At 29.2% G+C, this 288,358-nt stretch overlaps 2 protein-coding genes across 3 annotated transcripts; one reads left to right on the top strand and one right to left on the bottom strand.

The window, feature by feature from the left end:
• Nucleotides 1-95,561: 95,561 nt before the first annotated feature.
• LOC107447254 (lachesin) lies at nucleotides 95,562-212,289 on the bottom strand. 2 transcript variants are annotated; one of them, XM_071178474.2, is made up of 10 exons: nucleotides 212,031-212,289; nucleotides 203,878-203,981; nucleotides 196,128-196,335; nucleotides 154,928-155,089; nucleotides 152,219-152,347; nucleotides 145,023-145,313; nucleotides 143,178-143,252; nucleotides 124,624-124,686; nucleotides 101,668-101,754; nucleotides 95,562-96,954 (listed from the first exon to the last, which is right to left on the bottom strand). In XM_071178474.2, the coding sequence occupies exons 1-10, from the start codon at nucleotides 212,107-212,109 to the stop codon at nucleotides 96,827-96,829; spliced, it is 1,326 nt and encodes a 441-aa protein (XP_071034575.2). In that variant the 5' UTR covers nucleotides 212,110-212,289; the 3' UTR covers nucleotides 95,562-96,826. The 2 variants fall into 2 exon arrangements, with proteins under 2 accessions (XP_071034575.2, XP_071034576.2); XM_071178475.2 differs by having other exon boundaries at nucleotides 124,630-124,686.
• Nucleotides 212,290-255,487: 43,198 nt separating this feature from the next.
• LOC147808166 (uncharacterized) lies at nucleotides 255,488-259,351 on the top strand. Its single transcript, XM_087166907.1, has 3 exons — nucleotides 255,488-255,892; nucleotides 256,047-256,545; nucleotides 256,692-259,351. Exons 1-3 carry the CDS (start codon nucleotides 255,488-255,490, stop codon nucleotides 259,349-259,351), a joined length of 3,564 nt encoding a protein of 1,187 aa, XP_087023033.1.
• Nucleotides 259,352-288,358: the final 29,007 nt, after the last annotated feature.

The raw sequence follows: 288,358 nt of genomic DNA, 5'->3' as shown, positions 1-288,358 counted from the left end.
CACAATAATTAAGCGTCATTTGTGCCTGGCGATTTCATGCGGTTTTCGATAACGAATTTTCCATCAACCTTTTTTAACTTTGCCTTTTAGTACATAGCTTAATTTATTTTATTTCAATTATTACATATTATCATTGTTAATAAAGCAATTATGTTAATAAAAATATGACGATTTCTTATTGCTGCCCATAATGAATAAGTGTCTTTTATAATTATCTCCATTTTAATAATCTCCTTCTTTATAAGTATTCCCCATTATTTTTTTCTTTTTAGTACGTGGGTTTTTTTAAATAATACCAACATTAAGTAAGCTCTATTGTCGTCAATGATAGTTTGATGATTTCTTATGGTTCTTTTCGACAAATAAATATCTGTACTCCAATGCTTTTACTTTCTATTGCATAACTTATTTCTTTTATGTAAATAAGCAACATACATTACCGAAATTAATTAACCATCATTGGAGTCAATAATAATAAGGCAATATTTTATGTTCCTCCTGAACTAATTAGTACCACATTACCACCATTTTTGGCCTTTAAATACATGAAAAAAAATTCTATTCATATACCGTTAATTTTAAAGGAATAATTTTTTTAGAAACTTGTTTTAAAAGAAATATTAGAAATTAAAAAAAGCGTGTAGTATCAGGCAACTTTAAAAGTACAAATTTGGTGACGTAGACCACACGTGCTACCACGTAATATTGTTCATTGAATTTATCTGAAAAAACGAATGTAAAATAATTAAATTTTCAAAACCTGCAATAAACTATCTTTTTGATCAAATAGACTAGACATATACACTAGAAATTACCATCTATAAAATATGCGAAAAATTAAATCGTCTGTGGTTGAATTTTAAACAATGACTAACTTTAAATTAATTAGAAAATTCCATTCTGTTTTTCTCTCATCCAGCTAGAACGGTCCATCATAGAATGTTCTAATGTTGACGATAACCTTCGTTGATTTTCAAACATTCTGTATGCTAGGTTTCATCGATTTTGCTTGGAGTCTCTAAGAGACATATACATCACACACAGACAGACATACATTTATATATAGATAGACTAAATGGCAATAAGAACTATAATTTTTTTTTGGTAAACTGAAAACTATATGAATTAAAAAATTATGAAATCAATGGTAAAAATACCGTATATTTTGTTTTATTAACTAAAATTATAGTTTTTTGCAGCAGAAATATTATTACCACCAGCTATCAAAATATATGCAATTTAATGTCCATTTATCGAATGAGTTTACGTACGATTCCCGCTTTTCTAGTTAAACGGTAATGTACCATACATTTAGGCTATTAAAGTATCACTGTATTAATTATTAAAGTATAGGTTTTTAGGTTAGGTCATTTAGGTCATTAAAGTATCACTTCTCTCTCTCTCTTTTTTTTTACGGACTTTTTCTGTTTAACACAAGAAGTTCCTGACTCAATATGCTCAAATCTAGAACCAGGCAATTTTTTCAAAGACAGATTGCTTAACCAATCCTGAAGACAAGGAGCTTCTGGATCAAGCATTGGGAGAAATTTACCTTCGAGGAGGACTTTTTGATGGAACTAACCAGCATTTGAGTTTCACGGAGAACATCGAAAATCTCCCACAAATAACCTGACGGTAAGGGGTCTTTAACCCCCGTCTGCAACTGAAGATATTTTTCATCTGCACTATAGTTGTTGTGGGCTGGGGACATAATTCGTCTCAAACAGCCATAGCTGGACTGCTTTCCACCGATAACCGTAGAAACTCAAAAAACACATATTATGCGAACTGCGTTTTATAGTTTCTTAGAAATATATTTATTTTCTGTTCAAAACTTAAATTTCAAACTATTTATCGGAAGTTTAAACTTTTCCGAAATGTTTCAAAAAAATTCAATAACATTTAAAATGCTGTTAGTTTAAATGCATATCCCTTTTGTCTGTATCAGTAGCATAACATTTATACAAAGTATGTGACCTTTTATTACCTAATTAACCCATTAATGCTCAGAGGTAAATCGAGGAATAGCTACAAAGACACTGATTAAAAACAACTGCTAGTACATATTTTTTTATAACAAGTAAATATTTTTTTTTTGTTATATACCACTTCAGATCCAATATAAAGCAAATATCAGATCCAAATATATGCAATATCGTCGTGCTGCAAAATATATCCTAATAATGAAAAATTTGAGTTACGTTTTTTTCATCAAAAAATAAAACCCCTTTTAAAGAGATAACGTTTTGAAACGTTTGAAGAGTTTTTTAATGAGACTTTTTGGATTTAAAAGTTTTTAAGAATATTTATTTTAAAAATCGTATTTTTGAAAATATTTACTTTAACTTTTCCAATGATGTTACTTTTAGACAACTTTTGTTTTTCATTACAAAATTTGGAAGTAAAAACAACAATTGCCAAAATTTTTACTGCTCTTCAGAAAATAGGAAAAAAGGGAAATTTCAATGTAAAGAATGTATTGTCGTTACAGGCCTTGCTGCAACGGCAAAGTTTCGTTCCAATTTATCTTGAATAATTGCAAAAGTACTAGGTAGTTTTTTTTTCTTTCTTAATGAACTTTTTCCCCGGGATATAACGGCAAATTTTGTTTCTATCTTTTTTTGCACAAAGCCTGTTGTTTGAGTAAAAAGAGAAAAAAAAATACTGGACAAGAAAGTTTCATTGAATTTTTTTTGCACAAAAGCAGAGAGCTCTGAATGTTTGTATTGGGCAAACATTCTCTATCAAACGTTATAAAAATATGTATGCATACATTCGGTAGTTTTCTTTGCTATGGGTATTCCCAATGACTCGTGGTATTAAAATTTCTGTAAAATCTTTTGAAGTTGATTTCTGTTTAACAAAAGTTTTCTTAGAAAGTCAAAATAGTTTAGCATGGACGTTACGAAAAGTAAAACCAGTTTTGTTTTCAAAGTGGTTTGAATCATTTTCGGATACTTGACAAAAGATTCTAATGTTTGATTTAGAGTTTCCATTTTCCCCAAATTTCTTTACTTTTAATTTTTATTCTGTAAAAAGATTATTGATTAGAATGAAAAGATTATTATAAAAATAATATATTAGTTTGAGATGTATGCACGAAAATTGGATATTATCGTGAGAAGGATATTTTAATGGGAAAAATAGAACAAAGGAATAATTTTGTTACTCATTGTTTGCGTTGTAGTCATGAATAATTTATATTAATTATTGAATATTTAATAATCTTGAATAATATGCATGCCTATATCGATGAATAATTTATGTATAAACTTATCTTGATTAAAGTTAAAAAGCTAATATTTACAAGTGTAGACTACGTAGGCTATATAGGTACCTTGAATACAGACATTTAGAAAGTTGATTGTAAAACAACTGCATAGTACTACTGGAAAAAAAATGGTTAAAACTACCAAAACCGTGTTATGGGTATATGTGTATATTAAAATTCACTAATTTTCATTCAAGTGCTTTGGTAACGATTTTGGTAAAATTAACAAGGAAATGTGATTTTATAAAGTGTAATAAAGTTTGGTAAGTGTGGTGCAAATTGGTAATTTTATCATGATACCTGAAAGCATGGCTTAAAAACCATTTATTCCGTTAAATGAATTTTTCTGCTATGATTTTTTTTACTAAATGTGGAGGAAGTAAGAGACATAGTTTTGAAAGCCAGAATTTCTAGTAAACTATCGTAATATGAAACTAAAAATTATCGAATGAATGGTTTAAATATCGTATATTTTGGTTTTATCAACCAGATTAATTTTTTTTTCTTGAAATTTCATTGCCGTACAGCACGGTAGTTTAACCTGATTTTTTTTGTCTGTGTATGGCTGAAGTACTTGCGTAGAAAAGCAGATTAAATGGACAGAAAAATAATTATTAAAGAGAATAATTTAGCAGATCTGTTTTTTAGTGTATTCATCATTGAAAAAATGTCAAAACTAGCTGAATACAGTATAATTCACAGTTTTTCCCGTTTCATTAGAAACACAAAATAATACGATATTTTATAAATTCTTTGGTAATTATTTTATAAAAATTTGCCAAAAGAAATTTTATTTTATGATAATTCTGTTCGATAAAATGTTTTTGTAACTTTTGAAACTACTCTATTGGACTTAAAGTTGGTAATCATATTATATATCACTACACTCACCGTTTTAGAGCTCCTAATCATTATTTTTTCCCCTAATAGGTGCTAATTAGCAGAATAGGTGCAAAGAATAATAGGATAAAATATCCTATTATTCTCTGCACCTATTTTGCTCTTCTGGTGGTCACAAAAATGAAGTGAAGAATATTGATAATATCTTCACCTGTTATTTTATCGTCCGACGAGCAGGGACCGATCAAGACAAATTCAGGCCCAAGGCCCACCAAACTTTCTGGGCCCCTTACAAAATATTTTCAAATTAAATTACTGAAGAGTAGTCGTAATAATGGAAAAAAATCTATTGAACTGCGTGATTCAGGAGAAACAATTTAAGAAATTTTGAAAGCATACAATTGAAGATTATTTTTCTAAGATAAAGTTTGCGTATCTGTAAATTAAAGCAAAATATAAAACAACAAAACAATGTTATGTCAAAATAAAAATAGTTTGGTGACCACAAACAATTGAAATCAGTGATTGTTGCAAAAAGTCACTGATTAGCTGATTTTTTTTTATTGTAAGCTAGAATTATTTTTTACTTAGTACTTAAACCAACACATAGCTAGCCTACCTTTCATTAGACTTCTTACTAATTTTTGAGGCCCCTCCATGCCTATTGGGCCTAGGCTATAATCAGGTAATGCCGACGAGGTAGCGACTCCTCGTCGGGATGCAAATAAATAAGAAATGCTGAAAAGTAATAATTATGAAATAACAAGAAAGCTTCTTAATTGTCTTTTTATTGCTGAATTGAGAAAAGTATATTGTTTTTGAGTGGAAGAAAAAAAGCAAGCTCGCAAAATAAGAAAATACATTGATTACTGTTTTACCTGATATTTTATTACACGATGGGGGAGATACTTTCCCTTATCTTCATTTACATTCCGCGAGGAACGTAAAGTATTTAGCGAGGCAACAAAGTAACCTATAAAGGTATACATAACTACATATTGATTAAATTGGTATTTAACCGCCTGATAAAGAGAGGCAGGTTAATTTCGAATTGTTAAATAACATGCTAGGTTAAAAAATAACAAATAAGGGAATGATATTTACTGCCTTACTGCATTCATCTAAGAAAATCTCACCTGTTATTAAAAGCATATATGGTCTGAAAAATAAAGTTGGTGATAAAAAATGTCGCTGACTATATCAAAGATAATTCTTTGATTCGTGTTTTAACGCCAGAAGTAAGTGAAAGTTATTTTCTTTATTTTAATTGAATTTTTCTCTAGTAATTTTCCATTACTAAAAAATAAATGAATAAAAGTTTTTTATACTCGAGATACATTAATTATTCATCTGAACTATTAAATGCAAAATATACACATTTACATAGCGAATAAATTTCGGATGTGGGGTAAAAATTTTCATTCTCTAGAGAGTGCTCCGATTTGGAAAAGTTTGACAATCCTTGGACTAGAGAAATTAATATTTAAATATTTATATTTAAAACTATTTCATACGTTCGGTTTAATTAAAATATGTAATCATATTTCTCTTAATGTCTTTGCTTATAATCAAACACGATGCAATTGAATATTAAACGACGTAAGACAAAGGCTTACCTTGAAACTTCTTCCGATTTATCAAACTTTCCATCGGCTAATGAAAAGACTCTATACTTTATCCAATATGCTCAAGAAGTAAGCGAAGCTAACAAGATTGAAGAAGATGTTTCTCCATTCCTAAATCGATTTAAGACTCAAAAGTAAAGAAAAGGGATATTGCAGTGTAAAGATTTGATTTATGAAACCTTCCAATAACAGCATCTGGGATGTTGTGTGTATGACTTGCTTTGATGTCGAACTGATTTTCCAAAATGATAAATGGTGAACTTACTATTCAGAAGGGGTTCAAAAACGATGCAAGGTTCTTAACAAAGAAGTCCCATATATTAGAGATCTTCTTTCAGTTTGTATCACTTACGTTATCATTTACGAAAATAAAAGAGCCAGTTTTTATTTATGGGCTCAATCACGTCAAAATGCAAGCACCTTTGCTAGCTTTTTGCTGGTGCTTGGTTTGCGTTTCGATTCCCTTTGCGATTTTCAATATCGTTTTCGGGAGGATAAAAATTCTAAAATATCTACGTGATGTTATTTTGAAGTTGGTGAGGGTTTTTTTTTTGTTGAGGTTTAGTATTGTTTTGTTGCTTGATTTATTCGTCATCAATTCCTTAATCTTAAATGCACGTGAAAGAAGGCGTTACTGTCAGACTGCCAGAGTGTTGTGATTTAAAAAATAACTATTCATTTCACCAGTATAGCCTTTAATGCTGAAACCACTGTTCATTTATATATATATATATATATATATACATATATATACATATATATATATATATATATATATATATATATATATACATATATATATATATATATATATATATATATATATACATATATATATATATATATATATACATATATATATATATATATATATATATATATATATATATATATATATATATATATATATATTGTTGGGAATTAATCTTAGATTATGTCAACCTTCATCTATCAAAAGGTACCTCAAGATAGAATCAAGTTAACATGTCTTATATACTAGTGATATGGTATTTAATATTTCTAGTGGTAGTTACGCCAAATTACTCCTCTTCCAGAATTTTATCTGTGATAGAATTCGATGACCGATTACCACTAGTTGATTCATGCTGTTAATATATTTAGTTAATTTTGTTCATTATATTTTGTCATTATATTTTCTTCATTTTTTAATAGGATTTCGCTCACAATAATTTTTTTTAGTTTCTTTTATATTTTTCCTTCATTATTTTGTTGATAGCATTTCGCTCTTTTTTTCCCTATATTGTTTATAACCGAGAGACTTTATTTACTTCACCGGATCTTTTTTTTTTCTTTGAGCAGTTTATATTAAGAAAATCAACTGTTTATTGTGGATCATCCATCTTGTTAGCAAGTTCATATCACGTCCGGGTCACCAATGTGGGGAATGTTTGTTATTAACATTATTAACTAAGCAAGGTTGTTTAGTATAAAATATTATTTATCAATGATGTAAATAGTGTAATATTCAAAATATTATGTCGTTTCAGAGTAAAATTCTCTGTCACTGAGGGAATACTCTATTTCTATATCTATATATTATTCTTAATATATAGATATAGATATATTATTCTTAATCGAAAATGAATCGATTAAGCGAGATGATTATAAATCATTTCTTGTATCTCGGATGGCAAGAGTCTGGATGAAAAATGGAACAGCTATGGTGAATAAATATTTGCTAACCTTCTGAATAAATCTACCTTGTATTAAAGTGATAAAACAACACTTCAATATATTACGCTCTAATTACATGCAAATATAGATGTATTTTTTCATGATGATAAGCTGCTTAATAGTTACTAGAAATCCGCTAGATTACAGGAATTATTTTTATACTTAAATATAGAATTCAAAAAAAGCATATGGGTATGATCCATTTGCGTCAAGGGTTAAGGTACTTCAAGTATACAAAGAACAAGGCAACTATGGCTTTTCTAATTTGGAACACATGAGATTATTTAGAACAAGTACTGGAATGGGAAAGAACGCAATGGAAAGCTCTAGATTCATTCAGAAGTCCTAGAAATAATAAATAAAAGCTTAAGGAACATCTAAATAGATTTAAAGCTCCTTTGAACTATGAATTTTGGTTTCTTTGTATATTTAGACTTTACATGGCCACCAGGACAACGGCCTGTTCTCTTGGCTATGCTGCCGCATGCCTTGTTCCTGCATTAAAAAAATCTTGATTTTACGGAGAAGACTGCTATGACAAGCAACAAAGGTAACAATGTGAGTATGTGCTCCTTGGTCTATGTAGATTACACACCAGTTTATCTTTGAATACGGGTGAGGAACTGAGTTTCAGAAGTGCATAACTCTAATGAAGACGACTTTCAATGCAACTTTACTGAATAAGAGGAGCTTTAAAAACAAGTTCAGTGCAATGCTTTTGCAACGTCTGGATATCAAAGGGTCAGAAATCTTCCTGGTAAATATAAACATGTTATTGATTTGCCTAATGTATTGCGTATTTAATTATGCATGGCATATTAATTTATCAGCGTATTTAAAATGCATATTTTTAAAGTATAAATATTTTAAAAATATGTCTTAAAACTAAATAAATAACCTTTTTTAAGAAAAAAACAACGTTTTATCTTAATCACATTAAAATTGACGAGATTTCAAAATTCCGCTAAACTTTCACTCCAACTAAATATTTTTTTCTTCAAAAGCACATCGTCGTGCTTCACTTACGTACTCGTTAGAGAAGTACATCATAAAATATGCATATATTAAAATAAATATAATTGTTTCAAAACCCGTTGTCTAAAGTATTAAACAAACAGGTTGTTGAAGTTAATTTTAAGCTGCACATAATGTTTTAAAAAGGGAAGCAGGAAGCATTTCCTTACTCTCTTTTTTTGCACTTAGATTAAATTTAAAAAACTGTCGGAAAAATTATGAAAAAAAAAATATTTCAAAAAGCTTTAATATGGCTATCTCTAGAAATAGTGAAAGTCTTACCATAGAAAAACTTGTTTTTATTCCTTACATACTTTTTACTTAAAAAAAAATTTCTTAAAAGCATTGCTGTATAATCCGGTGTTGACATTTTGTAGGATATCTTATGTCACATTATAAGAATTTAGGAAGGACAACTTTTCAAACAATGAAAAATAAATTTTCAATGAAAAAAGACTTTTTAAAAGCGTTGAAAGCGCAGTTTATTTAAATTTTACGCTTAGAATTATTGAAGGCTACAGCATTCTTAACGGCTTTTAATTAAAATATTTTACTTTTTTTGTCAGAACTGGTTGCTCATTAAAAGGACAGTGTTCAGAATGTTGAATAAAGCATACATTTTAGATCATGTATGTTTCCTGGTAAATATTTTGGAGGAAAAAAATTTAACAATTTCTTAAAACTAAATATAAATTTGTTTTAATTAATTTCGAATGCATAATGTAGACATTAATAATGTAATTTAAATTTAGTTGCGCAATGCGCAAAATAAAAAATGGACCACCCAGAATAACTTTTGATCTAATGACCGGATCTTCACGTTCTAGTACTCAATCTTAATGATTTAAGTTGGTGACTTCAAATATGCCAATTAATTAGTGCAGATGATATTTTAAGTTAAGAATGCAAGAACGTACTTTCTCTGAATAAACATTCATAGTGTTTCGACACATTCGGATTGCTGACTCCCAATATATAGGGAGTAGCCGCAATCTGGGAAATATGGTTTCAATAGTTTGATCCAGAGAATGGTTCGAAGTTTGAACCCTTTAATGTTAATTTTGCGCATTTCGCCAACTTTTTTATGTGAATTGAAGAAATTTTTATATACAACTGTAAACTTCGTTTATTCAAAGATAATTCCATGGGAGATGGAATTTTTTGTACATACTAATTATTATATATATTATTAGATTTAATAATAATCGAAAAATGTTTATACGTCATTTTAAAGAATGTAATTTTACAAGGCAAGGAACAAAATGGGAAAAAAGTCGGTCAAATAATTCCTGAGAAATTGAATTTTAAAGAAATCGTATTTTTAAAACTTGATTTCTCAGGAACTATGCGGCATATTTCTCTCAAATTTCGTATTTTGAAATGTAAAACTACATCCTACAAAATGATTTAAAAAATTTAAAAATAATTACACTATGCAATTCAAATTATTTTCGACTTTTATTAAATAAAATAGCAAAAATACGAAAATATTTAATTAAAATAATTATATTAAAAAAATTATGCTACATTTTCCAGGGAATTTTCTTTGGATAAGCGAATTTTACAGTTATGTGCAAAAAGTTTTCAATTCGCTTAAAAAGTTCGAGATATGGCGAAATACACAGGAAGCAAAGTTAACCCTAAGAAGTCCGAATTTTGGACTGCTCACCAGACCAAAATATTGGGACTATATTTTTCTGATTGCGGCCATTCCCTATATTTTGGGGTCAGAATTCTGAATCCATCAAAAAAAGATATGTTTATTCAGAGTTTGATTTCGTAACTTAAAATATCTTCGGAATTAATTAGCATAATTAGCACCACCTTTAACCTTTAAGATTGAGTTCCAGAACGTAAAAATGCAATCATTAGATTAAAAGTTATTCTGCCTTCGTGGCAAAAAGAAATTTTGCCTTCGTGGAGGACTTTATGATGGAACTAACCCGCATTTGAGTTGCATGACGAGGAAAATAATGAAAACCTCCCAAGGTTATCCTGACATCAAAGGGTTTCTAACCCATGATTCGTCAACCACTAAGGATATTTTACGTCATTATTGTGGTCGGTGCAAGCCAGGGCCGGGATTCAAGCATTGCTCACCTCATTCCAAGGCGAGTGCTCAGTGCAATCCACCATGGCTCTGCATTAAGTATTACTGTTATTTGTTTAATTGTTCTGGCACTTGCTAATTTTTTAGCTAAACATTACTTTAAGGTATAAAATAATTCATGGTGTAAAACAGATTATGCTATCATCAGAGAGAAAAGTACATTGATGTAGATTTTTCCGTTTTTTTAGTCTCATAAAATAGCCTCAAGCTAATAAAAAATCGTAAAAACGGATTTATTTACTATTAATTGTATTAAACGAAGAAATGCCTCCTTTTTTTCATTAAATTTTGAAATTTTACGTTGATGTATTTGATACGTTTTATAAACATTGGGTTAAGGTTAGAACAACTATAATTAGGTAGAACAGATTGTGCTGCTATTAATTAAAGATAAAATTATATTATTGTAAAATTTCCTTTTTCTCAAACCTGAGAAAGTATAGCATACATTTCAATTTCTTTTCCATCAAAAATAAAATTATGCCAACTGAATGCTTTAAAAATCAGATCAATAAATATTCTGAACTCAGAGAAATAAGATATTTTTGCATTGATATTTTTGCATTAAATTATAATTTGAGATGAGTTTTTCTTCAATTATGGAGATTTTATGACCCTATCTCAAAAGCGTGAATAGAGAGGAAGTGAAGGAAAAAAAAAACGATCTCAAGAAAATTTTTTATACAAAATTTAATAATAGAATTTTATTTTCCTTTAATGTTTCTAAAACTTTACTTTAATATTTTTTGATAAGTTGTTGGCTTAAGAAAAATTACTTTGAACACGATAATAAAACGAGTGCATAACTTATTCCCCCCATGTAGGATTGTAACTAATGATTTTTCAGAATATATCGATATATTTTTTCGAATTTTTCCGTAAAACCATTTTCATCAGAGTCAGACAATCAAACAAATATTCCATGTTCGAACAACAGCTCTGTTAAACTTCAAAAACAGAAGAAAAGTTTCGAAACAATACAAAACCAACTTTGTTTAAAACATTCATTAATCTTGATGGTTTAAATGTAACATTCTATCTATTTTATGTTTACAGAAACAAAATAGTTTCGAACTACTTAAAACAAAAACTATTCTTAAAACGTTTCTCAAATTTACGCTTGTTATATAACACGAACTCGTTAATGTTATTACTTAATAGTTTAAATGTCTAGCCGTTTATTTTTAAGCACGAATTGAAATATTTTACGCTGGTTTATTTAATACATTTTTATTCCTTAAGAAAATAAAATGAAGCTTTTTTGTGAATATCGTAAGGTTTCTTTTTTATAAAAAAATTTCTGGATATTAAATGGAATCCACTTTTTTTAGAAAAAAGGAAACTTAAATTGGATTGACTTTTTTTTATAGCTTTGTAAAGTTTTTCTTTTCTATTCTTAACTACGAATAGTCAATTTAAAATCTATTTATTCAACTATTTTAGAGTGTAACCTCTTTTCATACATTTTATGCCTTTTAATATTTAGAATATTTAAGTGCTTAGATATAACGTCTTAAATTCAATTTTAAAGATTTCATTATTTAAAGAACAGGCTATTGTGACTCCATTTTCGATGAATAAATTTTGAAGATAAATAAACATATTATATATTCAAGAAAAAGCTAGTTTATTGTTGATATATTTATCCTCGTAGCACTTTCGAATTATGATTATCTGCATTTGAAGACCTAAAAAGTTGGGTTGAAAAAAATTGTTTTTTGTTTAGAAAGCAATATTTTATAATTGAAACAACAAACGAGGATATGAAAAACTGAAAACATATGTTTTGAGAAGATTCAGTTTTACTACATTTTTACAGAAATTAATCGTCTTATGGTAAGAAAATATAACAAATCTTTGATCCGTCATCCCATATCCTTTTTCTTTTGAGAACTCACTGTCTGGGCATGGAATTAACAAGTTCTTCTTTGGAGGACTTATGATGCCCATTCGCCCATTCCGACTGAAGATCATGAAAGAAATCTATATTTTAAGAATGATTCCGTCCTCCTACTTTTGTTTCGATGACAACTAAAGATAAGTGTGGATTCAGTTCAGGTACGACAGTTCAAAGTTTTAACCTTTTTAGCAATAAACCAACTTATGATTTCGGTGGTGTGATATGATGGAAAGCTTCCCAGATCATTGTTTCCGTGTTTTCCTGTTGTCTGGTGGTGTCAAGGATCAATTCAGGTGACTTTTGAACACCAAATAAAACACTTAGTGTGACTTCCAAATAACAAAAGACTTTCTTCCTGCATTTAATTTTCAAAGCCTCATGCTCGTTTGAAAATTTCAATCGGATCTTCCTATTCTTTGTTCAGATGAGCGTGTTTTTACTAGAAATCATGCACACAATCCAACTAAATTCAGGCGACGACATATGGTGTGTTTTACTCACAGTGAGTCTGTGTTCGGCGACCATGTTTTTCAATTAACAATTTTGCTTGTGTCAGCAACTGATTTTCTTTGGATGAACGCGTCTTAAAATTAATTCGTTTTTCTTAGGGCTCTTGTTCTTGGAAAACCTTGCACACTTTTTCCATCCAACCTCCTTTCTACTATGTTGCCATTGATTTCGGAATTACAAGCTTGGAGGTCATAGCGGAATATGAAATTCTTTTCTCAGCTTATTTAATATTCAAAAGACGAGTGACTAAAAGACCAAAAGCGTGTTTTTCGATGTCTTCATGTTGAACGCGACAAAATGAACATCAGTATTTTTGCTTAAATAATGCTTTAATGCTTCATAATAAATAAATACAAAAAACACGAAGAAAAATAAGAAAAACAATAAGTTTTATTTATTGCGCATAAGCTGCAAGTAAATAGAACTCATAAAATAAGTTCAAAATGTAGAGAAAACAATGGAAAAATTACAGAACAACGAAAGAAGGGGAAAAATAAAATAAAAATAATAATAAAAATAACAAGAAACCGGTAAGAAAAAATCCTAAAAAAAGGAAAAAAAAATTAAAAAAATCCAGAAAATGAGAGATATAATCTTTCATCAGCTCACACGATTATATCCACAGAAAAGAGTGCTTTCTAATATTGTATATACATATATGTAGAGAGAGAGAGAGGGTGTGTCTGATTAGAATTAAATTAGTAGGAAATAAAACGTGTATATTCAGACCAATCAGCATCGAAATTTGCCACAATTGGGGACTTGAGTCAATTTAGCTTCAAGACTATGCCATACCTTATTAGCAGTAATAATTAGTATGTGTTGTTAAATCAGCTGCGATAAACTGCACATTTCTTATTTTTCACTAATCAAGAAAACATGCTGCTGCTAATGGCAACTATTGAACATGCATTGTATCAAAGAAGGTCAGGACAGTACGAACAACGCTGCAGTCATGCTTTATTCAACAGAAGTCGGATAGAGGACTGGTAAGAACAACATAAGGAAAAATTCCGAATAAATTATGGGAAAATGTACCGGCAATTCGGGTGCATCATCCATCCATTTTATTGAAAAATTGATTTGTATTCCGCATCTTTTGCAGTAATCATTATTACAGTAATTTTATGGAAAATACTACGCGAAAATAAAGGTATATCTAATTCTTTGTTCCGAAAAATTTTACAGTAAAAATAAATAACAAGGTAAAAAGCACCGGTACTTCCAGTACTTCCTGCCTTTAATCTTCTGCTTTTATACTCTTTATAGGTTTCGGTTAGATTAAGGTTAAAGATAAGAAGGATATAAATAAGAAGAATATAAATAATAATGCTATATAGATAAAAAAGTAAGAAGCAGAAATGTAAAATATTAGGTTAAGTATTTGCATTCATTATCAAAACATCCGAAAGATACTGTCTAAACCTTAGGATAGATAGTAATTTTTAATCAGTTCACGGGATGTTTCTTATAAAATTTTCTTTTTCTTTCTTTTCCATTGTCCTACAGCAAGTTTAAAAAATGCTATATGTTAAGTAGGAATAGTTAAAAATGATATCCTTAAATTATTTCTTATTACCTAAATATTAACCGCCCAAAATAACTCTTGAGAAAATGTATAAAATGTGATGTGTTTTTGACAGTTTAAAAATTTAAATAGACATTTAGGAAATATTATTTGTACTGTGTAAAAAGCCGTTTTAAATTGCATAGAAAAATCAGAAATTTAAATCTCAGTTTATTGATTTCAATACATTAAATGCATGAAAAAGTAAAAAAAAATTAAATAATTGAAATGTTCTTTATTTTTAATTAATTTACTCTACGAGAATGCTGTTTAAACATTTCTAATTTTAAGCTACTAATCGAAATAATTATTTTTTCGCTGTTTTTTTTAAAGAATTTTTTTTTTGTTTTAGATTAATAAGTCATGCTTTCCTAAGGCAATTCTATACAGAGAAATCATTTAAGCAGAAATTTTTTTACCAAAGCGAATACAGTAGTTTTAAATCTGATTTTTTTTCACTTAATAATCTAAAGATTGAAGATTTTTAATTATGCTTTAATTGATAAAATTCCTTTAATACTCGTAGAAATGTAATCTTCCTAATATGAATTTTCTTTACGTTCAAATATGCAAAATAATAGCCATTTCAGAAAAATAATTAACAGCCTTTTTTAATTACTGGAAAAGCTTTATGATTACCTTAAGAATTTTTAGAGTGCTTCATAATTGCGTAGTTGTACTGTTTTAAGTAAAAATGATAATTAAAATAATTAAACCTTGAAGACTATTATAAGCATTTGTTTTATTATTTGTTTTAGAAAGTTCTGAGTTTTTATGTTTCATTTTAAAATTAACTTATGGAATAATTACTATGTAAGATTTATTTTCATAAAATATGTGGAAACATACAATAACTAAGGGAATCATATAAACTTAAAATAGTAATTTTTACAGTAAAGTTTTATATCTTGTTTTTGTTACTTTATTTGTAATATTTAACATTAATACGATTAACATGATTAATTAATACAATTAATTTATACATTTATAAACCTCGTCTAAAATTTGTTTAAAATGTTAAATGAAAAATCCTTAACAAAAAATAGAAAAAGTCAAATATTTAAGTGTAGAAAAATAATTAAGTGTTTCTATTACTTAAAAAAAACATAAAAATTGCGATAACATTAGTTTTGACTTCGAGAAACTTTTGACTTTATTCATTGTAAAAAATAGATGTTTTAAATTTCACGAAACTTTCTTCATTTTTTGACGAAACTGTTTCCTGGTATATTTTCTGAGTGAATATTTCCACAAAGTAACGTAATAACTATCGTTACGTCTTCGAAGAAACGAATTTCGTCAAAAGTAAAGAAATATTCTTTCATTATATTTTTTCTGAAAGAAATAAAAAAGAAAAACACCTTTCGCCACTCGTAGAGCCTTAAATATATGACTTCTTTAAAATTCTATTCAACAAATTTCCTTCAAATTTTGTATTTTGTCTTGCGAAATTTCATACTTTAAAATGATGTGAAAAATTATATGCCTTTTCGACTATTATTAAATAAAATAATTAAAAATATTAAATATATTCACAAATATATTTTTCACATAGAACTGTCTTTGGATAAGCAAATTTTACTAGCGTGTGCAAAAAATTTCATAGTCGCTCAAAAAGTTCTCGAGACATGGCGAAATACGGAAAACGTAACATTAACATTAAGGGGTCCAAAGTTAGGACCGCTCTCCTAGCCAAAATATGGGGGCTATATTTCCCAGATTGTGGCTACCCCCTATATTTTGTGGATCAAAAATCCGAATCTGTCGAAAAAAAGGTATGTTTTTACCTACAAAGTACGTTTTGGTGGCTGATTTCGTACTCTGAAATATCGTCTGCATTAATTAATTAGCATATTTGAGGTCATTCCCTCGAACCATTAAGAATGATTTTTTTGAATGTGAAGATCTGATCAATAGATTAAAACATATTTAGGGTGGTCCACTTTTTTTTTTGGTGCACTTTTCATTGAGCAATGATGTCATTCAAATTCAAGCAAAAATAAATTATGCCGTTCAAAATTTCAACAGTATTAAGTTTACTGACTACCCAAGTTAACGAACAAGTTATCTTATTTATGTAGAATTTGATTGAAAAAATGGTATTTTTCATGCAAATTTCACTTACTACCTATTTTTCTACAAATATGCTTTCTCCCTCAACAGATTTGCTTCACTTTAATTCACTGCTTCAATTTGCTTCACTTCAAATTTACTTCACAATTAAATATTAAACAAAGAAAATATTTAAACTACCAGGCCGTGTAGGTTTTTGCATGGAGTTAAATAAATATGATAAACATTATTCAGCAATTTCCATTCGCCTGAGCAATGTTATCAACTACTTAAAGTTGTTTTTCAACTACAAATATTGCTAGAAATTGGGATACTTCTTGAACTTTAATATTAGTCAAATGCGTTGCTTCCTTGACAAGAAAATTTTATTAGCAGACAAATTATGTTCTTAACCTTAATTGCACAATACTGTCCTGCTTATAGTTGACTACTGTTATGATTTTGGTTAATTTTGATATAATTTTAGGTTGAAATACCGCTATTGTGATTCAACAATAAATGAGCCCTTAGAGAATGCTTGATCAACAAAATTTCACACGGTAAATCCCAGATATACTTAGACTAAAAAGGGATTTAATACAGGAAATCAAATTTAAGTTTGGCAAATAAAAGACTTAGTTTGACGAATCAAAGATTTATTTCAGTTAATCAAGGATTCTCATCAGCAATTCAAAATTAATTCGACAAATCAAAGATTAGTTCAGCAAAGCATTGCATTTTTATAGAAAACAAAATTTTATGTCACTCAATAAGAATATATAAGTGGAATAAAACCTAACTATTTACCATATAGCGTATGTCTTTGATACAAAGAGAGAGGAGCGAAAAACAAAAGCAAGAGAGAAATCTTTACCAGCCTATTTCTTCTTCACCTAGCCGTGCTGTAAATAATTAAATAAATTTTTTTCTGCAATATACTTATTAAAGAGAATAAAGTCATAAAATCCAAATTAAGCGATTTTTTTCTAAACATTTTTAAAACTTTTTGTAGGAGTTCAAGTTTTGTTTCACTCGTTTGAATAAAATTAAACAAATCCAACATTTAATTACCAAGCAATGTGGAATTTTGTTATTAGCATGTATTGTAATAAAAATCCTAAAAAGTTTCAGCAATTGCCATGTTTTACGCAATGGTGTTAATTACTTAAAGCTATGGGTTTTACTAAAATATGTACAAAAAACATTTTGCACTGTGAAAAAAAGTATGTTCAAAACGACCAGAATATGGCAAAATTTACTCTGTTTCTGGCACTATGTGAACACCAAAAAGGTTGATAATTTTACTGAAGTGATTTGATAATGATTATGGCAAAATTGACGAAAAATATATGGTTTAATAATGTGGGATAAAATTTGGTACCTTTATCATGATACCTTAGAGCGTGGTATAAATTCCCAGTTTAGTTTTGTATCTTTTACGAAAGGCAAAGTGAACTATAATACCAGACTTTTCGGTAAACCGTTACTATATGAACGGAGAAACAAGCAAATGAATAGTTCAAATACCGCATATTTTGGTTTTATTAATCAGAAATATAGTTTTTTTTAACAGAAATTCCTTTATCATACAGTACGGTGATATTACCTAGATTTTTTTTTCGGTATATATTATCAAATCAGATATTTAACCCTTGTTTCTTATTAGTCTGAAATTTTGAATAAAAACTAAAATTTTATTTAACTTTTTTTAAAATTATAAGAATATCAAATAATTAATCCGTTACCATCATATATATTTATTATAGATATGTGATTAAAATCATTAGACTACAAATATTAAATAACTTACTTTCGTTTAAACAGTATCACATAAATTACTCAAAGTTCAATTTTTCGTTCTTTACTGCAATAAAAATAGCCAGTTTAAAGTTCCATAACTAATGATTTCACTCATTTTTTCTCATAAATTATAAATTTTTCATTATATTGCAAGTTTCGTTTTGCTCGTTATTATAAATACTAAGCAAAACAAATAATTAACTACCAAGCAGTTTGGTGTTGCGTTATTTGGAAGTGGATGAAGAGTAATTTCTACCAAAACTGAGAAAACTCATTTCCACTTACATACATATTACACAGAATCTGCAAATTATTTTCACTTAAAAATAATTGCATTTGCTTAAGTGAGTGTGTAAAGTTCATTAGAGCGTGGCAAATTAAAGCTTTAAATATGCTAATAACTGAGAGTTGTTGCAATTCTCTTTGTTTGCAAAATAAATTTATTAAAAATAGTGTGATGAAATGTTAATAAAATGTTCATCATGCTAGTTTTTATTTACATTTTATATTATTGCATTAAATAGAGTTATTGAAAGAGTTTTGCTCAAAAAAATTAACTATTTTTGTTAAAAATAATTTACTTCTTTATAAGATTAGTAAAATGCGCAATTTTTAAACAAATATAACTTGCATTTAAAAAAAAAAAATATTGATTTTTAACTATTTTTGTTAAACTATTTTTTGTTAAACTATTTTTGTTAACTAGTTTTGTTAAACTATTTTATAACTATTTTTGTTAAAAATAATTTATTTCTTTATAAGATTAGTAAGATGCACAATTTTAAACAAATATAACTTGCATTTTTTTAAAAAATAAATATTGATTTTTAAAGGTAAACACTAATCATTTGTTTAAGTAGTATAAAATATACATTCGTGAAAAAACTACAACTAAACTTCTTCGGCTATTTTAGTTTGAAAAAAATACCCATTTTGTGTTTTAGACAAAAATCTAATAAGGAAAATTATCAAATTAAATTATAAACAAAACTTTATGTAAATAAAAATGTTAATAAAATATTAGCCATACTAGTTTTTAATCATATTTTATATTATGAAATTAAATAGCACTATTAGAAATATTTTAGTTCAAAAAATTAACTAATTTGTTAAAAATGATTCCCTTCGTTTAGAGATTAGAAAAATACTCAATTTCTTAAGAACCCAACGTTTATTTTTAAATGAAATATATATTTTTAAAGGTAAACATCAATCGTAATTTATAAATAGCATAAAATAGGCATTCGTGAAAAATGTACACCTTTTATTGGTAGTCTAGCTCTTTGACTTCAAAACTGCCCATTTTGTATAAAAATGCTTCTTCAATCTTAATTCTTTCTTCTTAAATTCCTTTTCGTGAAAAAATATATATTGTTTGTTATGTGACCATATAATATTTGTATATCATTTATGCCACATTTAATTTTATTTATATCATTTATATGTTTATTGCAGATATATATTTTGAACTAATCAAAAAGCTTTCTATTCAATATTATAAGCTGATTGTAAACTTATGTCCCGATTTGATTACATAAGAAAATACAGTATTATCATGTGTATCGGTAATAGTTGCAGGAAAAAATTCCCAACAAATAATTTTTGAGAATGCTAAAACTTATTTCACTAAATTGTGAAAAATCAAGTAACGTAGTATATATTCACTAAAAGGTCATATTTTTTTAAGAGACACCGAGAAAAGTCAAAAGGAAAAAAATCCATTTTGTATTCATTGTCCCCCCCTTTCAATTCCTTTTTCTTAGAGTTTGCTTTTCTAAATATAAATTTGATGGCAAAATAATCATTTCGTTGCAGATATCAAAACCGTTTTCGTTATTTCTTTGATGAAAAACTCTGATATTTCTATGCAAATATAAAATCAAAAGTATGTAAACTTTGAAGAGTAAAAGTATTGCATGTCATTTAGTTTCAAATCAGGCACCATTTACTTTTGTAGTTATATGATTTATGCATTGTAGATAACAACAACAAGGTTATATTACATGTAATTTTATTAATAATCAATAATTATTTTACTTGTTAGTGAATTTTATTGACGCTACTTGAGAAATATAAAAAAATGTATTTCGTATTTATTAATATAGCCTATTGAAAATTCTGACATCTTCTGATATGTGTCCGGCAATTTCATTGTCGGAAGAAAGAAAAAATCCTATCTTTTTTTCACAAAATCTAAAATTCTTTAAAGTTAAATTTTTTCCCCACAAAATCTACATCATCATTTCAACAACTTAATGTACTTTTTTTACGAAAAACTATGATGTTCACTTATAAAAAATGCATCAAAAATGTATAAGATTTTGAAGGAAAGTCATGTTTCATATTGCATTAAAATTGGGTCTTAACTTTCCTTTAACGTAAGAATTGAAGAAACAGTACTATAAATTAGCTATTTAGTTTTTAATTTATTGGTTAGTTTTACTTTCGAATTTATTTGCAATTTTATTTGAGATATAAATAGTTAAATTTCTATAGTTGATATCATATAATGGAATAAATAAAAACACAAGAAAATTTGAATATTATTATTAGTCATCAGAAAAATACTTATAACTCAATTAATTAAAAAACGACGAAAATAAAAGACTTAAGCATTTTTTTATCGAAACATTTGCTTGAATTCTAGAAACTTGTGCAACATGTACAAACAATCATTTATTCATATAACTAATTATGCTTTTCCTTTTGGATTGCTTAATGGATTTCGGAAAGACATTTTGTAATTAATTTCCGACGGTTGGCATTTCTGTCTGCCCATAACAATAAAGTGTCATTTCACGGCATTACAGATGTCGACGTCAAGGAAACATAGATTTACACGCCCCATCTCCGCCCATAGACACACCTAGTAATTCTTCCACTTTTCATGGCTTATAGTGCTCGTTAAAGTTGAATGAGACCTCATCATTCCTATCAACCAGATAGTTGAAATGACCGCAATTTCGGAAATGGTTGAATTTTACAAGTTTGGTCAAGTCATTTAAAGTAAGAGAAATTTTATCGATACTCTGGGATTATCAGGTGTTGTTCAAAATCTGAGGAAATCGGAACTAAATAAAATTACATTTAAGTTTGTTCTTCAGGCAGTAGAATGATTCAAATTTCTTCATCTTAATCTAAGGAGAATTATCTAATCTCATTGAGTAAATAATTCGTGTAAAATTACCGTTCAGTATGGTAAGGACATTTCTAGTAGGAAAACACCATAATTAAAAAAACCAAAATATACGGTATTTAAATCCCTTCACTTGATAGTTTTCATTAATATGGTAACGGGTTACAGGGAATTCTGCTTTTCAAAAGTATAGCTCACATTACCACACATTTAACCAAAAATACGAACTTTAAAAGTAAATTTAAACAAATAAATGGTTTCTACACCATACTCTAAGGTATTATATTTCCCAAATATTATCACATTTATTATCATATATTATCACATAAATCATATTTTATCCTTAATTTTAACAAAATCATTATCATAACGCTTCGGTAAAATTTTTGAAGCTTTTCTTTGTTCTGATAGAGCTAGAAACACGGAAATTTTGCCACATTCTGGTACCAAATTTCTTCTCAGTAAAGAAATAGAATTTTCTTATCTCTTCAGTAATTATTTAATATTTTTGAATAATATTTATTTCATTGAGATGATGATGAAACCTACCACTTTATCAAAAAAAAGGAAAAAAGAAATTGAAATAGCTGCTAATATTTCGTATCTAAATATTCCTTACTGGTGAAAAAAAGTTTTCAAATTTATAACCTTCAATTAAGTAATTTTAAAAATGTAAAAAAAAAAATTATAACATGCAGTCTCAGAAATATGACTTTTCCTTTTGACGATTCAGTAATTCTTGAGTTGTACTGCGTTAATTTTGAGAATTATTTCGTCATGAAATTGCGTGCTTTGTGCCGAAGGGTGAACTCTCAAATATATGACGTGAATATTTCCTCAATTCGGAACCTCATCGCAGCGCATTATTGACGATTGTTAACTAGAATGACGAAACTAGAATGGATACTAGATGATCGAAAATTAAAAGACGGAATAAGCCGACAGGGTAGTATGGTGGTCAGGGAGTTGATCACATACCTGGAAGATCCAGTGTTCGAATCCCGCTTTAGGCATGGATATAATTTCTCTCTCTGTTCACAGTGCCCTGGAGAAAGTGATCTATAATATTGGCCGTTATTGCAAGAGTCTCGCTTGTTAAATTGTTTTTCGGGAAAAAAAAGAATGATGAAATATTTCTTTACCTTTAACAAAATTCGCTTCCTCGAAGAAGTAATAACAATTATTGGGTCAATTTGACGAAATGTTTGCTCAGAGCATATACCAGGGAAACGGTTTCGTTAAAAGCGAAGAAAATTTCGTGAAATTTGAGTTTCTCTTTTTTTACAGTATGCATATCAACTTCTGGACAGTGGTAATTTTAGTTACGCATAAAGGTATATTTTTAATAAATGTATTTTATGAATTGTTAAAATATTATATTGTTATAAAAATATTTTATAATGTTATAATGAGGCGTGAGTGATCAGAGATTAGAGCACTCGCCTCCCAATGAGATGATCCGACTTCAAATGTTGATATGAATTTCACGTCCGGCTCCAACCTACCACAATGCTGACGTAAAATATCTTCAGTTGTGGACATATCATGGGTTAGAGTCACCTTGCTGTCAAGGTAACATTTAAAGGTTTTCATAATTTTTTTCTCCGTGTAGCACCAATGCGAGTTAATTTCATTAAAAATTCCAACACGGAGGCAAATTTATCCCTATACTGGATTGAGTTCAAAATTACAAGGCTACGGATTTGAACATTGGTAGTCGTAAACTCAAAATTGGTTCAACGACGCCTCTTTGTCCTGTATGATAAAATACGAATTTTTTTAAAATTAATTTTTATTAATTGAGTTATAATATAATTTCTAATATTAACTTTAAAATACACATATTTCAAATAAAATAAATTTTTGAAACTGCTTTAATTTTTTTATGAGCTTAAAATTTTTTTAAACAAAAAAGGTTCTATATACATTTTTTTTTGGAGACTTGAAGCAAATGTTGTCATTCTTTTATTATTTCACTATTTCAGCTTTCAAATAAGACATGTTCTGAATAAATGAGGTGCTTCGCAAAATTTTAAGATAAAAATTAAATAAACCATTTAACAATTATCTAATCTCTTTCTGGAATTAGACAGAGGATTTGCATGTTTATTTCTTTTGTACCAAGCATTTTATACATAATTAAAGCTCATCATTTACGCTGTGTCCCAAAATATGCTGAGAATTATAATAAATGTTTTTATTCTCTTTTTATTATATTTTACACGCAAATGCTGATTGACTTTTCACCTTCTGGAATAATATTTCCTCTCTTATTCCTTATCATTTCCTGTAATGTAAGCTTTGATCTTCAGAATCTAGTTTTGACATATACTTCATTAATATCTGTCACTGATTTGTTCACCTAAGCTCATGTAGCCAATAAACAACCAAGACTGACTAGAAGGCTATTAGTTCTTTTTCTTTATCCAAGGTTCAATGTATCATATTTTTTCCTCGAAGTTCTATCAAGAACTTTGGCAAGCTCGAATTGCTGCTCAAATTCACTCTTACTTCTATGCTATTTGAACTTTTTTTTCTGAAACACAATAAATTCTAATTAATTTTGAAACCTAAATCATGTTTAATTTATAAAAATATTTATTTTACGTGGCACCATAAACGGTGGCATCATAAACTTTTCTATGTATTGGCAATGCTACAGTTATTATTACTTTTCTTAGATTGTCTTAAGCAATAATAAATTCTAATTAATTTAGAAAACTAAATCGTGTTTAATTTATATAAATATTTATTTTATATGGCATCATAAATTCGGGTATTTTTTTATCTATTGGCAACGCTATAGTTATTATTTGTTTTCTTAAATTGTCTAAAGTAATAATAAGTAATTAAGTTGTTAATAATAAGTTGTAATTAAGAAGTTAATAATAAGTTGTCTTAAGTAAATAAGTAAGTTGTGTTAAAAAAGCAGTTTTACCTTAAGTATTTATTTCGATTCTTTTTGTTAGGTTATCTTAAGTAATAATATCGAAAGAAGTATTTAATTCGCGATCGCAACGCTCGAGTACGCCCTCTAGCGGGAGCCTGTAAACATCAAGCATTAATTTATAAACATTTCATTCAGTTCCATCAAAATCATTGACAGAATCAGACGCCATTTTTGAGCAGGAAATAAGAAGCCAAATTTCCCTAAGGAAAAGACCAAAGAACTTGAAAAAAACTGTCCAGAATATCAATAAATCTTTAAGGAACAGAACACGCCAAACATTTGAAGAAAAATTCCTCAATAATTTTTAATTTCTATTAGCAACAAACTTGCAACTGATGACTTCCGATTTCGGATACTGTTACATTTGTGTGAATTACGGTAAAAGACATTTTTTTCTGTTTTTAATTCTTCACAAATCAAAGTGAATAAATGTGTATTCAGAACTGTAATAGTTATAGAATATTCTTCTTCGTTATAGAATAGAATATATTTCTGTATCTATATAATTCGGAAAACAACAATAAAAAATCATCCAAATTACTTGAAATAGTGCTGATAATAGTGCTGATTATAAATAGTGCCATTTGTGCTGATTATTAATACATTTTTATCGTTTTCTTGGCAACTATTTTTTAGTTTTGAAAGAATAATTTCAACTAGAATTCAGCCATTCTGTTTTTAAGCTACATATTAAAATTCATATCGAGATCTTACAATTATAAAATTTTGCTGTGTGGTATGTTATCTGAAAGTAATGAAATGATAATCATTGTGCATAATATTTGAAAATAAAATTTTCAAACGAAGAACATTTCATTTGGAATTCTCCGGATTTATAAAGAAGGTGAGTGTTACGATTTTTATAATAAAAAATTTGCTTTTAAATAATTTTTTTTCTTATTTGATGATAGTTCGCTGCAGAATATTTTTTTACGTCTGATTAAGAACTATAAGAATAAAAAAAAGAAACAGTATGACAGTTTTCTTATTTCAATATGAGGAATTTTTAAAATCGTTTTTTTATCCTATGAATTCTTTGTTTTTCGCTTTTTAGTTTATGATTTTTAGTTGAAAATTGTTGTCAAAATACTTTTTTAGAAAAATTAAATGGTATAACATTATGTGTTTATGCATACTTCTTGCATATTCGAATGTTTGAAGCAATATGATTCAGAAAAGTATGGAATAAAAATTCGGTACTTATGTATTAACCCCACCGCAGCTACAGATTTGGCGGTTTTTAAGTGCCACCAATGGACACCTAAAATTTTTGCAACAAATCATAAAATGAAACACTTTATTTAAAATCAAAGTAGTCAATCGGATTTTGGTGGGAAAGGGGCCGATATAGAGTTAAACATAGATTCAAAACAATCTCTATTTTACTTTCTATCTTAACAATCTCTATTTCTGCCGCCATATTAACTCTAATAATTAAGATTCCAAATGAAATAACATTTCCGAAACGTACGTTTACCAAGATAAAGTTTCATGTCATGGGAATTGATAAATTTTCATTTTTTTGGTGAAATATTTCGCTCCTGAAAAAATAAAATTACATCTTGTTCTGTTTTTGGCAAATTCCAAAGACGAATTTTCGTAGCACTAAAAAATGGCGACAGAAAAGAATTGTTTTTTTTTTCTTTTTGGTTTCGTAAGCATTCTTTATTTTACGTTTTTTAGTTTCTAAATAATGATTTTTATTGAAGCTTAAAATTTTTTGATAAAAATTGCTGTCAAAAAACTTTTTCTACAAAAGTGAATTTTTTAAAATTATGAGGCTTATGCATACTTTTTGTTCATTTTAATTTTTGAAGTAATTCGCAATCGCAACGCTCGAGTACGCCATCTAGCGGGAGACTGAAAATATCGGACATTAGTTCCCACAAAAGCATTGGCAATGACGGACGCCATTTTATTAGCAACAAATAAGAAGCAAAATTTCCCTAAGGAAAAGGTAGAACTTCTTGAAAAAACTAACCAGAACATGCCAAAGATTGAAACAGAACACGCCAAGCATTTGAAGAACAATTTCTCAATAATTTTTGCCTTTCTATTATCAACAACATAACTTCCAATTTCATGATCACTTGCTGTTACAGATTGTGTGTATTACGGTAAAATAATTTTTTTTCTTCAATTCATTACAAATTAAAGTGAAGTCAGCATTGCTTTCGTCATTCCAATGAATAAGCAAGAATTCAGAAAATGCACAGAACTGTATAATAGTTATAGAATATTGTTCTTCTTTATATAATAGTATATATTTCTGTATCTATATTATTCGTAAAACAACAATAAAGAATCATCCGAACTACTTGAAATAGATTCATTTGTGCTGATTATTAATAAATTTGTATCGTTTTCTTGGTAAGTATTTTTTAGTTTTGAAGGAATAATTTCAACTAGAATTCAGCTACGAGTACGCCGTCTAGCGGGAGCCTATAAATATCAGATATTAATTTATCCCATTTTCATTTAGTTCCATCGAAATCATTGACTGAATCAGGCGCCATTTTTTAGCAGCAAATAAGAAACAAAATTTCCCTAAGGAAAAGGCCGAAGAACTTGAAAAAAATCTCCAGAATATTAGTAAATCTTTCAGGAACAGAACACGCCAAACATTTGAAGAAAAATTCCTCAATAATTTTTAATTTCTATTATCAACAAACTTGCAACTGATGACTTCCGATTTCGGATACTGTTACAAATGTGTGTAATAAGGTAAAATGCATTTCTTCTGTCTTCAATTCATTACGAATTAAAGTGAAGTCAACATTGCTTTCGTCATTCCAGTGAATAAATATGAATTCAGAACATACAAAATTGTAATAGTTATAGCATATTCTTCTTCGTTATGGAATAGTATATATATCTGTATCCATATAATTCGGAAAACAACAATAAAAAATTATCCAAGTTACTTGAAATAGTGCCATTTGTGCTGATTCTTAATTAATTTTAATCGTTTTCTTGGTAAGTATTTTTTAGTTTTGAAAGAATAAGTTCAGCTAGAATTCAGCTATTCTTATTTTAGCTACATATTCAAATTCATATCAATTATAAAATTTTGCTGTGTAGTATGTTATCTAAAAGTAATGAAGGGATAAACTATGTATCTATTATTTGAGAATAAAGTTTTCAAACAAGGAACTTATCATTTTGGAATTCTCCGGGAATTATAAATCAGCTAAGTGCAATGATTTTTACAATAAAAAATTTGCTTGTAAATATATTTTTTTTCATTTGATGATGGTTCTCTACAGAATGGTTTTTTACGTCTTATTAAGAACTACAGGAACAATAAAAAAAGAAACAATATGAAAGTTTTTATTTCAATGTAAATAATTCTTAAAATCGTTTTTTTTCCTAAGAATTCTTTATTTTCCGTTTTTTAGTTTATAATTTTTTGATAAAAATTGTTCTCAAAATACTTTTTTTGAAAAATTAAATGGTATAACATTATGTGTTTATGTATACTTCTTGTATATTCCAATGTTTGAAGTAATATGATTCAGAAAAGTATGGAATAAAAATTCGGTACTTACGTATTAACGCCACCGCCGCTACAGATTTGGCGGTTTTTAAGTGCCGCTAATCTACACTTAAAATTTTTGCGACAATTCATAAAATAAAACACTTTATTTAAAATCAAAATAGTCAATCGGATTTCGGTGGAAAATGAGCCGATATAGAGTTTAGCATAGATTCAAAACAATCCTATCGCCATATGAACTCTGTTAAATAAGATTCCAAATGAAATAACAATTCCAAAACGTACGTTTACCAAGATAAAGTTTCATGTTGTGGGAATTGGTACATTTTCGTTTTTTCGGTAAAATATTTCCCTCCTGAAAAAATAAAATTACATCTTGTTTTGTTTTTGGCAAATCCCAAAGACGAATTTTCATAGCACTAAGAAATGGCGACAAAAAAGAATTGTTTTTTTCTTCTTTTTGGTTTCGTAAGCATTCTTTATTTTACGTTTTTTAGTTTCTAAATAATGATTTTTATTGAAACTTGAAATTTTTTGATGAAAATTGTGGTCAAAAATTTTTTTTTTACAAAATTAGATTTCTTAAAATTATGAGGCTTATGTATACTTTTTGTTTATTTTAAATTTTGAAGTAATATGATTCTTAAAGCTATAGAATGTAAAGTTTAAATGGGCCTTTAATGTTATATCATTAAATTTAGTAAAACTATTTCTCGGGCATTAGGTTTTAACTCTTATAAGAATAAACATATTTTTTTCTGTTAATGTACAAATATTTTTCCGATGTGTTTTGGATATTCCTACTCTAATTAAAAGATATACCATTTTGCTTTCGTTTGCATACGAAAGAATATCAAACATTTTTCTTTTTTAAATTTAATTAGCCTTAATAAAGAAGGAACGTTGCAATGGTACGTGCTACATTAAAGACGTCTCTAGAGTAACTGAATCACTGTTCATATAGAAATCGCAGGTATTGGTCTCATACAACAACGCCCCTATAGTTCGTTGCGATCGCGAATATGATTCATAAAACTACGGAATGTAAAGTTTAAATAAGCCTTTCATGTTATATCATTAAATTTAGTAAAACTATTTCTTAGGCATTAGGTTTTAACTTTTATAAGAAAATACATATTTTTTTCTGCTTATTTACAAATATTTTTCCGATGTGTTTTTGTGTGTTGCTTCTCTAAAAAAATAGAGATACCATTTTGTTTTCGTTTGCATAAAAAAGAATGTCAAACATTTTTCTTTTTTAAATTTAATAAGCCACAATAAAGAAGGAACGTTGCAATGCTACATGCTATATTAAAGACGTCTCTAGAGTAACTGTATGATTGTTCATATAGAAATCGCAGGTATTGGTCTCATACAACAGCGCCCCCTATAGTTCGTTGCGATCGCGAATAGTTAGTTTTGGGTTAAGTATATATCTCTATATAACATAAAATCATAGAAGTCTGACCTCGTTTTCCATTGTTGTCGGCGCATTTTTATTGGCTGGAAAATCACGCGGTAGGATCCAGTTTTCCCCCATTCATTTCCATATTGTTTAGGTTGTCATCAGCATAAAATTAACAAAAGTCGTAAAGGTATTGTTCTCCTTTAAATATTTTTGTATCCCTAATTTAAAGTTATTCTTCAGTACTGCTATCATTAGTGAAAATTTTAAATTATGGTTGTGAACTCATCAAATTTGTTTGAACAATATATTGTATCTTTATATAACATAAAATCATAGAAGTCTGGCTCCGTTTTCCATTGTTGTCGGCGCATTTTTATTGGCCGGGAAATCACGTGGTAGGATCCAGTTTTCCCTCATTCATTTCCATATTGTTTTGGTGGTCATCAGCACAAAATTAACAATAGTCGTTGAGGTATTGTTTTTCTTTAAACTAGGAGGCTTCGCCCCCTGCTCGCTGGCGCTTGCCAACCCCCGGAACTGCTTTCGCAGTTCATTTCGGATTGCTTCGCAATCCAGTGCTCGCTTTGCTCGCTCATTGGATACGTTCTTAACGTCTAGATTTTGTATACTTTTTTGAATACTGAAGTTCCGAAAACTTTTCACTGTAGAAAATTCTAAACCTGTGCATTTCAATATTAAATTGAAATTGCAAACAGTTATATTTTTCTTAATCACACCATTCTAAATTTCAGTTGTTGAGAAAAGTAACTGCTGTAAGTTATGTTTTAAAGTCTTTCCCACCAGAGTGTTAAAGCCATGTGTAGTAAAACAGTATGAAATAGTAGTCTGAATAGTAGAGAGAGAGAATTTCTTTAAAAACACAATTGTTAATTTGGGCATTTGGCGATACAACACTTATAGAATTGAAGGATTTGTTACGTCAAGCGCTCAGGTATCTTAATTTTGATCTAGTTGCGCTTCTATGTCATTTCGATTTATGTTGCTAAGTTAACTTTCAAAAAATTCTATGGCTGGCAACAGTATTTTTATTTTCTAAGTTGTTTATTTTTATTTCCTTTAGAATTCGTTCTCTTTTTAGCGAAATGTTTTTTTTTAACCTAACAGAATTCTTTGCCGACTGTTTTCTCTATAAATGAAGAAAATAAAGTAAATATTTAAGTGTTGTGAGAAGAATCTTATTTAGTTGTACAAAGTACTTCAACCAAAATTTGGGTGCCACGTAAGAGAATTATATATATTAGATCAGAAACACATCATTAAAAGGCAGAATGCTTTGGTGTTTTCAAAACAAAGCAAACGTTGCCACCGGCGGAAAAGAAATACACCCAAAATTTGAGAGCCACGTAAGAGAATTATATATATTAGATATTTTTGTATCCCTAATTTAAACTTATTTTTCAGTACTGCTACTATTAGCGAGAGTATTAAATAATGGTTGTGAACTCATCAAATTTGTTTGAACAATACAATGCTATAAGAATATGAATGTTATTTTAAAAAATGATTACTTCGAAAAATCACTTCCGTTCACCAAGAGATCTAATATTTGGGTAAAGTAATATTTGAGAGTAATATTTAGACTTGGGAAGTAGAGGCACAAGAGTAAGTAAACAGAATTCCTTTTAGTACGTATATGTTAATTGAATAATTTTAACTTTAATAGAAAAATTGTTTTCTGCCAAGAAAAGACAATTATTGCAAAGCAATAATCGGGGTTAGTGAGCGGCAGCGAACAGGGGGCTTAGCCCCCTAGTTAAGAATATAAATGTTATTTTAAAAAAATGATAATTAAAAAATCACTTCTGTTCACCAAGATATCTAAATGCTTATAATACTAATAGATAGTAATATTTGGAGGTGGGAAGTAGAGGCGCAAGAGCGTAAGTAAACAGAAATCCTTTTAGTACATAGACGTTAAGTGAATATTTTTAATTTTAGTAGAAAAACTGTTTTCTGGCAAGAAAAAACAATTATTGCGAAGCAATCATCGGGGTTGGTGAGCGGTAGCGATCAGGGGGCTTTGCCCCCTAGTATTTAAAATAATTTTGTATTTTCATAGAAGCAAAAACTAAGTCACATTTAATTATTTGGATTTATTTTTGATCTTTTCTAAAATGGCTGAAAAAATTTTAAGTATAAATAGTGTTATGGTGCCACATGGTGCCATAGCAATAATTGGCGGCGAAGCTTGTTTTTTTTAGACAATAGCATGTATAAATTAATAACTTTTTAATTAAGAAATATTGGTGTGATTTAATTACATCCTCTTTAATGTAATTCATGTAATCAATTATGAACTATTAGTTTCAGGTGTGTTAATTAAACTATTTCTTCAATATGTTACTTCCTCACTATATTGGGTTAGAAAATTTTAAAGAATTGTTTATTATTTAAGAAATGGTCTAATCGAACCCTTTTTTTAAAAAAAAATATTTTTTAAAGGATTAATATTGATGTGAATTAATTCTTTGTTTAATTTCCTTCATTTGATATTAACTATATTCTTGTTTTATTTGGAGCATTTCCTTGTTTGTTAGTGGTTACATTGTTATGTTGCCCTCTTATTATTACTGACTCAAATCTTAAATTCTTTTTCAATGGGAATGTCTGTGTCGCTCTTACTGATCTTTTGAGTGGGAAGATCATCCCATCACTCGTTTAAGACTATTGACTGACAACATCTGTGCGCATTATTTAGGACTTGCAGATCCAGATGTGACTGTCAGGTAACTCTTTCCTTTGTCTGTAAAAAGCCTCTTTTTGGCCTTAATTCTTTTCTTTTCTTGCAAAGTTTGGCTAATTTAACTTATTCCTTAAACACGGATTTGGCACACAGTCATTCCAAATCCAACCAATTTGACTTTTTCGCCAATGTAAGCCAAGATTAAAAAGGCAGTATTCTGTCGGAGACTCCGTCACCTCATTTGGAAATTTTTTCCCACTTCTGCCTTTTTAAACATGGCAATTAACATCGCTGCAGTGTACAAGATGTTTTTGTCAGGATGCTGTTCATTACGTTTATGATTTCTTTAGATAGAATTATAAAATTAATTTGTTCCTCTACAAAACTATTTTGTCTTAAAGTGACCTTTCCTTTAAGTATAACAATTAGATTTTTCACGTACTTATAGAAAGGCACTAACTTAAGAATTTGTAACATTTTGACTTGATGTCTCCTTTTCTCTAAACAAAACAATTAGATTTGGATCATACGTAACGGATGACACTTACTTAAGGATTTACAACTCTTTATCTTGATGTCTCATTTCCTGCAAGGAAAATAAGTACATTTATTTAAAACGCATTTAGGAAATGTTCAGCACTCTAAAACGTTCGATGTTTAAAACATTTTTATCAATTCAAAATGTGTCGTTCCGGCTTTTGAAATATCATACCATGTAGTTATTAGCCCCGATAAGGGAAGCTTTATAGAATGACTAAACTGGTCACCAAACGTGGATAGTATTTATGTATACTCATCATAGGCCAAATGGATTTGATACTTGTTAATTACTTGAACTTTTCTTTTTAAAAAGAATCCTGACAAACCACGCTATTTTAAAATCTAAATTGTCAAAATACATATTTATACACTGCAACAGTTTCTTATGATTTGAGTTATAATTATTTAACAAATGAAACTTGAAAAAGTATTCATTTTTTATAAATGAAATTATAAAACCTTCAAATATCCCATTGTAATCGCAAAAATTGTTTAATGTTTATCAATTAGGTGAACCTTTAAAAAAAACCAATGACAAATGATATGCTGTTTTAAATTCTTAAACTTCATGTTTTTACACAAATATAGCTTTCTATGTTTCGGGTATTAGTTATTTAACCATTAAAAGTAAAAAAATGCATCCATATGTTTATTAAAATAATTACAAAACATACAAATAACACCTTGTAAAGCAATCCATGAGGGAAGAAAAAAAGCTTTAACACGAAATTTTACACGTAATTTTTAAGAGAACTTTATTGAAAAAATTTAATTTTATTCAACTTAGAAATGTTTAGTAAAGTTTCATCTTGTAAAAAAAAAAATCCTTCCGACACTAAAATGACAGTAATCTAAGGTTTAAATAATATATAAAATCTTTTTTTAACAATAAAGCAGATATTTCAAGATGTTTCCTTCTTAGATAGATGCTTCTATCTAAGTCAAACATAAAAAGAAGAAAAAAAAGTATAATTTGCTTTTCTTCCATCTTCCTTTCTAAAGTGTAACTACTTTCTAATTTCAGCTGAGAATGACTAAGTAAAAAGAAAAATAATATTTTTTTAACCTTTTCTGCGGATTTTTTCTTCTTAAATGAGATTTTTTTTTTCATTTTATACATAAGATTTCTTTCCATCTTTCCAATGTACTTCTAGTACAGGTTTATGAAAAAGATAAAAAAAAAAAGATTCTTTCTTGAGTAGGTGAATTCTCACAAGAAAGGAGGAAGATATTTACTTTGTTTGTGTTAAATAAATGTCTTCTATAAAACATTTCAAAGGAGGTTGTTTGAATTATTTTACAAGTCTCGCATGTTATTTATTTTTTATGGACTTCTTCATCATCTTTAACAAGGTAACATAAAATAAAAAAACAAAATTAATTAATTTGTATTTTTTACAAACAAGAGAGAAAAAAAAAAGCTCTTAAATACTGTTTTTCACAGGTAACTTTTATGATTTACATGAATATCCCTAAAGAAAAACCAATTTCCGCTTCTGGTTTAAAATAAAGGAACTAGTTTTTTTTTTTGCTTTCAATTTTATTCTTTATTTTATTTTTTTGACTACATACACTGAACTTCGACATACGTGAACGTCGGGCCCGGTTATCACCTTGTGATCAGAGTTACGGAGGCGAGCAATGTTACCCACGTCACGCTGCCACTGATATCCGTTCATAGGATTAGTCACATTCCACATGCCCTAAGCGAGATTCGAGCCCGTAGCCATTGGCTTCCCAGTCAGGTGCGCAAAACGCTTGGGCACCTGGCCAGCTATTGGAATTAGTTACAAGTGCCTTATGCTTTTTGGTCTCGGCTCAAAGTTTTTTTTCTAAATCATTGTACTAAAGGCTCCCACATTATAAATTATCGAATTATTTTTAGGAAAATTTTTCTCTTGCAAAATGTATCTTTTAATAAAATGGCGTATTTTTTGCAATCAAAATTACCTGGATTCAGTAACAGTGAAACATATAGCATCGAAAATGCTAAGGAAAAGGATGTCATTACTTAACATCAAATCGTTTAATTTTAAACATTAAATATTTAATAATTATTATTTATATGACATGAATGTTTTAATTTTGGGTTTATATGGACATGGAATAGAAGATGGAAAATCTGTGGTTTTTACAGAAAAAAAAATCACGTTTAGAATTCGCCCAACATTTGCAGTAACTTTACTGTTATCGATTCGAAAAGTTTTAGCAATTCACTTTAAAAACTGTGTTGTAATAACATTTTGAGTTGAAAAAATCCTAAATATTGTGTGAACGGATACTTTATTTCAAATTAATATCGGATAAAGCTTTCATATACACTTAAAAATGCGAGGTAGAATCTAAAAACTAAAAGTGAATAACCAATAATCTAAAATAAGAATGTTCTTGCTTCAAGCTCACGCATATTTACATCGTTCATAAGTTATTCTCTTTATCGAAAACTCCAATTTGGGCGTACATTTCGAAACCAGGAGATGGCAACGGTAGATTGTTTACTTTCGAGCACGATAGGGTGCAAGTTTGTCTCCTCGCAAGTTACTAAACATTCTCAGTTGCACAAGTTCACTGTTACAAACGGCATATAACTGTTTAAACGTGTAATAATGATAATTATGTTCTTATGATAGAAATAATCTATACATAATAAGAAACGCGGCTGTGTGTGTGTTTGTCTGTCTGTCTGTAATCACAATATATCGCCCCAGAAGCCTCGCCCAGGCACGAAACTCGGCACATAATTGTGTTTTGACATAATGAAGAAGTATTTGCTTTCTTTTTCAAAAATTTGGATTAGTTTTTTAGTTATCAGTCATTTTGTAAGAAAATCTATGCTTTTTCGTCTTCAAAGAGCCATATTCAAAAAACTATTAAAGAATGCATAGACTTTTCTTCACTCCTATAAATGTATGCTAATGCAAACCTTGCAATTGAAATATTAATTTTCGACAACTTAAACCAATAATATATGAAGTAATTAATAATTTAATTGTAAATTTCGCATTAGTTTACATTTACCAAAGAGGAGAAAAGCTTAACTTTTGTATTAAAAATGTGGCAACTTATTCGATACGTAAATAGAGCGCTTCACTTTGATATATTTGTCGCTGTTCATAATTGTTATAATAAGTTTTTCTTCTTCTTTCCTCGCTCTATTTTTTTTTCTTAAGCGAAGACGATAATTTTTGTAGCGATATAGAAATAGAAATTGATACCATAAAAAATTAATTCGTTTTCGTGTTCTTTTCATGTATTTAGCATTTTAGTTTTTTTTCTTCTTAAGCGTTGTAGCTATGTAATATATAAAATAGGAATTTAATTGTTTTTGAAGGAACGATCACACTTACCTTGGATCTCTTTGGTTTTTCTATTCGTTATTTTAACAGTTTTTATTAAATGTAATTAGTTATTTTCAGAAAATTTCAGTTTGCAGGTAAGCACTTAGATTTTAATATTGAAGTTTCATGATTTGCTTTCATAGTAATTGTTGTTCTAAAGTATTCGTTGACTTCTTAAAAACCCGATTACTGACATGGCAGAACCACCTTAAAAAAACTTTGTATTTTGTCAAAGAAGAAGATATTAAGAGATTCTCAAAGAAGAAGAAGGGCCCAAGAAACGTCTGTGGAACGTCAAAGAAGGATGGAACATGACCGAATATAACACATCTGCAGCAGAACTGGATATGAAGACAAAATTGCCGGACAGGAACACTTTAATTGTCCACTAATCTTCAGATTTCCTGCTATGTTTTAAAAAACTTTATTTGTGAAAACCTTTAGCGTGGCAGACAGCTGGCCGCCTTAGGCGGCTAGTATTATAATAAATTTGTATCCGCTTCTCTTTTACATGTTCTAAGACAAGCACATGGAAATTGTTGAACATGGTAAGAGAGTTATTAAAATACACAGATATTACACAAGCATAGATTCAAAACGAGTACTTACATAAAGTATCGTAATCTAAAAATCCCTCTTACGGCAAAACTGTTTAGACCAAATGTTTCAGATTTACCAGATGTTTCAGATTTACCATGTGTTCTAACTATGTATTTAAATTTTTATCCCCCATATCTTGTGGGCTAAAAATTTAAATATGTAAAAATAAGCAATTATATAAATTGTTTATTTAGCAAAAGTACATTTTGGTGTTTTGGTTCGTCACTTAAAATATCGTATGCACAAATTAATTTGCAATTTAAAGTGTAACCACTAGAAATTGCATTTTAGAGAGTAAAAATCCGATCAAAGGTTGTTAGGCTCCGTTTGCTGTTTATTTTACTGTGTATGATGAAGAGTGCCAGGTTATTTTCTGCAGTATCATTCTGTGTGCATTCATATTCATAAGCAACTTTTTATTACGTATTTGCAGCAATTAATACAATTGTATAATAACAGTCAATCATTTTTTTCATGATATAAAATTAATGTAATTTAAAAGTAAAAAAACAAACCATCTTCTTATAAATTCAGGCTTATGAAATATAAATAAACCAGTATCAAATAATTTATTCTCTGAAAGTTTTAAAGTTAAGGAAATGAATCCGGGAGATTCATGTTTTGCTTCTCTAATACAAAGAAATAGATACTCTCGCCCAAAGATTAAATTTATGACAACCACCAATAACAACAACTCAGTATTTGCGTGCAAGACTCGTTTCTAATGTCAAACTGATTTTCCAAAATGATAAATGGATTACTTACAATTCTGAAAATCTTCCAGATATCGTGAGCCTTTACCAAACAAGTCCCATATTTTAGATATCTTCTTTCAGTTTGTCTTTCTGGAGATCTGGTTGAAAAAAAAAGTAACAAAGACGTATTTATTTATGATTCAATCTTTTGCAAATGGAAGTTTCTCATTTCCCTTTTTATATTCAAATTGCTTTTCGGCTTCCCTTGCAAATTTTCAATAACCTTCATTGAAGTAAAAATACGAGTGAAACCAGTTTATTTATTTTGAATGAATAGCCGACTTTGAAAAGAAGTTCTTCAAATCAACTTTAGCATTGTTAGAAAAGTTATATTTATTTTGCTCCTAATGTATAACGTTCTGAGAGAGAAAAAAATGAAACAGTTTATTAAAATCAGTTATGTTTCATGTAGGAAATATATATTTTTAATCCAGATTCAAAAATTAAAAAAATGTATTATGAATAACTAGATAAATTAAAATTTTGAAGTAATACAATAATTTCGAAGTAATGCAATAATTTTGAAGTTAGTTCGAAGTTTGTTAAATACATCGTATTATAGTCTTTTAAATGTTTGGGAGAAATTTAACAATATGAAAACTATATTGCAAAACATACTCTCAAAAAAAAATTCTAACTATTCTTCTTTGAGCGGTATTTCAATAATTTTAAGAATTATTTCGTCACGAAATCACTATCTCAAATCTATGACAAAAATGTTTCTTCAACTTTAAATCTCATAATAGTGCATGCGAGAGATTGTTAACTAGAATAATGTAATTAAGATGAGGATAAGACGATTGAGAACAAAGAGGCAAAACATGCTGAACGGTGTCTATGGTAGTCACGAAGTTGGCCTCGTGCCAGGAAATTCATGGTTTGAATCCCATTTTGGGCATATGTCTGTTATTTATCTCTGTTTTATTTGTCCGTTGTAACTATTGTAACACCTTTTATACATACATACATACTTACATACATACATACATATATATATATATATATATATATATATATATATATATATATATATATATATATATATATATATATATATATATATATATATATATATATATATATATATATATATATATATATATATATATATATATATATATATATATATATATATATATATATATATATATATATATATATATATATATATATATATATATATATATATATATATATATATATATATATATATATATATATATATATATATATATATATATATATATACGGTGTAACTTGGGCGACATTGATTCATCTATATGGTGGCCATCATAAAGTGGCGATTAGAAAAGTTTTTTTCACTAGGAACTACGAGGGTTTTTTTCTTTTATTTTGGAAAAAATGTAGTAAGAAGAAATGTTTCCTTAATTTTGATGAAATTCGTTTCCTCGAGGAAGTGGTTATAGTTATTTCAATGTTTGGCAAAATGTTCACAGTTTGGCAAAATGTTTGCTCGGAGTATATACCAGGAAATGGTTTCGTCAAAAACGAAGAAAGTTTCGTAAAATGTGAGCATTCATTTTTTACAGTGCAAAACGACAATTAATATGCTAGAAAAAAGGAAACTTCAATGAAAAATATCAAATCGATCTAGTAAAATTCAAATATATATTTTTTAATTTTAAAGAAGAAAATGGTCGCTGGGTTAACACTGGATACTGGATGGTTGTATTTAAAAATTGATATAATATAAGGATGGTCATAAATCTTGCAAAAACTAACATCGGCAAATGTAAACTTAAATCAAATTTTGCTTACATTTATGTATTAATAACATATTTATCTCGAACGCAAAATTTTGCTTTATAATGACGAAACCTTAACAAAATTGAATTAACATCACATCTCTAACAAAGAATCAAATTTAATTTCCTTGGAAAATATTAAAGAACTCTAATGAAATTTCGCTTCACTTTTAAAAGGAAATTAGAATCAGAGATAAGGAGAAGAAAAAAACCCTATATCTCAACATTTCTATGCTTTTAGAAGCCCATTTGGGTATTCACTTATGCGCCCTGGTACTTCAATATCCTTACAACAATAAAAGTGTCATTAGCTGACAGCGCAATTGTAAGGGTAGTAGAACGCTTACACGTTTTCACGCCCCTGCACACTCCATTATTACGCTTAGCAATTCCTCTTCGTTCACGGCTTGTTTTGCCCATTAAAATGAGAGGAACGACAGAGATGAATACTGAATACCAGGCGTCCAATGATTTTAATGGTTTTATTAGACGGCACTTAGGGTAAACATTTAAATGTTGGATGGAATAAAATGTGTGTCATTCTTTTTATGCTGAATGAGCAAAAGATTTTTCGCTAAAAGTAGTTAAAAAAGAATTTAGGTTGCTTTGGGAATTCTTTTGTTTTAAATGGTAAATTTCAGCATTAATTGATGAGTGAATAATTCAGTAATTGAAAATGCATTTAATGAGATGGTATTTTGCTATTAGAATAAATACACAAGTTCCTAAAAAAATTTCAATATCTTTGGAAAATGCTTCTTCAACTCAAAATCTCATCGAGATGCATTGTGGGAGATTGCATACCAGATTGACGAAGACTAGAATGAAGACTGCATAATCGTAACTGAAAAACCGTGGCTTTGTACTAGGAAAATTCAGGGTTCGAATCCCGCTTCGGGCTTGGATGTAATTTATCTATCAGTTTTATCTGTTTTTCTGGTGTTGATGAGGTGCCATTGATCCACCAATATAGTATCCGTGATAAAGTAAGCATTAGAAAAGTTAGTACATTTGTCACGGAGAGTTTCTTTTTTTGAAAAAAAAAAATTTAATGACGAAATACTTCTTCAATTTTGACGAAATTTTTTCTCGAAGCATATGCTAGGTAATGTTTTTGTCAAAAACGAACAAAGTATCATGATATGGTTTTATTAGACGGCACTTAGGGTAAACATTTAAATGTTGGATGGAATAAAATGTGTGTCATTCTTTTTATGCTGAATGAGCAAAAGATTTTTCGCTAAAAGTAGTTAAAAAAGAATTTAGGTTGCTTTGGGAATTATTTTGTTTTAAATAGTAAATTTCCGCATTAATTGGTGATCAGTAATTGAAAATGCATTTAATGAGATGGTTGCGAATTATTTTACTATTAGAATAAATACACAAGTTCTTAAAAAAATTTCAATATCTTTGGAAAATGCTTCTTCTCAAAACCTCATTGTGGTGCATTGTGGGAGATTGTATACTAGATTGACGAAAACTAGAATGAATAATCAAAAATAAACTGACGGAAAAACCGTCTTGTATGATAATCTAGGAGTTGGCTTTGTACTATGAAAATTCAGGGCTCGTATCACGCTTCGGGAGTGGATGTAATTTATCCCTCAGTTCTATCTGTCCTTCTTGTGTTGATGAGGTGCCATTGATCCATTAATATGTTATCCACGATAGTGTGAGTATTTGAAAAGTTAGTATACATTAGTCAAGAAGAGTTTTTTCTTTTTTTAATTGAAAAAAAAAATTGGATGACGAATTGTCAAAATTGAATTTCTTTAATTTTGACAAAATTCGTTTCATCGAAGAAATGACAATGGTTATTTCATCATTTTGACGACATTTTTGCTCGGAGCATATACTAGGTAACGTTTTTGTCAAATACAAACAAAGTATCATGATATTTGAGTGTCCATTTTTTGCAGTGAACAAGAGTTGAAGCAGATGTTAACACTGTTTAGAAGTAAAATTAAATTTCTTTTACTGATATAAAAAAAGGGTATTTAAACTAGAGAAATATAACCTCCTGTCTATAAAAGAAAGATTTGAAATAATTGAATACTGTATAATTTTGTAAAAAAACTTATGTTACCACCAGTTATTCACCAAGTGTGTCATGTAGGTTAAGGCGTCGTTATTTTGAGACTGACGGTATAATGGTAGCATCGATTTTGCGCTCCGGATGAATTTATTGAAGACCCATCGCATACACTTACAGCATAGTGTCTTAGCATTAAAAAAGTACTAGCGCAACAGACCGTTGTGGATCAGAGGGTCATGGAGGCCAAGCTCTACAAGTTTCAGATAAACGGCATGGTGACGATATGGTCAGCACTGAGCAGAGCACCTTCCCTGACAGGCTGGTACTCATAAATCTGAACCTGCATGGGTTTCAAGCTGAAACTGGGGATCGAACCCCAGTTCCTCACAATGACAGTTCTATGCCTTAACCACTCATTCATGGCGGCTAGCCTCAACAATAGTTCCATTGTAAAAACGAATTCAGTCTGCTTTGGGAATTACTTTCTTCTTTTCTTTTAAATAATATATTTCAGCATTAATTGGTGAGTAAATAGCTCAGTAACTGAAAATATATTTATTGAGATATTTGGGAATTATTTTAACATTATCATGAATAAACAAGTCTATAATTTATTTTCAATATTTTATGAAAATTTTGTGTTGGCCTTTAAGTGAAATCTAAAGTATGACTGAATTGATCAGATAAATTGATAAGACGCGCACACTTTTTTAAGCAAATGAATAAATTATACTTTATTTACATATAGAAAAAATGAACTTAAACTAAAAGCTATATATAATTATCGTAATCAATAATTATCAAAATCGGTGTGAGTTAGTAAATTACTTGCGTATCAAGAAGGTTATATAAGTTAAGGTGTCACACTTGAGAGATTGACGGCATGATGGTGGTAATGTCATTAGTACGTCCTGGCTCAGCGCTGTCGTTTGGCTGTCGTGATGGCTCAGAGGATAAAGCATTCGCCTTCCAATGAGGCGCACAGGGTTGTAATCCCAGCGATGGCTGGTCGATACGAATTCCGCATCCAGCTTGCACCAACCACAGTGGTGACGTAAAATATCTTCAATAGTAGACGGATCATGGTTTAGTGTCATCTTGCCATCAGGCTAACTGTGGGAGGTTTTCGTGGTTTCTCTCTCCCTATAACGCAAATGCGGATTAGTTCCATCAAAAAGGCCCCCGCGAAGGCAAATATCTCCCAATACTTGATCCAGGAGTTCTCTTTTCTTCTGAATTAGGTTCAAAATTACAATGCTACAGTGTTAAACATTAGTAGTCAAAAACTCCCAAAAAATTGACTCGGCTCTTCAACGACGAATATAAAATAAAATAAAATGTTATTAGTATTATTCTTAGGAGGAATTTAATTGCCTGACAAGCTAGTTAGTATTTCGGCAGCCATCATGGATTGAAACCCTGTCATATGCACAGAAAACCTAGTGGCTTAACAACTGTGTCATCGTGGCTCTGCATGGAGCATTTGTAGTTAAAAAATCCCTTATGAGTCAGAAAATGCTTAATAATTACCGAAATAACGATTACATTAACTAATTATAATTAATGCAAGTATATCCATTGATAGATTGTCTTTAGAATTTTCTTGTTTACATTTCTAATTGAATGTAAAATAGTGGACTACTATTTCTGAAAATTTAGTAGTAAATATTATATCAAATGACTGTAATATTTTGTCACTTGGCCTCTGTTGTTTTTAGAGCATATAGCCTTTTTTACAATGTGATCTGAGATAGCCAGCAACTGACAGAGCTTCTCTGATGTCGTAGCACTTTTCACGGATTAAAAAATGGTTACTTACTTAGGATATTTGAAGGGATATATTGAGGTGATATTTCAACAAGCAACATCAGTCTTTCGGGAATAGTGGTCACTGAAGCAAACGGATTTTCCGATGAACATGCTTGTTTGGAATACTGTTTTTACTATTGTGATTTAAACTTTACAACCCCTTCTCAACATAAATAAATACACTGGTGTGCAAAACTTAAGCAACAAGTGGTTTTTTGGCCACAGCTCCCCAACAAAGTTTAAGATAGCCATGAAATTGCAGTATTATATACACGTAATTCAGTAAAAAGATTATTTGTACGCAAATTTTAGGAATAAACCGTCGTAGGTGATGTAAGCGTAAGTAAACCTTGTGGGTCGGCGTGCGCAGGTCAAAGCTGTGATAAAAGGATGAAGAGCACCGTAGTTAAAGACATTCGCTGCAAGTGTAAGTGATTTGTTTTGTGAAACATGTCTTCAAGAAATCATTTAGACGACTTTATTCGAGGAAGAATGATTGGGAAGCTTAAGGAGGGGCGTAGTGTGACCAGTGTCGCCGAAGAGTTCGGGATCATAAAAAGTGTTGTTTCTCGTGCTTGGAATGCCTTTAAAACTACTGGTACAGCTGTTTTGAAGGTTGGTGGTGGCCGTCCAAGGAAAACAACACCAAGAGATGACTGTTACATTGTCCTCCAGGCGAAGATAAACCGTTTTCAGTCAGCGAGCGCAATATCTCAGCAACTGTGCACAGCCACAGGGTGACATGTATCAAGATTTACAGTGATCAGACGCCTCCACAAAGGTGGCTTATTTGCTAGACGTCCTGAACGCTGCATACCTTTAAAAGTTAGCCATCGGCGGCACTGTTTAGAGTGGTGCAGAGAACACGAAACCTGGACACCTCATCAATGGAGTCACGTCCTCTTCACAGATGAGAGTCGTTTTAGTGCTACAAGCGATTCTCAACGTCAGTTGATCTGGAGAGACGTTGGAGCTCGATTTTATCCCAATAACATCGCGGAAAGAGATCGTTACGGTGGTCCTGGAGTTGTCGTCTGGGGTGACATTATGTTGAACGGGCGGACTGAGCTTCAGATCTTCGACAGAGGTTCTGCAACTGGATACCGCTACTGCAATGAGGTAAGCCTACCCCATGTGCGCCTGTTCCGAGGGGCCATTGAACCAGACTTCATTTTTATGGATGACAATGCCCGACCTCACCGTACTGCTAATTTTCAAGAGCTACTGGAAAGTGAAGATATCACACGAATCGATTGGCCAGCTTACTCTCCAGATCTAAATCCCATAGAGCATGTGTGGGATGCATTAGGGAGACGTCTTGCGACACGACAGTGTCCTCCTGGTAACACCCATCAGCTGAAAGATGCGTTGCAGGAGGAATGGAGACGTTTACCCCAAGAACTCCTGTATAATCTGGTGCTTAGCATGCAGAGACGATGCCAAGCAGCAATTACAGTAAGGGGAGGGCGTATCCCATACTAGGGAACATCAGCCAGTTGTACTTACGCTTCTTCAGGCAATTATGTGTAACGCCACTGTATGTCAAATAAAGCCTTTTTTTGTTCCATACCCTACTTCAAGATTTAAATTCATTTCTGCGCCATTATTCTTTCACCATCGTTTAAGTACAAAATGATGTACATCATATTCAAATTTCATGTCAATCGGATTATTTCTTGTAGAGTTATGAGAAAAAACGCACTTGTTGCTTAAGGTTTGCACACCAGTGTATTTAAAAGCATACCAATATTAGAAACCTTTTCGAGTTATATATTTTTTATTAAGTCTTATTGCCTTACTTTTAGGCAAATTTGCAAGTGGTATCCCTTTTTAGTTTAAACAATGTTTGTCTGTAAAATTAACTTTCGTAATAAAAGGTGTTTTTAAAATTTTTTATTAGTATATTTAATATACACTACAAGATTAAATGTGCGCTTAAGTTTTAATTTAAACATAGTTTACTTGAGGAACTTAACTTTAAAGGACGCATTTTCGGCCTTAAAGGATAAACTCAATAGCGAAATGTTTTATAAATGATAGTTTTATTATGTGTCTAAAAATATTTACGGGCATTATTAAAAAATGAGCAAAATCTAAAACAAGCCAGATTAAGAGCAGGCGCACTGACCAGAAATTATTAGCGTCATGATACCAAATAATTATTTCGCATTTATAAATACTGTTTCCCTAATTTTGTGAACGGAATCTGATTATTTTTTATCAATTGAATGATAGCTGGGCGGAATATCTTTCACTACCTGCTTTAAATGCAGTTTAATAAAGTATAGTAAAAATAAATATTATATAAAGTAATTTTGTTGACTTATAACCCTTTGGATTGCATTCCGTTTGAGTGAGTGATATACAATTCACTTGGGTATTATAATGTGTGCACTAAAAGATCATGTTCTAAACTAATGCACAGCTCCTACGGCCACCGGTCCAGTGAAAAAAATTCTAAATTTTGACACTGGACAACACCCACATTTTTGATCGAAGAATATTCCTTATAATAAAAAACCTAAAATAGAAATGGAATAACACGTGAAGTCAGCTAAGTTGTTCAGCGCAGTGAAGTCAGCTAAGGATCTGTTTAACGTCATACCTGCTCAACTGGTTTAGAGATCACGATTACTAGAACTTACTAATGAGGATCTATCAAAAAGTTAAAAAAATACGAAAATCATCTATTCTCTGCTTGCTTGTATGTTCATTTTAATTTTTCTAAAAAAGAAAATCGCGTTTTGGTCTGCCTCTGACAAATCCCACCATTTCTTGTGCTAAAATATTGATCTGACACAATTTTAAATTTTATACTTTAAGGATCACGCTTTGATTAAAAAAAACAGGTGTTACTGTAGGAAACTAAGATAATTTTGTCGCTCTTACTGTAACCAGGAGAGCTACACACTCGTTTTTAACACCATACTTGAGTGCACACATCCATAATACCCAAGTCAAAACTCTTGATGGTCCTATCAAAACATTTTGATGGTCTATGTTGTCTGATGGTTCAACATCATTTGATGGTCACCCTCATAAAATCTTCTCCAATATGCGTCCATGGTTTTCGATATACCAACAAGTTTCAATCATACCATGATGAAAATGCAACTTTAATGCTATGATGGTTAACCATTAAGAGAAGTTTGATTCTCATGGACCAACAAACCATGATGATCCATGATGGTTCCAACTATAAATTTCCATAATGGTTTAATGGAAATTCTTGTTGGTCCTCAGGAATCAAAACAGTTTCATTTTTTTATGCTGGACCATCATACATTAGTCCGTATTCATACATTGAGATGATGGTTGTTCATCATCGTTCCAGCATTTGATTTCTGAAGAACTATGATGGAAATTCGCGATGGTTCACAATGGTACAACAATGCATTTCTATGATGGTTTAATAATAATTATTGCAGGTTCAACAGCAATATACCATCAAACCAATTCGTTTTTTTTAAGTTTGCCCCTCGGGAATCAGTTCTAATTCTTATACTGGTTTGATGGTTGTTCATGATTGTTCCAACATTTCATTTATAGCAATGCATGATGGAAATTTCTGATGATTCAACATGAACAAACCATCAAAACAAGTTGTTATTCTTATGTTGAACCATAATAAATCAGTCCGAATTCCTACATTGGTGCGATGATGACTTATGTAGGATACCATCAAAAATATAATTGTACATGATAAAATTATTGATGGTTATTATCAATATTATGCTGTTCCATCAATGAAAAAACATCAAAATTTTTGACCTGGGCACCTAGATACAAAATTTTATTCCGTTCATTCAAATGGTATGCTCTTCAGAAGATCACATGTTGCAAAGTTATTTTATAATCAACCTATATATGTTTTAACAGATATTTTTTCCCAAATTTGACAGAAAAAAATCAAAGCAAAAAAAGAAAAAAATATTATGATTTTTCTTCGTTAACTATAGCCACGATAATCTAATCATCACTTTAGGTATATTGATTTCAACAAAAATATCAATCAGATATCAATCAGGTGTTCATAAACTTCTCCATCAAAAAAGCTTCACTGGACAATTTACCCAATGTAGTTAAGCTCAGCTGTTGCAATGCGTATGTTTTAAATAATATGTTATAAATGTAGAAAAAAAATTCAGTTGTTAATCGTTTCAATTTCTTTATTTTTATCATTGCAGCAGTTAGATGCTTTGAAAATAATATGCATGAATTCCCATTAAATAAAATACATAATTTTTAAAATAAAATATGCATTATTTTTTTTTTTGTTTAAACATAAGCCTAAATATAAAGGCATCTGAAAACAATGTAATTTCTGTTTTTTTACAAAAACATCTTTTTAATTACAAATATTTATGTGTTTCTTTTAATTTTAAATACATTCGTATAATTTTTATAATAAAATACTAAGTAGATCCACGTTTTATTTAATTTTTGCATGTATTTTTAATTAAATAATGTAATTTATTTTATTTATGATTCTTAGTTTATTGCGATTGGTTTTCCCTATGGTTTCATTGGATTATACATAATTTATTTAACAGCTTAGTCAGCAAATTGCTTTACGTGGCTTACTATGTCTTGATTCAATCAGCTTACATCACGGACTATAATATCTTACAAAATCTGTTGTAACCAAAACTTAGATGGAGCTCATAAATCCTTTTTTGACAGACACTCTATTAATATCTGTCATTTATTTGTTCAGCTAATCCCATAAATCTAGTAAATAACTTGACCATAATAGACAATGGTTATTGCTTTTTTTTGTCTTTTATCTACACATCAAAGTCTATTAAAGGGCTTGGATTATGATGGCACGATTGAAGTGATGGCATACTATTTTTGTACTAAATTATTGTTTGGTTTGAGTTTCTAATCTATTGTTAGTTGTGAAATAAAAATTTGAAATTAATTTATTATATATTATTTGTATTTTTTTGTCTTTCGAATTTCGACACATCGAATTTTATTATAGTGTTTGGATTATGATGGCACGATTGAGCTGATGATATATTTTTGTCTTTTGATTTCATTTTTGTCTTAAATCATTGCTTGTATTGTGTTTTAAATCTGGTTTTATCCGTTTTGAAATAAATATAATGAATTTATTTTTGCTAAACATTCTGTATTTTATTATATAATTTATTATAATACACTTATTTTTTTCGTTTTTTTTATTAGTCAATTAAAGTGGATTAAGAAAACAGGATTGAAGCGATGGAATACAATATTTGTCTTACGATTATTAATTTAATTTGATTAAATATTAGACTTTGATGATTTATTTAATTATGTCATTTATTACATTAAATTCATTTTTTCGTCCTCTTTTAGTACACATTAAAGTCTATTAAAGTGTTTGGATAAAAACGGCATGATTAAGATGATGGTATACTATTTTTGTCCTACTTCTTTTTGTAAATGATTCCTCGTGTTGCGTTTTAAAGTTGATGCTATCAGTTTTGAAATAAAAAATTTAAATCCTTTATATTACCTAGCGCTTATTCAAGTTTTTGCTTTATTTCAATATAAATTTTTTTTATCTACTCATTACTCTTGTTCGTTATAGCTACGGCTTTTATAATAAGTTACAAAAAATATTGAATGGTTGAGAAAAGTCTCTAAAGAAGTTCATCAAAAGTGCAGAAATATCAGAAAGTTTTTCGAACTGAATGAAAAATAAACTTCTTCTTATATTAAGAAAAATATCATATCAAAATGTCGTTTATTATTAAATAAAATTATTTTGGTGTTTTATTTATAAGGTTTCTTTCAAATAAAACGTAACGTTCAGATATGTCTCTAAAGTTTTTTTCACACAGAAAAAAATATTCTAATTCGTTTCCATATTGAGAAAGAAATTCTGTTTTACGCCGATTTTAATTTTTTAAGGAATTACTTTTTACATCAAATTATTTCTCGGTAACAAATCTATGTTGTTCGCTTAGTTGCGAGATGATGTAAAAAGAAAATCTATACCTAAATGCATTTTTATGATAATTATTATTATTTCAAATTATTTCTGGGTAACAAACCTAAGTTGTCCGTTATAACCAGATATCCTGTAATAAAATCTGTTAGAAAACGTTGAATAGCTGCGAAAACTCTAAAAAAGGTTTAAGAAAAGTTTCAGGCAAGTATCAGGAAAGTTTCTAAAAACGTTCAAAGTTTGATAATAACTTTTTTCCTTTAGAACAAATAATGAATTTTCATTTTTTATATTAAAAAAAATATTTATTTATCCAATTTATTTTTTACACCACAGTTTAGCAGTGTATATGAACCTTGCTTTTTTATAAAACTTCTGTTAGATATGCAAGAAATTTAGTTGAACAACTGTGTTGGATTATATTTTATCGAAATATGTAAATATATATATATGTTAAAACTGCAAAGGAAGTCCTGAGTTTTAAACTAAACAATATACGTTCAGATTATCATGACTTACAGATGTTGCAAATTGAAGTGTTTTCAAATCAAGTGACTGCATTATTTTTCAATTTATTGCTAAGAAAGCTGGGTACCCTCTTTTTAATCGCGAATATTTACTATTGCAAAAATTATGTTTCGTTATTTAAGTTTATTAAGCAATAATTTAAAAATTGTCCATATTTTTTATTAATGTAGCGCAGTTTCATTAAAAAACTTTAGTTAGGCTAATGTCTTTAGATTTGAAATTTTATGCCCTATATTAAGAAAATTATTTTTTTATATATGAGAAAACATAAAAAACATATTAAAGAAAAAAACGGGTGTATGGGGAAATTAAAAATGATCAAGCATTTCATTAAACCATAGATTTATTATTTTTTTAAAGGTGTTTCATTTTTTCAAAAACCTATTTATATTATTTATCTAAAAATCTAACGAATATTACATGCTTCTAAAGAAATACATTATTTGCAGATTGCTGTTGGAAGTATTTTTGTTATTATTCATGGAAATAAGAAACTGTACAAGGCATAATACGATATTAAAATAAGTTTTCTGACTTAGGAAAATATTTAACTAAGTTTTTTATTTTTAATTTCCATCGTAATTAAACGCAAGTCTAGATCTTTTAAAATACCGAAAACAAACATTTACTTTAAAAATTTAAATATCTGGAAAGTAAGTGTAATTAAATTAAACTTTTATTTAATTGTTAATTAAAACAAAGGTCTTAAAAATTTCTTCTACTTGAAACTCTCATAAATTAAACTAAACTTTCACTTAAAAGAGAATTATTTGTTTAAAAATATTATCTAAATAGTATTCTAATTACAGAACAGGGCTTTTCTATAAACAATGCTTTCAATATTTAACATCCGTACATTAACAAATATGCAAATCAAATCCATTTAAATGAAGAGACATCATAAAAGAGTTTATTAAGGTAGAAATACTTATTGCTGTTTTGGCAGTAGTTGTATTTACTAATTCTTCAGCATTGCATATTATTGAATGTAAATATCCATTGTTTTCTTAGTATTGCATTTTTAAAAGTTTAAATAGAACTCACAGAAGAAGGCATGATTTTAAATATTAATAAAGTGAACTGAGATTTATCATTAGAATAGTCGCCATCGGTATGATATGCAAAAATAATATGCTTTTTAAATCTTTCTAATGATTTTTTATTAAGCTATTATAAATAAAAAATCGAACAAATAAATAAAATTCAATCAGCAAATTCAATTAGGTTGTAATACTTTATTTGGGTCGCACTAGAATTGCACTAAGGGCTATTAGCGAATGTCTGGGAAGCATCTTTGAGGATGATCTGAAGATCTGCCATCAAAATTTTGATACTCTGCTCCCCCTCTTTAGTAGCCAGACGACTAGCATGCGAAACCGAGTACTTAGTATCGAGTATTTAGTGGTAAAATAGTTTAACAGCAACGGAGACCACGCACAATCGATCCTTTCACAGACTGATAAAAGTGGTCACACCAGGTCACTGACCATCAGCCAGTGAAATTTGATTGCAGTGATCTACCGGGAACTGTGTCTCACGGCTATTCCATTGGGAGACACCTGGAACTAGATCTGAATCTAAATTAACTAAAATTAGCCGAGATCTAGATTAACTGAAATTGCAAAAAACAAATTTTGACGTGTACTTCAATCACCAGATAAGTTTCAGTGTTGAAAATACATATAAATCAGCATTTTTAGTAAATTTATTTTTTACCTCTCTAAAAAGTGTCGGATTCTGGAAATTTTGCTCTTTATAGAATGCATTATAATTAAGAGTATGCGAAGTATCCACAAAATATGCAAGGGGATTAAAAATCACTGCCAAGAACAGGATAAAAAGAAAAAGTCATAAAGGAATACGTTGCCTTAAATGCAATTCAAATGAGATAGAAAGTCAATTACTGGCCAAGAAGAAGTGTTACATCGTTTGCAGGCTGCAACTGACCAGGATATAGCAGTGAAAAGTGTATTGAAGGTCTCAGAACGGATAAAATTGCGCTGCCAACTTTATAGTTTTCTTTTAAACAAAAATGCTGCTTAAATGAGTCTTTATGCAATTAAATTGTTACCATTAGTGACCTGGCACCCATCTTTCGTTTGCTGAGCTTGCAGCGTATTTACATTGCATTTGTGAAATTATGAATATATATGACTCTTACTGACCTACAAGTAGAGCTTTAAGCAATAATTCTGAATCAATTTGTATTTGCTTTCATCAGCACAGTATTAGTAATTAAAACAATTTTTTCACATTCATCCATCCTATTAAAGGAGTGCAATAATTCTGAAAAAAAAAAACATTGTATGTATTTTGTATGAGTATCTCATTTATTGTTAATTTCTTTTTCTCCATTGACCCATTAGATCATGGAAATGCAATATAAAAAATAATTTTGAATCGCTCTGGATGCGTTTTAATCAGTATGATATTAAATTTTCAAAACTTTATTTAATGCTGATCCATAATTATGTAGAAATGTAATGCATTCAATGATTTTAAATAAGGCTGTATGTGTTTTAAAAGTATGACATTATTTATTAAAAAATATTATTTCATGTTAACTCATAATATCATAAAAATATAAGCGCTACCATTACAAAAATAACATGCTGATACTAGATTTTATGTTATTTTACATAACATAAAATCTAGTATCAGCATGCTATTTTTGTAATGGTAACTGGTAGAATTGCAACCAAAGAGAAACTAAATTGCAATCTTATCTAAGTTTAAACAGAGTTCGTCAAAGTTGGTGTTTTTAAATGTACTGTAGACTACAGCTACATTGCTATCCGAAAAATTATTAACTGATTTTACAATGTATTTTTAAAATGTATTTGAAAATATTGTATCCGATACTGAATAATAGAGAAAATTACCTTTTCTATTGCCTTGGATACTGGAATTAAATTTTTTATTATCATATAGCTCGGTAATTTCAACTTAATTTTTCCTCTGTACTGTATATTATTTAAAAAAAAAAATCAAAAGTCGAAAATTTTTCGGTTTTTACAGTACCTAACATAATGGAATTACTATTTATTCGCATTATTTTATTTTTCTATATCTACCATGTCTTTAAAATGTCTCTAATTGTAATTTGATCCCTACTTGAAATTTAGGACGCACAAAAAAAATTACCGTACTTGTATTGTAATGGCATTTCTGGTAAAAAAAACTATAATTCTGGTATTTAAACCAAAACTGAAAAGTAACTATAAAACCGAAAAGTAAATTTAGTTAAATAAAAGGTTTTATGCCATGCTTCAAGGTATCATGATGTACGTATAAATTTTTTCCACATTTACTGCAAACACTATGGTAATAAAACTATACTTGTCTGTATATATATATATATGTATGTAATAACAAAGATCTTAATTAAGAATTACCTTGCCTTTTAGTGATATATTAAAGCTAGAAACACGTTAAATTTCACCATATCCTGGTACTTTTGACAATATTTTTTTCCTAAGTGAAAAAATTCTCGATAATATCAAAATAATTGTATGCTCTTACTACTCAAAAATCATGCCTTACGTTCTTTTTTAGTTCAATACTTTCAAATCCGCAGCTTCCAAATGTCCTTGATTCACATTGCATTTATTTGTTGCTTTCTCTACTCTCTATGGCACTCTTTATGGCACATTTCCATTTTTTTAATTATATTAAACAGAGTATTACTAAATAACACTGAATTTCAATTATGCTTTCTTTAGATAAACATAAAACAAAACAATTTATAATAATCATAATAAAATCTCCTCTCTGTCAAGCTGTGGATTAAACATTCTTTCGGATCTCGTTCGTAAAGTTCTTATTTTTGAATTAATTTATGCCCAATCTTAGTTATTTTTTTTACGTTACTGATATCCACACTCTTTAATTGATACGTTCGCATTTATACCGACTTAAGGCATGAAGAGTCACTGATCTGGTACTTAGTTGAAATCCCTTTTTCACTTGAAGTAACAAATGAAACCTTTCCTAAAAATGAATCTTTATATATCTGGGATAATTTTTATTCGCTTATCTCTCCAAGAAACTCCTTCAATTAATCGGAAAGAATATTTTTGCTTCTTTTATTTTCAGTTGAAATATCTTACTAATTTTACGAGTCTTAATACTTGAAAGGATGTGTCTAAATCATCAAAAAGGATTATATTTTTTTACTTTTCCAGGATATATATATATATACCCTTCAGTTACTTAACTTCGAGTTAGGAATCAGTTATTTTTCGTTACTATTTGTTAAAAGAGATTAAACACTGTATCTTTCTATTCGAACTTACTCCCGAACTTTCTATTCGAGCGGTTTACTCCCCTTTTTTTAAAAAACAACCAGCCCAACTAGCAATTTATTTAAATTAAGATTTGCATGATTTTCGTGTTCCGAGATACAGTTTTTAAATAATAAATTCTGTATTCAGGTAGTATATATACATCTTCATTTTTTGTGTTAAAACTAATAAATAATTTGGATTATCAATAGCATTGTTCGTATATTTTGAAATCTTTGCCTGAAATACTTTGAAAACATAAGTAAAATGTATGCATTTTTTACTAGAACTTTATAGTTATATTTAGCTATAACAATCGTTTGAAAGATTAAATATTTGCTTATCAATTATTTATGCTTCTAAACAATCGACATTTCAGTATCATATTTACCGAAAAAAAATTATCAATACCAAATTCTTTAATTTATATTTCTTAATATTTATGTCAGTTACGTTTGTTTTGTAAAAGTAAAGAATATTGATTTTAACAATTTTAGAAATTGTTATAAATTTCACAAATATCTCCTCTCTGGATATTGTGAACATTCTTTCCAGGTTGGTTCATAACTTAAATTCCTTTTCTGATATTTTTAAGAAATATCAAGTTCTTGAATTATGTTAGTTGTAAGTTGGTTGTTATGTTGGTTTGTTATGTTGGTTGTTCTCTCTAATCATAAGCAATCAAATAAAATTACTGTAAAATGTACCGGCACTCAGGCGTCGGTACTTTTTATTCTAAAATCCATTTTTACCAGAAACATGTTACGGAATAAAAAATCTGACAAATCATAATTTTTACAGTAATTATTATAGCAAAATCAAGAAATTTCTCTAATTAAATGAATATTACTGTTTAAATTACGGTATAATAATTTATGGTAAAATGAATTTTAACGATGATGCACACAATGTCGATACTCTGCCCCGTAATTTTATCTCCAATTTTTTACAGTTTTCTTAGTTAGCAATAGTTAGCTAGTTCTCAGATGGTTCCAATGAATTTTTTTTGTGTCTTATTTTTTGAATATAAATTCGGTTTTAGAATTTGGGAAAACTCGTTAATTTTTTGTAAAAAAAGAAAAAAAAATATTACGATTCCTCGTATTTCTCATACTTTGGATTCTTTATTTTTATTTTCATTTTGCACGAAAGTGCTACTGTACACTGCACTGAATCAGTAAAAGTATACTGGGCATGGCATATACAATATACATTCTTTTCTTGATTATTTAAATACTTTAAGAAAATATGATTATTAATAATAACCAAATTCCATCCAATGATGCTCCGCAAGAGCAGCGATGCCTCAAGGGATAGAGCGTTAGCCTTCCAATGAGGTGAAACGGGGCTGGATCCCGACGATAGCTGGTCGATACGAATTCCGCATCCGGCTTGCACCGACCGCAGTGCTGACGTGAAATATCCTCAGTGGTAGACGGATCATGGGTTAGAGTCCCCTTGCTGTCATGGGAGATACTAGTGGTTTTCCTCTCCATGTAACGCAAATGTGGGTTAGTTCAATCAAAAAGTCCTCCACGAAGGCAAATATCACCCAATACTTAATCCAGGAGTTCCCTTGTCTTCTGGATTGGGTTCAAAATTACAAGGCTACGGAGTTGAACATTAAAAGTCGTAAACCCAAAAATTGGGTCGGCTGTTCAATGACGATTATAATATAAAATAAAATGATGCTCCGCAGTGTTTCTCAGTGTTTAAAAGTGGACTAAAATTTTTGCCTTTTCTAATGACACTTTTTTCACTATAGTACTGTGAATTTTTCAGTTTCAAACAATAACAAGAATGTATAAATTGAATTGATTCTACTCTTTTTATTTCAATTTCTAACAAAATATCAACACGTCCAAAATCCTAAAACTTTACTATAAACTCTTATATCTCCTTGCTATAAATAATTGGTTAGCTTATACGTATTATCTAAGAGATAAATGTCGTGTTTCTTGTTGTGGTCCTAAGACTCAGAGTGTTGAAAATCCGTTTCTTAAAGAAGTTCGCATAGATTGAAAAATTCTTCAAAACATTTCTTCTTTCAAAAATTGTATTAGTGAACTCTTTTTAATTGTTTTTGTGCTTTCTATTTATTTAATGACGATATTTATCAGTAAGTAATTCAGTGAGCTTTTTTACTTATATTTCTGGTTCTCTTAATCTAATATTTCCCATTGGCTGGAAATTTGAAGAAAAAAAAAGAATCATAAAAGGTCATTAAAATTAGATTTAAGTGGGTACAAGGTTTTGAGTATGATAATTTTTGTTTCACAAATTTTAAACATTAATGTATCATTAATCATGTTACGTCTATAAAAGTCTTGTACTATCCCAACTATATCTGAAGTAAAACTACGTGTGTGTGAACATAATTTTATAATCTCTCAACATTTTATAAAGCAGAGACCTAAATATTTCACTCAAATAATACGATATTTATCATTTATTATTAATGTTCAAATGAACAAACATGCACGTTGTGAATTTAATAGCATTCTTTAGGAAGGGATGTAAATACTTTCTCTGTAAGAGGAATGATGAAAAATAATTCGGAATTCCATTATTGGACTTGCAGTATTTGGTAGCTTTTTTATTTAAAGGATAAAATAAAATTACCTATAAATCCCAAAAATTAAGACAAAGGGCTCGAACAGGAAAAAATTGCCATTGAAAGTAATTGTACATCCAAATTTAAAATGCGATTACACAAAATTTACAAAAAAAGGTAGAAAAAAAAAGAAAATTACTTTTTGAAATGGTGAAACTTCTTTATATATTTTGCATGAAATATATTATACAACTACTTTTGAAATATTTCAAAGCGGAACAATGCCTAATGCTTTCTTGAAAACTATAAACGCTTTAAATTTATTATAAATGTGGGAAAAGCAAACATGTTTTAAGCAGGTTTCTTTTAGCTTCTGACGTACATTAGTTATAATAGATATTGCATTTCTCTGAACTTATTTCAAGAAAATGTGAAAATAAGTGATGTTCAGCATTATTGATGTATTCATTAATCCAACACCTCACTTTTGTATTCTACACAATAAGTAAAATTTAATGGACAGTTTTTATCGTAATTGATATTTTAATGCAGTATACTTTTCATTTTATTTTTTTAAAAAATATGTACGAGCTTAGATGAATTTGCGATGCAAACGCAAGGAAGATGAAAAATCCGTTGATAAATTATAATAAAAATGTCTGTGCACGAATATTGGAGTTGTTTAGAAGCAAATATAATTTAATGTCTTTTATAAAATGACGTCCTATATGCTCAAATTTAGAAGTGACATTTAAATATGGAACCTGATTTGCCACAAAAGTACATTTTATAATTCATTTAGAAAAAGGATTAGAATACTAGAAATTAAATTACTAGCAAAAAGGTGAGTACAGGCTTTTAGGTAAGTACAGGCTATACATTTCATTAATTATCTCATTTATATTTCATTAATTATTTTACCTCTGAAAAAGTCTCGTATATCTACCATGTATCATAAATAAAACTACGTGTGCGTAAAAACAATTGTATAATATCTTATGGTTGCTAATAGCAATTATTAAAAGTATTAGCGCGAGTAATCAGATAGATTCGAAGAACATAAAGTTTTAACTAAAAGACATAACTACAAAAGACTAAAAGATCTAACTACATAGTTTTAACTAAAAGAACATATAGTTTAAAGTAAAAGAACATAAAAACAATAATGCGGGTATTTTTAAGAACTACAATTGAAAATATTTTTCATTAATAGAATTCAGCAGTTTCAACTGAGAATTTAATTTTTTAATACTATTTATAGCAGAAGGTATGAGAAAATGTTTTTTTTATATGTATGCATCTTTTTCAGTAATAGCGAATCAATGCGAACTATTTTATTATTAATTAAATTTTTTAAAGGTTTTAAGCAAATATGTTTTTTCTTAATTTTTTAGCATTATTTGCTGATAAATTTTAAGTGAACCTGAAAACGTTCCCTGAATTAAAATTCCATTTTTCTCATTTTAATTCAATTTTTAAATAAATTCATCAAAAAAAACTAAAATTCAATATAAAAACTAAATTAATATTTTTTAAACTTATCAATTCCGAACTTAAAACAAATAGTTTTCATTGATTGATTATTTAATTTTATTGATTTTAAAGCATTTTGTTTTATATTACCAATGTACTTTTTCTAAGCTTGAAGAGTAAAAAAAAAAAGAATTAATAAAGTAATCAGATGAAAAAATAAAATTAAAAATTTCAAAGTCATTTTAATTCCAATACATATTTTACCCATAATAATAGCTTTGTTTCAAATCCTAAAAACATAAAAAAGAGCGAATTTTTCGTTTTTGAGCTTCCGTTAACTGGAAAATTTAATTCCTTCTCAACATTTTAAACAATTATATGACTTCGCAGTCGCATGCAAAATAATAAGTAATACTCGCATAAGTAAATAACAATATATATTCGCAATCAAAAGTTAAAAGAACATTTAAATCTTACAAAATAACAAAAAATGTTATAAATGCTACCTAAAAAATTATTTCACTTCATTCAGATTTATAACACAAAAGAATAGTAAAAAATTCTCAACATTTTGGTAGTAAAATCTTATGGATTCTAAATAAATATTTTGGAAGACATCAAACATGACAGTTCGGAAATCATGTTCTTTTCTATAAGAAGGAAATGGAAGGATAATATTTTCTACCAAAAGTGTTCATTCAGTTTTCTGCGTTATTAGCTACCGATGATAGGTTGACGTGTTCGTTTTCTCTTATCCAATCACTGGACGTGAAATGACTGTAGATTTGGAGCTGATCTCTTTTTTATGTACTGTATAAAAGATAAGAAAAATACTCAGACTTATAGGGGAGGTTATACGAAATGATAACTTTGTTTTAAGTACAAATTTTTTAGTGATCCGAAGAAACAGAATTATGTGAAATAATTTTTCTCTTATAAAACGTTTATTTAGTTATTTAAGTTTCCGGAAAATGACAGTGCTTTGTACAAATATTACAAGAGGCCTTTTTTTAAAAAGTTGACCAACGCAATCTCCATTCCTTTTGGGATACACTCTAAGACATTACGGTAAAAAATACCGGTACTCAGGGTGGCTGCAGTTTTTACCGTAAAATTCATTTTTACCGACGCATGTTATGAGACAAAAAATCAGATATACTGTAATTTGTATAGTATTAATAACCGTACAATTCTTGAACCTTTTTAATTAAATAAATATAACTGTAAAATTTATATTATTATATTTACCGGAAAAAAGGGATTTTATGGTAATAATAGATATTAAAAAAGATGCACCTAAGATGCTGTTACTTTATACCATAATTTTTTATTAAACTTTTTATAGTATAGGGCCAAGAAGCATAAGAAAAAATATTGTTTTCCTCTCAGATTGATAGGAAAAATAATCTGTGTTCCGGTTTTGAAATAACCGGAAAATAAAGTTAAGCCATTTTCTAAAGTATAAAAAATAAGCAGGCTCTGATCAGCACTAAGAAAACATTTGTACATTTAAACACTTAACTGAAAGAAAAAATTTACAATGAATAGAATAAATTAAAGACCAATGAAAAATATAAGAAAAATCTATTTTGAGATACGTTGATAAAAAGTGTGGTCAAAATTACCCGAATATAATTAACTTTATCGTATTATTTGAATGTTGGAAAATTCGTGTATTTTAATAATTATTTAAATATTGGCATTCACAACGAACATTTGATTAGTTTATAATAAAAAAATTTGACATCGAGAAATTGATCATACATGGATAAATATTTTTTTATTGCATGTCATTGTGAAAAATTATTATTAATAATATGGCAAATATTTGGTAAAATATAACTAACTATATTGTTTGGAATTGATAAAACTTTTTATGGTTTACATGTTTTGACAAATTTTAATAAGAAATATTTTTTTTAAAGAAATATATAAATTTTCTGTATGTAAAAGAAATATGTGATATCGGCCTATAAAATAAAAAAGCTAAAGTGGTAAGTGGGTGTATATGTCATGTTGAAAAATGCAAACTATATTTCTTAACTTTTAAAAATTAAATTCTTTTCCAATGAAAATTTTTTCTCAATAAATGGAAATTATTAATATAATCTGTCATATTTTTATTTCACAATATTGAATCGATGGTAGAATAAAATACATTTTATTTTATTTTATAAAAGTCGTTGAACAGCCTTCCCAATTTTACGACGATGTTAGGATAGAATTTGAAAACCATTATATGTTTGCTAAATGTTTTGATTTTATTGAAATTCTTTATTTTTTCTTACACTTTCTTTTTCACTCACACATTTGAATGTGTAAGGCTAGAAAAAACGCTTAGACAGTAAATTAACACAACTAATAGCCAATACATGGATTCCTTAACTTTTCTTGGCAAAAAATATTCTAACATAAGGATGGTGGTGTCTTGTGGGGCTTGGGCTTGCACCCACTCCCTTCGGGTCATTCTTCAATTAATTTAGCCATGTACAGTGTGAGAAAGAAAAACGGACCACTCTTAATAACTTTTGATCTAATGATATCTTCAAGCTCTGGAACTCAATCTTAAATGTTCGAGGGAATGACCTCAAATATGCTAATTATTTACAGATATTTTAAATTACGAAATTAGGCATCGAAACGTTATTTCTCTTAATAAACATACCTTTTTCTCGACGGATTCAAATTTCCGATCCCTAAAATATAGGGATAGCGGTAATTTGAGATAGATGGTCCCCATAGTATTCTCAAGAAAATGGTCCAAAGTTTGAATTTCTAACTTGTTAACTTTATCAGTTTTTATATTTCAAAATATCTCAAGAACTTTTTGAAATCTTCGCACACAATTATAAAATTCATTTATCCAAATGAAATTCCGTGATAAAACCAATTTTTATTAAATCTATATATTTTTTATTATTTTATTTAGTAATAATCGAACAGAAATTGTGAATTGTAATGTATGCAATTTTTGAATTTTTTGAAGTATGTAATTTTACTCAGAAAAATTCAAAATTTGAGCGAAAAAATTTGATTTCTCAAGAACTATTCAATCAATTACGCTCAAATTTTGTATTTTGCAATATAGAATTACATTCTTTATGTGCTCAAAGAAAGCATTCCCTGAAATTTAAAGTTTACCAATCAACCTTTCTTAAATAAAATAATGAATAATGAATAAGCATTTACTAAGAGTTACTTTTTGCATGGAATATTTTTTTGGATAAATAGCATATATAACTGTGTGTAAAATTTTTTTCAATTTGCTTAAAGAAATCTCGAGATTTAGTGAAGTACGCAAAAAGAAAAATTAGCATTAATAGTACCAAACATTAGAACGCTCTCCTGACCAAACTGTTGGGACCATATTTTCTAGATTAAGGTTGCCCCCATATTTCAGGGGTCAGATATCTGAATCCGTCAAAAAATAGGTATGTTTGTTCAAAGAAAGTACGTTTATGTGTCAGATTTCATCACTAAATTATCGTCTGCACTTGATAATTAGCATATTTGAGGTCACCCCCTGAGTCATTAAGATTGTGTCCCAGAACGTGAAAATCTGACCATGAGGCCAAAAGTTATTCAAAGTGGTTTGTTTTCTTTTTGGCGCACTGTACATTAAAAAAAAGTTTAAAGCTTCATATTTGCAAAAATAATGATTTTATTATTTATCATATGTCAGTCTTCTTAAAAACAATCTATGATTTTTAATAAGTAATAGCATATTTTCATTGTTTTGGATGATGGAATAAATTTTCATCATAATATATAAATATCATAATAATACCTTCAATATTTTTAAAATAAATTATAAAAACAATCCAGATTATTTTTACTTACTTGTAAAACACAAATTAATGACTTTAGAAGAAAGTGATAAATGCTGACGAATGTAGTTTAAATATTATAAAGTAAATAAATTTTCACATCATGAAATAAATGAATTACATATGATTTAAATAGCACATCATAAATACCAATGCATAATTTTATTTAAATTTTTTAAATAAAAAAAACATTGATTCCATGACCTTTAAAGTAAGTTACTAAGAATAAAATTAAAAATCAGAAGATGTAGAAAAATAAAATTTCATTTCATGAAATAAATGAGTTACTTATGATTTAAATAGCACATCATAAATATCAAGGCGTAATTTTATCTTAATTTTTTAAATAAAAAAACCATTGATTCCATGATCTTTAATGTAAGTTACTAAGAATAAAATTAAAAATAAGAAGATATAGAAAAATAAATTTTCATTTCATAAAATAAATGAGTTACATATGATTTAAATAGCACATCATAAATATCAATGCATAATTTTATTTTAATTTTTAAATAAAAAACCATTGATTCCATTACCTTTAAAGTAAGTTACTAGGAATAAAATTAAAAATAAGAAGATATAGAAAAATGAGCAACTTTCAAGAAACTCAAAACTCAAGTAGAGGGAAACGAAAAACTTCTTCCAATTTAATACTTCTTTTGGAGCGGAAATTTTTCCACTCTTTGTTAATGGTTTTCATGATGGGGTGAAAAAAAGAGAAAAAAGCTTTTCTTTTACAAAACTTACAAATTCAAATGAAACTAGTTGCAGTTTATAAGAAATGCTACTCTAAAGAATGAATAAGTAGCTTTGAATTTAAGTAAGTTACGGCATAACTTTTACATCCAGAAACGTTTAAATTAGTTAGGAACCTAATAAAATTCAATGACGTTTATACTTACTTTTATCACGTTTTGTTAAATTAGGTAATTATAATGAAAAAAAGGTTTTATAGAATTTTTTTTGTATTAAATTAGCTTTTAAATTTTTATGTTATTCCTGCTACATAAGTTTAATATGCATTTCATACTTGGCTACAAGTTATAGAAAAGTTCAAAGTAATTATAATTTTTCTGATAATATAAAAACATTTAGAGTGCTGATTTACTTTTATTCAAATGACAAACTGTTTTATAATTAATAATTATGAATTCTTTATTATATTATATTATATACATTATATTATTAAATTATAATATTTATTACATAAATTATATTATTAAATTATGTTATTAATTATATTAAATTCTATTATTATATTAAATTATTTACAATATTACATTTGCATTTCTACATTTACCGTTCCTTATTATTTTAATTAATGAAGTAACTAAGCTAAACTTGACTTGCATTACAGAAATTATTTATGAATGATTTCGATTTAAATTTTTAAGACTATGAATGACCATTTAAATATTTATATGGAATTCTAAAATAAAAATCAAAGAAGAAAGATAACGAATAAAAACTAGAAAGCTAAGCAACTCTTGAGAAACTCAAAGCTAAGTAGAGGAAGACGTAAAACTTCTTCCAATTTAATGTGTCTTTTGGGGAGGAAAATTTTCAGCTTTTTGTTAATGGTTTTCATGATGGGGTGAAAAAAAGAAAGAAAAGTTTTTTTTTTATGTTTTTCAAAATTTCTAAATCAAAGAAAGCTAGTTGCAGTTGGTAAGAATTTTTTCTCAAAAGTGTGAATAATTAGCTTAGATTTTAAATAACTCATTTCATAACTCATTCATTAACTTTCAGAGACGTTTTAATTTGTGAAGAATCTATTAAATTTCTATAGTTTTTTATTTATAATTTTACTGTTTTTCAGCGAGGTTAGGTGATTCTGAAATTTTGTTTCATAAGCTCAATACTAAGAAGGCAAAGATTGACTGAAATAGAACTCTCAGTAGGTCTGTAAAGGGATGATCGTATCACATCAACCATTTGTATCCAAATAAACAGTATCGAATATTATTCTTTCTCAAACTCTCTGAAATTTTTTTCAAAACTCAACTTCGTTTTTTCAGAATATTTTTTTAAGTTTTTCTTAATTGTTATTTCTTAAAGTTTTCCTCTTATAAATTAATACCACTTGGGAACCCGCTTGCAGTTGGCATGAGAAATTTTATGCAGTAAATCGAATTAATTGTTATGCAGTAAATCAAATAAATAATATTTTTAAAATACAGGTATTTGGCTTATTACCTTTCAAATTCTTTTTTATAAATTGTTATTTAATATTAAGTTATAAGGTTCTCGATCGATCACCGAAGTCACGCATCATCGTGCACAGTTAGTACTTAGATGGGTGTCATTGCCTGGGAGTTCCTTATGCCGTTGGCATTATACCTTTCATATTTTTCCTATGAATTATTATTTAATATCAAGTTATAAGGTTGTCGACCGATCACCGAAGTCACGCATTATCGTGCACAGTTAGTACTTAGATGGGTGTCATCCACTGGGAGTTCCTTATGCGTTGGCTTTATACCTTTTTAATTTTTTTCATAAATTGTTATTTAATATTAAGTTATAAGGTTCTCGACCGATCACCGATGTCACGCATCATCGTGCACAGTTAGTACTTAGATGGGTGTCATTGTCTGGGAGTTCCTTATGCCGTTGGCATTATACCTTTTTAATTTTTCCTATGAATTATTATTTAATATTAAGTTATAAGGTTCTCGACCGATCACCGAAGTCACGCATTATCGTGCACAGTTAGTACTTAGATGGGTGTCATTGCCTGGGAGTTCCTTATGCCGTTGGCATTATACCTTTTTTATTTTTCCTATGAATTATTATTTAATATCAAGTTATAAGGTTGTCGACCGATCACCGAAGTCACGCATTATCGTGCACAGTTAGTACTTAGATGGGTGTCATCCACTGGGAGTTCCTTATGCCGTTGGCTTTATACCTTTTTAATTTTTTTCATAAATTGTTATTTAATATTAAGTTATAAGGTTCTCGACCGATCACCGATGTCACGCATCATCGTGCACAGTTAGTACTTAGAAGGGTGTCATTGTCTGGGAGTTCCTTATGCCGTTGGCATTATACCTTTTTAATTTTTCCTATGAATTATTATTTAATATTAAGTTATAAGGTTCTCGACCGATCACCGAAGTCACGCATTGTCGTGCACAGTTAGTACTTAGATTGTTGTCATCCACTGGGAGTTCCTTATTCCGTTGGCATTAAACCTTTTTAATTTTTCTCATGAATTGTTATTTAATATTAAGTTATAAGGTTCTCGACCGATCACCGATGTCACGCATCATCGTGCACAGTTAGTACTTAGATGGGTGTCATTGTCTGGGAGTTCCTTATGCCGTTGGCATTATACCTTTTTAATTTTTCCTATGAATTATTATTTAATATTAAGTTATAAGGTTCTCGACCGATCACCGAAGTCACGCATTATCGTGCACAGTTAGTACTTAGATGGGTGTCATTGCCTGGGAGTTCCTTATGCCGTTGGCATTATACCTTTTTTATTTTTCCTATGAATTATTATTTAATATCAAGTTATAAGGTTGTCGACCGATCACCGAAGTCACGCATTATCGTGCACAGTTAGTACTTAGATGGGTGTCATCCACTGGGAGTTCCTTATGCCGTTGGCTTTATACCTTTTTAATTTTTTTCATAAATTGTTATTTAATATTAAGTTATAAGGTTCTCGACCGATCACCGATGTCACGCATCATCGTGCACAGTTAGTACTTAGAAGGGTGTCATTGTCTGGGAGTTCCTTATGCCGTTGGCATTATACCTTTTTAATTTTTCCTATGAATTATTATTTAATATTAAGTTATAAGGTTCTCGACCGATCACCGAAGTCACGCATTATCGTGCACAGTTAGTACTTAGATGGGTGTCATCCACTGGGAGTTCCTTATGCCGTTGACATTATACCTTTTTAATTTTTTTCATAAATTGTTATTTAATATTAAGTTATAAGGTTCTCGACCGATCACCGAAGTCACGCATCATCGTGCACAGTTAGTACTTAGATGGGTGTCATTTCCTGGGAGTTCCTTATGCCGTTGGCATTATACCTTTTTAATTTTTCTTATGAATTATTATTTAATATTAAGTTATAAGGTTCTCGACCGATCACCGAAGTCACGCATTGTCGTGCACAGTTAGTACTTAGATTGTTGTCATCCACTGGGAGTTCCTTATTCCGTTGGCATTAAACCTTTTTAATTTTTCTCATGAATTGTTATTTAATATTAAGTTATAAGGTTCTCGACCGATCACCGATGTCACGCATCATCGTGCACAGTTAGTACTTAGATGGGTGTCATTGTCTGGGAGTTCCTTATGCCGTTGGCATTATACCTTTTTAATTTTTCCAATGAATTATTATTTAATATTAAGTTATAAGGTTCTCGACCGATCACCGAAGTCACGCATTATCGTGCACAGTTAGTACTTAGATGGGTGTCATTGCCTGGGAGTTCCTTATGCCGTTGGCATTATACCTTTTTAATTTTTCCTATGAATTATTATTTAATATTAAGTTATAAGGTTCTCGACCGATCACCGAAGTCACGCATTATCGTGCACAGTTAGTACTTAGATGGGTGTCATCCACTGGGAGTTCCTTATGCCGTTGACATTATACCTTTTTAATTTTTTTCATAAATTGTTATTTAATATTAAGTTATAAGGTTCTCGACCGATCACCGAAGTCTCGCATCATCGTGCACAGTTAGTACTTAGATGGGTGTCATTGCCTGGGAGTTCCTTATGCCGTTGGCATTATACCTTTTTAATTTTTCCTATGAATTATTATTTAATATTAAGTTATAAGGTTCTCGACCGATCACCGAAGTCACGCATTATCGTGCACAGTTAGTACTTAGATGGGTGTCATCCACTGGGAGTTCCTTATGCCGTTGGCATTATACCTTTTTAATTTTTTTCATAAATTGTTATTTAATATTAAGTTATACGGTTCTCGACCGATCACCGAAGTCACGCATCATCGTGCACAGTTAGTACTTAGAAGGGTGTCATTGTCTGGGAGTTCCTTATGCCGTTGGCATTATACCTTTTTAATTTTTCCTATGAATTATTATTTAATATTAAGTTATAAGGTTCTCGACCGATCACCGAAGTCACGCATTATCGTGCACAGTTAGTACTTAGATGGGTGTCATCCACTGGGAGTTCCTTATGCCGTTGACATTATACCTTTTTAATTTTTTTCATAAATTGTTATTTAATATTAAGTTATAAGGTTCTCGACCGATCACCGAAGTCTCGCATCATCGTGCACAGTTAGTACTTAGATGGGTGTCATTGCCTGGGAGTTCCTTATGCCGTTGGCATTATACCTTTTTAATTTTTCCTATGAATTATTATTTAATATTAAGTTATAAGGTTCTCGACCGATCACCGAAGTCACGCATTATCGTGCACAGTTAGTACTTAGATGGGTGTCATCCACTGGGAGTTCCTTATGCCGTTGGCATTATACCTTTTTAATTTTTTTCATAAATTGTTATTTAATATTAAGTTATACGGTTCTCGACCGATCACCGAAGTCACGCATCATCGTGCACAGTTAGTACTTAGATGGATGTCATTGCCTGGGAGTTCCTTATGCCGTTGGCATTATACCTTTTTAATTTTTCTTATGAATTATTATTTAATATTAAGTTATAAGTTTCTTGACCGATCACCGAAGTCACGCATTATCGTGCACAGTTAGTACTTAGATGGTTGTCATCCACTGGGAGTTCCTTATTCCGTTGGCATTATACCTTTTTAATTTTTTTCATAAATTGTTATTTAATATTAAGTTATAAGGTTCTCGACCGATCACCGAAGTCACGCATTATCGTGCACAGTTAGTACTTAGATGGGTGTCATCCACTGGAAGTTCCTTATGCCCATGGCATTATACCTTTTTAATTTTTTTCATAAATTGTTATTTAATATTAAGTTATAAGGTTCTCGACCGATCACCGAAGTCACGCATCATCGTGCACAGTTAGTACTTAGATGGGTGTCATTTCCTGGGAGTTCCTTATGCCGTTGGCATTATACCTTTTTAATTTTTCTTATGAATTATTATTTAATATTAAGTTATAAGGTTCTCGACCGATCACCGAAGTCACGCATTGTCGTGCACAGTTAGTACTTAGATTGTTGTCATCCACTGGGAGTTCCTTATTCCGTTGGCATTAAACCTTTTTAATTTTTCTCATGAATTGTTATTTAATATTAAGTTATAAGGTTCTCGACCGATCACCGAAGTCACGCCTCATCGTGCACAGTCAGAACTTAGATGGGTGTCATCACCTGGGAGTTCCTTACGCCGTTGGCATTACACCTTCTCATTTTTTATTAACGGTTATGCAATAAATATTATTTAGTTCCCTCTAGTAAATTAATACTAGAACGAATTTAATTAAGTAACCGAAATACCCACGAATCAGCCATACCATGATTAAAATGTCGGTTATCACCGATCACCGAAGTCAAGCATCGTCGGGCGATGTCAATACTTAGGAGGATGACCATCTGGGAAAAGCGCGTGCTGTTGGCGTAACGATTTTTTTAAATTTCATTTTTGTTCATTGTTATACAATAAATACATTTGCCCTCCAAATTAAATACTTTTTTTTGCGTGTTTTTCATTACGCATTAAGTTTAATCCAATAAATTAATACTCCCTCCAAAAATTTGGCATACTGATTGTCAGTGACCATACCATAATAAAAATAACGATTGCTGACGGAAACATTCTGCTTTAGTATGTATAGAGTGTTTTTTTTTTTGTTCTTTTCTTTTACCAGAAATGTTATTACCATACAGTGTGGTAATTCTGCAAGAATTTATTTTCTCCGTGTTGATTTTGGGTGCTTTTGTGCCTCATTTTGAAATGTAAAACATTGTCTCCGATAATTAATAAGTATACTTGAGGTCACCCTTTTAAACTCTGAGGATGGAGTCATAGTACTTGAATGTTCGATGTCTAAAAAACAAAAATTATTAAGCATTTTTTTGTAGACGTTTCTATTTTTGACTTCTGAAACTTAAATGAAAATACATTAAAAAATGTATGGTTATGTCAGTAGCACTGCACTGTTTCGGTTGGGTATCGTAATGAAAAGTTATATATATAAAAATAACAACTGAACTTAGAAAAAATATGGCCGAATTAATAAAATTACATATAGTGTCCGAATAACCCATATAGCAATCTGAAAGAGAAACAGGGATAAAAACAAGTATTTACCTGGAGTTATCTTTTAGTAGATCTAGATGAATAAATCACTCAAAAAAAAGATAGTCACTTTAGAAAAACCAAAAAGTTATTTTTATTAGGCGGATCCATATTGAAAGACAGGCAAATAGTATCCAATGGTGGATTAGTGGGTGAAGGGCAGGAAATTCAGGGAAAAGGAAATTTTAGATGAAATCCAGACGACTGTAGGTTGGCGATGGATCATTTTATCCCAGCATTTAGTGGGAACTGAGTAGCTACTGGAAACAGGGGTCTTTCAGCAATAACAGCGGTTGGAGCATTTCCCAGAATTTTGGATTTTCTCGGCTTTCCATCACAAGATAAAATTTTCAAAAATCGAAGATAACGTTCATGTTTCTTTTGAAGATTTTTTGGCGATCTAAGTTCAAATTTTAATTAAGGGCAAATTTTTCTTTCACATTAAAAAGAGCTGCATGATTTAGCATAAACAACTTCGTAGACCACGTCATAGCATGGCGGCACATGAGTTGGTTATAGGGAACATAAAATAAAGATGGCGCAAGGAAGCCATTCTTCCAAGAAAAGTTCTCCACCTCAGGGAGGTGGGAGCAAAAAATATCAAAACTCCGTTAAGCGGAGTGCTGCAAAGTGTTTGACCATCAAAATATCGAATCTCTCGATCGCCTTTCGCGCTCTCCCTTTTATCCTCTTGCTTAAAGTTAAAGTTAAATTGCTTATTTTTTAACAAGTTGAGATGTAACCACAATTATTTTTCGAGCGTTACGGTTAAGAAACACATCTCCGCTCTAGTAAGGCACGCTGACATCATAGATACCGGCAAACAGGTGTCTTTCTAAGAAAAAGGGTAGGGCGAAAGGTATGTAAAACGTAACGTCAGGGGGAGAAAGTCCCCATTTCACTATAGATTAAGGGACGAGAGGAGTTATAACGGGAAATAAGGATTTGTAACAGGAATTAACGAAATTGTGCCGAAATTAACTTAAACTTGTGACTTGTTGTTCCACTGTTCGGTTTTTTCTTTTTCATGACTTCTCCCCAAAATAAAAGAAGATTTTAAATAAAATTGGGGCTGTTTACTACCTATTATTTTGTAATATTTTTATTTATTTTTCTTTCCCTTTCTACATTGATTTAGAGAATTGCTTTGCATTATTGTTATTTATTTTGCAGTAAGTGAAACTTTTTATCAAAAATGGAAATTATATTTTTCAATATTTGAAATTTATAGTTCGGGATACAATAGGCAAGATACGAATGTAGTAAAAATGAATTTGAAAAAAAAATTTTTTGTTTTCTCAATTTTTGTCAGATTATGCATAAAATAAATTAGTAATTACTCACAAGTATATTTATCTTTAGGAAGAAAAATTACTATTCAAAATATGTTATATATTTTTAGTTAAGCTCTTAAGAGAATTATATAAAATTCATGTATTCAAAAAGCGGATTATAACCTATCTCAATTTATATTATCCAACATAGACTAAGTAGTTTTTGTTAAGTACACAGTATAATCTTTTAACAATATTTTCTTAAAATTTTTTCCGCTATTTTATTTTCTAAAAAAAATATTTTTAACAGATAGATGTAATATCTACTTAAAACGCACAAAAAACGAAAAAAAAAAAACGTTAAAGTCATCAAGAACCAAAGAAAGTCAAAACAACAGAAATAATTTTCATCCTGAAGCTAGGAACTATTAAAGGAAACTACTTTTAAAAGCATTTCTTTATAAAAAAATAAAAAAATGGGTGAGATAACTGCAGTAACAACAAGAGATTATTTAAAGCTTCTTAGACATTTGGAAGTTGGTGGATTGTGGTATATGTGGTCTCTATATTTTTTTCCTGAAAATAATCCCTTCTAAAAGATGAAAATACTTAAAATAAAGAAATGCTTCCTTCAAGATTCGAAAAACTTGAAATGTTCATGAAACTTTTAACTTAATTTATGGATGCTGATTTTTAGCTTAGTAAGGAAAAGATATTTTATTTAAAGGTCAAGGCATAAATATTAAAAAAAAAACACTACAAAAAAATTTTTTTTGGGGGGGGGATTGCAATCAAGTTGCGAATGTAAAAAAAATACAGATAAAAGATTAAAAAAAAGTTTAAAAAATATTTTCTCAGAAACCTTTTTAGATTATATATGAAGCATAAATATTAAAATTATCAAGCGAAATGAACTATATTAGTTTCAACTTGTGAAAAGAATTATAATAATTTTATAGATAATTAATATATTTTTATTTGAGTGTTTTATTTATGTTTATTTTAACAGATCGAGGAAAAATCGAAAATAAATCAATAAAAAACCTCATTCAATATGTTATATTTCATTTTTAATTCATGTTAAACTAAGTGAATGTTTTTTTTTTTTGAATAATAACTTGTGATTTCAAAAAACGCAATACTTTTTCATGCAACTATCATATTTTTCATTTTATTATAATATTTCGCTAGAGTTAAATTTTTAAGTGTATCAACTTTGACAGATGGATATAAATATTCGTTATTTTTTACAATTTACCAATTATAACGTCAAATAGCAGTGTATAAAAATAAATTTATATTATTTAAAAAAATATTTTAACCTAAATAACTAGTTAACAAAAGTGATAATTTAAAAACTATGTAATCAACAGATTTTATATAATCATAAATATGTAAGAAAATTCAATTAAAATAGTCATAAAAATATCAAGGATTATGGTTGTTTCATTACATTCTTATGCATATTTTCCTGGTTAAAAAAATGGTTGTTTATTTCAAGTTTTTTTCCTTAAAGAATGATAATAAATTTTTTTAAGGAAATCTGCATATCAGTTTTAAGGATTTAAAATTTCGTATGAAATATTTTTCAAATGTCGATTTACTTAATCAACTTGTTGTATTGTAATCAACATCATAGCTTTTAGTAATTATTTATCTTAGTATTTTATACGGCAAGTTATTTTCTTCTTTTTGCACATTTCAATATTTTTTCTTGAACTACTAAGCAATTAAGTTTAATTGAATGTGGAGATTAATAACAAGCATTTAAAAGAAAGACATGACGGAAAAGACATGACGGAACAAGCAACAAATTGTAAAAACATCTGCTAATGCTAAACACTATAGATGTAAATTAAAAAATAATTTTTAGAAACTGAATATTGCTTGGTAAGAAACTTCATGCTCTTAAAAAATATACAAATTGTAAATAACTTTCGACATGTTTCAAGAGTCCAAAAACAGGCGCCCATTTTTAAATACATGCAAGGCGTGAATGAGAAAAAACAAAATTGATTTTAAATATATAACGTAAACTTGCCAACGAAAATAAAGGCACCAACCAAAACTAGCAAAATCACAGTAGCCGAGCGAGAAAAAAGATGTAAAATAGACAAGGAAAGCAAAACACTGACAGAGAGGAGCGAATTAGGGGAAAATGCATTTCCACGCGCTATCGAGAGGTTGTGAGCAATTAATGCCGTTGACAAGGGAATCATCTTTAATATGAATAAAAAAAAGATCCCAGAGTAGCAAAATGAGATGATGTGATTAAGTTGGAAATAATTTTGTCTTTGTCGAAATTTATTTTATGACTAAGATTCCAGCAATGTGCCGCAATTGATGATTTTTCAAATTCTTTATAACGGACATATCTATGTATGTTATTAACTTCTTTCAATTCAAATGATACACATTTAAAGAACATCATTCAAAAATAGATAAACTGACATAAACAATGTAAAAACATTTAAACAGTTGTATACAATTTTATTTATCCCATGCCCAACCAGTGTCAATCAACTATATAATGCCTTGCTGTCCAATATAAATGTGAAACTCCAAATCGATAAAAGAACCATTGTCAATATTCTATAGTATGGAACAAATATGGTGATGCTGTCTATTCATACGATCGTTCTACAGAAAGGGTATAAGGTAGAAATTGTTGCACTGATTCTAGTGAGATTCCGTTAAATGTAATCAGGGCCCATTAATGTTCAAGGGCAGGAGACGGCTGTTTTCATTTTCAATTCAAAATAAACCTTGTTTTTATCTTTTATTTGAACAAGGAAAAGTTGCCTTACAGGGTTATTCAAAAGAAGTAATTTAAATAGTTTTAATATTTGAAAGTCGTAAAATATTATTCAATTTTACAAATATTTCTCTTTAAAATTATTTCTAAAAAAAAAAAACAGCATAAAATATTAATGCTTTTGCGTAAATACGATAAAAATTTAACTAACTTTATTACTTCAGTATTATTAATTTAATTCCGTTCATTTGAACATCTTTAGGTTTATTAAATATGATTCAAATTTCCAATCGATAATATATTTTAGATTCCATAAATTATTTTCAAATTTTATTATTTTTTTTCTCTATAATTATTTTGAAAGAAAAAGGGAAAACAAATATTTTTTTGAGTAAAATAGAATGCAACGATGCTTAATTTAAGTATTAAGAGTGCAAATCCTTTTCCCATCTGGGAAAATTCACAACATCTATTCTCAAACATTTTTAAACGCGTTAAATACGTTTCTTAATCATCAAACATTCTTATTTCATTTCTTCCATCACTATAATTTTCGTTTACAAACTCTCCAACTTAGCATTTCTTACAAAATATTTTAATCCTACGAAAATTTCATTTTTTGAACACATTAAATATTATTCAAATTTAACCACCAAATATACCTATTTCATTACGTTATCCTTTCTATATCCTTTTACTAACTTCCTAACGTAATTTTCTTACAAAATATTTGAAACCTATTATTTAAATGAAAAAATAATATATTTATTAAATGCTTTGTTTTAATTTGAAAAAAAAGTCTCATGATAGTTTTACTTTATTAATTAGAGATTGTTATCTGAAACAAACACAATAATTTTTATAAGATTCCTGTTTAATACCGCAACAATTTATTTAGTTATAGCTTCTCTCTATGATTTATTTTAAGTAGGATAAAATGTAATTAACTTTACTTAAGCAATATTATCTGAAATCTTTTTTTCCAATCTGAAAAAAAATCACTTTTACTTAATATTTTTAACTAGAGATTGTTATTTCAAACAAACGCAATAATTTTAATAAGATTCCTATTAAATCCCGCTATAAATTTTTCAGTTATCACTTCGTTCTATGATCTATCTAAAGTTAGATAATATGTAACAAAACTTTACTTAAATATTATGAGTTCAAATCATTTTTCAATCTGAAAAAAAATCCATTTTATTTAACATTTTTAACTAAAGATTGTTATTTCAAACAAACGTAATAATTTTAATAAGATTCCTATTAAATCCCCGTATAAATTTTTCAGTTATCACTTCTTTCTGTGATCTATCTAAAGCAAGATAATATGTAGCAAAACTTAAGTATTATGAATTCAAATCATTTTTCAATCTGAAAAAAAAAATCACTTTTATTTAACATTTTTGAGTTCATTAAATATGATTCGAATTTAACGCACCAAATCTTTCTATTTTATTACGTTTTATCCAAAAAGCAGATTTTTCAACTCAGTAATAATATTTCTAACAGATTCGCTGGAGCGCAAAATTTCCATCATATATCACTGGTACGGTTTTTTAAGTTCAACGTTTTTTTATCCCTACACAAATCTCGCTGCATATTTCGTAACAATGGGGTTCACTCAGAAAATGACCTCCACTTTCGTCTCTAAAATGACTGTTTTTAAGAAGGGCCATCCATCAAAAAGCTCTGCCAATATTTTCGTGCCATCCTCTGCAGAAAATTTAAGGAAGGAAGAGCGTATATGAAATAAAGTTCAAACATTTTTTTCAATAAAAAACAGCTGCGTGAATATGAAAAAAATGTAGGGGAAACTAAAAAAAAAAATATATTGTCAAGTAATGCGGAAATAAAATGAAAATTAATTTTAGTGGACCTGGTCATGTCATTATAGAACAGAAGGAATTTTTATATTATTTTGAAATCCTGTTATTAGTTCTGCTAATCGTAAAAAGTTGAAGGAGAAATGGGGTGATTATTATCTGAGTATAGTATGCATAAAACTATATATCGGTAGAAAATTCTTTGGACTTTAAAAGCGTTTGAATTTTTTTGTACATCATATATTCCTTATCAAAATTAAAATTTAGTTAATTTTATTCAAAATACAAACATTGTATCATGCTCTGCAGAATTAAAATACAAATTAATTTAAGAGGAAACGCTTATGTCATTAGATAATAGAAAGATGTTTGTATTATTTTGGAATCGTGTTAAATTCGTTAGTAATCATATAAGTTTGAAGAAGAAGAAAAATAATTGGGCCTCAGTTTTGTAGATGTACAGATATGTGGCATTAAAGATATATGCCATTTTTTTACATCTGTTGTTGGACAGCAGACCCAATTTTCAGTTTACGACTATTAATGCTAATCTCCGAAGACTTGTAATTTTAAATCCAATCTAGAAGACAAGGAATCAATTTTGGGGGAAAATTGTGCCTTCGTGCCGGACTTTTTGGTGGAACTAACCCGCATTTGCGTTTCATGGAGAGGAAAACCGCAAAACCTCCCACGGTTAGCCTGATATCAAGGGGACTCTAACTCGTGATCCGTCTACCACTGAGGACATTTTTTGTCAGTACTGCTGTCGGTTAGAGCCGGTTGTGGAATTCGCATCGACCAGTCATCATTGGGATTCAAATTCAGTTCACCTCGTTAGGGGCCGAGCGCTTTATCCCATGGGACACCACGACTTTACACATACCATATTTTAACACCTTCTTCTTTCTTATACCGTTACACTCCATAGTGAGAGGTAGGGACTTTGTTGTGATTCTCCAACGGGAACAAAAAAACATGAGCGTTTCAATATTTGTTGTTGTTGTTACTTATTCAACTTGACCCAGAACAATGCTAGACCGAGTCCAGAAGATCATTCGCAGACAGAAAATCATATACCATCGCCGGATCCTCCAAGATAAAATTCTTCTCTAGCCCCATACGGGACAGCAATTGATCAGGTGTAGACTGGTGCACATTACATTTTAGGCGTACAGGGAAAGTCTTTTGACCCTGAACAAATGTTAGTTCGCGGGTATGGCCGCGGATTAGTCTTGTGATAGCTGTCTGCAGTTTCCTATCACCTTTTAGCTCCAGGGCAGCCCCAGGACTATTTTGTTGATATCAATCATGACTAGGTTGAATCCTCCAAGTCCTGTTATTGTCGGTCGTTACTTTTGCATAGATTTCATTGTATGTTAGAAGGCCACTACTATCTATAGCAGGGGTTTCCAACTTACATGAGGCAGGGGGCCACAATTAAAAACACAAATCAAATGGCGGGCCGCAACTTTGCCAAAATTTAAGTAGGATTCTTTCAAGCTTGAAGGAATATCAAAACATTACTGACAGAGTCTTACTAAGTTGTACAAAGCAAACGTATTGAATTACAAATTAAAATAAGAAGTAGATTTTTAAAAATACTTAATTGTAACTAATAATGTTTTTAAAAATATTAAATAAATAATAAAATTTCGGGCTATAATAACTTTAATGTGCACCTATGTATTAAACAATTAATGTGCAACAGATATCTAATTGTTAAGATATAAAACTTCAAAAAGGTTGGTATTAAAACTTACATAGTACCACACAAAATGCTTAATGAGAAAATTGAGGTTCGTTTGCTGCAACCACCAGAGAATAGATATTTACATTTAAAATTTACAAATGTGTGCTTAAATATTTTCGTCCAAAATGAGTGGTTTATAAGTTAAATGTTAGAATTTTTTCGAGAAAATTTCTGATACACACATGCTGAATTATATTCACAAAATACTAAAAAATAAAAAAAAGAGCAACATACACGATTATTTTTGTATTTGAATAAATATTTTCTTGAATGCGAAACCCGAGGAATAAATTTTTTTGCACCGTTGGTATGTTAAATTTCACAGAAACGATGAAATTAGGTTTCTATTAACGAGAAAAGTATTTTAAACCCATATAGATTTTTTAAGAAAATTGTCCGAAAAAAAATGACTACTAATATATTTTAGTTCGCGGGCCACAAAAAAAGGCTTCGCGGGCCGGATGCGTCCCCCGGGCCGCCAGTTGGAATCCCCTGATCTATAGGATCATTAGCGCCCTAGTTGGCCAGTTCATCGGCCACATCATTAAAGTAAAGGTTTACGTGGGAGGGGATCCACTGTAGATGTATATGTCATTGTGAGAAGAGTAAGTCTTCAAATTGTTAATGATATTCATGCCAATTCTGTCACCGATGTTTCGCCAATTGCTCAGACATTGTATTGAGTTCCTACTATCCGTGAAAATCCAGATATTATCTGTACTCTGAATGGAAATCAGAGCGGCGTTTATGGCAATTAGTTCGGATTTAAAAACAATCAATATATCTACGCTTATTATTTATAGAGAAAAAAAAGCTCAATAATCTAAGAAACTAATGTTTTCGTGAATTTAAAAATCCGGTGTTCCGTTTAATCAAATATTTTCTTTAAACAAATCGAATAAAATATCATAAAATTTCAATGATTAAGTCTATAATGCATTTTTGAATACCACATTACTTTAAAAAAACATATTTTAACCTTTTGTACTGCCAATCTAATCTTTAATCTACCATGAAGGTAGGGGAGAGTGGGGACAATTGTAAAATTTTTTACTTAACTATTTTTAACTAACAGAAAATCCAATATGTTATTAGTATTAATTGACAGACGAGTAAAGTAGACTCTCCTCAACGAGAAAAATAAATAAATACCTTATTTTAATAGTTATTAATAATTATATTAGTTATTAACAATTTTTGACAGTCGTACACTTGTTACAATTGTCCCCACTAACGGGGTCAATCGTAACAGTTCATAAATTCAACTAAAACATAGTTAGTTATACATATTATCATAGTTGTGATTTTTTTTGGATCAAAATAGTAGTGATATATTAAGAGTAAAAATAATAATGAGCAGAGACTTAAAGGGTTAAACTTTTAACTTTAAGGGGTTAAAAATTTTAATTTATGCTGTGAAAGGTGACAAATAAAATAATGCACATGCAACATAATATAAATGATATAGGGAACTATTGGTGGTTCTTAGAGAGTTAAGTAATGGTTTGTAAACATAAGATTATTTATTTTCAGCTGTTACAATCGTCCCTTTACTTACTGTTACAATCGTCCCCAAGACTCCATTTCAGCTTCATTTGTTAAAAACAATACTAGTTAATTAACAAAACTATTTTTTTATTGAAATGTTAATTAAGGTGTCCACTTACATATTCGATTATTAATTTTTATTTGTTTAAACGAAATTACTTTGTTACAATATAATATTCTAATACCAAAAAAAGTACTTACGTAGCGTGAAAATATCTTTTGTGATGTAACTCTTTCAAAAGTACATAAAAATGGTTGCCAGCAGGGGTGTACATGTAGATTTATTAAATACACCTTGTGTGCACCTAGGAACCAAATCTAGAACCCGATGCTTGAAATTTTTGCTCTGTTAAAATCGTACCCTGTTACAATAGACCCCACTCTCCCCTACTTATTGGGACAAGTGAAATTTTTTTCTTAGTAGAAACAGTGAAGTTTGTTGGTATTTATTGAAATATTTTTATTCTTTCTTTCTCCTTTCCTTTTTTCTTTTTTAATATATTACCCATATAAACCTTAAACGACAAAAATAGATGCATGATTAAGTATCTTGCATCCGTAAAATCTGAGAAAAAAAACTTCCTAAATGAATTTTTGAATCATAATAATAGCACATTAAAGTGGCTATATATCCATAATTATAAATTTAAAAATATCTGAATAATGACCATAAATCTAAAATAAAAATTATAATAATATGAGACAAAATGCACAGCCAAACTAATCTTTGAGCTACCCTATAGGTACTTAGTGTAAAAATTTTTCTTTCGTCTTCCTCTTTTCTTATTTTTTGATTTCGTATATTTCCTCTAAAAGCGTGATTGTTTTAAGAATGAACGAATGATTTAGTATTTTACTCTTCAAATTTTAAAACAAAAAAAAGTCCTCTCAAAATATTTCAATCCTATTTTGAATAATAATAATAATATCCCAATAAATTGGCCGTATATCAATGATTATGACCCAAAATTATATTTTAGCTGAGTATTCAATCATAACTATTCCGATCACGGTAATAGTTTTCCTAAAAATACCTTAGATTTAAAAACCGAAACAAGTGAAAAATATCCGATTAACTGTTCTTTCTACTTTAACGCGAGCATACATCAGTGCGGTCCTTATTTCTTCATTTTCGTGAAATAGATTAAATGTATAAACCTATGTTTTCTTTTCAAATTGCACTGCGCAAATTTCTGAAAGCATAAACATAATTCTAAAAAAAAATACTTTTAAGCAAAATGCACCGTAACACTAATCTTTAATCTATGATACATGTATTTAGTGGAATACTTTTTCCATCCACCTTTTTTTCGATTTTGTATCTAATCTCTAAAGGCCAAAAACAATGGAAGTAAATGAATAATTTAGCATTTTACTCTTAAAATCTAAAATAATGAAAAAAAGCTCTTCTCATAATATTCCTATCCTATTTTAAATAATAATATTGGCCCAATAAAGTTGCTTCATATCGATGTTTATGATGTTAAATTATATTTTAGCTGAGTATTCAATCATAACTATTCAGATCACGTTAATAGTTTTCCCAAAAAATACCGCAGTGTTTCAAGATTTCCCTTTTACTGTTCATTCAGCTTTAACACGTGTATACATCAGTGTGATCTTTATTTCTTCGCTTTCTTCAAACAAATGAAAAGTTGTCTTATTCCTTAGATGACAAGTCAAAGCTATTGACAAAGGAAAAAAAAACTCATCTTAAAATATTTCAATCCTATTTCAAGTAATAATAATAGCCCAATAAATTTGCAATATATCTATGATTGCAATATAAGATTAAATTTTACCCGAATATTCAATCATAACTATTCAGATCACGATAATAGTTTTCCCAAAAATATCCTAGTTTTTCAAGACTCAAACAAGCGAAAAATATCCCATTTACTGTTCTTTCAGCTTTAACACGTGTATACATCAGTATGGTCTTTATTTCTTCGCTTTCTTCAAACAGATGAAAAGTTGTCTGATTCTTTAGATCACGAATCAAAGCTATTGACTCGAAAGAATCGTGATATCGGGGCTTCCGCTCTGCTAAATGCTTTATAGTTTGTTAGGTTTTACTTCCTAAAAACAGAGATTTGTGTTGAAAAAAAAGACAAGAAAGCGATATAGAATAGTTGTTGTTGCTTTCTGATTTATGTCCCGTGCTTGAGCAGTTGTTGTACATGAAAGGGGTTTTTAAAACTTTTTTTTTCCTTCCCAAACCAGAAGTGTTCTAACGGAATTGCTGAATCGTAATAATCGTACAATAGATGAAAAGGTTCAACTACTGTAAACGTCAAAGTATGATTTCATTTTTCCTGTCTTCTTCTGAAATAGTTCTTTCAATCTAAAGAAAGTTTTACCGAATGTTTCCGTATTTATGTTCTGAGATTTCCTTTGTAGCCGAACTAGGGTGTTATCTGGAAGATGGATTTTATTTGAAATAAAGATTTGTATTTTATTTATTGTAGTATGACAAGTACAAGAGCTAAGGGAACACATTTTTATAACTCCTTTTACAAATACATATATTGCGTTAAATTTATTTTAGGCTTTTATACTACACAACAAATGTTCAACACTGTAAGAAATTTTGGATTAAATTGCATTGAAAAGAACCAGCATTCAGGGTGCCGATACTTTTTATTGAGAAATAAATTTTTAACGGAAAATTTTAAGGAAAAAAATCTGATATACCGTAATTTTTACAGTGATAATCATCGTAAAATCCATAAATGACTCTAATAAAATAATTATTGCTGTAAAATTGATCGTATAATATTTTGCAGTAAAAATTTATTTTAGGATAAAATGGATTTTATGGTTAAATGGATTCTACGTATAATAACCAAAGTACTGGCACTTTATGGGGCCGGGATAGCCTGGTCGGAAGGGCGCTGAGCCCATGTCCGAGAATTCGTGGGTTCGAACCCAGCCGGCCGAAGACTCCCCGTGTAGTAAAGTGACTGATGCTCGTTAAATCGGTCGAGTCGCAAAATTCCTCCATGCTCCCATAACAAATCAATACATCTGGGGGTACTGGATTGGAGATCGATTGTTGTCTGATTCAGGTTAAAATTACGATATGAGGATGAATGAATGGATGTATGAATGGGTCCGCCCTAGAAACGGGTACGACGTAAGGTGTGGCAGAAGTCTAATTCTTGACCATAGATGGCGCAACTGGAAAACAAGAACAATCGCACCCCCTCTGCCTGAACAGGCATACGTCAACAACAACTGGTACTTTATACCGTAATTTGATCAGGAATTTTTTTCTCAGTGAAGTTGTTTCGCAAAGATTAACCTTAAAGTTAATTTTGTAAAATTTTTTTAAAAAATAAAATGAGAGTATATTCTATCTGGATCTCAAATAAATATTTTAGCAAGGAATAATCAAAATAGCAATCGAAATGACTTATGAGAAAGGTGACGTAACAAAAATAATCAAACAAGTTTGATTGCAGAATGAAATCCGGAGATATTTTCAACAATGGAGATTATTCAACAACTTTTAATATCTTTTCTGATTGCTCTAGCAATCTAACAAGCTTTGAATTTCCTCAGTTCCGCTTTTATTTGGGAAAAAAAAACATTTTTTTTTACCTTTACCATTTGCATATTTGTGCTATGTCTGAATTCTTAAAAGACAACATATTTTCTTGAGTCCTCTTTGTTACGCAATACGAAGTACATTCATTCTAAAATCTTATTTTCTAAATATGTCTAATAAATAGCTTATATTTTTTTTAAGAAATGTTATTTTACAAAATTACGAATATTATAAATATTTATTGACACTTTGACGTATTGCATATTTAAAATAGTATAATAGCGTAAATAACAACGTGCTAACAGTAATCATATCTCAAAAGATATGTGTTTATAAAACATGTGAAACAAAAATATGTGCTTTACGTTTGCAATATTATTACAACTGTCAAAATGTTTTATTTAGATATGTAGGGGAGTGTCGGATACCCCTGCCCAGCGGGTACCCCAGCCCACTGTCAATTTCATATGTATAGAATATTTTTTCAAGTCAATGGGCCATCGGACTTTAATTGTTATATTAAAAGAAGATTATTTTCAAAGTTTCAAGTATTTATGCAGCTGGTAACATGGTAAACAAGAGTTGTGAAAATATGTTGAATACTGTAGTCATGAAATTAAGAAAAATCGATTGAATTTTGTGATAAAAATTATAAATGGGGTTTATCTATTATCAATACATTGGTCATTTTCATTTACACCTGAAAAAACAGTCAAAAAACATAATTTTTGTAACTGGGCGGGGCTAATCGACACATTTTGAAAAGAGCTGAAAAACATGTTTTTTTAAATTTCTATTTCTTTAAGTTAAACTATTCTCTTTTTGGTTTATTCTTCTTGCAGTATTTAATTAGATGATAAAACAATAGAAAAATACAAAAATATTGATTATTAATCAATATTATACAGAAATATAAGCAATACTCCTTAAGAGGGAGGGGCTACCCGACTCTCCCCTATATGTGTTATAGTTAATTTCCTTGAAATGCATATACATAAAAAATTGATTTAGCAAAACATGATGTTTAAATAAAATTAACGGTATTTCATCGCATGTGCGAGAAAATTATTATTTTCACATTTATTTATTAAAATGTATAGATAATTATTCGCAATACAAAAATTGGAAATTTTTTATCATAAGAGTTTATTAGCAAGAAATAATAAATAATAGTTTAAATCTTGTCTGAGTAGATCCATATATTTCCGAGGATGTCAGAACTTCATTTTAAGAGGTATTCACAGTAATTATTTTTAACGACGCTTCATTAAAGTCATTATTATGATCACTATCTTCCACACTACATGAAATTCTTCAAAGTCTTTTTTTCTGTAAATTACTTAATCCTGATTCAGCGTTCTGATTTTTTTAAAAAAAATCTTGTCGTAATTAATAACGTCATCTCGATGGTAACGGTGCATTAAAAACAGTATTAAAAAGCCGTGAAAGATTTACGGTCGGCAAAGTGGTTGAATTTCCGATCATATGTGTTTTTTGCATAGTTTTAAAATAAATTCTTTTCGGCGTAATTATTTTTTTTTTGTGTTTTATCATTCGTTAAACTTAACCTGAGTATAGTATGAAAAGATTAAACTGGCTGTCTTTTTATCGTCAAATGAGTTCAGAAAAGTAATGCTCAAAGATATTTATAGTCGTAGAAAGATAACTTAAGTATTTTTAAAATTTATTTAAACTGATTTATTAGTTTCAATATTTTAATTTCAGCATTCTTGCATTTTAATAAAGGTGTTTTAGATAATTATTTTTTTGCAATAATATAATTTCCTTTCCAGTCATTAAAAAAAACAACTTATATTTTGAGATTTAAAATAAAAACATAAAATAAAATTCCTTTTTTAATTACTTATCCCTATCTTCCTTTAAACCTTGATTTGACATTGTAAAACATTACGGTTAACAGTAGTGGTGCATTGGGTGTAAAATCGGTAAAGTTAATTTTAACGTAAAATCCATTTCTACCATAAAATTTTATACCGTATATTTTACAATATTGATTATTCAACTGATTTTACAACAAGTATTAAAATAATGATTTTTCAATACGTATTACTTCAATAAGTATTACTAACGTTTTTCGACAATTCACGGCTTTTAAATGAACAAAAATTCTCACACGAAGAACAATTTTTTACTACATACTTGTGAAAATGATATATATATATATTTTTAATATTCGTTTCTAAAATAACAATAATGAGATGCTATAAAGCTAACACCTTGTAATATTTACATGAGATACATAATTTTCGTTGTTAAAATTTTTTTTTACAAAGGAAACGATAAAATTAAACAACCAAAACTTTCATGATTTAATCGTATCTCAGACAAAATTTCATTTTAAAAAAGATTATTAAAATTTTATATCATAAGTAAGAAAATAATAAATTTGTAATCCATTTACTGAACTGTATGCTACTAACTGACCTGTTCTATTTATTGAAGTGTATGCTATTTATTGAAGAAACTAAGAAGTGCGTATTTAAATAAACTCCTCATCACATTCACGATGGAAATGGAAAAGTTTAAATTGTTCATTTTACAATGCTATTTATTTAATGTATGCTATTTATTGAACTGTAATGCTATGTATGCTATTTCTTGAACTGTATGCTAATAAACTCCTCATTACATTACAATTGAAATTGAAAGCTTTCAATTGTTTATTTTACAGTGCTATTTATTGAATGTATGCTATTTATTGAACTGTAATGTTATGTATGCTATTTATTGAACTGTACGCTAATAAACTCCTCATCACATTCACAATTGAAATTGAAAACTTTAAATTGTTTATTTTACAATGCTATTTATTGAATGTATGCTATTTATTGGAAAAACTGTATGCTATTTTTTGAGCTAATTGTATGCTATTTATTGAAGATTTGTAATGCTATGTATACTGTTTATTGCAGAAACTAGTAAGTGTACTAGTCATCACATTCGCAATAAAAATTGAGAAATTGAAATATTTCATTTTATAAAATAAAAACTAAAATTTAGCAACTAAATTTATCAGTATTAAGTTTCTTCTTAATAAAACAATATTATTCACAGTAAGAATAAAATATTTGAGGAACAAAAAATAATAAAACAGAGTTTGGTTTTTGTTTAATAAACTGTATGCTTCAAATTTACGCCTTGGCCCGTTCATAATTGAAATACAATTTCCTAATAGTATTAATTTTTAAAAAAAACTAAGCTTTAGCAAAACAAGCATCTTTAATTCAATTTTCTATCAATCGCAGATTCTCTGATAAAATATTTCGGATAAGAATAACAATATTGTGTAAAAGAATAAGAAGTTTGCGTCTTATTTATTAAATTGACGGCGTCAATATAATACGTGATTTTTTTAAATATATTTTGCAATAAAACTACAAAAACAAGCATTTGTTTCTGCATTTTTTTATTTAACAGAAACCCATGTTTCCTAATTTACATTCAAGATCATGACATGGTCCTCTAATTGAAAACAATAGAACTTTTTCATTCTTGGTTTCATGAACTTCAGTAACACAAAATGCTTTGTAGTCTTCTTCTTGTTAACTAACTTGTTTTGAGCCCTTTTTTTAGATAAAAAGAACAAAGTTATTTTGACTTCTTTCTTTTTTTTTTTGGTTCTAAAGTTTTCTTTTTACTTGAACGCTTAATCAGATGCATTCTAAGAATTCAAATCAGTGTTTCCTTTGTACTCTAGGGGAACAAGCTAAACTTCACCAATTAAGCAAGTTTTTTCTTAAAATGTCTTTTCAGATTTAGAAAACAAGATTTAATTCCAAATGCTGAATTTTTCTTTTTTTGCGTGTGCTTACGTTTGAATCTGCAAAAACTAGTAAAAATAAAATGTTATATTTTGATTAATATAGCGAAAAATTAACTTGCATTACCTTATGATTGCCTAGACACAATATATCTTGGCTTATGGCTTAGAATTTCTGAAAAGTCTCACGTTGGTGTAGTGCCATCACAATTATTGGCATTTTTTAATATATTTTTTTTAAATCTAAAAATTTTTTTTACATTTAGCTTTAATACAAAGATGCATAAATTTATTTTGACGAATATAACTTTTTTTGTATGCCTGTTTAGGCAGAGGGGGTGGATTTTTCTTGTTTTTCAGTGGCGCCATCTATGGCCAAGAATTCGACTTCTGCCACACCATTCACACAACCCCAATCCCGTTTAAGGGGCGGGTCACATTCACACACACAAAGGAGAAAGAACATAGAACAAACAGAGAGAGAAAGAAACATCCATGCCTTGCCTGGGATTCGGACCCAGATCAGGAAAATATTTAATCAAGGGTCTGGAAAATTTGTTTCGTTCAGAACCATGTATGTCTCGATCAGTTTGTCCCTCAGTGGACTGATCGTTAAGACACGGTTCTCAGCAGATCACCGAAGTCAAGCATCACTGGCTGCGGTCAGTGTGCGGGTGGGTGACCCACTTGGATCAGTCTGCGTAGAGACCGAGGGTGTGCGGTATTGGTCCTCGTTAAACTGTGCTACCGTAAAGTGCTCGACTTCGCGTGCAGGTCGTTGGGCTACCGAAGCGGGGGTGCCATCCCCTCCGCAGAGGATCAAAATTGTGATGGCATGTCTTCGGATCATCCTCAGGGATGTTTCCCAGACCGTCGCCAATAGCCCATTGTGCAGCTCTAGTGCGACGTAAATGAACTACTACTACTACAACTACTACTACTCGATCAGTTTCTGTTGGCTTGTTTCTTTTCTTTCTTAAAGACTGTGAGAAAAGGGTTTCTAAAATTGAGCAAAAATGTGCCATAATATCTCCGAAACAAATGATAACAGAATTGGAAAATCCCTTGCATCTAAAAGTGAAACAGCATATACTCATTTTTGAGCAATGCGGTGGCGAAAATGAGAAATATATTTGTTGGCTGACAGCAGGATTCGGACCAAGGATATCAAAAATTGTCGATTGTATTAAATAATTTTTATAAGAAATATTGTATAAATCCTCCTTAAATGTATTATTTTTGCTTTATATTAAATCGTAAAACCACCTTCTCTAACTCTTAGATAAAGCATGGTGGCTGAATAACAAGCCTGGTGGCGTCTTCTTATCACTAATTAGTGGAAAATTACATGGTTTCTCACTATAAGGAACTATTCTTCATTTTTGGTGCAGTAGAGCACTTTTCGGATAACCACTTTGGAATTTTGCAATTGCCACCTTTTTAGGTGTTAAGATACAAAATATTTTTCGGTAGTGATTACGAATAATTTCGTTTGGAAATTAAGAAAAAAAAATGCTTTTTCGAAGTTGAGTAAAGGTTTCAATATATTATGTTCTTTTTTTTATATATTTTACTGCAACAAAAATTTATAACCCTCATCTAAGACTGTTTAAAACATCTAAAAAATAAGTTTATTCCGACTGAATTAAATGTTTGCAACTTATTATTTTTTACTTTAGAATTAATTTTTATTATTTAATTATATGTTTTAGGTAATTTTAAATATTATTTTAACATTAAAATCTACTAAACATTATAATTTAAAGGTATAATAACTTTTTTTTCCAATGGCAGAGATTGACAAACTCTTAACAAGAGGAATAAACGACAAGAAGAAAAAAATGTCAATGACTCATTAGCAGATGCCTAGCTCTCCAATATCTGTTCACCTCGGAGTCTCCGTGTACAGCCGAACATTCCATCAAGTGCTTCTTATCCATTATTTCAAATTTCCTACAGAGTAGGCAATTCGGACTCGTAAAAATACCAATGCGGCGGAGGTGGTGCACAAGACAGTCATGAACCACCGCAAGTCTAAATTCTACCACAGCCTTTTCACGGCGTCTGTCTGAAATGCCCCGGTCTGAAAAGCTATAATAACTCAATCTTTAATAAATCTAACAGCTGGTTTTTCAGTAGAATGAAACACTTAAAATGAAATTACAGATATTTTAAGAAATAATAATTTAAAGTAGTTAAAAATTTTTGCAATTTGATTTAAATTTATGAAAAGAAATTAAAAAAGTCTGAAGGGACTCTAACACACTGATCGGAGAGGCTTAATGTTAGTCTACCGACTCATTTTAGCTTTTAAGATAATTGGTAAAATCTTTCCATCATCACACAGCATTTTTAATTTGAAATATATTTCAAGAGCTCTGTAACATTTGTGCTCGATCAAACCAAACGCTAATGATTATTATTAGAACTAACCGAACCAGAAGCAATCGAGTGGATAAAAATGCTACAGTGCTGTTGAAATATATTTTTATATCAACATTTTGAGTAGTGCTACTGTGGTGTAACTACCACTACTAAATATAAACATCATTTCACTGGTATATAACACATGCTAACTTGATTCAATAACGAGGTATCTTTTGATAGAAGGTTGGCATAGTCGATAACTCCTTACCCCACATTGGTGACTTCCGGACGTGATTTAACCACGCAGTAACGCCCACTTCGATCTGGTAACGCCTACTTCGATGGATGGTCCACATTGAACTGTTGACTAGCTGCTTGTGACTGCGACATTATCCACCTCCTCACGCTGTTGCTGCTCAGTCTCATCTCAATCATACTCAACGTCAGCTGGCATGCACTCGACTGCTAAATGCAACACAGGAGCGACTTCGACTGTGAAGTTAATACAACTCTCACATTCAGCACTCAAAAAACCCGGTCACCTTTAATCTAGCTCTCACGGTCTTTCACAAGTAGAGCAACTAGTGAGATCCGTTCATCGAATTCTATCCCTGATAAAATTCTGGTGGGGGAGCATTGTGGCGTAACTACCACTACTAAATATAAATATCATTTCACTGGTATATAAGACATAGTAACTTGATTCAATCACGAGGTATCTCTTGATAGATGAAGGTATATAATATATCTCTACAGTAAATCAAGAATATCTTCTAATATCTCTACAGTAAATCAAGAAGCATAAAATTTACTTTTCAATATAAAAAGCATTTTATAATATTAGCTACTTCCAGAGAAGTATATTAGTACTGAACTTCCACAGTTTTGTAATGACTTTTTTTTCAGCTTTTGATAAATTATCACATAATAATAAATTATTAGCTTTTTCTATTCAAATAATTCAAATGATAGTACTTGCAAAGGATAATTTTCATTGCAATAAATCCAAACGAATAGACGTATTGTTTGATTTTATTTTTATCTTTTCTAATCTCTTCTAAATGTATATGGGTGAACTGTAAGAAAACTAAAATCACTGGATACTTTTAAAATTAGCATGGTGTATTGCAAAATGGCTAAAGTGCAATACATTTTTATTGGTTGAACAAGAATATTGTTCCTGTTAGCTTATTTGCAAAGTAATTCCAAACTTCTTGTCGAATTTATTTTGATAAACAAATCATGCTAACTGTTGTAAAAACTGTGTAATTTTGTTAGTTGTATAAAGAAAATATTTATGCTCCCATAAGCAGATTTACTTAAATATGTCAATTGTATTAAATAATATTATGATATTTAACTTCTGTTCCCATCGGTTTTGTTAAGCCTAGCTTGAATTCCTAATCTCTCTCTGCTCTGTGTGTTTGATTAGCAAATACTCAGTGCGGTATGATTTGACAAGTTTGCAAATTTGAATTAAATTGCAATAAATCGGCTATTGATAGGAAAAATTTTGAATTATTTAAAAACCAAATATTGGATAAATTATTATGAAACAAAAATTATTGGAAAACATGAAATTAGGATAATTTAGGTAAATGAATGTCACGGTTTAAATGTCCACTAACAGGAATTTTAATTCAGAAAAACGTTCATTATGATGACTTTTCCGGCAATATGTTACTGTACAGTTCCCATTCCTTAAAACGTGGTCTTTTTCCTCCTCAAATTTGTAAACGTTGTACTGAACCACACTGTAAATATATCTAAGTAATTTTAACTTAATTAGATCTTTCTTTCTTGTTTTGCTTTATACTTTCATTAAAGTAAAATTATGTCTATTGCAATTATTGTATTAGAAATTCATTTATTATGAAAAAGATGTAATGCTGCTTGGGAAATAAAAAGAAACACAAATTATTTTAAAACTGTATTTTTAACACTTAACATGTTCCAAATAGTATTTTACAACATTTGTCAAACAAAACAATTTCAATAAACTTTACATTCTATTCTATATTTAACAACAAAGTCACAGATAACATGGCACTATTTCTACGAAGTGCAATAAAAGAGTTATAAATTTCCAATTATTTTCCAAATCATAAACTAAGTTTTTCTATTTTCTTAAATATTAAATTCAGTTGTTCATTATGCCTACGAATTTCATTGCCCTTCCTCAATTCCGAAAAAGATAACTATGGGTAAGATATTTGTTTCACATTTAAATATTTATTTACACAGCAACTAAGTTAATTTTTTTTATATTTCTAATCATTAGTGCTACAAATGAAAAATAATAATAATAACATAAAGCCAGTTTCGTATATTTAAAATACAAAATAAATCCAACTAGTGTCTGATGATAAATTTGCTTTTTTCAATTAAATTTAAATACTCAAAAAAAAACTTTAATGATGTGATCCAATTTTTAGTTGATGGAACAATTATGCTATCAATACTTGTAATTAATAAAATACTGATAAAATAACTAATAGAAAACAAAATTTAAATTTACTTTAATCAAACATTGTTTCACATAATTAGGTATTTTTTTAAAAATATTTGAGTGATTTTTAGTTTTAAGGGATTCAGACAAACATGAAATCAGTGTTTGTTTTAACTTGAGAAAATAGTATTGCTGAAATTAATTTTGAGTAAAAAAATTATAAAAGGAATATTTCGTAACAAATATGTATAATTTCGTTCAAAATTATCTAAAACATTGATAAACCTAATGACGAATTCGAAATGAAAAAAGTGAAAATGAATTGGATAATCTATGAAAAATTATGTTAGTATTTTACTTTATGAAATTGATATTGAACTTCGAAAAACTTATTCGCCAATGTATTATTTTTATTAATCGTTGCTCATTTTTATGCTATGTAAAAAATTTCTTTGTCAATTTACAAAATGAGACTTTTAGAAAGAATAATTTATTCCTAAAAGAAAAAAAATATTATTAATGCACTAATTTCATTTTGACTTATGTAAGTGTAAATCTGGTTTTTATCTGTTTGTTTTTTTATGGAAAAAATAGTGGCAAGAATAATGGTTTATTAAATGCACGCATACACAGCCTCGTGTTTAATAATATTCTTGTCGAAAGATTAATTCTTGTACGTGTCCTTTTTTTAAGTTAATAAAACATTATCTAAATATTTGTTTTCATTTGAATAAATGGTTAAAACATTTCGTAATAAAGTTTCAGTGTAATATTTTTACCATACTTCAAAGCACTCTACCGTTTCACCAAGAAAATCTAATTGCCAGGAACAAAAATTAATAAAACAACTTTAATATGCCGACTTTTGAAGCAATACAAAAGCGCAGCATTCTGAGAGGCTTGTACTGATAGAGAACCTATTAGCGAACAAAGTAGAAACGATATAATTACTTCCAAAACAACAAAACCTGCCACTCAACAGAAGCATTTTCCACACAATATCCCTTCATGATCCTAAACTTTCTTTCGATAAATCTGGAAATACTTTTTCATTATGTTCCTTACTCAGACAAGTTAGGCCATAATGTGGCCTTAATTAAGTTTAATATTTTCTTAGCGTTTCGGAGCATGCGCAGTTGTGATTTGCTTTCAAAATGGGAGAAAATCATCGTTAATTTCAATAAAGTAATATCGCAGCTCCCTTCATTAAAGCTGCTATTTTTTTAATCTCTCTTTTCTTTGCTATCAATGTAGAAAATGGTCGACCTCGTTAAATTATGACAGGCCTTGGCAGCCGCGTTTAATTTTCTGCATCTTTTATTCATTTTTTTCTGTCAAGACTTATGATAAAGTAGCTTTCATTCTCATTTTGATAATATTTAAGCCCAGTTTATACGTTTCGCATGTTAATTAATTGCTACCATTAGCTTTTTAAAGTTTTTTTTTATTAAAATTTCAAGCGTGGAAATTAAGAAAGAGATTCTATGAATCAATACTTATAAATCATAATGTAGGGTTATTAGCTACTTTTTAGCACTTTTAAAAACGTTAAAATAAGTTTTTAAGTTTAATTTAAGCAGGCTTTTATGCATAATTTTTTAAGACGCATTCACATTTAAATTATCATAAGCTTAAAGTAAATAATTTACTTTTGCCCTGCATACATATATTAGCATAAATATTTCTTTACTGAAAAGAGAAATATTTTTTAATAGCTGCTTTACAAAAAACTTCTCAAGAAAAATAAATGGCATGAAAAAAAAATTCTTTAAAACATTTTTATTAAATTCTTTATAGACATAAATTAAATTAAAAATTCTTTATAGATATAAATAAAAAAAAATAAAATTCACTCTTTTTCCCAGATTTTACCCGACATTTCTTAAAATATTAATAATTTTAAATCTTTTTAAACCTCCAACTTTGAAACTACTTATGAAGAAATTGAAGCGTTGTTTTATACACAGAGCAGAATTGCAGAGATTACTCTCTCCTTCAGAAACATGCAAAAAAGAGACTTGGTTTTGCTGAAAGGCAGCCAACACTTTTTGTCCTAAAATATACAGCGCCACCCTTCGGCAGTAAGATTAACTAGTAGTTGGACAATAGATGCATTTTTTAAATATTTATTTGAAGGAATTTTTTTTATATTTTTTAATAATAATTCTTTTGTTTGTCTAATTTCAATCACTTAAAATTATTGAATTTGTTTTTAAAAGAATAACAATTGTTTAAATTAATGAAGGTTCATTTTTAAATAGCATTTTAGGCAAATTATGATTAGATTTCATTATTTTAATCTATCTATAATTTTCTTGTTCTTAAATTTACCTTCATTTTGAATGTAGCACATATTTTTATTAAATAAATAATCCTAAGAAACTGAAGTGAAAAAATAATTTTAATTCCTTACTTACTTGTCTTCGAAAAATATAAAGATGATGGCTCATGTCAAGCACATATTAATCTGTTCGACATGCACCGTTAATTCTTTGAAGCTAATGGTGAAAAAAAAATTTTCTTTACATCATATAGCTGTTACATAAATGATTTTTAGCAAATCACAAATATGAATTTGGATTTTCTGTTACTGGATAATTTTATCATTCAGTAATGTTAAATGAAAGAAAAATTAATTAAGCAGGGGAGAGTGGGGTCAATTGTAAAATTTTTTATTTAACTATTCTTGACTGCCAAGAAATCCAATATATTATTAGTATTAATTGACAGACGAGAAAAGTGGACTATCCTCTACTAGAAAAACAAATAAATACCTTATTCTAAATGCTATTATATTAGTCATTAACAATTTTTGACAGTCGTGCACTTGTTACAATTGTCCCCACTTACGGGGTCAATTGTAACAGTTCATAAATTCAACTAAAACATAGTTAATTATAGATATTATCATAGTTGTGATATATTTTTTATTGATCAAAATAGTAGTGATATTTTAGGAGTAAAAATAATAATGAGCATAGTGAGCATAGACCTAAGGGGTTAACATTTTAATTTATGTTGTGAAAGGTGACAAATAAAATAATGCACATGCAACATAATATAAATGATATAGGGAACTATAGGTGGTTCTTAAAGAGTTAAGTAATGGTTTGTATACATAAGATTATTTATTTTCAGCTGCTACAATCGTCCCTTTACTTATTTTTACAATCGTCCCCAAGACACCATTTCAGCTTCATTTGTTAAAAACAATGCTAGTTAATTAACAAAACTAATTTTTTTTATTGAAATGTTAATTAAGGTGTCCACTTACATATTCAGTTATTAATTTTGATTTGTTTAAACAAAATTACTTTGCTACAATATAATATTCTAATACCAAAAAAAGTACTTACGTAGCGTGAAAATATCTTTTGTAATGTAACTCTTTCAAAAGTGCATAAAAATGGTTGCCAGCAGGGGTGAACATGTAGATTTATTAAATCCACCTTGTGGCCCCACCTAGAAGCCAAATCTAGAACCCGACACTCGAAATTTTTGCTCTGTTGCAATCGTACCCTGTTACAATTGACCCCACTCTCCCCTTTGTAAAATACGACGGTGGAAGTAATTGCAAAATGTCTTCTATTAAAGCCCATTGCTTGAAATTGCTTGAAAGATCTATTTGACTAGAGCACGAAGGAAATTTGAAAAATGGATTGTTGTGATATCATATGGAAATACCATTACTTATGAATATCGTGCATATGTATATATTCCATTCAAAGTATATTTTTCTACCACTTTTTTGTTTTATAAACTTATGCTGTTCTTTAAATCGTTATAATTTGTTTTGAAGTTAAAGCTAACTATCAACAGTGACTTTTTAACTACGGTGATATTTTTCTATAGTGATATGCTAGCTCGCTAACTTGAATGATTCAATGTATGTGCAATTAGAATTATACAATGTTACAATGAGCAGAGATTTTCTTTGATCTTATTCTATCAATAAAATGAAATTAAAATCACACCATAAATATTTTACAAGATCCTTGAACTTTAAAATAGAAAATATTGATTTGTACAATTTGAAACAAATGTTTTATATATAACTATGCAATCAGTATTTTATTTATAATTCAGAAAGTAATTTTAAAGAAACTAACCAAAAGAGGAATAAATTATTGATGTTTTTTTAAAAACAAATCTGCAATACATATAAATTATACTCCTAGTAAAATGTATTAATCTGTGTTATAATTTTCCATTGCATTTTAATACAGTCAAACCCCGCTATAGTGAACACGGCTTATAGTGAACTCCCGGATATAGTGAACGAAATGCTCGGTTCTGTGCCTTGCTATACACGTATAATGTTATTTTTAGTGGATATAGTGGAACAAAAAAGGGAGGAAGTTGGATATAATGAACTTTTTTCTGTCTTCGACTGATTCCCCCCCCCCATTTTCTTTGTAATAATTTTGAAATTTCTACTTCAAAGTAAATACATATACCAATTTTTAAAACCATCTATAGAAATTACTTTTATGTGCTCGAATGGCAGGTTAGACAGGTTCAAAAAGCGGAATAACAAAAAATCAGGAAAAATTATCTGAGAGTCGGGAAATGTTTCCATATTTGATGTTGAGAATTGCTCATCAGCTAAGGATTACAAATTTTTTTTTGTACGCAAGACGAAGAGTGATGAAAAAAATTTTTTTTTGCTACTACATAATATTTTTCAGTCATTTATATGAATATAATGTAATAAAAGGGAGGAGTTTGGGAACCATTAGTGAAATTGCCTGCGTAACGAATATAGTGAACTCCCGGTTATAGTGAACCAAAATTTCGGTCCCTTGAAAGTTCACTATAGCAGGGTTTGACTGTATATCTAAATTGCAGTAATCTGTAAATTTACTTACAAAAAGAATATATCATCTATAAATTTTTACAAGCATATAAATGTTTAACGAATACTAGCATAAAACAGAAAATCATAATTAAAATTTATACAAAATAGAAATGTTTGGTAGATCTTTGCAATGTAGCAGAAGTTGAAACTAAATCGTTTTTAATAAATGTTAAACTGTAAAATGTCATTTTTTTACATTATAGCTATGCATTTTATAGTTTAAAAACACTTTTTTTCATCAAATGAGTGTGAATCCTAAAACAGCATTTTTATAATTCTAAATTTTGCTAGTAGGAATTCAGTCGAAATTTACACAATTTATACTTTTAATAAAATTTAAAAATGATGCCACTTCTGAAATTAAGAGCTTTAGATTGAATTTTGATATGTTAAATATGAAATAAAGAAAGATATTTTAAGATGAAATAAAATATGTATTATTTTTCCAGTAGTGTTTTTAGCAGCTTGGCGCTATCGAATCTTGGAAATTTAAATTGTATTATTTTTCTCTTCAATTTTCTTTATTACTGTATTTGTATCTCAAATTGTATTATATATAAATCTTATAATTATATGATAATAACGAATAATTTGTTCAATAAATCTGTACATACATTTTCTTTCATTATTTTAAAGTTTTCTTTTTCTTTTAATTTAAGTTTTAGTTCGCCCAATTGACAGGATATTTTATTTTTAACACTTTGAATAAAAAATGATTAAAATAATTACAAGTGAAAATTAAGGTTGGAATTTAACAGGAAAGAGCCTATTACATTAGATACCTGAAATACTACAACACTGAATGTAAAATTTTTATTCATCTTATTTACAAATTTTATTGTTCAACATTACGTTTTTCACTGTTTTTAAAATATTTGTTCTAATACTCTATTTTCAAAAGATATTTAGGTTAATTATATTGCATGTACGTAAAATACAGTAAGTAAATTAATTGTTTATACAGTACGTAAATTAACTTGTTTTTTGCATGTAACAGAATATCTCCTTTTTTTTCAAAATATTTTTGTTAATTACATAAACATTAATTATACAGCTGTCCAATACGGTTATAGTAAATTTTAAGTAAAACTATATCATTCAATAATATTATAAATTGTAAGCCAAATTCTTATTTATTTATATTATGAATCAAAGTATCTGAAACATACTTTCAAAAATAATAATTCTGTAAATGCCATCAATTTGTTGAAAAAAACTAAAGGTCTACAAGGTCCGTAAAATAACTCTTTGCAGTGATTAATAATTCTTTACAATATAACAAGTGTTAAAAATAATTTTTCCTTCATATATTTTGTAATTTAAATTTCAGTTTTTCCAATATGCAGGAAATTTTTAAAACTTAATTAAACAGCGTGAAAAAATCATGAAAAATTTATAATTGAAAACTATAGCTTAGATTTATGAGGATTTTGGTTATATATCAGTTATTTTAAATATTATAACACTGACAGTAAATTCCTTATTTATCTTATTCACATATTTTATTGTTTAACGTTTGTAACCGAATTTTTCTTCTTTTGAAACATTTTTTTAATTACATCAATAGTAATTAATTAAAACGGTAATGTTAAACACTAGGCAAAATTATATTATGCAATAGACATCATTAACTGAACCATAAGTAAAAGCTAAATTATGTGTTATACATAACATAATTTAATATGGCATTTTTCAATCTGTCTGAAACATACTTGCCGAAAATTTGAGTTATAAAAGAAGCTTCTGTTAATGCCATCAGTTTGTTGAAAAAAAAAATAAATGTCAAAAATGTCCGTAAAATAACTTTTCTCTTTTATATTTTACAGAATTTTTCCCGTTTTTTTTCGGGTAACAACTTCATCCCTTCCTGAGAATCCAGGACATAAACTGCTCTTTTCAATTCAGTAGGAGATCATCAGTTTCAACGTCAGATACTGACAGATCCAAATGACGGCAATGAAAAGTTGGTTGAAGGCAGCCATTTCTCTTTCTGTTGCTCGGTTTCCAGAACTTAGAGATGTAATGAAATCTAGAAAGAGGAAGTGTGAAAAAAAAAAGAATTTTTGTAACATCTTTTTCAAACAGGTTGCATTCACATAAATTTTGACTTTATTTCGAGGAACAAAATAAAATTGGCACATATAGGCAGCAGGAAAAAGTGTTGAGTTGGAAAAAAAAGAACTAAAGATTTTTACATCAATGCGAATAAAATGGTGTTTCCTAAACACTTTAATAAATTGATAAAAAATATTATGTACGTAATGTATACACATATCGATGCTGTATATTATAATATTAAATAATAGCTGGTTATACATAACAATATTTTAAGTTGTTTTGATACAAAACAAATAAAGTACATCGAAAAGAAAACACCTGAAAAATTACGGTAAAAAGTTCCGACATTCAGTGTGTCAGTACATATTACGTAAAATTCATCTTTACCCTACGGAACAGGATATCTGATGTACTCCAAATTTCACAGTAATATTTACTGAATCACTGTAATTCAGTAAATATCACTGTGATTCAGTAAATTAATGTATAAAATTTTACGGTAAAAATGGTTTTTACAAGAAAAAGTTCTGGCACCGTGAAATCCGCTAATTTTTAACATAATTTTTCAGAAATTTTCTTCTTTGCATATAACATGTATTTTAATATCATTTATTGTAAACAGGGATGACTTTGTTAATGCAAGTTAATTTATTTTATAGTTCTTATACTTATACAGATCGAGCATTTTACAAATAGTTTTTTCTAGTTATAAAACAAATTAGCATGAAAATTGTTAAACTGTGTAGCAGTTAACAACCAAAAGAGGAAGAAAAATATTTTAGCAAAGAAAACAAATTATTATTTATGAAAGCACCTTCTGTTTAAAAAAAAAAGTCTTCTCATCGTAGGTTGACTTTGCGTAAAGTTAATCAATGGTTTCAATTTTGAATAACAACATTTTCGGAATAACAAATTAATGAAAAAATAAAAATAAAAACTTTTTTTTAATTTCAAAATATCTTTATCATTTGCTTTTAAATTCCTTAAATAATTTTGAAAACGTAAGCACCTCATTTAATATATCAACAATCAAATTAACTAATTCCTGATTTCAATCAACTTGGGTAGAAATTCAGTGGATTTATAAATTAATAAATATATGAAAAACCTTTATTTATAATTCAATTTCTTTTCTTACATTTAAAGCATCTGTCATTGGGAAAACCTCAATCAATGCGTCAAAATGTAAGTAAATAAATTCTTATTTTTACCAACTTAGGTAGAAATAAAGTGGATTTATTTAATCAAGTTTAATTCTCATTACCGAATTTCTGCCTTTTATGCAGCTAAGGATATTTCTAAAATGTATGTAGCTAGGTAATAAAATTCGTTATTAGAGATAACAAGCTACAGGCTTTTAACTGAAAATTTAAATTTTTAAATCTAGTTTAACTTCAATATTTTAAAAACAATATCTGATTACCATAATCCCCAAATGTTAGTTGAATTAATGATTAGCACTAATGATTAATTCATAAATGTTTTGAAAAATTCATTTCTATTTCCTACTTACTGGTTTGACATATTTATCCAGTGTGCAATGCTGTAACTTTTTTAACCACAGCAAAATATGGGTCAAAATAAACACTTCTAAAGATTATGTGATGACTTTATAGTATTATGTAAATACTTTTTATTTATTGATATGTTTTGAATAATTTTTCATGATTGATTGATTCCATCTGCATGCAAAATTTTCAGCGCATGATCATAAAATATCAAGCTAACGTTACACATCAATTCTGTAAATTAAGCTTAAAAAGACCTACTAATGTTACATTTCTGTAAGGCTGAACCCCATAAAGATGAACATATAAATATAGCTATTATTTGTCATTCTTTTTATTATATTATAAATTTTAAGACTAAAAAAAATCACGAGCTTTTTATTACTAATAAAAAATAATACAGTTAGTTTCCATTCAAGTGGTGAAAAAATTATATTTTTATCATAATTAAGAAACAAAAATAATCCCCCCCCCACATTGGACTTACTGCTCTTTTCTCAGCATCTTTTTTTTTTTCATTTTTTGATAGTAACGTCATTGAGATTTCGACATTTTTTACTTTAGACATTTTTCCTTTATCATAATTCCTTTACCATTGAAGTTAGTTGATCATTTTTAGGTTCGATTTTATATTATAAAATATAAAAAATTAAGGGTTCGAAAGCAGGAAATTTCACAATTAGAAATATTATATTTTTGTTTTTAAATTGAAGAAAAAAATGTAAAAAAATACAAAAAGGAGAAGAAAAAAAATCAAAATCAAAGCTGAACACTTTCAGTTACATCAAATATCAGGGAAAAATATTTAAGTTTTCCTTTGTTTTCTATTCAATCAAAACCCATGAGATTGTTGACCACTTACTAAGAGGAAGATACTAAGCAAAAGTTCAGCAAGGAAGATTCTTTTTGAAATGTTCATATTGAACTTAGTTCAACTGTACTTTATATTACCGACTTTACTATACGTGAATACATTTATTCATGTATTCAAAGGGCTAGTCTTATTTTTTTAAGGTTGCCGATAATAACTGTATTCAAACATTTTTTAAAACAAATTCTATGGCGAGGAGAATTTGAAATTTTCTTTGCCTGTTTTGGACGACAATATGCAATATTAAGAAGTATGGAACTTTTAATCACGCTTTGTAAATTTTTTAGATTGAAAATTTCAATGCATTTAAAATATTTTAGTTCCTCTATTAAATATATTAAGAATTCGGAAACGGATAAGACACGATGCATGTCTATACCTGTTTTCCTTTCGAAATCAAATATTCTACCTTTTGCCAATTCATTTTCATTAATAAATTCAAGATATTATTAAAATGTGGCAAAAGGGTTCAGTAAATATGCAAAAGTATTTTTAAAAAATAAGCATTATAATATCCAGTTAATACAAAGGGCTTTATCTTATATCTTGGTTACCAACAAACACTATATACAAATAGATTTTTTTTAAAAAATCCGCTATGGAAGAATTTCAAATTCTCCTGACCAAGTCGTCTTTGATTTTATGCAACAAAGTAGAAAATTAAGTATGGAAAGTTTTAATGTTTTAATAGCTATTTTTATTTTATTTTATTTAAAGTTTAAGTGCTTTGAAAATTTTATTTTATCACTTAAGAAGTTGAAAAAGGAACTAGACCATATGCATGTAAAAAACTATTTTTATTTTAAAATCAAATATTCTAGCTTCCAGCAATTCATTTTTATTAATAAATTCAAGATTTTCTTAAAATGCATTCAAAAGGATTCTGGAAATATGCAAAAATGTGAAAAGGAAGAAGCAATATATTATTCAAAGTATACAAAAAGATTTTCTTTTCATTTAAATTTAGAAGAATGACAATACTAAAATTTTTTTTAATGCATTTACTATGTCTGAATTTCAAATTCTCCCATTTTTCTTTAATTTTAAAACGATAATATATATTAAGCATGAACAGTTTTAATCACGATTTTTAATTTTTTTCCTTATTAAAAGCTACAATGCTATAAAAATACTTATTTTTGAATTAATCTTAAGTTAAAAAAGAAGAAGACCAGGTACATTTCGAAACCTATTTTAATTTTAAAATCAGATATTCTTACCTTCCTCGAATTAATTTTTAATTATAAATTCAAGATCTTTTTAAAATGCATTCAAAGGATTCTAGAAATATTCAAAAATGTATTAACGAACTAGCAATTTTTTTATGCAATGCTTGCAATGGTCTTTTCCTTTTTATTTTAGTTGTAAACAGTAACTAAATTCAAATATTTTTAAAACCTGTACTATGGTAGAATTTCAAATTCTTCTCGCCTCTTTTTCTTCAACTTCAGACTATAACACGCAATATCAAGTAAACATTTTAATCCTAATTCTTTATTTGTTTACTTATAAAAGGTTTTAATGCATTAAAAATATTTTATTTCTTATAATAGTTTAAAAAAAGTATTAAAATTATTTTTTAACTCTTTTTCTTCTACTTCAGACTATAATACACAATATCAAGTAAAAATTTTAAACAAATTTTTTTTGTTTACTTATAAAAAGTTTTAATGCATTAAAAATATTTTATTTCCTATAATAGTTTAAAAAAATGTCAAAATTATTTGCAGAAGAAGTCAAAAAAGAACAACACTAAATGCGCTTAGAAGCATATTTTTACTCTAAAATTAAATATTCTACCTTCCAACAAATAATTTTAATAAATATATTCCAGATTTCGTTAAAATGTATACAAAAGAATTCTGGAAATATGCAAAAATGCTTAAATTAACATTATTCAAAGCATACAAAGAGCTTTTCTTTCAAGTTGCCAACAATGACAATGCTCAAATATTTTTTTCCCTCGCCTTCTGTTCTTCTTGACTTTCAGACTACAATATTAAGCCTGAAAGGTTTTAATCACGATTTGTTTCACTTTTTAAAAATTTCAATGCGTTAAAGTTACTTTAGTTCTCATAATAAATTTAAAAAAAAAAACATTAAAATTACTGTCGGCAGAAATTAAAAACAAGACTAGATACATTTCGAAACTCATTTTTATTCTGAAATCAAATATTCCACCTTCCGCCAATTCATTTTCATTAATAAATTCAAGATGTCATTAAAATGCATTCAAAAGTGCTCTGGAAACTCGACAATTTGCTAGTTGGATGGAGGCCAAAGGAATATCACGGTCTCTACTTACTCGATATACTCTGCCTCTCCAGGTGAGAGCTTTTGGGCAAGCGACTCTCTTTGGTGTTGGTATTCCTCATTAATTCATAGCTGGCATCTAGAGGTAAAAAGAAAAGTTTTACCAGCAGAGACTGATAGCACGAGTACGAGTTATTAAACTGTTCATTCATAATAATCTTGATGAAAGAATGTTAGTTATGATAAAGGGAAGTACTCTTTTAATCTTGGTTGAGTTTTTTTATGGCTTGGCATTTTTGATGATATAAATTATGATGAAGAGAAAGTATCAAAGAGAGTTTGAAGCATAATCCTAACTTTGAAGCATTAAAGTTCTTGAGAATTTTTTTTAGTGTTTAGTTATGTTTAAAGGATTTAAAAGTTTTATGCAAGATGATTTTTAGAATTTTAATTAAAATAATGCTTACTCATTAATTTTTTTTTATTTAATCTTTAGTTTTATATTTTTTATTCCCTCAAATTTCCCTTAAAATGTATTACTTTATTTTATTCCGATTTATTTGTGGACTACGGTTAAGGTATTATACATCTTATTATTCAAATACAATGCACAACTAATGCAGAATATCATTTAATTACGACCGTAATACTATTTTTAAAGAAGGTGTAGCTTAAAATAAAGCTTGCTCATTAAATTTAACTTTAATTCATGTTTTCTTAAACTGAATTTAACTCTCCAGTTGAGTATGAGTCGTAAATTTCGATACTATTATTCTTATTATTTAAGTAAAATGTAAGGATCAGTTAAGATATCATTATTTACTTACTACCGTACGTTTTTCCCGTATAGTTTTATTTTAATGTATTTCAGTTCTTGCAACTGAAAAACACATCCAAAACATCAAAAAAACCATTAACTTTTACAACACATCTCTTACAAAACAATGTTTTCATGTTTCTTTCAGCGTTTAAGTAAACATTATTACTATTTTGATGATTCTTGCAATTAAATGTATAGATTATACCATATACGAATTATAATAAACTTTAACTTCTTTTGAGTTAAGTTGCTTTGTTTGAATTTATGATTTATTGTTAACTTGTTTGAATTTATGCTCGGGTGCTTTAGGTCCTAAAATAACTCTCAAGGTAAATATGAGTCTTTAATTCCAATACTATTGTCCCTATTAATGAAAGAAAATTCACGAATCATTTCATATTTCCTTCTAATGTAACTGAATTTGTGAAACGTGAAAAAAGCCTAGAAATCAATTAAATTTTACAGCCCAACTCTTATAAAATATTATTTTTAAATTTTCTCAACTCTTAGGCAAATACTGTTGTTATTTGAAGGATTCTTGCAATCAAATATTTAGATTCTCCTATTTACGAGCTATAATAAACTAAATTCAACTACAGGTAAGCTGCTTTGTCCAAATTAATACTTCATCCAATGGCAATTGCTTTTATAAATAACTAAAACCGCTTTGATGTATTTGTACGCTTGTCATTGAACCTGTAACCCCTTAAACACGTGAAAAGAACAACCTTAATCCCACTCAAAGAATTTGTTTTTTATCGAAACATTTTTCCTTTGGAATGTACTGAATAAAATGATAATATGTGTGCATTGGTTGGAGAATAATATTCAGTGAAAAAATTTATTGTTGAAGATTTTTCGTTTGTAATTATACACCGAGAAAAAATTATGCTCAAAGCTACCAAAATATGGTTGAATTTACGGTGTTTCTGGCTCAATGGGAACGCTAAAAAGCTTGGCAAGTTTTACCGAAGCGCTATGTTAATGATTTTCGTTAAATTATCTTCGGTTAACTTATTTAAGTTAATGTGGTCTTAATAACGTGTGATAAAATTCGGTAATTTTATCCATGGCTTAAAAGCCATTTATTCGGTTTTATTTAAAACTCAATTTTGAATTTTTTACTAACCGTTAGGAAATAAGAACTGTACTTTTGAAAGCCAGAATTTCCGATAAACCGTTACTATATGAACAGAAAGAAGTTCCAAATTAATGGATCAAATATCGTTATGCTTTGGTTTTATTAAACACAATTGTGTTTTTTTTTTCCAAACACAATTGTCATTACCATACAATACGGTAATTTTACTGCAATTTCTTTTACTGCGTAAATATAAATTTATTTCATACTAATTTTCGTTCTGAAAGAATATAATAAGCTACGAAAAGCTATTGTTTCCATATTTTTAAATTATTTATTCTTTTCAATATCGAGGAATAATTATAAGACTTTTGTGGCAAACATTTTTAAGTGGAGTATTTGACTGTTTAAATACTTGCAAAGTGAAGCACTGAATGTAAATATAAATTAAATAATAATTGAATAATAAATAAAAAAATAAATAAAATGAAAAATGTAATTAAAATAATGTAATTTTTAAAAATAGTTTGAGAAGTAAGCACTTTTTTATTATTTATTATTAAATAATCACAAGATACCATTAACTTAGTTTAATTAATTATTATATTGCTATATGTTTTGTTTAATTGATTTCCTTGAGAAATGCATGCATTATTTTTTAATGCAACGCAAATATTCTGATCTAACTAATAAAATATTTTTCCAAAACGACAATAAATATATATATATATATATATATATATATATATATATATATATATATATATATATATATATATATATATATATATATATATATATATATATATATATATATATATATATATATATATATATATATATATATATATATATATATATATATATATATATATATATATATAATTTTAAAAATCTAATTACCGCTATTCGTTTAGGATATTTGCAGTTTACATTTTTTCATTTAAATTTAGAGAAAGGCATTTAAAAATACATGTGTGTTCATTAACAAATTTTTGAAATGAGGTAAAAAATCTAACATTTATCTTTATCGTTGGAAACTTTATAATGTTTAAATAAAAAACTTCTCCAATTTTGTCAACAAACAGTTTTTTTTATTTTCCATTTTTTATTTTCTGGTAATTTTATTTTTTTAATTCGCTTAGAAATGTGACAGAACATCGGAAGTGTAAAAACATCTGTCTATATTGTCTCGGTTCACAGTATATATTAAAGCTCTTAAATTTGTTTCAAATTTTGTTCTATTACGTTTTTTTTTTCTTCTTTTTCTGGTAAATATCTCTTTAGTAATATATTTGAATCCATTTTCCATGAATTTAATTGACTTTATATCAAACTTCTTTTGGAATTGAAAAATAAACTAAGAAAGAATTTTCAAAATAAGTTTTATTATTTAATGAGTGTTTGAAAATCACTTATAGCCAGATAACATTTCCTGAAGCTGGTGGTCAGTTTTAGTAGTTCACTTTAAAATAAATTTAATTGTGCTTGAATATGTCTTCTGAATTCCATGCAATAATAAATAATTGACGTTTGCATTATGCCTTATGCGGAGTCATTTTGAAACCCTGGTCAACTTTTTCAGTTTTATTTTCGTCCCTAATAAGTTCCTAAATAAGGCAAGGTAAATGTCTCTTCTATTGTGCCATTTTACTCAGAACATTTTCAGAAAAACTTACTTATTAACAAGAACTGGAAAATATATTCCACATCTTTAAACTTGTTTATAATTGTGCTATTGTTATTCATTATTTTTGTTTCTATTTCTTTAGTTTCATTAGTTTCAAAATAGAACTTAACTGTTTTCCATGAACATAAAAAAGATAAAAAGAATATTCCTTATCAATTAAAAAGTGAAAATATTTAACTCGATCACAAAACTGTTTAGAAATGATTAAAAAGTCATTAAAAACTAACAAGCAATTAACTCGGATTTTCAACTGTTGATTATATTTTTTGTATTATATGCAAAAACTATTTGGTTATGATTAAAGAAGGAAATTATATTTGATGTAATAATGAATTATAAAATATTTAAAATTTATGTTATTCATGAAACTTTGGCATTTGAGCCTACTTTTGCAGCTTTTGAAGAAAACGAGCTTTGGTTTTTGACAAGTTTCGAAACTAAGCAATACAACTGTCATAACAAAATAAAAAAAAATCTCCAATACGACAAATTAACAATCCTCAAACAGTATTTTGTTATTTTTAGCAATAATTTAGAATTGAAATCGTGAGATTTTCGGCAAAAAGTGGGCTTGAGTATTTAATAAAATTGCTTCTTTATTCTAGTGTTGCCTCAAGGATTTTTAGAACTTTGCCGTAAAGAAATGTTTTCTGTAAATTATACTGTTATATTGATAGAGAGGCCATGGTATCCTTTCCTTTTCATTCGCAAGTAGCGCTAACTGAACTTTTTTCTACCGTATGTCTCCATATTTTTTATTATCAAAACATTGAAACTATTTTAAAAGGTTGGTGCATTAATAATTTTTTTGTTTTTCTAGTAAATGGGATAAATTATGCGCATTAATTTTATGAAATGATTATATTTAACAATTACAAATGAAATACTGTTAGTGCTTAGAATTAAGCATAATTTGTCGAAAATTGAACCTTATTTAATTTTTACATAACTATGTATTGTGATAATAAATAGGTCGTAGTAGAGAATAGTAGAGTTAAGAGAAATAAAGAGTTATGAGCAATACGAGTTTATATATATGTTTTAATTTTAAATACTAGTTTGAAAATTCAATTTGTATTTCTTTATATATCATCATGTTAGCTAAGATTAATCATTTTAATATTGCTCCTCAAACACATTTTTTTTTAACCCTATAAAATATTTGAAACAGCTCATGTATTGATTTCATTGCATTTAATTTAGTAAAATATCTGCAAAGCTCTACAAGACGTAAAAGTTAATATTCATAGTACTTCTGTATTTAATATTTCGACATGTTAAGGAAAATCAAGACACAGAGCTATGATTTTCCTTAACATATCTTTTGTCTCAAGGAATTTTTTATATTTCTAGAATCAAAATTGTAAGGTGGTTTTGAATAAATTATAGTATTGACCAAACCTCACTGATTTTTATTTATAATAACTGGTAAGTATGATAAATTCTATGAAGATTATTAATTTTAACTAACTTACTTGATTATTATTAATAATACACAGCTAATTAATATTAATAACTAAAGATTAATTTACTGAGCTCAACATTAAAAAAAAAAAAGAAAAAAGCGGACCACCTTGAACAACTTTTTATCTAATAATAGGATCCTCACGTTTCGATACTCAAACTTGATGGTTCAAAATGGTGACCTCAAATAGGTTAATGAAATAATTAAGACGATACTTTAAACTGCGAAAATAGACACAAAAACACACTTTCTCCGAACGAACATACCTTTTTTTCAATGAATTCCCTTTAATTCTGAAGCCCAAAATAATGATGTTGCCGCAATTTGAAAAATAAGTACTTTATTTGAAGAAACATATTTTTTTTCGGATTCAAATTTCTGACCTCAATATAGAGGGTCACCTCAACCTGGGAAATATGGTCCCAATTGTTTGATCAGGAGAGCGATGCAATGTTTGGACCCCATAATGTTAATTTTATTTTTGCGTATTTCACCATGTCTCGAGAACTTTTTAAGTGAATTGAAAATTTTTGCACACAATTAAAAAAATAGTTTATCCAAAGGTATTTCCATGCATTTAGTAAACATTCATTATTTTTTATCCTATTATTTAATAATAGTCTAAAAAATTTTGAATTGCAAAAAAAAAATTTTTTTTCATCAAACAAAATTACAATTTTTACAGTTTGTGATTTAACAGGGCAAAGTACAGAATTTGAGCGCAATCGGTTGAATAGCTCTTCAGAAAATCAAATTTTAAATGTACGAATTATTTTAACATATGAATTTTCTAAATGCACGTCTTTAATATGTCTTCAACTAATATAAATAAGTTCAAAAAATCTTCGTTAAATTAAATATTTTAATTTATCGAAATTGCCGGTTTAGAAAATGATGAAAGTTTTCAAAATTATTTGGCTTTGACCTATAATTTTCAGCAACTGGTGTTAATCTTTTCATTTTAAACTAAAAATAATTATAATATAGGTCACGTTAATGGGACATTATATAACTAGTTGTATTTCTCTCTTTTGTCCGCATGGAAAGATTTCCATTTTAACTATTTTGCAAAGATATCCACTATATTTTCAAAATGCTCTATGCGTTGAATTTTAGTAATAATTTAATATCTGCTCGGTAGTCATTGAATCATGTAAACCATCATAAATATGAGTTCGGGACATTTCAGCTTTCTTTCCCTCTCTGTCGCGAGGCAAGATTTTAAAAAATAATGAAAAAAAATAAAGAAAATAAATTTATCCAAATGCTCCACGTGCTGTACTACTTCCTCGCTCGCCTATCGAGTGATAGCTTGAGTATCGCACAGTACATATGCTTTTGTTCAAAAAAGCAAGATCTGTCATCGTATGACAGGCAAGCTCCGTAATGGTGAGATAGTATGCGGCACGAGCACCTTTTATGCGTAAAATTTCTACAGCCATTTTAGAAAGAATAGAAAATAAGTCTAAATAACTAACTAATCATAACTAAGTTTTTATTCTTATAAAAACACAATATTATTCTAAATAAATGCCTGACAACCTAACATTCAACACTATTTTAATTATTATTATTATCAAATGCCAGTCATTAGGTTTAAACGAAAAATATGGGCTAGAAGACAATTTTCACCTGTCAGGACTCTGGATGTTGCAACTGCAGTCGCATGAGGTGAGTTAAGAATCGCTTTGGTTTAGAGAAGAGTGCATTCCAAGGTTTTCCGCTTGAAAGATTGAAAGTCATCTCACGAGAGAAGCACTTGGAAACCCCAGTAATTTAGCTAAAAGGAATCCCAAATTTCCTGAAGGTTTCTGGAGAACCAAAGATCCCTTCATGGTTAAGCATTCCGTATTCTTATTCCCCGCAATGCCTTAGTGGGAGGGACTCCACTGAAATTACACTTTATTATGAAAATTCTCGTGCAAAGTCTTGTATGCCATGACACTTGAGTTCTTGGCCTCATTATCAGAGGAAAGAGCTTGTGGTGCAGAAGGGATAACTGTTCTTTCAAAATAATCTCGTTGAATGTAAAGTTATTTGAATCGACTGTAACTCTCCGTCAAAGTCGCGAAGTTTCCAACCAGGAGACTGAAACAAAACTGCACACGAATGATTCCAGCTCCAGCGCAATCAGAAAGAGATGTACAGATATGTAACCAGTGATAAGAAGAATTACAGCAGTGGATAGTCTCCAAAGCTATGACACGTGTTTTTTCGGAAGAAACATAGCACTTTCTAATTTTTCTGGGTTAGATCCAGCTTCACATAAATTATGATTTAAGGTTATCTGAGAAAATGAACTTCTACAACTAACTTACAGTATAGCTAATTCCTTAATATTTTTTAAGTAATTGCTTAAAACAAACTGAAAAAATAAATTATTATGGATGACTATAGTGTTTCCCATTTGAATAAGATAAATAAACAGCTACAGGAGTATTATGAAGCATAAAATATTTAAATTAACGATGATTCAGCGCTTCTATTTCAATGTTAAGCTGACTACCTATGGGTAGTGAATTGTTTCCTTTTTGTTTGCTAGATTAGAAAGATATGAAATGCATCGTATTAACATCATTGTTGTTTTTCTAATTCGAAGCGCCATTTTCCACTATAATTTCCTTTGGATATTTAAAACCTAAATTGTGTGAAATTTGCAGACAAATAACATTTGTTGCGAACTATCTCATTTGTTAAAGAAAAATGGATGAATGTAATAGTATAAAATAAATATTAATTAAAATGATAATTACAGTGTAGCAAATTAAAGGCGTTGAAAAGCTTTTAATTTAAAGCTTAAGTTAAGTGCATTTTCGATATTAAAAGAGTAATATTTTGTTCGTGTTTAACAAATTTCAAAATTGAAAAGAATTTTTTTTTATCTTCTGTACATGTTTCAGGAAAGATGTTGACATGTATAGTCTACTTTTTCCCACCTTTAAAAAAAATCTAAAACGCGCTTTCTGTGGGGAAGTAGCTTAAAATTAGGACTAGTTCTTCACAAATGTTTTTGTCTATTATTTTAAATGTTGCATTAAAAACTTTGACACTGGAAGCAATGTTTTAGGTTTGTAAGACACCAGTTACTTATCTCGAAGTTCCAAAATCAAGCAATAGAGAATGCAATTTAGCACTATTGTTTCCTTTAGAAACTTACCAAAGCTTAAAAAAAATCACATTAAAAAAGCTGGAAAAGTTGTTCATGTATGTGCTAATAATTAAAACTCTATGCTCATTTCAAATTGTGCCATTAGAATGTTTTTATTTTTAAAGGAAAAGACTCTTTAGTTTGAAATTTGAATCTGTCTTCCGTGAATATAAATGACTTTAAATAATCTTTCCTGACAATTAAAAAATAAAAGTATTCAACTCCATTATAAAGCTGTCTGTTTAGCGAATGATTAAAAGGTCATTAAAAGCTAATTAGTTGTTGACTAATGCTTTCAGCAGCTGCAAAATTTTCCCAGACCTCATTGTTCGAAAATCTTGAAAGTCAAAAAAACATGGTCACACTCAGTATGTATCATACAGTTAAAAAGTTTGTCAAATTAACTTTTGTCGAAAGTCATTCACTTAAACTTCATTTCCTTTTTTCACAATTTCAGGCTTTGCGATTAAAAAAAAGATTTTTAATTTTTAGTTTCAACTAATTTGAAATGTTTATTAAAGGCTCAATAGTTTCACATTTCTGGATTTGTAACACTAATTTACTCCACCCTTTAGGCAGTTTTTGTGTTTTTTTTTTAAATGTTACAGAAATTTAAAAATTCTGTATAAATTAACCTTTGTTTCTGAAAATCCTAACTAAATGATATTTGTTAAATAAAAAAGATATTGCGTTAATAATTACTGTTAACCTAACATTTAGTCATTAACAGCAATTTTCACAAAAGTTTTTTTTTAATATTCTCATAATTTAAGATGATTTTTGTTTGATACCTGAAGGTAGTATTTTCTTATTTGCTTGAGTGTAAATATTTTTGTAAAAAGAATTATCCAAATGCATAAAATAATAAGGCGATCATTCTTTTTTAATTTTATTAGCATACTCTTTTAAAAATACCTTGTGACTGAGAAAATTTCTTATTATTTCAAAAGTTAAGGGTCCTTTTAATGTGGAAAAGGATGCTACTTGCTCCCAGTTTAACCTAAGGATGATTACATGGACACATTTATTAAGTAATTAATCTATATTTTTAAATATGTATTATTTCTCTTCTTTAATTCAAATTAGACTAATTAAAATTACTTTCCAAACTAAATATTTTGGAGGTTTTTTGTTTTTATTTTTTAAGTTTAAATTTTGGAATTGCTAATAAACTAAAAATTTATAATTTTATAACTAGTCTCAATGAAACAAACTTCTGTGAATAAAATGGAAAAAAAAATTCAAAATATTAATTAGGCACGTCATAAGAGAATGGAATCCTTTCTCTATAATTTAAAAGGAATAAGGTTGTAATATTTGCTTTATTTAGTTTTCAGTTGAAGGGGACCCTTATATACACTCTCACGGATGTGAAGATTGCTACACCACGAAGGTATTACGTAAAAATGAATCCAATTTATACGAAATGTAAAGTAACACATATAACTTATTGGAATTACAAATCAATTGCGCATGTGCTGAACAAGAACCAACTCCTTTTCTGCCATTTTTTCTATGAACGACTGCAAATATACGTTGTTAGCAGTTAGTCATCTTCTGACCGCGATCATGTCTCGCCAAAAGCATATCACCATTCCTACAAATAACATAGCTCATGTGGTTGTTGTTTCATGTCCACCTTGTCCAAGAACGTCTAGAGCAGGGCCATGATACAGTATCGCGCTAACAGCTCCTCTGGTTTATCATCATCCGCACTCTCCACAGGCAACAAAGATATCACCAGAAGAAGCTGGATATGAGAAAGGGCAAGGTGAACAGATCGTTTCCCTATTCACAAATTTCAAATGCTGGCCGATGCTGATTGTGCAGATCTTAAGCGGCCTTAGACATGTAGAGACAAAAACAGAAATCGTACGAGGCTGAATCGATGATATGTTAGAGGTTGGTATTTCATGTCAAGAATACATATCCTGCACGCAGTTTAATGCCACAGTAGCAATACTTATTTGTAGGAAATGGACATAGATGAAACATACAATGTGAAAACCTGACTGATGCGCACACTATAGCACAACAGAAAGGTACGGTAGACACCTCATCTGCATGGCTGTGACAGACAGTAAATCATTTTCTAGTGTTAAAGCACAACGTTGTAGCTCGGCTACATGTTTTTTGTTGTGTTGTCTATTTCAAAGATTCGGTTCCGCCTGCTGCAGCATCACCTGCGAGTCAGTGCTTCTCTTCGCATGCTAACTCTGACACTGATTCACAGAAACCATCGATTTCAATGGGCTACGCAACGCAGTTGCAATACATTTTTTTCGCGACGAATTTCGCTACAATATCCGGAGTACAATAATGGAAAAGTCTGCGACAAACTTTCCAGAGGAAACGTCAGCTCTCACAGTGTAATTTCCAGCGTCATATAATATAAGCACCAAACATTATGGTATGAGGAGTTATTTGGATATAATTATCAATTTCATCAAGTGCAAATTACGGGCAACTTCAAAAGTGGTGTACTATAAAAGGATCATGCGGAGATGTAAGCTTTCTTTATTCTTCAATTCATTCCAGGTGCTTTAATTAAGCAGGATAATAACCGTGCAAATGTTTTTAAAACTACACAACGCTTTTTCAGTACTCGACAGATTTCACTTTTACCATGGTTTGCCCGGATATATCACTCATTAAGCATGTATTGGATTTCATAGGTCGGTGACTTGCTTGTACAGCTTTTGGGGCACACAATAATACAGAGCTTTGGAGTCAAGTCAAAGCTATATGTAATGCTATTCTCCATTAATTTATTCAGAGTCCGTACAATTCAAAGCCACGATGTGTAACATGATCTCATCACTCACAAAGTACTGATTTCCGTCAACAATATTTTCGTTTTCTTAACTTGAAAAAATTGATCGTTTATTTGTACCACTGTTAACATGTGAAATAAATTTCCCATTTTCGACAGCCCTTTCAGAGTGTTGCAAATTCCCATACGTTAGTATGTATATATATATATATATATATATAATAAATGAATAAATGCAAGAAAATACTAAGAAAGTTAAGAAAAACAATAAGTTCAAAATGAAGAATAAAATAAAGAAAAATTATAGACATATGAAAAAAAGGGGGTGGGAAATAATAAGTAAAAAAATAACAAACAACATTTTATTAAAAAAAAAAAATGTTAATTAAAAAACCGGAAAAAAAGATATAATCTTTTCTTCAGCCCACACGATTATATCCGCACTCTGTTTTGCGGATATAATCGTGTGGGCTGAAGAAAAGATTATATCTTCTTTTTTCCGGCTTTTTTTTTCCGGTTTTTTAATTAACATTTCATTTTTTTATTTTTTATTTTTTAATAAAATAATGTTTGTTATTTTTTTACTTATTATTTCTCACCCCCCTTTTTTTCATTTGTCTATAATTTTTCTTTATTTTATTCTTCATTTTGAACTTATATATATATATATATATATATATATATATATATATATATATATATATATATATAGACTAGACATCTGCAAAGCACATAAGGAACATAACAAAACATTAACAAGTACATAACAAAAATGAAATGAATTTACCTTGATGATCGCATTTATTTAAGTCCTGATTAACTCTTAAATGCAATAAAAATGCCAATATGGTATAGTAAATTATTTAATTTCATCTATATAGTAAATTATTAAATTATTCATCTTCAATTATTGTAGAACTGAAGTCGTAATAATTTAGCCATTATATGCGATTATATTCAACTAAATGTCATATATAACCTAATTGCTACTAGCTTATATGAAATCTCATGGTATTTAGATACGCTAATTTTAGCTGTAAAATTTTCTATTAGGAAGAAATAGTGATAGGATTTTCTTTCTATTTGTTCTTATATAATATTTTAATTCTATAATTTTATAATTCTAGTATTTATATGTAGCTTGAATTTTAGATTACTTATTTAACAGTACTTGCTGCATATAGTTAGTATTTGAATCAGACAATTACATAAAATATGTAAACTAATAATATGTAAACTACTGATAGTATTGGTATACTCTCGAGAAATGCTTTCCAACATGAAGTATTATTGAAAATGGAGATTCATTGGACTTAAGTAGAGTATTTAATTCAGTAAACAAAAAAAATCAAGCTCTTTTGATTCAAATATTTATTATAAAATATATTTTGAAGTTTGTGGTAGAAATATAATATCTCAAATTCCTTTCTGGAAAATGTAAAAATGGAATTCTTAAGAAAATATTGTTCCATATGCTTCTTAACTATAACTATTTTTCCTTTTGATATAAATTTCCTCGAGTAAGGAAATAAAATGTATTATATTATTAAAAATTTATAAATCGCTATAAATATGTTCTTTTATAAGCATTCTTTTAAACAAGCTTAAGATTTTTTTTATTTTTTTTTGTTGAAAAAATGGCATTATTCAGTTCAGTGAAAAAGGAAAAAAGGGTATCATAAATAAAATCAGCCTTTTTTATATTTTGATAGACATAAAATAATAGAATAAATATAAGATAAGGAATTTTATTTCTACTTTATGTTGACAGCTATGAAGAATATTTTCTATGGAATGATTCTAAAAACAATAATAGTAATTTTTAAAAATGCATTTTATAAATCTAGAATGAAGATATTTTTATTTATCTCATTGAGTTAAAATATTTTAGAGTATGCCTACCGATTTAATTTTGCAATTGTATGTTTTATTCAGAATTTTATTTTTAGAAAACAATAAATGTGCTTAAAGACGAAAAATACTTGTGTTGTGTCAATAATCAATAGCTTGAGTGATCTTGTAGAAAAAAATAAATGAATAGTTCTTATTTATTTTCATATTTGCAAAACATATTCTAAGCTAGAGTTATAGCACGATTAAGCATAATTTTATTGATTTATCAGTCAATAGAAAGATATGTTTTAATTATAAAACACTAAAATAATGTTATAGTTTTTAAAAATTCCTTATTTTCTGAAGTTATTGCAATCGAACCTACTTTGGATAGCTGAATTAATAGGATAAAAAGATATGAAATAATTTTACTTCATTTTTTTTAACTTAGAAATTGAGTTTTTTTTAATAAACAAGAAGCTTTGCCCCTGCTTACTTCGCTCATCAACCCCAGTAGTTGTTACTCATTTATTATTGCCTTTATTCTCGAAGATAAATCCCAGAGTGGACTGATCGTAAAGACACGGTTCCGAGTAAAACACCGAAGTCAAGCATCACTGGTTGAGATTAGCAAGCAGTTTAGTGACCCTTTTGATCAGCCTGCATAGGTACCGAGGGTGTGCGGTATCGGTTCTCGTTAAGCTGTTCAACCGTTAACTCCTCGACTTCATGAGTAGGCTGTCAAGCTACAAAAACAGGGCAGTCATCCCCTCTGCAGAGGAACAAAATTGCGATGGCATGTCTTCGGATCATCCTCAGGGATGTTTCCCATTCCCCGTTTTTTTTTTCTCTTATTTTTGAAAATTTCAATATAAATGTTACGCACAACATGTAATCGTTCACTCCTTTTCCTTTTTTTATAATTATTTTTGAACTTGATCGAGCTAATGAAATGAAGAAATAAAAATCTCCTGAAGGAAAAATAAATTTTCGACAACAATGGAATTTAATGAATGGATATTTAAGGAAAAAAAGCAGAAAAAAATTAAAACAGCTTAAATTTGCTATAATTTTTGAACAAAGTGAAATTAAGAAAAAAATTTGCGGAAAGCTCAAAAATCAAAATGACATGTCAAATTTTATTCAGTATTTGCATTTTAGAGGGCTGCAGATCGATCAAACATAACTTTTGTTGCCTTCAATTTTAACAATCGATAATTCTCAAACTAATTGTTGAAACTTACTTTTTTTTCGTCATATTTGCATAAATATTTTTCCTTATACTTTATTTTTCTAGATACCTTTGTAATTTCATACTGAACTTTTACTCTGTATTTGCATTCTTGCTGCCTGTCGAGTGGCTCGTATTGTATTTTTCCCCAACAGGTCTAGTACTTAATAATTCTTAAACCAAATATCGAATGTTAAACTTTTGATAACATTGTATTTTCTTTGCATTTTTTACACATTTTTGTTATTTAAAGTTTCTAAGTTTTATAGTTTTTGCGCTGCCAAAAAAAGAAAGAAAAAATTAACGCTAAGTTGAACACCAATATCAGTGTCATCGGTGGTGTTTACGATTTTATAATATAAAGATATAGTATGTATAAAATATAATTTAATACGATCATTAAGCAGATTTTGTTTTTTGTAAAACAGCTATAAAATATTTAATTTAAAATCCATCTGTACCATTGGCCCTAATAGCGGTGCTCCATAGCTCGTATACTCTCAAAAATGAAACTCTTACTTTTGAAAATTTAGCCATTTTTGAGCTATGCTTCGTCAATTTTGAGAATTATTTCGTTGCAAAATCAAGTGATTTGTAACAAAATGGGAAATATATGGCGAAAATGTTTCTTTAACTGGAAATGTCATCGTGTGCCTTTCGGGTGAATGCTTAGTAGAATGACGAAATTTATAATGATGTCTAGATTATCGAAAATAAAGAGCGGATAAAAATCGATAGTCCTGTATGGTGGTCAAGCAATTGGCCTCGAACCAGAAATATGCCGGGTGCGAATCCGGCATCTGATACGGGTCTAAATTACCGCTCTGCTCTTTTTGTTACTAGGGTGACATTCTGTTCAATTTATTGACCCAGTTACATGGTGCCCACGATAAAATGATTATTATAAAAGGAAGATACATTAGGAAATGCTAGTTTTTTCTTTTGGGAGAAAATAGAAGGACGAAATATTTCGTTACTATTAATAAAATGCTTTTCTTTGAAGAAGTAACGATAGTTATTTCGTCATTTTGACAAAATGTTCGCTCGAAGCATATGTCAAGAAATGGTTTCGTCTAAAGCGAAGAAAATTTCATGAAACTCAAGTATTCATATTTTACAGTGTAATTTGAATAAACCAGGCATCCTAAGAAGCATATCAAATTGTGAAAAATTAGTTGATTTGCAAAGTAGATTTCATTAATTTGCATTCTTTTTTAAAGCTTTATGATTTTACAGGTTAGCTTAAATGGTTCACTCGATCAGTTTTAATGTAGTAGTATACAACTTGCAAATACTAATGACTTATGGAAAAATATATGCAAGCACCAAATATTTGGTACATATTATAATAATATATTGCACCCCAGGCAGCCCAGCGCATATCCCAATGGTAAATTAGTTCAACCTGGGAGGACAATAGAATGTTTTATCTATGCTCGTTACCGCAGCATTTGCTGTTGGACATTGGGGATCCAGGTCAAAGTTTATGCATCCTCAATGCTAAAGTTTGAAGGCGAAGGCGTATGTTTCCCCACTGTCATCTTTTAAATGACAAAGTTCATGCACAGTAATTGACCAAAACCTTCCGGGGACCAAATTATTGCTGTTGCGACGGATCGTGCTAGAAAATTGCAGGGATCATGTTTGTCATTGGGATGTGTACTAAGAGACCAAGCGTGCGAAAATTGAATATTTGATGTGAGTATACTATAATCCGGATCAATTTATGGTTAAAGGTGCTGGCACATTGAATGCAACATCCGTAAAATTATTTTTAAAATTAAAATTTCATACCATAAATTTTAGAGTAATATTTCTTTGATTACTGTAATTCTACGATTTTAAAGTAAATATTACTGTAAAAATTACGGTCGATCAGATTTTTTGTTTCATGCAATTTTAAGGTATAAAAGGATTTTATGTACACTCTATAACAAAAAAATCGACGCACCAAGAAGTAGTTGTCCGATTGAAACGAAAATTGGTGGATAGGAAGACAATATACAGAAGAGTAAATGATTAAAATTTCAGAACAATTGAATAATTTATTGCAAAGTTACAGTAACAAGTTCAAAAAGGTGTTGACGAGCCTCTAGCCTGGATACAAGCTGCCACACGGTGTGGCATAGACCGATAAAGCTCCCGGATGGTCTCTTGCGGTATTTCCTGCCAAATTCGAACCAATTGTCGAACGAGGTCATCAACATTCCGTGCCAGATGCAATCACCTTCCCATCATATCCCAGACATGCTCGATGGGAGAGATATCTGGTGATCTGGCAGGCCAGAGAAGAGGTTGACAAGATTGCAGACAGTTCATAGCAACACGTGCCGCATGTGGTCTGGCATTGTCCTGCTGAAAAACTAGCCCAGGGCGCTGCAAAACGAACGGTAGCAAAACAGGTCTTAGGATGTCGTCGACGTACCGGTGTGGAGTAAGTGTACCTCCAACGACGACCAAAGGGGTCCGGTTGTCAAAGGAAATGACACCCCAGACCATAATGCCTTGTTGAGGTCCAGTGTGGTGTGCAATAGTGAAGGCAGGATCCCCCCTCTGCCCTGTGTGTCTCCAAACACGTCTTCAGGATGATCATCAGGACACAGTTGGTAGCGGGATTCGTCGCTAAAGACTATACGTCCCCAGTCGGCATCATTCCTGCCTGATCGAGCGTCGATTTTGCTTCATCTTAGTGCGTTCTTTGTGCGTCGATATTTTTGTTATGGAGTGTAATTCGGTCCGAAAGTTTTGAAACTTGGTGATTGCATGCATCACTCATTTATTAGTCACTAGCCGCAAAGGCGGCCAGCTGTCCGCCACGCTAAAGGTTTCCACGAATAAAGTTTTTTAAAACATAGCAGGAAATCTGAAGATTAGTGGACAATTAAAGTGTTTCTGTCCTGCAATTTTGTCTTCATGTCCAGTTCTGCTGCAGATGTGTTATAGCTCTTGAGGATGTTTGAAGATGTAACTTTGCTATGGTAACCTAACCTATAATATAACTATCAGGTGGAGACTTGTTTTTTTTTCTTAAAAAAAGGCCTCAGAAATTGTAAAAGCATACAAAAGTTGCTTTAAATACATGAAAAGAACACGAAAACGAATTAATTTTTTATGGTATCTATTTCTCTATAATTTTTTTATGGTATCAATTTCTATTTCTATATCGCTACAAAAATTAACGTCAGGTAGACTATATTTGAGGGTGCCCCTTGATTCTCGCCAAGTTGTGATCGCCAAGCTGGGCGATGCTGAAACCCAATCGTGATTCTCAACGGTTTAGATTTTAGCGTTATAATGTTCAACGGTATACGTAATTTCAGAGGTCCATTAGTTCTTCGTTAGATACCGGCTGGTAAGGTTACTTTTACTTCTGGTCAATAAGATCGAAGGTATGTGGGCAGTCATAAAAAGGGACTTTATAAAAAAATGTCATCACCAGTTCGGTACCACAAACGCCATTTTCGATTCATATTTCGCCGAATTTATGTGACGATGGAGGTACACAGATTCTATTCACGATAAATTTAGACAGTATCTAACTGTTATTAGATAATTCTGTGCACCTAAATCTGAGAATATTCAAGCTTAATGAAGAAGTGAGTTGTTGTTTTCTCCCTTTTCTTTCTGCACCTACTCCATTAATTTTTGCTTCGATTCAAAATCCTTTTTATTGGATTTATTAATTTTGCTTATATTGGGTTCATTGCAAGCTTTATCCGATGTTTTGTTGAAATTTTCCAATGTTTTTTGAAATATCATTATGTTTCGGCCGTCATTTCTGTTACCACGGTGTTCCGCGCAAACAGGAATAGCGCCAAACATAAGTCACCAATTTCGCCAAGGGGCATCCTCAAGTATAATTTTCCCTTATCGTCTTCGCTTAAGAAAAAAAAAGAGAGTGGAAAGAAGAAGAAAAACTTATTATAACAATTATGAACAGCGATAAATATATCAAAGAGTAGCGTTCTATTTACGTATCTAATATGTTGCCACATTTTTAGTACAAAAGTTAAAGTTTTATCCACTTTGATAAATGTAAACTAATGCGAACCTTACAATTAAATTATTAATTCCTTCGTATATTATTGGTTTAAGTTGTCGAAAATTAATGTTTCATTTGTAAGGTTCGCATTAGCATACATTTATAAGAGATATGCATTTTTTAATAGTTTTTTGAATATGGCTCTTTGAAGACGAAAAAGCATAGATTTTCTTACAAAATGACTGATAACTAAAAAACTAATCCAAATTTTTGAAAAAGAAAAAAAATACTTCTTCATTATGTCAAAACACAATTATGTGTCGAGTTTCGAGCCTGGGCGAGGCTTCTGGGGCGATATATTGTGATTACAGACACACACACACACACAGCCGCTTTTATTATTATGTATAGATGTATAGATAAATAGCTAAAATGTTTAGTCATGTAGTGAAAGTAGTGTTTTTAATTTTTATGACCCCCTGTATTACTGAATTAAAAGAGCATGTTGTAGACCTTTCATTTGCGCAGAAAAATTCATAAAAATTCTTCATAAAAATTCATTTGCAGTTATTAAAGAAACAGACTTTAATGGAAATTGTTTATTTATGATACATGGGTGAAACAGTTTTGAATAATCTAGGTTCTATTGTAGTTCGAAATACAAATGCAAATAATATATACATTTTACTTTAACCCTTTCCGGAGCAGAAATTTTCAATCAAAAAATTTGGTCAAGAAATTCCAAGAGAATTTTAGCCGTCATAGGCATATCCACAATGAAGCGATTTGTTTTATCTTTTCACTTTTCGAAATATATAAAGGATAGATTAAAAGCGTAGTTGTTCATGCCATAAAAACTATTATAATTTTAGTAGTTTTTAATATTGTCAAGAATTACTGGGATCGTTTTACTCACATCGTGTTTTGAAGTGTTAAAAAAATACTCAAACGCTTCAATACTTTCTAAAACTGAGGGATGTATTTTAATTTTAAATCATAACCGTAAGAACAGTTAAACTTATTGTGTTCTGACATAAAAATATTCAATTTACTGTCGTCATATATATGCGTAATCGAACATCCATATTCTAAAGCAAAGAGCCTTTACTCAAAAATTTATAAGAATGAAGAAAAAAAAAACCACGTCTATAAAGCAATAAGGGTGGTAATTTATCAAAAGGAGGTAATCTATCAAAAAGTGAAAAAAAAAATATTGTATGCATTAAATAGTTAGTGAAACCTACATTTTGTTTTCAAATTGTGTACATAAAATGGCTGACCTGTACTTATATGATGCTGCTGAAGTATTTTTATTCAATAAGTTAGAGCATTGGCAAGGTGAGAATTTCACTGTTTACTTTCTATTTTATAGGGAGTCAGTTGGTCTAAGAATGACATTTATGATCAATAATGCTAAAACTAACCTTTTTCAATGTACCTTTTCTGACAAACTATTTAATATCACTTTGAAATCTTTTGAATATAATTGAGATTCTATGGGATGTATGCAATGATTATGTTTTAGCATTAACAGATATATTTTTTGAAAATGTTTTGCCCAAGAATGATGAAACTTTTGTAAAAAATAAAGGCTTACAGTTCATAATTTTTAAAAAAGCTTTCTGCCAAATATATGTATTAACGATTATTTCAGTGCAAACTTGTGTATGAAAATATTCTGTGAAGAAACACTGAAGTAATGTTTTGTTTAGATGCTGAAAAAAGGTACATTGGTACAAAGGTACAAAAAGGACAGTCTTAGCATTACTGGTGTATGTCCTATCGACTCCCTTTAAGAGTTTTTATCTCCCTTTATTGATCGTGTCAGGGTAATATTAGTAAATTTTTCCTCAACCATATTTTTAGTTAATGAAGTGAAAAATTTACTATATAAAAGGTTACTAAAGGGACAACACTACCATTGACTTTTACTTTTAATACCAAAACCAACGCAAAACTTGTATATAACGTTTTGCATATAAACCTTCCTCATAACTTAAATGTAATCCTACGTAGCATTTCAAGTCAAGTAGCTCCAGAAGTTTATAGGTACTTTGAGGAACAATCTAAAAAAGTTGCTAAAGGGACGAAACTACCATAGGTCTTTCTCTTTCGGTACTTGAACTAAGGCAGAACTTGAATATACCATTTTGAATAGTGACCTCTCTCATAACTTAACCCCTTAACGATCGGTTAATTTTCAAGAAAACGGTCATGAAAGTGCCTATTTTTTTATGGCTGAAAACTGATTAGTGTTGACATCTAGTTTAAAATAAACGAACTATCTACAATTACCTTAAAAATGTCCTGGTACTGCCATCTGGTATGTAAAATGAGAAGCAAAATGTTTTCCGGGCAAAATAAATGAATCAGTTTTATTATTATTGCGCGTTACTACTGAACACTCCAGCCCGGAAATATCACGGGAGCGAGAAATAGAGGGCGAAACCTCACCCCGTCATTTTCACGGGAGCGAGAAGGAAGGGGTTAAATTTAATTCAACGGAACATTTCAAATCTAGTGACTCAAGTTTATAGGTACTTTGGGAAATGATCTGAATGCTAGCGTTAGATATTTTTAAACTTCGACATGAAGTAATTTGCTCCAGTTGGCTCAGAAAAGAAATAAAAGTAACTAATTTATGGAGTTTAACGTGATTCCAATTTTGATGTTTTAAAAAGTGGTATTTTCTCAGAATACTTAAGATTTCTACCATTGAAAAGAAAAAGAAAGAAAACAAAGAAAACCTGTCATTTTTTCTGTCAATAACCGTTATCAGGGATAAATATTAAATATTTTTTTGTTTTATAAATTAATTTAGATTTGTAAGAAACTATGCCAAAGATCAAAGACACTTGTAAAGCCTTGTATGGATAATTATGAAAGCAATACATTTCTGAATACAAAGAAATGATAAGTATTTGAAATGCTCCTACACTCTTTGATTAATACCACCATTGTAGAGAATTTCATTTATGTAAATATAAATGTAATGAAATTGTTGAGCTGTAAAGATTTGTGCAGTTTAGCATATGAATGGATGAATTTATTATGTATTAGATTTAGAGGACTTTATTAGGAAATAAATTCATCTAAGAAAATTTTCAACGCTATACTATGTCTATGCAGTACGATTCTTTAAATTTATTATAAAATTGCAATTTATTACAAAATTATTATAATTTATTTAAGAATACTTTCATGTAGAATCTATTTTTTGTATTAGTTATAATTTTATTTCTGAAGAAATTTTTGTAACTAATTCTAATCTAATTTGATATCAATAACGGTCGAAAAAATTTCAAAAGTAAAAGGTAAAAAATTTTACATTATTTTAAAGAATATATTTTGAAATAAAATAAGCACATTATGGGTGAAAGTGAGCTAATATATCTTGATAAATGAAAACATTGAAATGCTAAGTTCTTAAAATTTTATCACATAAAAAATATTCTTCTGATTTTCAGGAAAGCGAAAGTACTAAAATAAGAATTTTCTTTAAATGTTACGATTCGGAAAGTATTTTACCAATTTCAGTTAAATTTTGCATTTTGTACTTTTATTTATATTTTAATATTTTAAACGCAATAAATTTTCTACTTCTGCTTTCATGAAAGTATGAAATGTAAATTTTTGATAAATTTCACACTTAAACGTAAGAACTTGTTTTTGCTTAAGTAGCTTGAAGAATGTGACAAAATACACAAAAAGTGAAATTTACATTAAAGGGATCAAATTTACGCCAGCTCTCTTATGTGTCCCTATTTGAAGGTGAATGCCCATATTTAAAATTTACGACAGCTATCTTATGTATTCAATTCGGTTATTCTACATATTTTGAAACCGTCGAAAATTGGCAAGCTTATTCATTGAAATCTGTTAAGCTAAACATCGTCTGTTCAATATAATTCACATAAATAAGGTAAACGAATTAAATCGTTAAGATGGTGAATTGAGTAGGGTCAAGTGGGGTAAAGTGGGTACACGGCTTAAAGTGAGTATACGTTAAGAGACATCCATTTAATCCTTTTAAATTAAGATATTTCTTTTGATATAGAGACATTTAATAAGATTATGGAAAGTATTTTTATTTCAGTGTAAAAATATGAAGAAAAAAAATGTTTGCAAATGATCTGTTTATGATCAACTTATACAGTATGTTAGTTTAAGCTGTTGATGAACTTTCTCTAATATCATTGAAAACTGCCGAAAAACATCAATTTTAGTTCAAAATAGTCGAAAAACATCTAAGGAACGTAGATATTTAAGAATAAATTTCAGAATTCTATTTATTATGTATTATTTGAGGTGAGGTTAAGTGGATATATGGTTGGACTTAACTAAGTGATAAGGATATTTTTTTAAAACTTTTGTGTTAACTTTGGTAAGTATCTATTAATCTATATATTGTACCTATCTGTAATACAGCTAAAAAGTAATTTACTTGTTTCATTATATCCCTACATAGTAATTTTAACATTGAAAACAAAATAATTTCTTTTAAATTTCATTTTTTAAACAGAAGAATGATAAGAGGAAAATAATAGTACAACTGGCATATTAACCCAATTAAAAAGTTACCAAAGTAGCATAATGGTACAACTTAGTGAGTATGTTTAAAAAAGCATCAACTCAAGTTTCTATCTTCAAATGGCAGTTTTTTTATGAAAAAAAATCAATTTTATTAAAATAACGAAACTGAATAAAAATATATGCGTGTGATGCAAATAGTAAAAACACTTTAAATTATCAGAATAGATATTAACTTTGACACTATCTCTAAATTTTCAAATAAATATAGCCGATAGAATATAACCGATAAATTAAAAAGTACATTTGCTTGATTTAAACAAAGAAATGTTCGTATGTATCTTTAAACGCAAAGCATGAGATATTTTTGTTAAATATTTGTTATATCTTTTCTACTAAAAAAAAAATTCTCATCAGGGAAAAAAATTGTTAAACATGAGTTATGGAATACATACATTTACCTTTAATCCGAACTTCTTCATACGTCTCACGATAAGTTGAACCGGTTTCTAATTTATCTGAAATAAATAAATAGGAATTAATACTTTGAAATTTCAATGTGCTAAAGTTAATTAAGGACTTATAAATACTGATTTATCAAGTAATTTTATTACTGTAAAAATGCGCGTAATTAATTTTCCTTACACCCTCAGAAAAATCGGTTCAACACCAAAGCGTAGTATCTGTACTACAAACTACCAGTATCATTTAAAGATCATGTTTTAAAGGTCAAGGTGATAAATCAAACCTTATTACAGTTTAAGGCATCTTTCAATCTAGTTCAAGAAGTATGACAATGTAGTTTGATTTAGCTGCGGTGTCTCAGGGAATTGAGTGCTTGCCTCCCATTAAGATGACCCAGATTCAAATCTCAATGGTGGCTGGTGGATGTGAATTCTACTGCCTGTTTGCACTGACCACAGTGCTGACGTAAAATACCTTCAGTGATTGACAGATCATGGGTTAGAATAACCTTGTCATCAGGCTAACCATGGAAGGTTTTCATGGTTTTAATCTACTTTTACACAAATGCTGGTTAGTTCTATAGGAAAAAGCCTCCACATTAGTTAGTTTGCACTTGTATTTCGTTCAAAACTGTAAGACCATGAAGACTACTGCGTTAAAAGTATAAGGCTTACTATTTCGATCCAAACATTGCTTTTCCATATCACCGATTATAATAGTCACACTTACATTTTGTTACCAATAGTGTATAAAAGTGTAAAAACTAACAATGAGCATAACTTCTGAAAACGGTTAAAAATTGTGTCGAACAAAGACATACACCATTGATTTGCTGAGTGTAACTTATTTATTTATTTATTTTCATTCAAATCTATTGCTGATTTTCCTACTTTTATCAATCTCTACTTCCCGTTTTTAAACACGCATCTTTTTTACCCGATAATCGTCAGATAAAATTAAAATATGATTGTTCTTCTCGATCACCATATCCACTTTATCCAAAAATGTTATTTTTGAAATTAATTTCTTTTTAATTTCGGTTCAGAAAATCTTTTAAATATTATTTTATTTTCATACTTTTTCGTCTTAGTTGGTTTTATTAATTCTTTTTAAAAATTTGCACGTTATCCACTCCCAAAGACTCGTTTCAAAAGCTCTACTATGAACAAAATGACTACATTTCTTAAAAATAACTTAAGCAGTGCTGATTCAGTGACATAATACCGATATACATGCCATTCATGCTGATGTCTAAACTTACGAAAAATAATTAGACATTAATGAAAATGCTATAAAATCATAAGAAGAATCGTTTACAATTTTATTTATTGCAATGTATAGTGTTAAGCTAATATGAAAAAAAATCATTTTTAAAAAATTTTTCTCTGACGAATAATAAAAATGCTTAAACGACTTTTTGGATCGAAGGCTCAAGTTGGTTCTAGAGTCATAAGAGATACAAAATAACACTCCATTACAAAGGATGCAGACAAAATATTGAGTTAGCACGTAAGAAAAGTTATAAACTCCGACTTTTCTATTTGAGACGTTCCCAAGCACGAATCCAGGTTATCATATTAAAATGGAAATTAGTCAAAAAAAATTGAGAAGCATATCAAAGGATCAAATAATTAAATATTTTCTTTTTAACTAAGAGAATAAAAAAATAAGCGTTTATAAAATGTTGTCCTCAATTACTGGATCACAAATTATAGGTTCGACGTATTTTTCCTTTACTGATTCGAATAAACAACTTAATTTGCTCTTTTGCTGATAAGGGCTTTCCTTTAACGTTGATTCACTGAATTACTTTTTCGTTATTTTTATTTGAAAAGGAATTGTGAGAATTACTTAAAAATTAATGAGAGGCATATAATTATTTAATTTAATTAAGAGTGTATGGGAGTAATAAAAATTATATTTTCTACAAAAAATGGAAAGAGGAGGTACGATTTTATTCTTACATTTTCTAACACACCCATTCTTTGATTCAAATACAATAATTAACCGGGTGATTATGTTTACATTTGTCATTTATCTTTTCTTTCTTTATTCACTCCTTATTTCAAGGCAATATTGTGCGATACTCATTTACTGAATTACTGATTCACTTTTACACAAATGCATTCTTAATCGTTATAATTTATTAGTCAATTAAACTTATGAAAATTCTATTTTCCAATTACATTCTTAAAGTGAATTAAAAACTTATTTTTCAGGTTTTTTATGTAAAAAAACTTGTTTTTACGTAAGAACATAAATAAATAATAAATATAAGCAATACAGAATATTAATCCTGTTTTTCTAAATTTTTTTCTATTTATCCTTATAATCCGCAAACAATGATGTACTGAAATTTAAAATTTGTTATTTGAACTCTCTTCCTTTCGTTTTTTATTCAACAATTAAACAGATTTTTATTCATAGTAATTATTCATAAAAGATCCTGGGGAAATATATAGGAGTCATAGAGAATAACATTTGCTGCCATCTAAAAATATTCTTGACTCAACAGCCTATTATAAACCAGGGGAATCATTTAGGTTAAGGCTCCCCAATATTGTGACCAAAGTCATACTAATCTCGATATGGTCACTATTGAGCCTATTGTCGCTTTTACTTTTTGGTAGCTATCGATTTGAGGTAGGGTGGGTAGTAGGAATGTACCCCAGTCTTTGAATATGACAGCTTGATATCTTTAACAATTGAGCCATCACGGTCTAATACACGTCTACGAGCCAATTAAAATATCAACGCAATCAAAAAATATTTTGATGAAAAATTAGTGAAATTACAGTTTATTTTCTGACTTTGAGAAAACACAGTTTATGATATCATTTCGGAGCAATGATTTGTTAATTTAGTTGTCGCCAAAAATTTGTAGAAGTTGCACGCTTGCAGTTACAATAAAAGGATCATAATAATGAAAAAAATTATTTTCCTTCTACATTGTTTCAAATTCTATTTTGAAATATACACCGAAGAGCCATTACGTTATGGCCGCCCTCCATCTATAACAATGAACTCTCCTAGGTTTTCATGGTTTCTCGCCCAGGAACAATGTTTTCATGGGGCAAATTAGGACCCATAAACCTCATAGAACAACCCCTGACGTCTGTAATCTACTTGAACATAGTTGCAGACCAGGTTCACCCATTCATGGCAGCAGTTTTTCCTACGGGGGATGGTGTTTACCAACAGGATAATGCGCCATGTCATAAGGGTAGAATCGTCTAGGAACATTCCAGTGACTTTCAAGTCACGTCTTGGCCCCCAAATTCAACTGACCTTAATCCAATAGAGCATTTGTGGTCCTACTTGGAAAACGATATTCGTGCTGCCACGCTACCCCTTCGCAATGTGAGGGAATTGCAGGACCAGTTGGTGAGCGTTTGGTACCAGATACCTCAGACTACCTATCAGCACCTTGTGGAATCAATGCCACGGCGGATACTAACAGTTTTGAGGGCTAAAGGGGGTCCTACATGTTATTAGCAGGATGATCATAATGTAATGGCTCTTTGGTGTATACTATTACGCAATTTATTTCCATTTGGAAAAGTAAAACATATATTTAAGCTACAATAGTACACGATTACCAGGCGAATACAACTGAATAATTTTTAGATTTATATAAAAAGCATTTCTTAGTCACCATCACCAGAGGTATAAAAAGTGGAATCTAAAAATGTTTATTAACATGGTTTTTTATGGAGTTTAACTATTACTCCTTTGATATTTTTAAACTAAACTTAAAAATTCATGTCACAATATCGTACACAAACAGTTTTCGTTGAATCAAATTATTTTACAACTAATAATCAACTTACACGTTCTTTATAAAAATCTTCAATTTGGCGACTTTACTTTTATGATATAAGGTGTTGATAAATACTGAAATTTTGGTGAAAAAAAATTTATTTTTTAAAAGGTAATATTATCAAAATTTAAGAAATCTCACATTTTTAATTTTAAGAAACGGTATTGTTTGGTAAACCGGGTGGAAACGAAATGTCACTGAAAACTTCAGCAATTTTTTTCCTTCTGTTTTTTAAATTCTAATTTTCATGCACATAAAAAGTAAATAAAACGAACTAGAAATAGGTGAATTTTATAGCGCCCGGCTGATCAAAAAATACCAAAAATTCATATTTGTATTACTTGGTGAATTAAAAAAAACATCAGTGCATCATGTTCGCAAAAGAGTATCATTTCTGTCAGCAAGAGAGTGGAAATTTAGTTAGGAATGGAAATAAAATCATCAAAGATGTGTGGACGAAAATTACAACGTAATTTCAATGTTTCTTAGAATTGTTTTTAAATGGGAAATCCTTTATTGCATATAGAAATGGTGGAGGAGAGATTCGTCATATTCTATAATTAAAGCTAAAGTTCCTCCACAGGTGGTTTCTTGCAAAACAATGGTAAACATTTTCATGTTATTTTTATGATAGAAAAATGGAAAACCCGAGTTTCGACGTTAATTTTTAATTTGTTTAGGATCATTTTGTGAAATAACCCATGAAATAATGTCAACCCTTATATAATAATAAAAATACGAAATGATAGTAACCATAAAATGATAAACCATCAAAGAGAATAATAATGAATAATTTTACGAATATTCCTTTAATTTACCATGTATGCTTTAATCTAATACAAATATGCTGATGCTTAATTAAAATTATTCCAATATTAAAATTCTACGTTGGCGAGAAATTTAAAATCAAAGTTCCCTTATTGCATTCTAAAATGATCGAGGAGATTCGTCATATTCTAAAATTAAACTTGATGTCCCTCCAGGAGGTTGCTTGCAACGGGAGGGTATGCATCTTTCCGTTATGCCTTCAAACGTAATTGGATTTCGGATGATGTGTTTTCTGAGTTTCTTTTCCCCATCCGTAATTTGGCAATTGCAGCCAGTGATTGGGTCTCGTTTGACTATTAGAATTTGCATTGGCTTCTTTGGCGGATCGAAGTCAAATGCTGTTGATTTAAATCTATTGCGCAGACTTCTTCTACCAGCAGAAGGTGGCTTTTGGAATAATTTGTAGAGAGTAGTCTCTTCCAGAGGAATCACTCGATGTGGTGGAGATATACAAGGACCTTGAAATATGCAGGATTTGAAGTGATCTTTAACATACTTTCTGGCCGGAAGTTCTTTTAAAGGTTTCCTGTAAGCATCGAACACACCAGATTCTGTACCACCAGGGGGCTGCAAATGCTTAAGCGTTTTTCCAAGACCATACAGTTCAGCATTTAAGGATTTGTCATTTGGTGAGCATTTATAATCCCTCGACCTGTCGACGTAGGGTCGCTTTGGACTGACTTCAGTTTTTGGAATGCTGTATGTTGCTGTAATTACTACCATAGCTTTGGTTTTCTATTATACTTTAGTATATTTCGTAACTAGCTATTAGTGGAAACATTAATTTTTTTAGACTTCTTCAATTACAAACTCTCTAAGATTTTACTCAAATTATAAATAAAAAATAAATACTGATTCTTAAAGTTTTTCATTCACGCGATATTTGATTTTCTTTTATCCACGTGCTACCAAATTTAATTTAAAAATAAATTATATTATTTCTATAAATCACATTTCTCATGTTTAATGTGTTTTTACACTGAATTTAGATAGGCTTAGGTTAAGAATATAGATATTTCTTAACTGCAAACTTGGTGCTCTGTTTTTTATATAAATATATCGAAGAAAGAGACGTTATAAGGAGGTTAGTAAATATATTGTGGGTTTACATAAGTACCAATTATTTATTAACAATAAATTAAGTATAGCAATAGTATTATGCACAAAACGATAGAAAAATAAAGAAAAAAAGATGCTTAAATCAAATTAAAGGTCTTGTTATAATATTTTTATTTAATTATTGGTCAATGAAATATTATATGATTTAATTTATTGTAATTCTTTTTCTGAAATTCCGTATAAAATTACGGTGAGAAGTGCTGGCACACTGAATCAAGCATCCATAAAATATATTTATTTTACTGTAAACTCCTTTTTCACCGTAAAGTTTTATACCGTAACTTCTACAGTAATATTTATTTAATTACAGTGATTCAGTAAAATTTACAGTAGAAAATACGGTACATCAGATATTTCTTGCTTCTTATTTTTTACCGGAATTTTTCACAGTGGACCCAAATGGCAGCAGTTAGAAAAAGTGGATTGAGGGCCAAGACTGCAGCACTGATTCTATTATTCTTGTGCTCAGAGCCAAGGTTGAGAATATTTTAATACTGATTTATGCACGTGTCGGTCACCATATTTCACTCACATCTCAATAGGCTAATTTTTCCCATAATGTAAGCAAGTTTATTCCATTTGTAGATTTATTCCCTTTTAGGTGCTTTTGCGAATGAAAACTTCAACAATTCTTTCATCCGGTTTAGAGGAAACTGCGGAATTTTCAATTACTAGCCAATTTAAATGGTACTGAACAATGGATCTGCTTCAAATTTGCAGAAGCATTGATGAGGTAATATTTTATCCATCCAATACTACAAAGTCACTTTGTCAGAGCAAACCATCATTCCATAGAAATTGAACAGATGTTATCTAAAGCACGAAATTTGGCACAGAAAAAATATAGACATTCAAGAAGGCTTTGGAAATATTGGCGAGTTTACCATTATTTACGTCTCACAAAAAACAAGCTCAGCAACTGCCAAATTGTTAATTATAGATTAACCGCATCCATTTGGCTCCCGTTCAAACCCTTGTTTCCTATTTCTCGTGCCCTTGATATTTTCGGGACAGAACGTTCAAAAGTAATGTAACAAAAAGGTTTAAACCTATTAATCTCTTGCGCCCTGAAATTTGTTATTTCTTATTTCATACACTAGAGTCTTGCTCCAGACTATTTAAAGGAAATTAAGTGTCAGCGCTTTCCAAATATATGCATTTCGGATATGTATTTCTTAGTCTCAGTGGAGCTACTTATGATCCTTATGATTACACGTGATTTGTGTTCTGAGAAAAAAAATATTTTCCAATATTGTGTATATGATGGAATCAGAGTTACATGGGCATATGGAGTACATATAAAGTTTAGAATTTCAAGATAAAAAAAATTCCAATAATCAAAAATGTATACATATCGCTCATGGGCTGCAAAAGCGGCACAAATCGAAAAATCTAGTCTTGAGATAAGTGGGTTTAAAGTTTTTGTTGTAAATATTAGCAAAATAAATGTGACAGCTATTTTAAATAGTATTTAATATGAACTTAGAAATAAAAAAGGAAAAGAACGATTAGAAAAATAAACTCAGAATATACAAGAGATGGAAGTTGCCAGATTACGAAAGTGCAACTCTACAGGAAAAATAAATATAGTGTGAGGCTCGCTGATAGCATGCTCGATTTATAACAGCCTCCTTCGAGCATGAAAACAGTCAATATTGTCACTCAAAGAACTGCTCTTACACCAAGTAATGTCTTTTGAGCATGAAACTGAGGTGCTGGAAGTGCCTTCGTCAGAATGTCTGCTCGTTGCTCATCACTTCTGACGTAGCCTAGTTCAAAATGTCCTTTAGCAAACTCATCTTGAACAAACTTGTATCTTTGATCGATGTGCTTAGTGCGAGCGTGAAACATCGGATTTTTGATGTACTTGATGGTACTTTGATTATCAATCTGGAGGATTGGTAATGAGACGTCGTTGGCTATCTCGGCAAACAGGCGCTTTAACCATATCAGATCTTTTGTCGCATCCGCTGCTGCCATAAACTCTGCTTCTGTTGTTGAATTAGATATAGCCTCCTGCAATTTACTTCTCCAAGTAATTGCACCTCCACCGTAGAAAGATATCACACCTGTGCGAGATCTCCGAGTTTCAGCACAACTGTTGTTATCTGCATCACTAAACAACATAAGGCTTCTATCATCTGTACTGCTATATACAATGCCATGTGCAACGGTAGTACGAAGGTACCTGAATGTAGTCTGCACAATTTCCCAATCAGTTTCTGTGGGATTGTCCAATTTACGAGATACTAAACTTACTGCATAAGCAATGTCAGGTCGGGTTCCCATCGCTAAATAAAGTAAGCTACCTACTGCTGATCTGTATGGAATGTGACTGCTAAGAGGATTTGCCTCCTTGATCTTTATCATCCCATCAGCATTCGGAAGTTCATATTCAACTTTCAGATTTGCCTTTTTCACCGGAATGCGTGATGTTTTGGTAGCATCCCCAAAACGCTCTAGCATCTTTTTAGTGAATGCTTCTTGGTGCAAAAAGATTGAACCGTCCTTCAACTGTTCAACTTGTAGACCAAGAAAACAATTTAACGTTGTCACTCTAAGGTTAAAATGTTGCTTGAGTTCGTTCATAAAGGTGAGGAATGATGCTTCGTCTTGTACAGCAACAATACCATCATCGACGTAAATCGCCATCAGCATCTTGTGTCCCGAATCTTTACGAGTGAAGAGGCAGTGGTCAGATTTGCTTTGGGTCATACCATGCTTCTTTAGCACGTCGGTAAACTTGGCATTCCAGCATCGACCAGCTTGTTTAAGACCGTACAAAGGTCGGATCATCCTGCATATACGTCCGCTTCCGTCATCATATCCTTCGGGTTGATACATGTATATATCTTCAGTCAAATCACCATAAAGGAAAGCTGTCTCCACGTCAATTTAAAATAATTTTAATTTCTCCTTAGCTGCTGTTGCAATTAGAGCTCGAATAGTGTCGTAGCGACACACTGGACTAAAAGTCTCCCCGTAGTCGATATCTTTCGTCTGCGTATATCCTTTCGCGACTAATCGAGCCTTAAATCTTTCGATAGAGCCGTCTGGGTTAGTCTTCACTTTGTAAACCCAGCGATTTGCAAGAATCTTTCTTCCTTCAGGTGGTTCAACAAGTTTCCACGTACCGTGCTTGCTTTGCGAAGACATCTCTTCGTCCATGGCTCGTTTCCAGTTGACATGCATCGAAGACTTCATAGCTTCTTCATATGATTGGGGTTCTGTCAAATTCAGGATGCTGCTGTAGACTTCATAGTCGTTAAATCTGGGTGAGCGGCGTATAGTTGATCGGTCACGCAATCCATGCGTCGTCATCTGTGATGGTTCATCTTCTACATTGCAAAGATTTTCACCCTCCTGCAAGTCAGTACCGTCGGAACTGCCTGAAATTTCAAACTGCATACCAGTTGATGTACTAGTACTGGCACTAGAAGTCGTTTCTGAAGACAAGGAAGTGAGACCTATCTGCTGCTCGTTGAACACCACATTGGCACTCTTGATTGTGTCATTCTTTGATGGTATGAAAACACGATAGCCATCATAATCACAATATCCAACCAAATATCCCTTAACAGCCTTGTCGTCCAGTTTACTTCTATTGGTATCCGGTACATGTACAAAAGCAGTTGATCCAAAAATTCGAAACTTGTCGATTTTCGGCTTGCGTCCGAACCATACTTCGAATGGAGATTTCCCTGTGATTTTACTTGGTCCAGTTCGATTAAGAATGTAGACAGCCGTCGATGCTGCTTCTGCCCATAAAAACAGCGGTAGGCCTGTATCTTTGAGCATAGTACGAACTGAGTCCATTATTGTGCGGTTTTCTCTCTCAACTGCACCATTTTGTTCTGGCGAGTACGGCATAGTGATTCTTAACTTGATGCCTTCATCATCAGTCAGTTTAGCCATCTTAGCATTTTCGAACTCACGACCGCCGTCTGTAACCAGTTCTTTCACATTTATGCCGTCTTTATTAGCCCGAGCAAGAAACGATTTAATCTTATCTACAGCTTCATCTTTATGTCTCAGAAATTCCACAATTCGAAATTTGGAATAATCATCTTTGATCACTAGCATGTACTTCTTTCCTCCTCTTGATAAAACTGGCGATTCGAGTAAATCTGCATGTATGATCTCACCTGACTCCTTCGTTTTAAATCGTTTTGATTTGAAAGTCCGTCGGCACTGTTTACCATACCTGCAAGGTTCACAAAAGAGTTCATCATCAGTGAAGTCTATACCATTTTGGCGCAAGTACTGTTTCACATATTGTACTCCCTGATGTGCGAATCTTCTGTGCCAAACTGATAATGGCAACTTTGTCGTTGTCACCATTGTTGTATCTTGGTAAGGTGTTGTTACGTCATCGTCGACTAGGTAAGCTGAAGCAGCAGAACCTCCTTCTGGCTTGACCGGTTTTGCACGTAATTCAAAAAGTCCACTAGATGAGCATGGAGCTTCTAAAAGTACATTTTCAGGGTTTTCTTTACGAAAGAAACGACAAACCATGTCATCTGAATCTCCGAAGTTTGAGATTCCTCGTTTCATCGCCTTTGAAGCTGATAGTAAATTTTTGCTGATATCTGGTGCATACAATACATCACTGAGCTCAATAGACTTTTGCAGGGTTCCAACAGTTGCGCACATGTCAATTTCTCCGCAACCATAAGCTGGTATTGTCTGTTTGTTACCAACTACGATTTCTACTGGCTTGTCAAAATGACGATACGTCTTGAAATATTCGACTGAATTTGTGATGTGTGCTGTAGCTCCATCATCTTTGAGCCACACATTTCGGCTACTGTCATTTTGGCAAATAAAAGCACTACAATGAGTAAAAAAGGTTTCGGTTTTATTACCCGACGTCTTTGGCTTGTCTGGAAAATCAGGACAAAATTTTCCCATGTGCCCTGGCTTATTGCACCGAAAGCAGTTGCCACGGAAGCTTTTCACACCATCATTGGCCTTACTAAGTTTCATACCTGTAGCTGTTGAAGGTTGAGATTTTCTCGCCATCTGATACTTTGTCCCCTTCCTCCATTTCTTCTCTCCGTTGGCACTGTACCTTGCACCGCTTGTTACAAAAGCTGTTGTAGCATCTTCCTTCATGCATACACTTTGTCTTTGAAGGCGCATCTTTATTTGTTCCATCAGTCTCTCGGATGACTTTTCGGCTTTTCGTAACGAGTCCCATTGCGACTTGAACTCTCTGTATTCATCATCCGGAAGAATCGATAATATACGCGGCATGAGCAGATTTTGAGGCAACTTTCCTTCGCCGCTCGCCTCCTGTTCCCGTTGCAACTCGACCCATAACGTACGCAAACGTGCGAGAGATTTCATTACGTCTTCATCCTTTTCTATTTTGAAAGTGAAAAATTGTTGAAGGAGAGTATCCAATTTTACACTCGACACTTTGTCGAAGTTGTTGATCAACTCCATCCATATTTCCCGTGCAGAGTTACCATGCATACGAATTAAATTTAAAATATCCGCCGATACATTTGATCGAATAATTATTGCGGCTTTTGCATTCGTCTTTGTGTAGGATACGAGCGCTTTGTTGTACTCACTGACCGCTTCGGCACTGGCGTCTTTCACAGGTACCGACGGTTCTACAACTGAGCCATCCAGAATTCCAACACAATCATTTAGGACGAATAAAGAGTTGATTTCTAATTTCCAGTCAGTCCAGTTGGACGCACCTTCCAACTTCGTGCACTGTATAAAGTTCTTTCCTTCCATCGCCAAACTGTTAATCCACAAAAATGAGCAATCACTTCACCACTAACGTTAATGAAAAACGAAGTACTACTCACGATTTGGCATACAAAAGTTCATACACGTCGTCAAAAACAACTATCCACGCAGTAAAACGTTGCTAATAGCCCATAACCTGTTGTAAATATTAGCAAAATAAATGTGACAGCTATTTTAAATAGTATTTAATATGAACTTAGAAATAAAAAAGGAAAAGAACGATTAGAAAAATAAACTCAGAATATACAAGAGATGGAAGTTGCCAGATTACGAAAGTGCAACTCTACAGGAAAAATAAATATAGTGTGAGGCTCGCTGATAGCATGCTCGATTTATAACAGTTTTCATTGCTAAGTAAAATGCATAAGAAATGCTTTCGTTTGCTTAAACGAAGTTGAACTATGCAAGTTGTGCAAGTATTATTGCTGAAAGAATGTGCATTTTCTTATTTACACCTGTTCTTAATCCAAAACACGAGTTTTTTGAGTTGTGCCACTGTAGCAGCCCATCAGCGATATATTGTACAAATACCTCTTTTTACATAATTTTCCTGAATGAAAAAGTAGTCACTTTTATGACCGTTTTTGTTTAAAAACAAAAAGATAGTTAAGGGGTTACGAAATTATTTTTCATTTATGTGCGACCTCGTTATCTAATTCCTGATAATTCCTCCTTTTACTTGATAAACCGTTTCACCCTTTCGTTAAACAGACCATTGGGCGATGGAATAAGCACATTGAATACAAAACATGTATAAAGTACTGTATTCAACTCAATAAATGTCTTTACAGGATTCTCAAAACTCATTTCTGGATAAAAAACAACAAAATTAAAATTGATATTAAATGAATCAATCTTTATAAAACATATTACATTAAGAGTAATAGAAGATTTCAGCATGCTGTGCAGAATCTGTTTATTTTGCAAAATTTTGAACAAAATTATGACAAAAATCTCTAAGTAGTTTGTATTAGGTAATTTTTAGAAAAATTAGTTCTAGTTTCATTAAATAAAAGAACATGAAATCCTGAATTGCTTTTTTCGTAATTAATTTTGATTTTGTTTATTAATTTCAGAAAATGAAGACTTATTCGTTTTAAGGAGGGGTTTTAAAAAATGTCAAAACATCATTGATTTGAGTGTTGCTTAATCAGTTGCGGTTGCTTGAAAATTTACAACTGGTATTTTAAATAAAAAAACAATAGGGGTCATGATAATCGGTACCAAATATACAAATATGAGCACCTACAATAGGTAGTGCAGTAATAGATTTATTGAATCCCCTCCCAAAATATGAATAATAGTGTCAAAACAAATGAATTCATAATTAAATAAAAAAAATAGTGAGCTTATTATGAAGAAAAATTTAGCAAATGAAAATTACGGAGTAAATAAATAATTTCAAATAACTTTTAATGTAATTTAAAGCATATTAATAAATTAAGAAAAAGTTCTAAAACAATAAATTCCTATTCCGAAATCGGACTGTTTTCATGGTCTCGTATTTTATGCTAAATGTTGTTGTTGTTGTTACTTTACGTCGCACTAGAGCTGCACAATGGGCTATTGGCGACGGTCTGGGAAACATCCCTGAGGATGATCCGAAGACATGCCATCACAATTTTGATCCTCTGCGGAAGGGATGGCACCCCCGCTTCGGTAGCACGACGACCTGCGCGCGAAGTCGAACACTTTACGGTAGCACAGTTTAATGAGGACCCATACCGCACACCCTCGATCCCTACGCAGACTGATCCAAGTGGTCACCCACCCGCACACTGACCGTAGCCAGTGATGCTTGACTTCGGTGATCTGCTGGGAACCGTGTCTTAACGATCAGTCCACTGCGGGACTATGCTAAATGCATTGATTTAAAAATTACTATTTTCTTACTTTGAAATTTGTAGCTTTGTTGACATATAACTTCTTAAGCGGAGAAAAAACTTTTTAGAATATCAAGAGATAAAAAGAAATAATTTAAGCCTCATTTGAAAAATTTAAAGTAATTTACTCTCAAGAGTCGTGGTGTGGATTCCTTATTTCTCAGAAGGAAGCATTAAATTTGAAAAATTCAATGTAAAATTGGTACTAAAATAATTGCTGGTGACAGTTTTCAGAAAAAAAGTTTAGTTAGTACTTTATGCTAGTATTTCATACTGAGAAAAAAGTGTCTGAAAATAAAAGTATAATGTTCAGAACAATTTAAGGAAATTAATATTTACTTTTTTTCTTATTACTCTCATCTGAACTCTGCTCCTTTTCTGAAGGAAATGGGAGTGGTGCAACACACGTGCAAGTGAGGTACGTATTGCGTTGAATTAGATGAACCCAATCACAAAGCTATCAGACCTGTAGTTTCGAAATTACTAAGGTTTCATTAGCAAAAATGTGCAATTTGGTACTTGTACCTATTTGGGCATCAGACCTCACTATTTAACCAAATAAAATATTGTTTCCGATACATTTTTTGTTAAATTGAAGGACACTATTCCTGGCTGAATAAAATGAACAATTCTGAAGTTAATTAGCTTTTTATGCGTAAAATGTATGATTTTTGACGTGTCTTAAGTACGGTTTTAAAACTGTTCTTGGAGTTATCTGAACATTTAAGGAATATTTTCTGATGTAAATGCGCGCTTATTTGAATAAAATTAGCCCCAAGATGATCGGACCAAATATAAAAAGTTATAAAAGTTTCTATAAATATACAACATACAGCTTTGTACTTACTAATAAATGTACCTTGTAGACATATTCTTGGAAAAAATAAAACCCAATATTAGTTTTCACAGAAATTTATTTTTATGTCATAATAAATGAAGACTGAAACTCATATACTTTTCTCTATACTCTTCACTTTTCTTTTTTACTTTTTTTTGTGGGGTGAAACGGTGATGATGTTGGGGCAGGTATTGAATATCCTTTATACCTTCAAGTAAAGCATTATTTCCTTTCTACTTCTTGCGCTTAATCGAATGAGCCAAATTCCGAGACGATCGGGCCAATAGTTTAGAAATTATAATGTTTTTCGTACCACAATGTACAATTTTGTATTTGCACCCATATTTATGCATCACATTAGCTATCAAGCCAAATCAAGTATTGTTACCTTCTTACTTTTTACGCTAAATTGTATAGATTAGTTAGGAGTCAATAGAACAAGTAGTATTTTAGGTGTCTGGTTAAAATCTATAGTTTCTGAACTTATATATTACGAAGTGGAATGAAAGAATTGTATATAATGAATTATAAATTTTTGAATTTTTCTATCCATATAACTTCTTAATTAATGGTTTGATTGTCTCATAATTGATCTCATTCGATCTCTCACTTAGCAGCATAAATGATTACAATTACTATCCCAAATCCCCCATTCTTTTTCAAAAAAGGGTTATGCTTACGGGAAAGTTTTCAGTCATTGTGCATAGTGACTTAATAAAACTGTTGGTAAAAAGAAGGTAATTTTCTATTAACCAAAGGTAATTTTGTATAAACCGTAAAGAAAATCAGCTATTTATTTTTTAAAATTTTTGTTCCATTTTATTTAATTTAATTTTAATAACTGAAAATACCAAAAAACAAATCTTGGGTGTTAATTACCCCGAAAGAAATCTCTTTTTTCTATATTTTGCTGTAACTTGGCTATTTATGATCGTAGTAATACTGCATAGTGAAGGACAAATCCATTTTAATTAAAACTACTTTCTACAAACTTTAAACAAGTAAGGATGGTTTTTCCAATAAATACATTTAATAAGTCGCAGGTCTGTCCAAAATTTTTTTACGTATACATACAAAGCGTAAAGACGTAATTAAAATTCATAGTAAACTTGACAGAAAGTGAAATAAAAATTTATTTTCAAATTAAAGATTTAAACAATTTCATATTTCTTAAAATTAATTTTTCATTATGCTAAATTCCAATTACATAACAAACAATTTTAAATTAAATTAAAGTATCAGCATTTTTTTAAAAGAGTATTCTTCTTAACATTCACAGTCACACAACTATATAAAATGACATTAGTTTTTTAAAACGGCTGAGGCTTTTCATTATATTCTAAGACAAGGCCTGACTTTCCGCCAGGAGGCTGCTTATAACACAATGGTTTGAAACTATCCTCAATGCCTTCAGAAGTAATCGGGTTACGAATCTCGTACTTTCTATTCTTTATTTTAGTATCATCCTTCCCAATTATTGGATTATTATTAACAATTTTAATTTTCAGTGGTTTTAGAGGTTCATCAGGCTCAAAAACAGTTGATTTATATTTATCGGGCCAATTTCTTCCGGATGGTGAATTGGCTGCAATGTTATCGTTCGATAATGGAGACGATTCAAAGATTTGTGACTTCAAGTAGCTCTTTACTTTTTTGGCGGTAGAAATTGCTTCCATAGGGTGCCTGAAAGCATCAAATACGCCAGTTTCTGATCCACCAGGAGGTTGTAAGTGTTTCAATTTCCTTCCAAGACCATACAATTTATTATTCAAAAAATCATTACTTGGCGACTTATTGGATTCCATTGGGCATCTGAACGCATCGGAAACACCAGTTTCTGATCCGCCAGGAGGTTGCAAATGCTTAAACTTTCTTCCAAGGCCGTAAATTTCAGCATTTAAAAAATCATTCCCAGAAGACTTCGTAGATTTAATTTGTTTGGTCGATACATATTTAGGTGGCATTCTCAGCGGTAAACAGACTTTTCAGAGAATAAAATTCTAGATTTGTCCACTCAATGGAAAAAGTTTAATTCTCTATAAACTATTCATTTTTAATTCAAATTTATTAAGCATAAACATTCACAAGTTTTAATTTCACCGACTGTTTTTGAAATGACGCTAATTTGCCTCCGTTGAGATTTGAATACTAATATTTGATAAGTCGTTTCTGTTTGCACTATTTTCTGCGAATATTAAATATATAGTTTTGCTAACCAAAGAAATAAAAACTGAACCTTTCAGCTCCATTTTATATTTATAATTTATTAAGCGAACTAGAAGTTTCATGCAATTACTGTGCATTTCTTTGATGGCAACATTTTTCTACAATTTTATTTAACGAAAAGTTTTTTTTATTAAAAATTGTCTTCGCTTGTGATTTAGTAATATTTATAAAAAAAATTTCTTGTGCCATGTTTAATATTTTTAGAAGTAAAAGTGACAAAAAGTAAATTTTGATATTCATAAAAAATGCTCATTTGTAGCTTAAAAAAGACATAGAAGTAAGAGCTAACCTTCAATTCGTTTGATGTTTGTCAGTTAGCAAGTCAACTAAGATGCGATGTAAATTAATTAGGACCTTATAAATAATGTAAGATGTCAGCTAAAAGATATATATACATTTTTTGGAAATTATATTTTTCATAATAAAAATATATATTTATTTAAATAAGGTGAGTAAGATTTTGTTATACTGTAATGAATGCCGGAAATTATTATGATTTTTCTTAATGTACTGAGAAAAAGTAATTTCTAAACTACCAGATTACGGTACGTATTTTTGGTAATTTTTAATTGATAAGGTAAACTAAACTGAATGGTAGTTTTTAATGTTCAATTTTTTGTTAAAAGGACCTCCCAGGCATTTCTTCTCATTGAGTAACACAATCTGAATTCCCAAGTTAATTTTTTTTTCTAGTACGTTTGATTATTTCCCATATTTAAATTTTTTTCTAGTACGTTTGATTATTTTCCATCTTTAATTTTTTTTCTAGTACGTTTGATTATTTTTCAAATACGGATATCCACTTATTTTAGTTACGATTATCTTATATTAATTAAGGGTTTATACAAAAAATTATATTAGTTCCATTACATTTTGAAAATATTTTTTTTGCTTTTATAATAAATACAGAGGAAAAAAGACGTTGATTGAGTGTGTAGCATTCTCTGAGTGGAGATGAGTAATGGTTTTTAAAAGTGATGAATAAATAGAACAAGCAGGAGGCGATGATTTCGCGTTTAATAAAAGTAAATGAATCAAAAATTATTAAAAAGATTTCACAGAAAGACCTAAAAAATTTACAAAAACAGTGATTTTAAACTATTTAACCTGCTCTGAGCTGTCGACGTTTAGATTGAAATAATACTGTTGTTCTACTAAAGCAATATATCAGTGGTGATCTTTTCCTTTATGTTATTTGTTACTTGCAGCATGAAATTTTTTTAAAATTTTGCTCTTTAATTTCAATTAGGTTTTCACTCTTTTAAAAAAAATAATATTTGCATTTTAATACAAACATATTTCATTCTAATGTACCATACTTTAATCTTTTGTCTGTGATTAATAACAAAGAAGAATGTTTTTGAGACAGTTGGAAAAATGTGCCTTCACAATCTCAAAGGAAGGCAGTTTAACACTGATCGTTAAGTTTTTATTTTCTACAGCTACTATCAGATATTACATAAATTACGTTTGTTAAAACTTTGAAAAAATAATTTGAGATGAGGTTGTTCAGATTTAAAAAAAAAACTAAATATTGTCAATTGAATTTTGAATAAACTTATAAAATTATTATTTCAGTTATTTTCCAGTTGAAAGATTGTTTTTGCGACACTCTAAAGTTAACGAGATTTTGTTAAGATTTATTTAACTCTCTATTCGCTGCGGAAATTAGAAGATACGATTCAGAAATGGTGAAAATATTTGTAAAAAAATACCATCTGCTATTTAATTTACATTTTAAAATTAAAATAAAATAATTTTCACTTTCTTACATTTTAATATATGAAAAAAGAAGAAAACTATAACTAAATTTATCCATTACGACGAAACTTCATTTCATTGCTGGAAACTAAAACGAAAAAAACTTTCGAAACTGTTGAAAAAATACACATTCGCAATGTAAAAAATGAATCTAATATTAAAAGGCAACTTTTATATTTTTTCACTGTTTTAGTTCGGAAGTTAATTAAGACGCTATATGTTGAAGCGATAAAAAGAAATTCACTTAGGCGGAATAAAATTAAAAGAAATGGTGACAAAATTGAAGAAAATTATCTAACTTACTATTCTCTTGGCTTTCTTCCTCTTCCTTTTCGGTTTCTTTTTTGTTGTTCTGCTTGGAAATTGGCGGCTTGGCCTCTGCGGGTTAATGAAAAAAGCGATAAGACAATATATCGAGTTAGAGAAAGTCGATGCATTGGAGTGGACACAAATGAGTTAAAAAAGTTTGAGCTGTGGGAGAAAACATAAAGAAAAGGTATATTTTCGAACGAAGAAAAAATACCATACTTGGAATGAGTTGAAGATCGATTCGTCATCATCAAATTCCGCAATTATCGAAAGTTCTACGCCTCATTGGATTTCTTTTATAGTTAGGGAAAAGAATATGGTGTAATTCGGAAAAAAATTTCTTTGTTTTCTAACATGAATATAATTTAGAATAGAACTTTTTGCGGTTTATAATAATAATTATGGTGTAAATATAGTTCTACATTGTAAATATAGTTCTACACTGTAAATGTAGTTCTGCAATGTAATAGTTCTACACTGTAGTTTCACGCTGTAAAAAGAGGTTTCTCCAAATGTGTCAAAATGGCTCCGAAGCAAATAATAGTTGAATTTGAAAATCCCATGTATTCAAAATTGAAACAGCATATACACTGTAAAAAATCCGGATCAATTTACGGTAAAAACTAAAGGTACTCAGGTTGCCGATACTTTTTACCATAAAATTCATTTTTATCTTATCATGTTACGAAACAAAAAATCTGCAGTTAAAATTACCACAAAATCACGTATATGCTGTTAAGATTTATTTAATTAAGTTAATTAAGTTAAATATTACTGCAAAATCTGCGGCATAATATTTAATGGTATAAATGGATTTTACGGTGAAATGATTCATACGGACGATGCACCCATTTGAGCACCAGCATACGGATGAGGCTGGTACTTTATACCGAAATTTGAACTTGGATTTTTTACAGTGAAGTGGAAAGTGGGATAACTGGTAGCTGAGATTCGAAGACCTATTGAAACATATCTTTTAGACCAAGAAATTGTTAGATTAAATCAAGATATTAAGCCATCTATAAATTTATATAGAATATTGTAGAAAATTAATTTTTTTAAGGAAATATTTTAAAAATCTAGTGAAATTTAGAAAATAGTATTTTTGTTTCGAACAGCCATACACTTTAAATTAGAGTTTGGAGAGTAATATTCAGAATACCGAAGAATATAGTTTTGGTTTCCAAAATGAATATAATTTATAGAAGAAATAAGTTATTCATATTTAGTATACCAAAAAATATGGTGGAATTTGAAAAATTATCTTTTTTCCTTCATAACGTGGATATAGTTTAAACAAAATATAGCATTTTATAATTATCTCATTAAAAATATACAGTATAATTCGTAAAAAATATTTTCATTTCTGCAAATATGCAATATCTAAAAATATAAGTAAGAATAAAATTTATAAATAAATAGTATGTATGAATAGTTAGTAAATGTATAACCATTTATTCATTTTTTTTTTGGTATTAATAAATGGTTCCATTTATATTAATGGTACCATGAAAATATGACGTCATATATCATAAAACAATTTTCTGAAATTTCAACTCTATATAACCATGCATTTGTTGAAAACATGCATTAACATAGTTTATCGAATATTAACAGAAAATCAATGGTTAAAATTTAAATAAATGTACTGATAAATTCGGTCTAAAGACAATCTTTAACGTCCTAACAGACAATTTGTTAAATTTTATGTGTGTTAAGTATCATCATAACTTTTTGTAAGTTAAAGAGTACAAAATAAAGTGCAAAACATTCACGCCATAGTGATAAATTCAGGATCTTAATCTTCATACTGACGAAAATAAAAAGAAGAGAACTTACCGTACAATCGAATAAGTCCTTCAGTTGATCCAAGTGAATTTTTGGCGATGCATTTATAAACGCCAAAGTCATCCTTGCCAATGTTGGAAACCACCAGTTTCATGCTCACTTGGTAGATATTGTCTGAGATGCTGACAGCGTACTTGTCGTTGGGATGCAGGATGTTGCAGCTGTCCGCCTTCGTCCAGTAATTGATGGACATAGGGAATGCCTCTGTGTAACAATCCAGAGAAACTGTCTCACCAAAAGACGAGAATATTAGTTGATGAGGAATCCAAATCATTGGAGGAACTAGTTGAGAAATGATGAAAAACAATATTAAATGAAGAAATTCATTTTTAGTGCAAAGCTACCTTAAAACAAATGCATGAAAAAAATATTTGTTGAAAACCATTGCTTTATGCTTAAACTTTATGAGCATAAATACATTTGGAAGTTCTTATTTGATTTTTTAGAAGTTTTTGTTACGATACTAGGAGGCATTACCCATGTTCGTTCCACTCATGATTGCTTCCTATTCATCATTGTTTTTTTTTTTCCTTCGAGGGCGAATTTTTTTTTTTATAAAATACGTAGTTATCATAATTTTAGCAAGCTTATTTTATTAATATGTCAAACGTAATGAAATGAAATGATACTTGGATTTTAAAACATTCAACTGATCATTTGAGAAATTAAATTTAGGAATTTACAAAAGATAAAAAGCAATAAATGAATAGTACTTTTACTCGTTGACAATATATAACTATAACCTTATGTCACATAGCAATTCGCACTGGATATGGTATTAATCTCTCTTCAGTTTTCGTATTTTTTAAAATTTCGATATAAATATCTATATATATATTTCTCTCATACGGCGACAAAAAAAAGCCTCATTACAACTCCCCGAATGGCAACGCTAGAAAATAGACCAATGATTGCCGCTAAAAATGTCACATGCCAAATCTAGCTAAGGTGGCTCAACTTATAGCGCTTTTAAAAACAGAAAATGAAATAACCAGAGAGAAATGCCGAGCGTTAGCGAGCAGGGGGCGGAGCCTCCTAGTCTAATGTAATTCTTTCTTTTTTAATTTATTTGCTGTATTTTATTACTTTTGGCATCGAGTTTGATTGACATTTTTTAGCACGAGTTACGAAAATGAAAATCACGTGGGAGAGAGAAATTATTTTTTACATCAATGGGAAAGTACTTAAAATTTATAGATAGTAAAAATATTGCAAGAAAGCATACAAAAAAAATATATATATAGTTTATGTACACGAAAAAGTAACTTCTCTTCCTTAATTTAGCATTTTAAAACAAAACCTTTTCATTTAAATTTGTACCTATTTTCAAAATTAGTTAACTGTAATTTTCGATCATAATTAGTAAAGACACTAATATTCGTATGATAATTTTCAGAGAACGATTAATTTTCCATTCTTATTTTAAAGGTCTTAAAACATCACCAAACTATAATTAACGCCGGTAATACTTAAATAAATGTGGCACTCTGGTATTGCCCTTATAAATACTGTGGTAGCAATCCCCCTTATATCAGTATCATACACATTAGTACCATCGCCATATTTTTGAAGTCAATGAAGCCTTTGATCATGTATATATACATTTTCGATTCCGTTACTTGATATTATTTATTTAATGCTTACTATTAAAAAAAAGTATCTGTATATTGCGTAAAACATGAATACAGTATTTATGTGATTTTTATTTAAATAATTAATAAAGGATTTAAGTATCAAATTAACTGATATAGCACAAAACGGATTCAAATTAGAAGCAAGAGACCTTTTAATCCTCCATGAAATCATCCAACTTGAACCTAACAATTACGTAATTTGCGGTGTGAGCATTAGCTCGTTATGCTCGCCACAGAGGTTAACTGGCACAGTTTAGCTTTGAGGAATTTAGTAAAATGCAAGTCTAATTAAATCAGCGTATAAATTTAACAAAAGGATTGAGCTGCGTACGTATTTTAAAGTTAAATGCATTTTTAATTGCCCCTTTTATTTGACTGATTTCCTAAACGAGTATTATCTGGCGTTCATTTTAGTTTCGAGTAGATTTTAAGATTGAAATAAACTAAATCAAACCAACTGCAGCAGTATATTTAGAATGATGAGCAATTGAATTAAAAAAATTAGATATTTAAAATTTTCGTCCTTTGTTTAAAATTTCAGTATTTTTAAATTTCGTGTCCGTTTCGAAATTTCACAACTTTTGCAAACCTATAATTTATTCTCAATCCATTTTTTTGTTTATTACGTTTATGAATTTATATTATTAAATTTTGTATAGGAATTAAATTTTTAATCCTGTTCATTATTTTTATTTTTTGATATTCAATCGAAAAGTATTTTTATATCTCTTCTATGGTTTATTTCTTTATCATTGTTTTGAAACAGGCTTGCTGGATACTTATTTTAGAAGCTATAACTTGAAAAAACAGCCTTGTTTCGAAATAAAATAACAATAAATGATAATTAAATATTATTTCATTAAATTTAGAGGTGAAATATGTGTCACTATATACAGTGTGCTCAATAAAAATCAAACGTTTCTGGTTAGTGACATATTGTTTAATGAACGAAGTGCAAAATAAAGAGTAGACCTTCCTGATTAACTTCTGATCTAATGATCAGATTTTCCCCTTCTAGAACTAAACCTCTTAAAGGGGTGACTCCAAATATGTTAATTAATAAATGCAGACGATATTTTAAGTTAGGGAATCAGGCACAAAAACATACTTTCTTTGAAAAACGTACCTTTTATTCGAACGATTCGGATTTTTGACCACCTATCTACTGGGGTTAGTCGAAATCTAGGAAAAATGGTCACAATAATTTGGACAGACGAGCTGTCCAATGTTAGGACCCCTTAAAATTAACTTCGTCTTTTTTTGCGCATTTTGCTATATCTTGAGAATTTTTTTAATTGAATTTAAATTTTTGCACTCAGTTATGACATTCGTTCAGCCACAGATAATGTTCACTGAAGCGTTTAGCCGCAAATATCCAAAAATAAACTTTAATTTCCATTTATTATTTTTTATTAGTTTATTCAATAAGAGTCGAAAATGTTGAATCGTAAGGTATACAATTTTTTACACAATTTTAAAGAAAGTATTTTTACACGGCAAAATTTAAGCAAAATTGGTCAAATAATTTAGGATATGTTTAGGAGAATTTAAAAAAATAGGACTTTTTCAAAATACGATTTTTCAGAAACTATTCTACCTATTTCGCTCAAATTTTGTATTTCGTCATTTAAAATTACATTGTTCTGTATGCTGCCTTACAATTCAACCATTGAAGTTTTTCGACTATTTTAAAAATAACAAAATAAAAAATAATAAATACTCACTAAAATCTATTTTTTGCATGAAATTATATGAGGTTAAACGAATTTCATAATTGTGTGCAAACACTTTTCAACTATCTTAAACATTTATTTAAGATATTGCGAAATACGCAAAAAATAATATTTACATAAAAAGGTCCAAACTTTAGATCACTCTCCAGACCAAACTATTGCGATTACTTCCCAGATTGCGTAGTATTTTGGGGATCAGAAAACCAAATCCATCGTAAAAAAGGTATGCTTATTCAAAGAAAGTGCGTTTTTCTGTCTGATTTTGACACTTAAAATATCGTCTGCAATAATTAAATAGCATATATTAGGTTACCCCCTCGAACCGTTATGATTGAATCCTTGAACCTTTGAACCTAAGGATCCGATCATTAAATCAAAAGTTATTCAGGTTTTTCAGTTTTTTTAGCACCGTATACTAACTCATGCCAACTAAAATTGAAGACAACAATTCATATTAATGGAATTAAATTCTAATATGTTCTCCCATTTCATCTCCAAGACTACTAAAAGAACCCAGCGTGTTAGTGAAATAATTGCGCTTTTTTTATATTGCAAGAGGAATAATTTCTTAAAGTTTAAAATACAAGTAAATTTTTTTCCTAAAATTTGAAAATAGGAATATGTTTCAGAAATGAAACTATTAAATTTCCGGATTGTTTTAAAGATTATCAGCAAAGGTATCATTAACCTTTAAGAGTACTACTCTCTTTGCTTTTTCGAGACGTGTTCTGCGCTTGTTTTTTTAGGGGTAAAATTTAGGGTTATTAGATGACATATGAGAACTAATGACGTCATAGCCAATCTTCTAGGTACTTATAATAAATGAACAGATACTCTATTTTCTTTTCAATATTTAATCAAACCATCACCGGCTTTCTAATTTTAATTTTGAATTTTTAAAATTTATTCTTTATTATTTAAAAATCTCCATTTTGATGAATGCATTAAACGCTAAAACCAAGCTCAAGAACTATCTGCTTCTAAACTATTCACGTTATTATTAAACAGCTAGTATGTAGTGTGTTTCGTAGGAAATACCCTAAATAAAGAGATTTTTCAAAGCATTAGGGTTTCACGCTTACACTATTTTAATCTCACAGCTCATGCGTGAAATATTTTTTTAAAATGACATAGTTGCTAAAAGGTAGAAAATGAGGTTAGCACTACAGTTAACTCAATACAAACGCTATGCAAAATCTCTGCATTGCATTTTAATGACTTTAAAAAATTCTGTGGGTGGTGACTGGAAAACTGGTCAATGATCCAGCGGAAAAACTGGTCAATGACATATTGTTCAATGTTCAATGCATACCTAATTTGCAAAAATAAAGATATCAATTAATTTTAATTTAATCTAATTCCGATAATGTGCTCTCATTTATACGTAAATTCATTCGAAACCCATATTTTTTATTGGTACAATTGAGCGATTTTTGTTTTGTTTAAGTAAGTTAATTCCTTAAAATTGCTATGAAAAACAGTTATTTTAAACAAAATTTAAAATCAATGCTTTGCCATAAAAATAAGCTTTAGCAGAAAAAAAAACTATTAAAGATACAACTTGTTTTATTGCAAATCATCAAAACGGTATTATTAACTTTTCAGAATAAAACGCATCTTGGTTCTCAACATTTAATTATACTATTGACATAAAAAATAAAGCTTTCTAAATCTGCCTTCCAATCATTAAATACCTTCTTTTTTCTTAAATATAATTTCCTATTTTCATGAATTCATTAATCGCAGATAATTAAGTTCTAGAACTAGCTGTTTAAAAAATATACACATTAAAATTAAAGAGCCGAAGTGATTAAAGATAAAAGTAAAGAAAAAAAAACATCTTTTACGGGCCTGAAGGTAACAAGGTCAAGCCTTTAAAAGCGTCCCGAGAGAGTGATAATTAAACAGTAATTGGAACCCTTCTTTAAAGTAAAAGAAAAAGGTTATAAAGAACAGAGAGTAAAAAATGCTGACATTTACTCTATCTCGTAAAGGATATAGAAGCTGAGTACAGTAACAAAAAAATGCTTAAATATCCGACATAAAAGGGAAAAAAAGGATGTAAAAGAAGTTGCTGAAGTTTAATTGCTGCCTTATAGTTGCTACTATTGGAAAAAAATAAAACTATATAATACATAATTAAAGCAGACTTATTTGTGTTGCCTATGTGTAGAATATAACTTGAATTTGAAAGAACCTGATTAATATAAGATTTGTTTAGATAATTATATGTTACTGTCCTTCTTTAATGTAACCTACTTAATTTATAAGCAAATCGAAAAAAAGTGAATAAAAGCTGACACATAAATTATTTTATTTCATTAAAGGTGTTCTTTCTTAATGCACGAATATTGAATCCGTATATTTTCTAAAAAAAAAACCTAAATCCTTTTATGATTCGTTTAAATAGAAAAAACTCTTGCAATAAAATTAATGGTATACCTCAAAACAATATTTTAAATCAAATTTATGAACTGTTTTTATAGAATAACTCATAACAAAAAAAGGTTTCTTGTAACAAAGTAATTTAGTAAAAATGTTACGAAAAATAAGAAATATTTCTGAAAACTACAAATTTTTTTTCTCTAGAACAACTCAATTTATTTCAACAATGATTTTGATATAGATAGAATAATTCTGTTAGAGATGCTGCAGAAATAAGAAATATCACTAGTAAGTAAACCTTGTAAAAAAACTTAAATATTAAAAAAATGGGTCTAAGTGGTTTAGGTATTTTATTTTAACCTTCTTAGTTCTGATAATTATGAACATAATACGAATAGACTTTTTACCCACTACAAATTCTGGTCGAAAACCTTAAATTGTGTAATTCTCGATTTATATTTTTGTTTTAAGCTTTGTTCTAAACGTATATTTCCAACAACACTCGAAAAACGGATGGAGCCAATTTGGCCCCTCTAATTCTCTGTTACTCTGTTATTCGAAAAATTACCTACAGAAAGTGTAAAGTCTTTCTGACTTTTCATAATTTTATTCAATTTCAGTGCTTATTTAATAATTCATGTGTTAGCATAATGAAAATGCATATATGGAATGAATATTTAGAATGACAGGAGGGGCTAGAGTGGCTCTTAAGATATCTTGCTAGGTATCCTAGAAACCCTGGTAGTTTTGGATATAAGATACCCTTTGATGTATAAATGGTTCACCAGTTTCATTAAATAAACAAGAGTATTTCAATGTATCTATAATTATTATTTATAGAGAAAAGAAAACTCAATTACCTTAAGACTTATGTATACTTATAATTAAAAAGCTAGTGTTCAGTTTAAACCAATATTATCTTTAACTAAATTGAATGAAATGCAGTAGAAGTTTGATGATCGAGTCTATAACATGTTTTTACTGAATTCATTCTGATTATATTTTAAAATTTTGAGTGTCTACTTGATCTACACGCAAGCAATCTGGAAAGAGACTTACTAGCCTCTTCAGTCATTCTAGGTTTACATCAATGTTTAGTCTTTCTAGTGTTAACTCAACTTATCATACACATATAGCGTTATTTTTGTTGACATATCATTTATTCAATACTAACGTAATGATTTAATTGTTTTTTGATGCTTTTGTTTCCGTACCAAAAAATATCTTTGTACCAAAAAATATCTATAAATAAAATGAAAACCAAATGAAAGAAGAAATCTTCTCCTTTATAAATAGAAATAAATATTAAAAGGTTTCTGATAGTTTGATAATATTGATTTAATTCCATAAATAAATTATTTTTGCTATTTATTTGTGTGTTTAGAATACTCTATTTATTTTAAAATGATAGATAATTGGAAATTATTTTACTTACACAATACATGAAGCATAACATTTCTTGTTATGGGTTGATAAGCTGGCCCTTGATATATGGAGGAAGTGGCAGTGCAAACATACACACCCATATGCAGTCTGCTTACTTTTATAATGCTTAAATCTTCGCCTAAAAATACGGAATTAAAAATGTTTCAATAAATATTGTCTATAATAAAGGGAATACTTATTGTCTAAGGCAGTGGTGGGGAAACTTTTTTTAAGACGGGCCATTTGTAATAACTAGACAATCGTAGCGGGCCAAAGAATAATGCTTAATCGTTAAAAAATTTATGTGTTCTATAAACATATACATATATTATTATATACACTTATTATTTTAATAGTAAAAAAGCAAAATGTAAGAAAATTATAAGCACAAAATATAAAATGAATTTAGTGTAGTTCTTGATGTGAAGTATTATTACTTTATTTTCTGGTGTTATTACTGGTTGATGGTGCATGAGAAAAAAGAAATTGAGACTGTTTCTTCAAAATTTCATCATAGTCCGGTTCCATTTGCGAAGCAGAAATTCTTAAAACTAATGAAAGGTGCTCATCTGTAATTCTGTTTCTTAAGGAAGTTTTCTTTAGCTTCATTGTTGAAAATATTTGTTCGCATATATAAGATGAGCCGAACATTGTCATTATCTTCATTGCATGAGTAATAAGCTTTGGGAAATTATCTGGACTTAAATTTTTATAAAATTCTAGCAATGGTACTGTATGAAAAGTTTGTTTCAGGAGAGTATTACAGTTCAGTTCTATTAACTCAAGTTAAAATTTTGCATCAACTTCTTAGTAATTAACATTGAATGGGATCGCAAAAATATTAAACTCTGGTTCCATTTTTCTGATAATTGCCAGTATCGCTGATATCTGTACTTTCATCCATGGTAATTGAATAAAAAATAAATTTTTGAGTTTTTGTAGTCAGTTGTGAAATTAGATTTTTTATCAATATTTTCAATTCTCTCGGTGATTGTTCTTCTTGAGAGAGACAGTGACTGAAAATCATTTTTCTTTTCAGAGCACATAATATCGCACACATCTATCATGCACTGCTTTATAAATTCACCAAATGAAAATGCTTTATTAGATTTAGCAATATTATAAGCCAACACATAACTGGCTTTCGTAGCGCATCTTTGAGAATGATTAGCTCTCTGAAATAATTACTGTTGACTTGATAAATTTTTCATTAAATCTTTCGATTAAATTTTTTTCACCTCTTCACTTAACGATGAGTAGGAGTGGTTTTCATGTTTGCTCTTGAAATGGCGTTGAATGCTATAATCTTTTAAAACTGCAACAGTTGTATTGCAAAGTAAGCACACAGGTTTTTCTTTAAATAAAGTAAAGAAATATTTCCACGTCCATTCTTCTTTAAAAACTCGACATTCTGAATCCACTTTTCTTTTTTTTAACATCCATTTTAGACGTTACCTTCTACGGAGAACAACACACAGAAACGCAATTGACGAAAACTTACTGCTAACTAATGCTCTTGCGCGGGTCCTCTTAAAATGAAATTATAATTTTATTAAACTTTTATAACGTTTTTACAAAAATTGTAAAGCAGTTTGAAGCAAAGGAAACAAGAACTAGAGCAGAGGCAAATCGCGAAGCTTTTTGGTTGTGATTGGTCAATTCATTTTCATGTAACGTCACAGTACCCTCCTCTTTGGATATTCATGGGCAAAATTCTGTATTCATGAAATTAAAATAGTTCTTCAATATTTTGATAACTGTCAATTAATGGCCTATTATATTTTGGAGAAATTCGTGAATTTATATTTCCCAGGCAAGATTGAGTTCTATTTTGAAAGATTAAAATTACCACTCGAGTGTAGGAACGAAAATCAGTTTAGAACTGCTTTTGAGTCTTCGGCCCACGAACTATTGAGGCAGTGGGAGCTTCGGGGATTACACAAACAATTACTCGAGTCACAGCGGATCGTTGCAGATGACTGACTAAGTCGCTAACTAACTGATCATCGGGCGGCCTCGCTTGTATTTATACCTACCTGCAAGGAATGTTCGGGAATTGGATTTTTCCGGTTCTTTCGAGAAAACAGAACAATGAATCGAAAATGCGAGAGTGTCTGGAAGTTTCGAGCGAAGACGAGTCATCTGTTTCGGTCGGATGGATTTGTCCAGAATACTATTGTGTTTTGAATATCGCCGCCGGTAGTTTTTATGCGGGTCGTCACATTACGAAGTAAGAACGCGTTCAAACATTCTCACGACGGCACTCTTAAACGGGCCGGATTAAACTTTTCCGCAGGCCAGACTTGGCCCGCGGGCCGTAGTTTCCCCATCACTGGTCTAAGGAATTCAAAAATTATCTCTGTTCAGTTGAAAACCTAAAAACCTATAAGAATTTCTGTGTAAAAATAAATCATTTCTATCAATGAGAAACATGAGAGGAACAAGATATGACGTTAATTGCTCTCTTATACTCTAATATATATATATATATATATATATATATATATATATATATATATATATATATATATATATATATATATATATATATATATATATATACAATTTTGATTTTAAAGATATTTAACTTCACTAGAAACTAAGCAAAATCAAATGGCACTTCAAACAGTACATGAGACTTTAAAATTCATTGCATGAGAACTAACCTGTTAAACTATTAAGATTGGTGAAATGTTATATACATATTTGCTCAACCCACCTTGTGCTATCTGTCCTTTAGAATCAGAAATTTCTTGCCCACCCTCTCTTTCCCATGTAACGGTCGGTGATGGATGACCTTTGACTTTGCAGCTGAGAGTTATGTTAGTTCCCTCTCTTGCCATAACTTCACTTTCGCCTCTTTCTACAAACTTCGGTGGAACTGAAAATGTAAAATAAAATAATATTTACACAGCAATTTGTTTTGCGTAGTTATCTAAATTAGAGTTGATAACTGAAAGAAACAAATGAACTGTGCACCAATGCTTGACACACTGCTTCAAATTTTCTTACTGCTAGTTCTGCTCGAATATACCAAATCACTTTAAGTATTACAAAATGGAAATGCAGATTTTGGCTAAAAGTTTAGAAGTAGTTTGTGGTAGATCTAATAACAGTATATAGAAAAACTAATTTATCGTTAATTATAGAGTTCAAATAGGTTCCATAATTGTGTATGTGATGCAGAGCAAGGAGTCCCGAAATAGTAAGTGCGCCAAAAACATCGATAAAGTCAGCCAAAAAGGTCAGTTTGGTGAAGTCCCCGCTTGCTGTAGGGGTTGCACCCATTTAGGAATCAGTTAAAGCTTTGCCTAACAGTTGGAAGGTGACTAGGTTTAGATATGTCGCCCTGGTGAGTAATCCTAGCTTCTCCCCCCTCTTGTATTACTTAATGTTATGGTATCAATATGTAATCAAGAATATTTTAAATCATTAAAATTTATATTGAATACAATTAAGCAACATTCTACAATACAAGAGGGGGGAGAAGCTAGAATTACTCACCAGGGCGCCATATCTAAACCTAGTCACCTTCAAATAGCTAGGCAAAGCTTCAACTGATTCCTAAATGGGTGCAACCCCTACAGCAAGAGGGAACTTCGCCAAGCTCACCCTTTGGCTCACTTTATCTATGTTTTTGGCACACTTACTATTTTGGGACTCCTTGTTCTGCATGACATGAATCACATTCCAATCCTCATAAAGGCTGTATAATTGGTCTAATCTAGGATAATCTACTTACAGGCTGTTGAAAGCTAGTTTAGGGTTAAAATTTTCTCGTAATAAAATAAAAGTACTTTTCATGTGAGTGGGTTCTATTTTGATTCTAGTGTATTTGAGTGCAGTAGATCTATTTACGGTATGTCGAAGATTTAGTTTAAGGTAAAAAATTGCTGTGATATATAAAATAAAAATACTATTCGCTCATGCAGGCTCCATTTCAATTTTCGTGAAGTGTAGTGTAGTAGATCTAGTTGTACTTATTGAAGATCTAGTTTACCTTTAAAAATACTGGAATAATGAATTAATAATATATGTTCTAAGTAGATATTATCCCTATCCTTTTTGCATTACGGAAGAAACATGAACAGATTGTGACATCAACTGAAAATACCTCGATTTACACGGAATTATTTTGAGTAAATAAACACTTAGCAAATTTTTAGAATATGAATAGAATTCTTAGAACTAATATTGATTGAAATACTTATTACAGACAGAAATGCTATTTCAGATTTGAGTTATAATTGAGTATGATCTTAAGGAAAATTTCGCAGAAAATGCCTTTTACCAGTTTCTGACAACCTCTTTAAAGGCTTTATGTAAGTGGAAAATCTTTAATTAATTAAGATGATGTCTGGTAAGTTTTAAAAGCATCAAAGTAAATAAAATTACTTTAAACGAAAATGTAACATCGAAAAGAAGTGTCCAATTATAATAGGCTAACATGTAGCTCATTTTAGCTAACACTAATCGAAGTGGAATTCAGGAAGTAAAATAGTTTTTTATTGTTTGATGCACTTCTAAGTGTTAAAGGGCCATTGATTCTTAATAGGCTTGATATGCTTGCTGTTGACTAATAAATCATGATTATGGTAATCGCATATATATTATTTATAAGAATAATATATATGTAATTATCATAGCTCAAAATGAAGCATGAAATTGAAATATATTACCACCAATCTTACTTATCACTGCTAATTCGAGTGTGGAAAATAAAGATAAGAAATGGTGCTAAATTGACTCAACAATTTCTTGGAACAGCCTTATAAAGACAATGCATTTAGCAATGCTCTTCTGGGACTGAAGGAAATGTTGTATTTTAAAGCTGCGAGCTATCGTCCATAGTTCTTTCAAATTCTTACAAATCATCTTTGTTGACGAAGTTCAAATAAGATTAAATTTGCATTATCAGATTTATTTATGTTAAACGTTAACTATAAAGTTTTAATTCCCTAATGTTTAAATTGCATTTAATTGAATTAATTATCTTTAAATTTTAGGAAGCTCGCTTATTAAATTATACTCGCTGAGTTTTCTATATGAAGTTCCGAACTTTACGCTTATTAGCAATCTTGATTGATAGGAAACACAGGTATGTCTGCAAAATTGCGGTATATATATATATATATATATATATATATATATATATATATATATATATATATATATATATATATATATATATATATATATATATATATATATATATATATATGCATACTTAAATAAAACTTTTAGGCTAAGTGAAATGGGGCCTATTATAAGGATTAAGAATGACAGCGGAGTCCGTGACTGGAAATAGTGTACTCGTACGCAGAAAGAGGCACCTCAGTGTTATGAATTTCTTCTACCTATGTCAGTGAGTATCTAATTTAATTTATTTAAATTGCTGTAATTTCATGTTAATGTCGAAAATGGCAAAATTGGATCAGGATTAGATTTTTAACCCTAGTTTAAGGATTTGGCAAGCCTGACAAATTAGTCGTCAAATTTAGTTAAATTATGATTAAGAATTTAACACCGATTTATTCTAGATAAATCCTATTTTCAACATTATTGACTATAAAACGTAAAATTAAGATAATTCAGATAAATAAAAGTACATATTCAGAAACGAACGAAGGAAAAGTTCATAAAAGAAAAACTATGATTTTTCTATTCATGGGTTCCTATGCAGTTCTTAAATCTTAACAATGTGCCTTACCTCCTAGTGGAGCAACAAAAATTGGGTTTTAAGCGTTAAATCCCCACCCCCTCTAAAATATTTTGGATACTTTTTTTTATTAATAGTTCGAGATTATTATTTTTTATTATTTTTATATTATTAATTTCATATTATTAATCTTTATTATTAATTTTTATTTGAGAACGAGTAAATTAGCTATTGAGTAAATGATCTACAAACAGAACATAACATTTCACTTAAGGAGAGAAAAAAAAGCTATTTTAAAAATACATATGCAGAGAAAGGAGTGTGAAATCTTTGGTGTAATTAAACAGGCACATGTTCGACTATTATTAAATAAAGTTATAAAAAATAATAAAAAATCATTAAAAATAATTTTCTTGATTGTAATTGTCTTTGCAAAATCAAATTCAATCAAATTAAATCACAATAAAAAAAATAAAAAAATTACTAAAAATTATTTTCTTGATTGTAATTGTCTTTGCATAATTAAATTCAATAATTGTGCCCAAAATGTTTTCAATTTGCTTAATTTCTCGAATTAAGCCTTTCTTAATTTCTAGAAAATTGCGCATAAAATAAAATTAACTTTAAGGAGTCAAATCTTTAGAACGTCCTCCGGACCAAACTATTAGTACCCTATTTCTCAGATTACGGTTACCCAATATATTTTGAAGGTAAGGAATCTGTCAGAAGAAAAAGGTATATTTATTTCAAAGAAAGTATGCTTTTGTGGCGAATTTCGTAACTTAAAATATTGTAACAATAAATAACACAGATTAATTTACATATTTGAGGTTGGCTCTGTGGAAAATCCGATCATTAGATCAAACGTTATTCAGAGTGTTTTTTCCACACTGTTTTCTGAAGAAAATGTTTTGAATTACATGGTTGAAAGATCTCGGAAAATGGACATAAGACTAAGGTAAAAAAGGATAATAAATTTTTTTTTATAATTTTTTCCCCCAATCTATATGTTTTGTATTTTAACTAGTAAATTAATAATAAATTTTCTAATTGCGTGATAAATTTTTTATTGATGAAAAAAACTATCAGTTTCAGGAATTTTTTTTATAACTGTTGAACAGTCAAACCAATTTAGGGTTTACGACTACCAACGACGTTTGGGTTACGACTTTAGGTTTAAACTTCATAGCCTTTTAAGTCAATCCAGAAGACAAGGGAACTTCTGGATTAAGTATTGGGAGGAATTTGCCTTCGGGGTGGACTTTTGATGGAACTAATCCGCATTTGTATTACAGAGGGAGGAAAACCACGAAAATCTCGCACAGTTAGCCTGACGGCGAGGAGACCATAACTCATGATCCGTCTACCACTGAGGATATTTTACGTCAGCACTGCGATCGGTGTCAGCCAGGTGCGGAATTCATATCGACCAGCCATCGCGGGAATTTTAACCAGATTCACCTAATTGGAAGGCGAATAATCTATCCCCTGAGTCGCAGCGGCTCTAACATTATTATTCAAAATAATTCAGTGATCAGCACTTCTGAAAAGTAAAACTCAGATTATAAACTTCAAGCACCCCTAACCAAGAATAATTTTCTGAGTGCGCCACTGCTACCACCCCTAGAAATTTTGTCATCTATTTTCAGATTCATTTTTTAAATGTTTCCGCATGTTTCTAAGAAAGTCGTCATTTGAAAATGCTAACGCAGGTCCACCATTCTTTAGAGTTTTAGGAGCCTACCGGGTAATAACAAAGGAGTGGCGTCAACGGCATTCTTCAAACAATAAGTGTCAGAAATATAGATAGGGGGATCCATCCTCTAAAGTCTATTACAATAAGTTTATACAATAAGTTTATGCAATAAGTCTATTGCAATAAGTTAGATTACAATAAGTTTATATTTCCTATTTTAAAGTAAAACAAGCGTTGCTCTAACTTTCACAAAATAGCTCCAAAACAACTACAGTAGAATTTTAAAACTCCATGTATTTAAAATTGAAACAGCATACATATATTTTTGAGCAAAATGCATATTGAAAGTGATGTGGAGCGAGAAATGTATGAGAGAGATGCTCGTTGGCTGCAGACAGGACTCGAACCAATGATTTTCTGTATCATAAAGAAACCACCGTAGTTGCTCCACAGTTGCACCATAGCTCCAACCACCATAGTTGTACACTCCAGTATGGAGAGAGTAAGAAAACCTTCTATAGTTACTCAACGCAATAGCATATCCTTTCATTCATTCTATTCTCTTATTAGTTTTTAGTATATAGTGAGATAAGGAAAACATTAATTGAAATTAAAATTACCAAACTATTGGGATCAAATTTTAAAAGTTACAACCATTTGTTCCATCGAAACTGAAAATCAGTATGTCGTGATGCGTCATTGTAGTGATCACTTTATAAAGCTTCCTAACTCTCCCAGCCCTGAAGTGTACAACTATGGTCATTTGAACCTCTTACTATGATTTCGGACGTCTTTTGTTCGAGCTCTGCTGGCAACCAAAGAATATTTCTCTCACACATTTCTCCTACCAGATCACTTTTGATACTATGTGCATTTTGCTCAAAAATGACTATTTGCTGCTTCAATTTTAAATGCAGTGGGTTTTTAAATTCAAATATATATATATATATATATATATATATATATATATATATATATATATATATATATATATATATGTAATACAAAAATTAAATACTTTTGTATTAATAAAAGCATTAAAACTTCATTCCTTTTTATTAAATATCTTTAGTAAAGGATAAGGGTAGAAATTCTATTTTGGGACTTCAAGGCTAAAAACATGCCAATGAATAATAATTAGATTAATACTTCAAAAGAGAAGTTATTTTAAGATCTTTCACTTCCATATAAGGAAAGATTAAACGATTTGCTTTGAGTAATAAATAAATTTGATGAGGCGTAAGAATACAGAAAAAAGCATATGGCTGGACTTTTTACTCTTTTTAATCATCCTATAAAATGCAGAGCGCAAGATTTTGCGTGGCTTTTTGTTGTTTATCTTGCTAAAATAAAATCCGTCAGCTTAGACGGGATATCTGTTCCCCCTCTCCCGCTTTGGAGAGGGGTTAAACTGCTATTTCGCCATCGCAACTTAATAAAAGAAGATTATGCACAATCTGGACTCTTTAATCATGCTTCTCTCACTACTACTATACTAAAAAATATCGGTGTGGATACACCGCATATTATATATATATATATATATATATATATATATATATATATATATATATATATATATATATATATATATATATATATATATATATATATATATATATATATATATATATATATATATATATATATATATATATATATATATATATTCGAAGTTATTTGTACACATTTTTGCTCGATTTTAAGAAATATTTTTTCACACAGCACTTTTTCTGTTACCTAGGTCTTCTATTTTGGGAATAAGTGCATACCCATTTATTATGGGAGACGCCTTTAAAAAGTATCAAATGAAAAATTTCCCAGCTTTGTACACAAACTAAGACTTTTTCAATTTTTTTCTTCACTACTATTTACATTTTAACATTCTTTTGACTGCAATCTTTGCAGCGAAGTGAATTATTCTTGTCACTTAATTCAAATTATTTATCTCCCTAACCTCAGAAATTCCCAGTGCGTGAGTCTTGAGACTATAGCAGTCTTCGTTGTCACTTGACAAAGTGCAATAAAGTGCATGTAATATCGTCTTTGGCTGCAAGGAGAGTTTCTTGCTAACATTATATGTAGGAGAAAATTATTTCCTAACAAACGTTAGCAACCTAAGCAGATTGGCATAAAAACTATGATAGTTTGCTATCATGATTTTAAAAATTCAGCTTCAAAGCTTGTAGAATACCATAACAGAAAAGTAAAATAATAATAACACATTAATAAAAACTGTAAAAATAGTGAGTTTCACGAAAATATAAGAGAAAGAAAAATAGGAATTGAATTAAAACTCTATCTGCCAGATTATAAAATTAAATAAAAGAGTTTATTTATTATGTAATAGTCTTGTGATAACAGATAAATGACAAACAAGCGAGATTTGAAACATAATCCTTTTTCTTTTAATTAAAATAAAACGCTATTAAATCAAATCACGAAGTTGTATTTTTAATTAAAATGTAACAGCAGTATTATCAAATGTATAATGATTTAAACACATTATTTTTAAGAAAACAGTTTAAAACGTATGATTGTATCAACAAATGATCTCAGAGAAACACTTCATACGAAAAACAAAACCACTCTATAAATTAATGTCACTTTTCTCAACAACCCAAGACTTATCAGTAACAATGTTATCTTAAGGGTGTTATTTCGGAATGAATTCTGATGCTGGAGTCAGCATTATGCCTAATGCTGAAGTAAGTATTGAGTAAGGGAGAAGGAAGTTTGTTTTCAACAACATAAACATTTCAACCTCTGCCCACTCCAGAAACATTTTAAGGGGATGCCCGGAGGTTCCCATGGAAAAGAGCAGAAGGGACTAGCTGACTCTCCAAAACGAACATTTTATCGAGTTAAGACGAGTCCTTACGAGCATCAGGACCTAGACGATCGATCGCAGAAGGGTCGTTAAGGGATGGGACTCGATTATAAGTTTCCTCTGGGGCATTTTTTCTTAGTTCTGTGCTCTTACAGTGATTGAAAAAGACATCCATTGCTGAAAGAAATAAAAACTCTGCAAATAAAGAGATGCCTCTCGAAAAAATAGAAGTCAAAAGATAAAAAAAGCGAAATCTTTACGAGTTGCTGACTGAAATTGCAACCACCTTTAATCAGGATTCTCTCTGGAAGGTCGTGATTTCTAATGACCTTTGGTCACCGTGAATGTCTACCATTATGGCCTATTATAGGATTTGAACAAGGTTTTTCTAAAAGGTTAAGATATGGTAAAGGATGAAAAAAGCTAAGAAGGCTTTCTTGCAATAAAAATCGGGATATTTGCGACTATACATTAGAGGAAGTCATAAGCCATAATGATAAGTCCTCTCTTAAGAGTTGATCTTAGTTATTTCCTTTATTAGTTTTTATATTTATCCGATAAAAGTTCCTTGAAAGATTTATTTCAAAAGTAAATAGTAGTATTTTGTTGCTGTTCAATATTTTCAGATTTTTTCCCGTTATTATTTATTAAATACAATTGCTTAGTAGTTTAGTTATGAGGAAAAAAAAATAATTGCTTTTTATAGAATTATCATAATTTTAATTATATTTGAAATAGTTCTTCTCTCTAAGTCATTTTTTCTCAAAAAATATTTTTTTTCAAATAACTATTACTAAAACAACAAAAAATAATGCATCTATTTCTAAAATAGCTGTTTCTAAAACAGAATTTTTACAGAAAATAATATGTTTCAAATCTCTGACACATAATGCATGTTGCGCAAAATTGGAAAGAAAATAAGTTAAAGATGCTTAAATATACTTAAATCTATCATAGCATTAAAGTTAAAGATACTTAAATTTGTTACAACATTACAAACTAGATGGCATTGCATAGGGCACAAGTCATGCGATATAACAGAACTTGATTGTAAATCATCACTGCCATTACAACCTAATGACCTAAGCCTTCGATGATCACGAAAATGAGCTAAGATCAGAGAATGTTTCGCTCCTATATACATCAAGTAACATTAAAAAAACTGTAGTTGCTCTGGGGTGAAAAATGCCACTCGAAATACGACTTGCTAATAGAGTTCATTTAAAAGAGTTAAGGAGCATGTTGATATTGATGGAAACTACAAAAATGTTTGTTAAAATGTTTATATCTTTGAATTTGTAAATATTAAGAAGAGTTTAGTTTTATCATTTTCTATTTAAAAAATTTTTTTTTTCTTAAATGGAAAATGATAGTAAAATGGTAATATCTAACTTCCTGTCATTCATTTTTGTTAATCTTACAGGATAATTTAATAATAAATAGTTTTTTTTAATTATAATTATTTGCTTTGATGGCGAAAAATTCGTTTACAAGTGGCGGCTGTTGTATTGCTTTTGGATGCACTATGCGTCGGAGCACTCATTTGTAATCTGAAATTAAGATGTTTAAATTCCCTTAAGACCCATCGCGCCGAATTCATTAAAGTAATGCACTAAAGAGAAGAGCTGGAAAGAAGAAATCGACACAATCTGCTATGACGACAGAGAATAGCAGTACTGTAGCAACACAGTAAGACTTCCTGTAAGTGTTTTTTAGGAAAGACGGTGAAAGGTTTTGTAATAAAAACGTGTTTCTGTGAAACTAAATTATCTAAAATCAAGCGTAATTAAACAAAAAAAAATTATATGCTGAAAAATAAGAAAAATAAATGGAAGAACTGTACTGATTCATTTAAGAAGGACGTGAAAAATTGCAGTACCATGATTTACGCCAATGATTCTAATTGATTTTGGTAATGGTACAATTGAAATTATGAAACAATATGCAATGTACAAAATTATTATAGACGTGGTAGCAGTTTAGGAGAAAGGTAAAATATTGTCATGCTATTATTGATGCTAGATGCTTAATCAAATTTGGTAATGGATATTTCCGGGATTATAGTTATAGGAAGCAAATATACTTACTTTGCACAAGGACCTTCATTAAAAATGCACCAATACTGTGTAGTTTCGTTGTAGGTGATGTGGAAAGAGATTTTTTGCCCCCCCCCCGAAAGGGAAAAGCACCGGTGAGAATTGCTAGAAAGAAGTAAATTGTGACTATCATGTGTTAGCCTCAAGCAACGGCATTATACCAAACTGTACTGAATTAGGTTGAAAAAGTCAGTAATAAATGATGCTTAAATAAAATAACAAAACGGTACATAGCATTAAACAGTTTTTTGAAGCCTGCTTAATCATTAAAGCTATGCACACAATTAAACTAAAAAAAAAAAAATTATGAACATGATATTTTTTTAAAATTTGTTCTGCAAGATTTTTTTAGCTAATATGGCAATTGTATCTTTTATCCTTAAATACTATAATAAATTCTAATTTACCTCATAGCTCATTTATTTGAAGCTGATGGATTTAAAAAAATATTTTTACAGAGAAAACGTGTTCCCATGAGGTAAAAGGCTGTTATAAAAAAAAACTTTCAAAAAAACTGTTTTATGGTAAAAAAACAGTTTGTTTACTGATATTCTTCGACATTTTAGCGAAAAAAATACATTCTTGTAACTTAAAAAATCGTTGAAACTACAGTTTTGCTTCGTACATTTTACAGTTTTGCACAACCAAACTACCTGCCAAATTAAAGCCATAAATTTCACGAAATTTTTTACAGTGTAGTTGTCAATAGAACATTATTGATTGTAACACTTTGCAATACAGATTAATTACTTGTAACTAACTAAATGCAAATCACCTATAAATATTTAAAAATAAAAAATTTTTTAAAATTAAATTTACAAGCAATATAAATAAAGTTTGTCAGTATCTACTTGAAATTTAAACTAAATGAAAGAAAAACATCGTTAAATAAAACTTAAACCGTCTGAGTTGGAAAATTCGTCGCCAACAACAAATTATTTTCCATTTCCGTTTAGAACTGCACTGATCGAAACAACATCAGTTTCTACCCCTCTCTGCATGCAGTCTTTTCTGGCTATCACTGAAAACAGCTGACACTCTTCGAATGTTTTCCCATCCCCCGTGTGTCGCTGAGTCCGCGAAGCTGACACTAATGTTTGGCGTGGAGGAGGCGAGCTTTAATGATTCTCTAACATCGATTCTTGTGGCTTTTACCTGCCCGAGAAACAGTGAACAAATGGAACGCGGTCGTTAAACACGAAGAGCCGACAAGTCACTAGAGACGAAATGCTGCTGGTTCCGAATTCTTGGAAATGTTTGTGAATGAAATTCGTTTTAAGAGATTCTTTCCCCTAGAGAGAATAGAACACTTTCTGGCTCTTAGACAATATTCTAAAAGTGATGCTAGAGGCGCTTTAGCTTTATCTTTTGTTATTTTGCATTGTGGAATTATTGCTTTTCTTTCGTTACTGAAGTGTATCTGCTTTGCTTAAAACATGTTAAATATAAATATGTTATAAGTAAATATGTGAATACATTATCACAATACCGTAATTTTTTGCCTCAGTTTTAATGTTATATATTTGCTGATAATTCAACTCAAACATTGTCTGTTTTCTTCTTCTTTAAATTAAAACAATTCTTTAAACTAAATTAAGTTTCGTTTTGTTTTCTTTAGATTAAAACTTGTTGAATAGCTTGCATTCAAATTGTAAAAAAAATTTAAAATTATTCGAGATTTGAGAAAATATTTGTACAATTAAACGAGTGTATACATTTGTATAGATTTAGTTGTTTGTTAAATACAGCAACACGGACGGACAATGTGTGGTCACATTACCTACACTGTAAAAAATGCTGGGAAGAGTTACAGTAAAAAAAAGCACCGGTACTCAAGGTGTTGATACTTTTTACCGCTAAATCCATTTTTATCTGATACAGAACAAAAAAATCTTATCTATCTTAACTCTTACAGTAACACTTTTATCATAAGGTTAGTGAATCATTCTAATTGAGTAAATATTTCTGTAAAAGTTACAGTATGATATTTTACGAATGATAGCATAATTTTTTGCCTCAGTTTTAATGTTATATATTTAATGAAAATTCAACTCAAACATTGTCTGTTTTCTTTCCCTTTTTAAATTAAAAACATTCGTTAAATTAAATTAAATTAAGTTTCGTTTTTTTTCCTTAAATTAAAGCTTGTTAAATAGCTTGCATTCAAATTGTAAAAAAAGTTTAAAATTATTTGAGATTTGAGAAAAGATTTGCACAGTTAAACGAGTGTATACATTTGTATAGATTTAGTTATTTGTTAAATACAGCAACACGAACGGACTATGTGTGGTCACATTACCTACTCTGTAAAAAGTACTGGAAAAAGTTTCAGTAAAAGAAAGTACCGGTACTCAAGGTGCAGATATCTTTTACCGCAAAATCCATTTTCATCGGATACACTCAGAACAGGAAAAAATCTGATATATCTTAACTTTTACAGTAATACTTTTATCATAAAATTAGTGAATCACTCTAATTAAATAAATATTTCTGTAAAAATTACAGTATGCTATTTAACGAATGATTCACCTAAAGTTCCGGTACTTCATACCGTAATTTGATGAATTACACTGACTTACTCTAATAGAATAAATATTGCTTTTAAAATTACAGTTATTATTTAACGGTCACCTTATTTTTCTTTGTAGTATATTACTGTATTTTCAAGCAAGTTTTATTGTAATTTTATCCGAAATTTTTTGTAGTGTAGCTCAAAAGCCCATGATCGAAGATTCTCTTTACGCTTAAATATGAGAGAAGACAAAAAGAAAAGTAGCTCATTTTCTAAAAAGTGGAGCCGCAGTGAAACGGTAAATTAGTCAGGAAAAAGTCTGAGATTTATATTTAAAAAAATTTATTTGAATGTAGCTATTTCATTACATCTACCATATAGTGAATACTAAGAGCATGATCTCTTTCGTACACTAAGTTCATTATTTACAGACCCATAATAAATGGATAAAAGTTTATGTGCAGTTTCCTGTATCATCACTTATGCGGATGGCCAGCACATAAACATAAAAGTCATTACCTCACTCGTTTGAAAATGATTCATTACATCGAAGCGCAAAATTTTTGATGATCTTCCGAGAGGAACGTTCTGTGAAGCGTTAGGTATAACAGACCTGCTTGTCACATATTAGACGCAAAAACAGCTTACAAAGATTAATGAACGCAATTAACTTCAACTTGCTGTGTTAAACTAAAGAATGACATGCAAAGGAATTATGGGTAGAAAAATTAATAAGAAGCTTGACAGGAGATGTTTGTTTATAAAAATTCTTTTCGATGAAAGTACAGCATTGCAATTCGAGGAAATAATAAATGTGTAAATTTTTTGTGTAGATTGAACTAATGAATGACTTCATAATTAGAAATGAATGACTTAATTGTAATTTAATTAAATAAATGTCAAAATTTAAAATGTCAAAAAAATATTTTTTTTGTTATTGGATAATAATTTGGTATCGCTTATTCACAGAATATATTTACTGACGGTTAAATTTAGATTTTTCGTGAAAAAAAGTTATTTGACAGATAAGCGTAAAAACGTTAAAAAATTTTATGAAATTATTATTTTACTGCATGAAATAATTATTTTATTAGATGAAATCATAAACTATTATTACTTAACTTGAATTACTTAATAATATTTTTTAGATTAAACTAATGAATGGCTTTATAATTAGAAATGAATGACTTAATTGTAAATTAATAACTTGAATTTCAAGGTTTAAATGATAAAAAAATATTTCTTTACAATTGGAGAATAATTTGGTATCACTTATTCACAGAATTGAATTACTGATGGTTAATTTTTTTGGGGGGAAATTTTTTTATAAGTCAGGTGGATGGAAAAATATTAAAAAAAAGTAATTAGAAGAAATCAGATAATTGAAACAAATCTTCCTTTTTTTAAAATATCCGTTTTGTTTTCTGTTGCATTGTCTTTCATTTTATTGATTTACAACATTTTATTTACTTACATCCCTACAAATACTAGAAATTCCCTTAAAGCAACTTACAATTATTTTAAATGACTCCCATATTATTTTTCACCACTTTTTAAAAAAAAATTACGCAAATAAATAATGCAGAAAAATAAATAAGAAGCTTGACTTGAGATGTTAATTTACAAACTTCTGTTGATGTAAATTGAGCATTTCATTAAAAGAAAATTATGTTTGTTAAAATGTCTAGTTTTGTAAATGAAAAATAAGTTAATGGATTAATTAATAATGTAATATGAATGACGCATCCGTATCTTAATTAAAGAAACGCCAACAACAGTCAAATATTTCATGAAATGTGATTTACATTCATTTTTAATTTAAAGAGTGTAACTTGATTGCTATGCATAAACAATTATTTTTTTACAAAAAAAAGAGAAGATATAAAAATAGTGAGAGTAAAAAAATAAAAAACGTAGCTTATTATTTATTTATATGTGTATCGATTTATTTAAATTAACTTGTTTTGACTTTTTGTCATGTTGTCCTTGAATTTGAAACATATCTACAGTTTTAAGAACATTCTTTCTGTTTCAAATGATGTTCAAGTACTTAAAATGAAAAAAATATATATATTATTCTATTATTTATATTGTTTTACTTTCTAAAGATTGACATTTGAAAAATAATTATCCATAAACGAATGGTAGGGAACTTGACAAAAAATGTTTTGCTTACAGAAAATAAACAATACATTTTCTGACATTACTTCCTCTTTTTAACACTGAATATTAATCAATCAGTAATAATTTAAAATGAATAAATGCATAATTTACATTTAGCGTGATTAATTAATCACAAAATTAAATAAAGATAAATCATATGTATGAGTTAATTTTATTGCAAAATATTTCTTGTTACTTTTTCTAAAGCAGTAATTTTTATACGGTTTAATTTATTTTTAATAAGGAAATTGTAATTTAACCTTGTCTGTATGTTACCTTATCTAAAAATTAAAAAAAAGAACAAAAATTATCTTTATCTGAAAATAATAAAAAAAGAGAAACTGAAGGAGAACGAGACAATGGAAGCAAAACGAAATTGAATAAACTACTATTAAGATTATCATATTTTTTTTAACAGTTTTCATTGTGTTTCCTTCATTTTATGAAACATCCTTTTTATTTTTTTAAGCCATGTATTAAAAAAAAGTTATATATTTTTTTATTAAAAAAAACTTAACAAATAGAAATTTCTTTCACTATATCTAAGAGCAATGCGTTTATAAAATACACACTAAAAGTTAATTTCCATTTTTCCCGTTTTGACACTTTAAAAATTTCAAATTAAAAATAATTATTTTACTTTATTATATACTTTAAGCTTCTTGTAAAATTTCTAAGAGAACAAAAGGCTCAAAAAAAACTTTTTTAGCAGAGCAATGCAAGAGATTTAATTAGAAATAATAGATTAAATGTAATAAACGGATTCTGTTACAAATAAAAAAATGCACTAAAAAGTTATAACTCAAAATTACCTCAAATTATAATTTATAAATCACACCAAGAACACATTGCCAATAACATGGTCTTAGGGAACATTATCATACCGACATTAGATTAGTTCAAAGTGACGGACATCATAATTTAGTGGTCCGCTGAGGAAACACATTGAATTTCAGTTTTTTCTAGGTAGATGGTTTTAAGGATTGTTTAGCACATGTTGTCGTCTGCATCTCATCAAGATATAATAAGAACAACTCCAGATTGAAGGTTTCAGGAAAGTGTCAGGTCTCAAGCTAATTAGGTAATTAGGTCCCCGACCCCCCCCCCCCAAATATGGGTATACTGGGAAAATGTTCAACTTGTCGCCGTGACAGTCTCCCACCTATCCGGAGGTGGTCAGAGAGTATCTGGCACACGAACCAGCCAAGAGGCCCGGCGAAGCCCCTCCGTGGCATTTATTTGAAAACAAGAAAAACATAGTACTATTTTGGAAACTATAGTACTATTGGTGGTGATCGAGCAAAAATACAAAAGTTACAAATTTACCTCAAGAATTAAAACGCTTTACATGTATAATTGTTGTGATTATTCCGACTATTAACTAACAGGCGAAGTTAAACATTTAGAGTGATGTTTGCAATAAAATAGATGAAAAATTCAAATAAATAGATGAATTAAATTAATAGATGAATTAATAGATGAATTAAAATAGATGAATTTATAAATTGGCCAACGGACCCTTATAAATAGTGTCAGGTCTTAAGCCGTTTCTTATGTGGAGACATGACTCTCCAAACCTAAATCAAAACGAACTGTTTTCTAACCAGAATTTTATCTTCGTAACCATGGTAACTACTAGTGTATGAGTCTGGTGTCAGGAGGAGTTCTCGTGCTTGCCGAATAGTCGAGAATTTCGTGCGTAGAGCCTTAATTTTTGAAGAGATTGTTGTTCAAAATACTGATTGGTTGATCTCCCGTGAACAAGGAATATTCATTTCGAATTGTTGGAACTTTAAGTTTCTTGAAATCCTTATTCTCACAACATTGAATGGTTTCATCTGAAATATCCCGATACTACATTCTGATGCAGCATATCCTGAAACAGTATATTTCTTGTGAACAGATGAGCTAAATTGTGACACAATTTCAAAGATTATCGGAAAAATTGGAATTATTGCTGGCATTGAAAAGCTGTCAGGTTCTGAATTTTACATGACGATCAACAATAAAATACTAAAAAATCAACAATGCTCCGCTGAATTTAACAAAATTTGAGAAAATAAATGGACTTTTGTATTCAAAGAAGTGATCGTTATTCAAACATTTATTTTTAAATTTAAATTATCAACTTGATGTTAGTTTTCTTAAGCTTTTTTTCAAAAAGAAAGACTAACAATTTGATTCCGTCATAGTTTACTTTCAATCAAATTCTCTAACTAGTAGGTCTCTAGAATGCTTAACGTTTATTTGGTGATTTAAAACTCATTTTCTATAAAAGAATAGAAATTGTGTGCGATAAGCAATAATGTATTGTTTAATTTATAATTTAACATTTTCTAATTCGTATTATTTCTATCTTTTAAATGGTTCATTTAAATTTTTTTAGAGGATTGATCGAAGTCACGAAAAAGAGATCATAATCATATATGAACAAGCTCAAACGATAAAAATTACAAAAAAAAAATTCTGGTAGATAATTTAATGACATAATGTAATACTTAGAACTGCATTTATGACTTTAAAGTTTGCTCGTAACTTAGTTTGACGAGTTGTTTGCATGAAAATTTAATACTTATAATTATTTGCGGTAAAAGCATTTAAAATATTTCTGCAGAAAAGATAATGATCAGAAGTGACAATATTCAATTATAATGAGTTTCTGCGTAACGTGAGGTTTAAGTTCTAATTTAAGTTGGTGGGGTTATATTTAAGTTTAAATTACGTTAAGTGCTTATCGTTAATCTACTTTCTCCATAAGCAGTTTTGAGGGAATTTAAAATGTGCTTTATAACTCCGAAATTCTCCATTACTTTAAATCTCTCTCAAGGGAGAAATATGACCGCAGTCAGGAGTTACAAATAACAATTATTAAGAATGACATTTCATGGAGCTAATTAACTAAACGGATTCATTTTAAAACACTTGACTAATTGTTTCGTAATTGAAATACATTGATATTCAATCTATTTCAATTATTATGAAATATATTTTATATCACTTTGATACTTGATATCACAATGATAAATCATATTTTCCTTACTTTTGCTTTGAATATCCAGCTGTAATAATATATATATATATATATATATATATATATATATTGGAATATATATATCCAATATATATATATATATATATATATATATATATATTGGAATATATATATCCAATATATATATATATATATATATATATATTGGAATATATATATCCAATATATATATATATATATATATATATATATATATTGGAATATATATATCCAATATATATCTATATATATATATTGGAATTTTTTATGGAAATTGATTATTTAGTGTTTGTACCGATAAGCAAATCATAATTTATTTTTATTATTTATGTTACATAAATACAAGTTAGTTTTATTGAAATTGTTTCATATTTTTTTTTTATCAACTATATATAGTCAATTTATAACTCCATGTTTTTTGTTTTCTAAATTGAGTTCAGAAAACTTAAATAAATTTTTATGCTTGCATTTCTATTGGTATTAAGTAGTTAAATAGACGCCGAGAAAAAATAACGTGGTAAAATTGCCAGAATATGGAAAGCAATTATAAGTGATTTTTGGCTCCGTTGAAACCCCCATAAGTATGGTAATTTATAGCGTATGGGCTTTGATAATAACTTTAGATAAAATTACAAATAAAATATAGTTTATTATCATGCTGTTTGGACCTAAATGTAGCATTTTCATCGAAAGAGTTGATACTTTTAACAGTGCTAAAATAATTCCAGATAGCACAAGGTTCCAGATTGGTAACCTTTATTTTACTTAGTAAACAACTTTTAACAGTGCTAAAATAATTCCAGATAGCACAAGGTTCCAGATTGGTAACCTTTATTTTATTTAGTAAGCGTTTGTTAACTTTATTTTTGTTCTTTTAGAGATTTTCATTTCTAATCAGTTTTGTATTTTTACTAAATGTTTGGCAGTAAAAACTATATTTTTTTAAAAAAGAAGTATTTTCGGTAAGCCATTGCTATAGCAAAGTAAAGATTACCAAATGAATGGTTTAAACACCGTATGTTTTGGTTTAATTATAGAATTATAGTTATTTTATCACGAAAGTCTTTACCATACATGTATGGTAGCTTTACTAGATTTTTTTCTCCGTGTATATAATTGCTAATATTTTGTGACAGCCACAGCAAATGGAAGATTGGATTTTGAAGTGTAAAAAAAATAGAAATAATTCTGTAGTTAAAGATAAGATATTGTTAGTTTTTTTCCCGCTACCATGGTATGTTTCTCAAAAACATTGATATTTTAAAGTAAAATACACTTTCAGCAAATATTTATTATAAAAAAAATATTTATTATAAAAAAATCTAAAATATTTCGAAATATCTAAATCTAAATATTTCTAATTTTCTAAAATATTTATTATAAAAAAATAATTTAAATGAAATATTTATTGATTATATTTTCAAACACCAGATCTATGAATAAAAAAAAACTGAAGACAAATTATTGAAAAAGTATACTGAATAGAGTCAATTTCTTATAACCCTTGTTCGATAAGACTAGATTATTTCAATTTTTCTAATTTAATATTTCAGTTTCTGTTCGCAATTTACTCTCAGCATAAAAAGATACAAAGAAAAGCAAAATCCGAAACACGCGAACAACTCCAAATCTGAAACCTCGATAAGATTCTTTTTCAACTGCTCTTCTAGCAATTTATTACCCACGCCTTCTGTTTATTGAGAGAAGAAAAAAAGTAAAAAGTAGGGGCAAAAATTTCATCAAAATACCCCTTGATCGAAGATCACGCAGAGGCGGCGTAATAGCTGCAATGAGCCTGGAATAAAAATGGAGATGAATATGATTATTATACGAGAGGAAAATGTATGTTTTTAGATTTTGCCTTTTTTCCAATAATAAAACTTGAAATTACTTATTGCAGAGAAAGAAAAAGAAACGTTGAGTAGTGAATGCATTAAAATGATTCAATGGTAAAAAGCGTGGAGCATAATCATATCACGTTATTCTTGGATTAAGAAGATTCAGCCATTTTTCTTTCACTAAATGACATATTAATGATCACAAGTATGTAAAAATGATCACTTTCATCTAACTCTTCAAGAGTAATTTAAGTATAATCGTTACTCTTCACGGGATAGGAACAGTAAAGAGGTTTTATTCTTCTTTATGTCGGATAATTTTCTCCGATACGGTTTTTAATGCCCATAAAATTATGTTTCTTTTTTTTAAGGTTGCAGATGAAGATGGTAATTTTTAAGAATGTGGATGCAGTTTCAATAAGAACTAACTTAATAATTAGGGACAATAATAAGCCCTTTTTTATGTACGTGATAATTTAGTTACTTTGCCATTATTTTTCAACAAGAATATTAACGGTTTCAAAGAATTTTTTTTTAAAAAGTGATTATCATTAGATTTGAAATAGTTATTGCTTCGCTCCTTATGAGTTACAAGATTTACTAACTGATTGAAGTGTTACTTCATAAATCCATTGAAGGACTTTGCATTTTTATCAAAGAAATTAGCTTATTTTAAACATAACTGGTTTTGTCATTTGTAAAATTAGTACATGTGTACAAATCATGTTAAAAACTAGTACTGAATTAAATGTGTTGTGTAAGCAAATTAGATTTAAACGAGATTTTTTTCGGTTCCAAAACATGGGCTTAAGTCCGATGCCTATATTCAAGTTATGTATCTTTATGCGTTCGTATATTTATGCTGTGTATCGCGCTATGAATCTTTATGTTATGCATCGAGTTATGTATCTTTGAAATACGTATCGATGTATACATCTTAATAACTATTTATCTTTTATGAGTATGTTTGAAGAAGTTTGAAGCATTCACCTCCCTTCTTTTTGGTTTAGTGTTTGGGGATAGGATAAAATGTCAAGGCACTGGAGTCGGACTAAAACTAACTATGCACTCTGTAGAAGGAAGGAACAAAAAGGTCAACAATATAATGGTCAACGTGTAGTTTGGAGACGTGAAATCTTAGATTACTGAAAGAAGACAAAACCCTATAAAGAGTTCCAATTATAATCTAAATAAATCGGAACCGAGAAAAGAAACATTTTTAAAAGGAAATATTATAAGTATATTTTATTTTAAGTTAGGTTTTTAATACAATAATTTACAGATAAAATAGTTTTATCAACAATATTCTACATAAAACAACTTGTATAATGTGTCCAAAATATCTAATTATCTAAATCTAAATAAATACAATAAATTATCTAAAATACTTAAATTAAAAAGAAATCTCTAGTTGCAGTTAAACCATCAGCATTTATGTTAAATTTTTAGGCATCAATTAATAGTCTACCCTTGATTTGGAATGCCAGCAAGATAGGTTTACATGACTGGAATTTTTTTTTAAATTTTTTGAAAATTCGTATTTTACTCCTACTATTTAAAGTCATCCAGACATAATAGAAAAAAAAGTAAAGTTCATACAACTAAAACGATTGGACGGCAAAAAATATCAATTCAATTTTTTCGCGTTTAGAGTCTTAGAAAGGTTCTTGTTTATAGAACTGAAACTATAGTATGCCAATTTAAGTATTTTCATCTGTGCTTTATTTACTTTGTTTTTTGCTTTGGTCTACATATCCCAAAGCATACCCATTCTTATGTTGGATCATCCAGACATGTTTAATATAAATATATATACTAAAAATAACATTTATTCAATACATTTGATAACTAAAAACAAAACTACTCTCAAATATTATATTTATTAACTAAATAATTTTTTTCTGAAACATATCTTTTAACGCATGAAAAATGATACGTGCTTTCCGAAAATCTTATATTTAAAGTTCGAAAAATCTTTAAATATAATATAGATTCTACTTAAAGGAAATAAAAACAACAAATATAGATAAACTGTATTTTAAAACAGTTTTTTACGTCTCGTCAAGATGGGGTTTTGAAAGGAAAGTTGACATTATTCCGATGGATACTTGAATACGACCAGTTTACAGCGGTAATAAATTGTTTTATAATGGCACTCGATTCTAAAAATAAAAATACGCTTATTCTTTTTCTGACAGGAGAGGAAGATGAATGAATTTGCTTTCACGATACTTTTAAGAAGATATATGATAGCAGTAAAATTAATACATAAGAATAATAGCTCTGGCTAAAAGAATTTTCCAGACACGTTTACCTGCATATCGGTAGTTAAAGTTTTTAATATCATGAGATTTATTTTTTGGAGGAAATTAAATGCATTGTTTCTTATTAAATGCATTGTATTAGAATATCTGTATGTTTCACATAAGGTACGAAATATTATGTCATAATTGAGCAAGCTAAATATTTATGTGTGTGTTATAATTAAAAAATGAAGTTCTGTAATCAGTAAATTTTAATTTTGCATGCATTTGTAACGGAAATTGTATTAATGAACGAATATAATATTTTATTTTGGTTGCAAGAAGTAGAGAATAAAATATTCTAATTCAATGTGATTATTCTTGTTCGTTTTTGACGTTAAATGAAGAGAATTAAATAATGCAATTCTAGGTGATAATTCTTGCTTGTTTTGGATGTTAGAAATGGAGAAAAAAAATGTAATTCAAGACAATAACTTTTGTTTGTTGTACATGTTAGAAGTAGAGAATGAACTAATACAGTTCAAGTCTTTAACTCTTGCGCGTTTTGTAGGTAAGAATTAGAGAATGAAATAATGTAATTCAAGGCGATAACTCTGATTTGATTTGGATGCTACTTATGGGAACGGAATTTATTCTGATTAGAAGAGTTAACTAGTTTTTAAGGCTTTTTTCGAAAACTCTGTAGTAGCCTGAAATTATGTTTTTTTGCAAATAATATGTTATTTTCATTACTGCTGTGAATTTGCAATAATTACTCATGGCAGTTAATTCAAGTTTAGCCTAACTTTACTCAGTGCCCTCTATGTTTATTTTAAAAAATGGTGCAAACTAGAGAAAGGCCTTACTTTTGAGAAAATAAGAAGCGCTTGTGGTCTAATTTTTAATATTTGAAAATTTACTCTAATGCTGCTTTTGCAATTTTTTCGAAAATAATAAGACAGTGATATAAGATGACATAATATAAGACGATGATATCGAAGGAGAAAAATGTCACCAAATTGGGGTGTTTTAAAGCAAGTTTAATTGCTTTAAAATCTTTTAGTCATTTGTCCTTTTTAAAGCCTAGATAATTTTTCACGGCAAGATGGCATGCATAGTTAAAAATTATTGCTTTACCTCAAGTACGAGGTACGTAAACTGTGAATGTTATTTTCCTTGGTTAATGATTTTCAAAAATGTTTGTTATGATGTTTAATTTTAGAGAATGTTGAGTCGTAAAGTTAAAAAGTGCTTTTCTTTAAACACAGAAAATACCAAGTTCCACATTACTATGCGAATAATTGTTACAAAACAATAATAATCCATTATTACGAAATATTATAGTATGACGTTGAAGCAATTTTTCCGACGGAGCATTTCAAATGAGAAATTCACATACTTTGATTCATGTGAATTCCATATATATATATATATATATATATATATATATATATATATATATATATATATATATATATATATATATATATATATATATATATATATGGTCAAAAATTGTTAACCTGTTTACAAGCTAACAAATGTATCTACTAATAATGTATATCAACATAAAAACTGCATAAGAGTAAATCTCAAATCATTCTTCTACCTAGTTATTCATAGAATAATAAAGTAAGAGATTATGATTGACATTATTCAGTCGATAGCTTTATGAGATAGTGAATCATAACTCGATAAAGCAAAGAACGTTGATGCGAAAAGATTTTATCTACCGAACTGCAGTACGAAAAGTATGATAGAATTAAATATGTGGGATATTTAATTGTGTGCAATGAATCAGACGAATAATCCGGTTAATAATGACTGAATTATCTTTATAGATCTTTTAAATTATCTAAAAAAAGAATCATTATTATAAAATATGGGTATGAAGTATTTCTTAATATCAATTCCATCGCGAGGAGATTAGTTTTTGTTACCGAGATGTGATACATTAGAAAATTTTATTATTGAAATTACCGGTACTATATTTATATATGGTGCAAATTTGTGGTGAAATATTTCTTCGTATTTGACAATCCATAATATTCTGTGAAGGAACACTTAATTTCAAGATGTAATCAAATGTAGCAATCATATAGAATTTAAAGTGTGTAGTTAAATCTAAACACCTAAAGTGGAAAAAATATTACACCGAGGTCATGCGCATTCACACCATATCAAACTATTTTTGCTTCTAAGAAAACCTAAGTTGACGTGCATAGAAGATCGTTCGTAAATTGTTTGCAATGTAGTTCGAGATACAGCGAGTTTGTTGCTGTCTTTTAAGCAGCTTCACATCTATTGAAACAAATCCTCGTGGTTGAAAATGTATGTATATTTTTAGTATAGAATAATTATGATTACATTCAAATTTTAAAACATCTTCGACTGATTTAAATAATTGCAATACTTTCTAATACCTATCTGTTTCTATTGAGTTAAGCCTGAAGCAAATTCGTTTTAATATTCTCTCTGAGTTGTGCGTGTATGATTTATTAACAAACTAATTTTATTTTAAGAATCAGTGTATATACGTAGTCTGAATCTATTTTTTGTAATTTCATTGACTCTTCGTGTATCATATTAGTAGGTAATTAGTACGCTAATCTTTAGTGCTACTTAGTACAAAAGTTAGTTCCTACTACTGTGCACCATGCATTGTAGAATACACTCTTAAGGTTTTATTACACCGATAGTGAAGAATTATGTATAGTGTTTCCCTTCACCACTTTGGGTTAAAGTATTTACACCCATTTTTGATTTTTTTACTGTGTAGGATTAGCTTTATTTTGAAATATAATAAAATTGATACGCATTGTAAAGCAGAAATACGGAAGCTAAATTGAAAATAAACAATTATACTTACTGTTAGCAAAAAAATGCATTGCATATAAACACAGGAAAATAACAAATTCACTCAGATTTCAATAAAAAGTTAATGGGCAAAATTTGACGGAATCACTTTGTTTATCCTTATCCTGTTCAATAATTTATTCTTCATAAAGTGTCTCGAATTCTTGTTACAATTAAACTGAATTTTTAATTTATATTTTTATCTTGATATAATTTTTATTATATTTGTCAACGATAGTCGTCAGTTTATGCTACATAAATCATAATAGAATTATGTCAAATAAAATTTATTAAAATGTCAAATGGAATTAATTTTTTTTTTGATTTGAGCTTTAGTTGTTTTTATAGTTATTAGTGATACAGATACGAAATTTTAAATTTCTTTTATAGCCTATTACCTATCTTTAAAACTAACGTTTTCCAAAAAGAAATGGATTTGTAACTTTAAATCCCCCATTGTGAAACAATATATTTTTTGTGCGATTTAATTTTACAAAATGCATAAAAAATATCCATACTGATGCATTTTTTTAACACGTGTGCATTTATATTTTAATACAATGCTCTTTTAATTTATCATTACGTTATAAATTATTTGATGTAATATCTAACTTTACAGATATGTTATTTGAAATACCTATAAGTATTCTAGTAAGTTATTTCAATGGATGTCTTAATAAGTGTATTTATATTTATTTTTAGTTCCTTTAAAATACTTATTTCTTCTTACTTTGTTTTTTAACCTTCGTTGAACAATCGACCTAATTTGGAGCTTACAACTACCAATGTTCAACTCCGTTATCTTGTAGTTTCGAGCTCAATTCAGAACACAAGGGAACTCCTGGATAAAGTTTTGAGAGAAATTTACCTACGTGGAGGACTTTTTTCGATGGAACCAACATACATTTGCAACACGTGAGGAGCGGAACCACGAAAATATATCTCGGTTTGTCTAACGGCAAGGGACTTCTAACCCATGATCCGTCTACCGCTGGATATTTCTTACTTCGACAGTGTGATCGGTGCGAGTCGGGTGCGTCAGGTGCTGACGAAATTATGTAAACTATACTTAGTTTATTTTAAGAAAGAATATTCCCTCTTAATGCGAATTCCCATGAAATATTTTGAGAGATAAAAAGTATCGATACATTGTCTCCAAATAGTATGGTATGCATAAATATGAATTTCACAGCAAGTACAATAATTGGATTTTTTTTTAAATTCTTGTGCTCTTTTTAAACAATGTAAATATATTTACTTTAGTCAAAGACGAACCACTTAAATACTAAAGTTTTTTTTAAATTTATCATTATGTACAAATAAAATTTGTCTAAGAAGCATGTTAAAGTTTAAAAAAAAAAACTATGCCTATTACCATATACACATTTGATTTTCCTTAAATTGCGTTTATAAAAAAATACTATTTTATACTTCCTTCTCCATTTATAGTTATGCCTCTAATTTCAAAAGCTTTGATTGTGATTAATCTCAAATTTTATGATGTATAATATTTGATGCAGTTGCATCTCTGTGAAAAAAATACATTGCACATGCATAGCTTGAGCTCTCACTATATTTGCCTATTCTAGGTGTGCCTTAAGAACCTAATATACGTATTAATATATATTATACAAATACAAGTATTCATTATTTACATTGCGTAAAATAGTTATGGTACGTAATTCTGAAATAAGCACTTTTAAATTTAAAAACTCGATTTGAGTTAAAGATTTTTTTTCCACTTAAAACAACAATTAAATATTTTCATTGATTTTTCTTAAAAGTGATTAGCAATATCTCATAAGAGCACCAAGCGTGCCATGGTCTATGCTAATTTTAAACATAGACATTATTTTCAGAAGAGGAGTGTCTGAATTTTTAATGCACAGCTATTATCCGTTAAAACTCTTTAAAAGTATATTTCCTTTGGGTGGCATAATTCGATCAAAAAGTTTCCATTGATAAGACACTCAAAAGATTTTTTTCCTTGGCTTTTATCCAGTTTCATTTAATGCATGCTAAGCTGTGGTTAGTTGAAGTGTCTATTTCTCTAGGTAAGGCAAGAAATAAAATAGCATTACTTGAATCCCTTTTTGACATTTTAAAGCTCCGTTTTGGTTTTTAAACTCCACCAAAGGATAGCTTTTTTCACGGAATCTGCAGTTATTTATTGCTTCCTTCGTTATTTTTGAATAAAACATGTGGATTGTCAAATTAATTTCAAGCGTTAGAGTTTCTTTATATCATAAAATAAGGTTTCGCTTTGGTAAAATAAGTGCTTTGTTTAAAAAATCAAAAACTTAATCCTCGATTTCTTTCATAACCTTCATATTTATTATCGATTCTTCGGTTTGGAATTTCAGTATTTTAAGAAATCATAACGAAAAACTTATGCTAAATGAGTAAAAAAGTTTATTATTAACATTTGCATTTATTGTAACAAAAAGCAATATTTTTCAGTTGTGGAGGTCAACTTTTAATTTACGATGATTATAATTCTGTTTTTAATAATTACATATGTATAGAAATTATAAGATAAACTTTATTAAATATGTAAAAAAAGTACAAGTTTACCAGTTTCATATATTTTAACAAATTAAATTAAAGCTAATGTTTATTATGATTTTCTTGTTACGGTGATTACAAATATGCTTTTAGTAATTATATAAAACTACACGTAGAAAGAAATTCTGGTAAAATATTTGAACTTTATGGTAATAAAATTTATGGTAAAAAAACGTAATTCTACATTATAAATTCTGCATTATTTATTTCTGCAAACATAAATAAACATAAAAGATAATAATAAAGCCAAATTCATCCGCTTGATAATTTTTCTATTCATATAATCATGATTTACCGGAAATTCTGGTATAAAAACTATAGGTGCCACACATTTAGCAAAAAGTACGAAGCCGAAATGTGCATTTATGTAAATAAATTGTGTTTATGCGATGCTATGGTATCATCATTGAATTACCAAATTTTGTTATAAAGCGATGTTTTATTGTAAATCATAGATAATTATTCCCAAGGTATTCCTGTAAAATAACCAAATTTTTTCGAGCTTTACGATAAATTTTACCATATTCTGGTAGTTTCGACCCTTCCTTTTTTCTCTGTATATAACTCTGAGAATTAATATGGTGTTTCTTTTTCTTGTTCTATTCTATATAATGAAAAATATGGGAAAAAAATTCATTAATAAATAATGTGACGAAATTAATAAATAATGAAATTAGAAATGATACATTCAGGTTAAAATTTCCTTTGAATATGAAGTCTAAAAGGGAGAAAATCTTCTATTGAAAGCCAACCGGCTATGCAGCACATTAATGGAAAAAAAATATTTGTTTCAGCCCAGTATAAAATCTTTCTCCAATATTAAATCTCTTCTTTTTATATTATATCTATAACCAGTTTATTCATCGATGCAACATATCGTTGAACATTAAAGGATTAATCGATAATATGTTATGTTCCTTTAAATCGTGAGTTTACTGTATTGTTAAGTGATTTTCTCATAAAATTCAAAAAATTTCATCATTTTTTATGTAATGTATTGAATTTTCTTTTATGAAATACAACAATTTATTAAATGAGAAAATACGTATTTTTTGCAGTTTTTTTTTGTATTATATCTTCTGTTATTCAGACAATGTATAAGGAATAGTAAAAAGTATTTTCAGGAACTTAAACGGAACACAATAATAGGAGCTTTCACAATAATAGGAACTTTATCTCCCAGGGCAATATTTTACGTAGAAATTTATGAACCTGAACTAAAAATTTACCTGCTCCTCGTAATGCATAAAACAGCATTACACCAGACACAGGTCTGCCACAAAGCAAAATATATTGTCCACTTCAAAGAAGATGGTCATTCTTTTTGTTGTTGTTAGTAGGTAAAATAGATGCTACAGCCTATAGTAAGTTTACTAAAAGACAAGAAAATATTTTTCGATTTCTCTTCTCTTTTTTATTTTGATTAAAAAGAAGTTGTTTGGACAAAGAGAAGTATCAAGTGAGAAAAAATAGTTTTAAAGTTCCTTTAGTACTTTTATGTTTATGCAGGGACATTGCTTTCGAATAAATCAAGAAGAAATAGATTTTTTCCTTTTTTTTTTTTTTTTTTTTTTTTTTTTTTTTTTTTTTTTTAAATAGGTAAAATGTATTTTGCATATTTTTCATGATTTTGAAAAGTTTATGTTTGAATATTTCTGTTCATTAATTTCTGTCATTTGTCAAAGAAATAATTATTTGGCAACATAGAAAGAAAAATTATCGCTGGTTATAGTAACATATAAATCACTGAATATTTATATCGCTAAAAATTGTGACATATAAGTCGATAAATATTACATATTGCTGGAAATTGTAACATTTTGTAAAATATAGCAGGGTTTTGTGACATATAAATTGCTAACTATTAAACTGCCATCAATAGCATTAATTCACCGTAGAAAAGGGTTCTCAAAATTGAGCAAAAATTGTTTTAAAATATTTCTGAAACAAATATATGTAGTTCAATTTAAAAACCCATTATTGAATATAGTGAGATGCTCAAAATTATAATTCAAATTGATTTGTGAATAGACACGGTGCAAAAGTAAGAAAAAATGTTCCTTACCGATCTGAAGTCATTCTTTATTCGTGAAATAAATTTGGAATAAAGGTTCACGGTAATAAATTACCCTTTATACCTTGAAATCCTGGTATGAAACAAAAATCTGATGTGCAGTAATTTATATAGTAATAGTTACCCTAAAATCACTGAATCATATTATATAATATACTATGGTATAATATTTTATGGTCAAAAGGAATTTCATAAACCATGCACCCGAAGAACCGGTACTTTATATCTCAATTTTATCTGGAAAATATTTACATTGGCATAGGGCAGAAAACGTTCATCTAATAAGATTTTCTTTTCTAATATTTATTCGTTATAAACTAATAAAGTTTGAACTTTATCACATTTGATGATGATGTGCCATTTTGTCATAATGTGCCATTTCTTAGCCATCTGTTTAAAAATGTTACAAAAATTACAGGTCGGAGTTACAAAATGTCAGCTTGAAGCCAGATCTAAGGCTCCTATACTATCAAAGCTGACCTATCAAGCAATATTGGAGCAAACAAGTTCGCAAGTTAACGTTATGTTAATATTGTGCTGATGTTAGCTCTTTGCTCCAAAAATAGATGATGAGTCGGCCTGTCTAATTCAGGGGCTCTAGCCAGATCTAACCCCTGATTGGTTAATTTGTGAGTTAGACAGCATGCGTCATTGAACTCTCAGCTTGAACGACGGCTGACGTCCGAATCAACTGCAGATGGATTACAACCTTAGAGGAGTAATTGGGGCCTACTCTACTCTAAGATTACCCTATTCCTACTGTAAGATTACAACGTAACGTTGAGGACAAGAGAAATGGTGGACAACATCCAACAGAGCATTGAAATCAGCCAAGACTTTGATTTAAACGTTAAACATAGCTTCTTCTTCCTTTAGCTACTTTAGCTAAGCTATAATGTGTTTTTTCATTATTCACAAAGTCATTATTTGTTCTCTAAAGCACTGGTCGACAATAACAAAATCAATACAAACTGAAAATAAATGCTTGTTTACGTTATTAACGTAGACGCAATGCGAGATAATGTCTGCGCTAGACTGACTGCTCATGCTGAGCTAACAAAACAGTATTTTGTTGGCTTCAGCGGTATGCCAACTTCCTGCTGACTCCCAGAGAAGGCGCTTGTCTTAAGAAACCAGGCCTTTAGAGAAAGATTGTCAACATTATTCAAAAGCCGCCTTCATTTCCTAAACTACTTAATACCCTATTATTTGAAACTAGATTGACTTCAAGCTTAAAGATACAAGAAAAGGATTTAAATATTAGTATGAATAAAATAAAACATACTATATTACCAACTTTTATATGTTTACAAAATGCCATAACTTGCTCCAAATTTTAATAAAGCACCGAAACAAATTTAGAAGCAATAGTCCAAGCCGAAAAGTTATAAACCTATATTTTCCACCCTATTCAAATATGAAACAGAATCCATAACAGAAGCGATTTAACATCTCATAAAATGTTAGAATGCCTGTGAAAAATTATAGAAGTATTAGAGCGGAAATAGAATTCATTCTTTTCATAAAGAAGAAGTAAAATGTAAGTTATGAAACATCATAAAACTGAAACTGTAATTTACACAGCTTTAACGATGCAATTCAGATTTGGAAGATCGTATCTTTCTAATAAAAACTGGAAATAAAAAGTAAAATGATCGAGAAAGTTATGACATTGTTTGAGATACATATATTCTGTTCTCTTCTACTCTGTTACGTTCTTTAAAACAACTACAAATAAATGAATCAGTCTTTCGCGATCGGGGATTTCATATTTATTACTCAGATATTCTAGTTCCTGCTCAGAGATAAATGAAACTTTAGAATAAATAATTCACGTTGCAATGAGCAGGAAAAATAATCACCATGAATTCTTAAGTAAATAAAAATCAATTCCAATGAATTTAACTTAGGTTGATATACATGGAATATATTTTTTAGAAAAAATAAGAATTTTAAGCAAAGATCGCAATAGAACGCGTTGACTTAGTTATTTATTTTTGTAAACAACCATTTAAATTTATTTGTTTATCTATAAAATGCTACAGCTAGATTTTAAAGTGATTTTCTGTCACATAACACTTTTAAGAAATAACTTAAATTCACTTATATTATTCTTAAAGTCGGATACGAAAGTGAAGTTTAAGCCAGAAGACATGTTTAAAAAACAAAGAACGAATTGCAACTCAAAAACAAAACCGATATTGCTACAACCGAAAATGAACTCCATGCTAAGCATCATGTGTAAGAAATAACATCAATTTCATAAATCAGTTATCAGTATCAACTGATCCGTAACATGCAGATGTTTCAATGCTATTAAGCCTGTTATCATTATTGAAGACGCATCGTAATGAAATTAGTAGCGTAATTCAGCAGTACACAGTTTTTATATTTACTTAATTTTATAAATTTTTTTAATATTACAATTAACACAAACAAACTGAATTTATTGAGTGCGTTTTCAAATTGTTTTTGACTACACATTCAAATCACAAATTAAAAAGATTGGGGATTTTTTTTTCTTCGATCAGATCAACTTTAAAAAATTCAGCGAAGCTTAATTGCGAAATATTCTGCTTTTGAAGATTTTAACAACTATTTAAGTTTGCTGATTTCCATTAATAAAACATTTTTTTCCCCTATATAAATTTTTATTTTAGTTTCTTTACAGTCTTTAATTGTCAACAAACTTATAAAAATAGATTCTCCAAAATAAGAACTATAAAACATAAAAGAAAAAATATATAAAATTTAAATGATAAGGAAAAATATTTTTGTTTATTGAAATGAATTTTCAAAATTTAACCAAAATCATTTTTGAAATAAAAGTTAGCACGCATTGAAAATTTTGCAATTTCTTTTTATTTCATCTATAATGTATCTCTAAAAGTAAAGATTACGGAAGAAACATTTTCGATTATTTGAATCCAGGATATAGTTAAAACTTGTTTTTAAGGGGAGACGTTAGGGCATATACTAATAATGCTAAAACCGACCATTTTTATGTACCTTTTGTCAGCATCTAAATAAGATATTATGTCAGTTTTTTTTCACTGAATATTTACATGTACATGTTTACACTGTGATAACTGTTAATACATATATCTTTGACAGATTTTTTAAAAAAAAATTACTAACTGTGAACTTTTAATTTTTTTTAAAAAAAGTTTCATCAATAAACTTTCATAATTCAAAAAGTATTCCAGCTAACGCTACAATATGATCATCGCATACAACTGATCTAAACTCAAATATCCAAAAAAGTGATATCGTAAGTCATTTCTTAGAAAAAGGTTCATCGAAAAAAGTCCATTTTAGCATTATTGATACATACCTTACCGACTACCCTTAAATTTCTGGTGACAAATAAATTACCTTTTAGTTGACAGAAATCCCAATGCATTTTCAATTGATTCATATATTTTTAGTAAAAAGTCAAATAAAATTCCTTCCAATACCCACCCACGCAAATTACAATGGTTAAAGAATCCATTCTCTTTAAATTACACATTCGATTTCTGATAATTTTAATAAATTGCTAAGTTCTATTCCTGAAGCAAATTAGTTTATCAAAAAAGAGTTATCAAAAATTGGAGACCTGAAAGTCCTAAAAATAGGTTTAAAAAACAAAAATTTTACTATACAAGACAGCTCAAATATATATTTTTGTAATGAAGTGATTTTTTAGTGATTTGTTTATCTGATAAATGGCTAAAAAATATTCAGATGTATCTAAAAGTTAGCTTAAGACCAAGTTTATTTCTTTTTCATTTACTCAGTTTTATTCAAAAAGAAGGTCGTACGCATTAAATAATCTTACATAAAAATATTGTAAGAAAATTACTGGATATAAATAAAAAATTCGGTGCATTGATCCAATAGCTTTACTTAATGATTTATGTATCTTGTTTATTTTATTTTTCAATACATAATAAAAACAGTAAGTATTAGTCACATAAAGCAATGCGTTTATTTATGTTGAAGCATCCTTGATATATCAAAGTTGTAAGAAAGAAGCTCTAAGTTTTTACGGAAATACTTTTACTGCCGATGTTTTTCTTTTCGGATTAAGATAAAAATAACCCCATTAACGAGATAAAAAAAATAGCAGCAAAGTTAGTGGTATCAGGTGCATGGGTATCAAGCAAGACCTGGTTAAATGTTCCACTCTAGATACAGCACCGAAATTCATTGAAACTGTATTTCGTTTTCTGATTCGCCAGACGCTCTTGCCTTCATTACATCCAGCTTCAACTCATTTCCGTCTGAAAATGAGACTTGTCCAACTTCTAATCCGTCCCTAAACGAGTTTTAGGGACACAAGACAGCAAGAGGAGGGAAGAAAAATACAAACAATCGTGAGACGAATCGCTTACTCTGTTTCTTAATAAGTGGCGGAAATCGAAATGGTCGCAGGAAATGCTTTCATAGAGAGGATAGGGCTTTTTTTTTTGTTTTTATCTCAACTTTCGTGAGAAACTTGATAGCTGATGATTTTTAGATTACAGACAATGTCAAAAAAGAGACTTAATTTCCTTTTTGTTTCAAATGTGCTCTTATTCCTGTGTTATGTTATCAAAAGAAAGGATATCTATCTGTCTATCTATATATATATATATATATATATATATATATATATATATATATATCAGCGAATGTCGAACGTCTGTCTAAATCAGGGGTCGCCAAACTTTTTTGATCATCGACCCCTACATAATTTTTCGAAATCTTCATCGACCCCCATAAAAGTAATTTTCTGTTAATTAAAATAAAACTCTATTAGATACCGTATTTGTACATTTATTTTGCATTTATTAAAGTAATAGTATATTGTGTAACAATAGTTTCATGAAAAATATATTAATGTTGAAATTTAAATACCTTACTATTTATTAAATAATATGTAATTATGAATAAGTAGAAATAATAGACACTGCAAATATTCAACGCTGTTCACAATTTGCAAATATAGCTGAAACTGAGTATGATATTTGCGTTTGTAACGTCAATGCTCGTCACACGTGACATTTGGGCAAGCACACATATGCGTTTGACTTATAAACTGTGCTTAGTTCGTGTCACGGCACGCTGGTACGTAAATACTTGTTTCAACCGAATAAATATACGTTTATTAATTTATGTTTTATAAAGAAGCTGATATTAAGTCAATTATAAAAAAATTCACAAATTTTACATACTCAATCAGGTATGTGTGATTTGCATATTAAGAACTGTTTTTTCTTCGACCCTTCCAATTCGGATCGACCCCCATTCGACCTCTTCACTCAGATCGACCCCCATTCGACCCCTTCACTCAGATCGACCCCCGCTTTTGTTAAATAGACCCCTGGGGGTCTATGTAGACCACTTTGGCGACTTCTGGTCCAGATGCTAATAACATGAAAGCCGGGCATTAATTTGTATCTCGTTTGTTTTTTTCTGCAACAGTTTGCGAATTTTAAAGTGATTGTTTGTAAGCATTCACCTCTTTCTAGATGTATGTTGATCGGGAAGAATATTGAATATAGAATGGGATTTTTATTTTATTTAAACCACTCGTACAGATTAAAATGTACGTGGTCATAAGAACTGCATTTTTACAAAATATATTAAAAAATTAGAAGCAGACGAAATCACTAGAAAAATTTAAATGTGTTTAAAGTTCGCTAAACTCATAGTATAAATACAGAAGTAAAGAGTGCTGGAAACAATTCTGCAGCCTATCATAAATTGCAGAAAATTATCATAAGTAGAAGTGCCAAACATAAATATGAATATTGTTATTCGGCAAAACGGTAATTCAAAGGTAATTAATGATTAGGAGATTATAGTTTCTCCAATATTTGTAACTAGGTAGTGATAGTTACATAATACACAGTGCATTTGTTATAATGTTACTCGCAACCGTGACCCACCTTTACACCCGCATGCCTACTTCCTGGACAGCTCTGAATGAATAACAGTAGTGATATCCTCTAGGAAGTAATAGAGATTTTACTTTGCATTTATCTAACGTTAACCTTAACTCCAACCTTATTTTCACTCCCTTAGCAGTCCTGCAATTCATAAAAAAGTTTTTAAGCATGTGCTGTAGAATTAGAAGGAAACTAATGTTTTCTGAGTCTCTCAAATTCCTGTTCCTGGGATCCCTAAAAAAAACGTTTTTCAGTAAGAAGCTGATTCCTGTTAAGTTTAAAAATAAATACGTCATTTTGAAGTATGTCACCTTTTAACTCTGTGGTTGCTTTTCGGTGGATTATAGAGCTGTCCAAATGGTATTTTTAACTGCAAGTTTAATAGATCTTGAACTATTTATAGGGATGTATATTTCTTATTTCATGTAAATTCTAGCATACTTTTTACATTCCATCTTAATTTCACGTTTCTTAGTGTTATAGTTTTTGTGCAGCAAAATAGACTGTGACATAATGCTAAACACCAAAAATAGCAGGGACGGCACTTAGGACTTCTTATATAGCGAAAAACAAAGGCAAAAAATCAGTTAATATGAAAAATAATATTTTGCCAGTTTGAAAGGGAAAAACATCTTTAATGTTGTTAAATTTCAAAATATGATTCTATAAGAGACAAACCATGATTGTTTTTAAGAATTTTGAAATGTTTAAAATTCATAAGTTCTAATAATCAAGAGTATTTATATGTATTTTTTAAAAAATAAGATAAAAACTAATTATATTAATGTACGGAAATTCAATTATAGTTATATACATTGGATGTAAAAATTTTCTTGACTCTATTTCCATTATAATAGAACTACACAGAAAGGAATTTTAATTTTTCATTTCAAAAGGTCTTACGTTATTGTTTCTTTGAGCAAGTTTGTCACACATTTTTCTTGAAAATAATGAGTTATTTTTAAAGAAAGATGTTTATCAAAAAAAAAAAAAAAATTAACGCATATTATAAAAATAAATATTTTTAGAAGAAATTTTATTAATATTTTTTATTTAAAAAAATAATCAAATATTTTGTTCCTTAAAGTTTGTTTTCGAAATGATTTTGAAATCTTAATGATAAAATATTTCCAATGCAATACTTACTTGTATAAAATATATTATTGTATAAAATATACTTGTATAAAATATATTATTTCGTATATCGGATTAATACTATAGCTTTCCCGGGATAGCCTGGTTGGCACTGGACTCACGTTTGTGAGAGAGGGAGTTCGAATCCAGCTGCCCGAAGACTCCCTGATTAGTAAATGTTGACTGATGCGTGTTAAATCTGTCTGGTCACAAAGCTCTCCTTTGTTCCCATAACAAATTATACCTCTGGGAGTACTGAATTGGATATTGATCATTCTCTGGTTCTAGTCAAAATTACGGTATGTGGATGAAGGAACGGATGTATAAATGTCTCCGCCCTATAAGCGGGTGTGACGTATGGGTGTTTCAGAAGTTGAATTCTTGGCAATAGAGTGTGCCACTAGAAATTAAGAACAATCTCACCCCCTCTGTTTAATGGACGACGACAACAACAACAACTATAGCTCAATTTATATAGAAAGAAAATTAAAATTAAATGGATGCCAAAGAAAAAAAAACTCAGTATGGATCAGTTCAGGTTACATCATATTGCCAGATTATTAATATTAAGTTCATCATAATTTTTATTCATAATATGCCCTATATTTAAAAAAAAAAATCTTAATGAAGAATAGAGCGGAAAGTCATCTTAGACTAAGATACTTCAGGAAAAGAAACAAATCTGAAAATCTAATCAGGTGAAGAAACAACTGCTTAGAGTTAGAGCTAAGGGTATTAATTGTGGTAGAGAATAGCAGTCAGTAATGTGAAAAACACATGGCTCTCAAAGTAATGTCTTCATTTACTTCAAGCATTTTGATCAAAACTACAATGTTACTGAAATCGAAAGAAAAAAAAAATGATCGAATAAAATTGTATTTTCTGTCTCTTGCCAGTTACTTAGTGTACTGGTGGTTAATATCGTCAAGGCAAAACTTTTTTCAAGTAGGCAAGTGTGTTCCATATTTAGGCCAGAGTTGCGACCCTAATAAAAGAAATAGTCTTAATCTTTAAAATAAAACTTTCCCTCTTTCCATAGCAGCCGACAGATCCAGACACTCTCCTTAAATAGACAGATGTTCCGATACTGTAAACAACGCGACACTTTTAATGTGAAAATCGAAAAAAATATCTAAGGATGAAAATAATAGTTTAATTTTTTTTCCTCCAAGTTTTGAAAAAAATCTTTAAAACAGATCGTATGTATTTTACTAATTCATACTCGTGAATTACTTGGTTTATTAAATTGATATTAAGTTTTTACTTAAATAATTTATGTTTTCATATATCTTGTACTAATTATGAGATAGAGACGTCAATTCTTACTATATTTATTTACTAGAAGGCGTATATTAATGCATGATTATTGCTTCAGAGAATTTATACACTTGTTTAATAGCATTCACTTTATGTCTTTTCTTATGAGATTGCTTAAGCGTCCTCGACATACATTTAAATTCACAGCATGTATTATAGTCTATGGCTATGCGCAAAATAATAAACTCTGCAAATACTTTAACTATATAATTTTCAACAGCTTTTTACAATTTTTTACTCTAAAGCAAAAAGTGTCCAATCTTTCATTTTTTTCGCGATATAAACAGAAACAGGATTTTATACGTCATAAAATTCAAATTGCATTTTTATCGTACTTATAATGCTTTATTTTGCTTTTATCTATCAAAAACCGTTTTTGTATGCATGGTTCGTTGTTTTATCAACAAACTTAAAATTCTTGTTTATATTCAACATTCAGGTATTATAAATAATACAATATCACCCGAAAGTAGTGGATGGTTTTTCATCTATCAACACTTTAGAAAGAAAAACAAATAATAAACATAAAAAGCACCAATCATTTTTTTTAAATACAATCTTTTATGTTTAGCAATAAGCGTTGCAAATAAAGAGTATGAGAAAACATCTGCTCGCATTTCCGGAATAAAAATAGACCAACTGCGCTAAGAACCGAGTTTTGTTTTTGCAACAACAAACAAACAAACATCTTTTATATCCGCAGAGGAAATAGCTACTTCAAATACTTTCAACAGATGTTTAGATACGCGCTCATTCGCTAGTAAAACAACTTAAAACGGTCATGCGATTTATTTTCCAATCTCTAGTGAGCAGTTCTAGAACATTCGACGTTGATGCATTGCTTCGATTTCATTCGTGTATAGCTCTGAGAATTTCGCTGTTTATTGGTGTTTGAACTGTGGCACTCCCTCGCTGGAGAATTGTTTTCTAGGGGCTATGTTTTCGGATTCCTGTCTTTCTGTGCTCAGTAAAGACAAACATACCAAAGCAATTAAATGGGGAACGGCAGACGATAAGAATTGCTGTTAAATAAAGAGAACAGAGGATTACTTTTCCGGAAAAGAATTCCAGAAACATGTTCTAAAGAATATTTTTAAATACATTCTTTTACAGCAAATGCAAGTTCTTAATCTCGGACATATTAATAAATGCCTTTGCTCTGCTAATTATGGTTGTGAATACATAAATAGTCCTTATTGTGCTTCGCAAATTAGGAATAGTATTCTAATTTCATGGGATTAGTGCCTAGTGTTTTAAGCGACATAAATCCTTAATTCCACTCTCGAAGAAATTCAAATTATATTGATATAAAAAAATAATTGCACTCTATTTTACCTTCGAATGAATAATTATAAATTATTCTTTGAAAGAAATTGTGTTTTCCCGTCAAAAGGAAATATTTTCTAAAAATGTGATTAGTTTGATTAATTTTAAGACATAAAATTATGCTTATTTGAGAAACTCTTTCTAATAGTCAATTAAAAGAAGGTAATTAATTATTGTTCAAACTGTGTAGGGATTCATGTTGATATCAAACTTACGTTATGCGATAATTCACGTCAGTAGAGTTTCGCATTTGTATAAGATATCATGTTTCATTTAGCTAATATTCATTTAGGCTTATCCTCTTTATTTCAAACAAAGCTATTTCTAAAAATCTATTCATTATCATTTTTATGAAAAAAATGAATATAACAATCAATTATTTAAAAAGAATAAAAGATAACTGAATAAAACATTAAGCATAAGTAAGTCTTATCATCGATTTCTGCAAGATTAAAAGATAAGCTCATTTACGCAGATGGTTCTCATTTTTCATTAAAATTGAAAATAAAGATATTCATAAGTATCGGTATTATATTTCTATTCTTGTCGGTATTTTATTTCTAGTGTTTAAGTGGACAAAAATTTCGTTTCCATTCAGAAGTATGAAGAAAGGTTTTTAACGGAAGTTATCATATCGACGACGCAGGTTAGCTTAAATGTAGTCGTTTTCTTGTGTTGGCAAAAACTTTCCTTTCGACGAATCAATCATAATAACAGATTCATTTCATACAATAATATTTCTAACCAAACATAGAAAGATGCTTTAGGAAATTTCAGACGTCTATTACATACCCATTTAATCTCGTGATTTAAATAATTTGAAGCAGATATTTCGGAAAGAGGATCCTAATGGCGAATACATATCCCAAACTGTCACAAATATTTTGATAAAAGGAGCCAAGTGATGGAAATATGGTATAACCCTAACTGTCACAGAGATATCTGTAAAAGAGCCTAATGGAGGATGCATAGTCAAAACTGTCACAGAGATTTCGGAAAACAGAGTCTAATGTACAGAGTCCAGCCGATGTACAGAGGACCAAAAAAATTTTTGACACCCTGAATAACTTTTGATCTAATGATCAGATTTTCCCCTTCAAGGACTCAATCTTAATAGCTTAAAGGGTTTAAAAATGTCAAATATTTAAGACTCGACTTTTGCTGATCAACCTGTGTAGGGATCAGGAAACTGGCTTTGCACCAGAAAGGTTTTTGAGTTTGAATCCTGGGCAAGCCATGGATGCTCCTTCATTCTCTGTACTAACTGTTCTTACTGTGGGAGCAACGTTGGCCCATCTAATATGGTGCCCTGAGAAAGTGGCCTACATATCTGCCATTCTGATGCCTGTACGACCGAAATGTCACTCTCCAGGTGTTCATGGAATAAAAAAAGATTCGATTTCTCAAGATTTAGTTGACTGATTTCACTCAAATACTGTATTTTGATAAGTAAAATTACATATTTCAAATTGATACAAAGAAATATTTATCTTACAATTCAAAATTGTTTCGACCATTATTAAAAAAAATAATGAATAATAAATATTTACTAAAAGTTTTTTTTGATTTGCATTATCTGTGGATAAACGAATTTTATAATTGCGTGCAAAACTGTTTTTGATTCGCTTAAAAAATTCGCGAGATATAGCGAAATATGCAAAAAGTAGAATTAAAATTATTGGGACAAAACTTTGCAGCGTTCTCTTGATCAAACTATTGGAGCCATATTTCCTAGATTGCGGCTACCCCCTATATTTTTGGGGTCAGAAATCTAAATCCGTTGAAAAAAAGTATGTTTATATGGAGAAAGTACGTTTTTGTGTCAGATCAGCATTTATTAATTAGCATATTTGAAGTCACGCCCTTGAGTCATTAAGTTTGAATCCGAAAACATGAAGATCCGATCGTTTAATCAGAACTATTCAAGGTGGTCCGTTTATTCCTTTGCGCACTGTACATAGCTTTAACTGTCCTTGAGTTCTCGGCAAAAAGAACCTAATTGCAGCAGTATAGCAGATACTAGTAAACAAAATCTATTTGACATAAATATGGTTACCTACTTGTTTTTAGAATTGCTGATTATGAATTCAGAGTAAAGAAACTGCAACACGACTTACAAAATTGTTTGAACCAACTGGACGAAGATAAGCAAGATGTTCACGTGACTATTTGATGATTCTAATAGCTTAAGCCAGAGGTAAAATTTAATCTATCACTCTTATTGTATTTGAAATGATTTATGAATATGATAAGAAATAAATTACTGTAATAAAAGTTTGAAGTAATTATAATTATTTGTTAAAATTCTCTCATGGACAAAATATCCTAAGAACAAGTTGTTGCAGAAGCCTCATGTTGCGAAGGAGCAAAATCTCACATATTTTCTTTGAAGCACTTTTTAAATACAAAATTTTACACGTGTAATGCTTTATTCTCCGTAAGACTTTTTGAATTATATTTCCCTTAATAGTTTGTCCTTGCAAAAATTTCTCTCAGCTATTTGTCATAATTCTCTGCACATCTGTGAGGTTCTTCATGCCCTATTCGCATGATATTGCATGGTTTACCTGCCTGATAATTTGCTGACGTTTTTGTGAGCAAAATTTTGTTAATGTGGCTTTTGGATTCACTGAATATAAAAATAAAAATATGAAGATTTAATACCTAGAACTTCAAGATAAGTTACTCTCTTCATCATGGGCACCGTATTTATCTGGCACATATACTGTCCTCTATCAGACTCTTCTACGCTTGTTATTGCCAGATTCCAATTCTGACGGTTCTTATGATCCAGAGAAATTCTATAGTTTCTTGTGATCACGTGGGTGTGAATGCTAAGTATAGTCTGGCTTTCGACCCTTATCCATGCCACCTGAGGAAAAAATTTCACACGTTTAAAATGCAATTAGATGAACATCGGAAACATTAAACTCCTTATGCTTTAGACAAAAAAACAATCACGTTTTCAAGTATTTTGTAATAGAATTTTCTTAAAAGAATGCGACTGCAAGTTTTAAATGATTAACTGTACTCTTATTTATTTCTATCACTTGGCATAAGGATCTCAATTCAAATATTATCCTTCTCATTTGAGTAAATAAATAAAATAAGGAAACAAAAACAATTATGTAGTAAACGTGTGTAACATTTCTTAAAAGTGATATTAAATTCTAACGTTAATTGCGTTCTTATAACTTAAAATTAACTAAATATTACAGTCGCCATAAGACAGTCCAATAAGAGATTATAGTTTTACATATGCCTTGTTATGAATATGAATACAATTATTTTTATGCATTCACATTTGGATGTTGAAAAGGAAGATAAAAGTATTTGAGGTATAGCTACATATATTAACTAAATATTTTCGGTCAAATCTATAAATTACTTTTATTTTTTATGAGCCGAACTCAACAGTGAAATCACCCTATGACTAGAATAAAAAGAAACAATAGGGAATAAAATAGAAAACGAGAAAAGGCTTCAATATTTCCTACGCTTTCCATTATCACACGCACATACTCTTCTAATTTCTATGTAACCAACTGGATACAATCACTGATCGACCCTGAATTATCTGCACTAACAGTAATACTTTTATTTAACTACTTATTATTAGAGGAAAGAGATTGTTACACCAATACAGTAAAGTCTCAATTATCAGTTTTCCTTCCTTTACAAATATTTATTTTGTTACTGGGGGATTAATTGAATTCTATCGGAAAATTAAATCCCTTATTTTTATTAGTTAAAGCTCTTGCGTATTTTTTTCCTGAATTGAGAAAACAAACAAGGCATAAATTAACAAGAAATATATCAAACATCACTGCTTATTTACTTCTTAATCCTTAAAGATTCGTGCTGTAGTTTTTATTTACTTATAGAATTTCCATTACATTTCATTTAGTTTCAGTTGAGATATTTTTTCAAGTTATTATAGTTTGGAAGATAGTTTGGTTTAGTTTTATACTAATTTCTGGCATTCAATTATTTTTTTTTTGTCAATTCCAATGGTATAGGGGAGAGTCGATATTAAGGAGTATTGCTTATATTTGTGTATAATATTGAGTAATAATCAATATTTTTGCATGTTTCTATTGTTTTATCATCTAATTAAATAATGCAAGGAGAATAAACCAAAAAAGGAGTAGTTTAACTTAAAAAAATGGAAATTTAAAAAATTTGACTACTGTATTCAACACATTTTCGAAACTATTGTTTGCCATGTTACCAGCAGCATAAATACTTGAAACTTTGAAAATAATCTTTTTTTAATATAACAATTAATATCCGATGGCTCATTGACTTGAAAAAATAATCTCTACATATGAAATCGACAGTGGGCGGGGGTACCAGGCACTCCCCTACGTCATTTTTCATTTTTGCGGGTAGCTGTAAAACACTCCGATTTATATCTGGCATTTTAATTTTCTATAAACCTGGTAAATGCACTGTAATAAGTTAGGTTATTTGTAATTTAAAATATTTTCTAAGCTTTGTAGAAATTATAATTAGTTTTTTTTTTGTTTTTCCATACATATTTAAATGCTATATACAAATTATATTTTCACTATCACAAAATTATTTTTACATGCATTACTTAAGCATACTAATTAAACTATAATAAATTTATTGTTTTTATTTAATCGCTTTTTTTTTAAAAATTTATACTCGTTTTATATAAAGTTTTTCTTACTTAACTAATTAAATTATAAGTGTTTCCTCTTTTGTAATTTTTTTCAGCTCTCACGTGTCTTTTTATCCTAAATTTTCTTATAATCAAGATTTATATACCTAATATACCTAAATTTTCTTTTTAATATATTTCATAATTAATTTTTGAGATACCATTCAAATGTTGTTTTTTAGTATATAAATCCGATGTTTCGAAAAATGAGCAGGTATTTTAAATGAAAATATTTTTTTAATCTCATTCTACCACTTTGTACTTAAAAAATCTCATCTTGCATTTTTCGAATTAACTATCTCTCTGAAATATATTGTGCATTATAGCAATAAAAATTTAAAACAAATAAAAAATATGTAACGAAGAAACAAATGCACGGAGTAGATAGCTTCTTAGTTTCGTTAAAAAATTATTACGCAGCTTCTTTTTTTTTATAGACACATTTACTTTATAAAGCAGTTTTTCTGTACAAATGTTCTTCATGTTTTATTAAAACTTCAAATATAGTCAAATCTTTTGAGTCAATAGCATGAATAATTTATTTTAAATTTGTAAACGAAATTGTTTTATTTTTCATATGAATTTGAATTTATTGTATTTCCATGTAAATTCAAACATGGATCTTTATATGTTTGCAAAATTATTATTATATAAATCTCAACCAAAAGACTTTCATAGCTATATAACGTGTTTACTTATTTGTAACTACTAAAATAAATTCCTAAACGATTTCAACCATTTTAAGAAACGCAAATTTCAAAACACCAGGTGTAAAAAAATATTGTTCACTTATATGCTCCTCTTTGATAAAGTATTTAAAATGTATTTATCTTTTATTATATTCAAGCATTTTATCTACACACATATAATCAAAGTATACCTAATTTAATAATTAATATTTTTATTAAAACTATTATACTTATTATAAAGTATTATTTATTTCGATTTAGTTTAAGAATTTTTATTTATTATTACTAATTTGCAACTAATTTTGTAACAATATCTATATTCCGAATTTTATGAAAATTGCTTGTTTAGTCATTTATTAAAATATTATTTTAGAGTCATAGAAATATATCATGAAGATCACATAGTGGAAAAAGAACTCAGAAATTTTTAATTCTAGGAAAAACAAAATAAGATTCATTATTCTTTTAATTGGGATTATAACACATTTTTTTCATACTGTAAGATAATTGCAACTTTATTTGTTTAAATTTAGAAAAAAAATCTTGGTATATTTAATATTTTTCAGAAGTTGAAAATTAAATTTTGAGTATGATAATCAAATCGATAATTCAAAGTCTCAAATGGATTAGTATATCTATGGGAGATTTAGACTATGCTGCCAATGATGATACGTTTGGTGCGTTTGCAAGAAAGATCTTATAATGTATATTCAGTGATATACAAAAGAAATATATAGTAATAATACGATCCATAAGATCCAATTTACTCATATAAAGAGCTATATATCATTAATTCCTTTAACTAAAAAGGCTCAAATAAGCAGGACTCATCATCAGGATGCATAAAAATCACAACACTAAAAAATATTCAGTACCAGACCAGCAGGCATTCGAAGAAAAGGCAGACAAAATTTGATGGTTAAAGAGCTTGGAAAATAATCGATTAGTACTGTTGACAAAAACTGAAGAGCAGTTGAAGGTCGAAAGTATGCCTTGTAAAATCTACTTGAAATAGCCATGGCAAGCGCCAGGCTGCTACGTTAACTGAGAAGTATATGGAAACTAAATTTGGATTTATTTTATGAAATAAGAAAAAAACTTTAGTCCATTCTTTTTCAGCTGCCTATAGCTACTTTACTGGCAAACAACCATATTTTGTCTGTAATTAATTGAAACGCAAAAAACAAAATCTTCTTGTATATTTTAGTCACGTTTATTATAAATATTGCTAAACGTATTTATTGTCAGAATTTTTTTACATTTAAAATATTATATATTGTTCTTTTTTGTTAAATTACAAAAATGTCGAAATTTTATAAAATAAAAATGCCTTATTTCTATTAATTTAATTTGTTCTTATGTATTGTATAGTTTAAATAATTTGCACAATCAAGAGCATAATATTTTAGTTATTATTATTTGTTATTAACTATTTGCAAAATTATACTTTGTATTGTTGAAATGTATCATATTTTGCTTATTATAAGTTATTGTCAAATAATGTGCAATGAAAAAACCTTGTACATTTAAAAATATCACATTTTATTTAGTATCTTATGTTGTTAATTAACGTACAATGCGGAACATCTTATGTAATTATATGTGTCATTTTTCAGTCAGATTTCCTAAATAATTATAAAAAAGTAACAATTTATAGATTAAAAATATCATTTTAGTCAGCTTTATTTGCTTTTAACAATGCAAGCATGTTACTTTTACTCATTTATCGAATTAACGCTTAAGGACAAAACATAAACAATCTAAAAAAAATGAGTAAGAAACATAATTAAAAGGTAAAGTAATTTAGTTTGCTAACTAAGATCTTAATATTCATAAAGCAAATAAATTCATTACCTAAAACTGAAACAAAAGCTTCAGTTTTAAAATAATTGTCTACTAAATGAAAGCAATAATTGGTTATTACATCTAAGTAAACGCATAAAATCAATAATGGCTCAGAAAAGTTATCAACAAATATGCAAGCAAACAATATTAAAGCATTCAGTGAATTGATGAATAAATAAATTGCTATTAATTTCTACTCAGAAACATAGCTAACATAGTGACTTTTCTCATTTTGTTATTTATAAGACAAAATAAGGAAACCGGCCTTGCGGAATAATTTATCTCAAAGCTAATTAAATTTTCCAATACGCCAAACTATAGAACTCATCACAGAAATTGCACGCATTTGTCTTTAACTTAGAAAATCAATGAGAAAAGCATCATTCATCATTTCTGGCATTTAATTCTTTTCTAATATCAAAGTAAAAAATCTGAAAGGCGAAAAATTGTATTTCATTTTAACTAATATCTTAGAAGATTAAAAAAAAAGTTTTATTTACTAACTATAAATCATACTTCAGTTTCAACGAATGTTTATATGTTGTTTTCTATGTCTTAATCATGTGAAATATTTAAATATTTTACGCATCATTTTTTTAAATATTTTATTCATGTCTTGTCTTCAAATATATTCTATATATATTTCTTCAAATATATTCTTAGCCATTTTTTACGCATATCGTTCGCATGTTTTATTATATACTTTATTTATATGCTATTTTATGTATATCATTTTATGTGTTTTTTACATCTGCTGTTTGTGCATTATATTCATAAAATGCAAAAAGATGAGCAGGCAAAATGATACGCTGATTTTATATAGTTTATTTATCCTTTATTTTCCTAGATATTAATGTATTTGTTCATGCCTTTTTCTGATGCTCACAATGTCCAAAATATTAAAACCGTTGATTAAATTATTACAAATTCATAATTCTTAGTATTTAATTATTGTTTAATATGAAATTATTATTTCTGTTAATTCAATTTAGTTGTTAAAATTAATCGTTATGTTTCTTGTAAAATATAATTTGTATATCATATGAATACTTAAGTCTTATGTTAGCTAGCTTACATGCAATTATTAATAGTTTTGATGCAATGTACTTATTAATTGTTATCCCAGGAAGTTTTGTATGTTTTTTTTATTATGCTTAAGAAATTTATTTTAAAGTTTGCAATATACCAAGCCACCTTTCTCACGAGAAAAAACTTCGCTGATCTGCGCGCTGTCAAGTTATTTAATTAGAAAAAAAATTAATCCATTTTGTCATGTTCTTCATGTTAATTAAATTTTGTTATATATATTGATTGAATTTAATTAAAGGTAAAATAAAAAATGGAGTGACGAAAATTCTATTTTATTCAGTTATTCTATCTTAATATATTTTTAACAATTCTATTTCAACTCTAATAATTCTATTTTAATAAAATTTAATAAGTTATTATATTTTAATGACTTAATAATATTCTTTTATTCAATAAGCATTAGTCATACTTCAATTTTACTGAATGTCCATAGACAACTTTTTATATCTTAAGTAGTATATTTCATGTATTATGAAAAGAAGCACACATTTTATCATTATCTTATTATCGCTAATATATATGTTGCCGACAATTTGAAATTTGTTATTGACGATAATTTATATTACCGACAATTTAGTGCTGGTATTATTGGACAAAGTATGAAATACAAAAAAAAAATTATATTTTAGGTGATGCACACAATGCCTTAGTATTTTCTACAAAGACATATACCTTAAAAAATATAATATATGATAATTGCAGAGAAAAAGGAGAGGAGAAAGAATTTTTTTTTAGATTTTATATTTTTAAATAAATTTTTGAGTAGATACTTAAAGAAAAATTCAATTTTCCTCATTAATTTTTTTTACATTACTGGCCTATTTGATTATAATCAATAATATTCGATTGGAAATATAAAAAACATCCGTGTTGGGAATATCAAACAAGGAACCCATATTTTGTTTCCGTTTATTCTATTTTAAAATAACACTTCTTAGCAATATTTTTTTATTTACAAACACTAAGTCATATTTAGTTTTAAAGAATTCCTATAGATTACTTTTTTGAATCTTAATATGTATATTTTTTGTATAATTTTTTGCGAACTTTTAATTTTTATAAATAATATATATGTTATCGGTAATTTAAAAAGTGATGGTATGTTTGAACAAAGTATGAAATACGAAAATTATTCTGTATTTTAGACATGACATGCAATGCCTAGGTGACAATGCCAATGAAGAGAATAGGAAGATTTTTTTCTCTTCACCTTTTTTTAAATAAATTTCTGAGTCGAGGAATAAAGAAAAATATAAAGATTTTTTATTTTCATTCTTTTTTTAATAAATTTCTGTGTCGACGATTAAAGAAAAATGTCATTTCCCTTATTTAATAAATCTGTTTTTATATTACCGGCTTATTTGATTATCATTCATAAAATCTGATTAGAAATAAAAAATCATCAGTTTCGGGAATAACAAGCAATGACACATATTTTTTTTTATCTGGATTACCATACAAGTTACAATAAAAAATACATATTGATTGAATGATAAATACATATGACTACTTAACGTTCAAATGCTTGGTATTTTCTGAGAGGGGAATGTTTAAAGAAGTGTGATCGTGAAAAACAGTTTAATCATTTCATATTTTATTCGTTGATATTTGGAATTTTATGTAGCGCTAAATTTCCAATTTTAAAGATACCGCAGTTTAAAATGTGTCTGTGTTTTGTAAGAAATTATTCATTTGGACAAATTGGACATTTGAATAAACTACATAAAAACTGTTTTTTAATAAAAACTTTTAGTATAAGGTATGCGTACATAAGCATTTAGAAAAAGAAACAATGAAAAAGAGTTTTCCTCCCAATTTTAGATTTTCTACACGGTTTTTGAAAGAATGGATTTCTTTTTAATATTTAATTTAAAGTACTTCGCTTTTTTATCAAATTATATGCAATTTTTTCACGAAAAGATGGTTTTAAAGTTATGTGATAGTTTTACTTCATGCTGTTAGAGACAATTTTAGATAAGCAACCCAGATCTAAATTAAACAAGTATCTAAAACAACTAAAAATAATTTAAAACTTACGAAAAATTAAATACATTCAAAAGGAATAAAAAAAACAGTATTTAATGAAATGAAATTAACTGCTTACCCTATAGAATCCTAAATTTTCTACAACGCAGGTTAGATAAGCAGTGGAACCTTCTGTTACTGTTACATTCGTTGGTTCCCCGACGAATTCTGGCTCCATGTCAGCTGCAAATTTAAAATTATAACATTTCAATGCACATCTGTTTTAGGAACATCACTCTAGCTTTAATTTCTGCATCACAAAAATCGAGCTTTAAATTCTTAAACTTTAATACTTAGAAAAAAACAACTATATGAATCGTTTTACACAAAAACGATTTCAGTCCTGCTAATGACTTCTTAAAAAATTTAATTAAAACTTATTCATGAATGCTTTTCATGACAGTGAACAATAAAGAATCTTAATTAAACAATGTTTATGGCTTAGGCACTACAGTATGCATAATTTTTTCGCATTTTCCTTCGACTGTAAGAGATGTAGGAAATAGTTTTCTTTTTAACTCTCTCAAAAGGTAATTAGAAAGGCTGAAGTGGTTTCTATATACGTTGATTCAAATAGAACTAGATGTTTCCTCGCTATCAAAACTAAAATGAATTTTTTATTATTATTGAAATATTATTATAAATTATTCATTATTGTAAAAAGTAATTTCAGGGACACTCTTGTACATCTTATGTAACATGATTTTGAGTTGCACATATATGACAAAACTTTCTTTCTCACACATTTAATTAGAAATATCTATAGCTAAAAATACATGTCAAATTAAAATCTTTAGTATAAAGACGTGGTTTAAGCCAGATATTAAAAAAGAGGAATTTTATATTAGGAACATACATTACAATCATAATTTTTTTTATACAATTGTCTTTAAAATTAAACGAATGTTAAGGACCTACAATTCCACAAATTGTCCATGTTTAAATTTGCAAGTGTTACAAAATTATCTTCCTAGCAAAAGCACATTAAAAGTAAACATTTTAACATGAAATGGAATTAAAGATCCACCTTTCTCAACCAATTAAATAAAACATAGGTGAATGTAAGGGCAATATATTTTGAAACGCAGATAGGTTTTACAATACAAAAAAATTAGCCTCAGTCTAAATCTTAATAAGTAAAATAATGCAATATATAGTTATATTAAATTTTTAAGGAAAAAAAATTTTTTTTTTTGCTTTGGATCTTTTTTGTTGTTTAACGAGAAACTTTCCCAGTATACAACTCAGAACATTGGCTATATCACGGATGATTAACGAATTTGAAAGTAAGAAGTAATTTCATATCCTGTAAAGATTTCGAAGATTTTGAATATGTATTAGCAAACCATGGCATGTTTGAAATCGTTCATAATACAATCTAAGTGAAACACGCTTTTCTTTCTAACTCATCCTCATAAGTTACCATCATGCATGATGAGAAAATGAAAATTTTGAAATGAAAAAAAAAAATTTTTTTTAAACTTTCACGAACCTATTCGAAAAAAGTTCGCGTGCTTGCACTAGCTTTAGTAAAATAATGTTAAATATGCGTGGTGACAGCTATTAAGAATCATATTGAAAAAATAAATATTTGATGAATTTTCAACAATGGGGAATGATTTAATTAAAATGGCTAGTAAAAAAGGATTGTACAGATTTTATTTCATTCACTTTTCGGTGAAAGTGGGGAAATACAGCGTTTTTTAAAACATGTCAGTCATTGAGAAGGATCCAATATTTCAGCAATAGCATACCATGTGTAGCTTAATAAGACTTGCCAATAAGTCCCTTCGGAGGACAACCTGTCCAAGTTCCTCAACAATTAATTATGAAAAACCATCTCAAAATATGAAAAAAAACATGCGTGGGGACAGCTATTGAGTTACATAGTGTTGATAAAAGCATTACTCGATAAATTTCAAAGAAATAGCAAGATTCAGTTAAAATAGCTGTAAAAAAGGACTGCAAATGCGCTTTCTTTTGTTTACTTTTCAACGAAAGTGTGGAAATACAGAGTGATACAGCATTTTTTAACGTATATCTTTAAAAACGAACCGATATTTGAGCATTAACCAGTGAACAAGTTTGAACCAGTCCAAGTGCTATAACAATTTAATACGAAAAATACATCAACATTTTAAAAAAATATCCCTTCTCTGAGAAAAAAAATTGGTCAAAGCTAGAATAAAGTATAATTTACCGTATTTCTAGCTCTAAGAGAACACTAAAAATCTCGATAAATTCTACCAAAGGTTAGTAGGTAAAGTATGAGTTAGGTAAAATTAACAATAAAATATGATTTCATAATTTCTGGTAAAATTTAATAAGACTGTAAAAATTCGGTAATTTTATCATGATTCCTTAAATCTTGACATAAAAAAATTTATTCGGTTAAATTCACTTATCACTTTTGCATATTTTACTAACTGAGGTTTAATAAAAGCTATACTTTTAAAAACTAGAATTTCCTGTAAACTAATACCATATGAGTAGAAAAATAACGAAATGAATGTTTAAGTACTATATTTCGGCGTTTTCAACCAGAATTGTGTTTATTTTCTTATTTATTTATTTACCAGAAATATCATTACAATGCAGTACATTAATTTTACCAGAATTTTTTTCACCCACATAGTATCAATAGTGGCACAGGGAAGAACATAGAGAAATATATTCTCTAGAATATATTCTAGAAATATATTCTTTAGAGAAACATAGTGAAATATATTCTCTAGTAAGGTTTAGAAAATAGCTTAATACATAAACAAAAAAAATCTTTTAATGTAATTTAATTTTGCTTTGTAAATACATCATTACATCATAATCATCCGAGTCGATGATTTTATAGATTTTCTAAACCATGCGTTTAAAAACAACAGATTGCTATTCTATAAAGTTTAAAAATTTTGACGGATATTCAATACTCAAAACCTTTTCAAAAATCTTTTAACCTTAATGAAATAAAATTAAGTTTTTAAGTTATTTTCAAAATTTTTATTCCTAAATGAAATGTATCCATTAAGTTTCAAGTTTTCCGAATTGTATACATAATTATGGGAAATAAAAGTTGATTTAAATATTCGAGAATGCCCCTTTAAAAATAATAAGGAAATAATTCGAAATAACTGATATATTCATAAAACACTTGGTGAGAATAATTTAACGAAACTGTTTGATTAATCTGTAAGACACTCTCGATAAGAAGCTTTTTGACATTACCTTTTGTCTACTTGGGAACGACAGAAAGATCCGATAACGTGCTCAAGTAGAACCATTGACTTGTTGACTGTGTAATTCAGAATGACTAACTGTTCAACAATATGATGTAGCAAATGTATGACACAATTGTACTAATTATTTAAGCAATAAATACAACAGTTTTCGTAGATTAATTTATTTGTATATAAATCGAACATGAAATAGGTGAATTATACAGGGTGTTTATAAATTCCCGGACCCATTTTGATGTTAAATAACTCATAAAATAATGAAGATATAAACAAACTTATGGCATTTATTGATGGAATAACTCATATATTTTCCTATTCAGGTTTGAATATTTTTACTTTTGTAAATATCGCCTGCGCGTGTGGTTAATTTCAGATAATTTCATTTCCAGTCTAAATATCTGTACTTTTCTCAATATCGTCTGCTTATTAATTGCATTTTTCTCTCTTTTGTTTTTGGCAACTATTGCAATGTTATGTTTACTTTTGATGTGTGTGTTCTATGTGATGATTTATACGAGCAGATATTAAGGAGAATGCATACACCACAAGAGAAAGCACAGATTTTATGGCAGTTCATAGAAACGAAATCGATAGTGCAACCACAGAGAAATTGCAGAAGAATTTACCAAAAAAGATCCATTGACAAGGGTCATGAATCTTTTTCAGTCTATCTAACCATTTATGTTATTAATTTTAATCTATCTTTATTATTTTATGAGTTATTAAACATCAAAATGGATTCGGGAATTTATAAACACCCTGTATTTTGACCTCATGTATTATTCGTTAAAAAATTTCAATATAAAGAACTATTTTCTTATTGAGTAACGTAGTTTTAAACAAAATAAAACCCTTTTAACTGAATTAAGTTCAGAATTTAAGATCAATTGCAGTCGACGTTTTTTTTTAAATTTTAAACTCAAGATTAATTGTTCATATGGCACCTCGGCAAGAAAATTGACACAAACTAAAAAGCAACAATTTTGAAGTAATGACGATAAAAAATATATCTCCATCAAGAGTGCCACATTACTATAGAGAACAAAATAATTTACCACTGCAAATAATTAGCTGAATTTTTAAGGAAGTTTGTGCTATTTCAGAATGAGTCTTATAGTTTTCTTTAAGTTGATTTTACTCAAATGCTGCACTTAAGGATTGTGACACTGTTCTTGCCGAGGTGTGATATGTTCGATTTATTCAATCTTCGAATTAACAAGATCAAGAAATTTTCTTTGTTTATAAATTTTATAATTTTTCAGCTCAAAATTGGTCGGTAATTCTTTCCTTGAATACTTTTTTAAAATTTTTAATGCAGCATTACATTCTGTCACCTTCTTTAATTTGATATTGAAATAAAGAATGCACCTTGAAATTTCCAATTTTGAAACCTTTTCGAGTAAGTGACTGCCTCTGCTCTATTTTTAGTAGTACATAGAAACAAGTTAGATAACAATAGAAATAGGGAGAAAATCTTATCTCAATTGTATTTTAATAAGCCATTATGGAATTTTCAGGAGAAATTGCAAATGCTAAATATGATTTCAGAAAACGCTTCTGAAAGCCAATATTTTCCTACTCGACTAAGTAAACACTGTGATCGCTTCATAAGTTATAAAGGTTGGAAAAAGTCAATATGTTTCAAACCCCAATCTCAAGTCTCTCCAGATTTGATTTGTGAAAACAAAGCAGTTCTGAAATTGCCAGTAGAAATGTGGAAAATAAGGTAAAGGTGAAAAATAAATTTATAAGAACCATGGTATCCAAGAGTTCAAATCTGTTCAAGTTAATTTACTAAGCGCTACTGATGGCAGCTGAGGATCTCATGCCAATTCGGATACATAGGAATGAAACAAGATTCCAAATTATCCAGATAAGCATGCGTTTCAAGGTGGAAAAAATAGCTTTTATTATTCATTTATAGATATAATTTATCATTTATTAGCGAAGATGAATTTAGTGTTTACTAGGTGAAGAAAGTGTTTACAGTAAGAAGTATGTCTATTCACTTTAGTTATGATTTTCATATATTTTTAACTTTTCTTCTAAAGCATGGCTAATTTTTACTTAAAATTCCTTAGTGAACTCTTGAGGGATTCTTCTAAATTCATGTCTTCCGATTTCGAAAAAAAACGTTTTTTTTTTGTCATTCCTGCCGTGCATTACATAGCTTAATAATAATTATTATTACCTTAGCGAATTAATAATAATATTTACAATTCAAAAATCGTTTAACGGTAAAATATTGTTAAAAGTAAAGTCTTAAATGAACAACTCCATAATTTTCAAAGAAAACGGATTTTAAAATATTTTTTTGCACATTGTGAAGTTAAGCTATTTTTCGTTGTGACTGTAAAATAAAAATCGAGATCAACATACAACTATCTCAACTCAGTTTAAAATTTATGTAGCATGATAGTGTATAACACTGGATAATGTTCTACTCTATTCTTGCTTTCCATGCAGATTTCATTTATGGTTAAGATTTATAAAATAAATAATATATACTATAGTTTGCAAGATAAAAGTGTATTAAGTGCCATATTAATTATGTCGAGTGTTTAAGAAGTTAAAACCCGTTTTGTGTTGCTTAAGTATTTCAAAAGTTACTTTTCCATTTAACGAATTTTTCATATAACGACTTTATTATCGGGATTTAGCGACTTCGTTAAATAGAGGTCCGACTGTATATTTTTCCTCAAAAAATTTTGATTTGATGGGATAATTTGAGGAACTAGATTTGATTAGTTAAGTTCCTTTACAGAAAATATTAATAATTATTTTTTAAATTTAGTTTTTGCAGAGGTTTTATTTCTAGAAACAGATTTCCAATTCATTTAAATTAAATTATATAATTTTAAGTTAGGAAAAAATTGTAGTAAACATATTTTCTAATCTGTATAATAGTTTTTGAAAGCATGGAAGGAATAATGTAAATATGATTAAAAGTAAAGATGTTATAAGGACTGTAATGATATTTGCACTAAACAATTACCAAATTGGTTTTCTTAATCAATAGTTTTTTTTTTCTATTAAAATTTGCTTCACAAGCTCTTTTCTCAGACTTTAATGATTACTATATCATTTCTTGCTAGAAAGGATTTTAAAATGTATAATTTTCTGAACCTAATAAAATATTGTAAGTTTTTCAATAGTAATATTTTAAGTGATATTAAAATTTTCATTTAATTTTTACTAACAATATCTTATAATAGGCTAAAATAATAGGCATATTAGGGATATATTTTCTACTTTGCTTAAAACTTCTTGTAAAAATAAGTTTAAAATACTTTTTGATGAAAAAGTAAAAAGAATTAAATTTTTTTACAGATATATTTTTAATTTTTAAAATCATGTATTGCTTAGAAAATTTTGTATAATTTTTATATTTAAACAAGGAGAAGAAAATATTGGTTGCAAATTTCAACTAAGACACTTTTAAAAAGTCTCATGTTGTAGAATTAAAAAATACAGTAAATCTCTAATATATATGCCTTAAAAGAATGTGCTTTAAAATATAAAATTTTTAATTTACTGTAAATAAAAATATCAATACTTAATTTTTTCCTATGTATATATTTAATAATCTTTAAAAAATTAACAAGTTAAATCGTTTTTTTTAATTACCGTAAAAATTTAATTTCTTGCAACCATATTTTAAAGTTCGTTTTACCATGAATAATAAATGAAAAACAAAACACTAAGTGTGGAAACAAAATCGTATCATTTTGAGGTTTTTGAGGTGCTCTTAATGAGAAAAGTGTCTTAATGGTAAAACAGAAAGTATTTTCTATTAAGAAGGGTTAAATTTAATTGAGTTCCAGCTGTTTTTATTTTTGTCTTAATAATTCTATATCTTAAATTTTATCTTAAATTATAAAGAAATAACTTAAATTAAATAATTTTTGCATTTTTAAAGTTATATTTAATGGTTTTATATAGCTTTGTGATTTATTGCAGAATGGATAGCAGCAATTTACGAAATAAAAAGAACGTTGCAAATGCTTAAATACTTCTTTGTGCCTTAAACTTCTTAATTTATGATGCGTAATAGCCGCACTAATGCTTATTGATTTAATATTTTATTACACGCTCACCAGTACATTATGTTGCTATCAGATCAGTTTGCTTCTTTTTTGCAAAAAATTACGCTGATTTTATTTTAAATTTTTAGCTTAATTTTCTTGATAAGACCAAAGATTACCAATAAGATTAGATAGACGAACTGGTATTTCACAAAAATATAAGAAATGCATTTAAATTATGTATATTTCCAGAGACCTTAAATGTAGAAATATACTTAATTCAGTGATTAATCTTTATAATACAACGTTCGTTAAATCTATTTTTGAATATATGTATTGACATTTTCTGTGAAAAACTATCTTCGTAATTAGAATATTAAGCATCAAATTATATTTGACTTAAACTTATTCCCACAAAGTTGAGGAATCCCCTGGTGTTAAAGTGTTTTTTTTTAAATTATTTTATAATAATTTTAATATTTTAATAATTTTTTTGTTACGTCAATAAATAAATATTACCTCTGCGGTGAGCATCAGCATAAAACACAATGTGCATTATGTATATATTCAAATATATATAGGTATATTTTTTTAATGGAAAAATATCTTTAAATATAATACCAAGCATAAATTTAAATTTGAACTAAATTTATTCCCTGTACAGTTGACGAATCCCATAGATTTAAAGTAATTTTTGTTATTAATATTTTCGTTTCACCAATAGAGGAAAATTACCTTTTTTGATTGAGCATCAATGAAACTGCATAAAATGCAATATGCATTTTGTATATTTTTAAGTATGTATACATGGATATTTTTCAGAGAAAAAATATCTTCGCAAAATAACATTAAGCATCAATTGAAATTTGATCTAATTTCATTCCCAGCGCAGTTGACGAATCAGGTGACGCTGAAGCGATTTTTATAATTATTATTTTTAATTAATATTATATGTTACACTAATAGACGAATATTACCTCTTGGGTGAGCATCAATGAAACTGCGTAGTATCAGACTAACGCATAGGAAGACATGCCTAAAATTCTTCGATTTCATCCTCTCGAATCTCAATCAACTACACACTGCCTAAACTCCGGGAAAATAACTCACCTCAACTCCTGACTCATACTCAACAATACCTTGTTCTCATTTGTAAATCGGAATTGCTATTTCATTGTTAGGAAGTCCCTACAAAATGAGCCAAGAACTTCCTTCGAAGACACCCTGGGGGTATATATCCATAGAAAGGGGAGTTTTGTGTTTATGAGAGGAGCCCGAATGATGAGAAGAGTTTTATATTGAGGGGGTGCACACAGGTACACACGTGTCTCCCAATAAAAGTTTTGTGCCCATTTCCAAAAGGGCGCCTGCGCGAATACTTAGCATGCTTGATTAAACCGTCTCTGCCGATAAGAACCCCTTTGTCACCAACATGTTCCCAAGATTAATTACATCTCTTCAGGATAATTAGGTAGGAAGGCATCAAAAGAAACGCGCCCGCCGGTGTTATCGCTGCCTGACACCACTACCCCCGGATTGATATTTTAGCTCCGCACGTCAATAAAGGCAGTTTCATTATTACGACAATGCTCAATTAATATTGCCCTTCGCTTCATCAAGAGCATACAGCCCCCCTCCCTCAAAAGAAGCCCCCCTTGTGTCTCCTTCGAGTTTCTTTTCCACTGGATTTTCATTCCCCCTTCTTCTTTTGCTCGAAACCGGCGATGAGACTCGGGTTTAATCAAAAGCGCAGAGAAGGGTCGGGTAAGGAGGGGTTCTGAAGATTTGGGGGAGGGTTTATTGAAATCATTGGGTGTGTTTGTTTGAAAAAGCTTCTTCGCGGCTCGATATCAAAGTCATCAACGATTGAACGGGAGTCATCTTCGCCAAAGTTCTCCATGATTGGATTTTTGTCTCTTATTGGTGATTGTCTTTTATTCGCCTTTTGTTATTTTTGTCATCATTGGGTATTTCCTTATCCGAGTTTAGAGGTCGTTAAGTCAAATCAAACTGTAGGAGGCAATGGAAAACGAGAAATTTTTGTTTAGAAAGTTGAAAGTAAAAACCGCATAAATGGAAAGGAGATTCAGACTTTTCCCACTGACAAATTTGTTGTTGGATGGAGGGTGGCGTGGGGGGAAGGGACGTTTGAGAGTATTAATTATCGAAGATATTCGAAAAAAGAATAAGAACTTTCCTATTCGATCATCCGTTCACTTTCTCTTCACTCCCTTCCCGGAAAAGATAAACCGGAGCTTCGATAATTGAAAAGTTTTCCGGAAAAGTACAGGGAGAGCACCTGGATATTGGGGGCTTTCCTTTTAACGACGCAGTCTTTGATTAAAAGAGGGGTTTTTGATGCCGTCATAAAGGCTCGACTGAACGTAGAAATTAAACGTCGTTACGTTAGAAGAACAGAAGTTTATAAACGTCGAGCGCCCAAATGATTGAACCATTATCCCCCGCGTCCTTATCGTCTATCTTCCATCTAATTGAGTCGTTTGTGCAATGACAGGAAACTAGTTTTTTAGTTTTTTTTTCTTCCCCATGTTGCAAATAAATGGAAATGACGGAGTCTTCCTCCATAATTTTTGAATAATAATGTATAAAAGAAGTAGCATTATGTTCTTTGTTATCATTTCAAACATCTGACTTTTATGTTTCATTATTATTCGAGATTTTTCGGTTTTGTTTTTCATATGCAAATGGAAAATAAAGTCTCTTTGATTACAGATTTGTTAACAAAAATATCTTATATTTCACAGCAATTATTTCTTTAAAAATTACTTTTAATGCTTCCATTTGTTTTTACATTTAAAAATGGTTTTTATCTTGCAAATACATTTCAATTAAAGAACATACATCTAATCACAGATATTTTTTAAAAAAAGTAAAAAATATATAAATTTTTGCAGCTAAGCTGTAATCATTTCCAGAGAAAAGGAAATCATTAGTATTCAAATATGTTTTTTATAATTACTACAACATATGTCATTTTATAATCCTGCAAAAATATTTTAATCAAGCATATTCTAATAACATGAATTAAACAAATTCTGCGAGATAAAAAAAGATATCTTGCATGTACAAAACTTTATTGTAACTTTCCTTTAAATATTATTTCAGCATATCATTTTCTTTTAAGTACTATTTAAATATATAATATTGAAAAATACTGAAATATAATAATTTTAAAATTTACTCTAAAGGGTAAATAATTAATGTAAAGAGTAATTAATGTAAATAATACAATTCATAGTAAGAAGACAGATTTTTATTATATTTTTTTAATTGTTTTATTTTTTTTAGTTTGTCTCACGAAATTGGAAAAAAAAACTAATTTTTTTCTCAAAAAAATTTAAAATAAACAAAAACATCAGTTTCAAATATCTTTATTTTACACTAATAAATGTTTCTACGGTTGTGTCATTTCGAAGGAAATACTAAATCAGATTTCTTAAGATTTTTTTTGTTCTTCTTATTATGGCGACATGGTTCAGTAGTTGAAAATTTCCTTCTTTATTTGCTTTGTTTATTAGAATAAACTTTCTGAGTTAATCAAACGTTGGTTGGAGCTAGAAGGGAACTACATAAATTTCAATTTCGAAATTCAAATTTTTTAATTTATTTGAAAGCAGAATGCTTGAAAATAGGCTCCACAAGAGTAGCAAAACTGAAAAACAGTGTGTTTATTAAATAGCCATGCATTTCGTGCAAAAAGTAAGTGAAAGATGTAATCTCAGCAAGATCTGTGAGGGATTACCTAACCCTTTTTATTTAAAGGATATTTGTGTTAATTTTTTTAATAAATTTATCACAGTTGCTTTAAAATACCAAGCATTCTGAAAACTCTGCAGTTCACAAGTTTCATTTTCAGCACGGTTTATTGATAATGTAGTTTGATATTGCACAATTTAAAACGTGGTAGAAAAACTTTAAAAAAGTAGAAGGTTATTTTTCGTTTAAAAAAAATCTGCTATACTTTAGGAACAAAACTTATTTTAGATTTAAAATCCTAACATTCGAGTTGAAAAAAAATCTTGTCAATGTATTTCATGATCACAAATTTTAAAGCAAATATTTCTTTTCCCTAATTTTCTTTTCCTTTCATAGACCTTCCACAGTTACCAAAGATTGATAGTATTCTGCAATGACCAATTCAATACATATTTCTAAAGATCTGTTCAAAAAAGTGGTTGCAATGGAAGAAGCAAAATATTTACAATAATACACATTCTAGAACCCTGGTCAAAAATACAGTAATAAATATGATCGCAACGAATGTCGCTAAAGTACATACAATAATACACATTTCTAAATAGAACCCTGGTCAAAAATGCAGTAAAAAAAGTGATCACAACGAATGTCGCTAAAGTACATACAATAATACACATTTCTAAATAGAACCCTGGTCAAAAATGCAGTAACAAAAGGGATCACAACGAATGTCGCTAAAGTACATACAATAATACACATTTCTAAATAGAACCCTGGTCAAAAATGCAGTAAAGAAAGTGATCACAACGAATGTCGCTAAAGTACATACAATAATACACATTTCTAAATAGAACCCTGGTCAAAAATGCAGTAAAAAAAGTGATCACAACGAATGTCGCTAAAGTACATACAATAATACACATTTCTAAATAGAACCCTGGTCAAAAATGCAGTAAAGAAAGTGATCACAATGAATGTCGCTAAAGTACATACAATAATACACATTTCTAAATAGAATCCTGGTCAAAAATGCAGTAAAAAAAGTGATCACAACGAATGTCGCTAAAGTACATACAACACATTTCTAAATAGAACCCTGGTCAAAAATGCAGTAAAAAAAGTGATCACAATAAGAGTCGCAAAATATATGTCACTGTGAATGACCAAAATTGGTGCTTGTGGTCTTTCACCGGCGAATGTTGACAATCAAAGAGTCGCCTCGTTAAATATTCGAAATATACACTAGATCTAGTTAAGTGCCACTGGCCGGTATACATTTGCCCGTTGTGGTCTACATGAACGTTTTCTAAGGTCAATTGCCACTGCCCAGTATGCATTTAACCGGTATTCCGAACACTGATGTTTCTCCTAATCTGTCCTCCTTAGATATCCTCAGAATCTATAATACAATCCTTAATAATAAAACTTTTTTACCATATATATATATATATATATATATATATATATATATATATATATATATATATATATATATATATATATATATATATATAGATAGATAGATAGATAAATAGCTAGATTAATTAAATTAAAGCAGATAGTTTATTAGTGTGGATCAATACTTATCTTTATATTATAACAGTGGTATATGCTGCTATATATTGTTATTGATAAATCAATATATGATAACATTTTTGCGTCATATACTGAGAAAATTTCAAAATTATTAAGAAAAATTAAGAAAGTTATTTCAGATTGAATCAAAACTTGAAAAATGATTAGATATATAAATATTTAGCATTATGACTCATATGACTTATTATAAGTAAAAGTAAGAACGGATATTGCGTAAATAAAATTTATTTCTGATGACGTACTGCTAGTCACAACGACAAGGATATTGCTATAAAATACAAAAAGAAAATAGTAATTAAATTCACGGATGCATACGAATCTATCCATAATATTTATCTTGCTTCTTTGCTTCCTGAGCAGAGAAAAAAAAACCCTCCTTATATTTTTCAAATCCAGAAAGCTAATCATAATGTATAGAATGGGTGAACGAAACCGAATAAGGTGATCAGTTTTCCATTCGAATGGCAGTTTCAATCAAAGCCTTATCAAGAGTAAAAAAAAAAAATACTAAAAAGTAAGGATCAAAAAGAATTTTTCTAACTGCAACCTTGAATGCCACGAGCCAATTTCGGAATTGAAAAGGTACGGTAAAAAAAGTCCCAGACACGTTAGATGGGTTAGAAAATAATGAAAAAAAATAAAAATTATCCCTAAGGAATATCACCTTAGAATGGAGAAATGCATTCGAGTCTAGAAATAAAAGCAAAAAAGAAAAAAAAAATCTGAAGTAACCTAAGGTTAAGAAATATTAATGGTCGAGTAACTTCATGCGAGTTGTTTTATTTCGTTTACTAGTACGTGATATAGTATTTTGATCAGTTGAAGTTATCCCAATAATACTGATTCTTGAGCTATAAAAAAGTTATTTCCGTCCCTTCATGTGCTTCTTTTTTGGATACATCTCAATCATTGTAAAAAATTGAAGTTTTTAATAATTGCGTTACGTTTGCAAGAAAAAAAAACATTCGGTTTGTTGTATTCCTTATGATAAGGGAAAGGAAATAAATATCGTTTACATAAAGATAACAGAGCGTATTGGTAAGTGAAATAAATATATGTCTTCCATAAATCAATTTTAGTGGTGATTTTGAGTTTTTACTCAGTAAATGATATTTATATGACATAAAATTTTATCTCCATTTAGTTTTAAATTAATTCTTCAAATGCCCTTTATTACATGTTTACAGATTTGTGAGCAGCTTGATACTTGGGAAGTTATTCCCATCTTGTATATATACTTTGTGAAGTACTTTAAGAATTGTACTGATTTTTTGCATACTTTTTCTGTATATCTTTGCAAGTAGACAAATCATTTTATAAATAAAAGTTATTAACAATAGAGCATTTTTATAAATTAAAATTTTTTACACGCACCTCAACTAATTGCTAACTCTACATGTAATACAGTCATTAATCGCTCTCACATTAAGTATTTGCTACTTCAAAGAACTGATAGAAATTAAGAAATATATCAAAATACTTATGAAACTGAACAGCGCTGAAAATTTTCCTGGAAGTAATTAATCATTACCATAAAACAATGCTTATGTTTGAGTACAATATTGGATATAAATGTATATTTAATGACATTTCACACTTTTTAGATATTAAAAAAAATTGAGAAATATTTTCCGTTATATACTATGATGTAAGGCAATATAACTTGGGGACGCAAGTTGTTAATAGAAATATATGTTTATCAAAAATACGCCATCGAGTATAATGCTTCTAAAATCCTATTTGAAGAAAATCAACTTAGTATTTTATTCTTTAAAGAAATATACGACATCGATTTATAGAATTATTTATCCTTAATCTCAAAAATATTTTAAAAAATTAAATGAAACTAGGAGGCTCCGCCCCCTGCTCGCTAACGCTCGCCATCAACCGAGAATTGCTACGCAACCCTATGTGGTTCACGCCGTGAACCATGGCTCGCTGCGCTCGCTCGCCAATGAACACAATGTTCTAGCACAAAGACATAATATATTATCATCAAAGACATAGTATTTTATCATCAAAGACATAGTATTGTACTTAGAAGAATTCTACCAATGTTCTTAATTGGCTTTTAAAAAAGTATATTAGCTATTTAGATTGTACATGGTGAAAAAATCAAAACATTAGCCAAATAAGAAACATATTAGCAAAATAAATTATAAAATATTGCTTCACTAATATTCTGCATTTTAAAGCGTGAAAATTCAATGCATAAATAAACGCGAAATATAAAAAAATTCAATGCATTCAATACAAACACTTAAACGTTTTTTAGACGTTTAGGTAGCTCCCAGTAGAAAAATATCAATTCAACAGCGGCCTTTTAAAGCATTCTCACTTCAATTAATTAATTCCTAATTGAGTTTAAATTAAATATTGTCATGTATTTAGTGCATGAATCTGAATTGAACAACCTGATAATGCTCACTCTGGTTATTGTTATCTGGTTGCTCACTACGTGCTCTTGCGCGCCGAATCCAATCAATTAAAAATGAAAACTGTTGCCAGCGCGAGAAAAGAAATATCATCGGTTTTATTGATACATACATACATACGTACGTATTAGCGTTTTAAATAATACTAGGAGGCTTCGCCCCCTGCTCGCTGGTGCTCGCCAACCCCCGGAACTGCTTTCGCAGTTTATTTCGGATGGCTTCGCAATCCGATGCTCGCTTTACTCGCTCATTGGATACGTTCTTAACGTCTAGCTTTTGTATACTTTTTTGAACACTGAAGTTCCGAAAACTTTTCACTGTAGAAAATTCTAAACCTGTACATTTCAATATTAATTTGAAATTGCAAACAGTTCACATATTTTTCTTAATCACACTATTCTAAATTTCAGTTGTTGAGAAAAGTAACTGTTGTAAGTTTTGTTTTAAAGTCTTTCCCACAAAAGGGCTAAAGCCATGTGTTGTAAAACAATATGAAATAGTAGTCTGCCACTGAACGCCGGATGTAAAGCAACGGCTTCGCTAAAGATAATTTTGTATTTTTAATTCTCTGAATGGCGCCACCCTAATATGGAATTTATAAAATAAATGTATATATTTTTGATTGTTGATGAAGCCCATCATTTTGCGTTTTCATCAGTGTTCAGAAGCAGAACAACTATAAGTTCTTTATTTTATCACAAAAATATAAAATGTATAAAAAACAAAGAGTAAGAAAATGAGTATAGTCATGGAAAAAGTTAAAATTATAATATAGTATTTATCAGTTGAAATAAAACTTTTTGTTTAAGTCATTGTTAACAATTCAAATTTCTCCGAAGCAATTCTAAACCTTAATTTTGCTCACTAGGTGCTCTTGCGCGCCGAAGCCTATCAATTAAAACGTATTAGCGTTTTATATAACATGGATTAGCCATATGATGCTCATTACGTGCTCTTGCGCGCCGAATCCAATCAATTAAAAATGAAAACTGTTGCCAGCGCGAGAAAAGAAATATCATCGGTTTTATTGATACATACATACGTACGTATTAGCGTTTTATATAATAAGATAGATTGCTCAGTCATCATTATTGATTAGCTATCAAAATACTTGCGGAAGTTGCGTTCTTAGTAATATACTTAACGGACAATCATTAAAATTATGATAATCAAAACAAAAAGGAAACATTAAATTTACATTTTTAATGTGGGTAGTATATCAAGGAATGATTGACAAATACATGAGATCTAAGTAGTAGTAACATAGTGCACGCATGCGTCAGTATTGCTTTCGGATCATAATTAAAGATAAATCCCAGCCAGCCAATCACTAATATTCCGTTAGTGCAGCACTACGGCGATGTTAGCCTTAAATAAAAATAATAATTGAACTAGTTTTGAATAAATAACAATTTTACCATGTTATATTGGTCTCTTTAATATACTATGTAGCATAATATCACTTACTTTTGTAGCAGTATTATAGTTCACTTACAAATTTGTATATTTAAAACACACTTTTGGGATTCCCTAATTTGCCATACTTGAATAAAAATGTGACATTGCTTTAAAGACTTTCGAATATTATTTCGAAATGCCATAGCTTCAAAAATTAAGTTAAAAAAAGTTCAATTTATTTCGAGCACTCAATGTAGATTCCTACTATTAAGATTAACCCACACGTGAATGAAAAAAACAAAACAGATTTAAAAAGGAAACAAAACTATGCCAACAGAAAGAGAGAAATGTAATAAAGATTAGAAACAAAAGCAAGAAAAACTGCTTCAGCAAAAGGAAGAGACAATAACCGAATTTGGCAAGAAAGAACACCTAAATATCCAGGTGGAATATAGGGTCGGAGAAGAACTAATGAGGATTAATCTTCACTATGTGATGTCTCTTTATCATTTACTGAATCGAATAATAATGTTTAATTTGGGGTAAGTGGTGTATTAATTTGGATTAAAAGTTTTAAACTTTAAACTGCCTGTCTACTTCTAAGAACACGGGTTCAGTATTTGTTACTTATTGGCCAGAAAATTGTTCTATTGCACTAAAAGCTTTTGTCTTTTAATTTGGAAAAAGGTTACGAAAAAATGTAAGAATGAGCTAAAGAAAAATAGCTTACGTATATGGAATCTTATTAAAACGCGTTTAGTGTCTTAAAAGTTGAATTATGAAACCTTTCCAACAAAAGTAATTCTTACTATTAAATTTCATGAGGAAAATATGTGATAGTCTTATCTAAAAATTACCCAGCAATAATTGGCTATTTTAAGGAATGTTGCATGGTAGTGTTCAATCTTGTGACAGTTTTAGGTTTCAATTACAAACTTTTTAGCTTGAAAGTACCCGGATTCTTGTGTAGCTCAGCGATCCGAAAAAGTTGAATCAAACGTGAAGATCAAAAGAAGGCAATAACAGCAGATGCTTCGAATATGAAGATTCCGCTCAATGTTTTATTCCCTGGCGACGCATTTGACAAAAATATAAAAGAGATTCTTATGGGAAAATGACGCAACATGGTGTTCTTCATCCCCTCCCAACATCCGATGAATCAATGCCTTTCAAATGCTGATAAAATTGGTTGGGTTTCCATCTTTTTTTCTTTTTTCTTTTTTTGAAGTGGTCCCTTAAGCGCCATTTCTTTAGATACGGGAAACTTTTTCTTTCTTCATAAAAGCATAAGTTCCGTTGTTTGTTTCCTTTTCTTCATTCTATACACGTTTCTTCTTTTCATCTACTCTATCTGCGTCCGCATTTTTCAATTCTCTTTGCCTTCCAATTTTTATTTTTCAAACTGTTTTAACTTTTTCAGAAGACTTCGAGGTTGCGTTTATAACAAGCCGCGGCTCCAATTTTTTAAAAGTATTCTTTATTTCAGGCAAAAAAGGAATATTTTATTTAAATACTTTCTCTGGAATTTGATTTAATTTTTACTTGAAAGAATTTAAATGCATCACGCACGAAGAGTTTTTCATTGTACTCAATTTCGTATTCCATTATGGTGCAGAAAGAGAAGAAAAAAAATGTTTCGTTTATTTTTCCTTCAATGCTCGTTTTTTTTTTTACTTTTGCATACGTCAAAAGCAATTTTTTGTAGCTTTTCAATCTACGCACCTTAATGTCATTTTTTCGTAATTTTTATTCGCATTGATACACGTTAATTTTATAATGTAGAATAATACTTTTTTTTTTCAAATACGTGAATAGTATCATAAAATATCAATTTAAAAATTTACATGCACTTTCAATAATCAAATAATTTATTTTAAGAATATTAACAGATTTAAGTTATATTGAACTATCGCGGATATTTATTTTTAAGTATACATTTTTATTTTGGAATGTAGTCAATTCAGAGATTAATAATTTTCTATGATTTAGAGTATACTTAACACCATATAAAAATATTTTAAAAATAAAATAATTCTTAGTACAGTTTAAGTGATTGCATTAATAATATGCATTTCATTTAGTGGTTTATATTTCACCTTGAAGTTACCTGAATAAAACAATGTCAAATGGTGCTATCCTTTTTCATATTTAAACCACTGGGTAACATATTCATTTAAATTTAAAATTAAATTATTAGCTACAACAATTGATTAAACCTAAAATAGAACGATTGACCACTTTAAAGGGTAAAAAATACTTGCTTTCAATGATACTAAATTTTACATGAAATTTAACCAAATATGACAAAAAAATATTATTATTATTAACTTACTCAATTGCCAAATATTATATTTCTAATTAGCTACTTACTTATATGTAGCACTTTGGGTAGCGTTCTAAATGACAATGTAGACAACAACTTCAACGTTCTCGGTGCTTTTCCAAATGCTGTCGAGAGTATCGAATGAATTCAAGAGTCTTGTTGAATGCTATTCCTGGAATACTGATGGGCTTTCTCAGCCGAGGAGGACAGGATTAGTTGTCCTAAATAACTAAACCATAATTGGTTGCATACCTATACAGACTCTTCGTATTTCAATGCCCCTTTGTCTACAGGTGTAGGAGATTTTGGAGTCGCTTATGTTCCAATGCCTTTACTAGGAACCAAAGTACATTTGATGGAGAAGTGCAGGCATTCAAAATTGCATTGGAACACTTATTGAAATTACTCCATAACTTTTAAGTTTCTGTTATCACATTCAAATGCAGCCGTTAGAACCATCCCCTTTCTAGAGGTTTCTACTTCAAAGGATATTCTACTATGCAAGTCTATTACAGTAAAAAAAGTGTTATGAAAATCGCAACGGCAGCTATTTTAATGAAAAGTCTGATTTCCGTGTGGCATTTGCTTTCTGAAATACATATAACCGCACATATCATTTCATTCAATAAAACTATGCATTCGCCAATCCAAGTGAAAAAGACGCTAACTGAAATTAATGGAAAGAAGAATAACAAGTGTTAAGTACTGATCCGAGTATGCATGCAAATTTGCGTATTGAAGTCGTTTTGTATTATTTCTTATGGCTAATTTATGTTCTAATTTTCTTGCTTTAAAAATGCCCGAATGCATTGTGAAATTGTTCATCTACTGAAAATTTCTCAACAAACGATTTCTTACGCAATCATAATTCTTCACTGCCTCAACCGAAATAAGGTGAAGCCAGAAACAGGGGGTGAGTAAACAGTGGACTCCAAATGACTGGAAAGTCATTGAACGGAATATGGTTTCGTGAGATATTTATTTCTGAAGAAGTAAAAATAAATTAAGACACTGCTCACTTAATCACAGGAGAAAACGGCCCGGACTTCTTCCTTACAAAATGAAAGCAGTTAAAAAGTTAACAGCCAAAAACTCATAAGATTTTGAAAGTGTATGCATTCAGTTAAACGTCCTGGAATGTGAAGCTCAGACACGAAGCAATAGCACAGTGTAGCAATAGCAATAGTTAAAAACAGCACGGTGACTTGTCAGCACATGGCTCTGAATTATACATGGCAAGGACAATACATTTGAATTGCTGGGCTAAAAAATCTATTAGTACCCAGCACTGTATTCAGAGCACACAAGGATGGTACACACGGCACTCAAGGCGAATCCAGTAGCAGGCGACGATCAAGGAGCCGCCCGCTGACTGAAAGATCTCTCTAACCTTAATTTATTTATGCCGACTGGACTGTGAAGGGGTCAGCGAGCTGGCCTTGGATCAGAAAGGCTCTGGGTTGGAATTCCGGGCAAGGTATGGATGTTCTTTCATTCTCTGTATTATCAGTCCTTACTCTGGGAGCAACGTTGGCCCACCTAATATGGTGCCTCTGAAAGAGTGGCCAACGAATCTGCCCTGTAAATGCCTGAATTGAAGAAACGTTAATACAGGTGGGCATTAAAAAAAACCCTTACTTTATTTATGGTACAAAAAAAGCAATAAATATGGTATAAAAAAGGCACTGTAGTCTTCCTTTCAAAAATCTTCCTTTGGAAACATCAAAATTGCGTATAATATCGCTATAAGGTGTTTGGTGCATTTAAACGGGTCTTTGGCGGGTCCAAGCATAAGCTGTCTTTCCTTGGAGCTGAGTTTGGACTCTCCTTATTGATGTGCATTGGTTGGTTATTGATGAGTAGTTGGTCTTCAGTGTTGTACGATACCTTTCGTTTGCTTCCTTGCAAGCACTCTTCCATTTGCACTCGTTTTTCCCGGAACTCCCACAATAGGCTTACGCATCAGATCAGGATTTTTGAATTCAAAAGCGTTATGACTGAGTCGACAGCTCTTAAAGCATTAAAGTACTCTAAGGTATTGTCATATTGTGACTCTTTTACAGTCGATTTTTAATAGGGCCAATTAAAGTGCAAATCAGAATGGTAGGAACTTGAAAATACATAGTATTAGACCTCTCTCATGGTATGGAGAAGTATACTAGCATTTCTGCTTTTTCGTGCATTTTGAATTTTGAGACGCTCCTTCCTCTAATCCTGTTCTCAACTTCCTACAGTATGAGGCATGGTTTTCTCAACCCCTGCTAAATGCAGGAAAATTTGTCACCAAGAGCTTCTTAAATTTCAGTTTGAAATCTTTCCAATTATAGTTCGTTTTTGACCGCATAATTTATCCTTGAGGATCGGACGTCCTTAATTTTAAAAACTTCAACCCCTCGGTTCATGTTAGTCCCCTAAAGGTAGTCGTCGGTGTACCACGGTGAGGGGAGGATTTATTAGATGTTTCGAATAGTAATATATTCTAAATTGGAAGGCGTTTATATTTGTGCCTCGATTTGAGTTAACGTCTGACATGTTGTCTATGTACCGATAGAACCTATTCTTCCAATAAATCCTGTTTAAGTTCTTTTAAGCTCATTTAGTGACGCACCGGTTTCGGAAGTGTAATTAACTTTTCAATCGGGAAGTAGGTTATGGTCAGGAGTATTGTTTTTAGCAGATGAAAATTTGTATTGGATTGTAACATTTGAAATATCCATAATGGAGGTATGGTAAGCACATACACTTGCTTGGATATTCTTTCCATATTGAACAGTGACGCCAATAACCATTTGAATTGGGATATGTGCTTCTGTGAAAACGTCACGTTTTTGAGTTTTTGAATAAGGAGTAAGATTAAACAGCAGCCATGGTGTAAACTCATTTTTGAAGATGTTATGCTTCCTTGGTTCTCAAAGTTGTTTAAAACCAAAAGCAGTGGGTCACTTATAGAATACCGCGCTAACACGCAGAACTCAGGACACTCTAGTATGTTGAAAAGCATGTTTTTCAGGTAAGAATCTTAAGAACTATCATCTTATTCAACAAAATTGAATCTAATTTATTTTTCCTAAGGTTTATCTAGAGTAAATGAATTTCAGCTAAATGTCTTAAGACTTAAGCCTTCTAAGAATCTTGATGCTAGGAATGGAATAAAATGTATTTGCTACATATGAAATAATTGTTTGGAAATTAATTCATGTAATTATTGCCGTTTATTGCACTACAAAGTAGCGAGGAGAACAATAAAAATTTTAAAATAAGCAATTAACAATGAATAAAAAGTTACTTATATTGAACAATAATTGATTTAACATTTGAAGAGGTACAATAATCAATTAATCGAGGAAAATCAAATAAAATTTTACTGGTTTAATTGTGGTTAAGAGCAAAAAAATTTGAGACGCGTATGCGAAAGATAAATAATTCGAAATTTGGATAGAATGTAGCAGGTAGTAGTGTTTTAATGCTGATTTGAAAGACTAGTTGCATTTTTCATGGAGCATTAAAATTGTAATAACTTATATGCTTTCAAATTACATTTGGTCACCCTATCGAAAGTGGATTAAAAAAAAGATAAGATAATTTTTGAGAGAGTGAGATTATTTTATCGATATATGTAACTCTTGTAATAATATTAATATATTATATTAAGCATTGACAAATATTAAATGTAATTTTCTTTTAATTATAATAATTACAACGTAAAAAAGTATCTGGTTATTGAGTAAAAATAAGTTTAATTACAGGAAATTAGTTTTTCTAGTTTTAAAAAGAAATTCGGATGAATTTATTATTATTATTTATCTTAAACATATTTCATGGAATGAAATCATCCTTAGCAGCACAAATGTTTTTTCGCAAAATATTTTTTTAAAACTTTCCTTACCAAATATTCTAATAATTTAAAGAAAATAAATGCACTTTCGTATTAAATGCTTGCATATTTTCTTTTAAAATTTTTTGTATGTTATTTGTAGTTTCTTTATGGTAACGTTGCATTGAAGAAAAAATCAATTACAGAAGAAAAAAATAGTTTTTTTTATTTAAAAAAAAGGAAAAGAACTATATTTTTTGCTGAAATGATTTATTGCTCCTGTCATTACCTACAAAACTCACTTCTATTTATTTATTTGTAGGTCAAAAATAACACAAATAATTTTCTTACGGAAATTTTATTTCTTTGATACTCACGCCCTTGTAGTAAGACCATTGTTTTCTACAGCAGAAAAAAACACATAAAAATGTATATTCTACTACGTTGGCACGCGACTATTTATTATGAATTGTCACGTAAATTTGTTTCAATTGTTTATTCAGTTTTACTATTTCATAATGCTTTATTTTTTGACTGCAAGCTTGATCGCATAATACAATATTATAATTAGCGAATATATTGGGACATCACACCGCTTTATATTATTTTATTAAGCTTATGTAAATAGCCTTAATAATTTTTCATATAACGCCTATGGAGAAAAAGAATGATTCAGTGGGTCATTTATATTGGGATGTATTTTCAGTGATGATGGAATATTCAGGTGGTGAGGAGGGTGTATTGGTATAGTGGGCCAAATTGAAGATTGATGCTGAAATCAGGGATGGTGAAAAGAATACTCGAACTGGATCAGAATTAATAAAAAGAGCTTTTATTTAGTAGTATATTTGCAGAGCTCGAGTTACAAAATATACATATCATCCATACGAATTTCAGTTGAATCAATTTTGTATAATAATATTAATAAGGACAGGCCATGGGAGACAAATCCCCCACAACCTGCCTAGTCAAAAGCCAAATTAAAAAGTACATGTAATTTGTTCCCGACGGACACAGACGCATTGGTAGGAGATCCAAAATTGGCGATTTATTAAAATATAGCATAGCCAAAACAAAGCGAATCAGCATATCAATATTGGGTTTAAAAGAATACCCTGGCGATCACGAGTCGCCAACAAATTTATGAGAATTATTACAACCATGCAACCGAAACATTTAGCCGTTGGAAAATTAGAATAAAAAGTTATAAATAGATTTTTTTTTCGATTAAAGGTGACAGTGAATATATAAGTCTGCATTAGTAATGAAATAAAAAAAGTATCCGTTACATTGATCTGGAAGAGAAGAAATAAATATTTTATGTTCGTTTAAAAAGATTAAGTTTTTGATTTATTTTAAAAATAATTCTATTAATAAAAATAATTAGCTTATGTAATGAAAGATATTTTAAAAGATAGAAAATAAATATGTGTATGCCAATTGTGGCATCACATATATCACCATTTTATGGAGAAAAAGAATGATTCAGTGGGTCATTTATATTGGGATGTATTTTCAGTGATGATGAAATATTCAGGTGGTGAGGAGGGTGTATTGGTATAGTGGGCCAAGTTGAAGATTGATGCTGAAATCAGGGATGGTGAAAAGAATACTCGAACTGGATCAGAATTAATAAAAAGAGCTTTTATTTAGTAGTATATTTGCAGAGCTCGAGTTACAAAATATACATATCATCCATACGAATTTCAGTTGAATCAATTTTGTATAATAATATTACTACCTTAAAAACGAGGATTTTCACAAAAAATCACTTTTTTATTTTATTGCTTTATAATAATGCCCAATTTTTCTAGTTTTCAAAACTGTTTTGTTTTTGAATGCACGTCAAGCAGAACTTTAGTTATAGCTATTTTAGTAACAGATGACAGCTGTCTAACTTACCGGAAATTACAAAAATGAAACTGGTAGTAGGTAATAGTTTCTGTTCCATTTCTATTTGTGTGTTTATTTTTCTTTGATATTTAATTTTTAAAAGCTCTTAAACTCTCGGCTAATAATCTGAATTATATTTTAATTAGATTTTACGTTTCGTGGTTACTGTTTGTGGGTAACATGAAAAGTTAGCATATTTTCTGATAGTTTGTTTACATTTGAAGCGTACTTTCTATATCTTGACTTTGATTTGTTTTGAAGAAATTTATTGATTTCTTTCAAAAAAATTTGTTATTTACTTTGATAAATTTATTGAGATGGGTAAAGGACGTACTTCTCGATCTAAGAAACGTAAATATTACGGTAATCAACATGCCAACAAAAGCGATGATTTGAGTAAAGTTGATTATACCATTTCTTCAAAATTGTGTAAAGCAGATGAATCTATTACTTCAAGCTCTTCAAAATTATTGATTTCTACGGATGTCAATAAAGAACTGATCCTTTTGGATAAAAACAATCCGTGTGGCAATCGAATAATTGATATTGAGATCCTGATGATGATATTAGCTTCATTATGTTGTCCGGTTTGCTATGATAACAAATTGCATTTAGAAGAAAATTCTAGATTTGGGCTATAATAAATATTAAAAAAAATATTTTTTTACTTCTAATTATTAATAAAACCTATATTTAGACATATATATTAGAGTGTGAAGATACAGTAAGATGGTTGTTTAATAAAAAATTGTTCCTGTGTTAAATGCTTTATAAGTAGTAGACTTTTGATGTTATTCACTAAATACTTTAAAATATCGCTAAATAATGCGTTAAAATATCGCTACGTTAAATAAAACTAAGAAAATGTGTGAAGGAATGTGCCCCCTATAAAATATAATAACTTCCTACTGACAAACATTCATAGTTTTTAGAAAAAATGTAAATATAAACTTTAATTGTGTTTTTCTCAAAATGAAAATTTTGCTGTTTTTTGTCTACGGAAAACAAGATAACTCAACTAATTATTATAAATTGGTCTTCAAACTTTCAGAGATTGTTTCTTGTATTGGTGGTTATATAACAGACCTCCAGAATTCAGATAACTGTATTATTTTTTGTTTCATGAGATATTTTGCAGTAGATAATGTGAAGAAAATGTGAAAAAAAAATGGAAAAATAGGCTTAACACTCCATAAATTTTTTTAATTTCATGATATCATTTAAGTTGAGGTTCATAACACTTCAGAGGGTTATACGAAACGGCTCAAAAAATTTGATAGCTGTATGTACAATAGTTTTTTGTGTAGAGTGTTTCCCGTTAATGAGTTATTTTCATTAAAATTATCTGAAAAATACTCTTTAAACAAAAACTTTCCTGTATATTTAAATTTTCTCTATTAAATATGTTTATTTAAATTAATATACAATATAAATTGCAATAATGTTGTGGAAAATATTTATTTTTCAAAAATTTTGTCCCGAAGGTAGTCGGATACCTTAATAAGGACAGGCCATGGGAGACAAATCCCCCACAACCTGCCTAGTCAAAAGCCAAATTAAAAAGTACATGTAATTTGTTCCCGACGGACACAGAAGCATTGGTAGGAGATCCAAAATTGGCGATTTATTAAAATATAGCATAGCCAAAACAAAGCGAATCAGCATATCAATATTGGGTTTAAAAGAATACCCTGGCGATCACGAGTCGCCAACAAATTTATGAGAATTATTACAACCATGCAACCGAAACATTTAGCCGTTGGAAAATTAGAATAAAAAGTTATAAATAGATTTTTTTTTTCGATTAAAGGCGACAGTGAATATATAAGTCTGCATTAGTAATGAAATAAAAAAAGTATCCGTTACATTGATCTGGAAGAGAAGAAATAAATATTTTATGTTCGTTTAAAAAGATTAAGTTTTTGATTTATTTTAAAAATAATTCTATTAATAAAAATAATTAGCTTATGTAATGAAAGATATTTTAAAAGATAGAAAATAAATATGTGTATGCCAATTGTGGCATCACATATATCACCATTTTATGGAGAAAAAGAATGATTCAGTGGGTCATTTATATTGGGATGTATTTTCAGTGATGATGAAATATTCAGGTGGTGAGGAGGGTGTATTGGTATAGTGGGCCAAGTTGAAGATTGATGCTGAAATCAGGGATGGTGAAAAGAATACTCGAACTGGATCAGAATTAATAAAAAGAGCTTTTATTTAGTAGTATATTTGCAGAGCTCGAGTTACAAAATATACATATCATCCACACGAATTTCAGTTGAATCAATTTTGTATAATATTACTACCTTAAAAACGAGGATTTTCACAAAAAATCACTTTTTTATTTTATTGCTTTATAATAATGCCCAATTTTTCTAGTTTTCAAAACTGTTTTGTTTTTGAATGCACGTCAAGCAGAACTTTAGTTATAGCTATTTTAGTAACAGATGACAGCTGTCTAACTTACCGGAAATTACAAAAATGAAACTGGTAGTAGGTAATAGTTTCTGTTCCATTTCTATTTGTGTGTTTATTTTTCTTTGATATTTAATTTTTAAAAGCTCTTAAACTCTCGGCTAATAATCTGAATTATATTTTAATTAGATTTTACGTTTCGTGGTTACTGTTTGTGGGTAACATGAAAAGTTAGCATATTTTCTGATAGTTTGTTTACATTTGAAGCGTACTTTCTATATCTTGACTTTGATTTGTTTTGAAGAAATTTATTGATTTCTTTCAAAAAAATTTGTTATTTACTTTGATAAATTTATTGAGATGGGTAAAGGACGTACTTCTCGATCTAAGAAACGTAAATATTACGGTAATCAACATGCCAACAAAAGCGATGATTTGAGTAAAGTTGATTATACCATTTCTTCAAAATTGTGTAAAGCAGATGAATCTATTACTTCAAGCTCTTCAAAATTATTGATTTCTACGGATGTCAATAAAGAACTGATCCTTTTGGATAAAAACAATCCGTGTGGCAATCGAATAATTGATATTGAGATCCTGATGATGATATTAGCTTCATTATGTTGTCCGGTTTGCTATGATAACAAATTGCATTTAGAAGAAAATTCTAGATTTGGGCTATAATAAATATTAAAAAAAATATTTTTTTACTTCTAATTATTAATAAAACCTATATTTAGACATATATATTAGAGTGTGAAGATACAGTAAGATGGTTGTTTAATAAAAAATTGTTCCTGTGTTAAATGCTTTATAAGTAGTAGACTTTTGATGTTATTCACTAAATACTTTAAAATATCGCTAAATAATGCGTTAAAATATCGCTACGTTAAATAAAACTAAGAAAATGTGTGAAGGAATGTGCCCCCTATAAAATATAATAACTTCCTACTGACAAACATTCATAGTTTTTAGAAAAAATGTAAATATAAACTTTAATTGTGTTTTTCTCAAAATAAAAATTTTGCTGTTTTTTGTCTACGGAAAACAAGATAACTCAACTAATTATTATAAATTGGTCTTCAAACTTTCAGAGATTGTTTCTTGTATTGGTGGTTATATAACAGACCTCCAGAATTCAGATAACTGTATTATTTTTTGTTTCATGAGATATTTTGCAGTAGATAATGTGAAGAAAATGTGAAAAAAAAATGGAAAAATAGGCTTAACACTCCATAAATTTTTTTAATTTCATGATATCATTTAAGTTGAGGTTCATAACACTTCAGAGGGTTATACGAAACGGCTCAAAAAATTTGATAGCTGTATGTACAATAGTTTTTTGTGTAGAGTGTTTCCCGTTAATGAGTTATTTTCATTAAAATTATCTGAAAAATACTCTTTAAACAAAAACTTTCCTGTATATTTAAATTTTCTCTATTAAATATGTTTATTTAAATTAATATACAATATAAATTGCAATAATGTTGTGGAAAATATTTATTTTTCAAAAATTTTGTCCCGAAGGTAGTCGGATACCTTAATAAGGACAGGCCATGGGAGACAAATCCCCCACAACCTGCCTAGTCAAAAGCCAAATTAAAAAGTACATGTAATTTGTTCCCGACGGACACAGAAGCATTGGTAGGAGATCCAAAATTGGCGATTTATTAAAATATAGCATAGCCAAAACAAAGCGAATCAGCATATCAATATTGGGTTTAAAAGAATACCCTGGCGATCACGAGTCGCCAACAAATTTATGAGAATTATTACAACCATGCAACCGAAACATTTAGCCGTTGGAAAATTAGAATAAAAAGTTATAAATAGATTTTTTTTTTCGATTAAAGGCGACAGTGAATATATAAGTCTGCATTAGTAATGAAATAAAAAAAGTATCCGTTACATTGATCTGGAAGAGAAGAAATAAATATTTTATGTTCGTTTAAAAAGATTAAGTTTTTGATTTATTTTAAAAATAATTCTATTAATAAAAATAATTAGCTTATGTAATGAAAGATATTTTAAAAGATAGAAAATAAATATGTGTATGCCAATTGTGGCATCACATATATCACCATTTTATGGAGAAAAAGAATGATTCAGTGGGTCATTTATATTGGGATGTATTTTCAGTGATGATGAAATATTCAGGTGGTGAGGAGGGTGTATTGGTATAGTGGGCCAAGTTGAAGATTGATGCTGAAATCAGGGATGGTGAAAAGAATACTCGAACTGGATCAGAATTAATAAAAAGAGCTTTTATTTAGTAGTATATTTGCAGAGCTCGAGTTACAAAATATACATATCATCCATACGAATTTCAGTTGAATCAATTTTGTATAATAATATTACTACCTTAAAAACGAGGATTTTCACAAAAAATCACTTTTTTATTTTATTGCTTTATAATAATGCCCAATTTTTCTAGTTTTCAAAACTGTTTTGTTTTTGAATGCACGTCAAGCAGAACTTTAGTTATAGCTATTTTAGTAACAGATGACAGCTGTCTAACTTACCGGAAATTACAAAAATGAAACTGGTAGTAGGTAATAGTTTCTGTTCCATTTCTATTTGTGTGTTTATTTTTCTTTGATATTTAATTTTTAAAAGCTCTTAAACTCTCGGCTAATAATCTGAATTATATTTTAATTAGATTTTACGTTTCGTGGTTACTGTTTGTGGGTAACATGAAAAGTTAGCATATTTTCTGATAGTTTGTTTACATTTGAAGCGTACTTTCTATATCTTGACTTTGATTTGTTTTGAAGAAATTTATTGATTTCTTTCAAAAAAATTTGTTATTTACTTTGATAAATTTATTGAGATGGGTAAAGGACGTACTTCTCGATCTAAGAAACGTAAATATTACGGTAATCAACATGCCAACAAAAGCGATGATTTGAGTAAAGTTGATTATACCATTTCTTCAAAATTGTGTAAAGCAGATGAATCTATTACTTCAAGCTCTTCAAAATTATTGATTTCTACGGATGTCAATAAAGAACTGATCCTTTTGGATAAAAACAATCCGTGTGGCAATCGAATAATTGATATTGAGATCCTGATGATGATATTAGCTTCATTATGTTGTCCGGTTTGCTATGATAACAAATTGCATTTAGAAGAAAATTCTAGATTTGGGCTATAATAAATATTAAAAAAAATATTTTTTTACTTCTAATTATTAATAAAACCTATATTTAGACATATATATTAGAGTGTGAAGATACAGTAAGATGGTTGTTTAATAAAAAATTGTTCCTGTGTTAAATGCTTTATAAGTAGTAGACTTTTGATGTTATTCACTAAATACTTTAAAATATCGCTAAATAATGCGTTAAAATATCGCTACGTTAAATAAAACTAAGAAAATGTGTGAAGGAATGTGCCCCCTATAAAATATAATAACTTCCTACTGACAAACATTCATAGTTTTTAGAAAAAATGTAAATATAAACTTTAATTGTGTTTTTCTCAAAATGAAAATTTTGCTGTTTTTTGTCTACGGAAAACAAGATAACTCAACTAATTATTATAAATTGGTCTTCAAACTTTCAGAGATTGTTTCTTGTATTGGTGGTTATATAACAGACCTCCAGAATTCAGATAACTGTATTATTTTTTGTTTCATGAGATATTTTGCAGTAGATAATGTGAAGAAAATGTGAAAAAAAAATGGAAAAATAGGCTTAACACTCCATAAATTTTTTTAATTTCATGATATCATTTAAGTTGAGGTTCATAACACTTCAGAGGGTTATACGAAACGGCTCAAAAAATTTGATAGCTGTATGTACAATAGTTTTTTGTGTAGAGTGTTTCCCGTTAATGAGTTATTTTCATTAAAATTATCTGAAAAATACTCTTTAAACAAAAACTTTCCTGTATATTTAAATTTTCTCTATTAAATATGTTTATTTAAATTAATATACAATATAAATTGCAATAATGTTGTGGAAAATATTTATTTTTCAAAAATTTTGTCCCGAAGGTAGTCGGATACCTTAATAAGGACAGGCCATGGGAGACAAATCCCCCACAACCTGCCTAGTCAAAAGCCAAATTAAAAAGTACATGTAATTTGTTCCCGACGGACACAGAAGCATTGGTAGGAGATCCAAAATTGGCGATTTATTAAAATATAGCATAGCCAAAACAAAGCGAATCAGCATATCAATATTGGGTTTAAAAGAATACCCTGGCGATCGCGAGTCGCCAACAAATTTATGAGAATTATTACAACCATGCAACCGAAACATTTAGCCGTTGGAAAATTAGAATAAAAAGTTATAAATAGATTTTTTTTTTCGATTAAAGGCGACAGTGAATATATAAGTCTGCATTAGTAATGAAATAAAAAAAGTATCCGTTACATTGATCTGGAAGAGAAGAAATAAATATTTTATGTTCGTTTAAAAAGATTAAGTTTTTGATTTATTTTAAAAATAATTCTATTAATAAAAATAATTAGCTTATGTAATGAAAGATATTTTAAAAGATAGAAAATAAATATGTGTATGCCAATTGTGGCATCACAACGCCTTAGTTTTTAATTGAAAACGTGGTCCTATAATATAATATCACATTTGGCGAACTATTTGCAACATTACACCACTTTTAACTATTTTGTTAAGCTAATGCAAAAAGCCTATGCACAATTAACTTTTTATACAATGGGTTAATTTTTAATTGAGCGCATGGTTCCATATTATAATATCACGTTTGGAGAATTAATTGCAACATCAAACCACATTATATTATTTTATTATACTTATGTACATAGCCTTTACGCAATTAACTTCTTACATAACTCTTTATTCTTTATAATTTTTCATATAACACCTTAGCTTTTGATTGAAAACGTGGTTCTATAATATAATATCACATTTGGGGAACTAAATGCACATTACACCACTTTAAACTATTTTGTAAAGCTAATGCAAAATGCCTTTGCGCAATTAACTTTTTATACAATGGGTTAATTTTTAATTGAGCGCATGGTTCCATATTATAATATCATGTTTGGAGAATTAATTGCAACATCACACCGGATTATATTATTTTATTATACTTATGTACATAGCCTTTACGCAGTTAACTTCTTACATAACTCTTTATTCTGTCTTCATTCTCTTTATTCTTAATAACTTTTCATATAACGCCTTAGTTTTTAATTGAAAACGTGGGCCTATAATATAATATCACATTTAGGGAACTAATTGCAACATTACACCACTTAATATTACTTTTTTAAGCTTATGTAAATAACCTTTATGCAAAAAAAAAAATTGTATAGCGTCGTATTTCTTTAATTGCTTTTGTGATCCTAGAATATTTGACGTTTGGGGAATTAATTGTGACATTACACCACTTTGTATAATTTTGTTAAGCTCATGTAAATAGACTTTATGCAAATGACTTTTTATGTAACAGCTTATGTTTGTAACATTTAATAATCTTTTTTTCTTATGGTATTTTCTAAATTTGTAATAAAATATAATTGATACTTTTTTTTTCTATTTTTCCTCCTCTTTGAATAAAAAATAGCAATTGTCTTTTTTTTAAATAAAGATATGTTCGTATTTCAAAACAGTCAAAAAGTGGATAAAAAATAACCATTTAAGCTTTTTGGATGCGCAACATTAAAAGTTAAGAAGTATTTTGGTTTTTTTCAATGGAATTTCTATTTGTATCATCGTAGGATTTAAAAAAAGTAGAACATTCTATCTATCCATCATTAAACATTTATTTTTATAATTTATACATTCTTTTTCGTCCCTTACGTATATCAATATTATTTTGCGATTCTTTTCAATTGAGGTAATAGCAGTTTAAAAATAGTTACACTAATATCTGACGAACAGAGATATTTGCCCACCTTTGAAATTGGTTTGAAGGAACACAAAGTTAAAGGTAAATAAATAACAAAGTAATAATTTAGAGAAGTAAATTAAATTTGTTAGTTGAGAAAAATTTACGTACTCAAAATGGGTTTTAATTTTTATAGTGTTAATAAATTATTTTTTTTATCTATTTTAATATCTTATTTTTATTAAATAATATTTTTAACAATAAAATAACCAAAAGAATAATTTTTGGGTAAGTCCTTAAAATATGTTCTTTACAAGATCTTTTACAAGGAAAGAATTTAAATTTTCGATAACAATGGAATATATGTTAAGTTTTAAGTAAATAATAAATAAAACACGAGTATCATGCATAATTGCACTCATATTTTAAAAAGGTATACATTTTCCCATACTCCTTCACTCGTGAAGAATCATCATAAAATATATTGGTTGTAATTAATTTCAAGCATATTTCTCTGACCTTATTCTGCCAACATTTCTTCATATGAAAATATTTCCAAAACATATTTCCTTTCTTCCGAAAATAATGCGTTACACACATTTTCGTCTCTCGCGATTGTTTTCCTTTTTCTTTTCGCCAAGGCGAGAAACTTAATGTTGTGCCAACATTTTCCCATGCCTTAAATTCTTTTACCTTGATTCTGTCTGCTAGTTGTGATGACATTAAAAGATGGGGCTAAGTAACAAATAACAAAGTAGCACGTAAGAGTTATGGCCACATATCTCAGACTTGTTTACTCTACGCAAACAGAGTATAATTATATCTTAGTAGAGGTATCAAGCGATGCAATTTATTGAAAAAGAAGTACCCTAAGTTGTAATTTGTTACTTTAATCGGCATTTTATGGATATAAAATTAGCACTGATTCCTTTGTTAAATAGAATATTATGCAAGCAGTTGTTTTATTAAGTTCTAAGGATTTATTTGTGTTTAAATAATGTAGGGATTTGAGAAGAATGTTCTGTAATTAATTATGGCGTTAAATTACTTGTTGGGTATTTCAGTGTTATAATTGCATACTGTGGTATAACTTTGTATTTATTCTACAAGAAGTATCAAATAATCGTATTTTGTCGAAATAAACTTTGACAACTATTTGATAATTTATTAATGAAAATGTTTATAATAGTTTTTCAACACTTGTTGCCTACATATATTTGCTAATATAAGATAAAGTTTAAGGACATGGCATTTAGTTAATATGAAATATAATAAAGAAGCGAAAAGATATTTTATAAAAGTATTTAATAAAAAATAATAAACAGCGACATAAATGCTAAAGCGAAGCGTTCTATTCACGTATCTGAATGTTGCCACCTTTTTTTATATAAAAGTTAAACTTTTCTCTGCTGTAATAAAACTAAACTTATGCGAACCTTACACTAATATATTATGCCCTGAAATTTTCCGTAATTTAACTTATTATTTCAATGGAAAACAGTAGCAATTTTACATTGTGCAAACTCTTCTTTTTAGGTATTTGCGATCATTGAAGAATGGCTATTACGAAGGACTTAGTTCAACAAATATTTATAGTAGTCTGCTAAAATTTCAAAGTTTTTTTATAAATATCTATTTCTTTATATATTTTATCTTGAAATTTCTTACAATTTTAATTTATTGCTTGAATGGAAAACTGTATGTGTAATATCTGTGTTTAGCAACTAAGTCTGTATAAATTTTGAATCAATTTTCTGTATAATTGTTTAAATTTCATCTAATTCCTCATTTAAATAAAAAATAATAAAATTAAATTTCTTTTTAACAAATATATGTTAACAGAATTGTTAAAGAGTGAACTTTCATTCAGCATTTAGATATAACTGGCTATGACTTAATGGGTAAGTATTACTATTATTTTTTGTCTCCATAAAGGCATTACTTCAGAATGAAAAAGTTTACATATATGCTTACTTGGTTTTATTATGATTAACTACTAAGCCGCAACTTAAACAACCATGACTCACTCAAAAGTTTTGATGTTTCAATCAAAAGAATTTGTTGAAAATACGATATCAAACTTCCCAATCATCGATATACTTGTCATACATATCTACTTTTTCTATTTTATTACCGGCGGTGAACAGCTGACTCATTTTTGAGTTTACAACAATAAATTTTCATCACCGTAGTTTTGTAGCCTCCGTTGATTCGCAGTACCTTTGTAGCCTCCGTAGACCAGAAGACAAGGTAACTTGTTGGAAAAAACTTTACACCGTGGAGGACTTTTCGATAGAATCATCTACATTCACGTTCCATGGCATGAAAAAGCCACTAAACCTACGAAATTTACCGGTTAGCTGCCAGAAAGATGATTCAAATCCGTGATTCGTCAACATCTGATTATATTTTCGTCAACATTGTAATTGTTGCGAGTCGGGATCGGAATTCATTTTGATTAGTCATTTCTGGGATTCATTCCAGAAGAAGGTGAGTCCTCGGTACATACATATTGCATACATATAGTGTAATCATACTATTCCCAGCATGTTTAATTCGATTTCACTTTAAGTCCACCATAAAACAAGTTGTGTTTTAGCATTTCAATAGTATTTAATTTAATGAATACTATTGAAATGATAAATACCCCCATATTTAATTTAATTTCGGCTTTGTTTAACACTTTTCTGAAAAGAATTTACATTTTTAATCTCCTTAACATTTAATAACCACACATTGAAGTTCAAATTTTTCATTTTTAAAGGTTATTTTAATTTCAAATTCAAATATATAATCGTTAACTACGATAATCGTGAGAGTCATACAGTGACATGCACAGTGACATGCTTAGCCCATACGGGCCCTAGCCTCCCAGTAGCGTCCACACACAGTAGTGGAGATGAGCGCAGGACAGACGGAAATATGGGGCAGGTCCATGTCCTCCCCAAGGCGACAGGACAGTTAAAAATGTTTATACTAAAAAGGTGTTTGGCCAGACAGTCATGGCCCGTTACAAGTCTAAAGATAGCAACTCTATTACACGTGGGCTGAGTTGGGATAGTTAAAATATGGTTGAACCAGGTTTTGTGTATATTGCTTTTACGGAAATTCTCTGAGAACATGTTCCGGAATTGGTTTCGGACCAGCAATTTAAATGAGTGCAGAGAGATGGAGCAATGAGATGCTTGGGCAATAGTTGTTTCCTTCCTGGGCAAGAAATCAGATTTTTCACTAACCCAAATCCCGCAATGTCCCGGGATCCATTGGAGGACGATTTGCTTGCCTTTTAGTGTCAGGTCCTTCAGACAATCAATGCATTTCTGAATGGAGAAGGAATGGGGAATCAGTGGAGAGTTAATATCAAGAAGTGCTGCTTCAGAGTCAGATAAGATGACGGCGCTAGAAAATTGATCAGTAAGACACTGTAGTTGCTTTACGGCAGTGTTTCTTAACATTTTTGATATAATGGACCCCTTTTAAAAACTTTTAAGAAGTCACGGACCCCCCCCCCCTCCTGTGAAAAAAAATAATTGCAAAAAACATCAATTATTAAGAAAACATTTAATGTTATTATTTTAATAGTATACAAAATTTTTAATGTGAAGGTTGCTGCTGCTTTTCCTTAATTAATAAATTGAATTCAGGGATGGTTTTCGACAAAGCAACGGGCATATCATGTTCAATCAATTTCGATGCTATGTTTTTATTGTCACAATTGTGGAAAATGCCGCTTCGCAAAGATACACTGTATCAAACGGAATTATAGTTGCCATAGCTCGCTTTACAAGCAATGGGTAGGCTTTCAAACGTTTTGAAATTGGTAACCCTGAGTACAGGTACTATTTAGTGTAATTTGATCCGAAATTTTTTACAGTGTAGACAGAAATATAGATAGGCCTGAAATTGTTCTATTTTTTATTTTCAAGATGTAAAATAATTCTACCAAAAATAAATAATTTTCACTGTTACCTTTAAATTGCCTGGAAATCAGAAGTATGCTATATCTACCAACGAAATGAAAGAAGTGATATTAACATGTAATGTACATAGATATACCTACACAGAATTAAAATGCATTTCTAAAGAAGCATTTATTTCATATTTTTTCAATAATACATAAATAAAATTCACGTCTATTTATTCATCTTGCTTATAAATCTCACTCCATAATACATAATCTCCTTTAAATTAGACAGAACAACATATCTTCATTTATCTATGCGCAAAATATCCCTATCGAATACTCTTTGAACAGATCTTATATTTTTATTTATTTATTTGTTTGAACGATAATGGGGTTCTGTTATTTTATGCTGAAAATATATTATCTTTATGCCTAACAATTTATTCAGAATAGAGATTGAGATAGAATAATTATCGCAGGTTAATTTGGGATAATTAGGGTGGTTTTTGTGAATCAGGATGAGTAATTAATAAATCATTTCAAAAATATTTTGCTGATGAGCCTTATGACACGCAATTGAGGAAGACTATGGAACATTTATTTGGAAAGGTAGAATCATTTAGTGTATAATTTAATTTGAATTTAAGAAAATACGATGTCCACATTTTCATCTTATACCAACCACGTCTTTTGCAAAGATAGTATGCATTTTACCCTGATATCTCTGCCATAATATTAAATAATGCTTTCTGTAGCAAACGTGTGGCTATTTTTAAAACTTTCTGTAACATATATTCATGTTTGTTACGAATTTATAACGGTCTTATTCACCTTTAGCCATTAATCTTTAGAACAAAATATCAATATGAAGAGATTTTTTATGATATTTTTCTTTTGAATATCTAATAACAAATTTTAAGGCTGTTACTAAACGCTGAAGATATATAAAAAATAATTTTTACCATAGAATTATTTCTTGATTTTAATAATTCTCAACTAAATTGAAAAATCACTGATAATTCTCAATTTCTATTAAAAATTTCATATTTTTTTTTAAAAATACTCATGCTTTTCCTTCGTTTTTAAATCGAATCAATAATTTCATCAAAATAGAATATATAATTTAAAACAAACTCTTTGCTTCGAAATTAAAGCATTTAACTCTTTGACGAAAATTTTTTATTAAGCATGTTTTAATACTATTTTCATTATTTCGTATTAATTTCGATTAAAATATAGGAAAAAATATCATATTTAAAGTTTAAATAATTTATGGTTAAGAAATACAGCATCAGACACCCGCTAAAGGTGAAATCTTACTAACGCAACTCACTTCCAAACAATAATTTTTCAAATTTGCACTTACTTAGATCTAATAGAAAAAGTTATTAATCATTGAAGTTTCTTCAATTTACAAAATCAACTGACACATTTTTGAATATGTATGAAAAACTTTTCTGGAATTTATATCTTAGTGTAAATGTAATTCTGGTAATCAAATAGAGTTTTTTTAATGGTTAAAATATACCAAAATATATTTTTACTTGTAATTGGAGCTTTCGAAAAAATAATCTGTTTTTATATTAGACACTGGTGTCTAATCTGCGTCAAAAGATTAAACTATTTTTTAAAAATTATATTTCTAGAATAACAACTACACTTAGCTTTATCGTAGAAAATATAGAAAAACTATTTAGAAAAATGTATTGGGAAGCTAATAATAGTTTGTGATGTTAACAAGATACATCTTCAGATAGAAAATTACTTTTGTTCATAAAGCGTATTCATCTAGATGCACGGTATCCTCCATAATTTCGAAATGAATTCTAATGCCCATTCTTTAGAAAATGTCGGCTCAATATTCTTTATCTCAAAAAAAGTTGCCTTTATATCTCATTCCTAAATGCATTTGATTAATAATAAACTTCACACCAAAAACGAAATCTGTGTACGAGAAAGTAATTCTATTTTGAAGAAACCTATGAGTTCCAGTTTCGGAGAGCACTCAAAGTTTGAAGTACTTTCGAAGCACAACTAAATGGGAGGTTGTTAGCTTTACACAACGTCAGTGCTGAACATTAGTAACTCTTTGATGTTAGAAGAGGAACTATTACATTCCGAATATATTCCTCAGCGAATTAATAGAGACCGAACGACAAAACTCAGCGAAAGTAGTTTTCCAAAGAAGTGAATGGAAATTATATTCATAAAGTGGTTAAAGTGAGTATGAATAGTTTAATAGGAATGGTATAAAACATTATAGGAACTCATATTTAAAAATGGGTTTGAACTATATTTTCAGGGACCTTATCATGTTAAAAAGGAAGAAGTAATTTTGATTCATTTCATTTAAAAAAAAATTTTGTTATGGAAATTTACACACTTCTATCTAAGTTTCCTTTTAAAACATCTTTACTCAATTTAAATATTTTTTTAGAAATATGTTTTCTGAAAAGATCGCCTCATTGGCCTTTCTAGAGAAAGATTAAATTGGTAAAACTGACTAGAGTGCTAGTTATATAGTCTAATGTATATAACGATTGACGTTTAAAACATTGAAATACTGCATCTTTTTGTACATATGTTTAAAATACAGGCCAACATAAAATATAACACATATTTACATGCTTTTTGTTGCTCGACGCAATTTTGTCTTCAATTTTTTAGTGCAATATTTTTGTATTAAAAACTCACTAATTTGTCATATCTTCTAACTCAATCTAAAATACATCAATATTTCATCACCAATGTCTTTATTTGGCATTTTTGTATTTTAATGTATAGACATTTTAAAACATAATTTAAATTCTTAAGCTTAACTGCAGGGAAACGGGAGTGCACTGGTAGTGAAAATATTGCTTTCAACTAATTAAAGATTACACAGACTTACTTAGCATATTAAGAATCTGCATTCATTACAGTAGTTTTTTTTGTATGCGTACTGCGATTCAATTACTGAGTACTTTAATATCCAAAGACATTCAACGTGTTTACACATGAATTAGAAAATTTCATCAAAATGGAAGTAAAACTAGTGATTTTTTTTAAAAAAAACTTTTCAGTAGGACATATAAGCCTGATCACTCCGAAAAGTCGTAGTATAGCGTTTAGTTTAGAATAATTAAGACATGGTAATTTTTCGCTTTAAAAAACAAACACTAAAGCCGTGATGGTTCCAGGAATAGAGCTCTCACCTACCGATGAACTGGTCTGGGTTCAAATACTAGCGATAGCTGGTCTATACGAACTCTTACATTACCGACTAACGTGCTGACGTAAAATATCCTCAGTGTTAGAAAGATAAGTTATTGTTCTCTTGAAATCGGGCTAACTGTAGGGTGGTTTTCCTCTTCATGTAATGAAAAATGTGGGTAAATTCCAAGAAAAAAATCCTCTACGAATGGTATTTCATTCCTATGTTTCCTTTCATGTTTGAAAAGTTCCCTTTTCTTTCTCCATAATTTTATAAAAATAGGAATATGCATATTTATGGTATTTTAATTAAAATAATTTTTACAGAACATTTTATTATCACATGCAAAACAAATCTTATAGTAAATAATAATACATTTCAATTTCAAACTTAGAAATTTAAAATTTTTAAACACAAATGTCAAAAAACTTTGAACTCGTATTAAAATGTATGGATAACTTAGCTGAAATAAATCAAAAATGTTTGATATTAAAGCTCCATATATAAACCATTATAGATTGAACATTTAAAATAAATATACTTTATGTTTATCTTTCATTTTTGAGAAAAAATTTTCTGCTTCTTTAATAGTTCAATTGCACAAATATATGCATTAAAAGACGATAAAAGAAATCTTCTAAAAGTGTTACACAGATTTTAAGTAAATAATCATTATAAAGTGTAAAAATTTCTCACCAATCGGTTAATTTAATGTACCGAAAATAATTATTTATACTATTTTCTGAAAAAAAAGCGTTTAAATTAGCACCAAACTAGTCATATTAATCTGTTTCGAACAAGCAATATCATAGAAAAAGTTATTTTTTAATCTAGTTTAAATATGAAATAAAAAAAAATGGTTACAATTTTTATACTGATGGTGTCATAAAACACATATAGGAGAAACAAAGAAATCATGACTAAATTTAAAATAATTAACGCGAAGAAAAAAATATTAATCAAGGCCAAAATTTTCATTTCTTATCAAAAAATAGACATTTATGTCCTACAAAATAATGTAAGTAAGAATTGATATAGTATAATCAGAACATAAAACAATTAAAAGTTCTTAAAATAAGTTTGAAAATCACAAAAGGCCCCATGAATATGTAATATGAAGAAGGAAAAAAAATATATCATAATATTTCTTGCTTTTAATTTTTAGTGATTTTTTTATTGCAAAAATATTCATCTTTAATAATTAAGATTAAAAAACTTGACACAGCTCTTTTTATGTATGCTACGATCTGATCCACTAAATTAGTTTTGTCAGGAGATATTATATACAACTTTTGAAATTCCTTTCGTAGTTTAAAAGTTATCATAGTTGGAAAGTTTTTCATGGTTTAAAGGTTACCTAAAGAAAGAGAATTAAAAAATAATAATTTTGTAGCGAAAAAAGTTATTGACTTGTACATGAAAATTTTTTACTAGTACATGGATAAATATTAAGTAATTAACCTTCATTACTTGAAAAAAAATTATACTCCCTTTTTTACTTCCAAAGTAATTTATTACTGTTACACGAATAGTTAAAACAAAGGTAATTTAAAAAAGGGAAATATGCTTTTTTCCAGCTATATGTGTAAATTATTACTATAGTATTAAATATATTGATGGATTATCAATAAAAAATTTATCAGGAGTGTAAAAAATATATTTTTCATTCTTTATATTTTAGAAATTATAACAATATGTAAAGATAAACGTAATTAGTGTTAAAGTAAGCTTTTGTTGTCACCTGCTGCATAAAGTTCCTAAAATTTATACAGAATAGTAAGCAAAAAAAAAGTTTTGTGGTTTTTTAAAAATTTCAGAAATTTAATATTTTAAGGTTTTAATTTCCCATAACAATTAGAATAAATGGACACATTAAGCAGTAGCGGAGGGCTTATTCGCTTTACATTATGGAGAAAATAGCGTGCTGTGTGATAATGGAATCGGTGTTAAAAGAGGTACTCTGGTTAATAAAAGCAAAATATACGGTACTTAAACCATTAATTGGGAAAATTTTCTGTTTAAATGCTAACGGTCTACCTGGTTCTAAAAATTTCAATTTTTAATATCTTTAAAATATACAAAACTGAAAAGTAAATAAAACCGAATGAATGGTTTTGATGCCTTGCTCTGAAGAATCATGATAAAAGTACAAAATTTTACTTAATTTGTCAAATTTTATCACGTATTATAAAATTATATTTTATTGGCAATTATTTGAAAATTATTGCCTAAACGATGGAGTAAAATTTATAGAGATTTTGGTAGGTTTGTCCTTAAATTTTTCTCAGTATAAATTAAGAACCTATATAAAATATAGCAAAATGGAAGAAAAAGGAGAAAAAAAAACATGATTGTGTTAAAAAGAAGAAAAGTAGCAAAGAAAAAATATTTTTAAGCATTTAGTGTATAGTTTATTATAGATAGGGATTTACTTAGACTCGGTATTTTATTATATATCAGGTTAAATTACTGTTAGAAAAATGCTTAAATTAAGAAACTAATAAACAAAAGTAATGATACGTAATAATAAAAATCGTCGCATCGATATCTTTCTGTATTAAAAATATACGAAATCTTAGTTGACACTGCCACGGCTTCGGGTGATCACCTTACATTTTGTTTTGTCTTAAAAGAAACTATAAAATTTAGAAACATGAAATTATGAAACTGTGTTGAAAAATGTAATAGAATTCCTAGGTACGATATATATATATATATATATATATATATATATATATATATATATATATATATATATATAAAAGCAATTGTCTGTCTAATATGTATGCTAATATCTTATTAACAAATGAGCTTTGTTTTTGATTTGAAAAAGTTTCACATGTAAGAAAAATAAGTTATGACTTATTTTTACCAGAAATGTTATCTCCAGGCCTTAAATTTACTGAAATTTTTCCTCCGTGTGATGTTGATGTAATAGAAAAAACAAAAATTAAAAGATAAGTCTCTTAAATATTTAATATTTATTTATATTATATTTTGTTTATTTTATTTAAATCAAGTTTGTTCGTTTTAAATGCTTATGCTGTCAATTTTGTTTTATACTTTAATGTGTATAGGAATGAGAAAAAATATATAATGTATTAGGTATATGTATGTTACAAATGTATTAAGAATCATATGAAAGTATCAGAAAAAATAATACACATCATTTCTGCAAAAATAATATCACTGAGATATAAATATTTTTTTTAAAAACCTAACTGGACAACAACTTCACATACAATATCATATTTTATTTTATCATAATATCTAAACTATAGAGCATTTCACAGCTATATTTGATATTATACCAGGTGTATTGGAAATATTTCGTTTCTTTCGGCGAATCGAATCTACTATATCGTGAACATTTCAATACTTTTTCCAATGATTCCCATTTGGCAAGGGGTGGAATTCGATTCCATCAGATCGTGCCTCATTTCTTCGATAGACAAGCATCATCACTTTCTGGAAATAGCAGAAACATTCTCCATTAGAAAAGTTTGCAATGCTTCTGGTAACATTTGTGATAAGTGTACTTGTGTATCAATTATTTAAAAGAAATAAATTGCGTCGTATCACTTTTGGTCTATAAAAATTTACTATTTAAGCTCTATTTTTTTGAATCGCAATTCTATTTCTTTTCAAAAATAAATATTTCTACTATTTCTTTTTAAATTGAAGTATAGTAGTACTATGTAGATTCCAATTTCTAATTCATATAAAAACAGGAAGACAGGGTTTGAATTTAAAACTTAGCAAACATGATAAAACAGTGGAATGAACGCTTGAAAAAGGAATAGATGATGGATTTAATAAATTGTAATTTTTAAATGATATTTTGATATGATACTTTTGTTTTTTATATGATATTTTTAACGCACTTTAAGCATTTTAATTCAATAAATTTTAACTGCATGCATTTTAATTTCAAAATAATATTGAACCTTAATTACAGGTTTTGGATTTAGCAAAATATCGCACCCCGGCAAGAAAAAGTGACATAACTCTAAAATGCAGTATTTGAGTATCTGCCGTGTATATATATATATATATCAAGTTTAATTGCAATAATTCCACGATATGGTATTTAACTAATAGGATTATGATAAAATTCCTTTTTTTCGCATTAGAATATTTTTATTTCGAATGCAAATTCTATAAAAAATAAAATAACATGATTCAAGTTAAAGTGTTCACGTAAAAAAACTTTTCCAAACTTTAAAATCAGAAATCCAAATAACTTTAGCAAATACAGCATTTTTTTGGAAACAAGCGAAAGCACATTAGCTTTCAAAGAAATAGAGATAACTATTTCATTACATAAAAGTATTGTATGTGAAACCACTGGAGAATATTAGAGCAACAAAATCCTGAAAACACTTCAAAGAATCAATATTATGAAAGCAGAAGCGTAGAAAAAGGCGCTTTCAGCGCTCCGCTTTTATGGCACTTAAGACCACATCTGTAACTAATGTTCTGATGCTTCTTGCACAATCCATTAATATTAGGGTGCCTGTGTTACTACGGGATTGCCGTTGTTGCATTATGTAGAATACGTAAAAAAATAATGCAATGTAGACCGTAAAACGAATCGAGGCTTTTCGGAGCATTTCATGCATGAATAAGAACAGACATTTCTGCTTTTTTTATCTAACCACTTCATTTCATTTTAAAGCAGATTGCGCAATAGAAAGTATTTAAACGATTTTGGTAAATTTCAAAAGATTATGCAGCTCTTTGAAAATATTGTGTTGTTTGGAAATAACCTTTTCTTACATTAATATTTATACAGAAAAATATTTTTTATTCTCTACATATTTAACTATAATAGGTTTTAATTTTTTTTTTAAATAGAAAAGTTATATCCGGTAACTATTAAAATTTTTAAAAGATAGCCTAGAATGTTTTATTTTGTTCAACGCGAACCTAACAAAGCTAGATTTTTTTTCATTTTTCAATCACTTTAAAAATCATTTACTGATGTCACAAACATTATGTTTGCTATTAAAAGTTTTGTCTTGAAAAGCCTTCTACTGTTTAAAATATAATTGAATTTCTTGTTTTGCATGTGTTGCAATATTAAATCACTGTATTTGTTTGGAACCAAATTTTTTATTTATTTTATAACCTGCCAATTTTGAAGTATTAACGTAATTTGACGCATTGGGTGGGAATGCATAATTTAGTAGTTTTAGCATTTAGATTAACATAAATGGGTAAATTATATTGCACTGCACAATTCACATGGAGTCTTAATAATCATTTCAAACTAATAGTACTAATAAATATTTATACGATTTTGGAATATTTCAGAAAATTATGTAGCTTTATGAAAATTTTGCGTTGTTTGAAAATAACGTCTTCACTTTTTTGCTTTTTTTTTACCAGTGTACATATTCCTTAATACACCATGCAATATATACATATATCATGTAATGAATTTACATATTCTTTTTATAGTGACTTAGTGTAGGTTGCTCATTATGATTAACGATGTATTGATATAAATATCTATGCTCAACGCAATTTATTAAATACTACAATCTATTTTCATACATCGTGCAATGAATTGGCATATTCCTTGTTTATTGGCATGGTATACGGTGTTCATTAACGTCATAGATGTATCGTAATAAATACGCATTTTAAATACAATTCATTAAATTTGACAATCTATTTTCATATATTATGTAATTGATTTATAGATTCTTCCCATAGTATCTTAGCGCAGGTTGCTAATTATGATTAGCGATGTATTGATATAAATATCTGTGCTAAATTCAATTGATTTAAAAAGACAATCTAATTTCATACATCTGGTAATAATCAACAAACAGGTAACTTAACGTAAGAAATTAGCAAATTTTTAGTATAGTAGCTTGGTAAATATTCTTCATTATGAATATCGAAAATATATAAAATGAATATGAATATCGATTGTTATAGGTAATTAATGCATTTTATTTAATACGACAACCTATTTTTATACATCTTATAATAAATTAACAGTGTTTTTTAATTTAATAGCCTGGTATATGTTTTCGTTAAGATTATAGATGTATCGATTTAAATATGTATTCTAAATACAATTTATCAAATACTACATCACATATATCATGTTATAAATTTACAGATTATTTGTTTTGTAGCTTAGTATACGTAGCTCATTAAGATTATTAATGTAACAATGTAAATATATATGATAAATACATCTTATTAAATACCACAATCTGTTTTCATAATTTCCGTAATAAATTTGTTGTTTCATTTTATAGTTTTTCGGTACATGTTGTCCATTAAGATTATCGAAATTGTTTACATACTATAATATGTCTAACGGATAAATTTGTTGAAATATCAATAAAAGAAATCAATGATAAAAATGGCTTAATCCATTTGAACGTATAGCTGTATATAATACACACCAGGCCTTTCCGAAGTTCATTACTATAAATATTGTTGAAAATCACTACAGCAAGTAAAAAAAGTGCAGACTCTTTCTTATAAAAAATAGACTCATTACTTTTATTCTTTGATAACTGTTGCCATTCACCGAAAGTAAAGAAAAAGCAGAAATAAGGGATGGAAAGGGACGACATGATGCTTTAGGTTCTTTCGTTACCTGGGGCATCCTTGACAAATGATGTCAACTTATAATTTAGAGCCAACAGCAAAGTCATGAGCAACTTCTGATCAGCTCTTTCTTTGCTCATTAATCAAGAGGGACGATGCGGGACGGACGAACGAAGGGCGGACAGTTGATCAGGTGGGCGGGATGCGTCCCAGTGAATAATAGCCTTGGCAGTCTTTATTGATGAATATGCGATAAAGTTGGCACATTTTGCTGATTAGCTGACGCCAATAGTGCCCTAATTAAATGACTTTAAATCATTTTTCCGGTAGCCAATGCCGGTTGATAAGTTCTGCGATGATATCTAATCATTGGGGTGTCAGTGTTAACGAAAAATCGTTGATTTCATTAAATGATGGGGGATCTATAAAATGAAGCGATAACAAATTAATGGTTAAATAAAAGTTTTAAAAGATTTAAAGCGATAACAAATCAAAATTGTGGTAATCAACTCATTAGCTATTAAATTAATAATAATTTTTCCAATTAAATTTTGAAAATTCTGAACTAAATTTGAATGTCTTTGTCAAATTCAATGTTTGGCTCAACGTCAATATGCAATGCTTTTTTTTATTCTAGCAATTTATGATTTATAAAATAAAGCTTTTTAATTTGATGATTTGATCTTTTTCTCATTAGTAAAAGTTATTTTGACTTTAGCAATAGAAAATAATGCTTAAAAATTTACTGACTACTTTCTGTAGTTATTTGCTTAATTTTGACAAGAAGATATTCACTTACTGTGTATTGCATTTAATAATGATAAAGCTAATATTTTATTAAAATTTAAAACTAAAAAACAAAGAGTGGTAAAAAAATAATGTATGCCAATCTAACATTTTGTAAGAGAAATTGATGATATGTTTAAATTATGATTAAAGTCAATTAAATTATTGCAAACAGCTATCTCATTTTGATAAATATTATTTCAACAATTCATACTGAAATTATATCAATGTCTTTTATTAGAATGCAGACATAAATTTTTATTAAAATATTAAAAAACAAAACAAAAATGTAAAGTTTTTTTTGCACCCATTGTTTGAACAGTCAAATTGCTTTGCATGATTTCATTGATTACTTCATTTCATTTCATAGCCATAATTCAATTCTCACGTATTTCGTTTTACATGATTTGTTTTTAATGAAATAAAATTTAAATATCGCTAGTTTTTGCTACATAGTCATAAAGCAATTTTTATTGAAATTTTTGAAAAATTTTTTTTGCATATAAATACTATTTTTAAATATTAATTCAGTGGTACAAATATGTGCTCTAATATAATAAAATATATCATTGAATTTAAATCTAACAATAAAATAATGTCTTAAAATAAATACACAGCGAAAAATAATAAGTTTTACAGTTTTAAAATATAATCAAAAGTTTCTTTTAAATTTAATATCCTATAATAAAAACAAAATAAATTATAATCCACATCATCATAAAGCAAATATTATTTTCTTAAAACATGACTTTCATCGCTTCAAAGTTCCAATGATAATTACCTGACTTAAGTTTGATAATTTAACCAAAAAATGTAGTAAAGGAGCCCAATATATTTCTTAATGAAAACAAAGGAGGAAGTAAATAAGCTTTGCTCTCACATCTTTCTCAATTAACTACCTTGCAACAGCAAAACCTTCACCTTAGATATAATAATATTTCACAGTTAAAGCATATCACATTAAGTATTAATTGTACCATTAGGCCTAACAATAATGGCAACTGAAATTAAACTAACGGTAATCGAAAGGAATTTATGTTTATCTAGAGAATTAGAGAATACAACATTCTTGTAGTAGAACGTATTTAAAGATATAGAATTCGGATCTTAGCATTAAGGATTAGGAATGATATATCTTCGAACGCAAGTGAATAGTATATTTGTCATGCTAGCTAAATAATATAAAATAACATAAAATTAAGTTTATCATAGAATATTTAAACAAAAATTTAACAAACTAGAGTATTATAATACATCGGGGAAAGTAGGTTTCAAAGATTGTTTTACTATGCTAATTTCTAAAGCTCTCTTGTGTTTTAGCTATCCTTACTTATTAGTAATTACAGTTATAAAAATTAGTCTTAATTTAGATAATTAAACATTTGCATAAGATTTACATTTCAGCAAACAATAAGAATTTAGTCCAATGTCAACATTGTTTGGTTTCATTTGGATAACCTCTGCACTCGACCAACGAAAGTTGTAGTGCAGCGGAAGATGAAGAAAACTATATCCAAGGAAGGAAAATAGTTTTATGGACCCTGGGACAAAGTTTGTAGTGGACTTTTTCCGCACAGGACAAGAAGCTCAATTTCCATGTTGTGTAGAACTTTTGAATAATGGTTTTAAAAAAGTTGAAATGTAAGCACATAAAAATAAAAGAAGAAAAAAAGGTAAGAAATAAGCGCTATAACTTCTGTTAGGAAATTTGGTCTAATACTAAGCAATCCCAGGTTCTAGGACAACTAACCCGCTTACTCTCCTTCTTTAGTACGACCTTAATTATCCAAGTCAAAATTTTTGATGGTTTTCCATTGATGGACCAACATAATTTTTATGGCAACCATCCATGATTCCATCATGAACTATTTTATATTTTGATGGTAACCAACAATAGTAACCATTAACCCAATGTTGGTATACAAACTGATTGATGATGGTCCAACATAAGAATAGCAACTTGTTGTGATGGTTTGTTGCAACATGTTGAACAATCAGAGATTTCCATCATAGTTTCTTGGAAATCAAATGTTGAAACGATCATGAACAATCATCACTCTGATGTAGGAATTCGGACTGATTTATGACGGTCCAGCATTAAAAAAAAACCAGATTGCTTTGATGGTATATTCCTGACAACCAACAAGAATTCATTCCATTCAAAACCATGATGGAAATTAATGGTTGGAACCATCATGGAACATCACGGATTGTTAGTTCATGAGAATCAAACTTGATGGTTGACCATCACGGTATCACAGTGAATCATGTAACGATGGAAATTTGATGGCATATCGAAAACCAAGAACGCATAATGGAAAATGTTGGATTATGGTGAGCATCAAATGATGTTGTACCATCATGAATCTCACTGAAACCAACATAAACCATCAAAATTCTTTGATGGAGCCATCAAGAAATTTGACTTATGTATATCACATTTAAATTACATGCATAAAAATTGTCTTATAAAATAGAAATATCTGTCATTTTTGCACTGAAATTCTAGCATTTCTGAATTTACCTTAAATAAGAGGTGTATCATATCAGATAACAGGAGTATCTGGTCTTATCCCACTAGTTGGATAACATGAGGTGATTGGACTCTTCTTCAGAAAAAAATCTTTAATGGAAAAAAAAGTAATATATCAAAGACTTTTCAGGAATGATATATTTTGAACAACTAAGGAAAGATTATCTGGATTAGGTAAAAAAGTTTAGCTCCGACAGACATTCCTATCTTAGCTACCCGGTCTTACCCATTTTCCCCTTGACTGTAAAAAATCCCGGATCAAATTACGGTAAAAAGTAACAGACTCTAGAATGCCAGTACTTTTTTCCCTTTTTACCGGAGCATTCTAAGCAGAAAAAAATCTGAGATGCTTCTTTTTACAGCAATAATTGCCGTGAAATCATTGAATCGTTATCTATATATATAAAAGAAAGTCGTGTTAGTTACTTCACTTATAACTCAAGAACGGCTGAACCGATTTAGCTGAAAATTGGCAGGGTGGTAGTTTAGAGCCAGGAGAAGGACATAGGATACTTTTTATCCCGTTCGACATCATTCCCGTGTGACTTGACATGTAACGTCAGTCACTATAAAACGTGGTATTAAATATCTATTATTACCATTAATCTATTATTACTATTAAATATCTACCATTAAATATCTATTATTAATATATAACTCAGAAGTTTAAGTTTCTGACTTGAGAAAACAAAAGCTAATTATAAGTAAATATATTTTCGACTATATAAGGTCATTATTATGAAACAAATGTTTACATGTTTATTTAGTACGATTTATTAGATTTTTTAGGTGATTACATTGAAGTAGTTAACAAAAATAAAATTCTCGCGCTATGATAAATAATTTCTAAAATAAATATTCTCTGCTTAAGTTAACGAACGTATTCATTTATATATGTAATTCTCACGCGAATTAAATAATTGTATTGCTCTTTAAGTAAATAAGACTTAACTGTGCACTTAAACAGTACCACTTTGTTTTGCATTTCGCTTATAAAGTTATTTACATACATTTTTTATGCAGCTTTCATACATCCTTAAAGTAACGAAATAATTCATTTCGTTTAAATGCTCTTTGTATTGTTTGAAATGTCGTTTTACATATATATATAAGTAAATTCAAATTCAGCTTCATCGCCAAAATAGAAATTCTCGAAAGATGAAATAAGATGAGATAGAAATTATCTAGGTTAGTGTATTAGAATATTAAAAAAGACTAAAAAAGCGAAATACTGTGCAAGAACATACTAAATCTTAGTAGTAAATATTCTAAATCTTTAAATTTTAGTAGATAAAATTTTTTACATAATTGGAAATGATACATGTATAAATGAAAATTTAAAACTTTAGCTTTGTCGATTTATTGAGCACTAATATCATAGCTTCATAAATTAATACGTATAGTTCAACTATATTTTTAATTTATTTATCAATAGATGGTGTCCAAAGGGTCTATTAAAGGTACTTACGTATTAACGCAACAAGGCCAAAATTCGCATAAATTGCCAAATTTGGCGACCCTACTTACGGCAACCCTACGTGCTATACGTGGTTTTTCGTAATACCTTATCGAATTTATATGGCGCCAAGCTCAAGCTGTTAATGGCGAAGACGGTTTTCAATCAGTGCTAAAAGCAATAGCCAAAAGATTTCCGCCGAAAAAATATCCGCCGAAAGAATAACTTACTTTATCTATTGGTACCTATGTAGTATATTTGCTAATTCTGAACTCTACTCTCCCACCGAAAAAAGTGTTTATAACCCAGTTAATACTGTCTGGTTTTTATTTTGTAGATACAAGGACAGATTCATCATCGAATTGGATCATCGAATTGGATCGCGACCAAGACGATCGAATCTTTCCCGACAAAGCCGTGATGCAAGAAGAATACGAAATACTGCAAATGAAAGGACTGAAGAAGAACAAGAAATTGCACGTGAACAGCGCCGCGATAGTATGGCTCGACTTCGTGCTTCTCAATCACGAGAGCAAAGTGAAGCAGCCCGTGAAACAGCTCGGTTGGCAATGCAGAATCGTCGAGCGAACAACAGAGGTCAACAAATAGATAATTTGCGACGCAGAACAAGATATTTATCAAGTGCTGATTTGAATCGAGCAGCGTTTCAATACGATTGCAGCAATGATTACAGCTTGCATCCTAGCGTTTGCATTGGGCAAATGGACGTAGTTTGCGAGTATTGTGGTGCATTAAAGTTTTCCGGAGAAACGCCTGGATTATGCTGCCTTAATGGTAAAGTGAAATTGCCATTGTTGACTCCGCCACCTGAGCCATTGTATTCATTGCTTTGTGGCGAAACACAAGAATCACGCCACTTTCTTGCAAATACTCAAAAATACAATGGTTGTTTCCAGATGACGTCATTTGGGGCAGATATTATCGAAGAACGGGGATTTAATCCGACATTTAAGGTATTTATTTTTGTACTTATATAGAATGTAGTTAAAGAATAACTTACTTTATCTATTGGTACCTATGTAGTATATTTGCTAATTCTGAACTCTACTCTCCCACCGAAAAAAGTGTTTATAACCCAGTTAATACTGTCTGGTTTTTATTTTGTAGATACAAGGACAGATTCATCATCGAATTGGATCATTACTACCTTTCGAGGATACACAGAATAAATTTTTACAAATATATTTCATGGGCAACATGGAAGAACAACTTGATCGACGCCTAGAGATCAATGCAGGAATGAAGCGAGCAATTCTTCAAGACTTGCAGTGTCTGCTTCATGAACATCATGCGTTGGTCAGGTTGTTTAAAAGTGCTTTAGAGCGCATGCCAAGTGATGACTATAAAGTTGTTATCAAAGCAGATAAACGACCATCTGGAACACACGAAAGGACATTTAATGCTCCAACAGTAGACGAAGTTGCCATCCTGATTGTTGGTGAACAATTGGAAAAACGCGATATTGTGCTTACACGTCGCGATACTGGGCAACTGCAACAAATATCTGAAACTCATCGATCATATGACACATTGCAATACCCGCTGATGTTTTGGCAAGGAGAAGATGGATATTATTTTAATATTAAAATGAAAAATCCATTGAATGGTGAGTATCAGTATCATAATTTATTTTATTTATTTGTGAAAGACACTGATTTAAAATAATGTTTATTAAAAAAATGGTTAATGTCTGTATTGTTTGCCTTTAAAATTTGCCTTTGAAATGGTTAATTATCAAATTTTTAATTTCAGGTGAAGAAACTACAAAGAAAGTTAGCTCAATGAATTATTACGCATATCGTTTGATGATTCGTCAAAATGCTGACAACTATTTGCTGCGGTTTCGTCGATTGTTTCAGCAGTATTGCGTTGACATGTATGTAAAAATAGAAACGGAACGTTTAACATTCATTAGGTTGAACCAAGCCAAACTGCGTTCTGATGAGTACATCCATTTACGTGATGCAGTTAGTACTGAAGGAAATGCAGCTAATATTGGTCGATTAACTATTCTGCCGGCGACATACATTGGTAGTCCACGTCATATGCATGAATATGCACAAGATGCAATGACATATGTTCGTCATTACGGTCGGCCCGATCTCTTTATTACTTTTACCTGTAATCCAAAATGGATAGAAATTACTCAATTGCTGCTTCCCGGACAAACATCAAGTGATAGACACGACATCACAGCACGTATATTCAGGCAAAAAATTCGGTCCCTGATGAACTTTATTGTTAAACAACGCGTCTTTGGAGGTACTCGATGCTGGATGTATTCAATCGAATGGCAAAAGCGAGGCCTGCCGCACGCACACATTCTTATTTGGTTAGTGGAAAGAATTCAGCCTGACCAAATAGATGATATCATATGTGCTGAGATTCCTGATTATGAAGTCGATCCAGACCTACATGATGTTGTTACTACTAATATGATTTATGGACCGTGTGGTGCCATCAATCCCCAATCACCTTGCATGGTCGATGGAAAGTGCTCTAAACGATATCCACGGAAATTAACGGCGGAGACTGTCACTGGCAATGATGGTTATCCGCTGTATCGGCGTCGATCACCAGATGACAACGGTCGAACTGTCACAACGAAAGTGAAAAGAATGGATTTCGTTGTCGACAACAGTTGGATTGTTCCATATTCGCCACTTATTTCTAAATCGTTCAAGACACATTGCAACGTTGAATACTGCAATTCAGTTAAGTCCATAAAATATATTTGCAAATATGTCACGAAAGGCAGTGATATGGCGGTTTTTGGATTGCAATCCTCGAATACCAACGATGAAATTTCACGCTATCAAGTTGGTCGTTATGTGAACTGTAATGAAGCGATTTGGCGTATATTCGCATTTCCCATTCACGAACGTCATCCTACTGTTACGCATTTGGCGGTGCATCTGGAGAATGGTCAACGAGTATATTTCACGGCTTCGAATGCTACGCAACGTGCTGAAACACCTCCAGCAACTACATTGACCAGTTTTTTTGCAATCTGCCAAAGCGATCAGTTTGCACGAACTTTGCTTTACTCGGAGATGCCACGTTATTATACTTGGAATGCTTCATCGAAGAATTTTCAAAGACGGAAGCAAGGCGATGCGGTTCCTGGGTATCCAGATGTGCGTTCTACTGATGCTCTTGGTCGTATGTATACAGTTCATCCAAAGAATAATGAATGTTTCTATTTGCGGTTGTTGCTGGTAAATGGGCGTGGGCCAACGTCATTTGAGTCACTACGAACTGTTAATGGTGTAATATTCCCAACATATCGTGCTGCATGTGAAGAATTGAAGTTATTAGAAAACGATAGTCATTGGGATACGACAATCGCTGAAGCCATTATCTCTGCATCTCCAAGTCAGATACGCACATTATTCGCTATCATAATTTCGACATGTTTTCCATCAAACCCATGTAACCTGTGGCACAAATACAAGGATAATATGTCAGAAGATATTTTACATCAAATTCGTGTCAGTTCCAGAAATCACGATATTGAGATGAATGAGGAGATACATAATCGTGCTTTACTATTGATCGAAGATATGTGTTACCTCATGTGCGGTAATTTATTAATCAGGTTAGGAATGCCAGCACCATATCGTGAAATGAATGACGCATTTAATCGAGAATTGGAACGGGAACGTGAATATGATCACCAGGAATTAGATTTAGTAGTTCAAACGAATGTACCCCTGTTGAATTACCAACAAAAGGAAGTTTATGATACTTTAATGAAGGCAATCGATAATGAATATGGTGGTTTATATTTCCTAGATGCCCCTGGTGGAACTGGCAAGACATTCCTCATGTCATTAGTTTTAGCAACTGTTCGGGCGAGATCTAACATAGCGGTTGCAGTTGCTTCTTCTGGAATAGCAGCCACATTGTTAGAAGGATGCCGTACGGCTCATTCAGCATTCAAATTACCGTTAAATCTTCAAACTATTGAAGAACCAACGTGTAATATTGCAAAACACTCAGCAATGGCCAAAGTTTTAGCGGTATCGAAAATCATCATCTGGGACGAATGCACAATGGCGCATAAACGTGCATTAGAAGCACTTAACCGAACATTAAAAGATTTACGCAATGACTCGAGATGTTTTGGAGGAGCAATGATTTTACTTTCTGGCGATTTCCGCCAAATACTGCCAGTAATTCCAAGATCTACGGCTGCCGACGAAATAAACGCTTGCCTCAAATCGTCAAATCTATGGCGCCATTTGAAGAAACTGCAACTGACAACAAACATGAGAGTTACATTGCTTAATGATACATCTGCTGAAGATTTCTCGGAGCAATTGCTGACTATCGGTAATGGTCAAGTACCTGTCGATGAATCGAGCGGATTAATATCATTTCCAAATAATTTCTGTAATTTTGTCTCATGAAAAGACGAACTTATCAACAATGTATTTCCAGAAATTATTTCTAACTACAAAAATTATGAATGGATAAGTGAGCGAGCAATTTTAGCGGCTAAGAATAAAGATGTAGATGACCTAAACTACATAATTCAAAATAAGATCATTGGAACAATGCATTCATTCAAATCTATTGACTGCGTCACAAATGAAGATGAAGCCACCAACTATCCAATTGAATTTTTAAACTCTTTGGACGTGCCTGGCTTACCACCGCACAATTTACGCCTAAAGGTTGGCTCCGTAGTAATCATGCTTCGAAACATAAACCAACCAAAACTGTGCAACGGTACGCGTTTGGTGGTTAGAAAATTGATGAACAATGTAATTTACGCTACGATAATGATAGGAAAATTCAAAGGTGAGGAAGTTCTCATTCCGAGGATACCGATGATCCCAACCGATATGCCGTTTGAATTTAAAAGACTTCAATTTCCGATACGTCTTGCATTTGCCATGACCATCAACAAATCACAAGGCCAATCCTTAAAAGTTTGTGGTTTAAATCTAGAACATTCATGTTTTTCCCATGGTCAATTATACGTGGCATGTTCACGGGTCGGAAGACCATCTGCGTTGTTTGTTTTTGCGCCTGATAATAAAACAAAAAATGTCGTGTATCACAAGGTACTTAAATGAAGAGCAACCTATGTACTAAAATACAGAAATAATTATGAATGATTGATGTAGAAATTTAATTTTTTTTGTATTTTTTCCAATAAAAAAAAAATCTGCTTATTTATTGACATTAAGGCGGAACAAAGTTCGCCGGGTCAGCTAGTAATGAAATAAATATTGATTTAATAGTATAATGGATTTAACGGGTGAAGAGATCGAGTAGCAAGAACTTTACACGTAAATTGATTCATAATATTTTAAGGAGTATATGTGGAAGACCGTAATTTGTGATTATCGTCTAACCCAAAATACATTAAAAAACTTTGTAATTGTAGTTAAGTATTTTCATGCGAACAATAGTCTAATGAGAATCTAACAATTATTTTGGACAATTATTTTCAAAAATAATTTAAGCAACACGAATGGCTAAAAAGGGAACAAAATAGAACAAAAATTTTTCAAGTATTCCTGTTTGTACATTGTTTTATTAATGCCTCAAGGAAGGCAACTGAGAAATTAGAAATTTTCAAGTTAGAACCGTTTAAAATCGTCATTCCAATTTATTCCTTTTGGTCAAATTGTTGTTAAAGTTTGTTGATCCGCAATATTGCCAAAATCGTTATCGAGGGAGGAATAAAGACAACTTAATGAAGAAAAAGTATAGCCAGAAATTCGAACAAAAAGCGAGATATAAAAGAATATCAGGCAGAAAATCAATTTCAAAATATATGTTGAACTTCAAATAAAAAGTATTCTATTTACATCGATAAAATTACGGTTTTGTTGCATTTCTATTTGAAGCACAAAAAGTAGCTTAAAAACAATGCAAAATAAGTTAAGCATTCTTTATAAAATGAGAGATCATGTGTTTAGATGTTTGTGCTTGCATAAATTGATAAAATAAAAAATAAATTGAGATATCGTATATATATATATATATATATATATATATATATATATATATATGGGAGTTAGTGCAGCATTAGATGGAATAACGACGATAATTTAACAAACATTATAAATTCGGGAGTTTCCAACGATGATAATTTAACAAACATAACAATTTAATAGAAATAAAAGGATAGAAGGATATAACAGTTAACATCGACAAGGATGGTGAGAGCTGCCTTCGCGCAGTGGTCGCCAATCGAATGTGAATAAGAATTAGATTGTTCTATGGTATAAAGTCAAGAGTTAATTATAAATTCGGGAGTTTCCCATCGGGACTGGCTGGCGCCTCTCAATGTCAAGAAGGATGATGAAATCTCTTAAAGTATTGCATAATGGAGAGTGATGTAATATTCCGAGATGTTACACTAAGAAAGTCCATATATACATATAACAAAATAAATAAATACAAAAAAATCACGAAGAAAGTTAAGAAAAACAATAAGTTTCATTTATTACATTCATTTATTCATTTGATAAAACAAAGGAAAATTATTGACATATGCAAAAGGGGGGGGGGAAATAATAATGAAAAAAATAACAGACAACTGATGAAAAAAAAAAAGGATGAAAGTTTTTAAACATTCCTTTTTGAACTTATTTAATGAGTTCTGTTTACTTGCAGCTTATTTATTTTGTTTTATATATACACTGCCGGTCAAAAGTTTGCGAAAATTTTGAAATCTACAAAGAAAAAGTCTAAATTCAAATGTTCACAGAACTGCGAAAAATCATTCAAATTGCATGAAAATTTGATATGTTCTAAAGTAAACCCTCTACAGTTAGTTACATGTGATTAAATTGGCGAACTGAATCTAGCTCTTTATCATAGGTTGTTTTTATGGTGAAACAATTTGTTAAGTTTGAACACTTGCCAAATTCGCAACAAAAAAAATTGTACTTTCTGTTAAAAGAAAATAGTTATTTGAACTGTTCTATGCTACCCCTCAAAATTTCTGGTCGATTTGATATATTTTGACGAAGTTATAGAATTTTGAAAAATATGTGCACTTTTCTCGATTTTTGAGCATTCCACATATGCAGTCTTTTTAATGTTTAATGTTTTCTATATTTTCAAGTAATTAATATTTATTATAAGAGAATATTCTTATTCATTATTGTAATTATTGTTATTACAAAGAATTTATTATGAATATAATTAAAACAATATCTCATAGATGTCACTGTACATGACTGTACACAATGCGCTGGTTCATTGAATCGTAGAAGTTTAACAAACAGTACTTTACTTAACAATTTTAAATAATCAAACCAAAATCATTGCACTATTGCAATGGTAGCCACGACTGGCTCAAACAAGAGTTCAAGAGCAACTGACTAGTTCGAAACAATTACAACAGATGGCGTTTCGCTTAAGACCGAACAGTCACATTTCATCGAAAATTTGTTTGAAGAATGTACTATAATGATGAATGTATGATTGAATGATTTTTCGCAGTTCTGTGAACATTTGAATTTAGAACTTTTCTTTATAGATTTCAAAATTTTCGCAAGCTTTTGACCGGTAGTGTGTATATATATATATATATATATATATATATATATATATATATATATATATATATATATATATATATATATATATATATATATATATATATATATATATATATATATATATATATATATATCTTTATTCATAAATTCCTATCGATTATTCCCTTCAAAGATAATATCGTGGTAAACTTTACATGTAACTGACAAAAAGCTATAGGATCATGCTCAGTCATCCAGATCAGAGCTCTATTTCCATTGTACGAGCTCTATATAGATTTAAAATGATTAGAATTTTCATTCATGATCACCGTTGAGAGTGGCGAGTATTTTCTAATAAGTGACTCTAAACATTTTTTTTTTCAGAAATAAATTATTTGAATACCCCATTTCTAATATGCTTTAACAGGCACTGCTATAATTTCTAATCCTAAACCTGGAAAAAATTTTAAGAGAAGTTACTTACAAACATTCTCAATGTCATTTTGTTTTTAATTTATCCAATTATCCGGACTTTCCGTTAATCGTATTGACTTTAGACAAATTTGACCGAATTCTCGATTCTCTTATGTGTGTCAAATAAAAGGTCAAATTTGACCCAAGTTCGACAAACTTGTATGAAACCGTGTCACTCATTGACCTTATTATGCAAAATATGTCAAGCTTAAAAAAATGCAAAACAATATTTTTTCATTAAATTATACTATTTGCGCAATAAAAATGGGGAACATTGCCAACAGTGTGTTTTTCGTTTTAAAAAATAGAAGATTCTTTCTTTTTTTTTAAAATAGAAGGCTCTTTTATCCGTATAAAAAAAAATCCTATACTCTTGCCAAGAAAAAAAGATTCAAAATGAGTATTTTATTTATATGCGCGTTTCTTCAGATCTTGGCTGCAGTTTTTCTATTAAAGCAACAAATATCATGTAATTCTATACTTAGGAGTGTTCACCCCATTTAGAAAGAATCGAATTTTGATTCTAAGCCAAAAACATGACGTCAACAAAAAGCAATGGAGTGAAAAACAAAATTTGCAAACAAGTGGTCCATTCGAGTAATGGTTGCCATTTGCTAAAGTGGAGAAACGATGAAAAAAAGACCATATCTTTAAGAGCGGACAATGCACTTACACAATGCAATTTCAGCTACATATGAGTGCATTCAGTAGGAAGATTTAAAACGCATTTGTTGATGTTTAAATGATTTATGTATTTTTTTCTCATAAATAAATATAAAAGATTCAAAATACATTATAAGCAAACAACATATATTTATTAAAAATAATCCATCTTTAACATAATATCACGGGTTAGGTTAGAAAAATAGCATGTATTCGACATTAAGTGAGAATTATAAAATTGCTTTATATCAAATATCCGTTAGTTTTTTAATTGTTAACAACACACATCCTAGCTGTTTTTAAATCCAATAGGTTATAAAACCTCTGAATGTTTAACATCCGTTTAGTAAATCAATAATTATTACAAAAAAAATGCAATAAATAAGTGGAAATTTGAGGGAAATGGTTAATTGATATTTAAAAAAAAAGCATTTGTTACAGTAGTAGCATTAAATATTTTTATAATTACGAAGCAATTAATTATTTGTAAATGTATATATTCCAATTATTTAGCAGTTCATCCAATCCTAGCACCTTGATTTGTTTTAAACAATATATTAACCAATTTTTTTTATTGACACGCGGCTTTCCAGAGCAATACTTTTTTTTCAATTTTAACTATTTTTCAGAGATGCCCGAGGTATCGTCAAAGTTCTTTATGTATTAAACTTTATTTTTTTAATTGTGTGGTTTAAAAAAAGAAAAAACTCCTCCCAATGCCCTAATCGAAATGAATGTATGTGGACCGTAACACTTCCGGTAAAAATTTCTACAGCCAGTTTGAAGAAGGTCAAAATTAAATCTAAATAATTACGTCGTAAATTAGTTTTGATTTCTATAAAAACCACTAAAGTATTCAAAACAAATTCTTAATGTATATATAAATTCTTGATGTAAATATAATCTAAATTCTTTATATATATATATAAATATATATATATATATATATATATATATATATATATATATATATATATATATATATATATATATATATATATATATATATATATATATATATATATATATATATATATATATATATATATATATATATATATATACGAATAAATAACTAATTATAGTACCGTAAGTCAATGCTGGATTTGAACGTAAAATGCTGGGTTTTAAACATGCACTGCTAAAAACAATTAAAGGATATTGAGGTTGTGGTTCATTTTTTTTACAGTATCCACCCGGAGAATGACTGTCGTCATACAGGTTTCGGAAAGGCAGATTTTTGAACGACATCATTGACTATTAGAATTTTCATTCTAAAATTACGGTAAAATAACCGGTAGCAGTTTGTCCACCCAATTAACTGTAAAGTTTACGGTGAAGAACATTTTATACATTTACGGTTTTCTAATCATTTACAATTAGCATAGTTTCAAAACCATATAAAAGAAATTTGACTGGACATTAGTGTTAGGGTTTATGCTAGATAATGGGCAATAGAAACTTTTCATGTGTTGAGGAGAATGGAGGAAATAGTGTGACTCCAAAGCTAGAACTCTAACCCCCAATCTGATGGGCATGAGATTGAGTGATTTGCCCTCTCGGCTTTAATATTTCCCCAGATGCAAGGATCAAAGTGGGTTCATTTTGTGGGCCGAATTAGTGCGATAAAATTCTGGTTGTTCAACCATATTAGGTAAAAGCAATTAATAAATGTTTTTTTCACTGTTTTAACAGTTTGAATACCATATTATCTGTGATTATTTGATTATTTTTTTTTAATATGGTAAATTAACAATTAAATAAATTAAACAATTTTTGTGAGAAATTTCTGACAGTGTAGATCAATTGGCTAAAAAACTACAACACCGAATAAAAACATACTTTTTTAAATTCTTTAGGTGAATAAAAACAATTTATTTTTGTTCAACAAAATAATTCTTTTTGTGCTATATTTTTATTAAATACACCAAAATAAAGCAAAATGTTATTTTACCGATAAGTAATGTGAAAAATCGAATAAAATACATTTAATTTAAGTCAAGTAAGAATTTGACAAATTTTTAAAAGTAAATCTAGACAGTATTAAATTAAGATGGGTAGGATATTTAGTGAAGTCTCGTTGAAAATCGGGAATAAAAATTTTCAGATAAAAGATCAGGAAGTCTTAGAAGCCGACGGGACGAAAAAAGAGTACATATGACACCAAAATCCTTTCAGACGCAAAAAGAAGATAAAATTTAGCTTCCATGTATTTTTCTTCATCGAAAACAATTTATTGCTTTTCTCTGTTGCTTGAAAAAAAATTTCCGTGATTGAAACACAAAATTCTTTTTTCTTATCTTCTTTATTTCGTTAACTAATTTTTTCCTTGCTTATATCGGAGAATGTGTCATAACAGAAATTGAGTTTATCTTCTGTTTAACTTTTTTTCCTCCTATTTTGTCTTAATTAGAAACAAATACAACGCATATAGATGCATTAGTTATTTACGAAATACTTGATAATAATTAGAATTATACATTGTAGGGTATGAATAATCATGTTTTCACCTTCAATTTCCTTCAGACACACTGACAGAAGTATGTTTTTCGCTCAGAAAATTTATTTTATGTAATTTCAATGACGAATTTTAAATTTTATGAGATAAAAAGTCATGGCATAAGAAAATTGTATAAGTGAATCGCTTTCAAAAATATGAACTTGTATGCGTATATTCAAACTAAATGAAGTGTGTATATTCAAACTAATAATGAAATGTGTATATTCAAACTAAAGTTTAAAAAACTCATTTGTTTGAATCGCCAATCCAGGTGATCGGCTCACAGGGAGACACTTTGTCGGATGAAATGCTTCAGTGTCGGAGACTTATCAGACTTTTGGCACTAAGAAACAAAAGAGTAGTCATCTAGTGGATTCCCAGCCATTGTAACATCTATGGTAACGAGAAAGCTGACTTTCTTGCTCGCGAGGGAACACGAATCCTTCAACCAAGTTGCTCTGGATTGTCATACCATTCCATAAAACTACATATAAAAACATAATGAAACTGAATGCCTCTGCTGACCTGCGAGAAAGCATAAGGAATAAGAGCTGGAGTGAGGCAGATATTAAGGTAGTGCCAGATAAGCCTCGCCGAGATGCAGTAGCCACCTTTAGACTCCTAACAGTTCATGATTGTCTGGGAGAACACCTGCATCGTATAGGTATTTATGATCACCCTCAGTGTCAACTGTGTGGTTCTGGAGCACCAATGAATAGAGAGCACCTGCATTGCTGTAGGAGGCTCCATGGGCTTGACTCGGAGACCGCAAGATATTGGCGTGCGAGAGAGCTTTTGGGAAGATGACTTCGGTCTTTTTTTATTTTCTATTTTTATTGTTCTTCTGTGTTACTGTTTGTATTCCCTGCCATTGGAAATAAAAATAAATTGTTTGAATCGTAAAAATATTAAGTCCTAATTTAAAAAAAGACCATATTTTTTTCTGATTTCAGTAATAATAATATGTATGCTATTTTACTTTAATTAAAACACGGAGAAAGATTAACAATATTTGTACTTTTCATTTTCCATTTTTTTTAAAATATCCCCATATCCGACTTGCTCTGTTTGCAAACATGGAGTGGCATAAAGTCGGCATGAGAGGAAAGAAATAAACACTTTTACTTTACTTAAAGAAAATAGATCTCAAACTATAAAAAGTTGAAGTTAATAACAAGTAAGTAAAAAAAAACTATACATATTTAGTTCAATTCCATTAAATAGAAAAGAAATTCATAATCTTTCTACATTTGTAAAAAAAGAATGAAGTTATTTCTCTCAATCATATTTGTACAGGTGTTTTTAATCTTAAAAGTTGGAGAAAAAAAAACAATTCTGTTTCATTACCAAATCTGTTTTGTTACTTGAAAAGAATGAAGTTTATGTCTCAATCATATTTGTACAATCATATTTGAACAATTATATTTGTACTATCCTAAAAAAAGAAAGCAAAAACAATTAGAATTCATCAGCAAATTGCATTGTTGCCAAAAAAAAGTTAGTCTCTTAATCATATTTTTACAAGTGCTTTTAATCTTAAAAGAAAAAAAAAACAGCAATTTTGATTCATCACAGAATTATTTTTGTTGAAAAAAGAATGAAGTTTGTCTCTCAATCATACTTGTACTATCTTAAAAGAAGAAAACAAAAACAATTATGATTTATCACAGAATTGTTTTTATTGCCAAAAAGAGAATGAAGTTAGTCTCTCAATCATATTTAAACAATAAATTCTTATCTTAGAAGTAGAAGAAGAAAAAGCAATTCTGAATCATCAACAAATTGCTTTTGTTTTACCACAAAGACAAATTTAGTATGAGAGGAAAAACGATGCATCCATTACACCAGCGATTCTCAACCTGTGGGGCGCGCCCCCCTAGGGGGGCGCGAGCATACTAGAGGGGTGGCGCGAGAATATTCAAGAGAAAATATTATTTAAAAAAAACTGATTAACTGGATGAAGGGAAATTACACATACACATAGAAAACAAAATACATTTCGACGTATTTAATAACTTACTGAAGTGAAACAACTTATTAAATGAAAACTTAAGGTGGGAGCCAAGGGTGGCTTTGCTTTGAGGATTTTTCCTAATTTTCTGATTAAGTCTGTGCGACTGATTTTTTTTTCTGTAACATCTTACACCTATCTCTAATATATACCATGTATACTTTTAATTGTAAAATAAAATTTCCTTTATTTCATAGTACAATTTCAAAATTGTAGCTTCTGCGCCTAAGGTTTCCCTCAGGTTCCAAAGGTGAGCCATATATAGAAATCACTTTTTCACTTACTCAAATTATCTTCAGAAAAAGCATTTGGACTGGCAAACGTTTTTTAAAAAGGCTTGCTGGTTGGAACAAGTTTCCCGACAATAAAAAAGATATTTGTTTTTAGAGTGCATAATTTGTTTATTGATTTTACATTAATAGTTCTTGTGTGAAGTCACTAGCGATTCTTTTGAGTTAATTCATTAGAATTAATCAAGAATTTCTGAGTTAATTTTTTCAAAGGATTAACTAACACGAGTTAAATAACCATACTAGAGTTAACTAACCTAACCCATAACTGGTATAAAAATACTCAAATTTACAAGAAAATACGAGAATCGACCACAAAAACACTCATAAAATCACCACAAAAATAAAAAAATACCTGAAAAATTACTTTAAAATGCAAACAATACAAAAAACTTCAAACAAAATATCGCAAACTCTACTAAAGTGCAGAGAACATCAAAATATTATAAAAATTCAAAAAATACCAAAGTTCCACATTTGCTTAAAATGAAATAAATCAACTGGCATTCAATTCAATCATTCCTTTTTGAGAAATAATATGCTACGTAATGATTTATAATTAACTCTTTTATAGATTTCCGTTTGTTTCCGAAAATGGCCCACGTGTCTCCAAGGTGGCACCCGTGTCGGGCCACCTTGGCGACTTAAAACTATTAATCTGATTGATTAATTTGAATTAAAGTAATGTGGCTAAAGAAAACGAAATAAACTTTCAGAAAACATATCCTAACTCAAAGTTATAAGAATTTAAACACATATAAATTACAATATCTTATCATCCGGAAATCAGAACGACAACTGCAAGAACTTAAATCACTTCATACAATGGAGGCCATTCAATAAAATATCTTACATTTCAGCCTCGTGCACCTCAGATACAAGATTTACAATGCAGCAGGGACATCTTATGGTTCAAAATAAATTTAATTTTACTTTAGGGGGTGGGCTACGTTAGGAACACTGGCCACCTATGGCTTACCCACCTTACTTAATCAAAACATACTAAATTTTTTAAAAAAAATTAGTAATTTTTAATGACTTCCTTGGGCCTGTCTCGCAGAGCAAAGTTTTTTGAGGTGAGGCTTAATATTAGAAATAGTTACTCTCAGTTCTGTTTCTATATTTAGCCGTCATCTATATTTTGTCTTCAAAGAAGTCAAAGCAGAAAATCCAATTTCACAAAGGTAGGATGTTGAAAATGTTAATTGCCCTTGTCGAATGTTAATTGCCTAAACGAATTGCCCTTGTCTTTAGTGCAGAAAAATCATCCCCCTGCCCAAAATTCAAATAGTGATTTATTACTAAATTGTATTTTGGTTTTGCTACTTGTCGTGAAGTCTATGAATTTTTCTTCGTCATAAATTGAGAGTCCTTCGGGAGTCTTATGAAAGAGATTACTAACCCACTCGTAAATTGCAATAAGTTTGTCGTCAGCTGGAAAATACTTTTTAAAATTCCTTGCCATCATGGCTAAATGATTTTCAATGGTTACAAAAAGAACTTTTACATGTTCTTCTTCAGCCTTATAAGTTTTAGTACAATTATCTACATTTGTAAACATTGTTAAGTTTTTTTGCTTTAAATTTCTGCCCCGCACAATTAAAATTTTCTACGAAAAGCATTGACTTTATCACTCGTATCCAACATATGTGTATTTGCTCCTTGGAGTTGAAGATTCAAGTTATTTAATTTCTCGAATATGACAATCAAGTAGCTCAATTTCATCACAAATAAACAATAGTGAAAATTCTCGGTTTCCGTTCTGTCATCTTCTTCTAGGAAAATGGCGATTTCTTCTCTTAATTCATAAACACGTTGCAAAAATTTCTCACGTGATAAACATCTTGCCCCGCATTGAAATAGTAACTCTGAATGTACTGAATCCATGTCGTTGCAAAGAGCGGAAAAGATTCTCGATCTAAGGGTTCTCATTTTTATATAATTTGCAACGGTTACAACCGTAGTTAACACAATATTTAAACCAGTATCTCTTTCGAAGCCAAAGCTTCTTTGTGGATCATGCAATTTGTCCAGACGCATTGAGGCGATTTTTGTTTTACAAGTGCATGTATACTTTTAACCCTCTGGCTATTGAACGAGCACCATCGATGCATATTCCGATGCAATTTTTGCATTCTATGTTTGCCTTATTCATAACATCATTTAAAATAGTAAATAATGCTAGCGCTGTTGTTTTGAGTTCTATGGATTTTCAGAAAAGTAGTTCTGCTATCACAAAATCAAACATAGGCAATTAAATGAGCATCTTTATTATGCTTCATCAAACTGTATTGAAAACATTTTGTCACGCACCATCGAGAAAAGCTGCCACTACATTTTCAGCTGTATCACCAGTTCGACAAGCAACAGTATCATTTGAAAGAGGTATGGACTGTGATTGTTTTGAAAAATTAACTCCAAACACAGTTTCAACAATCTCAATTGCTGCTGGCTTTAATTTTACTTTTGTTTTGGCAGTTAGTTAAAAATAATTTAAGGACAGAATTCAAAATACTCAATATTCATTATTGTTGTATACATTTTACTGTAAGTGGGGGGCGCGATGAAAATTATGATTGAAAACTGGGTCGCGAATATTGAAAGGTTGAGAAACGCTGCATTACACTGTGAGACTAAGGTATTTATGGCTTCAAAATGTACTAGACTAATTAATATGTCTTAATACTAAGTTTAAATTTGATACTAAAAGAATTTATGGTTTGCTTAGAGAAAAAATAATAATGAGCTATTTCAAGAATTCATTTAAATAATATTTTTTTAACATGAAAACGCTACTTTTAGAACTCATAAAACGCTAATAATATTTTCTTCTATATTTTACTCTTTATTTCGGATTTTGTTTTTCCTTTTTCTTATTCCAGTGTTTCACAAATAAACAAAATATTTGTTGTTTTTTATTGAAAATACTATCAGGTGGCATCTAAAAAGTTTTCAAGTTTCAGAAAAATATGCTTTGTTATAAAAGATATTTCTGAAAAAAATCAATTTCTGGTTTTTCTCATGCATTGGTTTTTATTAAGAGTGTCGATCAGTTTAATTTGATCATACTCAGTAAAAAAACATTTTGGAAATTTACTTTTAAAAACTGACGTGCAATACTGTAAGTACCCAAAGCAAAAATAATGAATATGTGAATAATGACGGAACAGGTTTTGAAAGTAATTTGCAAAAAGTATAAGTACTAAAAAAATAAAGAATTTCAGATTTTTATATTATTTAGATAAATTAATGAAACATTTACGTGAGAATAAAAACTAAAATGTTTATTAATTTATAAAATATTGTTCTAAACATTTGTATTTATTTTTCAAACTTATAACATTTCCTAAAAAGTGTCAGTTTGCTAAATGAAATCCTTGGAATTATTATAAAAAGAAAGACAAACGTTGTATCGTATGAATTAAATATAATACAAAGAAACAATGTGATCGTAACAATACCTAGTTTTTCTCAAAAATAGTTATGAAGTAATTATTTTTTCTATCTATTTCTGATCCTTTCTAAAAGACCGTAGAAATTTTAAGCGTAAACGGTATTATGGTGTTGTTAACTGCATTGCCTTACCAATTCTTTGTGACGGAACTTGCTTGCTATCATCTTATTTTCTCTACTTTTTAAACTTTACTTTCATTCCCTCTCGGTTACTGAGATTTCTTTTTAGTTTTGTTTCTCGCCTTTATTTTCCATTCTTTTGGCAACTTTACATTTTAAATTTCAAATCACTTTTGGTTCTTCTCTTTCACGTAGGGCAAGTCTTAAAATAGTATGCCTATTTTTAAACGCTTGAAACAAATCGACTGTTATTTTTAATCTGTATAACTTTAAACCGAATGAAGTTCTTTTTCCAAGTAAGATCTCATCATTTCAGTTTCATGGAATTATTTATTTTACGCAATAGATGTGTTTTGGATAAAACGTTCATTAAATGCAAATAAGCGATTAGTTATTGTTTTAACTGTTCACACTAACACAGCTTTTAAATATATTGTCATCCGACAGATCTTTGTATAGTGGCTTGATTGCCTCCTTCACTGCAACTGACTATAAAACAACTGATCACCTGAGGCCGATTGCGGCCCTTTTCCCATTCATCTTTAGCTTGATCTTTGTGGTGATTTGATGAGGTTATGGACCTGTCTGATGATCGCGGTTTTCAACTATATAAAATAATTTCCGCTTAAAACGGTTGCGATAGCAATTATCTCATAATATAAGATATCGAATGATGCAATAGGAAATAAATTTTTGAAATTTCTTCATTTATCCGGTTATTTTAGCGTTAAAAACAGGGAAAAACCGTTTTGTAAAAAAAATATTTATATCATCAAATATGGAAAAAAAATCCATAAAAAAACTATAAAAACGGGAAATTTTTACACTTTGCGGGTAAAGATTTAAAGCAAAAAAAAATCTTTACGTTTATTTAAACAGTTTTTTCAGTGAAATTTATGTTTTTTTTCCCTCTAGAATTTGCAATTATTTTTTTATAATGTAAGCTTTCAAGATCATTTTTTTAATCAGCTAATAATATTTCTAACAAAATTAAAAATTAGTGTAAAGATTATCAAAGTTTATTAAATCACTAACTATGCTAACCTTGTGCAGCGATAGCAAAGTGGATGAAGCATTGAGCTGTTATTGTGAAGTACTCGAATTTGACACCCAATGGAGACTTGGAACCCAACCAGAATGAGATTAATTGGTATCAACTGGTCTTGGAATTTTTATTTTTTGGTGCGCAATGCTTTACCTACTGGCACCATCACACAGTTAGTCACAGAATTGTGTAACCTTAATCTCCATGAACCCTTTGGCCCATGTCCGGCTGTTTCTAAACTACTACACTTTTTTAAAGGAAACAAATTTTTATTATTTGGTTATTACTTTTTTTTAAAGCGAAATTATTTCAATCTCTTTCTCAATGCACTAAATAATACAGTTTAAATAGAGAGGTGATGTTATTCTATTTGGATATTCGTATGATAGAAACAAGCTAATTCTATTTTGATCAATTTTTAATTTTTCTCATTTATTAAACAAAAAATAATTTTGTGGAAATAAGTAATGTTGTTTTTTATTGAATAAGATTATAACTATTTTTTAGTAAGATCAAATTCCTGTTTCCTTACTTTTCATTTATCTATTTACTTTTTTTTTTCTTTTACTTTACAAAAGAACTATAGATTATTTTCAACAATAAAGACAAATAAAAGAAAAGCAGATATGGATAAAAAAATAAGACTATACACCTACTATCCAAAGAATAAATAAAGACAACATATCATTTTCAGATATACATTATTTTAAGGCAAAGAATGTCATTCCAGAAGTGTTTGGAATGCTTTTGCTTTATCGGGAAGACAGGTGACTTCATAACACGCCAAAGATGTCATTTTTATCTTTTTTGGCTCCAACGCATATTTTAAATAGCTCAGTTTCTTTACTATAACATTTTGGATAACTTATCTTTGGCTGAGCTTTTTCATTTCTCTTGGCAGTGAATCTAGTTATTGGTTGTTTGTAGTTTAGATAAGGAAATACGTCTTTAGGATCAACCAATGTTTACAAAACCGACTTTAAAAGTATATACATTCTAGTTTGCCGAGTCTACGTGGGATTCGATTCCCTAGAATATGTAATGCATAGTGACATATTTTCCTTCGAAGATTACGTTTTATTTAGATTGAAGATTACACATTTCTCTTAGGCCTATAATACTCAATATTGTCTTGTATCTTTTCCAGCTCTTATTCTTACAAAGAAAATGACTTTTGACATATATAACAAAATAAGAAAAAAATTGCGCTAAACAATTTTTTTTTTTACGATTTGTTTTTGAAAATTCATTCTTTATTATTTTATTCTCTCATTTGTTTATTAATAGGTGTCTAGCTTTGTAAAAATAAAAAAAAATAGAGAAGAACAAGAAAAAAATATACAGTCTGAAGAGCTGATCAACTGATCGGGTTTTCGTACTAAGACCCAGTTTTCATAGTTTGCGGACGTAACTTTAAATAAGCTAACAGATTTGAGCAGGCGGTATTTTAAGTTGAGAAATCTGAGATTAAAACTAATCTTCATTGAATAAACCTACCTTTCTTGATGGATTCTTTAACTTCAAAACAAATAGGTAGGGAAACATGGCTGCAACAGTTTGGTCAAGAGAGCAGATTTAGCAATAATTTCGCTTTTTACGTATTTTTCATATCTCGATATTTTCAAAGTGAAAGAAAAAACGTTTTCACACAACTATGAAACTTGTTCACCAAAAAATGTAAAACTATTTTTAATAGTAACTTTTTCATTTAATAATAGTTGAAAAAATTTGAATCGTAAACTCATAATTCTTACGCTATTTTACAATTTGTAATTTAAAGGCACAGAATCTATAATTTAGAAAAAAATCACCCGATAAAAAACATTGAATTAAGAAAAGAAATTTATTTATTATTCCGACTCACACAATTTTTTTGATCAATTTCATTCAAATTCTAGATTTTGTCTTTTTAAATTCCAATCTCTTTTAAATGATTTAAAATAATGAATAACTTGCAATTCAAAAATGCTTCGATAATTAGCCATTTGAAAGACGAATTATGAAAGAGTACCCAAGTAACTTGAAATTTGATAAATTCACTATTAAAAATAATCTAAGGACAATACGAAAAAATTAAGTACGTTTTTTTAAGTATGTTCCATTTTTGAAACATTGGCTTTTGATAAGCTGTGTTCCAATACATATCGTCTGTATGAACAAAATGGTATTCACTTAGAAATCCATGAAAATGTATAATATCATTATGGGGAACATGTTAAAGGCTTACACTTTTTGTAATACATAAATTATTAAACATTGCAAAGCTATTCTACATATTCTCCCGAAGTGGTTTTTAAAATGAGTCAAGAGGAGCACAATTCATGCATTCATAAATTTTTTACAAAATTGCTTCCTGCTTTTTCAGTTCTGTTGGCTCATCAAATTTCACTTTCATATTCTATTTTATAATCAGATTCTCACTTTTCTGTTTCTATTTGAACTTGAGTCTAGGATTTGATATTATATTTCATAGACATAGAATAGAGTTAAAGGCTCTAAATTATTTTCATTCATGTTTCTGATATCAATTAAAACTCCTGGTTCATCAGGCTCTAGCTAAAAAAATGCTTAGATCTTCCAAATCTGAGTAAAAAAAAATTTCTAACAAAAAAAAATTTCTAACAATTGTCTTGATTGTTTTATCGTTTTGCTTGATAGTTTTATCGCTTTCTTATAGACATAGTGGTAAGATCAAGCAAAATTTGTGAATGAGACAAATAAAAAAAGGCAAAATTTTCTTAATCTTACTTGGTAACAACAAATTTTTCACGGAAGTAAAATAAGTCAAGGATGAAGAAAGGAAAAGTATGATCAGCAAGAATCTATTTTATTTAATTACAGTCGTTGAACCCGCGACAAAATTTTGAGTTAACGTCTACCGATGTTCAACTTTGTAACCTTGTAATTTTGAACCAGTTCCATAAGACAAGGGAACTCCTGAATCAAGTATTAGGTGAAATTTAATTCGTGAAGGACTTTTTGATGAAACTAATCCACATTTGCCTTACATGGAGATGAAAGCAATGAAAACCACACAAGGTTAGCCTGATGGCAAGAGTACTCCAACCTATGATCTGTCTACCACTGGGGATATTTATACATCAGCACTGTGTTTGGTTCAAGCAGGGTGAGTAATTCAACTTTTAGCCAGAGCTAGGATTTGAACCCCGGTCACCTCATTGGGAGGAGAGTGTTTTATCTCCTGAGTCATCACGGCTTGCAAGAATTTATTACTATTATTGGAAAAAAAAACCTTTGTCATTAAATTTCAGCTCTACCATTGTCAGCTAACGTAAAAATTCTTGCAGCCCTATGAAAGCCGTCACTTTACCAACAAGAATTTCTCTTATATAGAATTTCTTTTCTATTATAAATATATAATGAAAATGTCTCCTCTACTCCAAACACCATCACAGTGCAATGTGGGAGATTGTTAAATGGAAAGAAAATTAGAAAATCGAAAAAAAATTTAACGAAGTAAGCCGAATATCCGGTATGAGCCTTTCTATATCATACATCATTTAGCAGTTTTTATTTAATAAAACATGTTCTTCTTTTTTGCCAACAGCAGACACGTATCACCGAAAGTGCCAGCTGAATAAATTAAAAGCTCTGCCTCTTAAAGGACAGCGTGAAATGTGGCTGAAGATAAGATGGATAATTTTATAAAATCATGTTTTAAGAACGATTTTAATACTTTGACTGTAAATAAAATATATGGATATTTTTTAATTGTCTGAATTGACGCCATTGTTAGCAAATTGATTTAAAGAAAGCAAGATCTAAATTTAAACCTTTTTTATTGATAAACAAATTGCAATCTTTATTACCATTAATCGGTATTACAAATAATAGCTGGATTATAAACGTTTTACAGACATTTATAAACTAAAAATTAAAATTTATTCCAATTACGTTTTTTAAGTGGGTTAAACAGGAAACAATGTTATTTTTCTTAAACCTAAAGTTTAAACTTGATACCCATTTTAGGTCTGACAAAAGTTTAATAATTTTCAAAATTTAAAAAATTTTAAGAAAAGTTGTTTTTAAAATTTTTATTTCAGTATTATATTTGTTAGTTTCTTAGAGTTCCTACTTGAAAGTTGTTGAAATTTCGAGTTCCTAATTAGAAATGGACTATAGTGGAAACCTCGCTATTAACTTTTTTCTTATTTAAAAAAACAATATTAAATTGTATTAGCAATAGGCACTAGTTAACATTTTGAACATGATAGCTTGCTAGAAAGTTATTGACATTTCGATGAACCTTAAATTATCTTTGACTTTGAAATAACTAGAAAAAAATGTGTTTATAGCTGTTCAGAAAACGATTGATTGCCTTCCAGCGCAGAACTATACTTAAAATTTCAACATACCAGCTAGTCAAAAAGTGATCAAAATATTCAATAACGATAAATTCCATAAGCAACCATATTTGTGGTGATATACTATATATGCACTAGTATTTAAGACATGTTAATTCTATTCTACGGCGGGGTACCTTTTCATAGATGCAGGTTGACATTGTCAATAACTACTATATCCACATTGGTGACCCGGATGTTACATGAACATGCCTGTCTAGACGGAAACTCCCAATTCGATTTGAACACACCTATTTCAGTGGATTGTCCACATTGAATAGTTGACTTGCTACTTGTGACTGCAACATTATCCACCTCCTCACGCTATTGCTACTCTGTCTCGATCAAGCACTACGTCAGCCTGCATATACTGGATTGCTAATGGCAACACAGGAGCAAACCACGACCGTGAAATTAATACAGCTCTCACGATTTTCAAAAAGTTCGGTGATCTTAATGCAGCTCTCCCGGCTTCTCACAAAACAGAAATGAATCAACTAGTAGTATCAGTTCATCAAATTCTATCACAGATGCAATTCTGGTGGGGAGTACTGTAGTTTATCTACCACTACAAAAGTATTATTCAAATTCACTAGTATATAAGACATGCTAACTCGATTCCATGACTGGGTACCTTTTCATAGATGAAGGTTAACATTGTCTATAACTATTATCCCCACAAACTTATATTGCTCTCGAAGAAAGAACTACAATTGAAATTAGAGTATCTAAGTTATTCGGAAATCAATCGGAAATTCGGATTAACGAAAAATTCTGTTTGGTGATAAAAGCCTCCTGTTAAAATGATGTCATTGAAACCTTCATTGCTTTCAGGCATAATTCTGCAAAAAGATATTTGAGTGCACATGCGAAAATGTATCGTTGGAAAGTGATCAAAATGTCAATTAGAAAATGTCCCACTCACAGATAAAAGGATTTTGCGAAAACTCTAATGAAATAAAAGAAACGTTTTTAATAAATTTGGCTATTTATTTATGAAATGAGTTTTTTTATCTTAGATAACAGTATTTTAATAGACATTTACGTTAATTTCAGAATTGATAACTTTAAATAGGAATTTTTCCATTAATATAAATATATATAAATTTAATTTATCATACTATTGATATAGTAAAAAAGTAATCGTATAATAAATGAATCATATTTCATTCTTACCTAAATTTATTATGTTCATTAAAATATATTTACAGTAGTTGTAAAAAAGTAAGTTAAAACATAAAATTAAGCCACCGTAATAATCACCATATGAAAATTTTAAAATAAAAACGTTGGTATTTTAGGCAAAAAATGAGGTAAGTTAAATCAGTACTTATAAAAACATTTAACCAAAAATATTCTCCTTCTATTCACATTTTCAGTACAAAATATTTGCGTCTATTTGAATTATAGCGCATTTCAGGCCTTCGATCAAATAATCATCTAAAAGATTTTAAATAAGTCCTGTTTTCTAATTATATAATCTTGATTTATTAAGTTTTTCCCTAGATCTGAGAATACTATTGCATTCTTTTCCATTTCATAGCTATGATAAAAAAATTGGTTTTCGAATTATCAATACTTCGCAATCTTAAAAAATTAAATATGTCATTTATTAAAATAAATGTTTTGAATATTGCTAGCGTGATGCCTCCTAAAGACTTGTGCAGATACCCGCCCTTGCTGGCTCTGAATACTAAAAGTCAGTTTCTAGTTCTATGGTACATTTAAAGTAAAAAAGAAATCCATCATGCTTATTTCCCCGTACAATAATTCTATTAAGTAACGCTACGATGTCTGTATAAGTGCGGTTAAGTAATTTCAAATTTATGAGCTATTTTCGTTTTATACGATCAACTCCTTTGCTTAAAAAAGATGTGGGCGTTATCTGATCAACTTTTTCCATTGTGATTTTAATTTATTATTAATTTTGTCTGCATGTCTCATTTATATTTAAATCTATTTAAATCGAAACTCAATAAGACAAACAAGATTAAGTAAACGAATCGCAGGGGAAGGAAATGGGGTTGCTGGTAAAGGAGATATATGTGCCATTGTTAATCGGCGAAATCTAGTTGCGTTTGAAAGTGCCAAATGATGTCTGATTAAGAAAGGCAAGCCCGTGATAGTGGGAAAGGAATTGGCCTCTGCTCATACAGATTCCGGGAACGAATCCCACTTTGGGCTATGCGAGTAAAATATATTTCCGTTGTATCTGTATCGTTGGTGCGACATTGATCCAACTGTAAGGTGCCTACGTAAAACGATCCTTAGATATTTTAGAAAGCTAAAAATTTTCCTGAAACCCACTCTTTCGAAATAGTAACAATAGTTATTTCGTCATGTAAAGAGATATTCTATTTTGGGACTTCAAGGCTGAAAATATATCAATGAATAATAATTAGATTTATATTTCAAAGGAATTATTTTTAAAATCTTCCCCTCTTTCACTTCCATATTAGGAAGCATTAAATGATTTTCCATAATGCGTAGGGTTATATGGTATGCCGCGACTGAGCCTTTTTACCTCATTTTTTGTTAGTATATAATGCAAGAGCAATGATGTGATCCTGATAAAATATGTCGGAATTGTCCGAGAGTGCTGTCCGCCCCCTCCAGTGTGGAGAAATGGATGTGATCTAAGACGTATTTTGGCTCACGACTGAATTATTTGAGTGAAACAAAACCAATGAAAACAAGGATGTAGCCCTGTTATTACACACACATATATATATATATATATATATATATATATATATATATATACATATATATATATATATATATATATATATATATATATATATATATATATATATATATATATATATATATATATATATATATATATATATATATATATATATATATATATATATATATATATATATATATATATATATACATATATATATATATATATATATATATATATATATATATATATATATATATATATATATATATATATATATATATACATATATATATATATATATATATATATATATAAATATATATATATACATATATATATATATACATATATATATATATACATATATATATATATATATATACATATATATATATATACATATATATATATATACATATATATATATATATATATATATATATATATATATATATATATTTATATATATATATATATATATATATATATATTTATATATATATATATATATATATATATATATATTTATATATATATATATATATATATATATATATATATATATATATATATATATTATATATATATATATATATATATATATATATATATATATTATATATATATATATATATATATATATATATATTTATATATATATATATATATATATATATATATATATATATATATATATATATATATATATACGGAAATTTTTGCAATCTCTTATTATAAAAATATTGATTGAATGCTGGAATGCTGTTTGAATTTTTAACTTAAATAATATTTTAAGGCATTTTTCACAGGAGAGGAAAAAAGAAAATTTTGTATGCATTTATAACCGAAATAAAAGTTGCATACAATATCTGAAGTAGAACAAATTTTTGAATATATCCCATTCTTAAAAATACATTAGATTTATCAAAGGATTCTTATGAAATTTCTTCGAGAAATATGGATAAGCGATTTCTGAAAACTGGTGACGTTTTGAAGATGGATTGTGTAGAATTTCTGAATAATAAAATGTGGATTGTACTGTCTATAGTATTGACCATCTATGGATTTGACCGACGATTCAAATCCCTAAAAAGTTGAAAGTATTTAAATTCCATTTTCAAGATTCTCGTCAGCGATGAAAAAGGGATTTAAACTTTCAAGAATTGAAATATTTAGATGACAGTTATGTTATATTTGTATATTTTTGAAGACAATGAGTCTAAAGGACGATAAAAAGTTGGTAGAAGGTAGGTATATTTTATTGAGGCTTTATTATACTTTTATTAAATTATTTTTTTTTTAAATTTTATTTATTTAAAAAAAAATGCTGTATAAATGTTGTAAATCCGTAAATATTGTTTTTTGATTTTTATAAATTTTCGTGATATGATTTTTATAAATTCTCAAAGTTTTTATTTGAAGGCAATTTTAAATTGCTGCTTAACATTTAGAATAATAACAACCATCAAAATACTTATTATTCTAACTAAATAAGCATCTATTTAAAAATTACGGTATAATATTTTACTTCAAAAATAGATTTTACGGAAAAATGTACTTTACAGATGATGAGCCCAAAATACTGATACTTTATACCGTAACTTGATCCGTTGTTTTTTATATATAGATATGAATCATGACTAACAATTTGACTCCAAAGCTATGACTAACAATTTGACTGTTAGTAGTTTAAACTCTATGAGTAACAATTTGACTGTTAGTAGTTTAAACTCTATGAGTAACAATTTGACTGTTAGAAATTTTCTACAAAAAGTGCGGAAATAACAATTTATTTCATTGTAATTCTACCATATACAAACAAAAAAGTCAAAGAACCATAAATTAGGTAGTATTCAAATTTATAACAGCGAGAACAACCGTTTATTAACTGCTTTAACCAAATAAAGGTTAAAGAACTAGAATTCCTTCGCGCCAACTTAGAACACCTAAGAAGCCACTTAGTTCCCTGCAGCTTTGAACATATTATAGCTGAGAGGGTTAATCTGTCAATGATCGACAGAATGAGGGTTCTCGTTCCAACTTTGACACCACAATACTTAATATTTCCACCATTCTTTTCAACAGATGAAGAGTTTTTAGGGTCATGTACTCCCCAATTTGAGACCCTTGACAAATAGTCTATAAACTCTCACTCATGAATAAATGGCTGACCATGAATCAGCTTAACATGAAAAAGTATAATATTTCCAATCTCTTACTGTAGATAAAACAACTATATAAACTAATTGAACCACAAACCACGATTAATTTGATGAAACACAACTCAACCACAATCAAATTCCAATGTCCATTTCTTAATGAAAAGCCTAGCTCTAATCTGCAGGTCCTTTTTTTTAGAGTTTTGAAACCAAGCTAGTTGTAAATGATTAAAAATGATTAAAAATGATGTTTTATATTCATGGTTTCTGAACCATACTAGTTGTAAGCTGTTTCAAAACAGTAAAGGTGAAAAAAATGTTCATCACGGTAAATTGGATGGATAGTCTGCTGCCAGTTTATTTTACTGTAGTTATATAATGAAAATGTTGACAATGTATAATTGACCGTTGACTTTTTTTTGCATCGGTTATCATCTATTTTGCCTATATGTCCCAATCATTGGGTAACAAAAATAATGAACATAAATATGATAAAAATTAATTACTATAAATATTTTACAAATTTTAATGAATCGTAATTGTCAATAATAAACATTTTCAATTTTTTATTTTCTTTTTTTAAGGGAAGTAAGACGTACATTTGTTATACAACACACTCTTATTATAATATTCACAGTATTATTAAAAAAAGTTATTAGAGTTGCTTAAATTTAGAAATTAATCAGTTCTGTACTGAAGTAAATGTTTTTAAAGTTGAAAGGAAATCAATTGCTTAAAATAATATGAATATTTGTATAAATCGTTAAAATGATAATAATCAATTATAAAATACGCGTTATTAATTAATTAAAAAAAGATAGTAGTGAAATTTTAAGAAATGAGATTTTATTCTATAAATAATACTTTATTTAAATTTTCTTTTGAAAAACTTTCATGTAAAATTTGCAAAATAAATTAAATAATGCAGCAAAATATTTGACTCCTTAATTTTTATTAGAGATTATATTGAGGTTTCAGTTTTTAAACGTACATAAATTATTAAGTTAAATTCTATTTCATTGATTCACATAATAAATGCTATAATTGTTCGAAAAATATAATTTTATTTCCCACCCTAACTGATAGCAAAAAATTTAACTCAGTATTTTTTGTTTATTTATTTGGAAAACAAAATATTTAAAAAATATTATTTTACTAATTTAGGCAGAAGCTTTACATATTATACTTTATCGGGGGAAGTTTTGTTTAATGAGGCTATGTCATATTTTCTTTTATCCCTGATAAATTTTTCTTCTTAATTCATATGTAAACTAAAAATTCTAGCGGCACCAAAGTTTACAAATTATTAATTTTATCAAACCTGTTTCCGATCGATAAATAAAAATTAAATTCCTCAAATAGTTATTGACACATCCGATAGATGGCAGTAGCAAAGCTAATTATTCAAATGAGCGCAAAACAAGGAACTGAAGAACAATTAAATGGGCTGAAAAAAAGTTTAATGGAAACCCAAAGTTTTGATTTCACTTCGGGGTATTGTTTTTGCCAAGTTTAGCGTCATAAAAATAAATGCATGAGTGATTATAAAATATAAATTACACGCTGGGGGATTTAAGAAAAGTTTTTGATAATAAGAATAAAATAATTTTTTGTGCTTATAATGAGTAAAATTATTCCTAAACTAAAAGTATTAAAAAATAAATTTTGATACCAAAACATTTAATAAAGGATGTATTGAACACATAGTAACTTGGGAATATTTTATTTATATCATGTCTTGAGAGTATTATTACATTTTCTTGCCATTTATTTTAAGTCTAGATGATAATTCTTACTAAACATTCATGAATGTTTTTGTATTCTTGCTAATTTCTTTATGTAAATTTATTCTTAAATAATAAGCATTTCCATTTCAAAACACAGTTGAAAAATTTGATACTAATGAAACTTTAGTTATTAGTTAAAGTTTAAAAATTCCATAGAATAAATCTATATTGTCTCAATACTCAAACGAGTTATTACAGAAAAATTATTGCTTGCAATAAGGAAATTAAAGGTTCAGAACTTTTACATCGTAATCCTCTAAGGTAATACAAATCATTAATTATTTCTATTTTGAGGCAATTTCAAGACGTTTTTATTACCATTAAGATTTTAAAGTAGTCGACGTTTATGATTATCATTACTAGTAGGCGCAGTGTTTCAGTTCAGTTCAGAAAATCAAATTTTTATTTATCGTTCCGTCATATGTAAGTGTATAATTACTGTGACCACAGATAAGAAGTTTATTGATCTAAAGGAGACTTCATTAATTTCCGTCTACTTCATGGTTTTGCATATTTATTTGAACAATATGTTTTTTTAATAAAAAAAATAAATTATTTAAAAAATGTTTAATCACACATAAATATTCCTGATTTATTATACGCTAGTTTTTATTTAAATAACATGCTATTTTTGTTAGCTTGTATTATTCATGCAGTTTAGTAGACACAGCAGAAATATGATTTATAGTTTTTATTTTAATCTTTTTACACTTTTTTCAAAAAGTACACGGCATATAATAATAATTAAAACACTCTTCTAATGGGCCAGATTTTATTTCTGAAAAGCGTAGGAATCTAGAGTATGTTGGGCTGTTCTCCTGTTGAAAAATAATTTTCTGAGAACTCTACCAAACTCTAAAAATTTGCTAATGTGATTAATAATAAATTTTATAGTGTTCTTCATGTTCCAAATGTTTGGAAAATTATTTTATCCTTTTTATAGAAACTGCGTACTTTGATCCAGTGTCCGATACCATCTCTAACCTGACTATGACTGTTTTGTTACTGTAACTCAATTGATCATACAGTATTGTTTTTCAGTCTAAGACCAAGTACAAATGATATTCTTTCTCATCAATCTATTATCTTCTGTTCTTTTTATTACATTAATTGTGTTGAATTGATTCTAAATGTTATTACTGTTTTTATCCTCCAAAAAGGCTTGTTTTCTTTCATTTTTTTTAAGTTTAAAAAAATTAAAATCGTTTTTAGTTTTCTGTAGTATGTTATGAGGGGTTAAAAATTATACTCGGGGTTAATTTTTTCTTCAGAAAGTTTCATCATCATTACCTGTTATAAAATTATCAACGCGTCATTACTCAAAATAAAACATTTGCGCAATATTGAGTAAAAGTATTTTAAAAGGACTAAACTAATCAAAGGCAAAAACTAATCAAAATTTAAAGTTAAACGCATTTAAGTTTAACATGCTAGCATTTAAGAAAGTCGCATTGCTTTTCTAAGACGTGATGAAAAGGAAATAAAATTGGTATAGATGTCTCCTTAAGTTGTAAGTTTGGCATTTATTTTTTCCTTTTTGTAGTACATTGTGGACGGGAATAAATTAACTTCGGAACTCATATAATTTTAAGAAATATTTTCCTGGCTTTTTTAGCTGTAGTGGGGAAATTTTTAATGAGAAAAATAAATAATTAAATCAGTTGATTAGTTCGTTCATTAATAAATACAAAAATGATTCGTTAAATTATGGCATGGAGGACGCTGAAATTAATTATATTTTGATTAATTATATTCTGATAATTATTATATTTAAAATTATTTTTGCTTCTTAATCATAACTTTTACGAATAGTTAATATATATTCCCTGTTTAGTTTTGTTTTGTTTAAAAAGTTTTTTTGTTTTTTTAGTTCCATTTAAATTTTTTGTATGCAAAAAAACAAAATAAAAGATATTAAAGCAAAAAATATAAACATATTTGTAGGTTATGAAGAAAAGTTGTATGATGCTCCCATAACTAGTTTCTTTGTAAGAAACTGATATTTTAATATTAAAATTATAAAAATACCTGTAGAAAACAATAGTGATAATAAAATTATTTTAATTTGCATCGACATTTTGCACTGAAATATTTCAGGCATTAGTTTTTTTTTGCAATTCTTTTGACCAATATATTAAACAATATCATACAATCATATCAAATTATCCTGATGCTAAAATAACAAATATTTCATTAAAAAATAAAGATTTAGAATTAATATCCTGACGATAAGTCATTAAACTTATTAAAAATTTCGGAATCCATTAAATTAGAATAAGGTTAAAATTATTTCTAACCTTATATGATACCGTCCCACAATGTATATGCAAGTTAAAATAATTTTAACTATACTAAGCGTAAGACATGGCTTTCAATAGAACACAGAAGTCAAGCAGCACAGGCATCGGTGAGTGACCAAGTGGGTGACCACTTTGATCAGAGTGCGATAGAACCAAAGGTGCGTGTAATCTTTCCTGGTAAAACCGTTCTATCTTAAAGTGCTTGACTTCATGAGAAGGTCACCGTGTTACCAAAGCGAGGAATGATATCCTCTACAGAAAATGAAATATGTTATGGCATGCCTTCAGAACATCACGCATCTCTAGTGCGACGTAAATTAAGTAATACTACTTCTACTCACATGGTGCTAAGTTGAACCCTATTATAATATTTCTGAAAATTTTACAATTTAATTCAATCAAACTTAAACAGAAAGATGGTTTAATTTATCACTTTATTTATGTCTTACCATATGTATTATGGTTCAAATTACTAATAGTAGTCTTCATCGTCAAACCAATTTTTATTGGATTCGCCTAGTTTGACCCACTGTCGGTTCTGCAAGTAAAAAGCCGTGTTTATACCTGTTGTCTTTTCCGCATAGCAAATCAGGTTTCCCCCTGTTTTTAGAGAAGAAAGTAGTGTATTGAGGAGAAACATTCATCCAATTTTGCCCATTTGCTAAACCGCTTAGTGTGTAAATATATGAAGAAAAATTGTATTAATTTAGTAAAAAAATAAATAAATAAATAAATAAATAAATAAATAAAATTTGTTTGAATAAATAATGATCTAAAATAGTTCTATATTGTTAAGGCACTATTTTACACAGTTCAAACAATAACAAAAACAAAACTTAAATGGTATTTTTTTTCTTTTTTTAAAAATTTAAAATTTTCCAAAAATATTTTAAATTAGTTGCCAAAAATATCCCGAAATGTGCCGATGGTGCTATAAAAATGCAAAAGGGGGATTAGATACCCTATGTGCTACCTGAACTAAAGCAAAAAAGTAAAAAAAACATAAAAAAATTAGAGAAATGGACGTCTTATAAATTCGCTTCTTTAATTAAGAACCTTCTTAAGTGTTTAAATCATTTGGAGACGGTAGAAAAGTAAAGAGATGAACGTGTGTAAAGCAATTTAATTGGTAGGGATAAGCTTAAAGAAGATAATAAAAGAATATTAAATGAACTTCCATCTTCCTACATACTTGAAATTCTAATCATAGGTTTGAAATTTCTTCTCCTAAAATTATTCAACACTTTTCTTTCTACACCGAACTAGATTTATGAGAATATTTCCATACTTCTAAAATTTCCAATATTTTTGCCGATGCTTTTTGCAGCGTCCTATTCTTTTCCAGTGTTTAAAAATGTGCTCTACTTTAATTTTTTGTACCCTGGTGTTTCCACACAACCCAATCATATCTGTTAACTTTCTTATCTTAACATTCGTCTTTTATTATCTGCTCAAACTTGTTCCTTTGTCCTACCAGGTAAAACCACTTTACACGCATTTATTTCTAATTCTTTCTACTGCCACTAGGTTTTGAGACACTGACGATGGTTCTTGTTTATGGAACCGATACTGCAGTAGAGTCTGTATGGGGAAAGAACTCCCCTAACCATTCATCTGGATCAGTGACGGTGGCTATGATTACAGCCATAAATATTTCAAGTAAGAATGCCGGGTTCTTATTTAAGACAGGTTTTGGCTCTGGTCGACGAGAAAACGGGAATCAGGTGAGACATAAGCTCCCCTTTGAGAACTACTCCATTCCATAGCAACAGACTGCTTTAGACTTTGTGGCGAGGAAGTTTCTTCTATAGACAAACTGTATAACCATTTATGCACTTTATTTGTGCTTTATTCGTATCTTTTTATTCATAAGAACCGGAAATCTAATTTTGAAATCGACAAGAATACTATGTTTCTGCAATGAATGATAAAATCTTAAAATAAACGTTTCGTGTTAGTTTGTTAAATAAACCTTTTTGAATCAACTAACATTTTTTTTATTGCTAAAGCACTTGACTTTACATCATTGGCCCCCATGCATCAAAGATGC

The sequence above is a fragment of the Parasteatoda tepidariorum genome, chromosome 6 (assembly GCF_982258835.1).
Source record: "Parasteatoda tepidariorum strain Cologne lab strain chromosome 6, Ptep-v5.0, whole genome shotgun sequence".
In the NCBI taxonomy this organism is placed as follows: domain Eukaryota; kingdom Metazoa; phylum Arthropoda; class Arachnida; order Araneae; family Theridiidae; genus Parasteatoda; species Parasteatoda tepidariorum.
Note: the sequence above shows the minus strand (reverse complement) of the source record. Positions and strands in the feature narration are given on the sequence as shown.

What these genes read in the sequence shown, in the direction of transcription:
- LOC107447254 (XM_071178474.2), bottom strand. Translation starts at nt 212,109, where the DNA reads ATGAAATCGAAGAATTTTAGGCATGTCTTCCTATGCGTTAGTCTGATA. An exon ending in CATTGATGCTCACCCAAGAG is followed by an intron (nt 203,982 to 212,030) that starts GTAATATTCGTC and finishes TTAAATTTGCAG; the next exon opens with CTGACATGGAGCCAGAATTC. An exon ending in TGTTATGCTTCATGTATTGT is followed by an intron (nt 145,314 to 152,218) that starts GTAAGTAAAATA and finishes TTTCTCAACTAG; the next exon opens with TTCCTCCAATGATTTGGATT.
- LOC147808166 (XM_087166907.1), top strand. Translation starts at nt 255,488, where the DNA reads ATGCAGAATCGTCGAGCGAACAACAGAGGTCAACAAATAGATAATTTG. An exon ending in GATTTAATCCGACATTTAAG is followed by an intron (nt 255,893 to 256,046) that starts GTATTTATTTTT and finishes TTTATTTTGTAG; the next exon opens with ATACAAGGACAGATTCATCA. An exon ending in AATGAAAAATCCATTGAATG is followed by an intron (nt 256,546 to 256,691) that starts GTGAGTATCAGT and finishes TTTTAATTTCAG; the next exon opens with GTGAAGAAACTACAAAGAAA.